At 44.0% G+C, this 288358-nt stretch overlaps 1 protein-coding gene across 2 annotated transcripts; it reads left to right on the plus strand.

The window, feature by feature from the left end:
* The first annotated feature begins 9625 nt into the window (after nt 1-9625).
* On the plus strand, nt 9626-231331 carry LOC121569188 (DNA nucleotidylexotransferase). Of its 2 annotated transcripts, none has more exons than XM_041879938.2 (11): nt 9626-9883; nt 21281-21455; nt 33929-34030; nt 81518-81688; nt 99975-100046; nt 100235-100358; nt 111849-111981; nt 132145-132247; nt 145317-145571; nt 147183-147266; nt 230951-231331. In XM_041879938.2, the coding sequence occupies exons 1-11, from the start codon at nt 9690-9692 to the stop codon at nt 231035-231037; spliced, it is 1500 nt and encodes a 499-aa protein (XP_041735872.1). In that variant the 5' UTR covers nt 9626-9689; the 3' UTR covers nt 231038-231331. The 2 variants fall into 2 exon arrangements, with proteins under 2 accessions (XP_041735872.1, XP_041735883.1); XM_041879949.2 differs by having other exon boundaries at nt 147186-147266.
* Nucleotides 231332-288358: the final 57027 nt, after the last annotated feature.

Below are 288358 nucleotides of genomic sequence, written 5' to 3' on the forward strand. Positions count from 1 at the left end.
CAGTCACTGGCTTCATCAATAAGTGCATCGATGATGTCGTCCCCCACAGTGACCGTACGTACATACCCCAACCAGAAGCCATGGATTACAGGAAACATCAGCACTGAGCTAAAGGGTAGAGCTGCCGCTTTCAAGGAACGGGACTCTAACCCGGACGCTTATAAGAAATCCCGCTATGCCCTCCGACGAACCATCAAACAGGCAAAGAGTCAATACAGGGCTAAGATTGAATCGTACTACACTGGCTCTGACGCTCGTCGGATGTGGCAGGGCTTGAAAACTATTACAGACTACAAAGGGAAGCACAGCCGCGAGCTGCCCAGTGACACAAGCTTACCAGACGAGCTAAACCACTTCTATGCTCGCTTCGAGGTAAGCAACACTGAAGCATGCATGAGAGCACCAGCTGTTCCGGATGACTATGTGATCACGCTCTCCGTAACCGATGTGAGTAAGACTTTTAAGCAGGTCAACATTCACAAGACGGATTACCAGGACGTGTACTCCGAGCATGTGCTGACCAACTGGCAAGTGTCTTCACTGACATTTTCAACATGTCCCTGACTGAGTCTGTAATACCAACATGTTTCAAGCAGACCACCATAGTCCCCGTGCCCAAGGACTCTAAGATAACCTGCCTAAATGACTACGACCCGTAGCACTGACGTCTGTAGCCATGAAGTGCTTTGAAAGGCTGGTCATGGCTCACATCAACAGCATTATCCCAGAAACCCTAGACCCACTCCAATTTGCATACCGCCCCAACAGATCCACAGATTATGCAATCTCTATTGCACTCCACACTGCCCTTTCCCACCTGGACAAGAGGAACACCTACGTGAGAATGCTATTCATTGACTACAGCTCAGCATTCAACACCATAGTGCCCTCTAAGCTCATCACTAAGCTAAGGATCCTGGGACTAAACACCTCCCTCTGCAACTGGATCCTGGACTTCCTGACGGGCCGCCCCCAGGTGGTAAGGGTAGGTAACAACACATCTGCCACACTGATCCTCAACACGGGGGCCCCTCAGGGGGTGCGTGCTCAGTCCCCTCCTGTACTCTCTGTTCACCCATGACTGCATGGCCAGGCACGACTCCAACACCATCATTAAGTTTGCCGACGACACAACAGTGGTAGGCCTGATCACCGACAACCATGAGACAGCCTATAGGAGGAGGTCAGAGACCTGGCCGTGTGGTGCCAGGACAACAACCTCTCCCTCAACGTGACCAAGACAAAGGAGATGATTGTGGACTACAGGAAAAAAAAAGAGGACTGAGCACGCCCCCATTCTCATCGACGGGGCTGTAGTGGAACAGGTTGAGAGCTTCAAGTTCCTTGGTGTCCACATCACCAACGAACTATCATGGTCCAAACACACCAAGACAGTCGTGAAGAGGGCACGACAAAGCCTATTCCCCCTCAGGAGACTGAAAAGATTTGGCATGGGTCCTCAGATCCTCAAAAAATTCTACAGCTGCACCACTGAGAGCATCCTGACTGGTTGCATCACCGCCTGGTATGGCAACTGCTTGGCCTCCGACCGCAAGGCACTACAGAGGGTACTGCGTACGGCCAGTACATCACTGGGGCCAAGCTTCCTGCCATCCAGGACCTCTATACCAGGCGGTGTCAGAGGAAGGCCCTCAAAATTGTCAAAGACTCCAGCCACCCTAGTCATAGACTGTTCTCCCTGCTACCGCACGGCAAGCGGTACCGGAGTGCCAAGTCTAGGTCCAAAAGACTTCTCAACAGCTTCTACCCCCAAGCCATAAGACTCCTGAACAGCTAATCATGGCTACCCGGACTATTTGCACTGCCCCCCCACCCCATCCTTTTTACGCTGCTGCTACTCTGTTAATTATTTATGCATAGTCACTTTAACTCTACCCACATGTACATATTACTTCAACTATCTCAACTAGCCGGTGCCCCTGCACATTGACTCTGCAGTGGTACCCCCCTGTATATATAGCCTCCCTACTGTTATTTTATTTTACTTCTGCTCTTTTTTTCTCATCACTTTTTTTGTTGTTGTTTTATTTTTACTTTTTTTGTTAAAAATAAATGCACTGTTGGTTAAGGGCTGTAAGTAAGCATTTCACTGTAATGTCTGCAACTGTTGTATTCGGCGCATGTGACCAATAAAATTTGATTTGATTTGATTTAGTATGAAAGGTTTTAGAGAAGTAGTCCATATAGAAGGACAAAGGAAGGAAGTGCATACTGTGGAGAATAGGAGATATCTGAAAATATCTGTGCTTAAAGATGAAACATTGTCAGTGAGTGGGAATGTGGATGGTGATAAAAGGTTGCCTACAAGTTCTGGAGGAGAGCCTCATCCATGGTTAGAAAAGCAAAAAGATATTCAAACCTTGTTTGAACATGATGCGAGTGTATTAGCAGTAGCAATAAGGAGAGATGGATTGGTTTATGCCATATTGGGGTGGGGAACCGTGACAGATTATGTGGAAATAGTGAATAATTCTGGTAATGTGTGTTGTCAACAACAGTGATATTTGAAGCGTGACACTGGTATAAGACATTAGGTCTCCCGTATTCTCCGGTAGTAAATTGGCAAATGCTTCAGTATTGGTTCTAAAACAAGGTATCAGGTGCCGTGACCAATTAATAGGCACAAATACCATAACTATTCTCGGGGGGAAGTGGGTATCACTACCTTGGAAAATTGTCAACAGAGGGCGTGTATTAGAGCTGTGAGTGAGGAAATCTAAACACCCCAGGCACTGTCGAGAGAGGTGCAGAAATAACCACCATTGAAATCTGTGATTTCTGACACTCCCGAAAAAGGGGGAATAGAAGAGCAAAACTATAGCAAACCATGGATGCGCTAAAAGAAGCGCACAAGCATTCTACCAATTCGGCTCGAATATGGGAAAAACAGGATAAATTGGTCAGCATTTCCCTGCTGACGGAAAATTCCAATCGAATAAAGAATTCAGAGATGCTATTGTGAGTTGGCACAATGACATTAAATAAAAATAAAAAGCTCAATACAACAGTTTTGATGTCAGCAAACCGATAAAACCTAAATTAGTAGATGTACAGTCGTGGTCAAAAGTTTTGAGAATGACACAAATACTAATTTTCACAAAGTCTGCTGCCTCAGTTTTGATGATGGCAATTTGCATATACTCCAGAATGTCATGAAGAGTGATCAGATGAATTGCAATTAATTGCAAAGTCCCTCTGTGCCATGAAAATTAACTTAATCCCCCAAAAACATTTCCACTGCATTTCAGCCCTGCCACAAAAGGACCAGCTAACATAATGTCAGTGATTCTCTCGTTAACACAGGTGAGAGTGTTGACGAGGACAAGGCTGGAAATCACTCTGTCATGCTGATTGAGTTAGAATAACAGACTGGAAGTTTTAAAAGGAGGGTGGTGCTTGAACTCATTGTTCTTCCTCTGTTAACAATGGTTACCTGCAAGGAAACACGTGCCGTCATCATTGCTTTGAACAAAAAAGGCGTCACAGGCAAGGATATTGCTGCTAGTAAGATTGCACCTAAATCAACCATTTATCGGATCATCAATAACTTCAAGGAGAGAGGTTCAGTTATTGTGAAGAAGGCGTCAAGGCGCCCAAGAAAGTCCAGCAAGTGCCAGGACCGTCTCTTAAAGTTGATTCAGCTGCGGGATCGCGGCACCACCAGTGCAGAGCTTGCTCAGGAATGGCAGCAGGCAGGTGTGAGTGCATCTGCATGCACAGTGAGGCAAATACGTTTGGAGGATGGCCTGGTGTCAAGAAGGGCAGCAAAGAAGCCACTTCTCTCCAGGAAAAGCATCAGGGACAGACTGATATTCTGCAAAAGGTACAGGGATTGGACTGCTGAGGACTGGGGTAGAGTCATTTTCTCTGATGAATCCCCTTTCCGATTGTTTGGGGCATCCGGAAAACACCTTGTTTGGAGAAGACAAGGTGAGCGCTACCATCAGTCCTGTGTCATGCCAACAGTAAAGCATCCTGAGACCATTCATGTGTGGGGTTGCTTCTCAGCCAAGGGAGTGGGCTCACTCACAATTTTGCCTAAGAACACAGCCATGAATAAAGAATTGTACCAACACATCCTCCGAGAGCAACTTCTCCCAACCATCCAAGAACAGTTTGGTGACGACCAATGCCTTTTCCAGCATGATGGAGCACTTTGCCATAAGGCAAATGTGATAACTAAGTGCTCTGGGAACAAAATATCGACATTTTGGGTCCATGGCCAGGAAACTCCCCAGACATTAATCCCATCGATCCTCAAGAGGCGGGTGGACAAACAAAAACCCACAACTTCTGACAAACTTCAAGCATTGATTATGCAAGAATGGGCTCCCATCAGTCAGGATGTGGCCCAGAAGTAAATTGACATCATGCCAGGGCGGATTGCAGAGGTCTTGAAAAAGAAGGGTCAACACTGCAAATATTGACTCTTTGCATAAACTGAATGTCATTGTCAATGAAAGCCTTTGACACTTATGGAATTATACTTCGGTGTACCATATCAGTGTACCATGTAACTACTGACATAAAGATCTAAGAACACTGAAGCAGCAAACTTTGTGGAGACCAGTACTTGTGTCATTCTCAAAAGTTTTGACCACGACTGTATAGTAATTTAGACAAAAAATGCATTGAGATACCGATCTGTCATCAACATGCCACTCACGACAGTGTAAGACAGAGATAAAAGGTGGCCGTGATGAGAATAGTTAATGTTGGTAATATGAGTAGTACATACTGTATATATGTTTCCCCCTGTCTGTAAATGTACATTCTGCCGGTGTCGGTGTGTGCTAAGTTGACGGTCTTGAATTCGAGTGATAGACTCAACGTGAAGCACTAAGGACTGTCATTCTAAATTTGGGATGGATAATTTATGAATAGTTCTAATTATGATTCGGAAAGGAGAGAAGGAGAGAGAGAGAGAGAGCGCTGCCCTTAAGCTGTGAGGAGAGCACAAAGTGGTTTCTGAAACTAATTCAATATTTGTAAGAATCCATTGAGTCTAGGGAGGGTTTCCTCCCAGGAAACCTTATCTTTTTGTGTCCTCTGAGAGGGAGGTCATCAGACAACCCACTAGATGGTAGCGTTGGCTAACCGTAATAGGGACATTGATAGTAGGGGCTTTGTTTTACCATGCCAATCCTAATGTCAAAGCGCATCAATACATATGGCTTTCTGGATGATACAGTCCAATTAATTACTTACAAGGCTCGTAATCTGCGTCTTGCTTTGACACCCGAGGATGAGGATGAAGAAGATTGGGTAAAAGTGAGTGGGATAACCTACAGGGAACTAAGTTTCATAGGAGCCCAGTGAAGCATAGAACAGAACGGATGGACCGTCCTTGCCCCAATCTCATTCTCATCAAGGGTGGTGTGTAAGTATTAAACATGTATTCTCTCTCTCCACTCTTCAAGTCAATATGTTTTCTAGGTTGTGTGGAACATGTGAGTGATCATTGTGCCAGATGAGGGATTGTTGGAAACGGACTAATTGACTTGAGCAAGTCTTAGTATGTTTATAACTAATTTATATGAGTGGCATAGCAGTAGTGATTAACGTGTTATGGGTTAGATGGAATGATCTAGGTGCAAATGTATTTGAGGCCGTACATAGGGGGCCTGTGTCTGAGACAGAATGTTTCCATAAGGGTGTAAGTTGCAGATTCTGGCAGGACCGATATCAGTGCATTCTATGGCGTCTCAAAAACCAAGGCGTTAATGTTACAGGGAATTGGGAAAGCGGAATTGAATATGACAGGGGCGGAGATTTGTGAGGCTGATAGATTAAGGAAGTGGTTAATAGAGTCTCTGGGGAACGATACCACTCCTCTGTGTATAGTGATACAGGGGATAGCTCGTAGTAGAGGAAGGACAGCTAAGTCAAGTTGAACGTCACACATACCCAGATCATGGTGGGAGTAGCAGAGATAGTGTTGTAATTTCAGACACTGCTGTCAACTTTCAGTGAGGGATTCATCGAAGAAGGTACACCGCTTGAAAGAATAGCTACAGATCCTTGTATACAGGAGGTCATCTCACCGGAAGGGAAGTTTACTATAATAATAGCATCACATCTCCTGCAGAGTGTGATTAAGAAACATGTGACTCAGAGATGTGTACAGTTGGATACTCTTCCAACGCCACTAATCTCTCCCACATTCCTAACCGCCAGCAAACACTTGACATATCTCCCAGAAGATTGGGACCAAGTGACAGTAAAAGGAAAGGGTCAGAAGGTTGCTGCTTATCAACCGTTGGGACCCAAAGTTTACACTGTAAAGAGGGTGTTCACAAAGGCGTGGGGTGTAGATCATCCTTGGGATGAGTGATGTGTACCTAACCTGAGCACAGGGAAGTATTATCCACAGATACTGACTGTAGCAGAACATAGGATATCATTGGAGATGTTGGTGGCTAGAAAACCGGGTAAAAGTTGGGAGACAGGTAGGGAGTTTCTGAAAGATTCAGTTCTAGATCTATCGGTGAACCACAAAGGCAATAGGAGATCAGAAGCAGGAAACAGATTCAATGCAACAGCTATTCTCACGGCAGTTGCTGTAGGGACAGCAACTGAAGGAGCAGTAGTAGTGGTGAAGGATGCTATAGTAACAACATGGAACTGGACTACGGCGCAAATGAGGGGTATTTTGAAGTATGCATCATGGACAGTGTTAGTGGTAGCAGGGGTTAACTTGTTAGCATTGCTGGGATATCACCTTCTGAAGGCGTTGATGTTGAAACGTGTATATAGTGCTGATTTGCCTCAAGATTAGGTACATTTGATTAACTTTTTTCATACTTGTTCTGTTTTGTGTTTCCTTTTGCTTTACAAGTCTTGTGCTATCACTCTCTTAGGAACCCGAAGGAGGAAAAGGAGAAAGTCAAAAGCTCCATCTGAAATGTCATTATCAGTTGTACAATAGGAGGGTGAATAAGAGTGTACATAGTGTGATTATAAATCAGAGGCCATAAGTCTCGGAGGTGTAAATTTGCAAATCAACTGAGAATGGTAATCATGTTTTATTTTCTGTTAATTTGTAAGTAATTTCAAAGTTTATATAATGTTGAACAGTATGGAGTAACTGTTCAAAAAGAAGGGAATGTTGGATTCTAGCTTGAAATATACTTACTATACTAGAAGTTAATGATTCATTGTATAAGGAATGTATACTGTGGGATCAATGGATGGTGGATAAGAACTAGGGGTATGGAAAGTTACTGAGTGGCAATCACCTGGTTGTGATCCACTTCTCTCCAGGAAAAACATCAGGCACAGACTGATATTCTGCAAAAGGTACAGGGATTGGACTGCTGAGGACTGGGGTAAAGTCATTTTCTCTGATGTATCCCCTTTCTGATTGTTTGGGGCATCCGGAAAACACATTGTCCGGCGAAGACAAGATGAGCGCTACCATCAGTCCTGTGTCATGCGAACAGTAAAGCATCCTGAGACCATTCATGTGTGGGGTTGCTTCTCAGCCAAGGGAGTGGGCTCACTCACAATTTTGCCTAAGAACACAGCCATGAATAAGAATGGTACCAACACATCCTCCGAGAGCAACTTCTCCCAACCATCCAAGAACAGTTTGGTGACGACCAATGCCTTTTCAGCATGATGGAGCACCTTGCCATAAGGCAAAAGTGATAACTAAGTGGCTTGGGGAACAAAACATCGACATTTTGGGTCCATGGCCAGGAAACTCCCCAGACATTAATCCCATTGAGAACTTGTGGTCGATCCTCAAGAGGCGGGTGGACAAACAAAACCCACAAATTCTGACAAACTCCAAGCATTGATTATGCAAGAATGGGCTGCCATCAGTCAGGATGTGGCCCAGAAGTGAATTGACAGCATGCCAGGGCAGATTGCAGAGGTCTTGAAAAAGAAAACGTAATGTAATTGTCAATAAAAGCCTTTGACACTTATGGAATGCTTGTAATTATACTTCAGTATACCATAGTAACATCTGACAAAAATATCTCATAACACTGAAGCAGCGATCTTTGTGAAGACCAATACTTGTGTCATTCTCAAAACTTTTGACCACGAGGAGGTGTGAATTGCAGACAATTACCATGTGCCATATGCTCAGGTAGAAGCCATTAGCCATAGCCATTAGCCCAAACAAAGAAAACCATGTTCCAAAGTTGATACGTGTGCATCCAGGTATGCTTATGCGGGTGAGTCAATTTATTTGAATGACATTATTTAATATGATTTAATACATGCTATTAACAAAGTCTGCTACATTTTTGAAGTATAAAAAAATACTTTATTACACTAAACAAACCGTTTAATCATTTTGAAACCACAGGAAATAGGTTGACTTCTATGTTAAATAACTGCAGTACTGTATGCTTTGGTTGTCAACATAATTGTGGCTACTGTAGTCTTTTGACTGTAGAAAACAGGAATGTCTAAAGCAGTGGTGGCTTCTGAGGGGAGGGCTGCTCATAATAATGGCTGGAACGGAGCAAATGGTATGGCATCAAACACATGGAAACCATTTTTGATATATTTTATGCCATTCCATTTATTCCATTCCAGCCATTACCACGTGCCCGTTCTCCCCAATTCAGGTGCCACCAACCTCCTGTGGTCTAAAGTTTTCCCAGGTGAGGCAGGCATGCGCGGGAGGGGCAACTGTGAATGTGCAATCCACCGACTGAGCAAAGGAACACGGCCATTGTTTGCTACAAAGAGGGATTTCTGGAATGTATTTATTCCGCCAAAGGTTTCTATTGGACAAATTCAGGTAGGTCCCTCCCTGTCTCGTTCCATTTGCTTCCATTTAAGAAACGGTTTGCAACAGAATCGGCGGAATTAAGACACCCCAAGCTTATTTTTTTCTGTTTTTCACACACTTTTGTTGGAAAATAGACATTGAATAGTTCAGAGCCATCCATTGCCATTAGACCTATTAGATTTCTCTTGGATTATTTACATTTACCCAGAACTGCCTTGGGATTACCTTTTTGAGTGTTTTATCCCTTTGGATTATATCCTTGGACAGGGACATGAATGTCCAGTCAAAGACTCAAACTACAAAATTATTTCAGTCCATTCTAGTGTCATATCTGAGGAGTTGAGAAACATCTCAAAATTATGCTTATGCTTTACTGACCTAATAATGTTTCAAAACTGACCATCATATGCACACCCCCAAATTGGACAAAATTGTCCTAATCATTGACCCCTGGAGCAAGGATTTGTTCTAACCTGCAGTCCATAATCATCCTGATTAATAATGATGTAAACCCAACTTTTTCTGGGCCCAGTTTCATGGCTTTGCTTTTCCTCATTAGATTCTATGTAGATACATTTTCAATCCATTCTATGTGGATTCACAAAGGCCTACCATAAGTTATTTATGGATTTCTACCCTTTGTCATTGTTTGATTGTGGCAGTTGATCTCTGCCTAATAAAACCCAAATTATAAACACCTGTTGCTTTGCCAGAGGCTTCCTGTCTGTCAACCCCTCACAGACCTCATTCCAACTGCCAGTTTATCCTTGTGTTGACAAATAAGAGACCAACCACTGTGGCATCACCAAAACAAGCCTTTTCCTAGAGGCAAGAAGTGCGGGGCACACAACACAGACTATTGTGAGGAAGCAAAACGAGTTTAAGTGCTCCACTTTCTGAAGCTCATCCCAAAGAGATGAACCATGCTGGCATGCTAGTGCGTGTGAAGAAGAGGAAGAGGCCAGTTGAGGCTGGTGCTCGGGGTCAGGTAGAGGTCAAGTTCAAGGAGGTGACGCTGTATCTGGTGGAGAGGAAGATGGGCAGCAGTAGAAGGAACTTTCTGACCAGTCTGGCCAGGTCAAAAGGCTTTAGAGTGGAAGATGTCCTCAGGTAGGCTAACCAGCACACTGTAATTCTCAAGTCAAATGGATTTTGTTGGTTTCCTTATTTAGCGATCAAATGAAGGTATTGATCGCGTTATGGTAGGCCCTATGTGATGTTTTTCAATAAGCTCCTGGTCATAATGTTGTTGCTCTATGTCTGATTGTTTGAAGTTTCTTGGTTCCAAGTAATGACATTGTGCATTTAGAAGACAACAAAGATTATTACTTGATCCCATAACTTAACTTAAAATAACTTTAACTAGACTTCCAATGCCAGAGAACCCACACAGAAGGAATCGCCCACCAGCCACCACACAATAGCCTGTATAACAGAGCAGGGTTGTTCCACCTCAAAAAGCACAATTTCGACACCCACCATCTCAGATTGTTCTGAAATTGTTTCTGTTGTTAGAAACAGATAAGATTAGCATTCCTGCAACATTATTTTGTTGAAATATAATTACATCTCTGAGAAATTAACCCAATTGATTGCACCCAAATTGGCTATTTTAATCTATAGGTACTATATTTAATATAGTACCTAACATCCGATTTGGACCAAACGTTTTACTAACAATGAGTTAGACATGAGGAATCCAAAGAAATTGTCAAAAGCCACCAACAGACCCCCCACACCAATCCCACCACAACAATGAGTATATAGTATAATTATGTTTGACAAGTAATATGAGAGCTGCGGCTCTGAGTATTGTTTCTTCATCCAATGTAACGTATTCTCAGTGAATTTGATGATGTTTTTTTTGACTGTTCAGAGACATTAGTCATTGAAGTTGTTGGGTTTATGTCCCATCCTACATCCTGTTATTACCAGGTTCTGACCACTAGATGGTGTTGTTCCTGCAACTAGGTGATTATCCCATTGTTAAAGGGATAGTTCAGCCAAATTACACATTTTCCCACCAGAGATGTGTTTCCATCAAAGTGACTTGTTGCGGATGGATAAAAGTCTGTGCGTGATGACGAAGTGAACATAAAAATAACTTTTGCGGTTAAATTCCCATAAAAAAATACAAGCTAAATGACTTTACAACATATTTTAAACTCTAGCCTACTAACAGTTTTGTCACAAGAACTGTTGCGTTATACTGTATAATGTAGCAAATGTGCCCACTCTGGTATTGGCACCTGCACTCTAGCCAACATCTCACAGATACAGTGCCTACAGATTATTATGGACAAAATATATACTTTTCATTTGTCAAACGGCAGCCAAGCATCGATCATCATGTCACCAGAATAAGACCCTCGATATTTATTGGAAAGGAGCATCAAGCTCACCACCCTGTGAAGTTCATGATTACTTGTTTAATCTGTAGCCTAATAAACTGCCATAGTGGGAGGACCAGTCATAGTGGGAGGACCACACAACATGTCAATGCGTGACTCCAAGTTTACTTCGATATGATGGTTATTTCAGTGCCTTCAGAAAGTATTCATACCCCTTGACTTATTCCACATTTTGTTGTTACAGCCTGAATTCAAAATTGATTAAATAGATGTTTCTTCTCACTCATCTACACACAATACCCCATGATGACGAAGTGAATACATGTTTTTACATTTTTTTGCAAATGTATTGAAAATGAAATACAGAAATATTTCATTTACATAAGTATTCACACCTCGAGTCAATTTATGTTAGAATCAGCTTAGGCAGCGATTACAGCTGTGAGTCTTTCTGGGTATGTCTCTAAGAGCTTTGCACACCTGGATTGTACAATATTTGGCCATTATTCTATTCAAAATTCTTCAAGCTCTGTCAAATTGGTTGTTGATCATTGCTAGACAACCATTTTCAAGTCTTGTCATAGATTTTCAAGCAGATTTAAGTCAAAACTGTAACTCGGCCACTCAGGAACATTCACTGTCTTCTTGGTAAGCAACTCCAGTGTATATTTGGCCTTGTGTTTTAGGTTATTGTCCTGCTGAGGTGAATTCATCTCCCAGTGTCTGGTGGAAAGCAGACTGAATCAGGTTTTCTTCCAGGATTTTGCCTGTGCTTAGCTCCATTCCATTTATTTAAAAAACTCCCCAGTCCATAACAATTGCAAGCATACCCATAACATGATGCAGCCACCACTGTGCTTAAAAATATGGAGAGTGGTAATCAATAATGTGGTGTGTTGGATTTGCCTCGAACATAACATTTTGCATTCAGGACAAAAGGTTAATTGCTTTGCCACATTTTTTGCAGTATTTCTTTAGTGCCTTGTTGCAAACAAGATGCATGTTTTGGAATATGTTTTACTCTGTACATGCTTCCTCATTTTCACTCTGTCAATTAGGTTAGTATTGTGGAGTAACTACAATGTTGTTGATCCATCCTCAGTTTTCTCCTATCTCAGACATTAAACTCTGTAACTGTTTTAAAGTCACTATTGACCTCATGGTGAAATCCCGAAGCGGGTTCCTTCTTCTCCGGCAACTGAGTTAGGAAGGACGCCTGTATCTTTGTAGTGATTGGGTGTATTGATACACCATCCATAGTGTAATTAATAACTTCACCATGATCAAAGGGATATTCAATATCTGCTTTTTTTTTTTTTTTTTACCCATCTACCATTAGGTGCCCTTCTTTGTGAGGCATTGGAAAACATCCCTGGTCTTTGTGGTTGAATCTGTGTTTGAAATTCACTGCTTGACTGAGGGACCTTACAGATACTAGGGTACAGAGATGAGGTAGTCATTCAAAAATCATGTTAAACACTGTTATTGCACACATAGTGAGTCTATGCAACTTGTTGTGACTGATGTGGAAAATTCTCACTATACTTTATTAAAAATCTAAGTTCTTCCAGAGTTTTTGTAGAATCAAGATTTACTTTATTACAATGGACAAAGCCGTGATGGTCTGCAGAACACCCCCCTGTCTCCCTTGGCTCTCCGTTTATATAGTCATATTCACACACATCCTATCTTAAAGCCCCTCCCTCTTGGGTTCCCCTACCACCATTCTGGTTTCCCTCTCTCTACTGCTCCGCCCACTCCTTTAGTCTATGATAGCGGCTAAATTGGACTTTTATTCAGTTCAGAATCAATAGTAATACAATCAATCAATCCCTTATCTTGCAAAAACACTCATGTTCAGTTTAAACTCTGTTCAACCCCAGCTCTCCCGGGCTTGACCTGAAGATTGATTGTTGGACATGACAGGTACTTAATCTTTCAAACATACACAAACCCCACCCCATCATGCTGTAATCAATCAAGAAGATATCCAAGGAGAGACAAAGGTTTAGCCTGAACTCTGTTCAACCCTGGTTCGTTCCAGGGATATGCCTAAGGAGAGCCACAGGGTCATAGTCTGGTTGCAGTCCCAGATAACATAAGATAATTGTAGAATTTGACCCAATGACAAGTCAGATGCCCATTTTACACACACACAAACCTAGTGAGAGGAATTCACTAAGTTCTTGCCTAGCAACAGCAATGTACCAATGTTTAATTATGACTCCTTGTTTGTCATGTGTGTTTTAACTTTGGTTATCCAATAGTTTACTAAAACATCTTCATCATGACTTGTTAAGCACATTTTTACTCCTGAACTTATTTAGGCTTGCCATAGCAAAGGGGTTGAATACTTATTGACTCAAAACATTTCAGCTTTTCATTTGTAATTAATTTGAAATTTTTTTTTAAAACAGAATTCCACTTTGACATTATGGGGTATTATGTGTAGGGCAGTAAATCTCAATTTAATCAATTTTAAATTCAGAATGCACAGCAAAATGTGGAAGAAGTCAAGGGGTGTGAATACTTTCTAAAGGCACTGTATATCAACACTTGCACATCAAAGCGCTTCCACCGCCATTTCTCGCATAATTAATTTCACAGACACAAAATGATCCCACCTTGTCTACCGTATTTGAAAAGTTTACCGACAAACTTGCTGTTTCCATCAGGCTTGTTGTGACATTTTTTGTACTCATATAAAAAGGTTGGATGGAAACCTTGTTTGTGTTGGAAAAAAGTTTGGTCCAAATCGGATGGTAGGTACTGAAATTATTCAGACCACTTGACTTTCTCCACATTTTGTTACGTTACAGTCTTATTCTAAAATGGATTAAATTAATGTTTTTCCTCATCAGTCTACACACCCCATAATGACAAAGGAAAAACTGGTTTTTAGAAATGTTAGCACATTTATTAAACATAAAAAACAAATACCTTATTTACATAACTATTCAGACACTTTGTTATAAGACTCGAAATTGAGCTCAGGTGCATCCTGTTTCCATTGATCATCCTTGAGATGTTTCTACAACTTGGTTGGAGTCCACCTGTGGTACATTCAATTGATTGGACATGATTTGGAAAGGCACACACCTGTCTATATAAGGTCGTACCATTGGCAGTGCATGTCAGAGCAAAAACCAAGCTATGAGGTGGAAGGAATAGTTCGTAGAGCTCCGAGACAGGATTGTGTCGAGGCACAGATCTGGGGAAGGGTACCAATACATTTCTGCATTATTGAAGGTCCCCAAGAACACAGTGGCCTCCATCATTCTTAAATGGAAGAAGTTTGAAACCAGCAAGGCTCTTCCTAGAACTGTCCGCCCGGTGAAACTGAGCAATCGGGGGAGAAGGGCCTTGGTCAGGGAGTTGACCAAGAACCCGGTGTTCACTCTAATAGAGCTCAAGAGTTCCTCTGTGGAGATTAGAAAAACTTCCAGAAGGACAACCTTCTCTGCAGCACTCCACCAATCAGGCCTTTATAGTAGAGTGGCCAGATGGAAGCCACTCCTCAGTAAAAGGCACATGACAGCCCACTTGGAGTTTGCCTAAAGGACTCTCAGACCATGAGAAACAAGATTCTCTGGTCTGATAAAACCAAGATTGAACTCTTTGGTCTGAATGCCAAGCGTCACATCTGGAGGAAACCTGGCATCATCGCTACGGTGAAGCATGGTGGTGGCAGCATCATGCTGTGGGGATGTTTTTCAGCAGTAGGGACTGGAAGACTAGGCAGGATCGAAGGAAAGATAAATGGAGCAAAGTACAGCGCGATCCTTGATGAAAACCTGCTCCAGAGCGCTCAGGACCTCAGACTGGGGCGACGGTTCACCTTCCAACAGGACAACGACCCTAAGCACACAGCCAAGAAAACGCAGGAGTGGCTTCGGGACAAGTCTCTGAATGTCCTTGAGTGGCCCAGCCAGAGCCCGGACTTGAACCCGATCTAACATCTCTTGAGAGACCTGAAAATAGCTGTGCAGCGACACTCCCCATCCAACCTGACAGAGCTTGAGAGGATCTGCAGAGAAGAATGGGAGAAACTCCCCAAATACAGGTGTGCCAAGCTTTTAGCATCATACCCAAGAAGACTCAAGGCTGTAAACGCTGCCAAAAGTGCTTCAACAAAGTACTGAGTAAAGGGTCTGAATACTTATGTAAATGTGATATTTTAGTTTTAAATATTTAATACATTAGCAAAAATGTCTAAAAACCTGTTTTTGCTTTGTCATTATGGGGTGTTGTGTGTAGATTAAATAGGGAAAAAAACTACTTAATCCATTTTAGATTAAGGCTGTAATGTAACAAAATGTGGAAAAAGTCAAGGAGCCTGAATACTTTCCGAATGCACTGTATGTGAATCCTAATAATTAAAATGGACAATTTGGGTGAAATCAATTAGCTTAACCTCTCAGAGATAAAATCATATTTCAACAAAATAATATTTCTGGAATGCTTATCTAACCTCTTCCTAAGTACATAAATAATTTCAGAAAAATCTAAGATGGTGGGTGTCATGGCTTGCTGAAATGACATGGAATGACCCAGCAGGCAGCCACAGGTTAATTTAATGATCCATTGTACCATAGCTGGGTGGCAGCGGTAGCTAGCGATACTGAGCTGATCAAGCTCAGCCAGGCAGATCCAGCTGTATGGGTCTGCCCGAGGGGCACCAGTGGGAGTAGCTGAACTGGGAGGCTGTAGAACAGAGCTGCTGCCAGCGCCGCATCGCACCAGGCTGGGGAAGATGGCAGCATTCCCAGAAACACAGCTTGAGCGCCTCTACGGTTATACTTGGCCTGATACAATTGTTTGAAACCAACCACAGGATGTAGCCGTGTGAGTGCCTCAAACTGACATTCTGCCTAACAGACGATTTGATATCAGCTGCAATTTTGATAACACCTCCCTTACACAGCTTTACACAAACAAGATATGCTTTCTCTTGAATGTTACACACACACACACACACACACAAGCAAACAGGCACACATTCAGAAGATTGGACACACCTACTCATTCCATGGAATTTCTTTATTTTTACTATTTTCTACATTGTAGAGTAGTAGTGAATACATCAGTAGTAACCAAAAATACAACATGTAGTAACCAAAAAAGTGTTAAACAAATAAAAATATATTTGAGATTTGAGATTCTTCAAAGTAGCCACTCTTTGCCTTGATGATAGCTTTGCACACTCTTGGCATTCTCTCAACTAGCTTCATGAGGTAGTCACCTGGAATGCACTTTAAGTAACAGGTGTGCCTTGTTGTTTCTTTCCTTCTTAATGCGTTTGAGCCATTGAGTTGTGTTGTGACAAGGTACAGTTGGTATTCAGAAGATAGCCCTATTTGGTAAAAGACCACGTCCATATTATGGCAAGAACATATCAAATAAGCAAAGAGAAATGACAGTCCATCATTACTTTAAGACATGAAGGTCAGTCAGTCCGGATCATTTCAAGAACTTTGAAAGTTTCTTCAAGTGCAGTTGCAAAAACCATCAAGCGCTATGATGAAACTGGCTCTCATGAGGACCGCCACAAGAAAGGAAGACCCAGAGCTACCTCTGCTGCAAAGGATAAGTTCATTAGAGTTACCAGCCTCAGAAATCTGCAATTAACTGCACCTCAGATTGCAGCCCAAATAAAAGTTACAGACATATCTCAACATTAACTGTTCAGAGGAGACTGTGTGAATCAGGCCTTCATGGTCGAATTGCTGCAAAGAAACCACTACTAAATGACACCAATAAGAAGAAGAGACTTTCTTGGGTCAAGAAACACGAACATTAGACCGGTGGAAATCTGTCCTTTGGTCTGATGAGTCCAAATTTGAGATATTGTCTGATTTATCTAGAACAAGGCACACTTAACCAGCATGGCTACCACAGCATTCTGCAGCGATACACAGTCCCATCTGGTTTGCGCTTAGTGGGACTATAATTTGTTTTTCAACAGGACAATGACCCAAAACACACCTCCAGGCTCTGTAAGGGCTATTTGACCAAGAAGGAGAGTGATGGAGTGCTGCATCAGATGACCTGGCCTCCACAATCACCCGACCTCAACCCAATTGAGATGGTTTGGGATGAGTTGGACCGCAGATTGAAGGAAAAGCAGGCAAAATTTGCTCAGCATATGTGGGAACTCCTTCAAGACTGTTGGAAAAGCATTCCAGGTGACTACCTCATGAAGCTGGTTGAGAGAATGCCAAGAGTGTGCAAAGCTGTCATCAAGGCAAAGGGTGGCTACTTTGAAGAATCTCAAATATAAATGTCACGAATGTCGGTGGAATGCGGTAGGCCAGAGTCAAGCGCAGGACACAGAATGAGATGAAGAACCACTTTACTGAGTAGTAAAGAAATACAAGAAAAAACCCTCCAAACAACAAAAGAGGCGCAAAACCGCTCACAAAATGACACTCGTACAATACAATAAACACGCACACCAAACAGTGGACGTGAACAGGTTAAATAGGCAGACAAACTAACATAATGGTTAGCAAACAACAGACAACAATCAAGTGAACATAGAAACATATAACATAGAGCGGCAGCAGCTAGTACTCCGGTGATGACGAACGCCGAAGCCTTGCCGAGCCAGAAGGAAGGGCAGTCTCGGCAGAATCCGTGACAATAAAATATATTTTGATTTAGCACATTTTTTTGGTTACTACATGATTCCATATGTGTTATTTCATAGTTTTGATGTCTTCACTATTATTCTACAAAATAGTAAAAATAAAGAAAACCCTGGAATGAGTAGGTGTGTCCAAACTTTTGACTGGTACTGTACATTGTTTAGGGCGGGTGAATGCTGTTTGTGAGGTGGATGAGAGGCACAAACCCTCATTTATAGTTTATCATGTGTTATCTGATCAGTTTAACCACAGGTAAATCCAACATTCTAATTTCAATTCTGAAACTCAAATACACAACAAGGTATGCATTATCAAGCTTTCTGAATTGTGAGTTCATCGTTGGAGTTTTGAGTGCTGAGCTAGTTTGTGATTTTGCCTTTAGCTGCTGTGAAATTAATGGCATGTCGATAATTCTGTTATCGACACACACCTTCCGTAATCTTGATCTTGGATCTCCTAGTGGGATGCAATAGGATGCAGTGTACACTCCAGTTAGCACAGGCATCAGCTCTCCCTATCTGAAGCCCATTGACTTTAGCCTGTCCTTGCTCACTGCGCTGGAGCTCAGGGTCCCACTGTTCCTGGGAACTCCAATCTGGTGCAGCACGGCATGCTTGCTCATTTGCATATCTGTTTCCTGTGCCATTTTATATTTACCGCTGGTCGCAAGTCTGAAAAAAATCAAGATTTGGACTAAATTATAGGGGCTTTGTTTCTGTAAAGAGGGCAGTGAGTAAAAGAGCAGTGAGGGAATGAGAGAGAACACTCTGTTATTTATAATTGAGAGAGCACTCTATTTTATTTATCCACCACGGCTAAATTCAGTACCTATACAATTGAAGTCGAAAGTTTACATAAACTTAGGTTGGAGTCATTAAAACTCGTTTTTCAACCACTCCACAAATGTCTTGTTAACAAACTATAGTTTTGGCAAGTCGGTTAGGACATCTACTTTGTGCATGACACAAGTAATTCTTCCAACAATTGTTTACAGACAGATTATTTCACTTATGATTCACTGTATCACAATTCCAGTGGGTCAGAAGTTTACATACACTAAGTTGACTGTGTCTTTAAACAGCTTGGAAAATTCCAGAAAATGACATTTTGAGTCAATTGGAGGTGTACCTGTGGATGTATTTCAAGGCCTACCTTCAAACTCAATGCCTCTTTGCTTGACATCATGGGAAAATCAAACGAAATCAGCCAAGACCTCAGAATTTTTTTTGTAGACCTCCACAAGTCTGGTTCATCCTTGGGAGCAATTTCCAAACGCATGAAGGTACCACGTTCATCTGTACAAACAATAGTACGCAAGTATAAACACCATGGGACCACGCAGCCGTCATACCGCTCAGGAAGGAGACGCGTTCTGTCTGCTAGAGATGAACATACTTTGGTGCGAAAAGTGCAAATCAATCCCAGAACAACAGCAAAGGACCTTGTGAAGATGCTGGAAGAAACAGGTACAAAAGTATCTATATCCACAGTAAAACGAGTCCTATATCGACATAACCTGAAAGGCCGCTCAGCAAGGAATAAGCCACTGCTCCAAAACCGCCATAAAAAAGCCAGACTACAGTTTGCAACTGCACATGGGGACAAAGATCGTACTTTTTGGAGAAATGTCCTCTGGTCTGATGAAACAAAAATAAAACTGTTTGGCCATAATGACCATTGTTATGTTTGGAGAAAAAAGGGGGATGCTTGCAAGCCGAAGAACACCATCCCAACCGTGAAGAACGGGGGTGGCAGCATCATGCTGTGGGGGTGCTTTGCTGCAGGAGGGACTGGTGCACTTCACAAAATGGATGGCATCATGAGGAAGAAAAATTATGTGGATATTTTGAAGCAATATCTCAAGACATCAGTCAGGAAGTTAAAGCTTGGTCGCAAATGGGTCTTCCAAATGGACAATGACCCCAAGCATACTTCCAAAGTTGTGGCAAAATTGCTTAAGGACAACAAAGTCAAGGTATTGGAGTGGCCATCACAAAGCCCTGACCTCAATCCTATAGAACATTTGTGGGCAGAACTGAAAAAGCGTGTGCGAGCAAGGAGGCTTACAAACCTGACTCAGTTACACCAGCTCTGTCAGGAGGAATGAGCCAAAATTCACCCAACGTATTGTGGGAAGCTTGTGGAAGGCTACCCAAAACGTTTGACCCAAGTTAAACAATTTAAAGGCAATGCTACCAAATACTAATTGAGTGTATGTAAAATTTTGACCTACTGGGAATGTGATGAAATAAATAAAAGCTTAAAGAAATAATTCTCTCTACTATTATTCTGACATTTAACATTCTTAAAATAAAGTGGTGAGACAGGGAATTTTTACTAGGATTAAATGTCAGGAATTGTGAAATACTGAGTTTAAATGTATTTGGCTAAGATGTATGTAAACTTCCGACTTCAACTGTATATCAATTTAAGCACAGGGTTGAATATCTACATCAGTCCACATTCGATCATGACATTTTGAAAAACTTCCTGTTTTGTTAGAATCAACAGATGGCAATTAGTCTGAAGGACACTTTATTTTTTCATTTTTCTAAGATAATGGGTTTTACCACTTCTTTGTCTGTAAATAACAATATTCAGTACACCACTATAACTTCCAAAGTTGATGTTTGCAGTGTGCAGAATATATATTTTTTCTGTTTGGTGATCATATAGTCATATTCACACCTGCGCAAAGCCATTGAATGTGATCATATGCTCTACCCACTCATACTGTTTGTGTTATCTTTGATGAGCCTTACTCTGTGGCTGTTATGGTTTTGCAGCCTCTCTAAACCTGGTCTCAGCGGCAGGCCAACCAACCAACCAGTACACAGAGTAGTCAGACAGAGCATACGTTTCACCGCTGATTTGGCCAATTACGCCTCTGCCTCTCTTCTGAAGTGACGCTCTGTTAGGCTGTTGGGACATCCTGGGAGGGCTGTATGCAGCCGTTCCGCTGTTTTACCTCAGCAAGGAGACAGAAGGAGAAGAAGGAGCATGGGGAGGATAATTATGCATGGCAGGTGCTCTGATTGGCTCATTGGTATGGTAGTTACACACTGGTGGAACAGAAAGGGTTTCCGGATGGGAGAAAACCAGACACGTCTGTTGTGAGGATCCCTATGGAGCTGTGGGATACTCTAGGTCAGGGATGGGCAACTTTGAATGGGGTGGGTGATACAAAAAGTCTGAACTCATCATGAGGGGCTGAGATTACACCTTGAGTTTTCTACTATTTTAACTCGCAACAGTAAGTTGCCCATCCCTGTTGTAGGTGAATGCATATCTCTATGGATCTCAATTGTGAATGCGTATCTCGCCTGGCTCGCCGGTCCTGACATTTTTCTTAGTCCTCAGCTCTCTTTAGCCACTGGACGACTCCTCCACTAGCGATGTGTAGCACCCACTTGTAACCACATCATAATGCGTTATACCTGCAGGCTTTAAGTGAAGTGTTACTGTAATTTGACTGGCCTGTGACCCACTTCTTCCTGTTTCATGTGCAGTGATGAGGTCACTCACGTGGTGGCGGAGGACAACCAGGCTGAGGGGTTGTTGGCGTGGCTGAGGGGACATGGTCTAAGGGATATCTCCAGACTGGCGGTGCTGGACATCTCCTGGTTCACGGACAGCATGAGGGAGGGGAGACCTGTCACAGTGGAGACCAGGCACCGTATTCAGGTGAGGGAACCTGTGGTCAGTGTGAGGGTATGTGGGCATTTACCTGTGTGTGTGTGTGTGTGTGTGTGTGTGTGTGTGTGTGTGTGTGTGTGTGTGTGTGTGTGTGTGTGTGTGTGTGTGTCAAATCAAATACAATTTTATTGGTCGCATACACATATTTTTCAGATGTTCTGCAGGTGCAGCGAAATGCTTGTGTTTCTAGCTCCAATGGTGCAGTAATACCTAATGTCGTGACGTGACTTTAACATTAATCTGAAGACTGTTATCTCTAATTAACTAACTATGTTTAATTGTTACCCGATTAAATTAATCATGTAACAATTAACTCATTAGGATTTGGGGCACCACGAGAGCAGTTTTTTAAAGAGGTACCATCTCCCGAATTAAACTCTAAAAGGTCTTTACCTATCACATCTATTAACAGTCAACGTATTAATGATAACCTTGTATAATATCATCATTCTGAACGTCGTAACCTCATTGCATCTGCAAAAACCAGAGCCTTACTTATGATTCAGTACTACACAAATTGGTTTCATTATTTATTTACTAGCTAATTAAATGGGAACACAGGGTAAACATACACACTCTGCACCGGTTATTGACTGGAGACAACAGGTCCCTAGCGGAATGACAACAACATGGCTGCTTGTTAAGAAGAAGAGATGGAGAGGGAGAGAGACAGAGACAGAGATAATATTTTGATACATTAGAAACTATGCTCACCTATGGTATCCATATACTTTGCACACAAAACATGCCGCCCTCTTTGAGTAAGAAGTCATGAATGTATGTACGTGCAAGGCCTGGTTCGCCGTGTATCTCTCGGTGGACAGGACTGCCCTGGAAAGGGAGTTGGGCCTTCTCACTTGTAAGGCTCTGATTGTCCAAAAAGTTCCAACAAATCTTCAACTGTTGTTCTCCTCTGTAGTTTTCCGGTATCCGGTGACTTGTTATGTAGTCCTGAACAGAACTACAGAATGGATTTTCCTTCCATTCGCTCTTGAAGTTGCTTCTTTGAAGATAGGCTAGCCAGGAAGTGGCGGGGGTTGAGTTTGTTTTCTGGCTAATTTTTGGTGTTAGAGTTTTGGCGGGAAAGGTCTGCGGAAACAAAGGCACATTCCTCTGGTGAACATTGGAGAGGGAGACCTGAATCTTCTCTCCTTGATTTACAACAGGGCGTGAGGTGTCAACCCCCCACCAGTCCCCAATTGCTGCAGAATACTACAACATGTCTGTGTGATTGGTGCATTGGAGTGTTGACGTCCATTTTAGCTATGTTGGTGGGTTCAAATCTACATGATGGCCTCTTGGCCCATGGTCTTACGTCAGATAGTCCCAGTCGGTATTAGATAGAACATCGCAGCCCCACCTGTCTGTGGGGAAAACAACCTGTGGTTACCTAGGTTACCCCATTGCCTCACAGCAAAAACGTGACATTTTCAAACGCAATTTGAAAATGGGGTGGCAGGTAGCTTAGTGGTTAAGAGCGTTGTGCCAGTAACCAAAAGGTTGCTGGTTCTAATCCCCAAGCCGACTAGGTGAAAAATATGTCGATATGCCCTTGAGCAAGGCACTTAACCCTAATTCTGCTAAATTACAAGAAAAAAAGGCTTCCATCATGTCCCTTTTAATGACGGTGGTAGTGAGTGCTAGCTAGCTACCATCCGGAACATTAAGCTAGCCAAGACCAACAACACAAACAATCGGACTATACAGCTACAAGTAGTGAGTGGAGTTACAAACAGACTATATTAAATAAGTTAAATGTCTTAACTGTGATGAAATGTTTTCCACACATAGCTACGTGTAGTCTACTTGGACACCGGGTCCCCACATTTCCCATTCTCCCACACCGAATAGCTTGAAGCCACCAGGCTCTTCTTGAAGGCTCTATTTCCCTATGTGGGAGCATTACGAACCACAGGTCGGGATTCTTGACCTGGTTACGTGTAAATTGAACAACACAACAGCTTTTTGGCATGTTTTGTTATTTCTGTATAACAAAAAATTTACGACGAAGTTGGCTCTTTTACAATGTGGGGACAATGGGAAATAATGTTTGTTTTCCCAATCTGTGGGCGTGGTCGAGTGGAATTTCATCTTATGAGTGAATATCAACTCGGAGTATAGTGCAGAAATGTTTTATGTTTGGTTGCTAAGAGCCTGTGTTGATTTAAAACCAGTTTGACCCATTCTATTCCATTGCCATGGCAATTCTAAATGAAAATAATACATTATGTTTGGTTGGAACTCAGTTTTGGGGCAACAAACCCAAGACTAGGCGTGCAATTTGTTTCTGCTATCTGAGATGATCCATTTATCAAAAATGGACGTCTACATTGAGCGAGTTGACCAGTATTTCCCATGGAAGGGACAGGGACAGTATCTTCATGGCATGGAGGTCTCCTCCACACAGAATACCACCTCAACCCCACCAAGCCCACTTTCTCAGGCATCCTCTGCTACAGGGAGGCGAGGCAGCCTGAGTTCACAGTAAGTGACACCCTACTACAGTATCTACACTGTTAAAACATATTCTGTAACCAGGTTTCCATCCAACCTTTTTATGCGAGTAAAGTACATATCGGATAAAACATTTCATGACAGGCCTGATATAAACAGCAAATTTGTCCGGTACACTTTCCATATGTCGACAAAACAGAATACGCTAGACAAGGTGGGATCTTTTTGTGTCAGGACTTGGTAGTGTGAATTAGTCCATGAAAGAATGATGGCCACTAGAATCATAGAGTTTGGAAGGAAAGACGGAGAGTAAAATGCAACCTTGAACATACTGAGTCAATTTTCTCAACGACATTTGCAATAATACTAATTACCATATGGCATGACTTGATTAGTCGGTATGTCACTGGTGCTGCTTAATAAAGGAGTAATAAAATATAAAATCCTTATCTAAAGTTAAATTCTAAACCAATATTCAATGATAACAGATTTTAAGGGGGAGCTTTATTGTGTATGTGCGTGTTGGTGTGTGTGTGTGTGTGTGTGTGTGTGTGTGTGTGTGTGCATGTACGTGTTTATGTTTGCGCATTGGTGTGTGTGTGTTTCAAATCTACCCACCAAAGAGGTATTGTAGAGAGAACACTTAACTTTCTCTAGCCTGCACTCACATTAAGACATTTCAGTTTGCTTGACAGCGGCAGAAGGATTCCCCATATTGCTCTTGCATGTCAAATAGACCCATCAGCGTAACATCAGGGCTCGGCGCTCGCCCCTAACCAACACACAGATCTGTTTCTCCTGGAAGGCACTGTGGAGGCCTCCGCAACATATGGGCCTAGAATAAAGATATATGCTGCCTTGTTTAGATGGACAGTCTACTGTATCTCTCTACTTTCAGTGGGGGAACAGAGACAGAAGTTATTCTCTTCTTCCTACCATACCTGGGTTCAAATATGATTCGAAATCATTTCAAATACTTTAGCTGGGCTGGATTGAGTTTACCTGGTGTAATGAAACCAATAGAAAAGACCCAAAAGTACAAACCCAGTCCAGCTGACACTTCAGACAAGCTAAAGCAAAACAAAGTATTTGAAATATTTCAAATACATAGTATTTGAACCCAGTTCCACTTCCCACCAACCTCATCACAAAAGGGTTCGCAAGGCTGCCTCTCTGACAACATTATGCAGAGTTATGACAGCGAGTGTGTGCCTGAGTTATACAACAACGGATATGAAAATGTCTATTTCCCATTCCTGAGCAGCCATTCGTGCTATTCCATATGACATGCTAAAATCTGGCCCATCAATAGATTTCTGGTGGCTATGTCAATAAGCAGCTGAGCTAATGATGCAATGTTAACGTTTATCGACCTGTCTCCTAAGGTAACCACAAGCCTCTTTTACTGCTTATCCCGTGATGTATCCCTATTCTAAATTGAACAAGGCAATACACCATGGCATTTACGTGTGCCTCGCTTCCAATAGATAGTTTTGCATGAGTTATAAATCTATTTAAGAGCCTTGTGTAGAGATACAATATTCTCCGAGCTGGCTTTGCTAACACGTTCGCCTCAGGCTCTTCCTAACACTATAAAAACATGATGAGCTTTACAACCGTAAATATTCCATCTTGAACCCTGCACACTGTGTCTGAGGGGAATTTTACGATTGAAATGTAATATTTCCATTAGGTACTTACCGACATGCATACAATGGGCTACATACAATGGGCTACAGTATGGAAAGCAGTTTTAACGTACACTGAGTGTAGAAAACATTAGGAACACCTTCCTAATATTGAGTTGCACCCCCTTTTGCCCTCAGAACAGTCTCAATTCGTCGGGGCATGGACTCTAGGTCGAATGCGTTCCACAGGGATACTGGCCCATGTTGACTCCAATGCTTCCCACAGTTGTCAAGTTGTCTGGATGTCCTTTGGTGGTGGACCTTTCTTGATACACACAGGAAACTGTTGAGCGTGAAAAACCCAGCAGCATTGCAGTTCTTGACACAAACCGGTGTGCCTGGCACCTATTACCGTACCCTGTTCAAAGGCACTTAAATCTATTGTCTTGCCCACTCACCCTCTGAATGGCACACATAAACAATCCATGTCTCAATTGTCTCAAGGGTTAAAAATCCTTTAACCTGTCATCAATAAGGGATCATAGCTTTCACCTGGTCAGTCTATGTCATGGAAAGAGCAGAGCAATGTTTTGTACACTCAATAATTGTATTTATTGATATCAATAATTATAATATTTCATATTAAAAATGTATTTATCAATATAAAAAAGTATACTTTTTGACATTTGCATTGTCCTTCATATGGTCGCTAGTGAGTCTACACACCCCTTGCACAGTCTTGTCATTTAGTTGCCTTAAAATGTAAATAAAACAATGGATTCAATTGTTGTTTTTCCTATAGATTTACACAATTTACTCCTCTTTTTCAAAGTGAAAGTAAAATTATAGAAAAAAATGTACATTAATAAAAAATAAGATATTAAAGTGTATTGATTGTGTACGTCTTCATACCCCAGAGTTAATTGGTGAAAGCACCTTTGGCAGCCAATACAGCTGTGAATAATTTTGAATACGATTATACTAACCTTGCACAACTCTTAGGGCAACATATCCATAGACCATTGAAGAACACTCAACACCTCTCGGAATGCCATTCTGGTGTGTCTTTGGCATTTGAATTTGTGTATTTGTTCCTCTGTAAAATACAACTATCACAGGGTTAGGTTTTCAGAAGACTATGGCAGGTTTTCCTTTAACTTTTTACCTGTCCTTTGCTCCTTTCATATTTATGTTGATCCTAACATACTCCCCAGCCACTACCGGTAACAAGCATACCCATAACATGATGCTGCCACCATTGTTGGTTAAGGGCTTGTAAGTAAGCATTTGTATTCGGAGCATGTGACAAATAAAGTTTGATTTGATTTGAATACTCATCATTTTATAAAATACAGTACATTGACGCAAAGCGTTAAAAAGAGGGGCAAAGGGTTTTTTGTTGTTGTTGTTGTTGATTTGCCTCATGATTTGTCAACTCATGCACAATTTCTCTGTCCTTCACATTGGAGTGCTGCTGCAAGCTTTGTGCATGTCTTGACCAATCAGATTCAAGGAGATTGGTGCACTCTCCACTTTCCTCTGGTATTTATTTAGCAAGCGTGATAAAACATCACTCCAGACACCTAAACATTAGTGATCTGATATGCTGTATTGGAAATTATAAAATGTTTCAGTCTGATCAACTGTAGGCTACTAACAACAGCACATGCATAGTCTAGCCTACTATTCGCCCTGTCCCTCTGGCAAGGGTAAACGAAGTGGTAACGTTTTGTAGGCCATTTGTTTGTGAGAAAATGTGAATGGGATCAAATGTGGTTTATATTCAAACTTGGGCTGACTAGGCTATCTAGACTTTTTCAATCCAAAATTATTAACTGGAATTAATCAATAAAGACAATAGCTGACATAGACTGTGAGTTAACTTTTAATTAGGCATACAGTTGCATAGGGCAGGACTACACGATGCAAACCTGCATAAAGCAAGCTCAGCCCTGTGAGTTTTCAGGGAATTCAGGGGAGAGGGATTTGTGAGAAACTTTTTATACCACTTTTCTTTTTTTTACTGATGATTTTTTTAGACCGGTTGGAAACCAAGGTTTCCAGAACACATCTGCTGCTCTCTTATGTGGTTTAACTAAGGGAAAGCAGTGGTGAAATACAAAATTCAAAGATGTGAGAAAAGTCTGGTAAGCAGACTCCACATCAGCCTGATTATAAACATTTTCCCATGAAATATCATCAATCAACATCTTAAAGCACTCACAATTGCTTTTGTTAAATATTCTACCTTTTAATGCAACTAATCATTCCCATCGGTTCATTTCTAGCTGCCAAAGAGAAGTGGAACATTGGAAAGTGCTCAGAAATGGCAGTATAAAGTGTACCTGTATTAGCCACATTATTCAAAGAATATGTCAAAAAAATATCAATAAGGGTGGCAGATGAACTGGTCAATATTGTGGGCTTATAGATGAGGGGATACAGATAGCTGGAATAAAAAGTATTCAAAAAGTCAGATGTCAGTGAGTGGTTCATCACTTTTAAATAAGTGTATGTTGTAATCATCCAATAGAAAACAAATGTTATCTTCATTATTAATCAAATCCAAGGTTGATGCAAGGATATCAATGAAACGACCAATAAAAAATTCAACATCAATGTTATCAGATGTAAGTGCGAGGTCCTCTCTTACAAAGAATTGAACATGTTTATGAACAAAAATGGACATTTTTAGAAAGACTGTGAACGTTCAAATGAAAGGTAGAAAATAAGCTTGTCTTGGAATTAGATAAACTGCTATACAGGTTGTTAAATTGCTAAACATTATAGTAATCACAAGTGATAGACTCATCTCTGGTAAACTACAGGAAATGTGAATCTGGATCAACACAATCATTATATTTATCGTTTGCTTCATTAATATCTAATGGGTTAAAGACCATGTTATCAGGGTTCATATTGTCACACCCTGGCTCTGGGACTCATTATGTTGAGCCAGGGTGTGTTCATTCTATGTGTTCTGTTTCTATGTTGGGTGTTCTAGGTTGTTTATTTCTATGTTTGACTGAGTGACTCCCAATCAGAGGCAACGAGTGTCAGCTGTGTGCTGGTTGTCTCTGATTGGGAGCCATATTTAACTGTCTGTGTTTCACTTTGTGTTTGTGGGTTTTTGTTCCGTGTTCGGTCATTGTCACTGAGGACTTCACGAGTCGTTTATTGTTTTGTTATTTCGTGTGTATGCTTTAATTAAATAAAGCAAGTATGTTCGCAACTAACGCTGCGCTTTGGTCCACTCCTTCATACGACGTTCGTGACAGAAAAACCCACCGTAAAAGGACCAAGCAGCGTGTCCAGGAGCAGGCAGACTGGACATGGGAGGAAGCGCCAGGAAAGGAGATGGAGAGGCTGGCGATGGCCCAGGTGGGCAAATCGTGGTCCTGGGAAGACATGCTCGGGGGCAAGGGACCTTGGGGTAGGATTAAGGCCCTGGCGAGAGAGGAGCAGCGGCGTCAGCAGTGCCATCGTCGGAAGGACGAGAGGCACCCCCCAATAATTTTTTAGGGGGGCACACGGCATGGGCGACTGGGCAGCAGGAGGCTGCCACAGGGCGAAATGGGAGACGAGGAGAGAAGGCCACCGGGTTACGGGAGCCATTGGCGAGAGGAAGGAAGGAAGTTGTAGAGGCACGGCGAGAGGTACTGAGGTGTATTGCCAGTCCGGTCCGGCCCGTTCCTGATCCCCGTTTAAGGCCAGTGGTGTGTGTTCCCAGTACGGTTCGGCCTGTTCCTGCTCCACGCACCAAGCCTACGGTGTGCGTCGCCAGCCCGACCCGGCCTGTTCCTGCCACTCGCACCAAACCTACGGTGTGCGTCGCCAGCCCAGCCCGGCCTGTTCCTGCTCCACGCACCAAGCCTACGGTGTGCGTCGCCAGCCCAGCCCGGCCTGTCCCTGCTCCACGCACCAAGCCTACGGTGTGCGTCGCCAGCCCAGCCCGGCCTGTCCCTGCTCCACGCACCAAGCCTACGGTGTGCGTCGCCAGCCCAGCCCGGCCTGTCCCTGCTCCACGCACCAAGCCAGGGGTGCGAGTCGTCAGCCTGGTTCAGCCCGTTCCTGCCACTCGCACCAAGCCAGGGGTGCGAGTCGTCAGCCTGGTCCAGCCCGTTCCTGCCACTCGCACCAAGTCAGGGGTGCGAGTCGTCAGCCTGGTTCAGCCCGTTCCTGCTACTCGCACCAAGCCCGGGGTGCGAGTCGTCAGCCAGGTCCGGCCCGTCGCTGCTCCACGCATCAAGCCAAGGGTGCGAGTCGTCAGCCCGGTGAGGCCCGTTCCGGCTCCACGCACCAAGCCAGGGGTGCGTATCGTCAGCCCGGTCCGGTCCGTTGCTGCTCCACGCACCAAGCCAGGGGGGCGCATCGTCAGCCAGGTCCGGTCCGTTCCTGCCTCACGCGCCAAGCCAGGGGTGCGCGTCGTCAGTCCGGTGCCTGATCAGCTGCTCCACAACGGAGCGTAAGCAATCCGCTCCGTCGATGTCCAGTCCAGATCCAGCCAGCGGGGTCAGACCGGACCAGGGGCGCTACGGGGGAATTATGGAAGGGTGGTGGTCAAGCCCGGAGCCGGAGCCGCCTCCGAGGAGGAATGCCCACTCAGCCCTCCCCTGTTTGGGTTTTGTTGAGGCGCGGTCGCAGTCCGCGCCTTTAGGGGGGGGTACTGTCACACCCTGGCTCTGGGACTCATTATGTTGAGCCAGGGTGTGTTCATTCTATGTGTTCTGTTTCTATGTTGGGTGTTCTAGGTTGTTTATTTCTATGTTTGACTGAGTGACTCCCAATCAGAGGCAACGAGTGTCAGCTGTGTGCTGGTTGTCTCTGATTGGGAGCCATATTTAACTGTCTGTGTTTCACTTTGTGTTTGTGGGTTTTTGTTCCGTGTTCGGTCATTGTCACTGAGGACTTCACGAGTCGTTTATTGTTTTGTTATTTCGTGTGTATGCTTTAATTAAATAAAGCAAGTATGTTCGCTACTAACGCTGCGCTTTGGTCCACTCCTTCATACGACGTTCGTGACACATATCCTGCCCAACTAAGAGAGATACACAGTCGAAATCATCCAGAGAATGGAACGGAAACATAGAAGTGCATGCCTCACATGTCCAATACAACCATACATTTGTGTTAGTTTTATCAATAGGGGTGCACTTCCTATGGAATGCACATTGACACAGTCCACATAACACCACTGAAGACTTCAGAGGGTTATGACATTTAGAGCAATGTGTCTTTTTGGTCATGAGGTTAGGTGAAACACATGAATAAAGTAGAATAAATACAGTGTGTGTGTGTGTGTGTGTGTGTGTGTCAAATCAGTTGACTATAACCGAGTCACTTGCCATAGGCCTACGAGAGGGGGGGTCAAAGACAGCTAGTCATACTTCAGGTATACGATGTAGCCTTTTTTTTTTGTTCTTCAAGTCGTGGCAGCAGTTCCTTTCTTTTGAGGTGTACCTTTTTGGAGAAGTCTTCATTGATGAAGATTTTGGTTCCCTTCAGGCACTTGGCTCTCCTGAGAATGAGAATCTCCTCCTTGTCTTTGAACCTGAGCAGTTTCACCGCTATAGAGCTGGGCCGACCATCGGGGAAGAAAGTGCCCTTCTTATGCGCCCTCTCCATCTCGATGTGTTTAGGGTCCAGTTTGAGTTGATCTGCCAGGAGTTTATTGGCCTTGACTTCTGTGTCATGCCAAGTTTCAGTCTTTATGTCCTCAATTCCATCGATTAAAATGTTATTGCTCCTCGATTGGTTTTCGAGGTAGTCTCCTTTGGAAGATAGCTTGTCAAGTGATGTTTGGAAGATTGCGAAATCCTCAGACATGGTTTTGAATGCGGTCTGGCTGGTGACATTCGCCCTTGAGTTGGTAATCTCCTGCTCGTTTAGTAAAGTGCAGCCAGGATCCATACAGTGAGCAAGTTTTCTGCTTTCTCTCTGTTTATCGTACTGGTGCATGTGTGACCAAGTGTGTGTTGCTTGTGTGTGTTTGCAATTTCACTGGCAGAGCTTGTTTTTGGGAGGCGGGGTGTGGGTTGTTTTTGCGAACTCATTTTAGCTCACAACAAGCTTGTAGCATGGCTAATACTAGACTCAAAGATTCTTGGGAGAGACAATGGTAGGAGTATTCGCTTACCCACAGAACAAGCAGCGTGAATGAGCATCGTCCGATTGTAATTATTGATATAATAAAATACAACTATTGATATAAAAAATTCAATGAATATATGTTAAAACGGCTTTCCATCCTACAGTGGCTGTTTTGCGTAAGTGGAGTGGGATGTGGAATAGGTGATGGGCTGGTGAGAATGAGGAGAGAGGAAACAGTGAGTGAGAGATTGAGGGAATGGTTGCAAGATTGGAGAGATATGCGTAAGGCCTGTGAACACAGAGACACGTGTTGTCCCTGTGCGGTGGCTGTCATCAATCTTCTGTTAAGGAAGGGCTAGTGCCACCCGTAGGAGTGGATGCCTCTGTGACCCCTAACCCTGGTTGGCGGCCCACAAGGATTTCATTAACTTGCCTGAACACACCTCTCTGTCTGTGTGGATACCATTAACCTGAACAGACAGCCCCTGTCTGTCTGTGTAGACCCACACACAAGTGTTCACAGTTAATCAGAGGAGTGGGCATCTGGGGTCCAGCATCACTCACCTCTCCCACTAGCATCAGATGGCCCACATATATCTGTGAAAGGATCTAGACTGTGGAGCATATGTGTCCACTGTATGAATTCAGCAGCCTTTTAAATGTGGCGATTTCGTAAATAGATCCTCTCTGAGTTTAGCAGGGGAGATGAGCCTTGGGGAGAGAAGGCCATAAGGGACCATACACCATGGAGCATACAAATCAAATCAAATCAAATTTTATTGGCCGCATGCGCCGAATACAACAGGTGCAGACATTACAGTGAAATGCTTACTTACAGCCCTTAACCAACAGTGCATTTATTTTTAATTTAAAAAAGTAAAATAAAACAACAACAAAAAAGTGTTGAGAAAAAAAGAGCAGAAGTAAAATAAAATAACAGTAGGGAGGCTATATATACAGGGGGGTACCGGTGCAGAGTCAATGTGCAGGGGCACCGGCTAGTTGAGGTAGTTGAAGTAATATGTACATGTGAGTAGAGTTAAAGTGACTATGCATAAATAATTAACAGAGTAGCAGCAGCGTAAAAAGATGGGGTGGGGGTGGGGGGGGGGCAGTGCAAATAGTCTGGGTAGCCATGATTAGCTGTTCAGGAGTCTTATGGCTTGGGGGTAGAAGCTGTTGAGAAGTCTTTTGGATCTAGACTTGCCACTCCGGTACTGCTTGCCATGCGGTAGCAGGGAGAACAGTCTATGACTAGGGTGACTGGAGTCTTTGACAATTTTGAAGGCCTTCCTCTGACACCGCCTGATATAGAGGTCCTGGATGGCAGGAAGCTTGGCCCCAGTGATGTACTGGGCCGTACGCAGTACCCTCTGTAGTGCCTTGCGGTCGGAGGCCAAGCAGTTGCCATACCAGGCGGTGATGCAACCAGTCAGGATGCTCTCGATGGTGCAGCTGTAGAATTTTGGTGCAGCTGTAGAATGCTAGGTTCTTCTCTATTTGGTCTCAAACTACCACAAAGGCAGAAAAGTAAAAAAATAAGTACTTTTGATTGGCAGAAGATCTGGTGCCCTGAAATGTATTTAGAGCTATTCAATGCATTTTTTTTAGAACAGGAGACCCCTCTGGCGAGGGAATAACTGATGACATTTTTTTTATTCCTTACTGATTGGTTCAGCCATCCAGTGTGAGAGAACCTGAGAGATGCCAAGCACTTTTTCATTATCTTTCTTTTAACACCCCTGTTCCTTCTTTAAAAGTATCTCTGTCAACACAGCATGGTGGCATTACTTCCTTACAATTCTTCTCTGTCACAGTGTGCCTGAACCGCCAAAGAATTCCCCAGGTAATTTTCACAGACACTAATTTTCTGCGAGAACATTAATATTACATCCTTTTGATACATTACAAATGGACAATTTCTTCTGAGGGAATGAAACAGCAATTTACAAGAGGCAAATTGGATTATGGGTTTGCAGAATTCTTGATGTGTTACAGGTTAGCTGGAGTAATGGATTTGGATGCCACCAGACTGTGTGATGAGTGCCATTAGACTGTTGCCTTGGTGACATTGGGACTGGGGTATTCTCAACCTCCTTTATTGTGGTTCAGCTTTCAGAACTCCTAACAATTTCATGTAACTTTTGAAACCCCCTTTTGTCACATTTTGTATGATTCAGAAACTCCGACTGATGCTGTGACTTGTCATTGGATTGCTGGTGAACATCACTCCCACTGGAACAAGTTTTTCAGATTAATTCAAAATCTATTTTTTGTTTTTGTATACAGAACACAGTGACAGACTGTTCTCCACCCACTGCTGTGGCCAATGTTTCTCAATACGCATGTCAGAGACGGACAACCACGGAAAATCACAACAAGATATTCACAGTAAGTAAAAACAGCACACACACCCATACAAGCACACCTTCTTACTCAATTGCATGTCCCTATCTCTGTCTTTGTGAGGCTATTACACCCTCATTGCTCCCACAAAGCATCCATCCCAACCAGTTCTGCTCTGACTGGGGTCTTCACACACCAATGCACCGACGCTGGCCCCAATCAGATAAATTAACCTACAAATGAGAAGCATCTGCAGGTAGGCCATGATGAAGGCAGAACAGCTGAGGTGCCCACGAGGACTGGCACATGCTGGCATGGGCTGACCCTGAGGCTAGGCACTCCACACTGAGATGGGCACTTGACGTAAAGCTTCTCACCAACAATAATGGATCTGTCCCCATGCCATCTGGCCATCGGGCAGCTGGTGGCCAATGCCAGGGGAAAGAGGTAGGGGGTGTTTGGAGGCACAAGTTTTCAGACAGGCTGTGAGGAAGGGTAAAGGCTGGTTTACAGTCTGTCTATCGACATGTCTGTAGACAACACCAATAAACCCATACGTTTAAAAATGAATTCAGTAAATGTCAACCCAGCAGCCAGGCAACTAAAAGCAATTTTCTAAACAATGTTTTGGTTCGTTGCTAGCTAGTTAGCTAGCTAGCTGGCTAGCCAGTTAAAATAATGACCAGAGTATAGCTGACAACTTATTAATTTTAGCTACTTTTTACTCATTATTAAAGGAAAAGAAACCCACAACAACATAATTATTTACAAGGTAATGGCAAGTTTACAGAAAATAGCTTACTGTCACAGTGTGACAAAATAAAAGGTCATTCTATCAGAGAATTTTAGAACTCCTGCATCATCTTGTCACAAGAGGATTTGTTCTGGTTGCTGTAGCAATCCGGCAACCACGACAACGGATGTTGCACAGCCGCAGATACTTTTTTCATGTCTGTGCGACAAGGAAACTGACAGTCGCAGCGACGGTCTACAGACATTCCACAGGAATGACCAGCGACACTTGTTGCATTCTAATTGTCTACAGACGTGTCGTTAGACCAAGTATAAACTAGCCTTAATACTGCAGTTTGCCATTGCTTTGTGTGCGGTAACGTTTAGCTACACAATAACAATGCCGCCTTCTCACAAACATTTGTATTAAAAAATAAGTTTTCAGATAAATCTCGCTAACAGTATTTAATACTCTCTGCCAGTGTGTAATTTAGTCTTTATGATCACTGTGAGGGCTGTTTTGCTGACAGTTCAAGGTGATCGAAAGCACTTCAAAAAAAGTTAAAGTTCCTCAAATATCAGAAGCCTCCTTCCTAAGTTTGAGTTATTCACTGCGTTAGCACACTCCGCCAACCCTGATGTTCTAGCAGTGTCTGAATCCTGGCTTAGGAAGGCCCCAACTATAACATTTTCCGTCTAGATAGAACTGCCAAAGGGGGTGGAGTTGCAATCTACTGTAGAGATAGCCTGCAGAGCTCTATCATACTATCCAGGTCTGTGCCCAAACAGTTTGAGCTTCTACTTCTAAAAATCCACCTTTCCAGAAATAAATCTCTCACTGTTGCCGCTTGCTACAGACCCCCCTCAGCCCCCAGCTGTGCCCTGGACTCCATATGTGAATTGATTGCCCCCCATCTATCCTCAGAGTTCGTACTGCTTGGTGACCTTGTCGTATCGAGTGAGTGGTGGCAATTATTGCTGATGAACAAAGGAGTCCGCTCATACTGAAAGTTGATCATAAGGTTTATTCAGATCACAAGCTTTAGCATAAGTGACAGGTGACATGACACCTGGAGAGCGACGCCTCAGAATGGCTGCTCTGCCCTTTCTGTAGTCTAGCCCCTATTTATAAACAATGCAAAAAGATGCTCCCTCTTCTGGCCAATCACCAGTCTCCCCTGTCTACAACACACTTCCTGTCTGTTGTATGTGGCGTTACACTAAAACATTCCCTTTTGATACTAACATAAACAACCTTCCATTTCTTCATGAAAAACTATTAACACCATCATAATCTCAATACACTACAACCTAAATTGGGATATGCTTAACACCCCGGCCATCCTACAATCTAAACTAGATGCCCTCAATCTCACACAAATTATCAACGAACCTACCAGGTACAACCCTAAATCCGTAAACATGGGTACCCTCATAGATATCATCCTGACTAACTTACCCTCTAAATACACCTCCGCTGTCTTCAACCAGGATCTCAGCGATCACTGCCTCATTGCCTGCGTCTGTAACGGGTCCGCGGTCAAACGACCACCCCTCATCACTGTCAAACGCTCCCAAAAACACTTCAGCGAGCAGGCCTTCCTAATTGACCTGGCCCAGGTATCCTGGATGGATATAGATCTCATTCCGTCAGTAGAGGATGCCTGGTTGTTCTTTAAAAGTAATTTCCTCTCAATCTTAAATAAACATGCCCCATTCAAAAAATACAGAACTAAGAACAGATATAGCCCCTGGTTCTCCTCAGACTTGACTGCCCTTGACCAGCACAAAAACATCCTGTGGCGTACTGCATTAGCATCAAATAGCCCCCGCGATATGCAACTTTTCAGGGAAGTTAGGAACCAATATACACAAGCAGTTAGGAAAGCAAAGGCTAACTTTTTCAAACAGAAATTTGCATCCTGTAGCACTAACTCCAAAAAGTTTTGGGACACTGTAAAGTCCATGGAAAATAAGAGCACTTCCTCCCAGCTGCCCACTGCACTGAGGCTAGGAAACACTATCACCACCGATAAATCTACAATAATCGAGAATTTCAACAAGCATTTTGCTACGGCTGGCCATGCTTTCCACCTGGCTACCACTACCCCGGCCACCAGCTCTGCACCCTCCGCTGCAACTTGCCCATGCCCCCCCCGCTTCTCCTTCACACAAATCCAGACAGCTGATGTTCTGAAAGAGCTGCAAAATCTGGACCCCTACAAATCATCTGGGCTAGACAATCTGGACCCTTTCTTTCTAAAACTAGCCGCCGAAATTGTCGCAACCCCTATTACTAGCCTGTTCAATCTCTCTTTCGTAATGTCTGAGATCCCCAGAGATTGGAAAGCTGCCGCGGTCATCCCCCTCTTCAAAGGGGGTGACACTCTAGATCCAAACTGTTACAGACCCCTATCCATCCTGCCCTGCCTTTCAAAAGTTTTTGAAAGCGAAGTCAACAAACAGATCACCGACCATTTCGAATCCCACCGTACCTTCTCCGCTATGCAATCCGGTTTCCGAGCTGGTCATGGGTGCACTTCAGCCACGCTCAAGGTCCTAAACGATATTATAACCGCGATCGATAATAGACAGTACTGTGCAGCCGTTTTCATTGACTTGGCCAAGGCTTTCGACTGTGTCAACCACCGCATTCTTATTGGCAGACTAAATAGCCTTGGTTTCTCAAATGACTGCCTCGCCTGGTTCACCAACTACTTCTCAGATAGAGTTCAATGTGTCAAATCGGAGGGCCTGTTGTCTGGACCTATGGCAGTCTCTATGGGGGTGCCACAGGGTTCAATTCTTGGGCCGACTCTTTTCTCTGTGTATATCAATGACGTCACTCTTGCTGCTGGTGACTCTCAGATCCACCTCTACGCAGACGACACCATTTTGTATACATCTGGCCCTTCATTGGACACTGTGTTAACAAACCTCCAAACGAGCTTCAATGCCATACAACACTCCTTCAGTAGCCTCCAACTGCTCTTAAACACTAGTAAAACTAAATGCATGCTCTTCAACCGAACGCTGCTTGCACCCGCCCACCCGACTAGAATCACTACTCTCGACGGGTCTGACCTAGAGTATGTGGACAACTACAAATATCTAGGTGTCTGGTTAGACTGTAAACTCTCCTTCCAGACTCACATTAAGAATCTCCAATCCAAAGTTAAATCTAGAATCGGTTTCCTATTTCGCAACAAAGCCTCCTTTACTCATGCTGCCAAACATGCCCTCGTAAAACTGACTATCCTACCGATCCTTGACTTCGGCGATGTCATTTACAAAATAGCCTCCAACACTCTACTCAGCAAATTGGATGTAGTCTATCACAGTGCCATCCATTTTGTCTCCAAAAGCCCCATATACTACCCACCACTGTGACCTGTACGCTCTTGTTGGCTGGTCCTCACTACATATTCGTCGCCAAACCCACTGGCTCCAGGCCATCTATAAATCACTGCTAGGCAAATCCCCGCCTTATCTTAGCTCATTGGTCACCATAGCAACACCCACCCGTAGTCTGCGCTCCAGCAGGTATATCTCACTGGTCATCCCCAAAGCCAACACCTCCTTTGGCCGCCATTCCTTCCAGTTCTCTGCTGCCAATGACTGGAACAAATTGCAAAAATCTCTGAAGCTGGAGACACTTATCTCCCTCACTAACTTTAAGCATCAGTTGTCAGAGCACCTTACCGATCACTGCACCTGTACACAGCCCATCTGAAATTAGCCCGCCCAACTACCTCATCCCTATATTGTTATTTATTTTGCTCATTTGTACCCCAGTATCTCTATTTGCACATCATCTCTTGCACATCTATCATTCCAGTGTTAATACTAATTGTAATTATTTTGCACTATAGCCTATTTATTGCCTTACCTCCATAACTTGCTACATTTGCACACACTGTATATATATGTATTTCTGTTGTATTTTTGACTTTGTTTTGTTTTACCCCATATGTAACTCTGTGTTGTTGTTTTTATCGCACTGCTTTGCTTTATCTTGGCCAGGTCGCAGTTGTAAATGAGAACTTGTTCTCAACTGGTTTACCTGGTTAAATAAAGGTGAAAAAAAAAAAAAAAAACTTGGAGTTAGGGAATACTTGAGAGATGCTGTATGGAAGCATAGTGTATCTGACTACCGCTGATCCGATCTCAAACTTCCATTGGGGCTTTGTGTGTAGGAGGTTGGTGGCTTGGTGATGAAGAGTTCCTCCATGCCTTATTAAGCAGAGCTTACTGGGAGCCTATGGAGACATCTGTTTCATAATGACTTTCACTTCTCCCTGACTGACTACACACACACACACACACACACACACACACACACACACACACACACACACACACTTGCCACATGGGAGTGGTGCTCGGTTCCCCTTCCCCTGTTCCTTTCCACAGCATTAGCTATGTAATCACCAGTCTCTCTTCACTCCTCATCAGGCTGATGATTCACTCATTATTCCACTTCAACATACATCACTCACAAGTGTTATTTGTGCTAATGAATGTCAGTTCAACCTGTGGCTGTGGAGATGAGATATAAGTAATTAAACTAAATCCTAATATCCTGGGAGCACTAGGGTTAAAGACCAGGGATGTCTGGTGAAATATCAAAGAGCATGATTGAACTACAGCACATGGGAGGTTTCTCTGCAAGGAGGAACACATCTAAAAAGTGTGGAGATGTACAGTGTGGTCCGGAATTATTGACACCCTTGATAAACATGAGGAAAAATTACTTCAAATACTGAGCTATATTGTATGCTCCAAAAAATTGGCAATTATATTTTTTATACTGAAACAAAAAGGTAGGGGTCAAAATTATTGACACCCCTGTTTTCAATACCTTTCAATACCTCATTTTGCGAGGATAACTGTGTTGAGTGTGATAGAAGGAGTCAGGCACAGGAGGGTAAATCACAGAATACAGAGTTTATTCCGTCGTACACAAATGCGCTGGATAGCGACACACGAAAACAGGCACATGGGAAACTATCTACCCTGGCAATACACGGTACGGGAATCTCCAACAATATACAGGCACAGGGGAAATATCTACCCCGGCAACACAAAGGGAGAGTAGCTCCCCCGAGCTACACTACTCTCACAAATAACAATCACCCACAAGGACAAGGGGGGCAGAGGGAACACTTATACACAGACTAATGAGGGGATAAGAACCAGGTGTGTGTAATTGACAAGACAAGACAAATGGAATGATCATATATGGAGTGGCAGTGGCTAGTAAGCCGGTGACGACGAACGCCGAAGCCTGCCCGAACAAGGAGGGGAGGCAGCCTCGGCGGAAGTTGTGACAATAACGGCACTGAGCCTTTTTCTAAAATCTTGAATGAGTTGGAGATCACATTGGGAGGGATCTTAGACCATTCCTCTATACATAATCCTTCCAGATCCGTGATATCCTTCGTCTGCGCTTATGGACTGCCCTCTTCAATTCAAACCAAAGGTTTTCAATGGGTTTTAAATCCGGAGACTGATATGGCCATTGCAAAATGTTGATTTTGTGTTCAATTAACAATGTCTTTGTGGATTTTGATGTGTGCTTGGGGTTATTGTCTTGCTGGAAAATCCACCAGCGGCCAAGTTTCAGCCTACTGGCATAGAAAAACAGGTTTTTGGCTAAAATATCCTGGTACTGGGTAAAGTTCATGATGCAGAAGAATAATGAAAAAAGATAGCTAATTGAAATCATACATTGAAATCATACATTAAAAGTATCTTTATAAAAGTGTGTCTTCAGCAAAGATTTAAAAAGAGCCACTGAATCTGCAAGCCTGATCTCCTCTGGCAGACCATTCCAAAGTCTAGGGGCCCTAATGGCAAATGACCTGTCTCCTTTCATTTTCAACCTAGACTTTGGAATGGTCAACAGTGCCATGCCAGAGGATCTCAGGCTGCTTCTTGGCTTGTAGGGAGATAAAATATCAGAGATATAGGATGGGGCTAAACCAAGCCTAGTCTTAAACGTGATTAATCATTTTTTAAAATCTATTCTAAAAGTGACTGGTAGCCAGTGTAAAGAAGCTAAAAAAGCCAAGCTGCAGCATTTGGAATTAACTGTAGATGATGGAGGGATTTCTGACTGAGACATGAATACAAAGAGTTACAGCAATCTAGGCATGAGGAAATAAAAGCATGTATACCTTTTTCCAGATCAGTGACTGAAATAAAATATTTGACTCTATTTCTTAGATGACAAAAGGGATAGTGAATAGGTGCTGGGGACGATACTGAACCACCCATGCTCAATGAGAAAATCTGCCACATAGATATGATCTGAACCAGTCGAGGGCAACTCCTGAGATTCCCACCCCCCTCTCCAGCCGGTCAACAAAGATATTATGATCAATAGTATCAAAAGCGGCACTGAGATCCAAAATAACTATAATAATATATATAATATGCCATTTAGCAGACGCTTTTATCCAAAGCGACTTACAGTCATGCGTGCATACATTTTTTGTGTATGGGTGGTCCCGGGGATCGAACCCACTACCTTGGCGTTACAAGCGCCGCTGAGCTACAAAGGACCACAACTAGAATAGAGCATTCACCGGCATCCTCAGCAACCACAAGATCATTACTGACTTTCAATAAAGCAGTTTCCGTTGTGTGAAGTGAGCGGAAGCCTGATTGGAATTTTTCAAATAAGTTGTTCATACTCAAATAAGCCACCAATTGTTTGAAAACAACTGTTTCTAAAATCTTGGATAAAAAAAGGAAGTTTAGAGAGAGGTCTATAATTGCTCACTGAAGAGGGGTCAAGATTGTGCATTTTAAGAAGAGGTTGGACCAGAGCAGTTTTAAAATAGGCTGGAAAGGAGCCAGAGGTCAATCAGCTATTTACAATAGACAGTATGTTGGGGCCAACAGTAGACATAACCTCTTTTAGTAGTCTAGTAGAGTATGGAAAACCGTTTTAACATACAGGTACATTAATTGAATTGTTTATATCATTTAAAAAAAAGTTTCCTATCAATAATGCAATTTTCAATATCAGTAATCCACATTTTTATAGCAAATACTGATATAAAAAATTCAAAATGTTGATATAAAATGTTAATGATCAATAGTTATAACTTTTTATATCAATTATTCCCCATAAGATTCAATAGAGAAACACATTTTTGAAATCGATAATTAAATTTTTTATATCAATAATTGACTATGCATAAATTAGCATATATTTAGCATTATTAAGACTTAAACCAATGAGCTTCTAGTGCCTTGAATGTCAATGAAGAGGAGGGTGCCAAGAGACAGTTTTCACATTTTGTTGCCTTAAAATGGAATCTAAAAATTGATTACTTTGGATTTTTTCCTACCGATGTACATAACCTACTCCACATTTCTTAGGTTTCAGTTAGAATGAAAATATTAATGTAATAGAATCATTGCATATGAACAACTTATAATTTAGAGATCTTACGTTTAAGAAACCGATCTTGACATGGTATTCAGGGGAGTTAGAGGAATATAAATTAGGTTAATTACATTAACCGCACTACGGGACATAATATGCTTTCCATGTCCTCTGTTGCTAATTATGACAGGGAGGTCTCGATCACTACCAGACCAAGACCGTCAGTGTCTAAAACAGTTCACAGTTGCTGAAAATAGGGTGAATCCCATCTCTTTTAAAGATTGCTGGTTGCTCCCAGCAGCAAGTCAAAATTGTCGCAAAAGGAGACCTTCTTGTTGCTTCAAAGTTCCTTTAGGTACCTGTTTAGGGCAATGAGGCGGCTGAAACATTCGAACCCCTTCGATAGCATGGGAGGGGGCCAGAGATAATTATTTTCTTCCCTGTGTTAACGAGAGTGTTTAAAATAATTTTGTATTCCTCCCTCAGTTCCTCAGATTGCCTAAAGCAAAGGTCGTTAAAACCTACGTGAGTGATAATGGTGCCAATATTAGAGTAGTTGCTGGTGGGTCACGTAGACAAACATGCATGAGCCGGTGGGAAAGCCGCTCTGTTGGCCTACATTCCTGTAAGTGATTCTACTAGACCAGGAGTCGGCAACCTTTTTCATGTGGAGTAAGTAAGTAGCCTTGCACGAGCCTTGCATGCTGAAAAAGACTGCATACATTTACATTTACATTTTCGTCATTTAGCGACTTACAAATTGGTGCATTCACCTTATGATAGCCAGTGGGACAACCACTTTACAATATATATATACAAAACATGTTATATTTATTTTTTTTTGGGGGGGGGGGGGGGGGAGGGTAGAAGGATTACTTTTATCCTATCCCAGGTATTCCTTAAAGAGGTGGGGTTTCAAGTGTCTCCGGAAGGTGGTCAGTGACTCCGCTGTCCTGGCGTCGTGAGGGAGCTTGTTCCACCATTGGGGTGCCAGAGCAGCGAACAGTTTTGACTGGGCTGAGCGGGAACTGTGCTTCTGTAGAGGTAGGGGGGCCAGCAGGCCAGAGGTGGATGAACGCAATGCCCTCGTTTGGGTGTAGGGACTGATCAGAGCCTGAAGGTATGGAGGTGCCGTTCCCCTCACAGCTCCGTTGGCAAGCACCATGGTCTTGTAGCAGATGCGGGCTTCAACTGGAAGCCAGTGGAGTGTGCGGAGGAGCGGGGTGATGTGAGAGAACTTGGGAAGGTTGAACACCAGACGGGCTGCAGCATTCTGGATCAGTTGTAGGGGTTTAATGGCACAGGCAGGGAGCCCAGCCAACAGCAAGTTGCAGTAATCCAGATGGGAGATGACAAGTGCCTGGATTAGGACCTGTGCCGCTTCCTGTGTAAGGTAGGGTCATACTCTGCGAATGTTGTAGAGCATGAACCTACAGGATCAGGTCACCGCTTTGATGTTAGCCGGAAAACGACAGGGTGTTGTCCAGGGTCACGCCAAGGTTCTTTGCACTCTGGGAGGAGGACACAACGGAGTTGTCAACCGTGATGGCGAGATCATGGAGCGGGCAGTCCTTCCCCGAGAGGTTCAGCTTGAGGTGGTGATCCGTCATCCACACTGATATGTCTGCCAGACATGCAGAGCTGCGATTCGCCACCTGGTTATCAGAAGGGGGAAAGGAGAAGATGAATTGTGTGTCGTCTGCGTAGCAATGATAGGAGAGGCCATGTGAGGATATGACAGAGCCAAGTGACTTTGTGTATAGAGAGAATAGGTTGAGGGCCTAGAACTGAGCCCTGGGGGACACCAGTGGTGAGAGCACGTGGTGCAGAGACAGATTCTCGCCACGCCACTTGGTAGGAGCGACCGGTCAGGTAGGACGCAATCCAAGAGTGAGCCGCGCCGGAGATGCCCAGCTCGTAGAGGGTGGAGAGGAGGATCTGATGGTTCACAGTATCAAAGGCAGCAGACAGGTCTAGAAGGACAAGAGCAGAGGAGAGAGAGTTAGCTTTAGCAGTGCGGAGAGCCTCCGTGACACAGAGAAGAGCAGTCTCAGTTGAATGACCAGTCTTGAAACCTGACTGGTTTGGATCAAGAAGGTCATTCTGAGAGAGATAGCAAGAGAGTTGGCTAAAGACGGCACGCTCAAGAGTTTTGGAGAGAAAAGAAAGAAGGGATACTGGTCTGTAGTTGTTGAGTGTGTTGACCAGCACAGTCTAGCTGGTTAGGCTGTCTGACTTCCTGGTCAAGCTGGTGATGCTGGTGACCAGCTCATGCTGGTTTGCTGGTGAAACTGGTATGCTGGTGACCAGCTCATGCTGGTTTGCTGGTGAAGCTGGTATGCTGGTGACCAAGCTGGTACATGCTGGTCTATGCTGGTTCAGCATGGTCTAGCTGGTCAAGCTGGTCTGACCAGCATGGTGTAACTGTAAAAACCACGCCCATCATTATCATATTTCCCAGCATGCTCTATTGCAGTATGATTTTTAGAGTAGTTTGTTTCAATATCAGTGTTTTTACATGTACATTGAATGATTAATTTAGTTTAGTTTATTTGTACAAATAGAAAAACAGCATGTGCAGGAGGGGAAAAAAGGCCAAAAGGGCTTGTCAAGTAACCCCCCCTTCATGGTCATAAATCACACAGATTCACCATTGTGGACAAACAAACAAACTATTAAATAAAAACCAGATGCAAAATAGAGAAATAGAAAAGGAATAGAAAATCTAAACAGAAAGTCAAGCTACTGTGGTTGTAGAACTGTGATGGACAGTAGGTGCCTCTTTAAAAAAAAATCAAACAACGACAGGGATAGCTTGGCAAAATCAGGTGGGATCATAGGGCCTCTATAGGTAATTGAAAATTGAAAATTGGTTGTTCTTGAATATGGTTGACGTAGCTGTTTCTTGTTGAATAATTATGGAATTCATACTGTATGTGGCTGTAAAATAGCTTTTTGAAGAAATAGGGTAATACAGTGAGGGGAAAAAAGTATTTGATCCCCTGCTGATTTTGAACGTTTGCCCACTGACAAAGACATGATCAGTCTATAATTTTAATGGTAGGTTTATTTGAACAGTGAGTGACAGAATAACAACAACAAAAATCCAGAAAAACGCATGTCAAAAATGTTATAAATTGATTAGCATTTTAATGAGGGAAATAAGTATTTGACCCCTCTGCAAAACATGACTTAGTACTTGGTGGAAAAACCCTTGTTGGCAATCACAGAGGTCAGACGTTTCTTGTAGTTGGCCACCAGGTTTGCACACATCTCAGGAGGGATTTTGTTCCACTCTTTGCAGATCTTTTCCAAATCATTAAGGTTTCGAGGCTGATGTTTGGCAACTCGAACCTTCAGCTCCCTCCACAGATTTTCTATGGGATTAAGGTCTGGAGACTGACTAGGCCACTCCAGGACCTTAATGTGCTTCTTCTTGAGCCACTCCTTTGTTGCCTTGGCCGTGTGTTTTGGGTCATTGTCATGCTGGAATACCCATCCACAACCCATTTTTAATGCCCTGGCTGAGGGAAGGAGCTTTTCACCCAAGATTTAACGGTACATGGCCCCGTCCATCATCCCTTTGATGCGGTGAAGTTGTCCTGTCCCCTTAGCAGGAAAAAAAAACCCCAAAGCATAATGTTTCCACCTCCATGTTTGACGGTGGGGATGGTGTTCTTGGGGTCATAGGCAGCATTCCTCCTCCTCCAAACACGGCGAGTTGAGTTGATGCCAAAGAGCTCCATTTTGGTCTCTTCTGACCACAAGACTTTCACCCAGTTCTCCTCTGAATCAGTCAGATGTTCATTGGCAAACTTCAGACGGCCCTGTATATGTGCTTTCTTGAGCAGGGGGACCTTGCGGGCGCTGCAGGATTTCAGTCCTTCACGGCGTAGTGTGTTGCCAATTGTTTTCTTGGTGACTATGGTCCCAGCTGCCTTGAGATCATTGACAAGATCCTCCCGTGTAGTTCTGGGCTGATTCCTCACTGTTCTCATGATCATTGCAACTCCACGAGGTGAGATCCTGCATGGAGCCCCAGGCCGAGGGAGATTGACAGTTATTTTGTGTTTCTTCCATTTGCGAATAATTGCACCAACTGTTGTCACCTTCTCACCAAGCTGCTTGGCGATGGTCTTGTAGCCCATTCCAGCCTTGTGTAGGTCTACAAACTTGTCCCTGACATCCTTGGAGAGCTCTTTGGTCTTGGCCATGGTGGAGAGTTTGGAATCTGATTGATTGCTTGCTTCTGTGGACAGGTGTCTTTTATACAGGTAACAAACTGAGATTAGGAGCACTCCCTTTAAGAGTGTGCTCCTAATCTCAGCTCGTTACCTGTATAAAAGACACCTGGGAGCCAGAAATCTTTCTGATAGAGAGGGGGTCAAATACTTATTTCCCTCATTAAAATGAAAATCAATTTATAACATTTTTGAAATGCGTTTTTCTGGATTTTTTTGTTGTTATTCTGTCTCTCACTGTTCAAATAACCCTACCATTAAAATTATAGACTGATCATTTCTTTGTCAGTGGTCAAACGAACAAAATCAGCAGGGGATCAAATACTTTTTTCCCTCACTGTAAGTGATTTAAAGTGACATAAAAATTGAGCTACTTTAAAAATAATTAATTTGAAAAATATTCAGGAGTCCAATTTTCTTTTTTACAGTGGTGCAGAATGGTCTCTAAAACCGGCAAATTATATTATTCTTACAGAGCGTTTCTGCAGGCGATAGATTGATAGTAGTTTGGTATGGTGTGTGCTGGCCCATATAATGTTACAGTAACTGATGAATGGGAAGATCATTGTGTAATAGAGACTGAGAGCAGTGCTGCTGTTTAGGAGATATCTAATTTTGCCAAGTATCACCGTATGTTTGGCAATCTTCGAGGTTATTGTCTTTTGTGTGGTTTCCATGACAATTCATCATCAATCAGAACATCAAGAAAGCGGGTTGTACAGGCATGATCATCAGGTACGTATATTATCAATATAGATGCCTATATAATCTGTTTTGTATTACTTTGTTTTTGGACCAAATAATAAAACATTATTTATTTTTTTGATTCAGTGACAATTTGTTTATTGGACCTGACCTCAACTTCCCTCAATATGCTGTGCTGCAGGATGACACACACTCTTAAGTGCTGTCATGCACAGCAAAAAACATTGGTAGGGCAATTTAAAATATGTTGAAATTTTTTGCCTAATACTTCAGTTTTTTTCTCCAAAATTCTTGGTTTTGTTTTTCCAGGTTTCAGATTTTTTCCCCCCATGTTTTTTCTGGTTTATCAAAGTTTCCACACAAAATTTGATTTTCTGTGTTCACAACAATGCTTAAACCACCTCAGGGGATGACTTTTGAGGTCTGAGAAAAATCTAAGAAACTTTTTTTTGTGTAGTTGCCCTTTAATTCAGTGAGCATGCCCTGCACTGTTGTTTGGTTAGCGTGTTTTCTGTAGTGCAGTAAGCGCACATGTGATGTGATTTGGCCACCAATGGAATGGGTGGAGTAAAAGGCCACCAACACTGCGTATTATTCAGAGCCCCATGAAATGACACCATATATACTGTACAGTCGTGGTCAAAAGTTTTGAGAATGACACCAGCATTGGTCTTAACAAAGTTCGCTGCTTCAGTGTTATGAGATATTTTTGTCAGATGTTACTATGATATACTGAAGTATAATTACAAGCATTCCATAAGTGTCAAAGGCTTTTATTGACAATTACATTAATGCAAAGAGTCAATATTTGCAGTGTTGACCCTTCTTTTTCAAGACCTCTGCAATCCGCCCTGGCATGCTGTCAATTAACTTCTGCGCCACATCCTGACTGATGGCAGCCCATTCTTGCATAATCAATGCTTGGAGTTTGTCAGAATTTGTGGGGTTTTGTTTATCCACCCGCCTCTTGAGGATCAAACACAAGTTCTCAATGGGATTAAGGTCTGGGGAGTATCCTGGCCATGGACCCAAAGTTTTGATGTTTTGTTCCCCGAGCCACTTTATCACTTTTGCCTTATGGCAAGGTGCTCCATCATGCTGGAAAAGGCATTGGTCGTTCCCATACTGTTCTTGGATGGTTGGGAGAAGTTGCTCTCGGAGGATGTGTTGGTACCATTCTTTATTCATGGCTGTGTTCTTAGGCAAAATTGTGAGTGAGCCCACTCCCTTGGCTGAGAAGCAACCCCACACATGAATGGTCTCAGTATGCTTTACTGCTGGCATGACACAGGACTGATGGTAGCGCTCACCTTGTCTTCTCCGGACAAGGTGTTTTCCGGATGCCCCAAACAATCGGAAAGGGGATTCATCAGAGAAAATGACTTTACCCCAGTCCTCAGCAGTCCAATCCCTGTACCTTTTGCAGAATATCAGTCTGTCCCTGATGTGGCTTCTTTGCTGCCCTTCTTGACACCAGGCCATCCTCCAAAAGTCTTCGCCTCACTGTGCGTGCAGATGCACTCACACCTGCCTGCTGCCATTCCTGAGCAAGCTCTGCACTGGTGGTGCCCCGATCCCGCAGCTGAATCTACTTTAGGAGACGGTCCTGGCGCTTGCTGGACATTCTTGGGCGCCCTGAAGCCTTCTTCACAACAATTGAACCTCTCTCCTTGAAGTTCTTGATGATCTGATAAATGGTTGATTTAGGTGCAATCTTACTAGCAGCAATATCCTTGCCTGTGAAGCCCTTTTTGTGCAAAGCAATGATGACGGCACGTGTTTCCTTGCAGGTAACCATGGTTAACAGAGGAAGAACAATGATTTCAAGCACCACCCTCCTTTTAAAGCTTCCAGTCTGTTATTCTTACTCAATCAGCTTGACAGAGTGATCTCCAGCCTTGTCCTCGTCAACACTCTCACCTGTGTTAACGAGAGAATCACTGACATGATGTCAGCTGGTCCTTTTGTGGCAGGGCTGAAATACAGTGGAAATGTTTTTTGGGGGATTAAGTTCATTTTCATGGCAAAGAGGGACTTTGCAATTAATTGCAATTCATCTGATCACGCTTCATGACATTCTGGAGTATATGCAAATTGCCATCATCAAAACTGAGGCAGCAGACTTTGTGAAAATTAAAACTTAAAACCTACTGAGTATTCCCTACAGTGCTTTTACTGCGGCAACCAGAATAGTTATTGCTTTAAGCCAATATGTATTCCATATACAGTGATTCGCATTGGGGGCATTTATAAGCGCTTATAAAGGAAATGTATGTTTTAAACATACCACTAATGGTTATTTGTTTTAGCTGTGATAATTCCCTAAGTGTTAATACATTTGTGTATTGTATTTTATTGCCTCTATGTTTGTGTTATGAATGACCAAAGGTGTCTGACTTTATAGTAAGTACAGTGTCATATGATACAAGGCATTTATGTATGTGCTATAAATTACCAAAGGGGTCTGACTTTAAATTAAGCACAGCGTCTTGCGATATAGTCTTTATGAAAATGTTATGAATAATCAAAGGTGTCTCACTTCACTAAGTAATACAGGACACTACATAAAGTGTCAATATATAGGCTATTAACATTCTGCTGATTGATGAAGGTTCTCTCATGATCCACAGGCTACTGTAGGGTCTGAGAGGTATTTAAATGGATTGATGGACCTGCAAAGCTTGCGTGTGTGTGTCAGAACCAAGATGATTTGGAGTAGTCCAACCTGAGACTACCGCACCAGGTATACCTCTTCTGTTCCCATGCTGGAAACCAGGGCTTGATTACAACCTGTTACAATAAGTATTTATCTTCTTAAAATTTGATTTGAAACTTAACCCTAACTAATGAAGGCCAAGTTTGATGCATTGGTCCCCCAGACCTTCCGTGCATTTGGGCGGAAGTGTCTGGGAACGAGATTAGTTATAATGTGACTCACTTTAGAGCGTATGCCATTCTTCAGCACAACATGTCACCCTTTATAAAGTGCATGTTTATATCATATTCGACATAGTGGGTTATGTCACATTTGACATTGGTGATTATGTCACACAGTTATGCCACATTTATGAACCCTTTATAAAGCATGACATACGGTTATAGATGCTTTATAATACATGTATGTAGTGCTTACGAAGGCATTATGAAGGCTTTATGAAGCTTTTATAAGCTAAACGTAATTTAAAGCAGGACCATGTGGGTCATTGTTTTAAATTACCGTATTTTCCGCACTATAAGGCGCACCGGATTATAAGGCGCACCTTCAATGAATGGCCTATTTTAGAACTGTTTTCATATATAGGGCGCACCGGATTATAAGGCGCATAGAATAGAAGATACTGCAGTCAAACGTTTGACTGGGGTTGCGTTATGCATCCACTAGATGGAGCTGTGCTAAAGGGAATGTCAACAAAACAGTCAGATAAAGTCAAACTTTATTAAGCGTTCTGACAACTCCGTTCACTCCCATGGTAACGTTGTTCAAACGTTAATGTGCATATTAACAATATCTCCCAGCCTTGCTCACTCTTCTCCCAAACGTGGAGGGGAACTTTTCCCTGATTCAGTAAACACGTAGTAAAAGAAACAGTCTGATACCACTAAATCAAAGCGTTAGTGCATAACTCAACATTGTTCAGTTACGTATAACACGTAAAGCTCACTTTTTCAGTTCATTCCCCGTCCACGAATCCCTCGAATTCTTCTTCTTCAGTGTCCGAATTGAACAGTTGGGCGACTACGGCATCCAACCTGCCCGGCTCCCTCTCATCATTATCTGAGTCAGTGTCGCTGCTGTTGCCTGGCAGTTCAGAGATTATTCCTGCCTTCGTGAAAGCTTGGACCACAGTTGAGACTGATATATCAGCCCAGGCATCCACGATCCATTGGCAGATAGTGGCGTAAGTCGCCCGGCGCTGTCTCCCCGTCTTGGTGAACGTGTGTTCGCCTTCTGTCATCCACTGCTCCCACGCAGCTCGCAGTCTAGCTTTGAACGCCCTGTTGACACCAATATCTAGCGGCTGGAGTTCTTTAGTTAATCCATCCGGAATTACGGCAAGCTCCGAATTAGTTTGCTTCACTTGTTTTTTGACAGCATCGGTGATATGGGCGCGCATGGAGTCGTAGATCAATAGGGACGGAGCTGTGTGGAAAAAGCCACCCGGTCTCTTGACGTAAATTTCTCTCAGCCACTCACTCATCTTTTCCTCATCCATCCATCCCTTCGGGCTAGCTTTGATGACGACGCCGGCTGGAAAGTTTTCTTTTGGCAAGGTCTTCCTCTTGAAAATAACCATGGGTGGAAGTTTCTGGCCATTAGCCTGGCAGGCGAGAACTACAGTAAAGGATGACTTCTCATTCCCTGTGGTGCGTACAGACACCGTACTGGTCCCCGTTTTCTCCACAGTGCGGTTCACGGGAATATCAAAGGTGAGTGGAACCTCGTCCATGTTGGTGATGTGCTCTGGCCGGATCTTCTTTTCAGTGATCTTCTTTTTGCAGTATGCGCGGAAAGTGACTAGCTTTTGTTGGTAATCTTTTGGCAGTTGCTGCGAGACGGTAGGTCGTGTGCGGATGGAGAGATTACGTATTTTCATAAAACGAAAGCACCAAGAAGGACCGCCTCGAAATTCATCGATGATCATGTCCCGTGCTAGCGCTGTTGCCTTCATTCGAATAGTGACTGTAGAGACACTTCTACTTGCTGCTCTCTGTTCAACAACCCACTGTTCGAGTTTGTCCTCTAACTGTGGCCATCTCGCTTTGTTCCCTCGGAAACTCTGTTTAGTCTTCTTTACTTGGCGCAGGTCATCTTCTTGCTTCCTCCACTTCCGTACCATTGATTCATTAATGTTGAATTCTCTCGCTGCTGCTCTATTCCCATATTCTACTGCGTGACCGACAGCCTTGAGCTTGAACTCTGCGTCGTAAGCGTGTCTCTTGAAAGGTGCCATTTTGGGGTCTTTATACACACACAAGTGGTGTGGGAATGTGAGTAAGCACAGTACCGGTGTTTACTGACTACGGTAGCCGTAATGCTGCAAGCGGTGTGGCTTTGTAGTTTACCAGTCGTACTGAAACATTTCATTATTATTAAATTGTTTTTATTGGTTTTTCATACTGAAACATTTTGACAGAGCGCCTTGAGCGCTGTGTACAACCAGTATGGATCAACCAATTAACCAATTAATCCATATATAAGGCGCTCCGGATTATAAGGCGCACTGTCATTTTTTTTGAAAATTAAAGGCTTTTAAGTGCGCCTTATAGTGTGGAAAATACGGTAAGCACTTTGATGCTGGCTTTGCTGGTCATCAGCATACCAGCATCAAAGTGTCCAAAACACAATGAAGGCTGGTCACCAGCAAATGCTGGTTTTTCAGCAGGAAGCTCACAGAAGCAGATCTCCTGTTTCTGTAGGGTGAGGCAGCTTGATGTACAAGTACACAGAACACTAGTCTATCGCAGGGACTTACCCCCAATCTATGTCCTTAATGCTGAGTGCCAAGCATAGACGCATCAGGTCCCATTTTTATAGTCTTTGATATGACTCGGCCTGGGATCGAACTTTCAACCTTCCAATCTCAGGGTTGATACTCTAACCACAAGGCCACTGAGTTGGTTCTTGTGGAGTGCCAATTAAAATGTATCCTACCATTTCTACCGATCTGCATGCCAGTCAGGCCGGTGTTATGGGTGGGCCTTAGGGGGCCTGGCCCTCCCTACCGTACCTCCTTGCCCATCCAAATAAAATATTTTATATTTATTGATAATGTATTTGACTGAGATGCACACCAACAGAAAGACGCATTAATCTCAGATAAAACATCCAAGCGAGAGAAACAGCGCCCATGTATCTGATGGTGTCTGGACAAAAAGAGTATGACATGTCAGAATTGTTTTCTGTAGGTGTCACTGAGTAGGCTGATACCCCATTTCATGTGTGCATAGTCCATAGGTTAGGCTGTACAGTGCAATTCAAAAACGCAATACTCACAATAGGCTGACTGGGAAGTTGATTTGTGTAAACTCTTAAAGTTGCAATATGTTACTCTTTGAGCGACCCGACCAAATTCACATACAGTGCCTTCAGAAAGTATTCATACCCCTTGACTTATTCCACATTTTGTTGTGTTACTGCCTGAACTCTTCTCACATTACCCCATAATGGCAACGGGAAAACATATTATTAGATTTTGTAGCAAATTTATTGAAAATGAAATACAGAAATATCTAATTCAAATAAGTATTCACACATAAGTTACATGTTAGAATCACCTTTGGCAGCGATTACAGCTGTGACTCTTTCTGGGTAAGTCCCTAAGAGCTTTGCAGAACGCGTCTCCTTCCTGAGCGGTATGACGGCTGAGTGGTCCCATGATGTTTATACTTGCATACTATTGTTTGTACAGATGAACTTGGTACCTTCAGGCATTTGGAAATTGCTTCCAAAGATGAACCAGATTTGTGGAGGTCCACAATGTCTTTTGATTTTCCCATGATGTCAAGCAAAGAGGCACTGAGTTTTAAGGTAAGCCTTGAAATACATCCACAGGTACACCTCCAATTGACTCAAATGATGTCAATTAGCCTTTCAGAAGCTTCTAAAGCCATGACATCATTTTCTGGAATTTCCCAAGCTGTTTAAAGGCACAGTCAACTTAGTGTATGTAAACTTCTGACCCACTGGAATTGTGATACAGTGAATTATAAGTGAAATAATCTGTTTGCAAACAATTGTTGGAAGAATTACTGGTGTCATGCACAAAGTAGATGTCCTAACCGACTTGCCAAAACTATAGTTTGTTAACAATAAATGTGTGGAGTGGTTAAAAAAATGAGTTTTAATGACTCCAACCTAAGTGTATGTAAACTTCCAACTTCAACTGTATTTGCACATTATACTTTTTAAAATTATTCAAGCTCTGTCAAGTTTGTTGTTGATGATTGCAAGACAGCCAAGTCATCTGATGCAGCACTCAATCACTCTCCTTCTTGGTAAAATAGCCCTTACACAGCCTGGAGGTGTTGGGTCATTGTCTTGTTGAAAAACAAATGATAGTCCCACTAAGCCCAAACCAGATGAGATGGCGTATCGCTGCAGAATGCTGTGGTAGCCATACTGGTTAAGTGTGCCTTGAATTCTAAATAAATCACAGACAGTGTCTCCAGCAAAGCACCCCCACACCACAACACCTCCTCCTCCATGCTTTACTTTTTTATTTATTATTTATTTATTTCACCTTTATTTAACCAGGTAAGCCAGTTGAGAACAAGTTCTCATTTACAACTGCGACCTGGCCAAGATAAAGCATAGCAGTGCGATAAAAACAACAACACAGAGTTACATATGGGGTAAAAAAAACATAAAGTCAAAAAATACAACAGAAAATATATATACAGTGTGTGCAAATGTAGCAAGTTATGGAGGTAAGGCAATAAATAGGCTATAGTGCAAAATAATTACAATTAGTATTAACAGTGGAATGCTATATGTTCAAGAGATTATGTGCAAATAGAGATACTGGGGTGCAAAAGAGCAAAATAAATAACAATATAGGGATGAGGTAGTTGGGTGGGCTAATTACGGTGGGAACTACACATGCATATATACAGCTGTGGAAAAAATTAAGAGACCACTGCAAAATTATCAGTTTCTCTGGTTTTACTATTTATAGGTATGTGTTTGGGTAAAAATAACATTTTTGTTTTATTCTATAAACTACTGACAACATTTCTCCCAGATTCCAAATAAAAATATTGTCATTTAGAGCATTTATTTGCAGAAAATGACAACTGGTCAAAATAACAAAAAATTATGCAAAGAAAATAAGTTCATGTTCATTTTTAAACAACAAAATACTAATGTTTTAACTTAGGAAGAGTTCAGAAATCAATATTTGGTGGAATAACCCTGATTTTCAATCACAGCTTTCATGCGTCTTGGCATGCTCTCCACCAGTCTTTCACATTGATGTTGGGTGACTTTATGCCACTCCTGGCGCAAAAATTCAAGCAGCTCGGCTTTGTTTGATGGCTTGTGACCATCCGTCTTCCTCTTGATCACATTCCAGAAGTTTTCAATGGGGTTCAGGTCTGAAGATTGGGCTAGCCATGACAGGGTTTTGATCTGGTGGTCCTCCATCCACACCTTGATTGACATGGCTGTGTGGCATGGCGCATTGTCCTGCTGGAAAAACCAATCCTCAGAGTTGGGGAACAATGTCAGAGCAAAAGGAAGCAAGTTTTCTTTCAGGACAACCTTGTACATGGCTTGATTCCATTAGCACTGTTTTTGCCATCCAGCTGGTCCTATTGCAAGAGGATAGGAATGACCACAGCAGTGGTTCTTATACTTTTCCTCTTTAAATAAGATTTGGTTCAGGCGATCACCTAATCAGTACCTAATTCAGTAGAATGAGGTGTGCCTGTGTTGGAATTCAACAGACACTGGAATGGAATGGCTGTCATACATGTAGAGATGCTGATTTAAGAACAATTTGCAGTGGTCTCTTAATTTTTTCCACCGCTGTATACACACACACACACACACTACTGTTCAAAAGTTTGGGGTCACTTAGAAATGTCCTTGTTTTCGAAAGAAAAGCAATTTTTTTGTCCATTAAAAGAACATCAAATTGATCAGAAATAGTGTAGACATTCTTTATGTTGTAAATGGCTATTGTAGCTGGAAACGGCTGATTTTTAATGGAATATCTACATAGGTGTACAGAGGCCCATTATCAGCAACCATCAGTCCTGTGTTCCAATGGCACGTTGTGTTTGCTAATCCAAGTTTATCATTTTAAAAGGCTAATTGATCATTAGAAAACACTTATGCAATTATGTTAGAACAGCTGAAAACTGTGTGCTGATTAAAGAAGCAATGCAACTGCCCTTCTTGAGAGTAGTTGAGTATCTGGAGCATCAGCAATTGTGGGTTCGGTTACAGGCTCAAAATGTCCAGAAACAAATAACTTTCTTCTGAAACTCATCAGTCTATTCTTGTTATGAGAAATGAAGGCTATTCCATGCGAGAAATTGCCAAGAACGGGTCCGCGGTCAAACGACCACATCTCATCACTGTCAAACGCTCCCTAAAACACTTTAGCGAGCAGGCCTTCCTAATTGACCTGGCCCAGGTATCCTGGATGGATATAGATCTCATTCCGTCAGTAGAGGATGCCTGGTTGTTCCTTAAAAGTAATTTCCTCTCAATCTTAAATAAACATGCCCCATTCAAAAAATACAGAACTAAGAACCGATATAGCCCCTGGTTCTCCTCAGACTTGACTGCCCTTGACCAGCACAAAAACATCCTGTGGCGTACTGCATTAGCATCAAATAGCCCCCGCGATATGCAACTTTTCAGGGAAGTTAGGAACCAATATACACAAGCAGTCAGGAAAGCAAAGGCAAACTTTTTCAAACAGAAATTTGCATCCTGTAGCACTAACTCCAAAAAGTTTTGGGACACTGTAAAGTCCATGGAGAATAAGAGCACTTCCTCCCAGTTGCCCACTGCACTGAGGCTAGGAAACACTATCACCACCGATAAATATACAATAATCGAGAATTTCAACAAGCATTTTGCTACAGCTGGCCATGCTTTCCATCTGGCTACCACTACCCCGGCCACCAACTCTGCACCCTCCGCTGAAACTTGCCCATGCCCCCCCGCTTCTCCTTCACACAAATTCAGACAGCTGACGTTTTGAAAGAGCTGCAAAATCTGGACCCCTACAAATCAGCTGGGCTAGACAATCAGGACCCTTTCTTTCTAAAACTAGCCGCGAAATTGTCGCAACCCCTATTACTAGTCTGTTCAACCTCTCTTTCATAACGTCTGAGATCCCCCAGAGATTGGAAAGCTGCCGCGGTCATCCCCCTCTTCAAAGGGGGTGACACTCTAGATCCAAACTGCTACAGACCTATATCCATCCTGCCCTGCCTTTCGAAAGTATTTGAAAGCCAAGTTAACAAACAGATCACCGACCATTTCGAATACCACCGTACCTTCTCCGCTATGCAATCCGGTTTCGAGCTGGTCATGGGTGCACTTCAGCCACGCTCAAGGTCCTAAACGATATTATAACCGCGATTGATAATAGACAGTACTGTGCAGCCGTCTTCATCGACCTGGCCAAGGCTTTCGACTCTGTCAACCACCGCATTCTTATTGGCAGACTAAATAGCCTTGGTTTCTCAAATGACTGCCTCGCCTGGTTCACCAACTACTTCTCAGATAGAGTTCAGTGTGTCAAATCGGAGGGCCTGTTGTCTGGACCTATGGCAGTCTCTATGGGGGTGCCACAGGGTTCAATTCTTGGGCCGACACTTTTCTCCGTGTATATCAATGATGTCGCTCTTGCTGCTGGTGCCTCTCAGATCCACCTCTACGCAGACGACACCATTTTGTATACATCTGGCCCTTCATTGGACACTGTGTTAACAAACCTCCAAACGAGCTTCAATGCCATACAACACTCCTTCAGTAGCCTCCAACTGCTCTTAAACACTAGTAAAACTAAATGCATGCTTTTCAATCGAACGCTGCTGGCACCCGCCCACCCGACTAGAATCACCACTCTTGACGGGTCTGACATAGAGTATGTGGACAACTACAAATACCTAGGTGTCTGGTTAGACTGTACACTCTCCTTCCAGACTCACATAAAGAATCTCCAATCCAAAGTTAAATCTAGAATCGGCTTCCTATTTCGCAACAAAGCCTCCTTCACTCATGCTGCCAAACATGCCCTCGTAAAACTGACTATCCTACCGATCCTTGACTTCGGCAATGTCATTTACAAAATAGCCTCCAACACTCTACTCAGCAAATTGGATGTAGTCTATCACAGTGCCATCCGTTTTGTCTCCAAAGCCCCATACGCTACCCACCACTGTGACCTGTACGCTCTTGTTGGCTGGTCCTCACTACATGTTCGTCGTCAAACCCACTGGCTCCAGGCCATCTATAAATCACTGCTAGGCAAATCCCCGCATTATCTTAGCTCATTGGTCACCATAGCAGCACCCACCCGTAGTCTGCGCTCCAGCAGGTATATCTCACTGGTCATTCCAAAAGCCAACACCTCCTTTGGCCGCCATTCCTTCCAGTTATCTGCTGCCAATGACTGGAACGAATTGCAAAAATCTCTGAAGCTGGAGACTCTTACCTCCCTCACTAACTTTAAGCATCAGTTGTCAGAGCACCTTACCGATCACTGCACCTGTACACAGCCCATCTGAAATTAGCCCACCCAACTACCTCATCCCTATATTGTTATTTATTTTGCTCTTTTGCACCCCAGTATCTCTATTTGCACATAATCTCTTGCACATCTAGCATTCCAGTGTTAATACTATTGTAATTATTTTGCACTATAGCCTATTTATTGCCTTACCTCCATAACTTGCTACATTTGCACACACTGTATATATATTTTCTGTTGTATTTTTGACTTTATGTTTTTTTACCCCATATGTAACTCTGTGTTGTTTTTATCGCACTGCTTTGCTTTATCTTGGCCAGGTCACAGTTGTAAATGAGAACTTGTTCTCAACTGGCTTACCTGGATAAATAAAGGTGAAATAAATAAAATAAAATAAAAATAAAAGGAACTGAAGATCTCGTACAATGCTGTGTACTACTCCCTTCACAGAACTGTCTCTAACCATGATAGAAAGAGGAGTGGGAGCAACTTTTATTGCTTCTTTAAATCATCACAACAGTTTTTAGCTGTGCTAACATAATTGCAAAAGTGTTTTCTAATGATCAATTAGCCTTTTAAAATGATAAACAGGGATTAGCAAACACCACGTGCCATTGGAAGACAGGACTGATGGTTCCTGATAATGGGCCTCTGTAAGCCTATGTAGATATTCCATAATAAAATCAGCAGTTTCCAGCTACAATAGCCATTTACAACATTAACAATGTCTACACTATATTTCTGATCAATTTGATGTTATTTTAATTGACAAAAAAATTGCTTTTCTTTCGAAAACAAGGACATTTCTAAGTGACCCCAAACTTTTGAACGGTAGTGTATATATAGTATATACAGTGCATTCAGAAAGTATTCAGACCCCTTGACTTTTTCCACATTTTGTTACGTTACAGCCTTATTCTAAAATGGATTAAATGTTTCTTTTCCCCTCAATCTACACACAATACCCCATAATGACGAAGCAAAAACAGGTTTTTAGAAATTTTAGCAAATGTATTATGAATAAAATATTGAAATATCATATTTACATAAGTATTCAGACCCTTTAATCACTACTTTGTTGAAGCACCTTTGGCAGCGTTTACAGCCTCAAGTCTTATTGGGTATGACGCTACAAGCTTGGCACACCTGTATTTGGGGAGTTTTTCCCATTCTTCTCTGCAGATCTCCTCAAGTTCTCTCAGGTTGGATGGGGAGCGTCGCTGTACAGCTATTTTCAGGTCTCTCCAGAGATGTTCCATCGGGTTCATGTCCGGACTCTGGCTGGGCCACTCAAGGACATTCAGAGACTTGTCCCGAAGCCACTCCTGCGTTGTCTTGGCTGTGTGCTCACGGTCATTGTCCTGTTGGAAGGTGAACCTTCACCCCAGTCGGAGGTCCTGAGCGCTCTGGGGCAGGTTTTCATCAAGGATCTCTCTGTACTTTGCTCCATTCCTCTTTCCTTTGATCCTGACTAGTCTCCCAGTCCCTGCCGCTGAAAAACATCCCCACAGCATGATGCTGACACCACCATGCTTCACCGTAGGGATGGTGCCAGGTTTCCTCCAGACGTGACACTTGGCATTCAGGCAAAATAGTTCAATCTTGGTTTCATCAGACCAGAGAATCTGGTTTCTCATGGTCTAACAGTCTTTAGGTGGCTTTTGGCAAACTCCAAGCAGGCTGTCATGTGCAATTTACTGAAGAGTGGCTTCCGTCTGTCCACTCTACAATAAAGGCCTAATTGGTGGAGGGCTGCAGAAATGTTTGTCCTTCTGGAAGGTTCTCTCATCTCCACAGAGGAACACTGTAGCTCTATCAGAGTGACCATTGGGTTCTTGGTCACCTCCCTGACCAAGGCCCTTCTCCCCCGATTGTTCAGTTTGGCCGGGCGGCCAGATCTAGGAAGAGTCTAAGCATACATGTTATTCAATTATTTCATCCAAACTGCTTGCGAGCGTCTGCGTACCGAGGCACTATAATAGAACTTGGTTTTTAGGAGCATATACCCACGTGGGTGATTGAAAGCTTAACTGAGGTCCACACTCCAGTCCAGTTGGTGGTGGTAATGCACCTTAAAGTTGGTTGCCAACTGCCATATAAAGTCCACAGAAGAAGAAGACTGAAGGAGGAGCGATTAGGGCTGTGGTGGTCACGAAATTTCAGCCGGTGATTGTCAAGCAAATAACTGGTCGGTCTCACGGTAATTTACCCTTAATTAACATAAACACATTTAGCATCTTCTGACTTCCACACATAGCTTACAATGGAACATCTACATTTAAAAAAGTCTAATAAATACATGTAATTTAGCCTACACCTTCACAATAAATCCATTATTTATTTTAGACAGTTCTAAAGAAACAGGTTATGAAGAAAATGTAGTCTATTTCATAAGAACAGAATAGCATACTCGGAATTGTCTTGATCTGGCTATGCCAAATGGCTGTGGGCTACACTAGTTCATTTAGCAGCCAAGATTTGCTTAGAATTCCGTGGCATTCTTTTATATTATTTTATAGTATGAAGAATACAATTGAACAAAGCTGAATAAAATAGAAAGGATATTTTCTCCAAACTATTTGAAGGAGTGCGCACATGCGGCTATTCTGTGTTTAGCGTTTAACAAAGAAATAGATACTCCTATATGCTTTATTTAGAGTTATTAATGTAACTTTAGTTATTCTACAACGTTGGGCTATATATTTAGATCTTTAATACATTGTAAGGCTGCATGATGATTTGAAAAAAGTTACTTGAAAAGGCTTGAGCTCTGCTTTGTTTTTTTGCGCAGGCTGTACACACCTCATTAGTCTTTCATTCCCAATTTGACAAGTACTTGATAATGCCTAGAATTTCCCAGCAGCATCCCCTTTGGCCGTAATGCACCCTAAAATAATCCATGCCTTTTGTGGCCAGTGGCCGTTGTGCCCTTGGGATAAATATAATCATTATAATTCCCTTCTCCCTGAGTGCTGCGTGCTCCGTAGCACCTCTCACTCACATGGCTCTCCGTCACGTGATCGGGTCCTTCTCACAGGCTACAAGTGAAGACAGGCGCGTCCTTATCCAATTCTGAGGTCATATTGAAGATATTGGAAGAACAGTCCACATTTACTTTATCAGCCAACAAGACAAGTAGGTCTAATGAACAGCAAAAGCACTAGCCTATGTCAATCTACTATCCCCCATAGTACAAAAGTTGACCTATTCTATTCTGTGCGAGAAATAAATATTCCAAACATAGTCTGGGACAGTTGGGGGATGCGACAGATCCCAAATTAACCACTAGCATCCCCAAAACTTGTTTTACTCAATGAGGCTGCCACGGCTGCCACAACAGATCAGAACGTTTAGCTTAAAATGTTGATAAACTATTAGGCTATTTCTTCACATTAAATGCGCAGCAATGTGCATACGGCAGTAGGCTATAAGCGCAAATGTTCCATTAGTGGGGAAAACACCATTATCAAAAGTGACCGCAAATGCTATTATGCATGTAATGCTTTTATTATAAAAGGTGCATTTTTATGGTGAAAATGATCTTCCCCAAACTTGAAACTCACGCGCTGCTTGTGTATGCCAGTTAGGCTCTACACCCCTTGTAAAGCAGATTACTGTGCTTACATTTTAAGAAGTTATTTGGCCACTTTAGTTGTGATACAAACCTTATCAAAACATATAGGCCTATGGGCTAGGCTACATGAGGTGTGCGACTATGATAAAAAATAAAAATAAAGGCATTGTTTGCCTTACACTGGGCATCATAATTTACAAGTGATAGGCTAATATTGTCACTCATCATACTATTCTTGATTTAATCTTGTCTTTACATATACTAAATAATATATGTGTGAAATTTGTTTTGATTTAGAATGGACCATTATCATGCACGTCTCGAAACAGGGTGGGAAAAATATGTCATCTATGCACTTAAATAGCAAATGGAGGACGATTTTCCCGTGGTTAACTTTCATGCCATCCAGGTAGGCTGTACTCCTGTTGTAAATACAAGCAATGTGTTTAATATTAGGACAGTTGAGAAATAAATATAGTAGGCCTAGCCTATAGAAAGCTGATCTTCCCCTTTTTAGTAGAGGCCATCACTCTGTTTTCTCATGCAATTACATAGCCTGTAGAAATGTTGCGCAACATGAGCTCATGGGCTCTCATGAAGTGTTTGATTAGATTTTTTAAAACATTTGCATTGATGTCAGAGTGATTAGAGGGACAATAGAGTGCTGAGTACCAGGCAGTTAGCAAGTTTGGTAGGCTACTAATGACCATCAGCAGCATCAGAGCTTGGAGAAGCCTAATTACCGTGACTCATGACCGCCGGTGTGGCGGTAATATGGTCACAGCAACAGCCCTAGGAGAGATCACTAGAAACGAACAACGTTTCCCCTTTTATCTGTGGATTAATTGTCGGAGTAGAGAACACACGATTTTGTGTGACTCAAAATGGGTCAAAATTCTACAAAGATCCAGGAAAAAAAAGGGCCTTGTATATTTCAGATAAAATAACAAACCAATGTTTATATCCAAGGACAAGTTAGCTAGCAACAGCAAGCTAAATGTTTTCTGTGTCCCCAAATTAATATAGTTGGTTCAGAGTTCGTTTTGATATTTCAACCTGTGTGTCCTGATCACGTGTCGTGTGGATGGACAAAATCAACATGCGCGCGATGGCGCATACGCGTGTCCAGGCTGTTTAATTCCCGACCACGTCAGTAGCAGTTCAACTGATATGAAGAGGAGCTGGTTGCATGCCTCTGTCACAAATCGTGGACAGATGTCATGTTTGATGACATCACAACTGGCTTCAGAAATACCTCCAGGGGCCAACCTCTACAGAGGAAGCATCTCCCCTGCCATATGCCAGGTTGCAGAAATGTCTACACAGACAGTAAAGCAAGGGAGAACCATGAGAAAAAAACAATGACTTGGTAGTAGATTCAGTGCCAGATGCAACCAGGTCTAGTGAGGGGGACCACAAAAAAAAAAAAAAAAAAACATACTGAGGCAATACTCCGCTTTAGCTTCTTCCTGTCCAACATGCAGGATGCACATGAAGTTGTTGAGGTTACATTAGATTTTATTTACATTATTCATTTAGCATATGTTCTTATCCAGAGTGACTTACAGTTAGTGCATTCATCTTAAAATAGCTAGGGGGCGAGGAGGAGGATTATTTAAGACACTGTTTGAAGAGGTATTGTTTCAGATGTTTTCCGAAGATGGGTAGGGTCTCTGCTGTCCTAGCATCAAGGGGAAGCTGGTTCCACCATTGGGGTGCCACGACAGAGAAGAGCTTGGACTGGACTGAGCGGGAGCTGCCCTCCCGTAGGGTTGGGAGGGCCAAAAGACCTGAGGAGGCAGAACGGAGTGCTTGGGTTGGGGTGTAGGGTTTGAGCATAGCCTGAAGGTAGGGGGAGGGGCAGTTCCTCTTGCTGTTCAGTAGGTAAGCACCATGGTCTTGTAATGGATGCGAGCCTCGACTGGAAGCCACTGGAGTGTGCGGAGGAGTGGGGTGACATGAGAGAACTTGGGAAGGTTGAAAACCAGGCGGGCTGCAGCGTTTTGGATAAGTTACAGGGTTTGATGGCACAAGCGGGGAGCCCAGCCAACAGCGAGTTGCGGTAGTCCAGATGGGAGAGTACAAGTGCCTGGATTAGGACCCCACTTCCTGTGTGAGGTAGGGTTGTACTCTACGGATGTTGTAGAGCATGAACTTTCAGGAGCGGGTCACTGCTTTGATGTTTGCAGAGAACGACGGGGTGTTGTCCAGGGTCACACCAAGGTTTTTGCACTCTGGGAGGGCAACAGTGGAGTTGTCAACCAGGATGGAGCGCTCTTTAAGCGGCAGGCCTTCCCTGGGAGGAAGAGCAGTTACGTCTTGTCGGTGGTGGGCCGACATCCAAGTTGAGATATCTACCAGGCACGCAGAGATGCGTGTCGGCACCTGGGTGTCAGAAGGGGGGAAGGAGCAATGATAGGAGAAACCATGTGAGTATATGACGGAGCCGAGTGACTTGGTGTATAGAGAGAAGGGGAGAGGGCCTAGAACCGAGCCCTGGGGGACCCCAGTAGTGAGAGTATGTGGCTCAGACACAGATCCTCTCCACGTCACCTGGTAGGAGCGGCCTACCAGGTGGGATGCAATCCAAGAGTGTGTAGAGCCTGAGACACCCAGCCCTGAGTGGGTGGAGAGGAGGATCTGATGGATCACGGTGTCGAAGGCAGTGGATAGATCTATGAGGATGAGAACAGAGGAGAGAGAGTCAGCTTTGGCAGTGCGGAGAGCCTCCGTGACACAGAGAAGAGCAGTCTCAGTTGAGTGACCCGTCTTGAAGCTGGACTGGTTAGGGTCAAGAAGATCGCTCTGAGAGAGATAACGAGAAAGCTGATCAAAGACAGCACACTCAAGTGTTTTGGAAAGAAAATAAAGAAAGGGATACAGGTCTATAGTTTTTGACGTCAAATGAGTTGAGTGTTGGTTTCTTGAGGAGGAGAGCAACTCAGGCCATTTTGAGGTCAGAGGGGACGCAGCCAGTGGTCAGGGATGAGTTGATGAGGAAAGTGAGGAATGGGAGAAGGTCTCCAGAGATGGTCTGGAGAAGGGAGGAGGGGATGGGGTTGAGCGGGCAGGTTGTCAGTTGGCCAGACCTCACTAGTCGCAGGATGTCATCGGAGAGAGAGGGGAGAAAGTGGTCAAGGCGTAGGGTAGTTCTGTGTGAGTGACACCAGCTGACTCAATAGGCTTAGTGAATGAGTAGCGGATGTTGTCAACCTTTTTTTCAAAGTGGTTGACAAAGTCGTCTGCAGAGAGGGAGGAGGCGTGGAGTATTAAGGAGGGAGGAGAAGGTGGAAAAGAGTTTCCTAGGGTTAGAGGTAGAAGCTTGAAATTTTGAATGGTAGAAAGTGGCTTTTTAGCAGCAGATACAGAGGAAGAAAAGGTAGCGAGGGGGGAGTGAAAGGATGATAGGTCCTCTGGAAGTTTAGTTTTCCTCCATTTTCACTCAGCTGCCCGCAGCCGTTCTGTATGCTCGCAAAGAGTCACTTAGCCACGGAGCAGGAGAGGAGGGCTGATCCGGCTGGGAGGAAAGGGGACAGTGCGAGTCATAGGATGCGGAAAGGGAGGAGAGTAAGGTTGAAGAAGAGGCAGAATGAGACAGGAAGGAGAAGGATTTAGAAGAATGGAGAGATGATAGGATAGAAGAGGAGAGAGTAGTGGGAGAGAGAGGGCGAAGATTGCGACGGCGCATGACCATCTGGGTAGGGTCTGAGGGGTTAGGGTTGGAGGAAAGGGAGACAGAAAAGGAAACAAAGTAGTGATCAGAGACCTGGAGGGGGGTTGCAGTGAGATTAGTAAGCGAGCAGCCTCTAGTAAAGATGAGGTCAAGCGTATTGCCTGCTTTGTGAGTTGGAGGGTATTGGGAAAGGGTGAGGTTGAAAAAGGCAAGGAGGGGAAAGAGAGTTGGAAATAAATTAATCCAAGGCAGATGTCGGGAGGTTGAAGTCACCAAGTACAAAGAGTGGTGAGCCATTGTCAGCAAATTAGCTTATTGAGGAACTCTCCAAGGGCCCCTGATGGCCAATAGATTACAATAATGTGAAGCTTGAGTGGACAAGTGACAGTGACAGCATGGAATTCAAATGAGATGGACAGGTGAGAGGGAGAAAATACAAAATCTCCACTTAGGAGAAATTAGTAGACCAGTGCCACCACCGCAATGACACGATGCTCTTGGACTATGAGAGAAAACATTGTCAGATGAAGAAAGAGCAGCTGGAGTAGCAGTGTTCTCTGGGGTGATCCATGTCTCCGTCAGGGCCAAAAAGTAAAGGAACTGAAGGGCAGCATAGGCTGAGTTGAACTCTGCGTTCTTGACCGCAGATCAGCAGTTCCAAACGCTGCCAGAGACCCGGAATTCCACATTGTTGTGAGAGCAGGGTACACTAAATTATAAGGGTTGCAGCCAAGGGGTGGGGAGCATCTGTAAAGCCTACAGGGAGAGGTGTGAACATGTATAGAAAACATACACATAGTTGACAAAGCTACAAAAGAGCAAAATGAGATAATCTGTAAATAACTAGGTAAGATACTCAAGTGAGAGGGTGGTGTGGAGCTTTCCTCTCTTTCCTTCCTCGAACAACTCGGCAGAACTGTCTTTGTTTCGGCGACTGTCTTAGTTTAGCGACAAAACTGACACGACTGCCACTTACAGCTGCCGCAGAGAAACCAGGAGATACTGAAAACTAACACTAATTGCTAATTTCCTAGCAGAGGTGGAGAGCACACCTCCCTGAACTAATTGCTGATTGCCTAGGAGAGGTGAAACCACTCCCCCTCCAATAAAGCCACTGATTACCAAAACAAGTCACAAATTGCCCTGCCCCTTGATCCTGGTTCATATGTCAACAATATCTGCAAATGATGAGCAGTCAACAGTTCACACACCAAGTAGGCCACTGGGAAGACAGGTGGCACTTAAAGTAGATGGCCCTAGCTAGCAAAAAGACAGTACTAGACCACAACAGATAAAGACAAAACAATATGAGTCCTCTAGCTATAGAATGAAGTTACACAATAGCTCTGTTGTTCTACAAGGCCTATGGTCATAGCCAATATGCTTACTGTACCCTTCTGCTGAACTTGCAAGTCAATGCCACTCTTTCCTCTCGGTTGGCACACAGCCTTACTTGGAACAGGTTCTGGAATGGGAAGGGAAAGAATATCCCCCTTGACATACCCCTGAAACACCTCAACAACTTCTTGAAGACATTTTTGTAAGGCCTGGGTCCAAACATGACTGAGCAAGCAGCAAACAGGATTAGCAAGTCCACAGAAATGTTCCAGTTTGATTTGAAACAACTTGGGTGCCAGGCTAGCTGGGGATGTGGTTGGCTTAGTCTGACCAAGACTGACTAAGAGGTAGACAGTGATTGGGAGTTAAGGAGCAGGAGTAGGCTAAGTCAACTAATGTTGTCACTGAAAATATTTTGTATTGAGCTGTATTTGTATTTATTTATGTTTTGTATTTATCAGTACAATTTTGTATCTGTATAACTTTCCATGCATAATTGTTTTGTTGTCTACTGTAACAAAGTAAAAATCTAACTTTGATTTATGCTTTTTGATTAATTCATCATTTGAAAAAAGCCATAATGTTAACAGTTGGAATTAAACAATACCACTGACAGTTTGGAGCAACAGTTATGACAGTTTTAATCAGTGGCATTTGGACAAGTAACAACATACAGAAATACTATATACTGTAGAACAACAGTTGTGTTATAACAGCTTACTTCTAGTGGCCTACTGTTGACCAGTGGTGCCATGTTTGTGTAAGTGTCCCTTTTATTTATGTGTCGAAGTTGTGTTTCCATCTCAAAATCTGTAATCTTCCTCATCAACTTAACCCATGTAATCAACATCTAGCTCAGTGAAGCAATCCTGGTGTGAAGTAGGCTCTACGCCCTCAACGTCAACATGTTGTAATCTGAATACCGGAAGGTTGTTGACAACATAGGCCAAGTCAAATATTTATGTGCTGTGTTTTACAACTGCCTCAAGTAGTTCAGTGCTAAATCCAGTACAGGTTGCCTTTCTAGTGTAAATATGTTCTGTGTCCAAATGGCTCCTTTACTCCTCTAAGATGTCCCTGATCAAAGTTTTGTCTGCAGTTCCCCTCTCCAATGAAAGAAGACAAAACTCTGATTTTGTATTGTGGGAGTGTCTTGCTATGTTAAATTCCAATCAGTTGGATTTCAGCCTTATGCTCCTGGTCTCTGTCAACCCAAAGGTGCTAAATAGAACCATATGAATAAAATATAATAAAATGAAATGTTATTTGTCACATGCGCCGAATACAACAGGTGCAGACCTTACCGTGAAATGCTTACTTACGAGCCCTTAACCAACAATGCAGTTCAAGAAATAAAGTTACGAAAATATTTACTAAATAAAATAAAATAAAGTAAAAAATAAAATAAAAGGTAACACAATAAAATAACAATAACGAGGCTATATACAGGGGGTACCGGTACCGAGTCAATGTGCGGGGTTACAGGTTAGTCGAGGTGATTTGCACATGTACAGTGGCTTGCGAAAGTATTCACTCCCCTTGGCATTTTTCCTATTTTGTTGCCTTACAACCTGGAATTAAAATAGATTTTTGGGTGGTTTGTATCATTTGATTTACACAACATGCCTACCACTTTGAAGATGCAAAATATATTTTTGGGGTGAAACGAACAAGAAATAAGACAAAAAAACAGAAAACTTGAGTGTGCATAACTATTCACCCCCCAAAGTCAATACTTTGTAGAGCCACCTTTTGCAGCAATTACAGCTGCAAGTATCTTGGGGTATGTCTCTATAAGCTTTGCACATCTAGCCACTGGAATTTTTACCCATTCTTCAAGGCAAAACTGCTCCAGCTCCTTCAAGTTGGATGTGTTCCGCTGGTGTACAACAATCTTTAAGTCATACCACAGATTACAAATTGTAATGCAACAAAATAGGAAAAACGCCAAGGGGGATGAATACTTTTGCAAGGCACTGTAGGTAGGGGTAAAGTGACATAGATAATAAACAGCGAGTAGCACCAGTGGGGGGGGGGGGTGTCAATGTAAATAGTCTGGGTGGCCATTTGATTAATTGTTCAGCAGTCTTATTGCTTGGGGGTAGAAGCTGTTAAGGAGCCTTTTGGACCTAGACTTGGTGCTCTGTTACCGCTTGCCGTGCGGTAGCAGAGAGAACAGACTATGACTTGGGTGACTGGAGTCTTTGACCATTTTTTGGTCCTTCCTCTGACACCGCCTAGTATATAGGTCCTGGATGGCAGGGAGCTTGATGTACTGGGCCGTACGCACTACCCTCTTTAGCGCCTTACGGTCGGATGCCAGGCAGTTGACATACCACTGTTGTGTCGTCAGAAAATGTAATGATGGTGTTGCAGTCGTACTTGGCCACGCAGTCGTGGGTGAACAGGGAGTACAGGAGGGGACTAAGCACGCACCCCTGAGGGGCCCCCGTGTTGAGGATCAGAATGGCAGCTGTGTTGTTGCCTACCCTTACCACCAGGGGGCGGCCCGCCAGGAAGTCCAGGTTCCAGTTGCAGAGGGAGGCGTTTAGTCCCAGGGTCCTTAGCTTAGTGATGAGCTTTGTAGGCACTATGGTGTTGAACGCTGAGCTGTAGTCAATGAATAGCATTCTCACATAGGTGTTCCTTTTGTCCAGTTGTGAAAGGGCCGTGTGGAGTGCGATTGCGTCATCTGTGGATCTGTTGGGGCGGTATGCGAATTGGAGTGGGTCTAGGGTTTCCGGGATGATGGTGTTGATGTGAGCCATGACCAGCCTTTCAAAGCACTTCATGGCTACCGACGTGAGTGCTACGGGGCGGTAGTCATTTAGGCAGGTTACCTTCACTTTCTTGGGCACAGGGACTATGGTGGTCTGCTTGAAACATGTGGGTATTACAGACTCTGTCAGGTAGAGGTTCTAAATGTCAGTGAAGACACTTGCCAGTTGCTCCGAGCATGCTCTGAGTACACACCCTGGTAATCCATCTGGCCCGCGGCCTTGTGAATGTTGACCTGTTTAAAGGTCTTGCTCACATCAGCTACGGAGAGCGTGATCACACAGTCATCCGGAACAGCTGGTGCTCTCATGCATGCTTTAGTGTTGCTTGCCTTGAAGCGAGCATAAAAGGCATTTAGCTCCTCTGGTAGGGTCGCATTACTGGGCAGCTCGCGGCTGGGTTCTTCGGTTTGTCCCCATAGGGGAACCCTTTTGGTGCTAGTTAGAAGCCTTTGCAAAGGGTTCTACCTAGAACCCTATATGTAGGGTTCTTCATAGAATCCCCTGTACCTGTTTATACCTAGAACCGTATATGAAGGATTCTGCCTAGAACAATCTATGACGGGTTCTGCCGAGAACCGTTTAATCTTTCGAGGGTTCTTCCGAGAAACATCAATGAATGGTTCCAACAGCCTTATTAGCCTTTAAAATACAATTATTTATGACAATAATTACATATACACTACATTACCAAAAGTATGTGGACACCTACTTGTCGAACATCTCATTTCAAAATCATGGGCATTAATATGGAGTTGGTCCCCCCTTTGCTGCTATAACAGCCTCCAATCTTCTGGGAAGGCTATCAGCTAGATGTTGGAATATTGCTTTTGGGACTTGCTTCCGTTCATCCACAAGCGAATTAGTGAGGTTGGGCACTGATGTTGGGCGGTTAGGCCTGGCTCGCAGTTGGCGTTCAAATTCATCCTAAAGGTGTTCAATGGGGTTGAGGTCAGGGCTCTGTGCAGGCCAGTCAAGTTCTTCCACACCGATCTCGACAAACAATTTCTGTATGGACCCTTGCTTTGTGCACGGGGGCATTTTCATGCTGAAACAGGAAAGGGCCTTCCCCAAACTGTTGCCACAATGTTGGAATCATAGAATTGTCTAGAATGTCATTGTATGCTGTACATTTAAGAGTTCCCTTCACTGGAACTAAGGGGCTTAGCCCGAACCTTGAAAAACAGCCCCAGATCATTATTCCACTATGCATTGGGGCATGTAGCGTTCTCCTGGCATCCGCCAAACCCAGATTCGTCCGTCAGACTGCCAGATGGTAAAGCGTGAATCATCACTCCAGAGAACACCTTTCCACTGCTTCAGAGTCCAATGGCGGCGAGCTTTACACCACTCCAGCCGACGCTTGGCATTGCGAATGGTGATCTTATACTTGTGTACAGCTGCTCGGCCATAGAAACACATTTCATGAAGCTCCCAACAAACAGTTGTTGTGCTGACGTTGCTCCCAGAGGCAGTTTGGAACTCGGTAGTGAGTGTTGAAACCGAGGACAGACAATTATTTTTATCCGCTCCAGCACTCGGTGCTCCCGTACTGTGAGCTTGTGTGGCCTACCACCTCACGGCTAAGCCGTTGTTGCTCCTAGACATTTCCACTTCACAATAACAGCACTTACGGTTGACCGGGACAGCTCTAGCAGGGTAGAAATGTGATGAACTGACTTGTTGAAAAGGTGGCATCCTATGACAGTGCCACATTGAAAGTCATTGAGCTGTTCAGTAAAGCCATTCTACTGCCAATCTTTGTCTATGGAGATTGCATGGCTGTGTGATCGATTTGATACACATGTCAGCAATGGGTGTGGCTGAAATAGCTGAATACACTGATTTGAAGGGGTGTCCACATACATACTTTTGTATACAGTGCCTTCGGAAAGTATTCAGACCCCTTGAGTTTTTCCACATTTTGTTACGTTACAGCCTTATTCAGCACAACAAAATTGATTAAATAAATAAAACATCCTGATCAATCTACACACAATACCCCACAATGACAAAGTGAAAACAGGTTTTTATAAATTTTTGCAAATGTATAAACATTTTAAAACAGGAATACCTTATTTACATAAGTATTCAGACCCTTTGCTATGAGACTTGAAATTGAGCTCAGATGCATCCTGTTTCCATTGATCATCCTTGAGATGGATCTACAACTTGATTGGAGTCCACCTGTGGTAAATTCAGTTGATTTGACATGATTTGGAAAGGCACACACCTGTCCAACAGTTGACAGTGCATGTCAGAGCAAAAACCAAGCCATGTGGTTGAAGGTTGTCTGTAGAGCTCTGAGACAGGATTGTGTCAAAGCACAGACCTTTGTCAGGGTACCAAAACATTTCTGCAGCGTTACTTATTTTTACAATTTTCTATATTGTAGAATAATAATGAAGACATCAAAACTATGACATAACACATATGGAATCATGCAGTCATGCTAATCACATTAGCGCACGTTAGCTTAACCATCCCGTATACGGACACCGATCCCGTAGAGGTTAATTTGACCTATTCAGATGGGAAAACATGATTTTTATGAAGTGGAACATGTGGTCTTTATGTCAGAATACTAAAATAAGGTGAAATGAAACTTATTTTTACAGGATTACACTACCCAAAAGGCACAATTTTTCTTGGAACGACCCAGCTGTACTTGCACAAGGGAGAAGTGTTCAGGTATTGTATTATGTTTCCACTGGATATATGGGATCCGAGCATGACATTTTGCTGTTTCACACCGAGGGTCGGTGGTTATCGAGGGGGAGATTGTTGGAAATATATACAGTACCCGTCAAAAGTTTGGACACACCTACTCATTCCAGGGTTTTTCTTTATTTTTACTATTTTCTACATTGTTGAATAATAGTGAAGACATCAAACTATGAAATAACACATAGGGAATCATGTAGAAACCAAAGAAGTGTTAAACAAATCAAAATATATTTGATATTTGATATTCTTCAAATAGCCACCCTTTGCCTTGATGACAGCTTTGCACACTCTTGGCATTCTCTCAACCAGCTTCATGAGGTAGTCCCCTGGAATGCGTTTCAATTAACAGGTGTGCCTTCTTAAAAGTTAATTTGTGGAATTTCTTTCCTTCTTAATGCGTTTGAGCCAATCAGTTGTGTTGTGACAAGGTAGGGGAGGTATACAGAAGATAGCCCTATTTGGTGAAAGACGAAGTCAATATTATGGCAAGAACAGCTCAAATAAGCAAAGAGAAACGACAGTCCATCATTACTTTAAGACATGCAGGTCAGTCAATACAGAACATTTCAAGAACTTTGAACGTTTCTCCAAGTGCAGTCGCAAAAAACATAAAGCGCTATGATGAAACTGGTTCTCATGAGGACCGCCACAGGAATGGAAGACCCAGAGTTACCTCTGCTGCAGAGGATAAGTTCATTAGAGTTACCAGCCTAAGAAATTGCAGCCCAAATAAATGCTTCACAGAGTTCAAGTAACAGACACATCTCAACATCAACTGTTCGGAGGGGACTGTGTGAATCAGGCCTTCATGGTCGAATTGCTGCAAAGAAACCACTACTAAAGGACACCAATAAGAAGAAGAGACTTGCTTGGGCCAAGAAACACGAGCAATGGAAATTTGTCCATTGAGTTCGAATTGGAGATTTATGGTTCAAACCATTGTGTCTTTGTGAGACGTGGTGTGGGTGAACAGATGATCTCCGCATGTGTATATCCCACCATTAAGCATGGAGGAGGAGGTGTTATGGTGTGGGGGTGCTTTGCTGGTGACACTGTCTGTGATTTATTTAGAATTCAAGGCACTCTTAACCAGCATGGCTACCACAGCATTTTATAACGATACGCCATCCCATTTGGTTTGGGCTTAGTAGGACTATCATTTGTTTTTCAATAGGCCAATGACCCAACACACCTCCAGGCTGTGTAAGGGCTATTTTACCAAGAAGGAGAGTGATGGAATGCTGCATCAGATGACCTGGCCTCCACAATCCCCCGACCTCAACCCACTTGAGATGGTTTGGGATGAGTCGGACCGCAGAGTGAAGGAAAAGCAGCCAACAAGTGCTCAGAATACAGTGAAGGAAAAAAGTATTTGATCCCCTGCTGATTTTGTACGTTTGCCCACTGACAAAGACATGATCAGTCTATAATTTTAATGGTAGGTTTATTTGAACAGTGAGAGACAGAATAACAACAACAAAATCCAGAAAAACGCATGTAAAAATTTTTAGACATTGATTTGCATTTTAATGAGGGAAATAAGTATTTGACCCCTCTGTAAAACATGACTTAGTACTTGGTGGCAAAACCCTTGTTGGCAATCACAGAGGTCAGACGTTTCTTGTAGTTGGCCACCAGGTTTGCACACATCTCAGGAGGGATTTTGTCCCACTCCTCTTTGCAGATCTTCTCCAAGTCATTAAGGTTTTGAGGCTGACGTTTGGCAACTCGAACCTTCAGCTCCCTCCACAGATTTTCTATGGGATTAAGGTCTGGAGACTGGCTAGGCCACTCCAGGACCTTAACGTGCTTCTTCTTGAGCCACACCTTTGTTGCCTTGGCCGTGTGTTTTGGGTCATTGTCATGCTGGGATACCCATCCATGACCCATTTTCAATGCCCTGGCTGAGGGAAGGAGGTTCTCACCCAAGATTTGACGGTACATGGCCCCGTCCAGCGTCCCTTTGATGCGGTGAAGTTGTCCTGTCCCCTTAGCAGAAAAACACCCCCAAAGCATAATGTTTCCTCCTCCATGTTTGACGGTCGGGATGGTGTTCTTGGGGTCATAGGCAGCATTCCTCCTCCTCCAAACACGGCGAGTTGAGTTGATGCCAAAGAGCTCGATTTTGGTCTCATCTGACCACAACACTTTCACCCAGTTCTCCTCTGAACCATTCAGATGTTCATTGGCAAACTTCAGACGGGCCTGTATATGTGCTTTCTTGAGCAGGGGGACCTTGCGGGCGCTGCAGGATTTCAGTCCTTCACGGCGTAGTGTGTTACCAATTGTTTTCTTGGTGACTATGGTCCCAGCTGCCTTGAGATCATTGACAAGATCCTCCCGTGTAGTTCTGGGCTGATTCCTCACCGTTCTCATGATCATTGCAACTCCACGAAGTGAGATCTTGCATGGAGCCCCAGGCCGAGGGAGATTGACAGTTCTTTTGTGTTTTTTCCATTTGCGAATAATCGCACCAACTGTTGTCACCTTCTCACCAAGCTGCTTGGTGATGGTCTTGTAGCCCATTCCAGCCTTGTGTAGGTCTACAATCTGACATCCTTGGAGAGCTCTTTGGTCTTGGCCATGGTGGAGAGTTTGGAATCTGATTGATTGATTGCTTCTGTGGACAGGTGTCTTTTATACAGGTAACAAACTGAGATTAGGAGCACTCCCTTTAAGAGTGTGCTCCTAATCTCAGCTCGTTACCTTTATAAAAGACACCTGGGAGCCAGAAATCTTTCTGACTGAGAGGGGGTCAAATACTTATTTCCCTCATTAAAATGCAAATCAATTTATAACATTTTTGACATACGTTTTTCTGGATCTTTTTGTTGTTATTCTGTCTCTCACTGTTCAAATAAACGTACCATTAAAATTATAGACTGATCATGTCTTTGTCAGTGGGCAAACGTACAAAATCAGCAGGGGATCAAATACTTTTTTCCCTCACTGTATGTGGGAACTCTTTCAAGACTGTTGGAAAAGCATTTCAGGTGCATCTTCGCTACACATTTTCTTCACACATAAGAAATACTCTCACAAACCTGGTCCAAAGCAGTACCCATTGAAGGAAAATCAATGCAATTTCAAAACAAATGCAATTTCAGTTATTTAGTCAATTTTATACAATTGTTTGGCGTGCTGAGGGAAACCCTCACATGTCAGCCTTGGCACCGGTGCCATACGTTGCTGATGACTGTACTAGACAACCGATGCCTGTGCTAGACAAACGGAGCTAAGATATCTTTCCCCATAATCAGTGGAATGCTGCCCCATTCTGTACAGTGGTTCTAGTTGAATTATGTCTAAGGCTCCCTCTGCTACAGTAGCTAGCAAGCTAGCTACTCCAGGCAGAACCACAGTGCAGACAGAGTATCCCAGCACAGCAGGAGCCTGCCCTTTAACCCATCTCAATTAAGGCCTCAATCCTCTCATTATCTCATGCTGTGAAGGGAGCCCAGCTGTGCAAGCGTGGGAGTGTGTTGTGTGAGTGTGCATGCATGCGTGTGAACTTCCTGTGTGTGTATGTGCGTGCTTGTTGGGGTGTTTGAGGTCATCCTTTCGCCGCATGTTGTGAATGGGTCAGTGGAGTCTCCTGCCAGGCTGGGCTCAGGTCTTGCCTGCTTACCCAAGGCACCATGTCTGGACAGATAACCCATGGCCCGGCCACACTGTTGGTGACTGCACTGATCTAGCTCACTACTCAACCAGACCAGGAGAGAAAAACCCCGCAAACTTTGCCATACTATTATGATCTACTGAAGAGAAACACTGTTTTAAAGGTTGGGCAAGTCTCTATAGTAAAGCTGTCAATATTTCACCCTCTGGCGAAATGTCCTGATCTCATGTTTTAATTTTTTTTAAACATTATATTCTGTACCTCGAGTAATTCATTGCCTACATCCCACTGGGCACACACTGGTTGAATCAACATTGTTTCCACGTCATTTCAATGAAATTACATTGAACCAACATGGAATAGAAGTTGAATTGACATCTGTACTGAGTGGGATATGTGTATTTTTGTTTTGGTGGTATATGTACAGTGCCTTCAGAAAGTATTCACACCCCTTGACTTTTTCCACATTTTGTTGTGTTACAACCTGAATTTAAAATGATTACATTGAGATTTTGTGTCACAGGCCTACACACAATACCCCATAATGTGAAAGTGGAATTATGTTGTTAGACATTTTAACAAATTGATACTAAATGAAAAGCTGAAATGTCTTGAGTCAATAAGTATTCAACCCCTTTATTATGGAAAGCCTAAATAAGTTCAGGAGTAAAATTGTGCTTAACAAGTCACATAATAAGTTGCATGGACTTACTCTGTGTGCAATTATAGAGTTTAACATGATTTTTCGATGACTACTGTGAGCGGACCAAGTATTCTGTCGGTTGCTCTTTATTTTTATTTTTTATTTCACCTTTATTTAACCAGGTAAGCCAGTTGAGAACAAGTTCTCATTTACAACTGCGACCTGGCCAAGATAAAGCAAAGCAGTGCGGTAAAAACAACAACAACACAGAGTTACATATGGAATAAACAAAACATACAGTCAATAACACAATACAAAAGCTATATACAGTGTGTGCAAATGTAGTAAGTTATGGAGGTAAGGCAATAAATAGGCCATAGTGCAAAATAATTACAATTATAATGTTTTATTAACACTGGAGTGATATATGTGCAGAAGATGATGTGCAAATAGAGATACTGGGGTGCAAATTAGCAAAATAAATGACAATGTAAATAACAATATGGGGATGAGGTAGTTGGGTGGGCTAATTACAGATGGGCTGTGTACAGGTGCAGTGATCGGTAAGCTGCTCTGACAACTGATGCTTAAAGAGAGTGAGGGAGATAAGTGTCTCCAGCTTCAGAGATTTTTGCAGTTCGTTCCAGTCATTTGCAGCAGAGAACTGGAAGGAATGGTGACCAAAGGAGGTGTTGGCTTTGGGGATGACCAGTGAGATATACCTGCTGGAACGCATACTACGGGTGGGTGTTGCTATGGTGACCAATGAGCTAAGATAAGGCGGGGATTTGCCTAGAAGTGATTTATAGTTGACCTGGAGCCAGTGGGTTTGGCGACGAATATGTAGTGAGGGCCAGCCAACGAGAGCGTACAGGTCACAATGGTGGGTAGTATATGGGGCTTTGGTGACAAAACGGATGGCACTGTGATAGACTACATCCAATTTGCTGAGTAGAGTGTTGGAAGCTATTTTGTAAATGACATCGCCGATGTCAAGGATCGGTAGGATAGTCAGTTTTACGAGGGCATGTTTAGCATCATGAGTGAAGGAGGCTTTGTTGCGAAATAGGAAGCCAATTCTAGATTTAACTTTGGATTGGAGATGCTTAATGTGAGTCTGGAAGGAGAGTTTACGGTCTAACCAGACACCTAGGTATTTGTAGTTGTCCACATATTCTAAGTCAGACCCGCCGAGAGTAGTGATTCTAGTCGGGCAGGCGGGTGTAAGCAGCGTTCAATTGAAGAGCATGCATTTGTTTTACTAGCGTTTAAGAGCAGGCCACGGAAGGAGTGTTGTATGGCATTGAAGCTCGTTTGGAGGTTTGTTAACACAGTGTCCAATGAAGGGCCAGATGTATAGAAAATGGTGTCGTCTGCGTAGAGGTGGATCTGAAAGTCACCAGCAGCAAGAGCAACATCATTGATATACACAGAGAATAGAGTCGACCCGAGAATTGAACCCTGTGGCACCCCCATAGAGACTGCCATAGGTCCAGACAACAGGCCCTCCGATTTGACACATTGTACTCTATCTGAGAAGTAGTTGGTGAACCAGGCGAGGCAGTCATTTGAGAAACCAAGGCTATTTAGTCTTCTAATAAGAATGCGGTAATTGACAGAGTCAAAAGCCTTGGCCAGGTCAATGAAGACGGCTGCACAGTACTGTCTTTTATCGATCGCGGTTATTATATTGTATAGGACCTTGAGCGTGGCTGAGGTACACCCATGACCAGCTCGGAAACCAGATATAATATTTTCGAAAGGCAGGGCAGGATGGATGTAGGTCTGTAACAGTTTGGATCTAGAGTGCCACCCCCTTTGAAGAGGGGAATGACCGCGGCAGCTTTCCAATCTCTGGGGATCTCAGACGTTACGAAAGAGAGGTTGAACAGGCTGGTAATAGGGTTTGCGACAATTTCGGCGGCTAATTTTAGAAAGAAAGGGTCCAGATTGTCTAGCCCAGATGATTTGTAGGGGTCCAGATTTTTCAGCTCTTTCAGAACATCAGCTATCTGAATTTGGGTGAAGGAGAAGCGGGGGGAGGGGGGGGGGGGGGGGGGGGGGCATGGGCAAGTTGCAGCGGAGGGTGCAGAGCTGATGGCCGGGGTAGGGGTAGCCAGGTGGAAAGCATGGCCAGCCGTAGCAAAATGCTTGTTGAATTTTTCAATTATTGTAGATTTATCGGTAGTGACAGTGTTTCCTAGCCTCAGTGCAGTGGGCAGCTGGGAGGAGGTGCTCTTATTCTCCATGGACTTTACAGTGTCCCAAAACTTTTTGGAGTTAGTGCTACAGGATGCACATTTCTTTTAGAAAAAGTTAGCCTTTGCTTTCCTAACTGATTGTGTATATTGGTTCCTGACTTCCCTGAAAAGTTCCATATTGCAGGGGCTGTCCGCTCTAAAGCGTAAAGGTGGAATAAACGAGTCAGGAGCAGGTTTTTGACATAGAACAAAGTTCTCTATTGAGGTATCTTTTCTTTTCAAACATGCCCACACAACCAAGGATGATCTCAAAAGGATAACACAAATCTTCTTCTTTACAGGAATAAGGACAACAAGGTGAGTAACTTTTAACTATAACATAAATTACGGGTGTGTCACCGTCTTAACTATACGTTCGTGGAGAGCTCATTTCTGGTGGTGGTGAGAATCAGTGTTTGCCATTCCCAACAGGTAGTCCGTTCCTTTCTTCTGTCGTTTGTCAGGTAAGTAATCCGTTTGGAGAATCAGCACATCCTTTTTCCACTGAGCTCCCCCCCCATTACTGGTTCTCCATATCTTATGTAGGAGGAAGAGAATAGGTGATTAGTGCCGCCAGGTGTGCTTAACTGCCTCTGATCCCCTCTACTCATATGCTTGGCTGGGCTACTATCATGCCGGGCTGGTGGTCCTTCCACACTACCTTAACTACCTTATCTCTGTACCCTACACATACAATTATCTGTAAGGTCCCTCAGTCAAGCAGTGAATTTCAAACACATATTCAACCACAAGGACCAGGGAGGTTTTCCAATGCCTCACAAAGAAGGGCATCTATTGGCAGATGGGTAAAAAAAAAAAAAACAGACATTGAATATCCCTTTTTGAGCATGGTGTAATTACTAATTACACTTTGGATGGTGTATCAATACACCCAGTCACTTCAAAGATACAGGCGTCCTTCCTAACTCAGATGCCGTGGAGGAAGGAAACCGCTTAGGGATTTCACTAGTAGGCCAATGGTGACTTTAAAACAGTTACAGAGTTGAATGGCTGTGATAGGAGAAACTGAGGATGGATCAACAACATTGTAGTTACTCCACAATACTAACCTAAATGACAGAGTGAAAAGAAGGAAGCTTGTTCAGAATAAAACTATTCCAAAACATGCATCCTGTTTGCAATAAGGCACTAAAGTTAAACTGCAAAATATGTGGCAAAGAAATGAACTTGATGTCCTGAATACAAAGTGTTATGTGTGGGGCAAATCCAATACCACATCACTGAGTACCACTCTTCATATTTTCAAGCTTGTCATCGGCAAGGACTAGGGAGTTTTTTTAGGATAAAAATAAACGGGTTGGAGCTAACCACAGGCAAAATCCTAGAGTTCAGTCTGCTTTCCAACAGACATTGGGAGATTGTCATTGTAAAATGTTGTGGCCAATTAACAATTTCTTTGTAGATTTGGATATGTGCTTGGGGTTATTGTCTTGATGGAAGATCCACTTGCGGCCAAAAACCTGGCTGCCTCTGCCACAGTCTCTGGACTTGAACCACATTGAAAACCTGTGGTTTGATTTGAAGAGGGCAGTCCATAAGCGCAGACAAAGGATATCAAGGCACTGGAAAGATTATGTAAGGAGGAATGGTTTAAGATCCCTTTCAATGTGTTCTCCAATCTCATAAAACATAAGAGAAAATGTCACAGTGTCATTATCCTCGCAAGGGTAGGGTGCTGGATACTGAAAACAGGGGAGTCAAGAATTTTGACCCCTATTCATTTTTGATTGCTTGTTAAGCAAAATCTCTTTCTCTGAGCAATTTTATTAGTATAAAAAATCTAATTTCCCCAAAAAATTTTTGCATGCAATATAGCTCAGTATTTGTATTATTATTTTATACAGTATTTTATGCTCGTCTTTATCAAGGGTGCCAATAATTATGGACCTGACTGTACATCCCTACATTTACCATGAGTCTGTACTGTACTGTACTGTTCTGTACTGTATATCAATGCAGAGCAATAGGTATTGAGTAAGGAAGCTACTCTTCCCTGGAACATGGTGTCCTCTGGGACTGCTCATGCATAAAACCCTCACTCCCCCACCCCCGGCCAAATCCTTCTATTGAAAATAACAAAAGGGAAAACTCCTGACAGATGTTCTTTACTTTCGTTGAACCACCATGTTGCTTCAGAGAGGAAAGAGTTTCGCAGGCCCCTGGGGAACCTTTTGTCAACAAGTGGAAAATGACACGTTCCTCTCCGGTGCACACCGATCAAAATATCGCTGTGCAGTCATATAGAAGAGGCCTGTGCACCGGGGCCTACTGCTGTGGGAAGAGAGATGGATGGGGGTAAAGAGGGAGAGGGGAAGGAGAGAGGGAGAGGGGGACTATGTGCTCCGATCCCTGTCTGGCTGCCACCATGGGTCAGTGCATCTGACGTGTGAGTGCACACCTGACATATCTCTCTCTCTTTCCCCACACTATCTCTCCCTTTGTTTTTCTCCCTGTCCTCTCCCTTCCCTCTTCTCTGACCTCATATCACAATTCTTGTGGGTTTCCTTTTTTCATCTTTATGGTTTCTCATCTCCATATTTCTCACATCCCTCTCCTCTCTTCCCTCTCCTTTCATTGTACCTCTCTCTCTCTCTTTCTCTTTCTCTTTCTCTGTCCCCTCTTCTCTGTAGGATGTGATGGAGGAGCTGGCTGAGAGTTCTGAGTTCAATGAAAGTAAGGGTCCATGCCTGGCATTCCGGCAAGCAGCCTCAGTCCTGAAGAGTCTGCCGTCAGCAGTGCGCTGTCTGGGGGCCATCCAGGGCCTCCCCTGGCTGGGGGAACACACCAAAGCTGTCATGGAGGTAACATCAGCTCCACTGCATACCAAATTAACTAAATAGTAACATCATAATTTTTTACCTGACTTTTAAATTTAATTTAGAGACATATTGTTCTCTGTAAAATGTTCAGTCTTGATTGTATGAATCTGAAACTTTCTGATTGATTGAATTACTTATGCATCTAATTCATTATGTTAAATGTTTAAATGATCCTATCTTTATTTTGGAAAAAATAACAGGCGTTTCGGTGTCAAGTGATACAGTAAATGGAGGACTCTAGATGGATGTAACTTGTTTTAGTATAGACATTACTTTTAAATGGTGGAAGCCCTCAATGGCAATCAACCGGGTGGGGATTCCTATGGGTTGGGAGTGATCAGCCAGCATGAGGGGAGGATGGATGGGGCCATGTATTGCGAGATCTTGGCCAACAACCTCCTTCCATCAGTAAGAGCATTGAAGATGGGTCGTGACTGGATCATCCAGCATGACAACGACCCGAAACACACAGCCAGGGCAACTAAGGAGTGGCTCCGTAAAAAGCATCTCAAGGTCCTGGAGTGGCCTAGCCAGTCTCCAGACCTGAACCCAATAGAAAATACATACAATGTGATTTTCTGGATTTTTGTTTTAGATTCTGTCTCTCACAGTTGAAGTGTAACTATGATAAAAAATTACAGACCTCTACATGCTTTGTAAGTAGGAAAACCTGCAAAATCGGCAGTGTATCAAATACTTGTTCTCCCCACTGTATATATTTTATAATATATTTTTATTCACACAAAAAAGACAGGATATTCAAAAAATATATATTTTTTAAATGTCCCCCTTCCCCCATCAACCCCCTTTCCTGATATACTTCCAATTTATTCACAACACAGAGTGCCTTCAAACACATTTAAAATAAAAGGAAAGACATTAGGTTACATACAGTGGGAAGAACAAGTATTTGATACACTGCCGATTTTGCAGGTTTTCCTACTTACAAAGCATGTAGAGGTCTGTAATTTTTATCATAGGTACACTTCAACTGTGAGAGACAGAATCTAAAACAAAAATCCAGAAAATCACAATGTATGATTTTTAAGTAATTAATTTGCATTTTATTGCATGACATAAGTATTTGATACATCAGAAAAGCAGAACTTAGTATTTGGTACAGAAACCTTTGTTTGCAATTACAGAGATCATACGTTTCCTGTAGGTCTTGACCAGGTTTGCACACACTGCAGCAGGGATTTTGGCCCACTCCTCCATACAGACCTTCTCCAGATCAATCAGGTTTCGGGGCTGTCGCTGGGCAATACGGACTTTCAGCTCCCTCCAAAGATTTTCTATTGCATTCAGATCTGGAGATTGGCTAGGCCACTCCAGGACCTTGAGATGCTTCTTACGGCGCCACTCCTTAGTTGCCCTGGCTGTGTGTTTCGGGTCGTTGTCATGCTGGAAGACCCAGCCACGACCCATCTTCAATGCTCTTACTGAGGGAAGGAGGTTGTTGGCCAAGATCTCGCGACACATGGCCCCATCCATCCTCCCCTCAATACGGTGCAGTCGTCCTGTCCCCTTTGCAAAAAAGCATCCCCAAAGAATGATGTTTCCACCTCCATGCTTCACGGTTGGGATGGTGTTCTGGGGTTGAACTCATCCTTCTTCTTCCTTCAAACACGGTGAGTGGAGTTTAGACCAAAAGGCTCTATTTTTCTCTCATCAGACCACATAACCTTCTCCCATTCCTCCTCTGGATCATCCAGATGGTCATTGGCAAACTTCAGACGGGCCTGGACATGCGCTGGCTTGAGCAGGGGGACCTTGCGTGCGCTGCAGGATTTTAATCCATGACGGCGTAGTGTGTTACTAATGGTTTTCTTTGAGACTGTGGTCCCAGCTCTCTTCAGGTCATTGACCAGGTCCTGCCGTGTAGTTCTGGGCTGATCCCTCACCTTCCTCATGATCATTGATGCCCCACGAGGTGAGATCTTGCATGGAGCCCCAGACCGAGGGTGATTGACCGTCATCTTGAACTTCTTCCATTTTCTAATAATTGCGCCAACAGTTGTTGCCTTCTCACCAAGCTGCTTGCCTATTGTCCTGTAGCCCATCCCAGCCTTGTGCAGGTCTACAATTTTATCCCTGATGTCCTTACACAGCTCTCTGGTCTTGGCCATTGTGGATAGGTTGGAGTCTCTTTGATTGAGTGTGTGGACAGGTGTCTTTAATACAGGTAACGAGTTCAAACAGGTGCAGTTAATACAGGTAATGAGTGGAGAACAGGAGGGCTTCTTAAACAAAAACTAACAGGTCTGTGAGAGCCCGGAATTCTTACTGGTTGGTAGGTGATCAAATACTTATGTCATGCAATAAAATGCAAATTAATTACTTAAAAATCATACAATGTGATTTTCTGGATTTTTGTTTTAGATTCCGTCTCTCACAGTTGAAGTGTGCCTATGATAAAAATTACAGACCTCTACATGCTTTGTAAGTAGGAAAACCTGCAAAATCGGCAGTGTATCAAATACTTGTTCTCCCCACTGTATACAAATTAACAGAAAAGTACACACCATATATCAATATAATAAAAAGCAAACATACAAGCCTAACATTTTCACATGATTAGGTGATCCTATAAACATATAGCATTTCCCTCAAGAGGTGGGGGTGAGGTCAAGAGAATGAATCTGCAATAAATGTTTGGAGCTGTTCAAGATAGGCCTAGCCAAGCATTATGGGGTCTACCATGATCTGCTGTACTCAGATGTGTTTCTTGTAAGAATGCTATATCTGTCTTTAAATTCTGAAGATGAGAAAATACTCTAGCCTGTTTAACCGGGCTGATCCTTGACTTGACATTCCAGCATGTAGACCTAGCAGCTTACCCCCCAACTCCTACCCTATTATCTGAAGTGTCAGTCATTAAAACTTTAGATTACTAAATTGGGTCGGGAATAGAAATGAAAACCCTGTATATGATCAGCAATCATATCCTGTGATAGAGTATGTGCGGAAAAGTTAGGCCATGTAAAGTTGAAGTAGAATATGTAATGATCAAATGATTTATGAAGGCAAACCCCCCCATAATCATATAACGGTGTCACTGTCAATAATCAATCAGTTGCATCCTCTATTAGATCTACCTAACGCTAATGGTAAAATAAAACATTTCTGTTCGTCGCAACTCTGGCTCATGATTTGTATTAGGGACGCGTTCCATGTGATGTCCATGCATTTACAATCATAATTACAGGGAGTGAAATCCGAAACTCAAGTGCAGCACAACCTAAACAAAGATAGCAGGGAACGCACCCCGCAAACACGAAACCAGAATAACCCAACATTGGCAAACCATAACTAAGCATGAAGCAAAGTAGCTAGCTATCATAGACTATCCTATCAACGTAACCCGAAGAACTGTAATATTCCATGTTTCTCAGAGTTGTGGCTGAACAAGGACATGGATAATATACACTACCGGTCAAAAGTTTTAGAACACCTACTCATTCAAGGGTTTTTCTTAATTTTTTAAAACTATTTTCTACATTGTAGAATAATAGTGAAGACATCAAAACTGTGAAATAACACATATGGAATCATATAGTAACCAAAAAAGTATTACACAAATCAAAATATATTTTAAATTTGAGATTCTTCAAATAGCCACCCTTTGCCTTGATGACAGCTTTGCACACTCTTGGCATTCTCTTAACCAGCTTCACCTGGAATGCTTTTCCAACAGTCTTGAAGGAGTTCCCACATATGCCGAGTACTTGTTGGCTGCTTTTCCTTCACTCTGCGGTCCGACTCATCCCAATCCATCTCAATTTGGTAGGGGTCGGGGGATTGTGGAGGCCAGGTCATCTGATGCAGCATTCCATCACTCTCCTTCTTGGTAAAATAGCCCTTACACAGCCTGGAGGTGTGTTGGGTCAGTGTCCTGTTGAAAAACAAATGATAGTCCCACTAAGCCCAAACCAGATGGGATGGCGTATCGCTGCAGAATGCTGTGGTATCCATGCTGGTTAAGTGTGCCTTGAATTCTAAATGAATCACAGACAGTGTCACCAGCAAAGCACCCCCACACAATAACACCTCCTCCTCCATGCTTTACGGTAGGAAAAACACATGCAGAGATAATCCGTTCACCCATACCGCGTCTCACAAAGACACGGCGGTTTGAATCAAAAATCTCCAATTTGGACTCCAGACCAAAGGACAAATTTCCATTGCTCGTGTTTCTTGGCCAAAGCAAATCTCTTTTTCTTATTGGTGTCCTTTAGTAGTGGTTGCTTTGCAGCAATTTGACCATGAAGGCCTGATTCACACAGTCTCCTTTGAACAGTTGATGTTGAGATGTGTCTGTTACTTGAATTCTGTGAAGCATTTTTTTGGCCTGCAATTTCTGAGGCTGGTAACTCTAATCCTCTGCAGCAGAGGTAACTCTGGGTCTTCCATTCCTGTGGCGGTCCTCATTTTTTATTTATTTATTTATTTCACCTTTATTTAACCAGGTAAGCCAGTTGAGAACAGGTTCTCATTTACAACTGCGACCTGGCCAAGATAAAGCAAAGTAGTGCAATAAAAACAACACAGAGTTACATATGGGGTAAAAAACATAAAGTCAGAAATACAACAGAAAATATATATACAGTGTGTGCAAATGTAGCAAGTTATGGAGGTAAGGCAATAAATAGGCTGTAGTGCAGAATAATTACAATAGTATTAACACTGGAATGCTAGATGTGCAAGAGATTATGTGCAAATAGAGATACTGGGGTGCAAAAGAGCAAAATAAATAACAATATAGGGATGAGGTAGTTGGGTGGGCTAATTTCAGATGGGCTGTGTACAGGTGCAGTGATCGGTAAGGTGCTCTGACAACTGATGCTTAAAGTTATTGAGGGAGATAAGAGTCTCCAGCTTCAGAGATTTTTGCAATTCGTTCCAGTCATTGGCAGCAGAGAACTGGAAGGAATGGCGGCCAAAGGAGGTGTTGGCTTTGGGAATGACCAGTGAGATATACCTGCTGGAGCGCAGACTACGGGTGGGTGCTGCTATGGTGACCAATGAGCTAAGATAAGGCGGGGATTTGCCTAGCAGTGATTTATAGATGGCCTGGAGCCAGTGGGTTTGACGACGAACATGTAGTGAGGACCAGCCAACAAGAGCGTACAGGTCACAGTGGTGGGTAGTGTATGGGGCTTTGGAGACAAAACGGATGGCACTGTGATAGACTACATCCAATTTGCTGAGTAGAGTGTTGGAGGCTATTTTGTAAATGACATCGCCGAAGTCAAGGATCGGTAGGATAGTCAGTTTTACGAGGGCATGTTTGGCAGCATGAGTGAAGGAGGCTTTGTTGCGAAATAGGAAGCCGATTCTAGATTTAACTTTGGATTGGAGATTCTTTATGTGAGTCTGGAAGTTTAGTTTACAGTCTAACCAGACACCTAGGTATTTGTAGTTGTCCACATACTCTAGGTCAGACCCGTCGAGAGTGGTGATTCTAGTCGGGTGGGCGGGTGCCAGCAGCGTTCGATTGAAAAGCATGCATTTAGTTTTACTAGTGTTTAAGAGCAGTTGAAGGCTACTGAAGGATTGTTGTATGGCATTGAAGCTCGTTTGGAGGTTTGTTAACACAGTGTCCAATGAAGGGCCAGATGTATACAAAATGGTGTCGTCTGCATAGAGGTGGATCTGAGAGTCACCAGCAGCAAAAGCGACATCATTGATATACACGGAGAAAAGTGTCGGCCCAAGAATTGAACCCTGTGGCACCCCCATAGAGACTGCCATAGGCCCAGACAACAGGCCCTCCGATTTGACACACTGAACTCTATCTGAACTCATGAGAGCCAGTTTCATCATAGCGCTTGATGGATTTTGAGACTGCTCTTGAAGAAACTTTAAAAGATCTTGAAATGTTCCGTATTGACTGACCTTCATGTCTTAAAGTAAAGATGGACTGTCATTTCTCTTTGCTTATTTGAGCTGTTCTTGCCATAATATGGACTTGGTCTTTTACCAAATAGGGCTATCTTCTGTATACCCCCCCCTACCTTGTCACAACACAACTGATTGGCTCAAACTCATTAAGAAGGAAAGAAATTCCACAAATTAACTTTTAACAAGGCACACCTGTTAATTGAAATGCATTCCAGGTGACTACCTCATGAAGCTGGTTGAGAGAATGACGAGTGTGCGAAGCTGTCAAAGGCAAAGGGTGGCTAATTGAAGAGTCTCAAATATAAAATATATTTTGATTTGTTTAACACTTTTTTGGTTACTACATGATTCCATATGTGTTATTTCATAGTTTTGATGTCTTCACTATTATTCTACAATGTAGAAATAGTAAAAATAAAGAAAAACCCTTGAATGAGTAGGCGTTCTAAAACTTTTGACCGTTAGTGTACATCTCGCTGCTTTTTCCATGCATCGTCAAGACCGGTCGGCAGCCTCGGTAAGACGAAGGAGGGAGGGGTGTGTCTCTTTGTTAACAATAGATTGTGCGCGATCACTAATGTTAAGGAAGTCTCAAGTTTTTACTCGCCTGATGGTAAGACCATACTATTTATCAAGAGAGTTTTCATCTACATTTTTCGTAGTTGGCAATAAGACCACACTCATCAAGTTTTATAGGGCCATAAGCAAACAAGAAAAGTCACATCCAAAGATGACACTTCTCGTGGCCGGTGATTTTAATGCAGGGTAACTGAAATCCATTTAAACTCATTTTTACCATCAGGTCACCTGTGCAACATGAGGCGACAAAACTCTAGATCACCTTTACTCCACACACAGAAACGCATACAAGGATCTCCCTCACCCTAACCATAAATATATCCTCCTGATTCCTGCTTACAAGCAAAAACTCAAACAGGAAGTATCAGTGACAAGCTCAATATGGAAGTGGTCCGATGACGGAGATGCTAAGTAGGGATGTGACTATACCAGTATATTATTTCCATTGCAGAAATGAAAACACAAAGCAGGCTAAACTCTTTGGTCCTTTAAAAACCTGCTGTATGTAAAATGTAACATATTGTGTGCTATATGCTAGGTTTCCATCCAATTGGTGACAGATTTTCATGCAAATATTCTCAAATCTGCATAAAGAAAATATGAGCACTTTCCCACCAGTGGTGTGTTTCTACCAAACTGATTTGTTGTAGATAAAAAATCAGTGTTTCAATCGCATTTTTAACTAAATAGCCTACTCTGGTCTTGGCACCTGCGCTCTAGCCAACAGCTCGCAGATACAGTATGGGTAAGCTGTGTGGGCAGTCTACATGATTACATTATTATGGATAAGAGCGAGAATATTTTTATTTGTCAAAAGGCAGTCAAGCATCGATCATCATGTCACCAGAATAAGACCCTCAATATTTATTGGAAAGGAGCGTCAAGATCATTGTGCACTTTCACCACCCTGTGAAGTTAATCATAACTTATTTAATAATAATAATAATAATAATAATAATAATAATATGCCATTTAGCAGACGCTTTTATCCAAAGCGACTTACAGTCATGCGTGCATGGTTTCCCGAGTCGTAGTGGGAGGACCACACACTATGTCATCACGTTACTTCGATATGATGGTTGTTATATCAATATTTGCACATAAAGACACTTCCACCGCCATTTCTCGCATAATTTTAACGACACAAAAAGATCCCACCATGTAGAAACGAACAAATGATCTGTCAACATTCATAAAATTGTACGGAAACGTCTTGTTTCCATCACAGCTGTCGTGATTTTTAGTTGCATAAAAACTGTGGATGGAAACGTAGTTACTGCTTGGGAAAAAAACAACATTGGGGCTGTTTCCAACATTAGGGCTGTTTCCAACATTAGGGCTGTTTCCAACATTAGGGCTGTTTTCCTAAAGAAGTTAAATCCGCCTCGTGTTTTGTTTCCTTGCCACAATACTAACGAGGATCACGATACTGGTATTATACCGGCCTTAATGCTAAGCTACAGAACTGTTTCGCTAGCACAGACTAGAATATGTTCCGGGATTCATCCGATACCATTGAGGAGTTTACCACATCTGTCACCGGCTTCATTAATAAGTGCATCAATGACGTTGTTCCCACAGTGACCATGCGTACATATCCCAACCAGAAGCCATGGATTACAGGAAACATCTGCACTGAGCTAAAGGCTAGAGCTGCCACTTTCAAGGAGTGGGACACAAATCCGGATGCTTATAAGAAATCCCGCTACAACCTCCGACGAGCCATCAAACAGGCAAGTGTGAATACAGGACTAGATCAAATCCTACTACGCCGGCTCACTCTCCGTAGCCGATGTGAGTAAGACCTTTAAACAGATTAACATTCAGCCGGATTACCAGGACGCGTACTCAAAGCATGCGCTTACCAGCTGGCAAGTGTCTACACTGACATTTTCAACCTCTCCCTGACTCAGTCTGTAATACGACATGTTTCAAGCAGACCACCATAGTCCCTGTGCCCAAGAACACCTAGGTACCCTGTCTAAATGACAATTGCCCAGTAGCACTCACATCTGTAGCCATGAAATGCTTTGAAAGACATGGTTCACATCAATACCATCATCCCAGACACCCTGGACCCACTCCAATTCACATAATACCCCAACAGATCCACAGATGACGCAATCTCTATTGCACCACACCGCCCTCTCCCACATGGACAAGAGAAATGCCAATGTGAGAATGCTGTTCATTGACTACAGCTCAGCGTTCAACACCATAATGTCCTCCAAGCTCATCACTAACTTTAGGACCCTGGGACTGAACACCTCCCTCTGCAACTGGATCCTGAACTTCCTGACTGGCCGCCCCCAGGTGGTAAGGATAGGCAACAACACATCCGCCACGCTGACCCTCAACACGGGGGCTCCTCAGGGTGTGTGTGCTTAGTCCCCTCCTATACTCCCTGTTCACCTACGACTGTGCGGCCGCACACGACTCAAACACCATAATTAAGTTTGCTGACAACACAACGGTGGTAGGCCTGAAACCAGCGACGATGAGACAGCCTATAGTGAGGATGTCAGTGAGAATCTCTCCCTCAACGTCAGCAAGACAAAATGAGCTGATCATGGACTACAGGAAACGAATGGCCGAACACGCCCCCATCCACATCGACGGGACTGTAGTGGAGCGGGACGATAGCTTCAAGTTCCTCGGTGTCCACATCACAAAGGATTAGGGGTGTGTCACATTCGTTCATGAACGGGTCAGACCAAGGCACAGCGTGATATACGTACATGTTTATTTAAATGAATAAACAACCGACAAAACAATAAACAAACGAAACGTGAAGTCCAAGGCAGCACAACACAACATACCTTACACGGAACAAGATCCCACAACCCACTAGTGCCAATAGGCTGCCTAAGTATGGTCCCCAATCAGAGACAACGAGCGACAGCTGCCTCTGATTGGGAACCACACCGGCCAACATAGATCTAGACATACTAGAACTACAACATAGAAATACACAACATAGAAACTACACACCCTGACTCAACATATACGAGTCCCCTGAGTCAGGGCGTGACAGGGTGTAACGGCACACGTATTCGTACTGAACCGTTCGGTACAGGGATCTCGGATCAATCCGCACTGTGAACCCGAATGAATACATAAAAAATGTATGTAAAAAATAAAAACACTATAGGCTATGCCTACGCTGCGTTGTATGCCTCTTGAGTAAATCTGAGGCTTTTCCGTTAAAACAACTAGACCCTATTTAATTAATTGCTGCATTTCAAACTGTCCTTTTGTGAGGCGCAGCCGGAAACTAGTTCTTTACATTTTTAGTCATTTAGCAGACGCTCTTATCCAGAGCGACTTACAGTTAGTGAGTGCATACATTATTTTTTTTCATACCCCCGTGGGAATCGAACCCACAACCCTGGCGTTGCAAATGCCATGCTCTACCAACTGAGCTACATCCATGCCGGCCATTCCCTCCCCTACCCTAGACAACGCTGGGCCAATTGTGCGCCGCCCCATGGGTCTCCCGGTCACGGCCAGCTACGACAGAGCCTGGATTCGAACCAGGATCTCTAGTGGCACAGCTAGCACTGCGATGCAGTGCCTTAAACCACTGCACCACTCGGGAGGTTACGAATGGTGGGGTCGATAAACCAGGAGGATTCTCCATCATCGTTTAAACATTTTGGTTTCCCAGTAGATTACAACCATGATGGACAAAGAGAGTATGTTACCACTGCTCAACGAGAATAGCCTATGCAGCTGCCAACACCTCAAACATGTTGACACATTTATGCCGACATCACCCCAGTATTCCTACTACCGGAGCAAGACAGAAACACAAAAAACAACAACACAACTTTGTCTCCCCTCTGCATTCAAGCAGCACTTCCCAGCTGATTCTGACCGGGCCAAATAAATTACAAGGTATCTTTATAGACGTGGATATGCGCCCATTATCGGTGTTTGAGAAGAATAGGGGGTTTCAGCACCTCGTCAAAGTGCTCAAGCCATGTTACGAACTTCGCCCTCTCGCACCCATTTCAGTAAACAGGTAGTACCCGCTCTATATAAGCAAGCTAAAGCTGAAGTTGTCAATGAATTGGCCAATGCACCCCGTGTTGCACTTACTACAGATGGATGGACCTCCAGGGCTACAGAGAGCTACTTAACAGTGACAGCCCATCACATTACTCCAGAGTGGAAAATGAGAAGTATGTGTTACAGACACGCCCCTTTTATAAGAGTCACACAAGCGCGCATATTTTTCTCTTCGTAAGAAAACATTATAGCACAGGCCTATACAATGTCTGAGCCATGTTTTCATATTGATTTCACACGCATATTGCACTTTATTTTAGTGTTGTTGATGAGTAATCGTGTGTTTTCATTTAAGAAAATACAAAGTGTTGGTATTCCTGATTTGTACTCTCACCAGTCATTATATGACTCATGATCATATATGGAATCAGGAATACCAACACTTTGTATTTTCTTAAATAAACCAACATTTACTACAGTAACTATTGGCATTTCAATTTCTTGCTGTACCGAAACCGAACCGAACAGTAAACCCAAAACCGCAGTATGTACTGAACTTTGGGTTTGGTGAACCGTAACACCCCTACTAAGGAATTAACATGGTCCACACACACTAACACAGTCGTGAAGAAGGCACAACAACACCTCTTTCCCCTCAGGAGGCTGCAAAGATTTGGCTGCACCATTGAGAGCATCTTGACCGGCTGCATCACCGCTTGGTATGGCAAATACTTGACATCCAACCGCAAGGCGCTAGAGGGTACTGCGTACGTCCCAGTACATCACTTGGGCCGAGCTCCCTGCCATCCAGGACCTCTATACCAGGCGGTGTCAGAGGAAGGCCTTAAAAATGTAAAAGCCTCCAGCCACCCAAGTCATAGACTGTTAGTAATTAGTAACGATGCACCTAGTATGGGACCAACAGGACCCTGAACAGCTTCTACCCCCAAGCCAAATAGCTACCCAGACTATCTGCATTTATAATTTTTTGCAACTCTTTTGACTCATCATATACTACTATTAAATATCCCGTTACCTAGTCACTTTACCTATATGTACACCTATATCTACATATCTACCTCAAATACCTCGTACTCCTACACACCGACTCAGTACTGGTACCCCGTGTATATAGCCAAGTTATCATTACTCTTTGTGTATTTATTCCTTGTGTTATTATTTTTCTATTTGTTCTCTCTGCATTGTTGGGAAGGGCCCATAAGTAAGCATTTCACTGTTAGTCTACATCTGTTGTTTAAAAAGCGTGTGACAAATAACATTTGATTTGATTCGATTTGAGCTATATGCTGTATCTAAACACCCACTGAATTAAACATTCAAAAGCATAAAAGTTTATGAAATCACCCCAAGTCCTACCCTGAGATTGTAGGATTAAGTAGTCTTTAGAGAGCTCAAGCTCATACAGAAAACATTGTGTTGCTAGCGCCAGCTAATTTACTTACATGGACACAGGTAATCAGTCAGTCGATTCCAGGTGTAGCTAACTAGTTAGTTGTCCAAATATCCAACAATAATGAAGCCAGCTAGCAGCTTGAAATTATGAAGTGGTTTAACTCCCCAGCCTTATTCAAAGTCCTTTTAATGATTGAGGATTCTGGTTATTGTGTGCAGCTAGCCATCCATCTAGACATGCTAGCAAGCCAGCCAAATGTCCAATGTCTGAGACCAGCTAGCTAGCCACATCCCGGTTGTTAGCCAGTTAGCCAGCCAGTGGGAATGTGATGTACCAGTTAATGTTGATGTCTGAAATCTCAGCTAGCTGGTGCTCCTGGAATGAAATAATAGCATTGCTTTAATGCGAATGTCAGTGTCACGCTAGCTAGTGTTAAGTTGTGTCAATTCAAATCTGGTATAGGAACAAAAAGAGGTCAATACACGTCTTCTAAAATAGACTAGTATTTTAATTAATGCAAACACTTGAATTGGTAAATATGATGTTCGTATATACGGGCCCACTGAAAAACCACGCAGGGCAGTCAGAGAACTGAGCCATTGTTATAAGTTCTTCTTTAAATACTCTGACAGAGATAGTTCCTGCTCCAAGCAGGCCTATCAGAGTAGAGGCTGGGCGTGGTTTAAACTTCCCCAGCCTATCGTTGGCGCTCAGGCTGGTCCCAGCCCCTTGGCGCTTCACTGTTGCCAGGTGTTAGTTGTTTTGCAACTTATCCAGAGAGTCAGCACTTTTGCAGTACACATGTCCTTGAGCGGTCTAACAAAGAGGCTGTATGTGTGTATGTGAGACACAAGTCTTATCTCATCCTACCCCCTAACAGTTCCCCACATTAATCACAGCTTGTTATATTAAACAATCTATATCACTACAGTACAAACCTATTATGTTTAATCATTAATGCTTTCTTATTAAGCTAACAGCACATCTAAAATATAAGAGAATAATTTCCCACACTAGCTAGCCAGCCAGCTAGGAGATAGTCAGTGAGTGGCTAGCCAGCCAGTAAATGCTAACAAAGTAACGTTAGCTAATCCATCTGCCATGGTTAGCCAGCCAGGCTGTTAGCATTCCTCAATCAACTTTACTCCAAGCTTCGGCCAGTCTGTCGAAGGTAAGGGTATTTCCCTTGTAAAATACCTGAAGACGGGCAGGGTGTAGGAGCTGAAACTTGATCCCCTTTTTGTAGAGACATGCTTTCATGTCCTTCTTCACGAGGTTGGCACTCCGGTCAGGTAGAAACGTCAGGTAGAAATCTTGCCCACTGAATTTTGGTTGATGCTCTCTCGCCCAGTGCATGGCACGTTCCTTGTCTTAGCAGGGATGAAACTCCCTAGGCCGCTCCCTTGGTTTGGATTTGGGAGTGAGGGATCTGTGCACTTGGTCGAGGTCTGACGGCTTATCAAAGACATCATTGCATATCACTTCCATCAGCATGTCGGAGACAAATTTCCCTCCTGATATAATTCTCCAAGAATCTAGCTTTGAAAGTAGAGCTGTGCTGTCTGTTTTCAGACGGGTGACAGCCTTTTCCAGTTCGACAATCCACTCAGAGTTGTTGGTGGTGGAACCTTCCATTGTAGTGAGACCTTTTAGGCTACTTTGCTCTTTAGCTAGCTCAGCTACAAGTGTGGTCATAGACAAAGTCTCCGTGGCAGCCATTTTCAGTGCTCAAACGCTCAAAAACCTTCATGGATGCGTTGGTCGTAGCAGTTCTCCTCGGGTGGATTTTGACCATGGCACCACAAAAAGTGTTTTGAAGAATATAACCAAACAATACATCAATAGGAAAACTAGGCGTGTTTGGCGTGTAAAATGTTTAAAATAAAAGTTTAATTGGGAGCTGCTCTTAAATGTGTCTTCTTAAATTGCCCGACAGGAGGTTCCCCCAGAAAGATGTTTATAAATAAAGAAACCTACTAATTAGATCAGTATATTTTAATGTAATAATAAAACAACTCAATATGTTCTATTGAATTAATAGTGTTAAATAAAAAAATCATGAATTGCTTTATTTTCAAACATGTAGTTTAGGAGTCAGGTTTGGGACAGCCACCCCTCAATAGAAATTGGTGTATAAACAATGACTTTGTTTTAGGGCAGGACTACAATTTGCACCACTTCTGAAGAATCCCCCATATGCACTTGTGCATGCACATTGACATTTCAGACTTCAGCTGCAGTCCATGTAACGTACAGTGAGGGAAAAAAGTATTTGATCCCCTGCTGATTTTGTACGTTTGCCCACTGACAAAGAAATGATCAGTCTATAATTTTAATGGTAGGTTTATTTGAACAGTGAGAGACAGAATAACAACAAAAAAATCCAGAAAAACGCATGTCAAAAATGTTATAAATTGATTTGCATTTTAATGAGGGAAATAAGTATTTGACCCCCTCTCAATCAGAAAGATTTCTGGCTCCCAGGTGTCTTTTATACAGGTAACGAGCTGAGATTAGGAGCACACACTTAAAGGGCGTGCTCCGAATCTCAGTTTGTTACCTGTATAAAAGACACCTGTCCACAGAAGCAATCAATCAATCAGATTCCAAACTCTCCACCATGGCCAAGACCAAAGAGCTCTCCAAGGATGTCAGGGACAAGATTATAGACCTACACAAGGCTGGAATGGGCTACAAGACCATCGCCAAGCAGCTTGGTGAGAAGGTGACAACAGTTGGTGCGATTATTCGCAAATGGAAGAAACACAAAAGAACTGTCAATCTCCCTCGGCCTGGGGCTCCATGCAAGATCTCACCTCGTGGAGTTGCAATGATCATGAGACCGGTGAGGAATCAGCCCAGAACTACACGGGAGGATCTTGTCAATGATCTCAAGGCAGCTGGGACCATAGTCACCAAGAAAACAATTGGTAACACACTACGCTGTGAAGGACTGAAATCCTGCAGCGCCCGCAAGGTCCCCCTGCTCAAGAAAGCACATATACAGGCCCGTCTGAAGTTTGCCAATGAACATCTAAATGTTTCAGAGGAGAACTGGGTGAAAGTGTTGTGGTCAGATGAGACCAAAATCGAGCTCTTTGGCATCAACTCAACTCGCCGTGTATGGAGGAGGAGGAATGCTGCCTATGACCCCAAGAACACCATCCCCACCGTCAAACATGGAGGTGGAAACATTATGCTTTGGGGGTGTTTTTCTACTAAGGGGACAGGACAACTTCACCGCATCAAAGGGACGATGGACGGGGCCATGTACCGTCAAATCTTGGGTGAGAAACTCCTTCCCTCAGCCAGGGCATTGAACATGGTTCGTTCCAGCATGGCAATGACCCAAAACACACGGCCAAGGCAACAAAGGAGTGGCTCAAGAAGAGGCACATTAAGGTCCTGGAGTGGCCTAGTGTCATGCCCTGGCTCTGGGGACACTTGTATGTTGAGCCAGGGTGTGCATTTCATTTGGTTATCTAGTATGGGTATTTCTATGTTGGCCTGAGTGGCTCCCAATCAGAGGCAACGAGTGTCAGCTGTCGTTGGTTGTCTCTGATTGGGAGCCATATTTAAACTGTCTGTTTCCCATTTGTGTTTGTGGGATCTTGTTTCAAGTCTGTTTATGTTAGACCGTGAACTGTCACGTATCGTTTGTTGTTTTGATCGTGTCTCTAATTAAAGAGTATGTTTGCCTGCAACGCTGCGCCTTGGTCCTCTGTTCCCGACGATCGTGACACCTAGCCAGTCTCCAGACCTTAATCCCATAGAAGATCTGTGGAGGGAGCTGAAGGTTTGAGTTGCCAAACATCAGCCTCGAAACCTTAATGACTTGGAGAAGATCTGCAAAGAGGAGTGGGACAAAATCCCTCCTGAGATGTGTGCAAACCTGGTGGCCAACTACAAGAAACGTCTGACCTCTGTGATTGCCAACAAGGGTTTTGCCACCAAGTACTAAGTCATGTTTTGCAGAGGGGTCAAATACTTATTTCCCTCTTTAAAATGGAAATCAATTTATAACATTTTTTGACATGCGTTTTTCTGGATTTATTTGTTGTTATTCTGTCTCTCACTGTTCAAATAAACCTACCATTAAAATTATAGACTGATCATGTCTTTGTCAGTGGGCAAACGTACAAAATCAGCAGGGGATCATGTACTTTTTTCCCTCACTGTACGTGCAGTCACACACGCAGTCACATAAATGCAGACGCACACACACACACACACGCACACACACACACACACACACACACACACTTCAGAGAACACTGTCCTGTCACATCGGGTCAATCCCCCCCACCCTCCCTAAACACATGTTCGCAAACACCTTCAGGGCAGAAATCATTGCAGGCTGTGGAGTGTCAGAGAATGTCTATTTGAATAGAATGCTAAGCCACAGTAAGCATCCAAATAGACAGCTCTATGGGCAAATCCATGCAGGTCTGAAATTCAGGGAACGTCTCAAAATGAAATGCATGGTGAGAAAGAAGAGAGCACTGACAGCTAATCTCTCAAAGCTCAGACAGTCTTTATCCAAAATATTTGGAATTCGTTAAGAAAGAAAACTGTCTGAAGATTCCCACTCATACTGTCATTTTGTCTGATTTAGGTGCTCTCTGAGAGTCCGTCATCACCTAACCTACTTCTCATAGTGGCTCCTTACAGAACACAACCAAAAAACCAAAACCAGTGACATGATACAAAACAAAGTGAAACTTAAAAAAGTAAATGCCAAATGTTTCACGTCCGTGGACATTGGAGTGACACTCAGTAAGCACCCACTGAGTCGAGTATTGTTGAGTGAACATCAGAGGGGAAAAAGCTAAAAACCCAATGAGACGAAAGTTAGTAGTGAGCACTGAGGCAGTAGTAGTACTGAACTGTGTGTGTGTGTGTGTGTGTGTGTGTGTGTGTATTCCAATGAGAACGTGTGTCAGAGCAATATCCCTGCGCTTGAGGAGGGTTGGCCTTGGCTTGAGGGGTGATTACCAGCATTGAGCAGTGAAGTCAAGGCAGAAAGTCTATTCTACTTTCAGGTCTTAGCTGCTGTTAATTGTTACAATATCTTGTCAAGTATCGTATACCCAAGGTCAAACCAGAATACACACACATGCGCACACTCACACAGTTGAAACAGGGTTCAAACAGATGACAGCAAATTACAACAGAACAACATCAAACTTGTTTTAAAAAAATGCTTCACCACTAGTTGTGTCCTCTGAGATGACCAATTATGGTTCTATTAGATATTTGTGATGATGTTTGGAGTGTTTATCCTACACCAGGGTCCCCCAATGGGTGGACTGCGGGACAAAATTGGCCCGCGGGTGATTTGGCCCCCCATGTTTTCGGAGAAAAATATAATAATAATTTTTTATTATTCTTTTTTATGTTGGACATAAAGTGATTTTAATTTTGGAAATCTGTTTCAAAGTATTCTAACGCATAATAGAGAGATATACGGTATGTGATCGTTTGCAAATGTAAGCAAGGCTTGAAATTATTATGTTTTAGTCAAATATTCTATCTGTTTGGGCTTATTGTGGTGAATTTGCTGTCTGTAATTTTTTTTACATTTACATTTTAGTCATTTAGCAGACGCTCTTATCCAGAGCGACTTACAGTTAGTGAGTGCATACATAAAAAAAATTAAAATAAATCATACTGGCCCCCCGTGGGAATTGAACCCACAAGCCTGGCGTTGCAAACGCCATGCTCTACCAACTGAGCAGTGCTAGCCATTCCCTCCCCTACCCTGGGCCAATTGTGCGCCGCCCCATGGGTCTCCCGGTCGCCTACGACAGAGCCTGGATTCAAACCAAGATCTCTAGTGGCACAGCTAGCACTGCGATGCAGTGCCTTAGACCACTGCGCCACTCGGGAGACACGTAATCATTTGTAATTATGTTCCGGCCCCCTGAACATCCGCTCAAGACAAAAATCAGCATGAATCGGCTGAATCTAGGTGATGATCCCTGTCCTACACCCTTTGATATGTGATATAGAGACTTAAAATGTGACCAGCAAATTAGTTGTGCTCCCCAGAGAGGAGAACACTATTAGACTCAGGAACAAAGCCTGTTCAAAACAGACAGTTGTTGCTGTGGAAAATAACCCCCTGAGCTTTTCATTACAGCTATTATGGAATTAATCCGATGCTTTACCAAAGATATAATTTCTAGAATAGGAATGTAAATGAGCATCAAAGGGGTACTTGATTTAAGTATAATCTGTTCTAAAATGAAAAGCCATTACTCAAGCTATAGAAGTGTTTTTAGAGAAATTACAAAGAACTTACCAGCAGTTTGGCAGGTAACATCAAGATAGTAATGTAGTCTACTTGATTTTCCACAGGAGATTCTTACATTTGGCCGCTCTTTTAAAGTGGAAGAGATACGGTGTGATGAACGATATCAAGCGCTTAAGGTAAGTAGCTCAAAAGGAACTTCTTTTGAAGTCATAGAAATACCATAGCTTTTATTTACTGTAGATTTCCACCAAATTATCATTTTATACACCATTGAAATGCTGCCAGCAAGTATTTTAATAGGACCTGTACCAGTAATTCAATCTGACAATATGTTCTCTTGAGTACATCTGTGCTTCCCTGCCAGCTGTTCACCAGTGTGTTCGGGGTTGGACCCAAAACAGCTGAGAAGTGGTACCGCAGAGGGCTACGCTCACTCAAGGAGATTTTGACCGAGCCCAACATCCAGTTGAACAGGATGCAGAGAGCTGGTATAAACAGGAGTGGCACACAACCTCTTCTCTATCTTTTGATATCACAACATAAATGTCCAGCTGCACTCAAGGATCTTACTTTTCATATTGACCAAACTGCAGACAGTATTACTATAGTGAACTCCACTGGTATCTCTATCTTTGGGATCGTATTCACAAAATGTCTCAGAGTAGGAGTGCTGATCTAGGATCAGTTTTGCCTTTTAGATCATAATGTACAGTCGTGGTCAAAAGTTTTGAGAATGACACATGTATTGGTCTCCACCAAGTTTGCTGCTTCAGTGTTTTTAGATATTTTTGTCAGATGTTACTATGGTATACTGAAGTATAATTACAAGCATTCCATAAGTGTCAAAGGCTTTTATTGACAATTACATTAAGTTTATGCAAAGAGTCAATATTTGCAGTGTTGACCCTTCTTTTTCAAGACCTCTGCAATCCGCCCTGGCACGCTGTCAATTAACTTCTGGGCCACATTCTGACTGATGGCAGCCCATTCTTGCATAATCAATGCTTGGAGTTTGTCCGAATTTGTGGGTTTTTGTTTGTCCACCCGCCTCTTGAGGATTGACCACAAGTTCTCAATGGGAATAAGGTCTGGGGAGTTTCCTGGCCATGGACCCAAAATTTCGATGTTTTGTTCCCCGAGCCACTTAGTTATCACTTTTGCCTTATGGCAAGGTGCTCCATCAAGCTGGAAAAAGCATTGTTCATCACCAAACTGTTCTTGGATGGTTGGGAGAAGTTGCTCTCAATGTGTTGGTACCATTCTTTATTCATGGCTGTGTTCTTAGGCAAAATTGTGAGTGAGCCCACTCCCTTGGCTGAGAAGCAACCCCACACATGAATGGTCTCAGGATGCTTTACTGTTGGCATGACACAGGACTGATGGTAGTGCTCACCTTGTCTTCTCCGGACAAGCTTTTTTCTGGATGCCCCAAACAATCGGAAGGGGGATTCATCAGAGAAAATGACTTTACCCCAGTCCTCAGCAGTCCAATCCCTGTACCTTTTGCAGAATGTCAGTCTGTCCCTGATGTGGCTTCTTTGCTGCCCTTCTTGACACCAGGCCATCCTCCAAAAGTCTTCGCCTCACTGTGCGTGCAGATGCACTCACACCTGCCTGCTGCCATTCCTGAGCAAGCTCTGCACTGGTGGTGCCCCGATCCCGTAGCTGAATCAACTTTAGGAGACGGTCCTGGCGCTTGCTGGACTTTCTTGGGCGCCCTGAAGCCTTCTTCACAACAATTTAACCTCTCTCCTTGAAGTTCTTGATGATCTGATAAATGGTTGATTTAGGTGCAATCTTACTAGCAGCAATATCCTTGCCTGTGAAGCCCTTTTCATGCAAAGCAATGATGACGGCAAGTGTTTCCTTGCAGGTAACCATGGTTAACAGAGGAAGAACAATGATTTCAAGCACCACCCTCCTTTTAAAGGTTCCAGTCTGTTATTCTAACTTAATCAGCATGACAGAGTGATCTCCAGCCTTGTCCTCGTCAACACTCTCACCTGTGTTAATGAGAGAATCACTGACATGATGTCAGCTGGTCCTTTTGTGGCAGGGCTGAAATCCAGTGGAAATGTTTTTTGGGGAATAAGTTCATTTTCATGGCAAAGAGGGACTTTGCAATTAATTGCAATTCATCTGATCTTTCTTCATAACATTCTGGAGTATATGCAAATTGCCATCATAAAAACTGAGGCAGCAGACTTTGTGAAATTATTATTTGTGTCATTCTCAAAACTTTTGACCACGACTGTATATTATATGAACAGAGAGGATCCTAGATCAGTACTACTGACATGTTAATGTAATGTCCTAGAGTAGGTTCTTTATCGTAGGTGCTACTAGTAGCAGTAGACCCCCAGCAAATTAGCACTTCACAGAGAGAAGCTGAGACCTTAGGTGGAACTAACACCTAGGCGATTAAGCAAATAAACACCCAGGTGATTAATTGAAGTTTTAAGGTTATTTTATCATTGGCTTGGCAAAGTCTTCATAAACCACTCTTTTATTATCTGTTCTACAATGTATAATAATGTTTTACTCGATTCAATTTCTACTCAGATAAGTCTTTTGGAAGCGGGTGAAATTTCCAGTAACTAAGCAGAAGTTAGAGAGTTTTAGCATTCTCTATCACTTTTGAGTAGTTTTATGTGAAAGAGCAACCCAGATTTGGAACTTTTTTTTTCTTAGCAAGAGTACAAAGTTCTTATATTAATCTGAAACATACACTATATGTTATGTTTAAGTATGTTATATATGAACACTACCAGTCAAAAGTTTGGACACAGCTACTCATTCAAGGGTTTTTTATTTTTATTAATTTTTTACATTGTATAATAAGTTAAGACATCAAAACTATGAAATAACACATATGGAATCATGTAGTAACCAAAAAAGTGTTAAACAAATCAAAATATATTTTATATTTGAGATTCTTCAAATAGCCACCATTTCCCTTGATGACAGCTTTGCACACTCTTGGCATTCTCTCAACCAGCTTCATGAGGTAGTCACCTGGAATACATTTCAATTAACAGATGTGCCTTGTTAAAAGTTAATTTGTGGAATTTATTTCCTTCTTAATGCGTTTGTGCTAATCAGTTGTGTTGTGACAAGGTAGGGGGGAGGGGGGTATATACAGTGAGGGAAAAAAGTATTTGATCCCCTGCTGATTTTGTATGTTTGCCCACTGACAATGAAATGATCAGTCTATAATTTTAATGGTAGGTTTATTTGAACAGTGAGAGACAGAATAACAACAACAAAAATCCAGAAAAACGCATGTCAAAAATGTTAGAAATTGATTTGCATTTTAATGAGGGAAATAAGTATTTGACCCCCTCTCATTCAGAAAGATTTCTGGCTCCCAGGTGTCTTTTATACAGGTAACGAGCTGAGGGGAGTGCTCTTAAAGGGAGTGCTCCTAATCTCAGCTTGTTACCTGTATAAAATATATCTGTCCACAGAAGCAATCAATCAATCAGATTCCAAACTCTCCACCATGGCCAAGACCAAAGAGCTCTCCAAGGATGTCAGGGACAAGATTGTAGACCTACACAAGGCTGGAATGGTCTACAAGACCATCGCCAAGCAGCTTGGTGAGAAGGTGACAACAGTTGGTGTGATTATTCGCAATTGGAAGAAACACAAAAGAACTGTCAATCTCCCTCCACCTGGGGCTCCATGCAAGATCTCACCTCGTGGAGTTGAGAGCGGTGAAGAATCAGCCCAGAACTACATGGGAGGATCTTGTCAATGATCTCAAGGCAGCTGGGACCATAGTCACCAAGAAAACAATTAGTAACACTACGCCGTGAAGGACTGAAATCCTGCAGCGCCCGCAAGGTCCCCCTGCTCAAGAAAGCACATATACATGCCCATTTGAAGTTTGCCAATGAACATCTGAATGATTCAGAGGAGAACTGGGTGAAAGTGTTGTGGTCAGATGAGACCAAAATGGAGCTCTTTGGGATCAACTCAACTCGCCGTGTTTGGAGGAGGAGGAATGCTGCCTATGACCCCAAGAACACCATCCCCACCGTCAAACATGGAGGTGGAAACATTATGCTTTGGGGGTGTTTTTCTGCTAAGGGGACAGGACAACTTCACCGCATCAAAGGGACGATGGACGGGGCCATGTACCGTCAAATCTTGGGTGACAACCTCCTTCCATCAGCCAGGGCATTGAAAATGGGTCGTGGATGGGTATTCCAGCATGACAATGACCCAAAACACATGGCCAAGGCAACAAAGGAGTGGCTCAAGAAGAAGCACATTAAGGTCCTGGAGTGGCCTAGCTAGTGTCCAGACCTTAATCCAATAGAAAATCTATGGAGGGAGCTGAAGGTTCGAGTTGCCAAACGTCAGCCTCGAAACCTTAATGACTTGGAGAAGATCTGCAAAGAGGAGTGGGACAAAATCCCTCCTGAGATGTGTGCAAACCTGGTGGCCAACTACAAGAAACATTTGACCTCTGTGATTGCCAACAAGGGTTTTGCCACCAAGTACTAGGTCATGTTTTGCAGAGGGGTCAAATACTTATTTCCCTCATTAAAATGCAAATCAATTTATAACATGTTTGACATGCGTTTTTCTGGATTTTGTTGTTGTTATTCTGTCTCTCACTGTTCAAATAGACCTACCATTAAAATTATAGACTGGTCATTTATTTGTCAGTGGGCAAACGTACAGAATCAGCAGGGGATCAAATACTTTTTTCCCTCAATGTAGAATATAGCCTTATTTGTTAAAAGACCAAGTCCATATTATTGCAAGAACAGCTCAAATAAGCAAAGAGAAACAACAGTCCATCATTACTTTAAAGCATGAAGGTCATTCAATACGAAACATTTCAAGATTTTTGAAAGTTCCTTCAAGCGCAGTCTCAAAAACCATCAAGCACTATGATGAAACGGGCTCTCATGAGGACCGCCACAGGAATGGAAGACCCAGATTTAGCTCTGCTGCAGAGGAAGTTCATTAGAGTTACCACCCAGAAATTGCAGCCCAAATAAATGCTTCACAGTTCAATCACAGACACATCTCAACATCAACTGTTCAGAGGGGACTGTGTGAATCAAGCCTTCATATTCGAATTGCTGCAAAGAAACCACTACTAAAGGACACCAATAAGAAGAAGAAACCTGCTTGGGCCAAGAAACACGAGCAATGGACATTAGACCGGTGAAAATGTGTCCTTTGGTCTGGAGTCCAAATGAGAGATTTTTGGTTCCAAACGCAGTGTCTTTGTGAGACGTGGTGTGGGTGAACGGATGATCTCTGCATGTGTATTTCCCACCGTAAAGCATGGAGGAGGAGGTGTTATGGTGTGAGGGTGCTTTGCTGGTGACACTGTCTGTGATTCATTTAGAATTCAAGGCACACTTAACCAGCATGGCTACCATAGAATTCTGCAGCGATATGCCATCTTATCTGTTTTGGGCTTAGTGGGAATATCATTTGTTTTTCAACTGGACAATGACCCAACACACCTCCAGGCTGTGTAAGGGCTATGTGACCAAGAAGCAGAGTGATGGAGTGCTGCATCAGATGACATGGCCTCCCCAATCCCCTGACCTCAACCCAATTGAGATGGTTTGGGATGAGTCGGACGGCAGAGTGAAGGAAAAGCAGCCAACAAGTGCTCAGCATATGTGGGAACTCCTTCAAGACTGTTGGAAACACCTTCCAGTTGAAGCTTGTTGAGAGAATGCCAAGAGTGTGCAAAGCTGTCATCAAGGCAAAGGGTGGCTATTTGAAGAATCTCAAATATAAAATATATTTTGATTTGTTTAACACCCTTTGGGTTACTACATGATTCCATATGTGTTATTTCATAGTTTTGATGTCTTCACTATTATTCTACAATGTAGAAAATAGTAAAAAATAAAGAAAAACCCTTGAATGAGTAGGTGTGTCCAAACTTTTGACTGGTGCTGTATATATACAGTTGAAGTCGGAAGTTTACATACACCTTAGCCAAATACATTTAAACTCAGTTTTTCACAATTCCTGACATTTAATCCTAGTAAAAATTCACTGTCTTTGGTCAGTTAGGATCACCACTTTATTTTAAGAATGTGAAATGTCAGAATAATAGTAGAAAGAATGATTTATTTAAGCTTTTATTTCTTTCATCACATTCCCAGTGGGTCAGAAGTTTACATACACTCAATTAGTATTTGGTGGCATTGTCTGTAATTTGTTTAACTTGGGTCAAAAGTTTTGGGTAGCCTTCCACAAGCTTCCCACAATAAGTTGGGTGAATTTTGGCCCATTCCTCCTGATAATAATAATAATATGCCATTTAGCAGACGCTTTTATCCAAAGCGACTTACAGTCATGCGTGCATACATTTTGTGTATGGGTGGTCCCGGGGATCGAACCCACTACCTTGGCGTTACAAGCGCCGTGCGCTACCAGCTGAGCTACAGAGGACCACACAGAGCTGGTGTAACTGAGTCAGGTTTGTAGGCCTCCTTGCTCACACACGCTTTTTCAGTTCTGCCTGCAAATGTTCTATAGGGTTGAGGTCAGGGCTTTGTGATGGCCACTGCAATACCTTGACTTTGTTGTCCTTAAGCCATTTTGCCACATTTGGAAGTATGCTTGGGGTCATTGTCCATTTGGAAGACCCATTTGCAACCAAGCTTTAACTTCCTGACTGATGTCTTGAGATGTTGCTTCAATATATCCACATAATTTTCCTTCCTCATGATGCCATCTATTTTGTGAAGTGCACCAGTCCCACCTGCAGCAAAGCACCCCCACAGCATGATGCTGCCACCCCTGTGCTTCACGGTTGGGATGGTGTTCTTCGGCTTGCAAGCATTCCCCTTTTTCCTCCGAACATAACGATGGTCATTATGGCCAAACAGTTCTATTTTTGTTTCATCAGACCAGAGGACATTTCTCCAAAAAGTACGATATTTTCCCCTTGTGCAGTTGGAAACCATAGTCTTGCTTTTTTATGGCGGTTTTGGAGCAGTGGCTTCTTCCTTGCTGAGCGGCCTTTCAGGTTATGTCGATATAGGACTTGTTTTACAGTGGATATAGATACTTTTGTACCTGTTTCCTCCAGCATCTTCACAAGGTCCTTTGCTGTTGTTCTGGAATTGATTTGCACTTTTCGCACCATAGCACGTTCATCTCTAGGAGACAGAACGCGTCTCCTTCCTGAGCGGTATGATGGCTGTGTGGTCCCATGGTGTTTATACTTGCGTACTATTGTTTGTACAGATGAACGTGGTACCTTCAGGCGTTTGGAAATTGCTCCCAAGGATGAACCAGACCTGTGGAGGTCTACCATTTTTTTCTGAGGTCTTGGCTGATTTCTTTTGATTTTCCCATGATGTCAAGCAAAGAGGCACTGAGTTTGAAGGTAGGCCTTGAAATACATCCACAGGTACACCTCAAATTGACTCAAATCATGTCAATTAGCCTATCAGAAGTTTCTAAAGCCATGACATCATTTTCTGGAATGTATGTAAACGTCTGACCCAATGGAATTGTGATACAGTGAATTATAAGTGAAATAATCTGTCTGTAAACAATTGTTGGAAAAATTACTTGTGTCATGCACAAAGTAGATGTCCTAACCGACTTGCCAAAACTATAAATTGTTAACAAGAAATTTGTGGAGTGGTTGAAAAACACGTTTAAATGACTCCAACCTAAGTTTATGTAAACTTCCGACTTCAACTATATATATACAGTGGGGAGAACAAGTATTTGATACACTGCCGTTTTTGCAGGTTTACCTACTTACAAAGCATGTAGAGGTCTGTCATTTTTATCATAGGTACACTTCAACTGTGAGAGACGGAATCTAAAACAAAAATCCAGAAAATCACATTGTATGATTTTAAAGAAATTAATTTGCATTTTATTGCATGACATAAGTATTTGATCACCTACCAACCAGTAAGAATTCCGACTCTCACAGACCTGTTAGTTTTTCTTTAAGAAGCCCTCCTGTTCTCCACTCATTACCTGTATTAACTGCACCTGTTTGAACTCGATACCTGTATAAAAGACACCTGTCCACACACTCAAACAGACTCCAACCTCTCCACAATGGCCAAGACCAGAGAGCTGTGTAAGGACATCAGGGATAAAATTGTAGACCTGCACAAGGCTGGGATGGGCTACAGGACAATAGGCAAGCAGCTTGGTGAGAAGGCAACAACTGTTGGCGCAATTATTAGAAAATGGAAGAAGTTCAAGATGACGGTCAATCACCCTCGGTCTGGGGCTCCATGCAAGATCATGATCAATGATCATGAGGAAGGTGAGGGATCAGCCCAGAACTACACAGCAGGACCTGGTCAATGACCTGAAGAGAGCTGGGACCACAGTCTCAAAGAAAACCATTAGTAACACACTATGCCGTCATGGATTAAAATCCTGCAGCGCACGCAAGGTCCCCCTGCTCAAGCCAGCGCATGTCCAGGCCCGTCTGAAGTTTGCCAATGACCATCTGGATGATCCAGAGGAGGAATGAGAGAAGGTCATGTGGTCTGATGAGACAAAAATAGAGCTTTTTGATCTAAACTCCACTCGCCGTGTTTGGAGGAAGAAGAAGGATGAGTACAACCCCAAGAACACCATCCCAATCGTGAAGCATGCAGGTGGAAACATCATTCTTTGGGGATGCTTTTCTGCAAAGGGGACAGGACGACTGCACCGTATTGAGGGGAGGATGGATGGGGCCATGTGTCGCGAGATCTTGGCCAACAACCTCCTTCCCTCAGTAAGAGCATTGAAGATGGGTCGTGGCTGGGTCTTCCATCATGGCATTGACCTGAAACACACAGCCAGGGCAACTAAGGAGTGGCTCCGTAAGAAGCATCTCAAGGTCCTGGAGTGGCCTAGCCAGTCTCCAGACCTGAACTCAATAGAACATCTTTGGAGGGAGCTAAATGTCCGTACTGCCCAGCGACAGCCCCGAAACCTGAAGGATCTGGAGAAGGTCTGTATGGAGGAGTGGGCCAAAATCCCTGCTGCAGTGTGTGCAAACCTGGTCAAGACCTACAGGAAACATATGATCACTGTAATTGCAAACAAAGGTTTCTGTACCAAATATTAAGTTCTGCTTTTCTGATTTATCAAATACTTATGTCATGCAATAAAATGCAAATTAATTACTTAAAAATCATACAATGCAATTTTCTGGATTTTTGTTTTTGTCACGATCGTCGAACAGAGATGAGGACCAAGGCGCAGCGTTGCAGGCAAACATACTCTTTATTAGAGACACGATCAAAACCAACAAAACGAAAACGTGACAGTTCACGGTCTAACACAACAGACTAGAAACAAGATCCCACAAACTCTGTGGGGAAACAGGCTGCTAAAGTATGGTTCTCAATCAGAGACAACAAGCAACAGCTGAATCACGTTGCCTCTGATTGAGAACCACACTGGCCAACATAGAACAACAATACTAGAAAGTGAAACCTAGAACAAAACACATAGACTTTACACACCCTGGCTCAACATATTAGAGTCCCCAGAGCCAGGGCGTGACAGTACCCCCCCCTAAAGGCGCGGACTCCGACCGCGCCCACCAAATACCACAGGGGAGGGACCGGGTGGGCACTCCGCTTAGGCGGCGGATCCGGCTCGGGCCTGATCCCCGCTCCCTCTCCAACCCCCCAAAGTACCCCTGGTCCGGTCTGGCCCCGCTGGCCGGAGCTGGACTGCACACTGGTGGAGCGGATTGCTCTAGCTCCGGCGTGAAGCATCTGACCGGTGCCGGACCAGCCACCGGTGGAACAGGCACGGGCCGTGCCGGACTGACGATGCACACCACTGGCTTGGTGTGGGGAGCAGGAGCGGGCCGAGCCGGGCTGACGAAACGCACCACTGACTTGGTGCGGGGAGCAGGAGCGGGCCGGACCGGGCTGACGAAGCGCACCACTGACTTGGTGCGGGGAGCAGGGAACGGGCAGTGCCGGTTGACGGGCGCACCACCGACTTGGTGCGGGAGCAGGAACGGGCCGAGCTGGGCTGACGAAACGCACCACTGACTTGGTGCGGGGAGCAGGAATGGGCCGGACCGGGCTGACGACGCGCACCACTGACTTGGTGCGGGGAGCAGGAACGGGCCGGACAGGGCTGACGAAACGCACCACTGACTTGGTGCGGGGAGCAGGAACAGGCCGTGCCGAGCTGGCGACACGCACCGTAGACTTGGTGCGAGTGGCAGGAACAGGCCGGACCGTACTGGGAACACACACCACTGGCCCTACGTGGGGATCAGGAACAGGCCGGACCGGACTGGCAACACACGCCAGTACCTCTCGCCGTGCCTCTACATCCTCCTTCCCCCTGGTGACCAGTGACTCCCGTAACCTGGCGGCCTCCTGCTGCCCCGTCGTCCACGGCGTTAGCCCCCCCCTAAAAATTTTATGGGCTTCACTCCTACCCGTGGATCAGGTCTCCATGCTTCTCGCCAGCCTTTCGCCCTTCTGCCTCCACGTCAGGCCCCTCTCTTCCTCACATGGCTTGACCCAGTCGAGGAGGCGAAGGAGATCCGCTAGAGATCTCTCAGGCGCTGGCTCCTGGACTTGCTGCTTGGTCCAGTCTTGGATTCGAGACGTCGGATGGGGGGTCTCCAATATCTGGTGGAGTGGGAGGGGTACGGCCCGGAGGAACGGTGCTGGGTGCCGAGGGGAGACATTTTGGACCCGTCTCTCCTGACGGAATTCCATCGTAGTCACCCGACGCGCCCTGCTCCGCGTCCTCCTGGTCGTCCCCGAGGCCGGAGTCGGCGCACGTCTGGAGCCGCGCGTCAAGGGGGGGGTACTGTCACGGTTTCGGCCGAGGCTGCCTCTCTTCCTTGCTCGGGCAGGCTTCGGCGTTCGTCGTCTCCGGAATACTAGCTGCCACCGTTGTATGTTTCTATGTTCGTTTGGTCTTGTCTGGAATTGTACACCTGTTGTCGTTTAGTGTCATTAGTGTCCTATAAGTTCTCGTTGTGTTTGTCAGGTGTTGTGTGTGAGTGTTTCCTATGTCGTGTTGGTGCGCTACCCTTTTCGGTGCGCTATTTGTAGCTTGCCTCCTTTGTATTTAGGAGAGGATTTTCGCACATGTTTAGTGCGTCCTTTTTGTTTACGCCTGTGTGCGCATTTTCTCGCCTCCGGGCTGTTGGATTGTGTTTTTGTGTGTGCTCTACTAAAAGTCTTTGTTGGACTTATCTTCTGCGTCCTGCGCCTGATTCCACACCACACCCACCTACAGCACCTACTGACAGTTTTAGATTCCGTCTCTCACAGTTGAAGTGTACCTATGATAAAAATGACAGACCTCTACATGCTTTGTAAGTAGGAAAACCTGCAAAATCGGCAGTGTATCAAATACTTGTTCTCCCCACTGTATATATTATGAAACATCCTCGATTGTCAACTCGCGAGAGTGGAGGAGAAAGGTAGAGAGGAAAGGGTAGGCGAGTAGAGAAGGCGAGGGCAAGTCAGGTGAGAGAAAATACCATATTTGTTATTGTCACATGAATTTAGAGTGATACCTTTTAGTCCTTGAACATCAATTAGGTTATATTCTCAATCTTTGTAGGGTTTAGAGAGCTTTAGCACTTAGGTGTGTAGTGCTAAATGCATTCCCCATGTATGAAACATTTAATTTGCACATTAGTGTGTCATGCAGCATGATAAGTTTCATGTAGCTTTACGTCAGCACGTTTAAAACATAAAATATATTAAATGCTGATAACTTAATATTAAACAGCAACAGTATTCACTAAGTTGATGGGTTATACCCAGGAGAATATTTAACAGCTTTGTGATTCTAGTTCATATTTATTATTATTATTTTATTACATATTTTACATGTCATGAAAATGCACAAAATTCTTGAATGTTTCCAAAATTACAGGTAAATTAATATACTGTACATACTCCACAATTCTATTGCAGCTATTTCCCACTTCAGACAGACCGATTTTTATATTTTCCCCTCAGGTTTCCTGTATTATAGTGACATCTCCAAGGCTGTCAGTAAAGCCGAGGCCGAAGCTCTTGGATGCATCATCGAAGAGACGGTCCACTGGATCGCACCCGATGCTGTACTGGCTCTGACAGGTGGCTTTCGCAGGTACAGTACAACTCTTGTCTCAGCTTGTCAGTGTAGATGTATTTTAGTGTTTGTAGAATTTGAAATACAACACTGTCTGTACAGTATGCAATAGTCTTCTTAGTTTCTTGTTGCTTGATGAATATAACCCCACGATTGCCGGAATCAAATTACACTTGGAATATTAATTCACTTTATTTGTAATATTATTTAGCCCATTTTAATTTTTTAAGAATAACACAAACCATGAGTGTGCCCATGACCCTCTATTTGTTCAATTTATTGTCTCTCACTTTTTCACAAGCTCGCATGCATGCACACACACACACACACACATTACAGAGTGGGGATTCCCTAGAGTCTAGGATGCATGTGTATGCATGTGCTTGTGAAAAAGTAATAGAGATTAAATTGGACAGTCCAATCTGCCTTGATTTACAACTCCAATATCTGCTATGCACAATTAGTTCATTCTACATACTGTATGACAGACATGGTTATTTAGTTCCTGCCACGCAAGAGGGTGTACAGAAGCATCAAGCATATATGGTAGCCTACAGTAATTACACTCACATGTACACTCACATGACATTACAGCGTTCATAAAGAAAGGCTACATTCACTTAAAAGGCTGTCTAGGCGGCTACAAAGAGGGGCTCTCTATGTCAGTTTCCTTTGTTCTCCATTTATGTGTGGCACAGTGTGCTTCAGTGAGCTCGGAGCACTGGTCTCTATGGTGGTGTAAAAAATTGCCGTAACCGGTGTGTGGTTAAATAATGCAAGAGCAGTCTGCCGCAAGGACGTGCGCTTCTCTTCTCTATGGGAATGACAGGCCTGCTGCTGCTTAGCCAACAGTCTGTAACACTTATATTTCCTTGTTCTCTGTCGTCATCCCCCAACCATCTCTCTCTTTCTCTCTCTATCTCCCACTCTCTCTCTCTCTCCCTTTCTCTCTCTCGGACGCTCAAATACAGTATGTCCTACATACACTGTAGTTAAAATCGGTGGAAAGAGAGACACACTTGGTGATTTCTTTTTTTATTTAAATCTTTCTTTGATTTCTTAATTTTTCTACTTTTTAGGAAAGTCACACTCCCCACTCCCCTAGGTCATTTCTGAAAAGATTCCAGTCATCTTACTGTGGAACCTTCCCTCAAAAGTAAATTGTGGAAGTATAGTTATTTGTAACGCTCTGGGCAGCCACACAAGCATACTGAATCGATTAACATTTTAGTCACAGAAAGGCCTGTGTGCCAAGAACCTCTCCACTTCAGTGTGGTTGATCTTCTGGAAACGTTCTAAGAACATTGTGTGATGGTCCCAAGGGAAAATTCTCTGGGGGACATTTGTCTAGTTCCCTGTAAGTTCCCAGGACATCACTGAGGACCATGTCAGGACCTTTTTAGGATGTTCTCAGGACTTTCATTTTACTAGTCCTTAGGACGTCGCATGATGGTCCCAAGGAAACATTCTCTGGGGGACCTATTTTTAGTTCCCGGTATGACTTGGGGACGTTTTTAGGATGTTCTTGGGATGTTGTGCCATGGTCACCTGAACGTTCTTGGGCCGTTGTGTTATGGTCCCCTGGAGGTTTTGTCTAGACCTTTTAACGCGTATGAACACACAGGTGTGATCATTCTACAGTGGTCCCTGCTGTGTACGCTCAAACCGGTGTGATTAGAACACTTCATTAGAACATCTAGTTACGATTGACGCAACAGTCAGCTTTTGAGCTGGCGACAATTTATTCATAGAAAAATGTTCAACATACAGTATTTACAAGGTTATGTCCTCAATGTGAGCAATTTATTTTTGGATGCAACGTTCAGACATTCACAGAAGTAGCAACAGCATAACATAATTGTGGTCCTCTGTAGCTCAGCTGGTAGAGCCAAGGTAGTGGGTTTGATCCCCGGGACCACCCATACACAAAAAATGTATGCACGCATGACTGTAAGTCGCTTTGGATAAAAGCGTCTGCTAAATGGCATATTATATTATTATTATTATATTATTATAATTCTCATCCAAATCGGAAAATGTAGGCTACATTAGTCCTAGCGCCAACTGAGTAAATAGTGAGCTAACACAAGCGGTCATATTCAGTGGTGTAAAGTACGTAAGTAAAAATACCTGAAAGTCCTACTTAAGTAGTTTTCTGGGGTATCTGTACTTTACCTTACCATTTATATTTTTGACAACTTTTACTTTTACTTCACTACATTCCTAAAGAAAATAGTGTACTTTTTACTCCATACATTTTACCTGACAGCCAAAAGTACTCGTTACATTTTGAATGCTTAGCAGGACAGGAAAATTGTCTAATTCACACACTTATCAAGAGAACATCCCTGGTCATCCCTACTGCCTCTGATCTAAACAGTGTGAGTGTTGGAGCATGCCCCTGGCTATCCGTACATTTTAAAAACAAGAAAATGGTGCCGTCTGGGTTGCTTAATATAAGAAATTGGAAATGATTTCTACTTTTACTTTTACTTTGATACTTAAGTATGTATTATCAATTACATTTACTTTTGATACTTAAGTATATTTAAAACCAAATACTTTTACACTTTTACTGAAGTAGGATTTTACTGGGAGACTTCCCTTTTACTTGAGTCATTTTCTATTAAGGTATCTTTACGTTTACTCAAGTATGACAATTGGGTACTTTTTCCACCACTGGTCATATTTAGCCAACTCTCAGCTGATAGAAACCATAATATGAATTAGCTAATAGCAATTACTATTTACAATTCATTACTCAAGTAACTGAGTAAAACACTTTCTAAAAGTCTAAAGTAATCCCACAGTGGATAGAGTTTGTGCGCGCCACCATGTTTTTTTTTCTGTGTCAACCAAAGATAAGAAGAGGTGACAAGATGAGTTGGGTCTGTTTGCAGTATGCATGTTAAAGTCGAAGTGGGTGTGTCGTCTACCATCATTCACTTCTCATCATTCACTTCCGGAAGTTTACGCAAAAGACGAGTGAACCATCCCTTCACTTTTTTTTCTATAACATCTTTGGTCTGACAGACGTTTACGTGACACCCAGAATGCATTGAATGATGTCAACAAACATGGCTCCACACATAGCCGGAAAATAGCTTAGCATTACCTCATCATTATCCGTACAACCTTAAAAAAAGTATTTTACACACATCATATGTGCCATTACAATCTATGCAAGAATCGGAATGCATGATTTGTCACCAGTGCTTGAAAACATGTGAATAAAACAATAAATAAATAAATAAATGATTACCACACAAACCATTTTCTGATAGTGAATTGTTGATACAAGTTGCCCGTACAGGTGTTATGATAACGTTACTGATGATTTGTTGCCAGATGGTTTGTTTATCTTTCTACCATTGTGGCTAGAGGGAGTAGCTAGGCCTACAACAGCTCTATCTAGTAGTCACGTTGGGGACAACAGTTGTTGACAACTGTATCATTGGCGCTAAGCCTAACCCTAACAATTTCCCTAACCTTAACCTAATTTTCTTAACCTCCTACATTAATACACCTAACCTGCTGCGTTGGTTCTCCTAACCAGCCACGTTAATGATCATAACCTGCTATGTAAATGTTGCACCCTTGAAATGACTGTTAACTCCAGTCCATCTTCGTTTTGGCAAATTTATATAAGGCTTGGTTCAATTACAAAAAAAATATATTTAGTAGTGTAGGTTTTCTATGATAGCAATCATGGAACTGATTGACCTCTTGCATGAGGTCATTCTCAATTTGATGTTCTTTTTTTAAAGAGACAGTGTATAATTTCCAATGCAATTCATCTCAACAGGAAACAGTGCTTTCAAAATTAATTAACAGAATATTCCAATAGATTAATTTTACAGGAATTTGACTCAACATTTTAGCTTCTTATAATAACAAATGTCTTTACATTAGTTTCCCCCACTAAAAAAATACAATGTTGGCAAAACATATTTTTAAGCTTCAGTCCCAGAATAACAATCTGAAGATTAACAAACAATCCGGTAAGTAGCAAATACTGACAAGCATACAGTTACATTACACAAGAGTACTTCCACATCTCTTTTCGGACTACAACAGCATTCACACAGGATACATAGTATTATACAACATTCCTGCATAAGAGGTGTATTGTCTTAACTGTAGGTACATTGGTGGGCCCCCCAAGTCCATTAAGTCACATGGAAATCTACCATTCCACCTCACTTAACGCACTATAATATCTTTAATTACATAAATTGTAGTAACATCTATTACAGAAGACTTCTATGTCGACAATACATTCTGTCACACTTCTGTCACACTCGGTCAATAACACAATTATTCTCTACTGATGTGTACTCAAAGTGTATCTATTTAGTTTGCCTCGGAATTTACCAAGTTTAGAAAACTTAACTGTATTACGTTCATGACTATTTACTTAAAGTAATAACTTTCTTCTTCTTCTTGAACTTAACGTCTAACTTGTTCTTAATTCGGTCTTATGTAGCAACATTTGAAATTGGATGTTGGGGGGGGGTTAGGGTTAGGGTTAGGGTTAGGGGGGGGGGATGGACCGCGGTAATTATTTGCTAGGATAATAATTGCTTGTCAATAAATTAAATGTAATATAATGGCAATCCGGGTTGTATGTTGAGATCCTGCGCATGAACTGCCGACATTGTTAGGCATATTAATCGATAATTATGGAAAATAAGATATGAAGGATATTTGAATAGATATATATTTTTTAATAGTTATATATAGAGAGAGAGAGAGGTGACAGCATTGGAAATGCTTTTGGCGTTTAATCTGCTTCTGTTTTGTGGGTGGCACTGTGTCCTGTTGTCGATGGATGGGTCCTGGCCTCTCGGGGCCCTAGGGATCCGGAGGGACGTGGGTGGGATGCCGATCACTGAGATGACGTCTCAACTTGGGATGGGGAGGGGCTTTAAAGGGGGAATTAGTGGAGAACAATTGAAGGGTTACTTAGTAGCAATGCAAATATCACGGTACAGCTATATGGACACTCAATCAATACGGTATTTTTTATTGGTAAATTTACAAACATATATAATGATAAATAGACTTGAAACTTGTATCTCATTATGGTGTATGGTGAAATAAGTATAGCCAGTTATAATTGTAATGGCTTAGCTGATAATAACAAAAGAAGAACAATATTTACATGGCTCAAAGAGAAGGAATACAATATCTATTGTTTACAGGAAACTCATTCAACAATTCTAGATGAAGTTGCGTGGAAAAAGGAATGGGGGGGGCGAAATATACTTCTCCCATGGGCAAAGAAATTCAAAAGGGGTGATGATATTAATTAATAGTAATTTCGATCCGAATGTGCAAATTGTCCAAATAGATACGGAAGGTAGATGGATTATTTTAAATATGTTATTGGACCATAAACAGATATGGCTCATTAACCTTTACGGACCAAATAATGATGATCCACACTTCTTTGACAATATATATAATAAATTATCAACCCTGCAAGCAATTCAAGACAATATTATTTTGGTGGGGGATTATAATACTCTTTTAAATAGCTCAATGGACCGTAAAATAAATCACACCACAAACAATCACCCACATGCTCTTAAGGAAATTGTGAATGTCATGGATACATTAGAACTAGTAGATATATGGAGGCTTAAATATCCTGATCTAGTGAGATATACATGGCGGAGACTCAATCAAGCTAGTCGTCTTGACTTCTTTCTTATCTCATTCTCGTTGGTACCAAAAGTTACAATAGTGTTGATAGGGGACAGAATGCGGTCGGACCATCATATAATTGGCATATACAGTGGGGAAAAAAAGTATTTAGTCAGCCACCAATTGTGCAAGTTCTCCCACTTAAAAAGATGAGAGAGGCCTGTAATTTTCATCATAGGTACACGTCAACTATGACAGACAAAATGAGAGAAAAAAAATCCAGAAAATCACATTGTAGGATTTTTAATGAATTTATTTTCAAATTATGGTGGAAAATAAGTATTTGGTCAATAATAAAAGTTTCTCAGTACTTTGTTATATACCCTTTGTTGGCAATGACACAGGTCAAACGTTTTCTGTAAGTCTTCACAATGTTTTCACACACTGTTGCTGGTATTTTGGCCCATTCCTCCATGCAGATCTCCTCTAGAGCAGTGATGTTTTGGGGCTGTCGCTGGGCAACACGGACTTTCAACTCCCTCCAAAGATTTTCTATGGGGTTGAGATCTGGAGACTCAGGACCTTGAAATGCTTCTTACGAAGCCACTCCTTCGTTGCCCGGGCGGTGTGTTTGGGATCATTGTCATGCTGAAAGACCCAGCCACGTTTCATCTTCAATGCCCTTGCTGATGGAAGGAGGTTTTCACTCAAAATCTCACGATACATGGCCCCATTCATTCTTTCCTTTACACGGATCAGTCGTCCTGGTCCCTTTGCAGATAAACAGCCCCAAAGTATGATGTTTTCACTCCCATGCTTCACAGTAGGTATGGTGTTCTTTGGATGCAACTCAGCATTCTTTGTCCTCCAAACACGACGAGTTGAGTTTTTACCAAAAAGTTCTATTTGGTTTCATCTGACCATATGACATTCTCCCAATCCTCTTCTGGATGCACTCTAGCAAACTTCAGACGGGCCTGGACATGTACTGGCTTAAGCAGGGGGGACACGTCTAGCACTGCAGGATTTGAGTCCCTGGCGGCGTAGTGTGTTACTGATGGTAGGCTTTGTTACTTTGGTCCCAGCTCTCTGCAGGTCATTCACTAGGTCCCCCTGTGTGGTTCTGGGATTTTTGCTCACCGTTCTTGTTATCATTTTGACCCCACGGGGTGAGATCTTGCGTGGAGCCCCAGATCGAGGGAGATTATCAGTGGTCTTGTATGTCTTCCATTTCCTAATAATTGCTCCCACAGTTGATTTCTTCAAACCAAGCTGCTTACCTATTGCAGATTCAGTCTTCCCAGCCTGGTGCAGGTCTACAATTTTGTTTCTGGTGTCCTTTGACAGCTCTTTGGTCTTGGCCATAGTGGAGTTTGGAGTGTGACTGTTTGAGGTTGTGGACAGGTGTCTTTTATACTGATAACAAGTTCAAACAGGTGCCATTAATACAGGTAACGAGTGGAGGACAGAGGAGCCTCTCAAAGAAGAAGTTACAGGTCTGTGAGAGCCAGAAATCTTGCTTGTTTGTAGGTGACCAAATACTTATTTTCCACCATAATTTGCAAATAAATTCATTAAAAATCCTACAATGTGATTTTCTGGATTTTCTTTTCTCAATTTGTCTGTCATAGTTGACGTGTACCTATGATGAAAATTACAGGCCTCTCTCATCTTTTTAAGTGGGAGAACTTGCACAATTGGTGGCTGACTAAATACTTTTTTTCCCCACTGTACATTACTCTGACTGAATTTCCACGTGGGCGACGATATTGGAAATCTAATCAAAGCCTATTGGATGATAATTCATTTTTAACTAGGACAAAGGAATTTATAACTGACTTTTTCTGACATAACATAGGTACCGCAAATCCCCTTATTGTATGGGACACCTTTAAATGTGCCTTTAGAGGCCATGCAATTCAGTACTCATCTCGTAAACAAAAGCAATTTAGGTCAAAAGAGTTTATACTAACAAAGGAAATAGAAAGTCTAATGGAACAGATAGATGGCAATAAAAACTGTAACATAGAGGCTCAGAATAAATTAGAGGAAAAGCAAAAAGAAATGGAGAAACTTATTCAAGAAAGATCAAGTGTAATATATTATAAAAATAAAGCAAACTGGATGGAATTTGGGGAAAAATGCACCAAATTCTTTTTTAATCTTCAACATAGGAATGCTACCAAAAAATAATTTAATGACACTGGTTACAATTGACGGAGTAACCCATGATTCACCAAATGATATTTTTAAGGAGGAAACAAAGTACTTTAAGCATGTGTTTTCGTTTCAGTCGCCTCCATCTCCTCTAACTGAAGCTAATTGTAGAGATTTTATTCTATTGATAATGTAAAATTAACAGCCAAACAGAAAGACTCATGTGAAGGTGAAATTACAGAGGAGGAACTTCTGGATGCAATTAAAGACTTTAAGTCCGGGAAAACTCCTGGGTTGGATGGCATACCAGTCGAGGTATACCAAACCTTTTTTGATATACTAAGAGGACCGTTATTAGCATGTTTTAACCACTCCTATGTAAATGGTAGATTATCTGACACTCAAGAAGAAGGTTTGATCTCATTATTACTGAAACAGGATACAAGTGGAAAATATAAAGATCCAGTCCATAAAAAAAATTGGAGGCCCCTTACACTTCAGTGTTGTAATGCAAAAATTCTAGCAAAATGTATAGCTCATAGAAATAAAAAGGTATTGTCGAATATTTTTCATTCTAATCAGACAGGTTTTTTACATGGAAGATACATTGGAGATAATATAAGGCAAGTATTGGAAACAATAGAACACTATGGAAAATCTGGGAAACCAGGCCTGCTATTCATAGCAGACTTCGAAAAGGCATTTGATAAAGTACGACTGGGCTTTATATATAAATGCCTGGAGCATTTCAATTTTGGAGAATCTCTTATAAAATGGGTTCATATTATGTATAGTAACCCTAGGTGTAAAATAGTAAATAATGACTACTTCTCTGAAATTATTAAACTGTCAAGAGGAGTAAAACAAGATTGTTGTCACGCCCTGACCTATAGAACTCTAGTTAGTTTGGTCAGGGTGTGAATATCATGTGTGTGTTGATTCTATGTTTGTATTTCTATGTTTGGCCGGGTGTGGTTCCCAATCAGAGGCAGCTGTCGCTCGTTGTCTCTGATTGGGGATCATACTTAGGCAGCCAGTTTTCCTGCCTTTGTTGTGGGATCTTGTTTTGTGCTCGGTGAGTTTGGCTTGTGTGTGTATAGCCTTCCGACGTCTTGTTCCGTTACCTGTTGTTGTTTTGTATGTTTATTCGTTTTAATAAACATGGATGCATTTCACGCTGCGCCTTGGTCTGACCCGTCCTTCAACGACCGTGACAGTTGTCCACTTTCGGCATATCTATTTATTATGGCCATTGATATGTTAGCTATTGAAATCCGATCCAACAATAATATCAGGGGATTAGAAATCCAGGGCTTAAAAACAAAGGTGTCATTGTACGCTGATGATTCATGTTTTCTTTTAAATCCACAACTAGAATCCCTGCACAGCCTCATAGAGGATCTAGATACATTTTCTAACCTCTCTGGATTACAACCAAATAGTGACAAATGTACTAAAAAATACAATTTTACATTACCATGTAGTTTACCAATAAAATGGTCTGATGGTGATGTGGATATACTCGGAATACATATCCCAAAGGAAATAAATGATCTCACTTCAATACATTTGAATAGAAAGTTAGCAAAAATAGATAAGATCTTGCTACCATGGAAAGGTAAATACCTGTCAATTTGTGGAAAAATCACCCTGATCAACTCTTTAGTATTATCCCAGTTTACCTATTTGCTTATGGTCTTGCCTACGCCTAGCGTGTTTTAAATTATTGAGAAAAAAATATTCTATTTTATTTGGAACGGCAAGCCAGACAAAATTAAATAGGCCTATTTATATAATTAATAGGAATTCGGAGGACAGAAATTATTAAATATTAAAGCATTAGACCTATCACTAAAAGCTTCAGTCATACAAAAGTTATACTTAAATCCAAACTGGTTCTCTAGCAAATTAGAAAGATTGTCTCACCCAATGTTTAAGAATGGCCTTTTTCCCTTTATTCAGATTACAACCACTCACTTTCAGTTATTTGAAAAGGAAATAATCTCCCAAATATCACTATTTCTAAAACAAGCCATAGAAAGTTGGTTGCAATTTCAATTTAATCCTCCAGAAACAACAGAATCAATAATGCAACAAATATTGTGGTTAAACTCAAATATTCTAATTGACAAAACTTTTTTTTTTGACAAAATGTTTAAAAAAGGTATAATCTTTGTAAATGATATCATCGGCAGGACTGGTGGAGTTATGTCGCACATGCAGCTGTCACGCCCTGACTCAGGGGACTCGTATATGTTGAGTCAGGGTGTGTATATTCTTTGTGTTTTCTATGTTTTGATCTAGTATGTATAGTTCTATGTTGGCCTGTGTGGTTCCCAATCAGAGGCAGCTGTCGCTCGTTGTCTCTAATTGGGGTTCATACTTAGGCAGCCTATTGGCACTGTTGAGTTGTGGGATCTTGTTCCTGGTAAGGTATGATTGTGTGTTCTACCTTGGACTTCACGTTTCGTTTCGGTTATTGTTTTGTCATTGTGTTTATAAGTTAATAAACATGTACGTATATCACGCTGCGCCTTGGTCTGACCCGTCATTAAACGAACGTGACAGAAGATCCCACCAAACGAGGACCAAGCAGTGTGCCCAGGCGGAGCGAATAGCCATGTCACAGGTGGGCAATTTGTGGTCATGGGAAGAGATATTTGCGGGGAGAGGACCATGGGCTAAGGTAGATGCCCAGGCAGGAGAGGTGCAACGGCAACACGTCGGAGGCCGGTCGAGGAGGAAGCCAGAGAAGCAGTCCCAATAATTTTTTTTGGGGGGGAACACGGGGTGGTTGGCGGAGCCTAGTGTTAGAGCAGAGCCAACTCCCCGTACTCACGCGAGGAAGCGTATGACTGGGCAGGCTCTGTGTTATGCGGAGCTACGTACTGTGTCGCCAGTGCGCCGGCACAGTCCTGTACGTCCTGTGCTTGCACCACGCACGTGCCGTGCGAAGATGGGCATCCAGCCAGGACGGGGTGTGCCGGCTCAACGCTCCTGGTCTCCAGTACGCCTCCTCGGTCCCGCATATCCTGCGCCAGTTCTACGAACTGTATCGCCAGTGTGCGTGCACTGCCCAGTGCGTCCTGTGCTGATGCCTCACACATACTGTGCGGAAGTAGGCATTCAGCCAGGACGGGTGGTGCCAGCTCTCTGCTCCAGACCTCCAGTCCGCCTCCACAGACCGTCCCGGCCTGTTCCTGCTTCTCGCACCAAGCCAGTGGAACTCGCATATGTTGAGTCAGGGTGTGTATATTTTTGTGTTTTCTATGTTTTGATCTAGTATGTATAGTTCTATGTTGGCCGGTGTGGTTCCCAATCAGAGGCAGCTGTCGCTCGTTGTCTCTGATTGGGGATCATACTTAGGCAGCCTATTGGCACTGTTGAGTTGTGGGATCTTGTTCCTGGTAAGGTATGATTGTGTGTTCTACCTTGGACTTCACGTTTCGTTTCGGTTGTTGTTTTGTCGTTGTGTTTATAAGTTAATAAACATGTACATATATCACGCTGCACCTTGGTCTGACCCGTCATTAAACGAACGTGACAGCAGCTAACAAAAACATATGGAAATGTCTGCTCTACCCAAAATTATAACCAAATAATTGCAGACTTACCGCAAAAATGGAAGAGGAAAGTGGAAGGGGGAGAAAGTAAGGAACTTGTCTGTCGGCCTTGCATTAAAGAACATAATTGGTTAAGGAAAACTGTGATAAATAAAAAAGTATATCAGTTTCATTTAAGGACCAAAGGATTGACAGCCGTCCCATATTGATTGCAAAATAGTTGGGAAGAGATTTTTGACGTACCGATCCCATGGCATAGTGCTTATGAACTGATACGCAAAACGACACCGGATTCAAAATGTAGAATCTTTCAATTTAAATTGTTATATAAAAATCTTGCTACCAATAGAATGTTATTTATATGGGGGATACAATCTTCTCAGCTCTGCAGATTTTGCGGCGAAGAGACAGAATCATTAGATCATTTGTTTTGGTACTGTCCATTTGTAGCTTGTTTTTGGATACAGGTCCAGGAATGGATAAAGGATTGCAATATTTACCTGGAGCTAACCTTGCAGATAGCATTACTGGGTGATCTGAAAAGTCATAGTCAATCGATCAATAACATAATAATACTTTTAGCAAAGAAAAATATTTTCAATTCACAATCTGTAGAAACAATGAGAATAGAAAGGTTCAGAACTTTTGTAAGACATCACAGTACAGTTAAAATATATATGGCAAATAGAAATCCTATATGGATGGTGTTAAAAGATAGATGGGAGGTGTTGAATGGAATTGATGGATGGGACTAATAACAACTAACAACAAATAATAACAAGATAACTAATAATGTAAGCATACTGTGTCCATAATAAGTATATAGGTTGTATGTTGGGAGCTTTTGGGAAAGAGCACAGTTAGAAAGATATGGCATATAGAAGCAAACCGGATGGACATCATGAAAATGATCGGAGAGGTTGAGAGTAGAGGAAGTTCAGGAGAAAAAACAAACAAAATATAATTATTGTAAAATTGACTGTGTCCATAAAATGTAGATAGTAGGTATAAGATGGAAGTAGAGGCCTGTGCATTGTTGTTCACTAGTTTACTTTAAGGTGGTGGGGTTGGAAAGTAATAAAGGGGAATATATATATATATATTTTTAAAGGATATGTATATATATGTATGTATGTATGTATGTAAGTATGTATGTATGTATGTATGTATGTGTATGTGTGTATATGTGTTTGTGTATATGTATATGTATATATATATATATATATATATATATATATATATATATATATATATGTGTATGTGAAAATATATATATATATATATATATATATATATAAAACATGGGGATTGGAAGTGATGCAGACAATTACATTGATGAAAGTTACAATCTATCTGCAATATTAAGCTGATCTACCCCCCTAACCTCCCCCCAAAAAAAACAAAAAAACATTTGAAATTGTGTTTTTTACATAGGATAAAAGTAGGGACTCCGAGCTAGAAAATGGTATATCATACATTGCAGTTGACGAACAATGGGATAGTAATGCTACATGGCAGACCAATCCAGACTCATCTCCCGGCATGTCCAGCCCATCCATTATTTCAGCCAATCATTGCTAGCGGGAAGTTTCCTGTCTTTTTCCGTGGCTAAACCAACTCGTAATTTAACAATTGTATTTGTATTTATGGATGGAATACAAGTTTGTTATTAAGGCACATGAAAGTTCATATGTTCCAGAAGGCATTTCTGCCAAAAAAACCATTTTAATAAAAAATAAAGGTTTACTTTCAAATGGCACTCCTGTGAAGTAGTAACGTGCGACATATGCCTAGTTTCCTGAAACAAGTCACAAATGTGTGCGTTAAGTAGAGGTAAAGAAATACATGCACAGAATATGATACCGATTTTTTTTGTTCTGGGGAAGAGGCTTCCAGGGGGCGTGACGGGGGTGGAACGGGGGCGGTTACCTTCGGAAACGCAGCCTCTGCCTAAAAGAAAATCTCCACTAAGCATGGAGAATAATAATTTGCCATTCAAACTTTCTGAGGCCCTGCGTTCCTGCACACTCTATAGCTCATAGCCTTCCTGCCACTTCAGTTGGAGAAGTGTGTGAGGATTTGTTGATGTTAGTGATTTGATGCTTGTGACGTTCGCCTTATGGAGAGGACAGCTGTGGAAGGCGGGTAACAAGGCTTAAAGCGGTTTGTTGGGAGGATTAAAAATAGATCGAGAAAAGATGTCTCTGCCACTTCAGAGTGTGAACAGACTGAGGTGTCAATAAGGTGCTGTTTTTATTTGCAGTGATGTTATCACAGCCATGACATTTTCACTTAAAAAATGCATTAGCTGAACTTGCTCCATTGAACTGCAACTTTCTCTGAATTGTGGAATCGTATAGGAAGTATTTGAATTATTTATAGTGTTTTGTAGAGTTCTCTCTGGCATCCTAAGAACGTTTTTGATGATAAGTCATAACTTAAATCCTTTGCCGATTTTGTGATGAATTTTGGGAAATAACGTATTGCTAGATGCAATTATGCCTACCCTTAAGGGTAGTGAAAGTATGTGGACTCACCCACTATGTTCAGGTGTATCATCTTAGCCAACAAAACTGTTCCCCAAGATTCTCAAGAATATAGGAGCTGTTAATGACATTAAAAGAATCAAGAAACAACACATTAAAATAATCAGGAAACAGCTGTAGGTTCTCTAGCTGCCATACTATAGCTAACTTATTTTTTTAAAACAGCAAAACAGCCGACAACTCTATTATTCATCTACTTGTAAATATCCATGTATATTTTATATGTTCTGCACAGAAATTATCAATAATTTACAGTTTTTCCTAATGCATTAGTGTTATAAGCTGTATGTAACTACACATCAGGTATACAGCCCACAGTAGTAGATGTAGCTGTCTCAGCAACTGTTGAGAACTTGAACACAGCCATGGTTTCTGGGTACAGCCTTTAATACGTCCATTAGTCTTTATTTTCAAGAAGTCATATAAGCATACTTTTAGAGCCGTACCATTGAGTTGGAGTAGATGCTTGAACTAAATATAAAAAATATTTATCAAAGGGTTTGCGGGATGATTTTTTAATTACCCGCTCACACCATGCATAGAGAGGATGTTTATACATTGTAATCGCTAAAGTTTAAACCTGTCCTATGCGCAACCAAGACAACCACAGCATAATAAACACCCACATTTACAAAAAACACTACGGTTTGTCCAAAGATCTCGTTGTCGGTTAAAACTCCAATGATCTCGTTGTCGGTTAAAACTCCAATGATCTCGTTGTCAGTTAAAACTTGCTATTCATGTTAACAAGGAACGCTTCACACCTCTTGACTTTTCCCACATTTTGTTGTGTTACAGTCTGAATTTAAAATTGATAAATTTAGATTTTTGGTCAGTGGCCAACACACTACACCCCTGAATGTCAAAGTGCAATTATGTTTTTGATTTTTTTCATAAAAAGTGAAAGCTGAAATGTCTTGAGTCAAAAAGTATTCAAAGTATCCCTTTGTTAAGGCAAGCCTAAATAAGATCAGGAGTAAAAATGTGCTTAACAAGTCACATAATACGTTGCATGGACTCACTCTGTGTATAATAATAGTGTTTAACATTATTTTTAATTACCTAATCTCTGTACCCCACATATACAATTATCTGTAAGGACCCTCAGTCCAGCAGTGAATTTCAGACACAGATTCAACCACAAAGACCAGGGAGGTTTTCCAATGCCATTGCAAAGAAGGGCACCTATTGGTAGATGGGTACAAATAAAGCAGACATTGAATATCCCTTTGAGCATGGTGAAGTTATTAATTACACTGGTGTATCAATACACCCAGTCACTACAAAGAGACAGGTGTCCTTCCTAACTCAGTTGCCAGAGAGGAAGGACTCTGCTCAGGGATTTCACCATGAGGCCAACAGTGACTTTAAACAGTTGCAGAGTTTAATGGCTGTGATAGAAGAAAACTGAGGATGGATCAACAACATTGTAGTTACTCCACAATACTGTCTATGGCGCCTCAAGATGGACAAACAGTACTATTGCCACTTTTTTCTCGTGTGAGGGATGAGACCAATGTAAATAATTCAGGATAGGACAATTAAAAGCCCTTTTTTAATGTCATATTCACAGATAGAAGTTACCACAGAGATCATACATCCATATACACTGAGTATACAAAACATTAAGGACACCTGCTCTTTCCATGACATAGACTGACCAGGTGAATACATGTGAAAGCTATGATCCCTTATTGATGTCACTTGTTAAATCCACTTCAATCAGTGTAGATGAAGGGGAGGAGATGGGCTAAAGAAGGATTGTTAAGCTTTGAGACAATTGAGACATGAATTGTATATGTGTGCAATTCAGAGGGTGAATGGGCAAGACAGAATATTTAAGTGCCTTTGAAAAGGGTATGGTAGTAGGTGCCAGGCGCACCAGTTTGTGTGAAGAACTGCAATGCTGTTTTCACACTCAACAGTTTACCGTGTGTATCAAGAATGGTCCACTACCCAAAGGACATCCCGTCGACTTAACACAACTGTGGGAAGCATTGGAGTTAACATGGGCCAGCATCCCTGTGGAACCATTTTGACACCTTGTAGAGTCCATACCCCGATGAAATTGAGGCTGTACTGAGGACAAAAGGGGGAGTGCAACTCAATATTAGGAAGGTGTTCCTAATGTTTGTTATACTCAGTGTAGATGGCATCAGAGTTCTACTCAGAGGACATGTTTCAGATAGATAGATACCAGACATGGATACTATAATATTATTCTATTACACATTCAATAGTCAGTTCTCTGGATACTGTACAGAGAGAGATACTTTTTGGCCCCTCAGAGGGGGGAAGGGTGTACTGACCCTTAGGCATTGTTTTGGGCCATTTGCCATTTGGCCGGAGGTGACAGAGAGCACATACCGTACATTAGGGCCGAGCTTACAGTTAGGGCTAAGGTTAGGGTTAAGGTTAGGGTTAGGAGTTAGTTCAAGGGGTTTTAAGATTAGGGTTAGGGGAAGTGTTACTAGTTGCAAAGTAGCTACAAAAAGTAGTAAGTAGTTTCAAAGTTGGTAATTAGCTAAAATGCTACCCAAAATTACAACCAAATAATTGCAACCTTACCGCAAAAGTGGAAGAGGAAAGTGGAAGGGGGAGAAAGTAAGGAACTTGTCTGTCGGCCTTGCATTAAAGAACATAATTGGTTAAGGAAAACTGTGATAAATAAAAAAGTATATCAGTTTCACTTAAGGACCAAAGGATTGACAGCCGTCCCATATAGATTGCAAAATAGTTGGGAAGAGATTTTTGCCGTACCGATCCCATGGCATAGTGTTTATGAACTGACACGCAAAACAACACCGGATTCATACATTTTAATCTTTCAATTTAAATTATTATATAAAATTCTTACTACCAATAGAATGTTATTTATATGGGGGATACAATCTTCCCAGTTCTGCAGATTTTGCTGTGAAGAGACAGAATCATTAGATCATTTGTTTTGGTACTGTCCATTTGTAGCTTGTTTTTGGACACAGGTCCAGGAATGGCTAAAGGATTGCAATATTTACCTGGACCTAACCTTGCAGATAGCATTACTGGGTGATCTGAAAAGTCATAGTCAATCGATCAATAATATAATAATACTTTTAGCAAAAATGTTTATTTTTAATTCACAATCTGTAGAAGCAATGAGAATAGAAAGGTTCAGAACTTTTGTAAAACATCACAGTACGGTTGAAATATATATGGCAAATAGAAATCCTATATGGATGGAGTTAAGAGATAGATGGGAGGTATTGAATGGAGTTGAAGGATGGGACTAATAACAAATAACAAATAATAACAAGATAACTAATAATGTAAGCATACTGTGTCCATAATAAGTATATAGGTTGTATGTTGGGAGCTTTTGGATAAGAGCACAGTTAGAAAGATATGGCATATAGAAGCAAACCGGATGGACATCATGAAAATGATGTAGAAGGTTGAGAGTAGAAGAAGTTCAGGAGCAAAAAAAAAAAAAATATATATATATATATAATATAATTATTGTAAAATTAACTGTGTCCATAAGGTATAGATAGTAAGTATAGACCGGAAGTAGAGGCCTGGGCATTGTTGTTCACTAATTTACTCCAAGTAGGGAAAGGATGGCGGGGTTGAAAAGTAATAAAGGGGAGTATATATATATAAAAAACATGGGGGATTGGAAGTGATGCAGACAATTACATTGATGGAAGTTACAATATATCTGCAATATTAAGCTGATCTACCCCCCCCCCAAAAAAAAAAATTAGCTAAAATGCTGAGGTTGTTCGTGATGAGATTCAAACACACAACCTTTGGGTTGCTAGACCTATGTGTTTTATGCCCACCTATACACCCTCCTTTTGTTTTTGCCCTAAGTAACCTTCTGTTTTCTGTAACCATACCAAACGTAACATATCAAACTAATTTGAGTGTCATAGATTTACGTTTACGATGTTACGACTAGTCTATGAGACCAGGCTGAAATGAGCTTCTGGAGTACACACTTCGATAAAACCTTGGTGTTTGAGACTTGATTGGAGGTAAACTGAATTTATGCTGATGATTTTCCCCCGGCCTCCAGTTTTGCTATTCAGGACACTGTCACGATCGTTGTTAGATGAAGCGGACCAAGGCGCAGCGTGATATGCGTACATTCTTTATTTCTAGTACACACACAAACAAAAACAACAAAACAAACGATACGTGAAGTCCTGGGTTGAACACAAACCTTCCGGAACAAGATCCCACAATAAACAGTGCCAAACAGGCTGCGTAAGTATGGTCCCCAATCAGAGACAACAAGCTACAGCTGCCTCTGATTGGGAACCACCCTGGCCAACATAGAAATACACGAACTAGAACAAAACATAGAAAATAACACATAGAAAATCCACACCCTGGCTCAACATATACGAGTCCCCAGAGCCAGAGCGTGACAGACACACACTTATGTGGTGCAATCAAGTGCATTTTGCTAGCACAGCAGAGGCTACCTCAGATATTTACTTAACCACACTGCCTTGGTATTAGGCAGAAGTGTGTTGTGGCATATTTGCATGAAAGTAGTGTCCATTCAGCACATGTGTGTGTTTCCAAAAAGGTTACAAATCTTAACTAGCTCTCTCACCTCACAGCTTCTGTCTCTCATTGAATCAGAATGTGGAACTCAGAATGATAGGTCTCAGTCCTTGGCAATTCACATCAAATTACTCCAACTTTACAATTTGGCACATGATGACTTAGTTTTAAATCATAATATTGCTTGGTGGTTAGATGGAAGTGCTTTTCAATCGGCTTCCGCAACATATTGTCCGTGATTGTGTAATTGTGCATCAGACTGGCCATAGTGCTTTGAAAGCATAAAATGCCCTGAATCTATCACAATAAAGCTGTGACCTTATCTTCAGACTAAACATGTGTCTATACTATACTATACTGTCTATGTCTGCGAGGTAGACCTCCCTGCTGTGCTACAACTGAGCTAGAGAGGCATTAGCATGCCTTGTTGAGCTGTAAATAGCTGTTGTCTCATTCCTTGCCCACTGAATTAGACACAATGACCTTTTGCTGCAGACTTCTCCCTCAGACAGTCTGTTTGTCCTTTTTCTTTTTTCAATGTCCTGCTGCTCTGTCATTCCCAACATTCAGATGGCGGCGATGGCGGTGGTGGACGAGATCAAACTAAATGCTGCGACCGGCGCTTTAAGACACAGGGGCCAATTTGTTCTTGTTTTGATGTGTTGTTAACCATGAGATAGGCGCTTATGACTGTATAATTGTGGGCGCTTGTTGATCAAAGAGGGGCGATCAGGAAATTAAAGAAACTTGTGGTTTGCCTCAGTGCCCTGGGCTGACACCAGCAGGGTTATCTAGAGCCACCTAGGCCCAGGTTCTGAGGGGGCATGCTGCTCCTCTATACACTACCTACAGGATGACAATCAGGCATAACTTCGCTATAAGCCTTTGAGGGCCAACTCCAACAGTCACAGGCAAAGCTTAGGTTCTTTGTATCAGTGTACTCTTTGTTCAACTCGCTGTTGATGCCATCTGAGCCAGAGACTAGTAGAGGGGGTGGGTTTCCATGATTTGGACATTTTCCACTTAATACGCTCTTTGGATCATCCTCTCAGGGCAGCAGGTTCCAATTAGATTCGTTGCAGAAAAATTGAGACCTCCAGATCTCTTATTTGATAGGTTGGTTGAATAAGGTCTTCAGGCCTTTAGGTCTAAAAACAGTTTTCTGAGGTTGCCCTACTAGGAATCAGCACATTTCACTCCGCTCATCTGACATTCAAGGGCCATGGCACATCTGTGGTTGATACGTCTCAAAGCTTCAGTACATGTCAGTGAAGCACGACACATATACCCATTCATCTATTACATAGCCCTACATTTTTTATTTGTTCTATTCACTTATGTCTGTCTATCTGTTTACTGCCAACATTACTGCTGACATTGAGAGACTATATATTGTGTGAGCAGCCATGCTCAGTACGAGTGTTCTTTATTACAGTAATCCATGTAGAAAATGATGATTCTCTAAAAGGGAAGGCTCTGGTGACAGCTGAGGCAACAAAAAGGAGCTTTTGAACTTAATGACACAGGACAAATTGCTTGTTTGAATAACAAAAAAAGTCAAATTCCATTAATATACTCCTTGCTCCTAATGGCCAGGCTGCCATCTTACTGTGTAACAGTTATCCAGTGTGACTAAATATACTCTCATTTCATTATTTCTTGCTTGCGCTGACTGGTGACAATAATCTTAAGTCACTTTCTGTCCCCAGGGGGAAGGAGTATGGGCACGATGTGGACTTCCTCTTGACTGTGCCTGAGATGGGGAAAGAGGAGGGGCTACTGCTTCATGTGATTGACAGACTGAGGGACCAGGTAAGTTAATGTATTATTGCATATAGAAAAAGCTCAATGACTGTGATCGAACAGTATAGCAGTTATACAGGATATACAGTAAAAAAACATATCAGTCCCCTCAGAGATAGAAGGTTCCAGGGTGGTTAGTTACCATTTACCAAGATTAATAGTAGAAAAGCACAGCACTAAGGGATGTTTGGATTATGGCAACATCAAGTGGAGTTTGGAGTTTCACTTCAGTAAAGGTTGGAGTGTGGAGTTTTGGTAAAGGTTTGTTTTATTATAAAGGTAAATTCTACTTCCTTGCATCCTTGAAATATGCCAAGACATCAAACAAAAAGTTGAAAAGAGAGTAAAACCCTTGATTAGCAGCTTACAAGAACAAATATTTTGTCTCCTCAAGGTATGGAACTTGTGACTCCTCCCACCTTTGTCCTAGTGCACATACACTACCGCAAAGACTGAGTAGGATGTGCCTAACCCTCCCGACTTTCTCACCCAGCACCACTATCTTTCCACACCTCAGAAAAAAGTCGAGAAAGAATGTTCTCAGAATGCAGTAGAGAAAAAAATAAAGAAATGTAAGTCTGTCACCTGTTTGTAGAGTTGAGAGAGATATGAACAGAGGAAAAGAGGAGAGGGACAAGGGGAATTGGGTTAGTGCCCTACAGTGTGGAGGGATGAAGTGATTGGAGGAGAGGATGATTACAGAGCCAAATGCATATGAGTTGGCACATAAGGAGGCAATACAAAGATGGTCACAACAATAGAGGGCCTTGGCCCAGGAAATTATTATTTAAATGTGGTTAATACAGTTAACCTGGCTTTGAGAGAGAGAAAGGAGAGAGGGAGAAGGAGGGGAGGGAGGGAGGGAGGGAGGGAGGGAGGGAGGGAGAAAGAGATGGGGTTTGGTACCACCATCCTCCTCGCCTCTGAGACAGTTGATGGATTTCGCGTTGGAGGGGCTGAAAAGAGAGGAGTGTTTGATGAAGAGCAGGGATGTGGTGTCTAGCTGCAGCCCTCTTTTTGTCATCGCTGCCTGGGTTTAAAAATCTTTCCCTTTCCCTCCACCCCCAGCCTTACTTTGCTTCAAAGGGCCAATCTGCTGATAAAAACCTCCTATGCTAACATGCACACACACACACGCTGGTTACTGCTGGAAGAGGGGAGGGGAGGGTGGGAAGGAAGGAACTTCCCCAGATGGGGTCCCTGACATGGGGGAGGAATGTGACAAGTCCATAGGAAAGGGAGCACAAGAGACCGTGATAAAATGGAGGAAGCAGAGGTTGACTCTAAGTCGTGTAACTTTGTCATCTGCAATCTGGTCCCCCGGGGGCCACGTCTTCAACTCTTCGCCTAGGCTGAATATCATAGCAGACTTTTCCCCTTTAGCCCTGGGGTGGAGGTAAAAATATATCTATCTGGAAATGTCCTTGTGAAAATGGGCTTCATAATTTTTTCTGATGGATATGAAAGCATAACTTCAGGGCACGAGCAAAGGTCAGCCAGACATTTCGATGGTAGACAGATGAGATGCAGCTATTTGCCCTGGTAATAGCAACGGAGAACGTGAGAGGGCGATGCCTCATCCACCATTCTGACCTTAGAGATCACCTGTATTCTCGGTTTGGTTAGGTCAGGGTGTGATTTGGATACATTCTAGTGTATCTATTTCTATGTTGGCCGGGTGTGGTTCCCAATCAGAGGCAGCTGTCGATCGTTGTCTCTGATTGGGGATCATACTTAGGCAGCCATTTTGCCTACCTATGTTGTGGGATCTTGTTTCTGTTTCTGTTTCGGCTTGTTGCTGTTAGCCTTTAGAACTTCACGTTCAGTTGCTTTTGTTATTTTGTCAAGTGTTTATTGAATAAATTAAACATGTACGCATACCACGCTGCGCCTTGGTCCGATCCTTTACACAACGAACGTGTCACCACCATACACCAATCATCTGCTCTCACTGTCCGGGTGGTGGTGGTAGATTAATTGCCATTGTAGTGCACTGTGTAGATCAAGTACTGAAGTAATGATGTTATATGATTATGGATATGTTGGCCGTAGTACTTTCAAAGCAACAATAGTAGCCAGAGGCCACATTAATTAGATATGTTATGAGGTTTGAGACCCATAAACTGTAGGCTGTGAGGTTAGGACATGTATGTAAAGACATTTATGAGAGTTTATGGCCGATCACCAACACAGTAAAATTGGGGTTATTTAAAAGTCAGAGACAATTATTTGGTTTAATCAAATCATAATCAAAACACACTAAAAGCACCCCAAACTCCAGTGGATTATACACTGTCCCGCCATATTTAGAATGGTGAAATTATGGCATGGCGTAGAATTGTATTTACATGACAGTTTCCAACCATCCACTAAGGGCAATGCGATTCCCTGTTACCATCTAGTCGGCTCGGGACGAGCTAGGGCATTGGGGATGGGGTTGAGAATGGGCTTAAACCAAGCGCTACGGCTTCAAGCGTTGCATGTTCAATCCCAGAGCTAGGCACTTGCTTTGTAATTTTATTTTTCTGTTTTAACCCTATCCCGAACATTAACCCTAACCAGTCAGAATTTACATTGCCTTGCAAAAGTATTCAGCCCCCTTCGCGTTTTTCCTATTTTGTTACATTACAACCTGTAATTAAAATTTATTTGGGGGGGGATTTCATGTAATGGACATACACAAAATAGTCAAAATCGGTGAAGTGAAATGAAATGAAAACAATAACTTATTTAATAAAATTCTAAAAAATAAATAACGTAAAAGTGGTGCGTGCATATGTATTCACCCCCTTTGCTATGAAGCACCTAAATAAGATCTGGTGCAACCAATTACCTTCAGAAGTCACATAATTAGTTAAATAAAGTCCACCTGTGTGCAATCTAAGTGTCACATGATCTGTCTCATGATCTCAGTATATATACACCTGTTCTGAAAGGCCCCAGAGTCTGCAACACCACTAAGCAAGGGGCACCACCAAGCAAGCGGCACCATGAAGACCAAGGAGCTCTCCAAACAGGTCAGGGACAAAGTTGTGGAGAAGTACAGATCAGGGTTGGGGTATAAAAAAATATCTGAAACTTTGAACATCCCACGGAGCACCATTAAATCCATTATTAAAAAATTGAAAGAATATGGCACCACAACAAACCTGCCAAGAGAGGCCCCCCACCAAATCTCATGGACCAGGAAAGGAGGGCATTAATCAGAGAGGTAACAAAGAGACCAAAGATAACCCTGAAGGAGCTGCAAAGCTCCACAGCGGAGATTTGGAGTATCTGTCCATAGAACCACTTCATAGCTGGTAGAGCACGGCGCTTGTAACGCCAAGGTAGTGGGTTCGATCCCCGGGACCACCCATACACAAAAATGTATGCACTCATGACTGTAAGTCGCTTTGGATAAAAGCGTCTGCTAAATGGCATATTAATTATTAATTAATTAATAATATTAATTTAAGCCGTACACTCCACAGAGCTGGGCTTTACGGAAGAGTGGCCAGAAAAAAAGCCATTGCTTAAACAGAAAAATAAGCAAACACGTTTGGTGTTCGCCAAAAGGCATGTGGGAGACTCCCCAAACATATGGAAGAAGGTACTCTGGTCAGAAGTGAAGCATGGTGGTGGCAGCATCATGCTGTGGGGATGTTTTTCATCAGCAGGGACTGGGAAACTGGTCAGAATTGAAGGAATGATGGATGGCGCTAAATACAGGGAAATTATTGAGGGAAGCCTGTTTCAGTCTTCCAGAGATTTGAGACTGGGACGGAGGGTCACCTTCCAGCAGGACAATGACCCTAAGCATACTGCTAAAGCAACACTCGAGTGGTTTAAGGGGAAACATTTAAATGTCTTTGAGGGGGGGGGCAACAAAATAGGAAAAATGCCAAGGGGGGTGAATACTTTCGCAAGCCACTGTATGCCTAAATGTAAGTTTCGGTTTCACTTTTACGCAGTTTGACTGCAAAACAAGACGTAATAAAAACAGCAAGACACTCCATATCTCTGTTGCATGCAGTTATGACAAACGTCTACTTTTGCTTTGGAGGTTGCGTTGTCTAAAAGAGAACTGAAGTTGATTTTTGTACTTTCACTGACATTGGATAAACACAAACACAAGGATGCTTGCTCACACACAGACACACAGACAAACACACAGACAGACACACAGACAGACAGACAGACAGACAGACAGACAGACAGACAGACACACACAGTCTTGAATAACTAACCTTGTGGGGACACACAATCCAGTCCCATTCAAAACCCTATTTTCCCTAACCCTAACCCTTACCCTAACCCTAACCCTAACCTTAATCCTAACCTTAACCCAAAAACCTAACCCTAACCCTAGCTCCTAACCCTAACCCTAAACCTAACCCTAGCTCCTAACCCTAACCCTAACCCCAACCCTATACCTAATTCTATCCCTAACACCCTAACCTTAACCCTAAACCCCCTAGAAATAGCATTTGACCTTGTGGGGACTAACAAAATGTCCCCAGTTGGTCAAATTTGTGTTTGTTTACTATTCTTGTGGGGACTTCTGATCCCCACAAGTATAGTTAATCACGTCTACACAGTACACACACACACACACACCCCTCCCCCACACACAAACACACAGACACACGTTTCAAAATGCTCCACTTTAATTTTAGTAATCAGACCGGACTGTTCTGGCAAAGCTCAAAATCGAATGAAAACATAGTTCAAACACAGCCTGCTAACACACGCTAATCTGCGACATGAAGGGAGGGTTTGAAATATTTTGCTCTGATTCACATTAGATCACAGCGGCCCGTGTCCCTGCCACCGCTCTTGGTCCTCTGGGGAAGGTGGCCATGGTGGCAGCCTGCTTGTCAGCTGTTTGTCACACACTTGAAAATAATAAAACAAACATTATAGTCAAATAAGAAAAAAATCTGACATTTTAGATCACATTTGGCAAGCTACAGAATCACATCACTTGCGTTTGTGTAGATTTTTTGTCTTAAAGGCAAAGCTTAACTTCAAAGATGAACTCCCTGCAACACATCCGCCTCAGTAATTCCTCTGTAAATTGTTCTGGTGAAATAATCTTACCATGGGAGGCTCGCTGACATTACCTGCTGCGTAGGAGAAGATTACAGCGTGGCGTTGCGCAAAACAGCCCTCTGAGACAGAAACTTTAAGACGTCCCTTTTTTATGGTGGATTTGTGGGCGTGGGGCCGGAGGCTTCATCAAATGAAGGGCACCCATGTTTAGACACTTATGGTCTGTAAAACTGCCGCTAACTCATTTATCCTTTGGCTCAAGGCATCCTTAGTGATTCAAGGCTAGAAAATAAATGTACAGCCAGAAAGGGACAGCAATATCCAGCAGTATATAAATAAGTTACCTAAATTAAAGCCTTTTAAAATATGCAAGTTTTCTTCATCAACCAACTTGTGACAGGAGATTGCCTAAAGTACACATACGCACAGCAGTGTTCTAGAATATTGGCTTTCAAACTGTAACAAAATGGTGACTATCTTAACAATGGAACTCTACTAGGCTCCTTGGTATTATATGCACTTATGTCAGTCTCATTATGACTACAGAACTGGCGATGTACAAGCTTATCCTTTATTAAGAGTACAACATAATATATGAACTGACATGACACTTTCACCCACAGTTGTTCCAACAGAGCTAACCCAAGGCCACGCCTCCAACAAGCCACACCTCCAGTTCCTCTAATAGGCCAGTCGTTCCCGACAACCCCAAAATCCAACACAAAGTCCTGAAACCTGGATGGGGGTCTTCAGCGGTGGAGTCGTGATTGCTGTCGAGGGGTGCCATCCTGACCTCGAGATGGGAGCCTGCGGCGGCGGTGCCCTGGTGGCCGCGGGGAGTCCCATTATGACCTTTCCCCTCAGGTGAAGAAACCGCTGTGTTGTCCGATGATCCAGGACTCTGAGGAGGAGTAACCACCTCATCCTCTCTTTCCACTTCACGAGGTGTATGAGGTTGGTAAGGCGCCAGCCGATCTTGATGGAGGACCACAACTCATCCACGAGTCCGAAGCTGGATGCGGTACACCACGTCAGAAAGTCGTTCCAAAACCGTGCATGGGCCTTCCCAGTGACTCATTAGTTTCGGGCTCAGACCCCGCTTGTGCCGGGGACTGTACACCCACACTTTTTGGCCAGGCTGGAAAGGCTGACCTCGACAGCGGGTGTCGTATGCCCACTTCTGCTTTACCCCTGCTTCCATCAAGCGATGCCAAGCAAAGTCGTGGGCTGTGTCCAGGCGCTGATGAAGGTGGTGGAGGTACTCCAAGCGTGCGGCTCCAGGAACCTCAGGCTCCGGAGGTCTTCCAAAGGACAAGTCCATTGGAGTGCGTAGTTCTCTGCCAAACATCAGCGCTGCTGGGGTGCAGCCAGTGGGCTCCTGCACTGCTGACAGATAGGCCCACAAGACCAGATGTCGGTCCCAGTTGCCAACACCGGGTCACCTTCCTGCTCCCTCTTCAGGTCTTGGTCATTCCAGCTCTCAAAGGGTGCTGAGCTCCTGTCTGCTGTCTGAATTGCCGCCACTGTGGGCAGGAGACCCTCCTTTTGTTCCAAGCGTGGGCAGTGCTTGCAGTCTTCCTCTTCACATGGCTGGCGAGACAACGCATCAGCATTTGTGTGGAGACGGCCAGCCCGGTGCTGCATCTGGTAGTCGTACTCCTGTAACTCTTCTATCCAGTGAGCCACCTGATTCTCGGAAGTTGAGGAGCCAGGTGAGTGAGACATGGTCAGTACGGAGAAGGAACTGGGTCCCATAGAAGTAGAGTTGAAAATGATGGAGCGCATCGACCACAGCCAACAACTCTCCCGGGGTGACACAGTAGTTGCGCTCGTCACGGTTGAGGCTCTGACAGTAGAAGGCCACCACCCATTCCCCATCCGGCCCCTCCTGCGAAAGAACGGCCCCAATGCCCACATTGCTGGCATCTGTGTCCACAATGAATGGGTGCTGGGGGTTGGGGTATGCCAGGACTGGAGCCTTGATTAGGGACTGATGCAGTTCAGCGAATGCTGCCGTGCAGTCATCATCCCAGTCGAACCGCTGGTCCTTGTTTGTAAGGTGGCATAGAGGGCTGGCTACTGTTGCAAAGTCCTTGATGAACCTCCAGTAGTAAGAAGCTAGGCCAACGAAACTTCTCAACTCAGAGAGGTCATTGGAGGTCACCCAGTGCTGAACCGCTACCACCTTGGCTGGATCAGTTACAACTCCATCTGCCCCGATGAAATGGCCTAGGAACTTGACCTCCCGCTGCAGTAGGTGACACCTCTTGGGAAGGAACATGAGTCCTGCCTACCGGATGGCAAGTAGAACCTCACAAAGATTTGCCAGAGATCCATGCAAGTATATTGCATGCACAAGGAAGTCGTCCAGGTAGACCACACACTTCTTGCGGGGGATCGTGTCCAACACTTGCTCCATAAGACACTCGAAGGTTGGCGGAGCGTTGCAGAGCCCGAAAGGCATCAGGTGACCTGCCACCTTGGCCTGGCTTCAGGGGGCAAGCTCCACTTGCCATAACCGCTGCGGAGGTCAAGGGAACTGAACCATCATGACCCTGTGATGTAGTCCAGTGCATCATCTATTCGCGGGATGGAATAGGAAGTCTTCCTGTTCACATAGTTCAGCTGCCTGTAGTCTGCACAGAAGTGCTATGAGCAGTCCTTCTTCTTGACAAGGACTACGGGGGCCTCCCAAGGGCTGTTGGATGGCTCGATGAACCCTGTCTCTGCCATCTCCCAGATCTTCTGCTCTGCTATCTCTCTCTTTGCCACCGGCAAGCGATGGGGCCACAAACGGATAGGTACTGCGTTGCCAGTATCGATAGAGTGCTGGACCAGACTGGCTCTCTGGCAGTCTTCGTCTCGTGCTGCAAAGACATCCACAAACTCTGCAAGCTGTGCTTCCAACATATCCCGCTGCTCAGGCTCAGGCCTTCCGAACACATCTGCCCTAGTTCACGCACAGCTTGCCAGGTAGCTTCCAAAGGTATGTCCACTGTGCCACTGGTCACCTGCTGGGGAACACTCACATCTTTGGGGGGCTTTAGCTGCTCCTTCTCATCTGGGGGAAGGATCTTTGTGGGGCTGTCTGTCACCAATTCTTGCCGAGTCACCTGCAGCTGCCGGTGTCTTCTTCCACTGCTCCGAAGTCCCATCACGGAGTCTTTCATCTGGAGTTTTTGCATTCCAACATCTAGGCATGCTCCCACTTGACTGAGGGAATCCAACCCTAGGATGCAGTCATCTTGGATATCGGCCAACCAGAACTCGTGCTCCAACGAGACATTGCCGACTCTCACCGATAAAGACCTCCGGCACTTCATGTCCGCGAGCTACCCTGTCACAGTGCAAAGACATACCAAGGTAGGGGTCCAACCCAGAGGGGAAGGGCCCACTGTGTCTGGAAGAACACCTGCCCGAACAAGGGATATCATGGAACCAGTGTCAATCAACGCATGGCAGGCCTCACCGCTGATGCTGCATCGAAGGTAGAGGCCCTGCGTCTGGCCCAAGCGACCAAATTGATTTTCCGGCTCAACGAGCGGGTCAGGTGTCTGGGATGATGTTCCCCTCACTTCATCATCCCCTGGCATTTCCAGTCGACTCAGGGGAAGGCTGAGGGCTTCACAGTGGCGAGCGATGTGGCCTTTCTGGCCACAGGAGAAAGATTATCTCAGGCTGGCGTTGACCTCACAAAGTGGACCATTATGGAGTCCACTGCCGGTGTTCCACCTTGGCATGACAGACCACCTCATCTGAGTCACTCTTGATCTCCACCTCCGTTTCTACCCACCGTGTCCTTGGGGTAACCCGACTCCCTGGGCCCAATATGTTTTCCACTCTTTCAACTTCTTCCAGGGCCTTAGACAGGGGGCAGGGGCGGCCAGCCTCTCTGGTGTCAAGGCCCGGAGGAAGGCATTCTATAGCTAGAGGATGCCAGATATCTCCAGGAGTGATACGTTTTTTTTTTTGTCTTTATCTGTTGTGGTCTAATACTGTATTTTTGCTAGCTAGGGCTATCTACTTTAAGTGCTGCCTTTCTTCTCCCTGTAGGCGTTACAGACGCTCCCCACCCTTTAGCTGCAAACCTTCTCATTTAGTGTACCCTGCATGCACAACACATATGGAATTCCGGCAGTGTTTGGAACTGCAGATCTGCGGTCAAGAACGCAGAGTTCATCTCAGCCTATGCTGCCCTTCAGTTCCTTGACTTTTTTGCCCTGACGGAGACATGGATAACCCCAGAGAACACTGCTACTCCTGCTGCTCTTTCTTCATCTGACTGTGTTTTCTCTCATAGTCCGAGAGCATCTGGTCGTCGTGGTGGTGGCACAGGTCTACTCATTTCTCCCAAGTGAAGATTTTCTATTTTCTCCCTCTCTCACCTGTCCATCTCCTCATTTGAATTCCATGCTGTCACTGTCACTTGTCCACTCAAGCTTAACATTATTGTCATCTATCGCCCACGAGGTGCCCTTGGAGAATTCCTCAATGAGTTTGACACCTTGATAAACTCATTTCCTGACGATGGCTCACCGCTCTTCGTACTTGGCGACTTCAACCTCCTGATGTCTGCCTTCGATTCATTTCTTTCCAATTCTCTTTCCCCTCCTTGACTCTTTTGACCACACCCTTTCCCAATCCCCTCCAACTCACAAGGCAGGCAATATGCTTGATCTCATCTTTACTAGAGGCTGCTCGCCTACTAATCTCACTGCAACCCCCCTCCAGGTCTCTGATCACTACTTTGTTTGCTTTTCTGTCTCCCTTTCCTCCAACCCTAACCACTCAGCCCTACCCAGATGGTCATGCGCCGTCGCAATCTTCACTCTCTCTCTCCCACTACTCTCTCCTCTCTATCCTATCATCTCTCTCTTCTGCTAAATCCTTCTCCATCATGTCTCCTGATTCTGTCTCTTCGACCCTACTCTCCTCCCTTTCCGCATCCTATGACTCGCACTGTCCCCTTTCTTCTCGGCAGGCTCGGGCCTCCCCTTCTCCGCCATGTCTGAGTGACTCATTGCGAGCTAACAGAACAGTGCGAAAATAGAGGAAAACTAAACTATCATCCTTTCACTCCCTCCTCTCTACCTTCTCTTCCTCTGTATCCGCTGCTAAAGCCACTTTCTAACACTCTACATTTCAAGCTTCTGCCTTTAACCCTAGGAAACTATTTTCCACCTTCTCCTCCCTCCTTAATCCTCCGCCACCTCCCTCCTCCCTCTCTGCGGACGACTTTGTCAACCACTTTGAAAAAAAGGTTGACGACATCCTCTACTCTTTCACTCAGCCTATTGAGTCCACTGGTCTCACTCACACAGAACTACCCTACGCCTTGACCTCTTACTCCCATCTCTCTCCAGATGACATCCTGCGCCTCGTCGTCCTACAGGTGGCATGGCGAAGCAGGGAACCTCCACTGGCTTGGAGTGGGCTGTCCTGGTATGAACCCTCCGGTGCAGGATCCATGGCCGACTTGCCTGTTCCTCCCAGGCGCCGCTCATAGTCCTTCCCCCACGTCCATGTGAGAGGAGTGTGTGGGGCCACTGTGCTCAGCTCCTGGAGCATAGTGCCAAGCTCCTCCTCTTCTTCGCCAGCTGCTTCACAGTGTCATCCATGTTGTCAAGGCTTTGGTGTATAGCTATCCCACTTCTGACACCAATGTAACAAAATGGTGGCTATCTTAGCAATGGCACTCTAGTAGGTTCTTTGGTTTCACATGCACTTCCATCAGTCTTATTAAGACTGCAGAACTGGCAGAAAATAAGCTTAATCTTTATTAACAGACTATAAACCTGGCATGACACTTTAAATCACGGTTGTCCCAAAAGAGCTAACTCAAGGCCACGCCTTCAACAAGCCACACCTCCAGATCCTCTAATAGGCTGCAGCAGCTACAATACCTTTCAAATTGTCAGCACAGCTCAAGCAATTTCTATAACTTTCAACACATTAAAATGAATAGAGGAGGCATACCGGAGACGCGTTCGTTGGTAATTGTGGGGAGGTGCACATTCGGGCTGCAGATGGTGGTCGGACTATCGTGGAACGCCGGACTATCGTGTCTCAGTGTCTGCGGACTATGTAAGATTGCGTTATTAAGTATTTAAGTAATTTCACAGCTGCTTTGGCTTCATAATCTACGGTATGTGGAAATGTAGATAGTGAGAATGTATGTAGTATGAATGAGGGAGTTGGAAGCTTTCTATCTGTTCCTATCCTAGTGGGAAGTGAACGGTTACCTGTACAGTAAATGCAGATAGAGAGGGTTTCTGGGGTTCAACGGGTGACATCAGGGGTTTTTTCTCTCAGTTCTGACAACAAGCTGATCGGTGCCTGAAGCTAATTAGAGGAGCTGAGGTGTAAGGGACAAGGGGCAGTGGAAGAGGGACGAGGACAACAACTCTTAGTGCATTCCCCACGTCACTCACTCAGTCCCTCCAATGTAATCAGTTAATGACTCAATCATCACCTCCTCTCCTCCTCTCCCGATGCCCTCTGGGAAACGCTGTCTCTTCTAATGAAGTGGAGAAACGCGGTCAAACAAGACCAGGCAGTACTGGCTCAGTAGTGTTTAATGTCTCTTGATTGACCTCAGTGTCTTGGTTGGACAGGAGGAGCGGTTAGAGCTGCACTTCCTCCTTCAATTATTGCTCTTTAAGGAGAGCCTGGCAGATTAATGGGCAGTAAGAGGAACACAGTATCCCAACAATTACTGTGGGTGCTGGAATTAAATTGACAATTTGTATTGTTAATCACCTTAGCTTCCTGGACTGGGGGAGCTGCATAATCAGCCAGGCCAAAGCCCAGAGGAAATCAATCCTCTTTTTCTTCCTGCTACTGCCTACTCTCCACTATCTACCCCCCTCTCTGATCTCCTCATCTACTCCTCTCCCTCTTTCCCTTTGTCTTATCCAGCCGTATCCTCAATGATTCTCTCCCTATATATCTCTTTATTTTCTGTTGTCCTCCCCAACTCTCTCTCTCTCTCTCTCTCTCTCTCTCTCTCTCTCTCTCTCTCTCTCTCTCTCTCTCTCTCTCTCTCTCTCTCTCTCTCTCTCTCTCTCTCTCTCTCTCTCTCTCTCTCCGTTCCTATCTTTCTGCTAAAAAGTAATGTCTTACTTGGGAGTGATTTTCCGTGGCGTGAAACCGTGTGCCATTGAGTCCGACTGGCCTCCCCATTGTTCGGAGTCTTGAAGGTTGTAATTTAGTTGCAATCTCACAGTTGGCATATTACACTCAGTGGCAGACACACTGTTTTTACCCAACCTTTAGCAAACTGGTGACAATTGTAAACATCTATTTCTAACAGTTCCAGATGTTTTATGTTACTTGGCTTGCCTAACAACCCTCTGATTAAACATGGTTGATCTTCAGGATATTTTGATTTTGTTATTTGCAGAATTCTATGCTTCTACTGCGAGTCTGTATAGAAATCCTACAAACCATTGCAGGCTCTAGATGACAGCATGTGCAAATGCGCAACTACAGTGAGGGAAAAAAGTGTGGTGAAATGAAGAATGCGATCTGCTTCATCGCCTAAGTTGACTGCCGGTATTTACTTAAAAGTAGCTACAAATATTCAAATGTATTAAAAAACTTTAAAGAAATAGTTTCAACGGTATTCAAAAACCATCCCTTTAATATTTAGAAATATCCCAGTATACGGTACAGTGAGGGAAAAAAGTATTTGATCCCCTGCTGATTTTGTACGTTTGCCCACTGACAAAGACATGATCAGTCTATCATTTTAATGGTATGTTTATTTGAACAGTGAGAGACAGAATAACAACAAAAAAATCCAGAAAAATGCATGTCAAAAATGTTATAAATTGATTTGCATTTTAATGAGGAGGGGATCAAATACTTTTTTCCTTCACTGTACATTTTCATAATAACATCCATCAGGCACTGAAGTAAGGTAGCAGCATAAACCAATCCCATTACAAAGTCAATATCTATATTATATTTATAATGTCAATATCTATTTTATTAGTGGTGACAGTGACAATGTCCACATTGATTCATATTCTCTCCCCACAAGGGCATTCTGCTGTACTGTGATCACCAGGGCTCCACGTTTGACGTGAGCAAGCTGCCTAGTTGCAGGTTTGAGGACATGGACCACTTCCAGAAGTGCTTCCTGATCCTGAGGCTGGAGGAGGGCCAGGTGGAGGGGGAGAGAGGGCTGCAGAGGGACCCAGGGGACAGCAGGGGCTGGAGGGCCGTACGGGTGGACCTGGTGGCCCCACCTGTTGACCGCTACGCCTTTGCCCTCCTGGGCTGGACCGGCTCCAAGGTAGGCATGGATCAAATTATTGTGAAATGAATGTGGATGCCAAGACAAACAAAGATACATTGACTAAAATCCTTATTCAATCTTGTTCTAAAGGCAGCTGAGTTTGAATTAGGAAACATTTAATCTGCAAAAAACAAATGATCCAATTCACATGATGATAGCGCTTGACAGAGCAGTCAATAACCAAAAATAAAACATTGATGATGAGAAATGAATAGCTAAACACTAACAGGAAAGATAGCTGGCCAAGCTGGCCTTCATTGTGTTTTCGCTGGTGACTGGCCTTAGTTATGTTTTTGCTGGAGACCAGCCTTTATTGTGTTTTCGCTGGTAACCAGCCTTCGTTGTATTTTTGCCGGTGACCAACCTTCGCTGTGTTTTGGACACTGGTGACCAGCATAAGCCAAAGCAAAACCAGCATCAAGTCACATCATGCTGGCTTGCAAAGTGATGTTTAATTTCATTTACATTTTAGTCATTTAGCAGACACTCTTATCCAGAGTGACTTACAGGAGCAGTGTTAGTGAGACAAGGGCAGATCTTTTTACAAAAAAAGCTATTAAAGAGTAGTTAGAAGGTAAGGGGTTCTTCTACATAGAAGATCATAGGAAATACCAGGACATTGTGTCTATAATACTGTAATAAGTTGCTGTCACAAACTCCAAACTCCACACAGTTGTCACTGATTAGTTGGCTATTAATGTCCCTCTGACCAAACAATTTCTGTACTTACAGCATTCATATAAATTCATTTTTATCAGGTTTTTGCTTTGGCAGACCTTATTTGTTTTATTGACATTTGTCAATAAAACTCATGAATGCAACTGTTCATGTCAAATTGTGTTGTGTTCTACTTGTAGCCCTGGATGTCCAGAAAAGAAAATGGTAAAACACATCATTGTGAGGCTAAATATAAGGGCTGAACATGCAGATACTGTACATTTTAGCCCGCATGTTTGCTGGGAAAAGATGGGCTTATTTCAGGCAAAGTGTGGGCTGCCCTCAACAGAGTGGCGATATCCGAATTGTTGGATGTACCCACTCAGGCTGGATTCCAATAGGAATTAGACATCACTTTGCAAGACTGCATAATGTGATTTGATGCTGTTTTTGCGGGTAACTAAGTTGGTCAGCTGTGTCCAAAACACAACGAAGGCTGGTCGCCAGCAAAAACACAGTGAAGGCTGGTCACCAGCAAAAACAGAGTGAAGGCTGGTCACCAGCAAAAACACAGTGAAGGCTGGTCACCAGCAAAAATACAGCGAAGGCTGGTCACCAGCGTAAATGCAACGAAGGCTAGTCACCAGTGTAAACGCAACGAAGGCTGGTCACTAGATAAAACAAAATGAAGGCTGGTCACCAGTGAAAAGGCAACGAAGGCTGGTCACCAGCGAAAACGCAATGAAGGCTGGTCACCTGTGAATTTACAACGAAGGCTGGTCACCAGCGAAAACACAATGAAGGCTGGTCTATGCATTTTTTGTTTTCAGCAGAGTTACTGTTGGGGAATACAACAAGGGTTGTAAGGTGGCAGGAGGGTGGAGGAAAGGGGGATAAATGAAATAAAAAAGGATAACAAGAGATATGATTATCAATTCTGTTCTTCCACAGCAGTTTGGGAGAGATCTGAGGACATTTGCCCGAAAGGAGAGGCAGATGCTTCTTGACAACCATGCCCTGTATGACAAAACGAAGGTACTGTGTGTTCCCTCATATACAGTGCAACTGATAATACAAGGCTCAACCATTTGTTTTAGACCGGTCTTGTCCCAATGGTGGTGATGCTCAATATATCTTTACCACAGAGGCAATTTTTTTTGTCACCTACAGTATCATGCTGTACTAGTACAAATGTTTAGTTGTCGTATTGGCTCTCTCTCTCTCTCTCGCTCCAAAGTCTAGCCTCCAGAGTGCGTGTTTATGAATCTGGGTGGTGAATTACAGCCCTTGTCCTCGAACGTTATTGGAGGGATTAGGCTTGGGTGTTAGAATGCCTAGGCTGGGAATACACAGACACATTATCTTGAGTTATTTTATAACAATATGTGCCTCCTCTGAGTGAGCAGAAACTAGATATTGACGTGAGGGCAACATTTTTAATTACAGCTCTGCTTGCTCTGAGGAGGCATGATGCACCCCACACACACATGCGCACAGACATAAGGAGGCACGCATACACAAACAGACAAACACACACACATGCACGCCCACATACACACCGGCAGATGCATACACGCACGTAAGCAACACACACACAAACGCACATACACACATACATGCATGTACACACATACACACACAGTCCTGCATAACTAACCGTGTGGGGACACACAATTCAGTCCCATTCAAAATCTTATTTTCCCTAACGTAACCTTAACCCTAACCTTAACCCCAAAACCTAACCTTAACCCTAACCCTAAACATAACCCTAGCTCCTAACCCTAGCCCTAAAACTAACCCTAGGTCCTAACGCTAACCCTAAACCTAATTCTAACCCTAACACTAATTCTAACCTTAACCATAAACCTCTAGAAATAGCATTTGACCTTGTAGGGACTAACAAAATGCCACCAGTTGGTCAATATGTAATTTGTTTACTATTCTTGTGGGGACTTCTGGTCCTCACAAGTATAGTTAAACACGTCCACACACACACACACACACACACACACACACACACACACACACACACACACACACACACACACACACACACACACACACACACACACACTCTAAAGTTAACATCAGCTTTAAGTTATAAGTGAATCAAATCCATCTATTGGTTTCAATATATGAGGTAGAGGCTTGTTAAGGTGACATTAATTGTACTGCGAAGCACAAGGTTCATTTCCAAATGAATTACATTTGCATCTCAGTTTCAGCCAATTGATTGATTGAGAAACTAATATGATAAAAGGCTATTATATCAATGTACATCCCATTATAATTCAAATCACATTATCCCTCACTTGCCCACACAGCAAGACCTAATTACATTCAGTTTAATACATCTTGAATGATAGGGGAAAATGTAGATTTCTGCATAAATAGACATATCCAAAAGTATTTTTTTTTTTTGAGATGGTCGTAAACAATAACTGGTAATGCTGCATAGTTTTAGAAAGGTCTGGAACTCAACTTTTGTTTTATTTTCATAGATTGCTGAGGTCTTGTGTACACCTTTGAGTACACAAGCGCAGTATAAGTATTATGAAAATATAAAAATATGAAAAATATTACATTATTTTTTTCCTATTCAACCAAAGTGGTGCAATAGGGCTTCAAATGATTGAAATGCTTAGTAACAATCAAATTATAAACATCTTACTTTAAAATGTAACCTTTCTTATAACTGTAAAATAAATATGATCATACTTAGTGACGTACAATATTGGTACCATTTCATATAACTGACGACAGAGACTTTTCTTCCAATCATCCTCTGAGCGGTGCTGAGACACCATTCAAATGTGTGCAGACTCGTTACAACAGGGGTGTCAAACTCATTCCATGGAGGGCCTAGTGTCTGAGGGTTTTTGGTTTTTCCTTTCAATTAAGACCTAGACAACAAGGTGAGGGGAGTTCTTTACTAATTAGTGACTTTAATTCATCAATCAATTACAAGGGAGGAGTGAAAACCGGCAGACACTAGGCCCTCCATGGAATGAGTTTGACACAGGTTCTACATGGTCTTATGCTGAGCCACACTGGCTGCGTTACAACTTCAGCTGTAAGCCAAGAGAAAGTGGTCTTGATTAAAGTTAATTATATTATTTTGTATTTTTCCCTGTTGACAGCTATGAATCCATCTGAGAACATCACAGTACTATTGTTGCATCCGCTATATGCAATATACACTATTGCAAGCGCAGTTGTGAGTTTCACAGGCACAGAAAATCGTTACTTTGTCTGGATAGGCCAGAAAATTTGACGTGTCGCTCCCTATGCAAATAATCATTTTCCTGTGTCTGTGAAGCTCACAGCTGAGCTTGCAATAGCACATATGAATCAGAACAACCAGTGCTTTTAGGGAGTGTAAGGCAATTGATGTTGCACCATTTACAGAGCACGTTGTAAACAGAATTATCGGTCGGAACTGGTCCAGAACTGCTCAAAGTCCCATATACTGTATAGAGGACTTAACATCTAAGAGGTTTTAATTCATGACAAATTCCCCTTTGTTTAGATACATGATGTAATGTGTTTTTTTCTCACAAAGGGTTGCTACTATCACTATGTTACTACTGCACTACATGCTAAAGACTATGGCGTGAAGTTGGGGGTAGATATGTTTTGAGTAAGAGTGCTTCATTTTTTGACCACTTAAGGAGCATCTTCAAGTTTATGCTAAAATCCCTCTGAACAAATATTACATAGTGTAAGAGAATGTCACATGAAAAACATAAATATGTTTATTACAGTCCCAGATGACAGTCAGTGCTGAGGTTATGCATACACTTAGCCTTGCTAAGAGCATGGGATCCTGCAACAATGCATCTTGGCTCATTTACATGTACAGGGCAGGGGGAGCATGAGGACAAGCATCTTGAGGAGTGAGCGGAGCAGGACAAGGGCACCAGGCATGTCACCCGACTGACCGACAGTGATACACATTGTCACCACAACGTCCCCATTACTCCCTCCCTGAGGAACGGGGGTCAGGACATAGAGAGAGCAGGGTGGCAGCTTTATGACACATATTATACAGACGCGGCCATCTCAGAGGTTGTTTATTCAAACACAAGGGCAGAGGGAAGCACACTGGCTGTGCAGCGATCTGGGTGCTGGCGGGGACAGGATGATCGGATCACGTACACTTACACTCAAAATTAGATCTGGGGTCAGGTCGGATGAGTGTATGGTTGAGTTTTCGAGTTTGACGAGGAAAGTAGTCGGGAACTTTTTGATTAATTGAGATTAACACACACACACACACAAACCTCACTCACTCAGACTCACTTTGGCACAGCGTGCAGTTTCACTACTAGTTTCAAGGTCAGCAGATTACTTAAAAGGGTACGTTCTGACATTCAACAGTGTGACCCGTTTTTTCATTCAACAGTGTGACCCGTTTTTCAGCTGTCAGCTCGACATTACAGCCATAATTAAGGTAATGAAGATCAATTAAGTGTCTAAGTCGCCGGGCTGCCTCCGACTCCACAGATCTTTGACTATTCCTTCTGTTCTTCTGTTCGATCTAGGCAGGGAGGAGTGGTCCCTCTCTGTCTGGTCCTCGTCACTGCTGCAAAGCCCTCATTAATTGGATGAACGTATGGCCGCCACCACTCAGATAATGGCACTTTTAACTTTTAGCCGTGATAATTGACCAATCTTTTCCCCCCAGAGAGTCGGTGCTCTGCGTCTGACTGGTATCAGGACAAACCGGGGAGATATGGGAATGGGCTGATTGGGAGGGAGGGGGGTTTCAGAGAGAGGGGGGTTACTCGTCGCCACCCGACCATTGAAGACCAAACACGGTCATTTAGAGGACTTCCATCTTGTAATTTGCTTTAAAGAGCTTTCGCTAGATGGATGCACATGACGATGCGCTCTGTCTCACTGTAATATGGAATAGCTTAAAAACATTATGGCTAAACTCAAACTAATTATCCCAATTAAGGAAGGACAAGCCCAGGGGAATAGCCTTGAGAAAGAAATGCAACAGCTTCCAGAGAGAGGGAGTGAATGTCCTGGCGGACAGTTGGACTCACTACACAAACATCACAGCGTTGGAGTACTCTGTATGTTGTCCATATTATGACAGCAGAGAGTCCCAAGGCCTTAGATCAATATAGTACTACTGCAGCTGTATTTAAAGTGTACATTAGCCTAGTCTGCGAGTGAAGTGGGATGTGAGGGCCTGTGTTCTATGGGAGCAGGGAGCAGGGAGTTGGGGTGAGCGTCTGTCCTCTGCTGTTAGGCTGAAGGTGTGGGATAATGAATATGTGTTGTGGGCTTGATGAATGAGAACAAGTGGAGGATTTCATCAGCCCCAGACAGACTGACTCCCTCCCCGATCAGGAGGGCTCTGTTACTTGTCCAACACCTCCTAAACACAGCCCTCTATTGCACGGTGTACCCTTAAAATTCCCTGCATGTGGGAGTATGTGTGTGTGAGGAAGTGCATATGTGACCGACCGGCTCGATTCAGTATTATGTAGCAAAATTTGAAATTGTGTTTTTGACATTGGATAAAAGTAGAGACTCAGAGCTAGAAAATGGTATATCATACACTACAGTTGAGGAACAATGGGAAAGTAATTCTGCTTAGAAAGTTGATAAACTTGTAACCTCCCTTTTGAGAAAATGGCCCTTGAATGTTTTGGTACCTACTGGAGAGCTCTTCTTTTTCTACACCCATTCAGCATCGTCCACACCGCCTTAAGCTTTAGCCCCACCCATCCCTTTAAGGATTCACATGTGAGGCTATGTACTAAACAACCAAAGATTTCAAGACTAAAGGCTGGTTTATACTACGGATGTGTTCATACATTTAATGGAGTGGAGTGCCAGAGTGTGCTCTGGGCGTTCGTAAACTCAGAGCATTGTCAAATTGTCCATTCGTAAATTCTGAGCGTTTCGGTCTCGGAGCATTCAGACCGCACACTGGACGCTCTGGCCGAGGAGTAGGGTTGAGCCGAGCATTCTGACCTAACAACAGCAGTCAAGCACCCAAGCTAACTGGCTAACGTTGGCTAGCTACTTCCAGACACAAATGAGAGAACAGCTCACTCTGACCACTTTACTCGCCCTAGCAGAGCTGGTTAGGCTGTTTTTATGTTATCCAGAGTGTTGGTGACTGCAACTGTGTTGCTGGCAACAATTTAATTATGTTTTTTTGCCAAAACCGGCCATATTCAACGGGTGTTGAGCATTCGTAAATTCTTCAGTTATTCTCTTACACACTCAGACGAGAGTGCTCTGAAATCGGAGTAGATAGCCAGAGCAAATTTACCAGCTATGTCTATCGACAGTTGTCACAGTGACATCATCAAAATTCTATTGAAATAGTTACTTGCATAGTGGAGTCTTTTGTTTAGATATGTAGCTAGATAGCTAAACAATGAACCATAATCCCAACTCATAACGTTACTACCCTGCATGAATCTGCAGGTAGCTAACCAGTCAGGTTCAATGTTAGCTAGCTAACATTAGGCTATAACTAGCAATACAAATGGCTCTGAGATACGAATAATATTACTACACAGATCATACACGTAACGTTAGCTAGCTAGCCAGCCAGCTAACGTTAGCTAGCTAGCTAACAGTACACTTTAACTTGAAATGAAAACGACTTTCTGACTAAATTTGAAACGTGTAATATCTGAAAATGTAGCTAGCTAGACTATCTTACCCATATACATGGATGGACGCTTCTCCCTCTCTGTCACGGATGCCATGGTTGCCCTTAGTTTGAAGACGTAATCCGGAGCCAGGTGTTTTATCCAACAGCCTTCTGTGTGTTCTCTTTTCGACCCCATCTGCATATTCGCAATCAAATGCCAGAATTTTCTACATCTCCTTAGCTATCATACTCTAATTCCACTGATTTCAAAACTCGGTCCTCCAGAAAGTGGAGAGCAACACTTATGTAGTTCTACTACGTGATATCATTAAAAAAAGACTTGTTAGAAAGGATTACCTACACATACTGACCAGCTCATGTTATGGACAGAAGCGTGCTACATGGCAGACCAATCCAAACTAATCTCTCGGCATGTCCAGCCCACTCATTATCTCAGCCAATCATGGCTAGCGGGAAGGTTGCTGTCTTGTTCCATGGATAAACCAACTAGGCTCTTAATTTATTTACAGATGGCAAACAAGTTTGTTATTAAGGCACATGTAAGTTCACATGTTCCAGAAGGTATTTCGGCAAAAAAACGCATTTTGATTTAAAAAAAGGTTTACGTTCAAATGGCGCTCCTCTGAAGTAGTGACGTGTGACATACGCCTAGTTTCCTGAAACGAGTCACGTATGTGTAAAGAACAGTATGTGAGTATTTGTCTGATACAAATGTGTATGCAAATGTATTCTCTACTGTATGTGCTAGTGTGGAAGTATGAATGTGTGCTGCATAAGTAATGTATGTGCATAAAGTGTGGTTATATACTGTATATGTGTGTGTGTGTATATGTGTGTTTGTGTGGTCATACAGTGTGTGTGTGTACATGTTGTGTGTGTGTGTGTGTGTGTGTGTGTGTGTGTGCCTGAACGTGTGGGTGTGGGTGTGTGTACGATCATACTATATGTGTGTGTGTGTGTGTGTGTGGGTGTGTGTGTGTGTGTGTGTGTATGTGTTGTGTGTGTGTGCCTAAACGTGTGGGTGTGGGTGTGTGTACGGTCATACTATATGTGTGTGTGTGTGAAGCAGTATCTCACAGAGGGTAATTACTCAAAAGCCAAGTGTAACAGTGTGATTAATGGCGTGGCGGTCAGGAGGTTTTTGAGTCTGATGTCCTGGCTCTAGCTGTAACAGTGTTGTGATATGAGAGGGGAAATTAATATTCTCTCACCTAAATGTCATGTAAATTGATTGACAGATACATTTCCTCTTATTTAGGCTACTGTATATCCTAATAATTGAACACTATGAAACACTCAATGTTTTCAAAAGTAAAGCAGGGCTGTTTCTGAGCTCAAAACCTGGTGTACTGCATGCAAGGTTAGAGGTATTTCTAAAACACATCACTACATTTTGCCAAAGCTAGTGTTTGAATTTACAATTTACACATTTAATGAACTTCGCACACTGTGAAAATAAAATATTTTGTGACCTAAATTCCCTCAATACGTCACACATTTAGAGGAAATTCTCAGCACCACAATCCAGTCTCACTCCCTCTCTGTTGAGGTCACATCTGTTACAGTTGTAACATTCAGTATCACATATTTCCTTCAGAAACACTAGTCTACAGTGAGTTGTGTATAGAACTGCCTGTCCTATTTCAGTCGTAGCATGTGGAGTATTCACAACTCATCTTCCTCCCCCTCCCCCTCCCTCCTCTCTCCCTCTATCCCTCCATTCCAAACTCCATTCTCAGAGCAGCGGATGAGTAGACAAAACCCGGAGCAATTGCACTGGGCTTTGGGGAGCGGCATTTTTTTATGCTCCCCAGCTGGTGCTTAAAAGCACTGTTTACAGACAGGATGGAAACTGCCTGGAAAGACAGGAAAGCCCTTCACAGAAAGGAGAGTAAAGGCAGGAGAGGATGGGAAGGAAAGGCTCTGGGTGTAATTGTGCGGCTCATGTCACAGCGGCCTTCAGAGCGTCACATATACACCTCTGAGGTGTGACAGACAGACAGACAGACAGACACACAGACAGACAGACAGGTGAAAGGACCAAGGAGGGTGGAATGCCTTTACGCATCATGAGTGGCAGTTTGAGATTTGGAGCGTAAATGTTTTTATATTATTTCGTGGTCCATTTTTTGAGGGGGGGGGGGGATTTGATGTGTGCTTGTGGTTATTTTCTTACTGGAATATTCACTTTCAGACATGGCAACCAGGTTGTGGGCAAAAATAGTATTAGTATACATTTCACATTTACATTTTAGTCATGCAGCATGCACTTTTATCCAAAGCGACTTACAGTAAGTGTGTTCATCTTAAGATAGCTAGGTGAGACAACCACATATCACAGTCGTAAGTACATTTTTCCTCAATACAGAAGTTATCAGCAAAGTCAGTGCTAGTACGAAAAGACAAGTACACAATTTCTTTATGGGGGGGATAAGGTAGGTAGGGTTTCAGTTGTTTTCGGAAGATGGGCAGGGACTCTGCTGTCCTAGCTTCAGGGGGAATCTTGTTCCACCATTGGAGTGCCAGGACAGAGAAGAGCTTTGACTGGGCTGACAAGAAGCTGACCCCCCGTACGGGTGGGACTGCCCAGAGACCAGAGATGGCAGAACGGAGTGCTCGGGTTCAGGTGTAGGGTTTGAGCATATCCTGACGGTAGGGAGGGGCAGTTCCCCTTGCTGCCACGTAGGCAAGGACCATGGTCTTGTAATGAATGCGAGCTTTGACTGGAAGCCAGTGGAATGCGCAGAGGAGCGGGGTGACATGGGTATCAAATGATATACTTTTAAATTTATTTGAGCATACAATATTGCTCAGTATTTGTATTATTTATTTTATAGAGTCTTTTTTGCTCATCTTTATCAAGGATAACAATAATTTTGGTCGTGACTCGTGACTGTAACTTACAATCTCCACTTAAATGACCAACAGTGCCTTTGGAAACTATTCAGACCCCTTGACTTTTTCCACATTTTGTTAGGTTACAGCCTTATTCTAAAATTGATTAAATTGTTTTTTTCCCTCATCAATCTACACAAAATACCCCATAATGACAAAGCAAAAACTGGAATTTAGAAATTTTGACAAATCTATATATATAAAAAAAAAAATGTAAATATCACATTTACATAAGTATTCAGACCCTTTACTCAGTACTTGAAGCACCTTTGGCAGCGATTACAGCCTTGAGTCTTCTTGGGTATGAAGCTACAAGCTTGGCACACATGTATTTGTGGAGTTTCTCCCATTCTTCTCTGCAGATCCTCTCAAGCTCTGTCAGGTTGGATGATGAGTGTTGCTGCACAGCTATTTTCACAGCTATATTCTCCAGAGATCGGGTTCAAGTCCGGGCTCTGGCTGGGCCACTCAAGGACATTCAGAGACTTGTCCCGAAGCCACTCCTGCATTGTCTTGGCTGTGTGCTTAGGGTCGTTGTCCTGTTGGAAGGTGAACCTTCACCCCAGTCTGAGGTCCTGAGCGCTCTGGAGCAGGTTTTCATCAAGGATGTCTCTGTACTTTGCTCCGTTAATCTTTGCCTCGATCCTGACTAGTCTCCCAGTCCCTGCCGCTGAAAAACTGATTGCTCAGTTTGCTTTATTCGTTGAGTTTCTCTAGTCATGGTTTTACACGTTTTGAAATCTCACAGTATCAACTTTGCTGTGCGTTCAAGGCTTCTTTTTACAGTCTATGGCTCCAGGAAACTGTGCACACGGTGATCTGAGCTATCTGATTGTCTAGTGGTAGGCCTATAGGTGCACTTGATTTGTTCTCTGGACCTGCTGGGTAGGCAAAGTTCTACCTTCAGACATATGAAATGGTTCAAAATGAGAACACTTTGCCTTCCCGGCGCTAGAGCTGCTGAATCAAGTGCACCTACCGCCAACAGCGCAAAATGAATTTAAAAAATAGGAACGCAAAGCTTTATCATTTTGACTTTTACAGAAATGTTTGGTGATCGACTAGGAATGCCTTGGAGATCGACTGGTTGGTGACCACTGTTTTACAGGATCAGCCATAGTAGTACGGCGTCCCTGGAGCTAATTAGGGTTATGTGCCTTGCTCAAGTGCACATCGACAGATTTTTCACCTTGTTGGCTCGGGTATTCGAACCAGCAACCTTTCAGTTACTTCACCTTGTCGGCTTGGGCATTTGAACCAGCAACCTTTCAGTTACGGTCCAAACGCTCTAACCGTATTTGTTCAGCTCCTGATAATAATTTTCTCGGACTAACGTCCCTGTGTAAGGGTTAATGATGCTCATTTATCTTTCTTGGGCAGCATGAAATATGCCTCAGACTTCATGGTTGTCAATTTGTTTCGCACTATGACGTTGGCATCATGTCTGTAGCTAAGCATTAGGTTGAAGATGTTTTCTTCCGTTTTCTGTGCCAAAGATGGTGTCTCCCAATCTGGATGGACAGACTGTAGATGTTGTTTCCAAGTAAATAACACATAATATGACTGAGCACACAAGTCCTAGAGCAGCAATCAAAGTTTTGATGGAAGTTGTTGTTGTTGATGACATTTTTGCCCTGTAAAACGGAATAATTTTTTTGCATAATTGGTAACCTTATGCTAAGTCTTTACTCTATACCATAGACCCACAATAAATGAAATTCACAGATGAGTTCAGGAATTGCCTGAATAGTTTTTACAGTACACACACACTCACAATGAAGTAATTATCTTATCTAAAACACTAGAGGCTTGACTGTTCAATGTATTGTAAATCTGCCTTTCTTATGACAGGATGCCTCAAGCAACTCAAATGATCATACAGGTTTATGCCTACATTGTCTTGGAAATCCATGTGCACAGTTGACCAAACCAGACTACCAACTAGAGTCCTGCATCGGGTCGGATACCCACGGTTCCCCGCGCACTTGACCAGGGAAAAAGTCAGCTGGTGGGTGCAATGAGAACATTATTTCAACCCGCAAGTTGGCTCGCAGTTCAGAACAATTATATTGCGGGTGGGAAATGTTTTAAACCAAGATGAAATATTTTGTACAAACCCAGGAGCTTTTGTTGAATTCCATTATACAAGTGGTGAGGCAGACATAGCCTAGGCCAGGGTTCTTCAATTCCGGTCCTGGAGGGCCGAAACACCTCTGTTTTTCATCCTCTCCTTCTAATCAGGGGCTAATTCAGACCTGGGACACCAGGTGAGTGCAATTAATTACCAGGTAGAAATAAAAAACAGAAGTGTTTCAGCCCTCCAGGACCGGAATTGAAGAACCCTGGCCTAGGCCAAGGTTCCCCAACTGGCCCTTCAAGTTTTCTGAGCAATTTATTATGTTAATTGTTGGACATAAAAGACTGTAAAAACACCAGCAAATCAGCTCCAAGTCATTTTAATTTTGGAAAACTGTTCCAAAGGATTCCCACGCGTAATAGAGAGATACTGTATATGTGATAGTATACAAATAGAAGCAAGGTTTGAAATTATTATGTTTTAGTCAAATATTATATATTTGCGGTCACTTTGCAGTATACCATTTTTTTGTAATTATGTTCCGGCCCCCTGACCATCGCTCCAGAAAAATTCAGTTCCGCCACCTGCCAATATGTTGACAAATGTATTTTCCCTGACTCCTAGTTCAAGCGAAAATGGCTAATGTAACAGGATAAATAAAAATAAAGGTTATAATGGTGGAATACACCGTCATGGAAACAGGTGCTGTGCAAGTGAAATCCCCGGTTGGATTTGGGAGTCATTGTGGACAAGGAGGACAACAACCTAGTACATGGGTACAGCCTGCAAAAGTGTATGCCGGTATTTGTTTATGATAATTCAGTTTATTATCAGTTAATTATTACATTAATTCAGGGTTTCTTTCACGTAGACCATACGCAGGCCATATGAAGTTTAAACCTGTGCAGCATTGGAAAATGTTTGAAGAGTGTCAGAGTGCTGTGTGTGGATGAGTGTAGGGAATCAAGCGCAGGAACCAGGATGACTTCAACAGACTTTAGTAAATCCAAAATCAGGTAAAGAGTCGCCAACCCAACCGGGCGGCGCGCACAATTACGCACAAACACAGTGCGGAAAACAAGAAAAAAGCGCACGCAGTGCGAACTCTCGAAAAATGACAACAAACGAGAGAGAACAAACTCCTCTGTGGCAAGCTGACAAAATACAATCACGCATAACACCTGACCCAAACAAACGAAACTAAATAGGGAACATAATCAAACACAAACAAGGGACAGGTGTTACAAAGAGACAAAACCAAACGAACATGAAACATAGAACGGTGGCAGCTAGTACTCCGGAGACGACGACCGCCGAAGCCTGCCCGAACAAGGAAGAGGAGCAGCCTCGGCCGAAACCGTGACAGTACCCCCCTTGACGCGCGGCTCCAGCCGTGCGCCGACCCGGGGCTCGGGGGACGACCCGGACGACGCGGAGCAGGGCGCGCAGGATGACCCCGATGGAACTCGGTCAGCAGGGACTGGTCCAATATGTCCCTCCTTGGCACCCAGCACCGCTCCTCCGGGCTGTACCCCTCCCACTCCACGAGATATTGAAGACCCCCATCCGGCGTCTCGAATCAAGGATGGACCTCACTGTGTACGCCGGAGCCCCTCGATGTCCAACGGGGGCGGAGGAGTCTCCTCTATCTCATACTCCTGGAGTGGACCAGCTACCACCGGCCTGAGGAGAGACACATGGAACGAGGGGTTAATATTCCTATAGTCAATAGGCAGTTCTAACCTGTAACACACCTCGTTCAACCTCCTCAGGACTTTGAATGGCCCCCACAAACCGCCGACCCAGCTTCCCGGCAGGGCAGGCGGAGGGGCAGGTTTCTGGTCGAGAGCCAGACTCGATCTCCAGGTGCGTACACAGGCCCCTCACTGCGGTGGAGATCGGCGCTCGTTTTCTGCCGACGGATGGCCCGCTGCAGATGTACGTGGGCAGCGTTCCATGTTTCCTCCGAGCGCCGTACCCATTCATCCACCGCAGGGGCCTCGATCTGGCTCTCGTGCCAAGGTGCCAGAACCGGCTGGTACCCTAACACACACTGGAAAGGGGTTAGTTGGGTGGAGGAGTGGCGGAGAGAGTTCTGTGCCATTTCCGGCCCACGGAACGTATCTCGCCCACTCTTCCGGCCGGCCCTGGCAATAAGACCTCAGAAACCTACCCACCTCCTGGTTAACACGTTCAACCTGCCCATTACTCTCCGGGTGGTAACCCGAGGTAAGGCTTGCCGAAACCCCCAACCGTTCCATAAACGCTCTCCACACTCTGGAGGTGAACTGGGGGGCCTCGGTCAGACACTATATCCTCGGGTACCCCGTAATGCCGGAAGACATGGGTAAACAGAGCCTCAGCGGTCTGTAGGGCAGTGGGTAGACCCGGCATGGGAAGGAGACGACAGGCCTTCGAGAACCGATCCACAACGACCAGGATGGTAGTATTCCCCTGTGAGGGGGAAGGTCGGTAACAAAATCCACCGAGAGGTGGGACCAGGTCGTTGTGGAATAGGCAGGGGTTGTAGCTTACCCCTGGGCAAATGTCTGGGCGCCTTACACTGGGCACACACCGAACAGGAGGAGACATAAATCCTCACATCCCTAGCTAACGTTGGCCACCAGTACTTCGTGCTAAGGCAGTGCACTGTCCGGCCGATACCCGGATGGCCAGAGGAGGGGGACGTATGAGCCCAACAAATGAGGCGATCGCGTGCCTCGAGCGGAACGTACGTCCGACCCACTGGACACTGTGGAGGACTTGGGTCGGTGCGTAACGCCCGCTCGATCTCGCCATCAACCTCCCACACCACCGGTGCAACCAGACAAGACTCTGGTAGTATGGGCGTGGGCTCAACGGACCTCTCCTCCGCGTCATACCGCCGAGACAGAGCATCTGCCTTCCCGTTCTGGGACCCAGGGATGTATGTGATTTTAAACACAAACCGGGCTAGAAACATAGTCCAGCGGGCCTGGCGAGGATTCAGTCTCCTAGCTGCCCGGATGTACTCCAGGTTACGATGGTCAGTTAGAATGAGGAAAGGGTGTTGAGCTCCCTCGAGCCAATGCCGCCACACCTTTAGGGCCTGTACCACGGCTAACAGCTCCCTGTGTCCTACGTCATAATTCCGCTCCGCCGGACTGAGCTTTTTAGAATAAAACGCACAGGGACGGAGTTTAGGTGGAGTGCCAGAACGTTGGGAAAGAACGGCCCCTATACCGGCCTCTGACGCGTCCACCTCTACCTGGAACGGTAAAGAGGGATCCGGATGCGCCAACACCGGCGCCGAGGTAAACAGGTCCTTCAGTCTCCCAAAAGCCCTGTCCGCCTCAGCTGACCACCGCAAGCGCACCGGACCCCCCTTTAACAGAGACGTTATGGTGTCACGAGTTACAAAGCCAGAACCCAGAAGCAGACCAGGACAAGGTAAGTTGAAACGAAGGTGAGTGTTTATTTACAAATTCAAGAGTGATGCTGAATAATCCAGGGGACAGAGCGGGCGGCGTTGATTAGTTGTTGGGGGTGCAGTGGTTGATCCAATCATGGCTCGGCAGCCGCCGACCACCAGGCAGAGGTTGGATGAAGGTTCCGGACGAGTGACTGCAGATGGAACAAAACGGAGGTAAGTAAACAACAAACCAACAAGGTGCAAAACAACAAAACTAACGCTAGAAGCTCTAAGACTGATACTCTGGTAAACCTACTGTTCATGGCTAACGATCCGGCAGGGAATGGATGTTAGGCCAGAGCCTAAGAAGGGTGATGATCAGGACCAGGTGTGCAGATTGCTGATGGGATGCAGGTGCGGAAATCAAGAGAGCTCCCCGGAGCGTTCCAGAACCCTCGGGAAACTGGAGATCACGAGCCGAAAAAACTAGTCCACAGACAGGACCCGACTCAGACTGCCGGAATCGTTACAGTACCCCCCTCCGACGAACGCCACCGGGCGGACTCCCCGGAGCGCCAGGATGGAGGCGGTAGAAGTCACGAATGAGGTCAGCATCTAGGATCTGTCGCCGCGGAATCCAACTCCTCTCCTCAGGACCATACCCTCCCAGTCCACGAGATACTGGAAACCCCGGCCCCGCCGTCTGGAATCCATGATGCGTCGCACCGTGTAGGCAGGACCACCTCCGATCATCCGAGGAGGAGGAGGAGGAGGCGGAGGAGGCAACAGAGGACTGAGGAAAACAGGCTTGAGGCAGGAGACATGAAAGGTGGGATGGACTCTGAGCGTCCTCGGGAGTTTGAGTCGAACTGCCACCGGATTGATCACCTTCTCCACCACAAACGGACCAATGAACTCGGTAACAACTTCCTAGACTCAGTCCGTAAAGGAAGATCCCGTGTGGCCAACCAGACCCTATCTCCGATGGTATAGGTGGGAGCGGGGATCCGGCGACGATTCGCCTGGAGCTGATACGGTCCGAAACTCTAAGGAGTGCCTTTCTGGCCCGATGCCAGGTCCGGTGGCAACGACGAATATGGGCCTGAACAGAAGGCACTGAGAGCTCCTTCTCCTGAGAAGGGAACAAGGGAGGTTGGTAGCCATACAGGCACTGGAAGGGAGACATCCCAGTGGCAGATGTAGGGAGAGTATTGTGGGCATACTCAACCCAAGGCAACTGAGAGACCCAGGAGGTGGGGTTGGAAGAGGCCAGGCAGCGTAGCGTGGATTCCATCTTCTGGTTGGCTCTCTCCGCCTGACCATTAGATTGGGGGTGAAAACCAGATGTGAGACTGACTGTAGCTCCAATGGCCAAACAGAAGGACTTCCAGACAGCAGAGGTAAACTGAGGACCACGGTCGGAAACGATATCACTGGGCAAACCGTGGACCCTGAAAACCTCCCTAACCAGGATCTCGGACGTCTCCGAGGCAGAGGGAAGCTTGGCAATTGGCACAAAGTGGGCGAACTTGCTGAATCTGTCCACGATAGTCAGAACGACCGTGTTCCCCTCAGAAGCGTGCAACCCAGTGACAAAGTCCAGGGCCAGATGCGACCATGGTCGCCGGGGAATAGGAAGGGGGTGAAGTAGTCCAGAGCTGGGCCGATTGGTACTCTTATTCTGCGCACACACTGGACAGGCAGCAACATAACCCCGAGTATCCTCGGCCATGGCAGGCCACCAAAAAGCGTCTGCGAAGAAACGCCATCGTCCGAGCCACGCCAGGGTGACAAGCCATCTTGCTGGCGTGGGACCATTTGAGGACCGCAGGACGAACCGACTCAGGCACAAACAACCGACCGGGTGGACCGTTACCGGGACCGGGCTGCGTCCGAAGGGCCGCCATCACCTCCTCCTCAATCTTCCACCTAACAGCTCCCCACGACGCAGTTCCGGGGGAGAATTGTCTCGGTCTTGGACCCACTCTCCTCCGTCTTGGAGAACATCCGAGACAAGGCGTCCGCCTTGCCGTTCTTAGATCCAGGTCGGAACGTCAGGGAAAAAATTGAATCGTCCGAAAAACAACGACCACCTGGCCTGGCGGGAGTTGAGACGTCTAGCCGATTGCACGTAAGCAAGATTCTTGTGGTCAGTCCAGACAATAAACGGTTGCTCCGCCCCCTCCAACCAGTGGCGCCACTCCTCCAAGGCAAGTTTCACCGCGAGAAGCTCCCGGTTACCCACATCGTAATTCCTCTCCGCAGGCGAAAGGCGACGAGTAGTAGGCGCAGGGATGGAGTTTACTGTCCGTGGAGCATCGCTGCGACAGGATGGCGCCAACTCCCACATCAGACGCGTCCACTTCAACGACGAACTGACGGGCCGTGTCCGGTTGAGAGAGAATCGGTGCGTTGGTGAATCGCCTCTTCAAATCCAGAAACGCTCGATCCGCCTCCGGATTCCACTTGAAGCTCCTGATACTGGAAGTCAAGGCAGTTAACGGAGCGGCCACACGGCTGTAATCCTGGATGAATCTGCGGTAGAAATTCGCAAACCCCAAAAATCTCTGGAGCTGCAATCTCGTACCGGGCTGGGCCCATTCCAGAACCGCTCTAACCTTCTCCTGGTCCATCCTAATCTCTCCCCTGGAGATGATGTACCCGAGAAAGGATGTCGTGTGGGCGTGAAACTCGCACTTCTCGGCCTTCACGAACAGGCGATTCTCCAACAATCGCTGCAGAACCTGCCGGACATGCTGGACGTGGTCGGAAGGTTCCTTCGAGAAGATCAGAATGTCATCCAGGTAAACAAACACAAAGAGACCGATCATATCTCTCAGGACGTCGTTCACCATACTCTGGAATACCGCTGGAGCATTGGTCAGTCCAAACGGCATCACCTGATACTCGAAGTGACCCATCGGTGTATTGAAACCCGTCAACCACTCGTCTCCCTCTCTGATCCGGACCATGTGATACGCATTGCGTAGGTCTAGCTTGGTGAACACCGTAGCACCCTGTAAGGAGTCGAAGGCAGAACTCATCAAGGGCAGGGGATACTTGTTCTTGACCGTGATGTCATTCAACCCCCGATAATCAATACACGGTCGAAGAGAGCCATCCTTCTTACCCACAAAGAAGAATCCTGCCCCCAGGGGTGATGACGAGGGACGAACGAGACCAGCAGCTAGGGACTCCTTGATGTAGGTCTCCAAAGCCTCACGTTCAGGGCGGGAGATACTGTATAACCTTCCCTTGGGGTAGACAGCTCCAGGGAACAGGTTGATGGCACAATCATATGGTCGGTGGGGAGGGAGTGACAGAGCCTTCTGCTTACTGAACACTTCCCCCAAATCGTGATATGTCTCGGGAACCAGGGACAAATCTGGGGGTTTAGCCTCAATCACCTGACTGGGAACCGAATGGGGACAGGCAGTCTTGAGACAGTTAGCATGACAATCAAGGCTCCAACTCGTTACCTTGCCCGTCACCCAATCGAACGTGGGATTGTGTTCCTTCAGCCAGGGGTATCCAAGGACCAGAGGAACATGGGAAGACGGCAGAATGAAGAATGAAATCATCTCGAATGGTTCCCCGACAACAGCAGCTTAACCGGTTCAGTCCTCATCGTGATACGTGCCAGACTACTGCCGTTCAGAGTGGTCGCTTCAATGGCTTCCGGCAATTGCTCCTTGGAAAGCCCCAGCTGTTCCACCAACTCGGCATCAAGAAAGCTTCCATCGGCACCTGAATCGATAAAAGCGTTAATCGCTAAGCTCTGATTCCTGTTCACAAGGGTAGCCGGGAAACGGGGTCTGACAGAGGTATTGAGAGGTCGAAACTGGCTCGCTAAAAGTCCTCCCAACTTTAGCGAGCCGCGCAGTTTGACGACCGCCGGGAACAGGTGGCGAGGTAATGTCCCGAACCACCACAGTAGAGGCAACAGTTAGTCCTACGTCTGAGTTGGCGTTCCTCCTTGGTTAACCCGTGCCGCCCTACTTGCATTGGTTCAGAATCGGGAGACAGGACCTCTCCACTAATCCTGTGTGGTGGACGATGATCGACGTATTCTGGTCCAATCCCCGACCCGACTGGAACCTGAGAAGCTGATCGATTGGGACGGACCCCATTGCTTCTCCCTCCTTCGCTCTCGGACTCGATTATCCACCCGAATAGACAAGGCTACCAAGCTGTCCAGGTCACTAGGCTCCGGATAGGAGATCAACTCATCCTTGAGCTGCTCCGACAGACCCTGGTAAAAGGCCGCTTGCAGAGACTCCTCATTCCACCCACTCTCCACAGCCAACGTCTTGAACTCGATCACGAAGTCGGCCACGCTGCGAGTTCCTTGGTGAAGCGAAAACAGGCGCCTAGCTGCGTCCCTCCCTCGGACGGAATGGTCGAAGAGCTTCCTCATCTCGGCCGTGAACCCCTGGTATGAAGCCATGCAGGGGTCTTGTCGTTCCCAAACGGCTGAAGCCCACTCCAGCGCTCGACCACGCAGCAACTCAATCACAAAGGCTATCCTAGCCTTGTCTGTGGCATAAGAGTAGGGCTGTAGATCGAACACTAACCCACACTGCATAAGGAAAGAACGGCATCTTCCCAGCTCCCCCTCATATTTATCCGGCGTCGGAACCTTGGGCTCACGGAAGGACACAGCTCCAGACGCGGCAGGCGAGATGGGTGAAACCGGTAGTGGATCCTCCACCGGAAACTTGCGCTGGTTCTGGACCTCCGTCAGACCGGTAGAAAGGTTCCGAACTGCCAAGCGATCTCCTGTAGCTCCGTGCTATGATGGCCCAACATCTTCTCCTGATGGGTAATGGCATGGCGAACAGAGTCCAGGTCCGCTGGGTTCATTACTGGCCGGATCGTTCTGTCACGAGTTACAAAGCCAGAACCCAGAAGCAGACCAGGACAAGGTAAGTTGAAACGAAGGTGAGTGTTTATTTACAAATTCAAGAGTGATGCTGAATAATCCAGGGGACAGAGCGAGCGGCGTTGATTAGTTGTTGGGGGTGCAGTGGTTGATCCAATCATGGCTCGGCAGCCGCCGACCACCAGGCAGAGGTTGGATGAAGGTTCCGGACGAGTGACTGCAGATGGAACAAAACGGAGGTAAGTAAACAACAAACCAACAAGGTGCAAAACAACAAAACTAACGCTAGAAGCTCTAAGACTGATACTCTGGTAAACCTACTGTTCATGGCTAACGATCCGGCAGGGAATGGATGTTAGGCCAGAGCCTAAGAAGGGTGATGATCAGGACCAGGTGTGCAGATTGCTGATGGGATGCAGGTGCGGAAATCAAGAGAGCTCCCCGGAGCGTTCCAGAACCCTCGGGAAACTGGAGATCACGAGCCGAAAAACTAGTCCACAGACAGGACCCGACTCAGACTGCCGGAATCGTTACATATGGGAGCTGCCACCTGTCCAAAACCCCGGATAAACCTCCGGTAATAATTCGCAAAACCCAAGAACTGTTGCACCTCCTTCACAGTGGTTGGGGTCTGCCAATTACGCACAGCTGACACCCGGTCTACCTCCATCTTCACCCCTGACGCAGACAACTGGTAACCCAGAAAGGAGACCGACTTCTGAAAAAACAGACATTTCTCTGCCTTGACATATAGGTCATGCTCCAACAGCCTCCTCAATACTCGGCGCACCAGGGCTACATGCTCTGCTCGGGTAGGACTGTACACCAGAATGTCGTCGATGTACACGACTACTCCCTGTCCCTGCATGTCCCGGAAAATCTCATCGACGAAGGATTGGAAGACTGAGGGAGCATTCATTAACCCATATGGCATGACTAGATACTCGTAGTGTCCGGAAGTCGTGCTAAACGCTGTCTTCCATTCATCGCCCTCTCTAATGCGCACCAAGTTATATGCGCTCCTGAGATCCAATTTTGTAAAGAACTGCGCACCGTGCAGTGACTCCGTCATAGTCGCAATCAGAGGAAGTGGATAGCTGTACTTCACCGTAATCTGATTGAGACCGCGGAAATCAATACACGGGGCGCAGACCTCCATCCTTTTTCTTCACAAAAAGAAACTCGAGGAAGCGGGTGAAGTGGAGGCCCGTATGTATCCCTGTCTCAGAGACTCAGCGATGTACGTCTCCATTGCCTTCCTCTCCTCTTGAGACAAGGGATACACATGGCTCCGCGGGAGAGCTGCTCCTGACTGGAGATCTATCGCACAATCCCCCGTCTATGAGGCGGCAGCTGCGCCAGCCCTAGTCTTACTAAACACCAGTTTCAAATCCTCATACTCGGGGGAATATGCAGTGCTGTCATTAGATTCGGACTTTCCACCGAGGTCGCCCCTATGGAAACACCCAGACACCGCCCCTCACACTGGGCAGACCACCCTTTAAGAGCTTTCTCTCGCCACATAATAGTAGGGTCATGGGTCATCAACCAGGGAAGGCCCAGCACTACCGGATACGCAGGAGAGTCAATCAGATAGAGCTGAATCGTCTCCTCATGACCCTCCTGCGCCATCATTTGAAGGGGCGCTGTGACCTCCCTAATCAACCCAGACCCTAACGGACGGCTATCTAGGGCATGAACAGGGAAAGGCTTATCAACTGGAAGGAGGGGAATCCCTAACTCTATACAAAACTGGCGATCTACAAAATTCCCAGCTGCGCCTGAATCTACCAGCGCCTTATGCTGGGAACGAGGTGCAACCTGTGGAAAACAAACAGGCAAGGTTAGGTGCACGACAGAAAGCTCTGGGTAAGTAGGGGGCCTACTCACCTGGGGGACCCCCAATGCGTGACCTGCCTTCTCCTCCACCGGGGGACCCTCCCCAACACCTAGCCGCGGTGTGCCCTCCACGGCCACAGTTAGTGCAGGGAACGGCCCCCTCGGGTTCCTACTCCTCCGTTCTCTAGCGCCAGCACCCCGAGCTCCATAGGGCTCAGCTCGGAGGTGCTGGAGAGTGGAATGGGCGAACCCCACCCGGGGACGTCCACCGGTGGCGAGCAGGGTATCCAGCCGAATGGCCATGTCGACAAGTTGGTCAAAGGTCAACGAGGTGTCCCTGCACGCCAACTCTCGCTGGACGTCCTCCCGGAGGCTGCAACGGAAGTGGTCTATATGGGCCCGCTCATTCCACCCTGCATCGGCCGCTAGAGTCCGGAATTCCAAGGCAAAGTCCTGGGCGCTCCTCATCCCCTGTCGGAGGTAGAACAGACGCTCCCCGCCGCCTTCCCCTCTGGTGGATGGTCAAACACAGCACGGAAGCGGCGGGAGAACTCCGCATAGGTAGTGGTAGCGGCGTCCATTCTCCTCCATTCGGCGTTGGCCCACTCCAACGCCTTGCCGGTGAGACAGGAGATGAGGGCTGAGACGCTCTCGTGTCCCGAGGGCGCCGGGTGTACGGTGGCGAGGTAGAGCTCCACTTGCAGCAGGAACCCTTGACACCCGGCAGTGGAGCCGTCGTACGCCCTCGGGAGCGAGAGCCGAATCCCACTGGGTTCCGGAGATGGGACAGGAGGACTGACCGATGGGGATGGTTCGGTAGGTGGGGTCGTGGGTACCCCGCTGGTTTCCCATCGGTGGAGAGTGTTCATCACCCCCTCCAGGGCATGACAGACCTGGTTAATCTGATCCTCCTGCCCACAAAGACGTTCCTCCATACCTGCTGTTGGCGCGGTCGCTCCTGCTGATTCCATGGAATGATGCGTGATTCTGTCAGAGTGCTGTGTGTGGATGAGTGTAGGGAATCAAGCGCAGGAACCAGGATGACTTCAACAGACTTTAGTAAATCCAAAATCAGGTAAAGAGTCGCCAACCCAACCGGGCGGCGCGCACAATTACGCACAAACACAGTGCGGAAAACAAGAAAAAAGCGCACGCAGTAGCTTACTACTCTGTAGTCATATTTTTTTATTATTATTACAATTGTTATTATCTCAGATCTAGATTTTTCACAGATAGAACGTTATAAATCCAAGATCACGTTGTCCTCCATCACAGCATACTTCTTCAATTCAATTCTTCAATATTCTCCAGCATCTGCTTGTTGTTCATGAACTTGCCCTGCACCTTCATGAAGTTGGCCTTCAGTTTTTGAATGGTCTTTTTCTCTTTCTTGGTTTCATGTGTCCTTTTTCCCTGTCGTGGTCAAGGTAAGAGCAGATTCCTGGACACATAATACAGGTGCCATCCTCATCCATCATGGCAGAACCTTTGATGTCATCCTTGTTAGGGAGAAAGCAGTTGCTGTGACATGTGAACTTGCACACCTGCAGTTTGTAGCAAAGAAATTTAGTTCTAGAAGCCACTAGAACATCTACCTCTGTCTCAAAGTCTTGGTTCTGTTTCATGTTCTTGTCATCATTCTCTAGACACTGTTTGAAGCTTTTTGTGCTTTAGCTAACCCAATGTTTCCAACAGACCTTGGCTAAGGCATCAACAGACCTGGCAACCAGGCTAGTTAATGGCTGATGATTAGCTTATAAAGAGTGTGGTGATTCTCTATGTCAGTGATTCACATTTTTATTCCAGCCCAATAATCTGTGGATGGGTTTCCTAAAGCCTTTGTAGTTTAGGTAGTATGTTATTTCTCTCCACTACCCAGCCGCACTGAAGAGAGAGTAAAAATTATCTTAACTAAGATGTAAATTAGAACACGCTATGAAGCATGATGGTGTAATACAGCTTGACATCTTGACTCTTGACCCTATATTAAGTGAGTGGAGGTGAGAAACACGGCTCTAAATTGGCTAAGGGTAAATATGTTCCCACCAGGAGTATTGGTGGATGTGCCTGTAGTTGGTAGGTGATGATTAGTTAAGAGAAAAAGCAGTGGTTGACGAAACTTCTCATGGGAAAGTATGTTCACATGGGTCATTGTTGTGTAACCAGAATAAGGTGTGTACCAGGGAGGCTGGTGACAGTATGTTAAATCCTACAGTAATTTGCAAATAAGCATGATGTGTTGGGCTTGGTGTGGGCTGGCCCATGTCGGGCTAGTATGGGATTGGTGTGGGCTAGCCTGTGTTGGGCTGATGATGGCCAGCCCGTGTCAGGCTGGTGTGGGCTTTGTTGTGGGCTAGCCCATGCTGGGCTGGTGTGTGCCAGATCGTGCCCACCTTGCCGACTGAATATCCACATTGGGCCAATGGGGCCATGTTTGCTGGGCTGTTTCTTAACCTCCATGGGATGTTGCTGGCCGGTCCCTGAGATGGCTAAATTACACCTATTTAGTCAGTTCTACAGTGCTATTTTTAATGTAAGAGGTCCCCCAAAGAGGAAAAAATAAAGCTTATTGAGACCACCTATTGAGATGTGCCTTTTGTTAAGTAAATCAGGTGATAAAGGTCAACCCGGTTACGTGCGCTGAACTCTCATATACTGTATATCTTGATCTGTTTGAGTCAGTCATGGAATTTGGCACACATGCTAAGGGATGTGAGTCTAGCTAACCTGTGGAATATGTGAGCTCATTGGCTTATAGCGACCATAATGTTGGAGATAGAGTTTTGGAAAATATTGCATTTAAGAAGAATACGTTTAAAGTGGTAACACACACACACACACACACACACACACACACACACAGGGAACTTTATGTAGCGTTTTCAGTGCCAAGAGACATTGTATTTTAATTTCACAATTTAGAATTTGTATGAGGACATTGAATTTGAATGTAATATTTTAGAATTTGTAATGCACAAATTAAATAATTGAATTCAAAAATTAAACTTGTTTCATGATTTGAAATGTAATTGAATGAATATTGCGTTCAGTTTTCAGTTACCCTTATAATGATTACCCTTGCCGGAGACTTGAAACGAACACATGTCTAACACAAACTAACACGTCAAACTAACACGTCTTCAGTTAAGACTGTGATGGTCATGGAAGCTAGTTAGCTAAAATTGGCCCTTTTGTAAATTAGCCATGGATGAATGTACTGGCCAATGATTATAACAGCGATTCTGATCCAAACATAAATTCATACATTGTGCCCCAGGCCTGAGAGGATGGATGTTCAATATGTAGCTAGATGTGGTAGGCTAATGTTAACCTGCTGGCTCATCATTGCCCATGAAAGGAAGTTAGGCTAGCGAGCAAGCATTTTAGCCAGGTAGGCTAAGACAACAAAATGTAAAAGCGTGTCAGTGTCAGAGACTGTTACGTCAACATTAAAGAGAGGAGGATGGCATTGGTTTCTCTACAAGTAGGGTGCGTCAGCGTGTTTTTTCTACTTGCACGCATGCACGCACGCACGCAGACACACACACGCACACATACACAGAAATCAGAACCATGGACAGCCACATCATATTTAGCTTACGTTGATTGGACTAAATTGTTTTTGGTATCTTTTAGTTGTCACTGTATCAGACTAAGCATAGGTAATTTGATGATGTTGAAATGTTGAAGTTGAAATGGTGCTGGAATAGTGTAGGCAGCTCCTGTTTTCTTTGCAACTTGCGGTAACTCTCTGTGGTTCTAAATCAATAGTTGTTTAGTAGTCTGAAAATATCGGAAAACATTAACTTGCTTGACCATGCATGTTGTAGGTCATGTAACTTTGTTACACACAATGTGCTTTGTGGACTTCACCGGACATAGGTTGCTCTCCGGTTTTGTGATGAAACAAAGGTGTGGTTGAATTTATTCTGCCACTGTGTCTTCTTATTGTCTCGGCCTCAAGCCTATATATCACGGTGGCAAGGCATATGAACTAACAGGTTATAGAGCAAACAACGCAATTATCACAACACATAGGTTGTAATATGGCAATTTTTTTTGATGATGGTAATTGGCCAGCCAAATGACCGTGGTCTCTGTAATAACCGTTTGAATAGCAAATTATTTTGTACACATTTTCTCGTTTCCTCTGCCCCTGACTGCATATGCTGCCATAGAAATAGAATGAATAGAATGGGTGTCCCCATTCAAGTCAATGATGGCATAATAGGTGGACTAGCGGCCATCGCAAGTGTACCAATAGGAGCTCAGCAGGAAGTAAAAGCGGGAAGTCTACCCATCAATATGTGTTGTGATTTGTTGATTGAACTCAACTGACATTACAAAAAATATATTCCATTGCATGAACCACATCAGTTAACATAATTTGAATGAACATTCTACATTACCATGGAAACTCAGCTGGTAGAGCACGGCGCTTGAAACGCCAAGGTAGTGGGTTCGATCCCCGGGACCACCCATACACAAAAAAAATGTATGCACGCATGACTGTAAGCCGGCCGGGAGGATAGTGGACATAGAGAGTCAAAGGATGCAGAAAGGGAGGAGAGGAGGGTTGAGGAGGCAGAATCAGGAGATTGGAGGGAGAAGGATTTAGCAGAGGGAAGAGATGATAGGATGGAAGAGGAGAGAGTAGCGGGAGAGAGAGAGCGAAGGTTGCAATGGCGCATTACCATCTGAGTAGGGGCAGAGTGAGTAGTGTTGGAGGAGAGCGAGAGAGAAAAGGATATAAAGTAGTGGTCGGAGACACGGAGGGGAGTTGCAGTGAGATTAGTAGAAGAACAGCATCTAGTAAAGATGAGGTCAAGCATATTGCCTGCCTTGTGAGTAGGGGGGGGATGGTGAGAGGGTGAGGTCAAAAGAGGAGAGGAGTGGAAAGAAGGAGGCAGAGAGAAATGAGTCAAAGGTAGACGTAGGGAGGTTGAAGTCACCCAGAGCTGTGAGGGGTGAGCCATCCTCAGGGAAGGAACTTATCAAGGCGTCAAGCTCATTGATGAACTTTCCAAGGGAACCTGGAGGGCAATAAATGACAAGGAGGTTAAGCTTGAATGGGCTAGTGACTGTGACAGCATGGAATTCAAATGAGGAGATAGACAGATGGGTCAGGGGAAAAAGAGAGAATGTCCACTTGGGAGAGATGAAGATTCCTGTGCCACCACCCCGCTGACCAGATGCTCTCGGGGTATGCAAGAACACATGGTCAGACGAGGAGAGAGCAGTAGGAGTAGCAGTGTTTTCAGTGGTAATCCATGTTTCCGTCAGCGCCAAGAAGTCGAGGGACTGGAGGGTAGCATAGGCTGAGACGAACTCTGCCTTGTTGGCAGCAGAACGGCAGTTCCAGAGGCTGCCTGAGACCTGGAACTCCATGTGGGTGGTGCATGCAGGGACCACCAGGTTAGAGAGGCTGCAGCCACGCGGTGTGAGGCGTTTGTATAGCCTGTGCAGAGAGGAGAGAACAGGGATAGACAGAGGCATAGTTGACAGGCTACAGAAAATGGCTACAATAATGCAAAGGAGATCGGAATGAAATGAACTAAACATCTGGGAAAGGAGAGAGCGGGGCCTCCCTCACTTACGTTTCACTGAAACACCCAAATATAACTCTCCCAACTTCCACCTCAGAAACTATCATTGTTGTAAACTACAGCGGTTCAATGTTTTCTAGGAATAGACTAACTTAGTTTATTCAGCTAGCTAACTTGGTACAGTATTCTTCCGTGAAAATCGTCCAGGGCACCTAGTCATATGACGCCACAGCCAACTAGCATGCCGGACTCCAACAACACGGTTTAGCACCAATACTCGACCACAACAAACCACCAGTGTGTCAACACGCCAAGCAGATCATTCGTGTCCGTGTCTAACGTTGTGGGTTAGTCCCGACAGCTTGAGCGAGTCCTTCGTCAACTTATTCAGCCAGTTAGTTAGCTAGAATAGTTAACATACTAGCTAGCCATTGCTTTCAGACAAAGAAGAAACCCGTCCTCCCACGGCACGAACACACAGAGAGAGCCAAGCTAACGTTAACTAGTCACCAATGTCCCGAATTCCCTTGAACGACTCTGGCTAACAGTATGTAAAAACAAAACACAAATGTAGGTTATAACTTACCCCTAGCAGTTACTGTTAACAAGCCAAGTGCAAAGCTAGCCACTGAATTGACTCAGCCAGTTCGCGTTTGTTCGCTAGGTTGTCCCAGCTATTGTTTACTAATAGCTATCCAGGTTTTTTTGTTGTTATTCTGTCTCTCACTGTTCAAATAAACCTACCATTAAAATTATAGACTGATCATTTCTTTGTCAGTGGGCAAACGTACAAAATCAGCAGGGGATCAAATACTTTTTTCCCTCACTGTATATATATACAGTTTAGCCAAATACATTTAAACTCAGTTTTTCACAATTCCTGACATTTAATCCTAGTAAAGATTCCCTGTCTTTCGTCAGTTAGGATCACCACTTCATTTTAAGAATGTGAAATGTCAGAATAATAGTAGAGAGAATGATTTATTTCAGCTTTTATTTCTTTCATCACATTCCCAGTGGGTCAGAAGTTTACATACACTCAATTGGTATTTGGTAGCATTGCCTTTAAATTGTTTAACTTGGGTCAAACCTTTTGAGTAGCCTTCCACAAGCTTCCCACAATAAGTTGGGTGAATTTTGGACTATTCCTTCTGACAGAGCTGGTGTAACTGAGTCAGGTTTGTAGGCCTCCTTGCTCGCACACGCTTTTTCAGTTCTGCCCACAAATGTTCTATAGGGTTGAGGTCAGGGCTTTGTGATGGCCACTCCAATACCTTGACTTTGTTGTCCTTAAGCCATTTTGCCACAACTTTGGAAGTATGCTTGGGTGTCATTGTCCATTTGTAAGACCCATTTGCGACCAATCTTTAACTTCCTGACTGATGTCTTGAGATGTTGCTTCAATATATCCACATAATTTTCCTTCCTCATGATGCCATCTATTTTGTGAAGTGCACGAGTCCCTCTTGCAGCAAAGCACCCCCACAGCATGATGCTGCCACCCCAGTTCTTCACAGTTGGGATGGTGTTCTTCAGCTTGGAAGCATTCCCCTTTTTCCTCCAAACATAACAATGGTCATTATGGCCAAATAGTTCTATTTTTGTTTCATCAGACCAGAGGACATTTCTCCAAAAAGTACAATCTTTGTCCCCATGTGCAGTTGCAAACCGTAGTCTGGCTTTTTTATGGCGGTTTTGGAGCAGTGGCTTCTTCCTTGCTGAGCGGCCTTTCAGGTTATGTCGATATAGGACTCGTTTTACTGTGGATATAGATACTTTTGTACCTGTTTCCTCCAGCATCTTCACAAGGTCCTTTGCTGTTGTTCTGGGATTGATTTGCACTTTTCGCACCAAAGTACGTTCATCTCTAGGAGACAGAACGTGTCTCCTTCCTGAGTGGTATGACGGCTGCATGGTCCCATGCTGTTTATACTTGCGTACTATTGTTTGTACAGATGAACGTGGTACCTTCAGGCGTTTGGAAATTGCTCCCAAGGATGAACCAGGCTTGTGGAGGTCCCCAAAAAAGTTTGTAAGGTCTTGGCGGATTTCTTTTGATTTTCCCATGATGTCAAGCAAAGAGGCACTGAGTTTGAAGGTAGGCCTTGAAATACATCCACAGGTACACCTCCAATTGACTCAAATGATGTCAATTAGCAAGAAGCTTCTAAAGCCATGACATCATTTTCTGGAATTTTCCAAGCTGTTTAAAGGCACATTCAAAGTGTATGTAATCTTCTGACCCACTGGAATTGTGATACAGTGAAATAATCTGTCTGTAAACAATTGTTGGACAAATTACTTGTGTCATGCACAAAGTAGATGTCCTAACCGACTTGCCAAAATTATAGTTTGTTAACAAGAAATTTGTGGAGTGGTTGAAAAATGACTTTTAATGACTCCAACCTAAGTGTATGTAAACTTCCAACTTCAACTGTATACAGTGGGGGAAAAAAGTATTTAGTCAGCCACCAATTGTGCAAGTTCTCCCACTTAAAAAGATGAGAGAGGCCTGTAATTTTCATCATAGGTACATGTCAACTATGACAGACAAAATGAGAATTTTTTTTCCAGAAAATCACATTGTAGGATTTTTTATGAATTTATTTGCAAATTATGGTGGAAAATAAGTATTTGGTCAATAACAAAAGTTTCTCAATACTTTGTTATATACCCCTTGTTGGCAATGACACAGGTCAAACGTTTTCTGTAAGTCTTCACAAGGTTTTCACACACTGTTGCTGGTATTTTGGCCCATTCCTCCATGCAGATCTCCTCTAGAGCAGTGATGTTTTGGGGCTGTCGCTGGGCAACACGGACTTTCAACTCCCTCCAAATATTTTCTATGGGGTTGAGATCTGGAGACTGGCTAGGCCACTCCAGGACCTTGAAATGCTTCTTACGAAGCCACTCCTTCGTTGCCCGGGGAGGTGTGTTTGGGATCATTGTCATGCTAAAAGACCCAGCCACGTTTCATCTTCAATGCCCTTGCTGATGGAAGGAGGTTTTCACTCAAAATCTCACGATACATGGCCCCATTCATTCTTTCCTTTACACGGATCAGTCGTCCTGGTCCCTTTGCAGAAAAACAGCCCCAAAGCATGAAGTTTCCACCCCCATGCTTCACAGTAGGTATGGTGTTCTTTGGATGCAACTCAGCATTCTTTGTCCTCCAAACACGATGAGTTGAGTTTTTACCAAAAAGTAATATTTTGGTTTCATCTGACCATATGACATTCTCCCAATCCTCTTCTGGATCATCCAAATGCACTCTAGCAAACTTCAGACGGGCCTGGACATGTACTGGCTTAAGCAGGGGGACACGTCTGGCAATGCAGGATTTGAGTCCCTGGCGGAGTAGTGTGTTACTGATGGTAGGCTTTGTTACTTTGGTCCCAGCTCTCTGCAGGTCATTCACTAGGTCCCCCGTGTGGTTCTGGGATTTTTGCTCACCGTTCTTGTGATCATTTTGACCCCACGGGGGTGAGATCTTGCGTGGAGCCCCAGATCGAGGGAGATTATCAGTGGTCTTGTATGTCTTCCATTTCCTAATAATTGCTCCCACAGTTGATTTCTTCAAACCAAGCTGCTTACCTATTGCAGATTCAGTCTTCCCAGCCTGGTGCAGGTCTACAATTTTGTTTCTGGTGTCCTTTGACAGCTCTTTGGTCTTGACCATAGTGGAGTTTGGAGTGTGACTGTTTGAGGTTGTGGACAGGTGTCTTTTATACTGATAACAAGTTCAAACAGGTGCCATTAATACAGGTAATGAGTGGAAGACAGAGGAGCCTCTTATAGAAGAAGTTACAGGTCTATGAGAGCCAGAAATCTTGCTTGTTTGTAGGTGACCAAATACTTATTTTCCACCATAATTTGCAAATAAATTCATAAAAAATCCTACAATGTGATTTTCTGGATTTTTTTTTCTCAATTTGTCTGTCATAGTTGACGTGTACCTATGATGAAAATGACAGGCCTCTCTCATCTTTTTAAGTGGGAGAACTTGCACAATTGGTGGCTGACTAAATACTTTTTTCCCCCACTGTATATTTACAGTGCCTTCATAAAGTATTCACACCCTTGACAACCTGAATTTAAAATTAATTAAACATAGATTTGTTTGTCACTGGCCTACACACAATACCCCATAATGTCAAAGTGGAATTATGTTTTTACATCTTTTTTTTGTTACATATTAATTAGAAATGAAAAGTTGAAATATCTTGAGTCAATAAGTATTTAACCCCTTTGTAATGTCAAGCCTAAACAAGTTCAGGAGTAAAAATGTGCTTAATAAGTCACGTGGTCCTCTGTAGCTCAATTGGTAGAGCATGGTGCTTGTAACACCAGGGTAGTGGGTTTGAACCCCGGGACCACCTATACGTAAAAATGTATGCACACATGACTGTAAGTCGCTTTGGATAAAAGCGTCTGCTAAATGGCATATTATTATATTATATAATAAGTTGCATGGACTCTGTGTGCAATTATAGTTTTTAACATGATTTTTGCTATCTCATCTCTTTACCCCACCCACACAATTATCTGTAAGGTCCCTCAGTCGAGCAGTAAATTTCAAACACAGATTCAACCACAAAGACCAGGGAGGTTTTCCAGTGCCTCACAAAGAAGGGCACCTATTGGTAGAAAAAAATTAAGCAGACATTGACTATCCCTTTGAGCATGGTGAAGTTTTTAATTACACTTTGGATGGTGTATCAAAACACCCAGTCACTAAAAAGATACAGGCATCCATCTTATCTCAGTTGCCCGGAGAGGAAGGAAACCGCTCCGGGATTTTCATCATGAGGCCAATGGTGACTTTAAAACAGTTACAGAGTTTAATGGCCCTATTTTCAGGTTGCTGATCAAATATGCATGGATCACCAAACTACGCTATTTTGATGAGTAACATTGCTGGATCTTGGAGACTTGTATTAGTGTAGCAGATGTGGATGTGTGATACTCAACCCTTAGCCTGAAGTGTTGCCCCTTGCGCAATAGCACGATGGGTTGGAATGCTTCAGGAGGATGGTCATGTGTATTTTCGAGGCAGAAGTCCTGAGTTTGAGTCTCTGTATGAGCTGAATCAGGGGGGGTAGCGGTACTCGCTAAGCATGCAGTGTGACGTCCTTTACAATAGTGTCACTGGACTCTGATCAACCACTGGGGTCGCTGTGGAGTGAGTTTGGGGGGTGAATGTTGTAGGTGGAGATCTGTGAAACTCAATCATCAGCTTGAAGTGTCGCGATTTGCACAATTGAAGAAGGCCTTTTTCAATAGTGTGGTGGATTGGAACACGTATGTTTGCGAAACAGAGGTCCTGAGTTTGAGTCTCCGAATGTGCTGAATCAGGAAGACGCAGTACTCGTTAAGCAAGCAGTGTGTCATCATTTACATGAACCTCCTGAACTTATTCCTATAGGCTTTAGCTAAGTTGGCTAACACAGTTATGTGACATGCAGGGGCCCTGGTTCGAACCCAGTCAGTCGCAAGAGCAAGATTAACTAGGGAGTGGAAAGGGTATCCTTAGAAGGGATAGAAACTGAATCTGAATGCATCTGAGAAATTTAATATATTTAAATGTTGATAAACTAATTATAGTTTTTAAACTTGATACATAGACAATGAATGCAATATCTACCATATTGAAATTTAATATATACACTGAGTGTACAAAACATTAGGAACACCTGTTCTTTCCATGACATAGACTGACTAGGTGAATCCAGTTGAAAGCTATGATCCCTTATTCATGTCACCTGTTAAATCCACTTCAATTAGTGTAGATGAAGGGGAGGAGACAGGTTAAATAATTTTAAGCCTTGAGACAACTGAGAAATGGATTGTGTAGGTGTGCTCTTCAGAGGGTGAATAGGCAAGACAAAATATTTAAGTTCCTTTGAACAAGTTATGGTAGTAGTTGCCAGGCGCACTGGTTTGAGTGTGTCAAGAACTGCAATGCTTCTGGGTTTTTCATGCTTAACAGTTTTCTGTGTGTATCAAGAATGGTCCACCACCCTAAGGACATCCAGCCAACTTGACACAAATTTGGGGAAGCATTGGAGTCAACATGGGCCAGCATCCCTGTGGAACATTTCTGACACATTGTAGTCCATGCCCCGACGAATTGAGGCTGTTCTGGGGGTAAAAGGGGGAGCAACTCAATATTAGGAAGGTGTTTCTAATGTTTTGTACACTGTGAATTTTGAATTTGAATATTACATTTAATTCAAATTTTGAAACTGAATGCAAGATTCATTCAATTAAGTTTCAAATCATGAAATACAACTTGAATTTATTAATTCAATTATTAAATTTGTGCATTACAAATTCAAAAATATTAAAATACAAATTCAATATCCTAATACAAATTCAAAATTATGCAATTCAAATACAATTTCTGTTGGCAATGACAGCGACATAGAAATTCTCGTCTGGGTCCTCTAAAGTCTTGTTCACATTGGCAGTTTGAAGTGACTAAAATCCAAAAGAAATTGCATATCCGATTCAAATCTGTTATTTTTCCTGCTGTCTGAACAGCCAAAAAGTACATGGAATCGGATATTTCAAGGCAGATTTTAAAACACCTTCGTAGGTGGTTTGAAATCAGATACAATTCTGATTCCTGGCCATGTGACTTGTGTCTGAAAGGTCAAATCTGATTTATTTGCACTCAAGTGTTTTTTAGACGGATACAGTATTTGGCATATCTGGTTGCTTGCTAGCTACTCTGTTGACAGTTTGACAAGAACATGGGGTAGCTAACCAGCTCGTTAATTGTTTACAAACAAATTTGTGAATGTGCTAAAAAAAGATAAACAGCTACCTAGCTAACTAGTTGAATGCTGTGGCTAACCATAAAGGACTTGCTTTGAAAGTTGGATAATCTTATCGTTTGAGGCTTTAAAAGTTCTTACTCTATGATTTTGAACATACAAAGAAACTGGGAAATGTCCATGGCAGGCATTGTTGTCACCTTAGCGTGCTACATAACTTCTGCGTGATAGGAAGCACAAGCACCATGACCAATCAAATAAAATGGTATTTGTCACATGGTTTGTAAACAACAGGTGTAGAATTTCGGGCCCTTCCCAACAATGCAGAGAGAAAAATAGAAAAATAATAGAAAGATAATAACGAGGAATAAATACACAATGAGTAACGATAACTTGGCTATATGCACGGGGTACCAGTACAGAGACGATGTGCAAGGGTACCAGGCAATTGAGGTAGATATGTACATACAGTATACAGTAGGTCGCTGTAAAGTGACTAGGCAACAGGATAGATAATAAGCAGTAGCATCAGTGTATGTGATGAGTCAAAAGAGTTAATGCAAAAGGGGGTCAATGCAGATTAGTCCGGGTAGCTATTTGGTTAACTATTTAGCCGTTTTATTGCTTGGGGGTAGAAGCTGTTCAGGGTCATGTTGGTTCCAAACTTGGTGCATCGGTACCGCTTGCCATGCGGTAGCAGAGAGAATAGTCTATGACTTAGGTGGCTGGAGTCTTTGAACATTTTTAGGGCCTTCGTCTGACAGCGCCTGGTATAGAGGTCCTGGATAGCAGGGAGCTCGGCCCCAGTGATGTAGCGCCTTGCGGTCGGATGCCAAGCAGTTGACATACCAATCGGGGATGCAGCCAGTCAATATGCTCTCAATGGTGCAGTTGTAGAACTTTTTGAGGATCTGAGGGCCCATGCCAAATCTTTTCAGCCTCCGGAAGTGGAAGAGGCGTTGTCGTGCCTTCTTCACAACTGTGCTGGACTATGTTAATTCCTTAGTGATGTGGACATCGAGGAACTTGAAGCTTTCAACCCGCTCCACTATAGCCCGTCGATGTGGATGGGGGCGTGCTTGACCCTCCATTTCCTGTAGTCACGATCACCTCCTTTGTCTTGATGTCATTGAGGGAAAGGTTGTTGTCCTGGCACCACACTACCAGGTCACTGACCTACACATCGTTGTCAGTGATCAGGCCTACCACCGTTGTGTCATCGACAAACTTAACCTTTTAATGCATTGGGCTAAATCAGGGTCACACAGAGTGTTTCTTAAACAAATCTACTTTGAAACAAAAGTAAACACCTCAAATACATGGTAATGGGCTTTAAAAAAGGAAGACACCTGTACCATGTCAGATATAGATTCAATTTGGAGTTTGCATCCCAATATTACACTTTATATACATCACAGAAGACTGAAATATAACAAAACCTTTCGACATAGAAACATCGGATTTTCGGCGTAAAAATACATATATTAATATAATCCCACCCATGAGGCCACTAGGTCATTTGACTGCAGGAAAGGGCTACTGATGGTGTTGGAGTCGTGTGTGGCAATGCAGTCGTGGTGAACAGGGAGTACAGGAGGGGACTATACATGCACCCCTGTGGGGCCCCCGTGTTGAGGGTCAGCGTAGCGGATGTGTTGTTGCCTACCCTCACCACCTGGGGGCGGTCTGTCAGGAAGTCCAGGATCCAGTTGCAGAGGGAGGTGATCAGTCCCAGGGTCCTGAGCATGGAGGGAACTATGGTGTTGAACGCTGAGCTGTAGTCAATGAACAACATTCTCACATAGGTGTTCCTCTTATCGAGGTGGGAGAGGGCAGTGTGGAGTGCAATAGAGATTGTGTCATCTAATAATAATATGCCATTTAGCAGACGCTTTTATCCAAAGCGACTTACAGTCATGTGTGCATAAATTTTTACGTATGGGTGGTCCCGGGGATCGAACCCACTACCCTGGCGTTACAAGCGCCATGCTCTACCAATTGAGCTACAGAGGACCACCTGTGGATCTGTTGGAGCCGTATGCAAATTGGAGTGGGTCCAGGGTGTCTGGGATGATGATGTTAATGTGAGCCGTGACCAGCCTTTCAAAGCATTTCATGGCCACAGATCTGAGTGCTACAGGGTGATAGTCATTTAGACAGGTTACCTTGGCGATCTTGGGCACAGGAACTATGGTAGTCTGCTTGAAACATGTAGGTATTATAGACAGGGTCAGGGAGATGTTGAAAATGTCAGTGTAGACACTTGCCAGCTGATCAGCGCATGCTCTGAGTAGGCATCCTGGTAATCCATCTGGCCCCGCTGCCTTGTAAATGTTAACCTGTTTAAAGGTCTTACTCACATTGGCTACGGAGAGCGAGATCACAGCTGGTGCTCTCATGCATGGTTCAGTGTTGCTTGCGAGCATAAAAGGCATTTATCTCATCTGGTAGGCTCGCGCCACTGGGCAGCTCGTAGCTGGGTTTCCCTTTGTAATCCGTGATAGTTGCAAGCCCTGCCACATCCGATGAGCGTCAGAGCTGCCATAGTAGAATTCAATCTTAGTCCTGTATTGACGCTTTGCCTATTTGATGGCCCGTCGGAGGTTGTAGCGGAATTTTTTATAAGGGTCCGGATTAGTGTCCTGCTCCTTGAAAGCGGCAGCTCTAGCCTGTCGTCGAATTAACTTATTAATGGAGCCGGTGACAGATGTGGTAAACTTCTCAATGTTATGAATCTTTGAATATATTTAATTCTTTGCTAGCAAAACAGTTCTGTAGCCTAGCATCCGCTTCATCGGATCACTTCCGTATGAGCGTGTCACTGGTACATCCTGTTTGAGTTTTGGATTGTAAGCAGGAGTCAGGAGGATAGAGTTATGATCAGATTTGCCAGGGCGAGGGAGAGCCTTGTATGCATTTCTGTATGTGGAGTAAAGGTGATCAAGAGTTTTGTCGCCTCTAGTTGCACGTGACATGCTGGTAAAAATGGATTTAACTTTCCCTGAGTTGTTTGCTTATGGCCATATACAGGTGGTGCCTCAATGAGCCTATACCATTTACATTTTAGTCATTTAGCAGACGCTCTTATCCAGAGCAACTTACAGTTAGTGAATACATATTATTTTATACTGGCCCCCCGTGGGAATCAAACCCACAACCCTGGCGTTGCAAACGCCATGCTCTATCAACTGAGCTACATCCCTGCCGGCCATTCCCTCCCCTACCCTGGACGAATTGTGCGCCGCCCATGAGTCTCCCGGTCGCGGCCGGCTGCGACAGAGCCTGGATTCAAACCAGGATCTCTAGTGGCACAGTTAGCACTGCGATGCAGTGCCTTAGACCACTGCGCCACTTAGGACAAACATATAACTCAATAACTCCCTTGACCACAGTCTAAGTATGCATCTCAAATGGCACCCCATTCATTCCCCACGCAGCGCACCACCCCCGACCAAGGGCCCTGGTCAAAAGTAGTGCACTACGTAGGGAATAGGGTGCCACTTGAGACACATCCATATAGTAAATCTACTCCCTGTTAACACACATTCTGATTGACTGAAAACCCTTCTACAACGTTCCTCTTCCTATGTCTTTCTGTGTCGCATTCAAAACAAACCTGTTTCAGGAATGGACATAAGTCGATCTGAGTATTCATGTTTTTCTATTTTTTATTTGACTTCGAATAAAATCCCAAATGTGTTTGATCTAACTGTTGGCACTGTAGTAGATATTATGCCTCAAAACAAGTAGTATCTGTGGTCGTCCATCAGTGGGTCATTCTCTAAGTCTTCTCCTGCTGCCATTATTATAAGCATCATGACATGTGTGACTGCATTATACTCTATCAATGACAACTTCCTGAAGGACTGCATTATACTCTGTCAATGACAACTTCCTGAAGGACTGCATTATATTCTATCAATGACAACTTCCTGAAGGACTGCATTATACTCTGTCAATGACAACTTCCTGAAGGACTGCATTATACTCTGTCAATGACAACTTCCTGAAGGACTGCATTATACTCTATCAATGACAACTTCCTGAAGGACTGCATTATACTCTGTCAATGACAACTTCCTGAAGGACTGCATTATACTCTGTCAATGACAACTTCCTGAAGGACTGCATTATACTCTGTCAATGACAACTTCCTGAAGGACTGCATTAGACTCTATCAATGACAACTTCCTGAAGGACTGCATTATACTCTGTCAATGACAACTTCCTGAAGGACTGCATTATACTCTGTCAATGACAACTTCCTGAAGGACTGCATTATACTCTGTCAATGACAACTTCCTGAAGGACTGCATTAGACTCTATCAATGACAACTTCCTGAAGGACTGCATTATACTCTGTCAATGACAACTTCCTGAAGGACTGCATTATACTCTGTCAATGACAACTTCCTGAAGGACTGCATTATACTCTGTCAATGACAACTTCCTGAAGGACTGCATTATACTCTGTCAATGACAACTTCCTGAAGGACTGCAGTATACTCTGTCAATGACAACTTCCTGAAGGACTGCATTATACTCTGTCAATGACAACTTCCTGAAGGACTGCATTAGACTATCAATGACAACTTCCTGAAGGACTGCATTATACTCTATCAATGACAACTTCCTGAAGGACTGCATTATACTCTGTCAATGACAACTTCCTGAAGGACTGCATTATACTCTGTCAATGACAACTTCCTGAAGGACTGCATTATACCATCTCTAGTAAAGGACTGCCAAAAGTGATTTAGACAGTCTTGTTTAAAGTGTGTGTGTGGGTCTATGGCAAACAACGTGACATGAGTAGACTGGCGTAGTTTGACATTATTAGACTATGGCACATCTACATTCTGACATGGCTGGGTTACTGTATTCTGACATGGCTGGGTTACTGTATTCTGACATGGCTGGGTTACTGCATTCTGACATGGCTGGGTTACTGCATTCTGACATGGCTGGGTTACTGTATTCTGACATGGCTGGGTTACTGTATTCTGACATGGCTGGGTTACTGTATTCTAACATGGCTGGGTTACTGTATTCTAACATGCTGGGTTAGTGTATTCTGACATTACATTTACATTTACATCATTTAGCTGACGCTCTTATTCAGAGCGACTTACAGTTAGTGCATACATTATTATTTTCATACTGGCCCCCCGTGGGAAACGAACCCACAACCCTGGCGTTGCAAACGCCATGCTCTATCAACTGAGCTACCTCCCTGCTTGCCATTCCCTCCCCTACCCTGGACGACGCTGGGCCAATTGTGCGCCGCCCCATTGGTCTCCCGGTTGCGGCCGGCTACAGCAGAGCCTGGATACCACTGCACACACACCCGACATTACTATGACAAATACCATAGCCATGTCAGCAAATGACTGCTGTCCGAACACACACAAATTTGATTTGGTCACTTGTAACTTGCTGTTTGGACAGTCAGTATTCCACAACGGATTTGAAAAACTGATTTGAGCATAAGGGCCTGCAGTGTGAACAACGCTTAATAGTCCACTTAGGCCCCCTCGTCCTCAGCACTGATTGATCCTCATTTGCTGCCTCCTGAATCCAATCTGAGTGCAGCTGCTGTAACCAGGGCCTACTCTGCTGGCTTGGAGTGTTGTACGGCATTGAAGCTCGTTTGGAGGTTTGTTAACACAGTATCCAATGAAGGGCCAGATGTATACAAAATGGTGTCGTCTGCATAGAGGTGGATCTGAGAGTCACCAGCAGCAAGAGCGACATCATTTATATACACAGAGAATAGAGTCGGCCTGAGAATTGAACCCTGTGGCACCCCCATAGAGACTGCCAGAGGTCCAGACAACAGGCCCTCCAATTTGACACATTGAACTCTATCTGAGAGGTATTTGGTGAACCAGGTGAGGCAGTCATTTGAGAAACCAAGGGTATTAATCTGCCAATAAGAATGCGATGATTGACAGAGTCGAAAGCCTTGGCCAGGTCGATGAAGACAGTACTGTCTTTTATCGATTGCGGTTATAATATAGTTTAGGACCTTTAGCGTGGCTGAGGTGCACCCATGACCAGCTCGGAAACCAGATTGCATAGCAGAGAAGGTACGGTGGGATTCGAAATGGACGGTGATCTGTTTGTTAACTTGGCTTTCAAATACTTTCGAAAGGCAGGGCAGAATGGATATAGGTCTGTAACAGTTTGGATCTAGAGTATCACCCCCTTTGAAGAGGGGGATGACCGCGGCAACTTTCCAATCTCTGGGGATCTCAGATGATACGAAAGAGAGGTTGTACAGGCTAGTGGGGTTGCTACAATTTCGGCGGCTAATTTTAGAAAGAAAGGGTCCAGATTGTCTAGCCCAGCTGATTTGTAGGGGTCCAGATTTTGCAGCTCTTTCAGAACATCAGCTATCTGAATTTGGGTGAAGGAGAAGCAGGGGGGGCATGCGGGGGCATGGGCAAGTTGCACCGATAATAGTCCAGGCTAGAGCTGGCTGGTAGGTAGTGCAGGCCACGGACAATGGTGAAAACTGCAAACGGTGGCTAATAGCAAGTAGCTAGTTAGCTAGTTAGCTGGCTAGCTGGCTAGCTGGCTAGTTTCAACTGGAGGTTCTCGATAAAAAGGTAAAATAAATAATAGAATCCGTTCCACATTGGGTTGTCACGATCGTCATATGGAACAGACCAAGGCGCAGCGTGATGAACAAACATACTTTAATTAGTTAAAGTTTAAACATGATACAAAACAAGAAACGACTCGTGAAGTCCACAGTATCAATGACCGAACACGGAACAAAAACCAGTTTAAATATGGCTCCCAATCAGAGACAACCAGCCAACAGCTGACACTCGTTGCCTCTGATTGGGAGTCACTCAGGCAAACATAGAAATCAACAAACTAGAACCCCCAACATAGAAATAAACACATAGAATAAACACACCTTGGCTCAACAAATAGAGTCCCAGAGCCAGGGTGTGACAGTACCCCCCCCTAAAGGCGCGGACTGCGACCGCGCCTCAACTAAACAAAACAGGGGAGGGCTGGGCGGGCATACCTCCTCGGCGGCGGTTCTGGCTCCGGCCTTGACCACCACCCTCCAATACACCCCCCATAGCGCCCCTGGTCCAGTCTGGCCCCGCCGGCTGGAGCCGAACTGGACTTAGCAGGAGCGGTTAGCTTCAGCTCCATAGTGGAGCAGTTGACCGGTACCTTACCAGGCACCGGTGACCCAGGCACGGGTTGTGCTGGACTGACGACGCGCACCCCTGGCTTGGTGCGTGGAGGAGGAACGGGCCTTACCAGGCTGACGACGCGCACCCCTGGCTTGGTGCGTGGAGGAGGGACGGGCCTTACCAGGCTGACGACTCGCACCCCTGGCTTGGTGCGTGGAGGAGGGACGGGCCTTACCAGGCTGACGACTCACACCCCTGGCTTGGTGCGAGTGGCAGGAACAGGCCGGGCCGGGCTGGCGACGCGCACCGTATACTTGGTGCGAGTGGCAGGAACAGGCCGGGCCGGGCTGGCGACGCGCACCGTATACTTGGTGCGAGTGGCAGGAACAGGCCGGGCCGGGCTGGCGAACGCGCACCGTAGACTTGGTGCGAGTGGCAGGAACAGGCCGGGCCGGGCTGGCGACGCGCACCGTATACTTGGTGCGAGTGGCAGGAACAGGCCGGGCCGGGCTGGCGACGCGCACCGTAGACTTGGTGCGTGGAGCAGGGACAGGCCGGACTGGGCTGGCGACGCACACCGTAGGCTTGGTGCGTGGAGCAGGGACAGGCCGGACCGGGCTGGCGACGCACACCGTAGGCTTGGTGCGTGGAGCAGGGACAGGCCGGGCTGGGCTGTCGACGCACACCGTAGGCTTGGTGCATGGAGCAGGGACTGGCCGGACTGGGCTGGCGACGCACACCGTAGGCTTGGTGCGTGGAGCAGGGACTGGCCGGACTGGGCTGGCGACGCACACCGTAGGCTTGGTGCGTGGAGCAGGGACAGGCCGAACCGGGCTGTGGAGACGGATAGGAGCCCTGGAGTGAAGAGCGGCCACAACCCGTCCTGGCTGAATGCCTACCCTCACACACTCTGTGTGAGGCATCCGCACAGGACGTACAGGGCGGTGTATCCGTAACCTGGTGGCCTCCAGAATCCGCCCCTTTTTTGCCTCCGTCAGCCCCGTCGTCCATGCCGTGTGCCCCCCCCTAAAAATTTTCTGGGGTTGCCTCTCGACCGCCCGACGACGACCCTGATCACGCCGTTGCTCCTCTCTACGGCGCGCCTCCACCGTCTCTTCTCCCGGCGCCTCCTCCCATGTCCAGCCCAAGAGCTGCCCCTGGACACGCTGCTTGGTCGTTGCATGGTGGGTTTTTCTGTCACGATCGTCATATGGAACAGACCAAGGCGCAGCGTGATGAACAAACATACTTTAATTAGTTAAAGTTTAAACATGATACAAAACAAGAAACGACTCTTGAAGTCCACGGTATCAATGACCGAACACGGAACAAAAACCCACAAACACAAAGGGAAAACAGACAGTTTAAATATGGCTCCCAATCAGAGACAACCAGCCAACAGCTGACACTCGTTGCCTCTGATTGGGAGTCACTCAGGCAAACATAGAAATCAACAAACTAGAACCCCCAACATAGAAATAAACACATAGAATAAACACACCTTGGCTCAACAAATAGAGTCCCAGAGCCAGGGTGTGACATGGGTGAGGTGGGTTGCAGGAAAGTATATTTAGTTGAAGGATAAAAAGTGTGATTGAGAAATATATACAAAAGAGACTAAAAAACTAAAAAACTGGCTATTTACACGGACACACTTCAGAGTACACAACCGAACTTCTACGCCATCTTGAAATACAGGTGTGCCAAGCTTGTAGCGTCATAGCCAAGAAGACTTGAGGCTGTAATTGCTGCCAAAGGTGTTTCAACAAAGTACTGAGTAAAGGGTCTGAATACTTACTTTTTAAATTTTATTTGTTATTTGCAGAAATGTCTAAAAACCAGTTTTTTCTCTGTCATTGTGGGGTATTGTGTATAGATTGATGAGGGAAAAAAACAATTGAATCAATTTTAGAATAAGGCTGTAACGGCCCTCCTGTAGCTCAGTTGGTAGAGCATGGCGCTTGCAACGCCAGGGTTGTGGGTTCGATTCCCACGGGGGGCCAGTATGAAAAATGTATGCACTCACTAACTGTAAGTCGCTCTGGATAAGAGCGTCTGCTAAATGACTAAAATGTAACGTAACAATACACTACCGTTCAAAAGTTTGGGGTCACTTAGAAATGTCCTTGTTTTCGAAAGAAAAGCTATTTTTCTGTCCATTAAAATAACATCAAATTGATCAGAAATACAGTGTAGACATTGTTAATGTTGTAAATGGCCATTGTAGCTGGAAACGGCTGATTTTTTATGGAATATCTACATAAGCGTACAGAGGCCCATTATCAGCAACCATCAGTCCTGTGTTCCAATGGCACGTTGTGTTTGCTAATCCAAGTTTATCATTTTAAAAGTCTAATTGATCATTAGAAAACCCTTTTGCAATTATGTTAGCACAGCTGAAAACTGTTGTGCTGATGAAAGAAGCAATAAAACTGTCCTTCTTGAGACTAGTTGAGTATCTGGAGCATCAGCAATTGTGAGTTCGATTACAGGCTCAAAATGGCCAGAAACAAATAACTTTCTTCTGAAACTCATCAGTCTATTCTTGTTCTGATAAATGAAGGCTATTCCATGCGAGAAATTGCCAAGAAACTGAAGATCTCGTACAACGCTGTGTACTACTCCCTTCACAGAACAGCGCAAATTGTCTCTAACCAGAATAGAAAGAGGAGTGGGAGGCCCCGGTGCAAAACTGAGATAGAGGACAAATGCATTAGAGTGTCTAGTTTGTGAAACAGACGCCTCACAGGTCCTCAACTGGCGGCTTCATTAAATAGTACCCGCAAAACACCAGTCTCAACGTCAGCAGTGAAGAGGCGACTCCGGGATGCTGACCTTCTAGGCAGAGTTGCAAAGAAAGTCCAGTGGCAGTGTTATTTTGCCCATCTTAATCTTTTCTTTTTATTGGCCAGTCTGAGATATGGCTTTTTCTTTGCAACTCTGCCTAGAAGGTCAGTATCCCGGAGTCGCCTCTTTACTGTTGACGTTGAGACTGGTGCTCCAGATACTCAACTAGTCTCAAGAAGGCCAATTTTATTGCTTCTTTAATCAGCACAACAGTTTTCAGCTGTGCTAACATAATTGCAAAAGTGTTTTCTAATGATCAATTAGCCTTTTAAAATGATAAACTTGGATTAGCAAACACAACGTGCCATTGGAACACAGGACTGAAGGTTGCTGATAATGGGCCTCTGTATGCCTATGTAGATATTCCATTATAAATCAGCCGTTTCCAGCTACAATAGCCATTTACAACATTAACAATGTCTACACTGTATTTCTGATCAATTTGATGTTATTTTAATGGACAAAAAATAGCTTTTCTTTCGAAAACAAGGACATTTCTAAGTGACCCCAAACTTTTGAACGGTAGTGTATGTGGAAAAAGTCAAGGGGTCTGAATACTTTCGAATGCACTGTATAGTCTGCCAATTTCCATTGTGAGGAGATTGTCATGCTTTTCATACAGATATCTCTTCAAAGCCAACCCTTCACAATGCCTCTCACTCTCCCTCTCCTTGAACATGGAGCATTTTTTCTCCATCCACCAAAGAAATCACACCCCCATTGACAGGGGAACAATGCAAATATGGACTCTCATTTCAGGCTACAATTGCTTTGTGATTGGGTCATTTTCCATGGAGGTCAGAGAGACAATTAAGGCTGGTGTAATAGGAATGATAGGGGAGAGTCAGGGAGAGAGGGCTACAGTGAAATTGATGGTGTGCAATGAGAGAGTGACAGGAGCAGGGTGTTAAACTGCTGGCCTGTGGTGGTACAGTACTGAGACTACTGAAAGCTGATTTATGCTTGATCAGGCTATGCGGTCAGAGGCTTTGTATGGAGGGTATGCACAATTGCGGAGCCTCCCCAGGATTGCATAGGCCAAATCAAGCTCTGTACGTCGATGCTGTGAGCCTCCCAAATTTTGGATCAATGCGGAGGGCTCCTTATACAGTTTAAGTCGGAAGTTTACATACACTTTAGCCAAATACATTTAAACTCAGTTTTTCACAATTCCTGACATTTAATCCTAGTAAAAATTCCCTGTCTTAGGTCAATTAGGATCACCACTTTATTTTAAGAATGTGAAATGTCAGAATAATAGTAGAGAGAATGATGTATTTCAGCTTTTATTTCTTTCATCACATTCCCAGTGGGTCAGAAGTTTCGGGTAGCCTTCCACAAGCTTCCCACAATAAATTGGGTGAATTTTAGCCCAGGTTTGTAGGCCTCCTTGCTCGCACACGCCTTTTCAGTTCTGCCCACACATTTTCTATAGGATTGAGGTCAGGGCTTTGTGATGGCCTTTGTTGTCCTTAAGCCATTTTGCCACAACTTTGGAAGTATGCTTGGGGTCATTGTCCATTTGGAAGAACCATTTGCGACCAAGCTTTAACTTCCTGACTGATGTCTTGAGATATTGCTTCAATATATCCACATAATTTTCCTTCCTCATGATGACATCTATTTTGTGAGGTGCACCAGTCCCTCCTGCATCAAAGCACCCCCACAGCATGATCTTTGTCCCCATGTGCAGTTGCAAACCGTAGTCTGGCTTTTTTATGGCGGTTTTGGAGCAGTGGCTTCTTCCTTGCTGAGCGTCTTGGCTGATTTCTTTTGATTTTCCCATGATGTCAAGCAAAGAGGCACTGAGTTTGAAGGTAGGCCTTGAAATACATCCACAGGGACACCTCCAATTGACTCAAATGATGTCAATTAGCCTATCAGAAGCTTCTAAAGCCAAGACATCATTTTCTGGAATTTTCCAAGCTGTTTAAAGGCACAGTCAACTTAGTGTATGTAAACTTTTGACCCACTGGAATTGTGATACAGTGAATTATAAGTGAAATAATCTGTCTGTAAACAATTGTTGGACAAATTACTTGTGTCATGCACAAAGTAGATGTCCTAACCGACTTGCCAAAACTATAGTTTGTTAACAAGAAATTTGTGGAGTGGTTGAAAAATGAGTTTTAATGACTCCAACCTAAGTGTATGTAAACTTCCGACTTCAACTGTAGGACTGTATAGCTCTTCATTGACATGATTGGTTGACGGTAGGTGGTTGATTGGTTGACGGTAGGCGTCCTTGACAACTTCCTTCACAACAGCTCAGCTCTGCTCCGCGAAGCGCAAGAAGTATGAATGCCCTGACTTCTTCTGAGGCCGCATCACCGAAAATGCAGATGCGGATTGACCATAAATTGGCTTTGAGTCTACATGTGGGCAAAGTGCTGAACGCTGCCGGTGGTGATGGTGGCTTTGAGTAATCAAAAAGTTGCCTGTGTCTGCGTGCGTGTGTGTTGCTTGTACGTTTTTTCTGGGTTGAGATTTTACTTTTACTTTTGAATGGATGCTACTTAAAGATCAGAAGCCACAGGTGTATAGTGTCCATTTAAATACTGTTGTAACAATATTACATTGAAATTTACTTTTTACTTCCAGATCTGTACAGACTGTTCCTGGTAAGGCCATGCTAAGCAATGTCTGTGTTGTCTGATCATATTCTATTAAGGGACCTTTATTCACAATGAATTATTCTGAAGGTCAGTGCCTCTCTGTAGCTTCGTACCAAGCATCCGGATCTCACAAGCTTACATTCTGTTTCACTACACGAATACAGATTGGTCATGACCAGATTCAAATCATTTGAGCCATTTGAGCCCCTCCCTTCCCGCCAATCAGTGTCTTCTGATAATCTGTGGGGGTGGTTTAGTTGATGATGACAACGAGAAGCGCCTGTATTGGAAGCGGAAGTCGAAAATCACAACAATAGTTGCTCTTCAGGAGGTTGGTGTTGATGCTGCTATAGCATCAGTTATATCAAAACTGAAGGGCATAACTTCATTGAAAGAACAGAAAATAACTGTATTGAAGGCTTTTCTAGGGGGAAAGATGTTTTCGCTCTTCTCCCGACTGGGTTCGGCAAGAGCTTGATTTACCAGCTAGCTCTGCTGCTAGTCAAGAGACGGATAAAGGACCCAATTTTCATTGTTTTGTCGCCGTTGGTCACCCTCATGAAGGACCAGATGAGGGAGGGTGCAAGGCTGGGGATCACTGCTATGCAGCTCGGTGTAAATAACGAAGCGGACATCCTCCATGGACGTTGCCTGGTTGTATCGAGAACCTCATGGGGATTTTTGTGGATGAGGTTCATTTCACATACAAATGGTAAATATAACTACATCTTTTTATATCAAACAAGTCCACGCTATGTTAAACATTCATTGGATTCCTAGCTAGCAGCTAGCTAGCTAGTGCATAAGTAACAGACTTTCTTAAAGACAATAAGCTACTGTAGCTAGCTAACTTTAGACTTGCTCTAACCTCACGTTACAATGTTACCGATAGTAATGGACAGTATGATGACTTATTTTTGCAAGTCCTTAACTATGTATGTTATTATTATACTTTCTGATCTAAACTCTAATGTTAGATCTTATTTTCTTTCAACCGGGGGAGGGGTGCAAAAGGGCAGCCTTTAGAGAGAGCTTTACAAAGCTGGGAGAACTTCGATCCATTGCCAAAGAGGGTGAGTAAACTTTGTCACCAAATAAAACCAGTGCCAGCTCATGAGATGCCAAGAGTGTGCAAAGCTGTCATCAAGGCAAAGGGTGGCTAATTGAAGAATCTCAAATATAAAATGTATTTTGATTTGTTTAACACATTTTTGGTTACTACATGATTCCATATGTGTTATTTCATAGTTTTGATGTCTTCACTATTATTCTACAATGTAGAAAATAGTAAAAATAAAGAAAAACCCTTGAATGAGTAGGTGTTCTTAAACTTTTGACCAGTAGTGTATACATATATTTTTTAATATAACACTATTTTCCGTGGTACAGTCTAGGATAATGTTAGCACAGTGTATTGCTAGCAGAGGCAATAGTTGAGCTGGCTAAGAGAGAGAATTAGCATCGTCATGGACGGCAGAAAAGGATTTGAGACGGATGTCGGAGCGGTAAAACTTAATGATAAAAAAGGGAGAAATATACAGTGAGTAAAGGAAAGGACATTTATTGAACTGTGAAGACTGACTTTGGAATTAAAAACTGCTAGATGAGCGAACTTGAGGAAGAAATGTCAGTGAGTGAAGTGAATGAAGATCACGTAATGAGGAAAATATTTCCGTGGTTAAGGACAATATTGAAGTGAGTGACAATCTGGAGCCTATTGAGAAACGAAAAATGGCTGGACTTGTTGGAAACATTGGACAGTTTGATGAAAGTATTGAACAGTGGAGCTCATATACAGAACAGTTTGAATATTTTATCCTGGCAAATTACATTGATGGGGGCAAAACTGTTGAGTGTAATGGGGCCAAAAATATTTAATTTACTAAGTAGCCTGCAACAGCCAGACAGGCCAGGTAATAAGACGTATGGGGATATTGGGAAATGCTGAAAGGACACTTTTCACCAAAACCACTAGTTCTTGGTGAAAGGTTTAGGTTCCACAGAAGATATCAGGAAGAGGGGAATCAGTTACAATGTTTGCTGCTGCTTTAAAGAAACTATCAGAGCACTGTGAGATTAATGATGTTCTAAATGACACCATTAGAGAGAGACTAGTATGTGGGCCACAGAGTGAAGCTACACAAAAGAGACTATTGACTGAAAGTAATCTGACCTTGGCAAAGGCCATTGAAATCAGTGTGTCCATGGAACTACTGTAGCTGCTAAAGAGGCTCAGCAGTTGAGTTCATCAGGAAAAGTGCACAGAGTTGCAACTGAAAATCAGAGACAGGGAAATCAAGGCACATGCTTCCACTGTGGCAAAGTGGGCCATCAGACGTTTACATGCTGGTGTAAAGACATGGATTGCCGAGCCTGTTGTAAAAAAGGCCACATCAAACGAGCCTGCAGAAACAAAAAGAGCTCAGAGAAAATATCGAAGACTGAAAACAAGAGACATTCCAACGAAAGAAAAGGAGACATGTTCACGCTGTTTAGCAGAAGAACACAGAGGTGAGTGACTCGTCAGACGAGGAAGTCACACTGAATATACTGACTGTTGCTCGGAGGCCGCACGGCTACTACAGTGCCTTGCAAAAGTATTCATCCCCTTTGGCGTTTTTCCTATTTTGTTGCATTACAACCTGTCATTTTAATTTAATTTAATGGACATACAGAATAGATTTAATGTAATGGACATACAAAATAGTCCAAATTGGTGAAGTGAAATGAAAAAAATAACTTGTTTCAAAAAATTCTAAAAAATTAATAACAGAAAAGTGGTGTGTGCATATGTATTCACCCCCTTTGCTATGAAGCCCCTAAAATAAGATCTGGTGCAACCAATTACCTTCAGAAGTCACATAATTAGTTAAATAAAGTCCACCTGTGTGCAATCTAAGTGTCACATGATCTGTCACATGATCTCATTATATATACACCTGTTCTGAAAGGCCCCAGAGTTTGCAACACCACTAAGCAAGGGGCACCACCAAGCAAGCGGCACCATGAAGACCAAGGAGCTCTCCAAACAGGTCAGGGACAAAGTTGTGGAGAAGTACAGATCAGGGTTGGGTTATAAATAAATATCTGAAACTTTGAACATCCCACGGAGCACCATTAAATACATTATATAAAAATGGAAAGAATATGGCACAAAAGACCTGCCAAGAGAGGGCCGCCCACCAAAACTCACGGACCAGGCAAGGAGGGCATTAATCAGAGAGGCAACAAAGAAACCAAAGATAACCCTGAAGGAGCTGCAAAGCTCCACAGTGGAGATTGGAGTATCTGTCCATAGGACCACTTTAAGCCGTACACTCCACAGAGCTGGGCTTTATGGAAGAGTGGTCAGAAAAAAGCCATTGCTTAAATAAAAAAATAAGCAAACACATTTGGTGTTCGCCAAAAGCCATGTGCGAGAGTCCCCAAACATATGGAAGAAGGTACTCTGGTCAGATGAGACTAAAATTGAGCTTTTTGGCCATCAAGGAAAATGCTTTGTCTGGCGCAAACCCAGCACCTCTCATCACCCCGAGAACACCATCCCCACAGTGAAGCATCGTGGTGGCAGCATCATGCTGTGTGGATGTTTTTCATCAGCAGGGACTGGGAAGCTGGTCAGAATTGAGGAATGATGGATAGAGCTAAATGCAGGGAAATTCTTGAGAGAAACCTGTTTCAGTCTTCCAGAGATTTGAGACTGGGACGGAGGTTCACCTTCCAGCAGGACAATGACCCTAAGCATACTACTAAAGCAACACTCGAGTGGCTTAAGGGGAAACATTTAAATGTCTTGGAATGGCCTAGTCAAAGCCCAGACCTCAATCCAATTGAGAATCTGTGGTATGACTTAATGATTGCTGTACACCAGCGGAACCCATCCAACTTGAAGGAGCTGGAGCAGTTTTGCCTTGAAGAATGGACCAAAATCCCAGTGGCTAGATGTGCCAAGCTTATAGAGACATACCCCAAGAGACTTGCAGCTGTAATTGCTGGTGGCTCTACAAAGTATTGACTTTGAGGGGGTAAATAATTCTGCACGCTCAAGTTCTGTTTTTTTTTGTCTTATTTCTTGTTTGTTTCACAAAAGAAAATATTTTGCATCTTCAAAGTGGTAGGCATGTTGTGTAAATCAAATGATACAACCCCCCAAAAAATCCATTTTAATTCCAGGTTTTAAGGCAACAAAATAGGAAAAATGCCAAGGGGGTGAATACTTTTACAAGTCACTGTATGTCTCTCCCTTACTAGAGGGGCAGCTGGTGTGTATGGAAATCGACACAGTGGCAGCTATATCTTGTGTCAGATGCAGTCTACAAAAAGACAATGAAACTCCTTCAACTTCAGCCAGCACACACCGTGTTAAAGACTTGCACAGGTGAATCAGTCACCGTGAGAGGTATCACTGATGTCACAGTTCAGTTAAACAGACAAACTGAAACGCTGCCACTTCGTGCAATGAGACTATCCATCACGACTGGGATATTTATGGCTAGAGAAAATCACCCTGGACATTAGTGTGTACAATGACACATGGAGACACAGGCCTACCCGCCATCTTAAAGAAACATGGAGAAGTCTTTAATTGAGACCTGGGTAGTATGAAAGACATACAGTGAAGCTTACCATTAAGCCAGACAGCAAACAAAAGTTTCTGAAAGCACGACCCGTACCTCTGACCAAAAGTACCAGTCCTTAAGAAGCATGGTGGAATCAGTATATGTGGAGACCTTAAAGTCACAGTTAACTTTGGGTTGTTGGCTGAGCAGTATACGGTACCACACATCGGCAACCTTTTTGCAGGTTTAGCTGGGGGTCAAAAGCACAGCAAAATCGACCTCTGCCAAGCCTTCTTGCAGATGCACATGGATGAAAAGTCAATGGAGCTGCTGACCATTGTGACACACAAGGAGCTCTTTAGGTACTGTCATCTACCGTTTGGAATAAGTGCGGAAGTACTGTTCCAGAGGGCGATGAACCAGATCTTGTGTGGATTGCCAGGAGTAAAATGCTACCTGGATGACATCCTTGTTACTGGAAAGGACGAAGAGGACCATCTTCGTAACTTGGATGCAACCTTACAGAGATTGAAGGTCTACGGACTGTTCATAAGGACAAATGTGCATTCTTCCAATCATTGGTTGAATACCTTGGTCACGTCATCAACACTACTGGCATTCACAAGGCTCCGTCCAAAGTCAAGGCTATCTTGGACACTCCAATTCCTCAGAACGGGAGCCAAATATGTTATTTCTTGGGGTTATTCAATTACTACTGACGCTTTATTTCGAGCTTAGCAACGAAGCTGCATCAGTTGCTTTGTCAGGACAAAACATGGAAATGGACAGAACAGTGTGAGAAATCTGTGGCATTGACGCACTTTGACCTATCATTGTCCATCCAACTAGCTTGTGATGCTAGTCCATATTGTGTGGGAGCAGTCATGGCCCATATCTGCCTTCCGGTGAAGAGAAGCCGATCGCTTTCCCATCAAGGACATTGAACAAAGCAGAAAGTAACTATGTACAGAAGCCCTAGGCATCGTTTTTGGAGTGCGTAAGTTTCACCAGTATCTGTACAGGAGGAAATTCACCCTATCTTTGGACCACATACTGGAGTTCCGTCACTTGCTGCAAGCAGAATGCAAAGGTGAACTTTGTTGTCAGCAAACACATATGATATCTAGGGCTCGATGATTGAAATTTAAAGGCAATGGGCCCGCTTTAGGGGAGACTGCATTCTACCTTTGATGATGATGTCCATCACTTCAGATAACACTGGGTCGTTTCTGGTGATTCTCCGCACTTGTCAGCTCAATCGGAAATTACCTTTACATTTTTAGCACATAATCTGTAACGCTTCAGCTTTACAGATTGAATAGGGCCCCAAGTACCGCAAGTCAGAACTGCACTGCAACGCCGATGGACTTTCCAGGTTGCCACTGCCTGTGATCAAACCAGAATCACACCAAGTCTACTTCAGACAAGTGGAAAATGCACCATCACTTCAACACAAGTGCGGAGAATCACCAGAAACGACCCAGTGTTATCTGAAGTGATGGACATCATCATCAAAGGTAGAGTTGCAGGAGATGCTCCAGGACTGAAACCTTACCTTTAGAGGAGAACTGAGCTGTCGGTACAGTCCGGTTGTCTGCTGTGAGGGAGGAGAGTTATCATTCCGCCTTCGCTGAGGAAATCAGTGTTGCAACAGCTACACTCAGTTCATTGTGGAATGGTTTGCATGAAGGAAATCGCACAACGCTACTTCTGGTGGCCTGGACTGGATGGAAGCATTGAAGAGAAAGCGAAAACATTTTCCTCATGTCAGAAGGTTTGCAACAAACCTCAACTTGCACCTCTTCATCTGTGGGATTTTCCGGAGGAGGCGTGGCAACGCATACACGTCAACTTCGCAGGTCCATTCGAAGACAGAAGGTTTCTTGTGGTCTTGGATGCTCATAGTAAGTGACCAGAGGTTGCCATCATGAGGTCTACTATGCATAGAAGAGCATCAAGAACCATGGAGAAGTGTTTCGTCGGTTTGGATTGCCACTTCAACTCGTTAGCAACAACGGACCGCAGCTAGTGTCCCAGGAAATGTCCACGTTTTTACAGGTGAATTGAGTACAGCACATCAGGTTGGCACCGTATCATCCATCCACCAACGGGCTGGCGGAGAGGTTTGTATAGACCATGAAACATGCCTTAAAAGCATCTCAGGGTCAAGTGACACTACACTAATGCTTGAACAGCTTCCTGCTGTCCTACAGGAACACGCCTCACGCAACCACCAAGGTGTCAACTGCATCACTACTCATAAAGAGAGCGCTACGCACAAGCTTCAACTTACTCAAATCTCAGAACGCAAAGGAGACAGTGCAACGTCAACAGAAGCGTCAAGTAAAACCTTGTGAACTGAGGTCGAAGGACAGAGCTTTCAATCCTGGAGAAACTGTCTTAGATAGGAACTACCTCAAAGGACCAAAGTGGGTTCCTGCTAAAGTCATTGCTCAGACTGGTCCTGTGTCCTACACTGTCCAGACTGCAGAGGACACCATCTAGAAAAGGCACACAGATCAGTTACTGTTGAGTAAAGCAACACCGCAACACCGACAGAACCACTAGTCGTGAATGTTCCAGAACTGTTACTGGGTGACACCCTGACCCAGCAGTCGTCACCTAGGAGCTCACAGTCACGTAACTCAGGACACTGACCCAGCCGCACCACACAAGTGTGTGTCGAGACTGTGACACAGGCTCCTCACATGCCTACACCTGTGACAACGCCACAGTCCACAGACATTTTTGTTGAGTCAGGTTGACCGTCATTACCCTACAAGAGATAGGCTGGCACCTAGGCACTTGGTAGACAGTTCATGTAGGAGGGGAGGAGTTGTTATGTATTGGTGTTGTACCGCAGAGCATCGTAGGAGTTGTATGTGTTAAGATGTCACGTTCCAGATAAATGGTTGAACTGATTCCTGTCTTATCATAATTGAATTGTTATTAAGACGTGGTTATGAAACCCACGAGGCATAACACTTCACACATACACCCCTGTTAAAACAATATATACTGTATATCTGGAAACACACCAGTGTCTATAATATTTTCAAAAACATCCGATAAGACACAGGTTTTCCTTTGAGAACTTTCCTGCATTTTAGGCTATTATAATGGCTATTATTACTGATGCATTGGTGGATGTATTTGTCTTTCAGGTACACCAGTGTTGGTACTCACAGCATCAACATGCAAGAGAAATTCAGCACCTCATCAGTGAAGTTTTTGGTGACATTGACGGCGTAGAGCCTACTTTCCATCAGGATAGCTTTACTGAGCCGGATGTTGATTACATGGGTTAATTTGATGAGGAAGATGAGGACTTTGAGATGGAAACACAACATAGCAGCTTTGACGCAGACAGATAAATAAAAAAGAGACACTTAAACAAAAGTGGCACCACTGGTCAGCAGTAGGCCACTAGAACCAAACTGTTATAACACAACTGTCATTTTATGGGGGGGGGGGACTGGACATTGTTCTATATAGACTTAGTTGAACAAGAGTTAGTTGAACAACTGCTCAGAAATGTTGTTACTTGTCCAAAAACTGTCATAACTGTTGCTCAAAACTGTCGGAGGTATTTCAACTGTTTTTTCAAATGATGATAAATTAATCAAGTATAAATCAAAGTTTGATTGTTACAGTATACAACAGAACAATGATGCATGGAAAGTTGTACTGATAAATACAGATCAATACGAAATATTAACAGTGACAACATTAGTTGACTTAGCCTGCTCCTGCTCCTTAACTCCCAATCACTATCTACCGCTTGGACAGGGTTCGATGGTCAGACTAAGCAGCCCATATCCCCTGCTAGCCTGGCACATAAGTTGTTTCAAATCAAATTGGAACATTTCTCCACTCCTTCAATTTGGACCTCATCCACCCCCACAACTCACTGTACTTCACTTTTGAGAGACAGTTTCTGTTAAAACCAGGGAATGCTGTGAACTCTCTGCCTGGTTGGGTTTTGAACAGCTCTGCCTCCTTGATAACCTTCACAAGGGCTAGAATGTCCTCGGTCTGGTGAGCAGCATGATGGATGCCACTAGACTTAGATACCTATAACTCAGTGTCTGTGATGTCCATCAAGTACTTGAGGGCACCAATGGATTTGCTAATGCTGTCTGCTGCTTGCTCAGTCATGTTTGGACCCAGCCCCTTAAACATGACTTCAAAAAGTTGTTGAGGTGGTCTAGGTGTAAGTCAATGGGGATATTCTTTCCCTTCCAATTCCAAAACCTGTTCCAGGTAAGACTGTGTGCCATCCGAAGGGAAGAGTGGCATTGACTTGCAAGGTCAGTAGAAGGATACTGTACGCTATGACCATAGGTCTTGTAGAACAACAGAGGTACAGTGTATAACCTCAACAACCTCTCCCCACCTCCCTCTTTCACTGCATCCTGCTTGCTGGACAGGAAGAAGCCAAAGCTGAGTCTTACCTCAGTATGTTGTTGTTTGTGGTCCACCTTACTAGACCTGGTTGCATCTGGCACTGGCACTGAATCTATTACCAAGTCATTATGTTTTTTTCATGGTTCTCCCTTGCTTTGCTGTCTGTGTAGACATTTCTGCAACCTGGCATATGGCAAGGGGATGCTTTCTCTGTAGAGGTTGGCCCCTGGAGGTATTTCTGACACTGGTTGCAATGTCAGTGATGTCACCAAACATGATGAATCTGTCCACGATTTGTGACACAGAGGCATGTAGCCAGCTCATCTTCATATCAGGTGAATCACTACTCACGTGGTCAGGAATGCAACAGTCTGGGACATCTGTTGAGACAAAATTGAAAAAAGTGTAATAATAACAATGATAAAAACATATCAAAAGTGAAATTAATGCAATAGACATGACAAAATAACTATACCACTGGGCACACCCCGTCATTTCAACGCAGGAATTTGAATAATATTTGATAGAGACGTTGATCAATGAGATTTCAATCTTTATTCACCCACGCAAACAATCTGCCAGAAGTTTGTTGAATTCCCAATGTGTTATCACTATGCTTTCCATCGACGGATACGGTGACTGAGTTTATCAGGAAGTGTATAGTTGATGTTGTGCCAACTGTGACTATTAAAACCTACCCTAACCAGAAACCGTGGATAGATGGCAGCATTCGCGCAAAACTGAAAGCGCGAACCACTGCATTTAACCATGGCAAGGTGACTGAGAATATGGCAGAATACAAACAGTGTAGCTACTCACTCCACAAGGCAATTAAACTGGCAAAACATCAGTATTGAGACAAAGTGGAGTCGCAATTCAACGGTCAGACACAAGACGTATGTGGCAGGGTCTACAGACAATCACGGACTACAAAAGAAAAACCAGCCACATCGCCGACACCGACGTCTCGCTTTCAGACACGCTAAACACCTTCTTCGCCCGCTTTGAGGATAACACAGTGCCACTGACAAGGACCACTACCAAGGAATGTGGCCTCTCCTTCTCCATGGCCGACGTGAGTAGGACATTGAAGCATGTCAACCCCCCGCAAGGCTGCCAGCCCAGACGGCATCCCTAGCCATGTCCTCAGAGCATGCGCAGACCAGCTGGCTGGTGTGTTTACGGACATATTCAATCTCTCCCTTTCCCAGTCTGCTGTTCCCACATGCTTCAAGATGGCCACCATTGTTCCTGTTCCCAAGAAAGCAAAGGTAACTGAACTAAATGACTATCGTCCCATAGCACTCACCTCTGTCATCATGAAGTGCTTTGAGAGACTAGTCAAGGATCATATCACCTCTACCTTACCTGTCACCCTAGACCCACTTCAATTTGCTTACCGCCCCAATACATCCACAGACGATGCAATCGCCATCACACTGCACACTGCCCTATCCCATCTGGACAAGAGGAATACCTATGTAAGAATGCTGTTCATTGACTATAGCTCAGCATTCAACGCCATAGTACCCTCCAAGCTCATCATTAGGCTCGAGGCCCTGGGTCTGAATCCCGTCCTGTGCATCTGGGTCCTGGACTTCCTGACGGGCCACCCCCAGGTGGTGAAGGTAGGAAACAACATCTCCACTTCGCTGATCCTCAACACTGGGGCCCCACAAGGGTGCGTGCTCAGCCCCCTCCTGTACTCCCTGTTCACCCATGACTGCGTGGCCAAGCACGCCTCCAACTCAATCATCAAGTTTGCAGACGACACAACAGTAGTAGGCTTGATTACCAACAATGACGAGACCGCCTACAGGGAGAAGGTGAGGGCTCCGGGAGTGTGGTGCCAGGAAAATAACCTCTCACTCAACGTCAACAAAACAAAGGAGATGATCGTGGACTTCAGGAAACAGCAGAGGGTGCACCCCCCTATCCACATCGACGGGACCGCAGTGGAGAAGGTGGAAAGCTTCAAGTTCCTTGGCGTACACATCACTGACAAACTGAAATGGTCCACCCACGCAGACAGTGTGGTGAAGAAGGCGCAACAGAGCCTCTTCAACCTCAGGAGGCTGAAGACATTTGACTTGGCACCTAAAACACTCACAAACTTTTACAGATGCACAATTGAGAGCATCCTGTCGGGCTGTATCACTGCCTGGTACGGCAACTGCACCGCCTGCAACTCTCTCCAGGGGGTGGTGTGGTATGCCGAACGCATTACTGGGGGCAAACTACCCGCCCTCCAAGACACCTACAGCACACAATGTCACAGGAAGGCCAAAAAGATCATCAAGGACATCAACCACCCGAGCCACTGCCTGTTCACCCCGCTATTAACCAGAAGGCGAGGTCAGTATAGGTGCATCAAAGCTGGGACCGAGAGAATGAAAAACAGCTTCTATCTCAAGGCCATCAGACTGTTAAATAGCCATCACTAGCACATTAGAGGCTGCTGCTGCCTATTGAAATCACTGGCCACTTTAAGAAATGGAACACTAGTCACTTTAATAATGTTTACATATCTTGCACTACTCATCTCATATGTATATACTGTATTCTATTCTATAATATTCTACTGTAACTTAGTCCATGCCGCTCTGTCATTGCTTGTCCATATATGTATATATTCTTAAATTCCATTCTTTACTAGATTTGTGTATATTGGGTATATGTTGTGAAATGGTTAGATATTACTTGTTAGATATTACTGCACTGTCGGAGCTAGAAGCACAAGCATTTCGCTACACCCGCAATAACATCTGCTAAACATGTGTATGTGACAAATACAATTTGATGTGATTTGATTTGATCTAAAAGCACAACCAAATACCAAAAACAATGTCAGATTTTTGGTTTAGTATTATCTAAATGTGTTATCACTGTGCTTCATCTAATAACACAACCAAATGAACTGGATTGCAGTTGAGATTACATTATGCACATATTATTAAAGCAATTGTGAAGATCTCCACAGACCTGCGACCTTTGCATGTTTGTTTTTTACATGAACGCTTTATATGTTTACATAACAAGACATGTATAGTTACAGTAGGCTAACCTCAAAATGTGTCCATGGATGTGTTACTCATTTTAAGGTTGAATAAATACTTTTATGTTAGTTTGTAAGATAGCGCTAACATTAAGCTATTTTACTGTACTACAAAAGTCATATTAAATTGTGTTTGATTGTCAACACAACCGAATATCAACATTTAAAGGATATCTAATGCTTGGATAGTTTCATCTGAGCCACTGGCTTAATCCTATTCTTTAACTTTTATTTTTGGTTTAATTGGCGACGTGAATCCAACAAATCATTTGATAACTTGTTTTTAATAGGCTATTTACTGTATTGCCAAAGTGATATTTAATTGTGTTTGGTTGTCAACACAACCAAATATCAACATTTGAAGGAGATGTATATTTTCAAATCAAATCAAATTAAAATGGATTTGTCACATGCGCCGAATACAACAGGTGTAGACCTTACTGTGAAACGCTTACTTACACGCCCTTAACCAACAATGCAGTTTTAAGAAAAATAAGAGTTAAGAAAAATATTTACTAAATAAACTAAAGTAAAAAACTAAAGAGCAACAATAAATAACAATAACGAGGCTATATACAGGGGGTACAGGTACCGAGTCAATGTGCGGGGTACAGGTTAGTCGAGGTAATTGAGGTAAAATGTATATGTAGGTAGGGGTAAAGTGACAATGCATAGATAATAAACAGTGAGTAGCAGCAGCGTACAAAAGGGGGGGAGTCAATCAAAATAGTCCGGGTAGCCATTTGATTAGCTGTTCAGCAGTCTTATGGCTTGGGGGTAGAAGCTGTTAAGAAGCCTTTTGGACCTAGACTTCGCGCTCCGGTACCGCTTTCTGTGCGGTAGCAGAGAGAACAGTCTATGACTAGGGTGGCTGGAGTCTAGACAATTTGTAGGGCCTTCCTCTGACACTGCCTGGTATAGAAGTCCTGGATGGCAGGAAGCTTGGCCCCAGGGATGTACTGGGCCGTACGCACTACCCTCTGTAGTGCCTTGCGGACGGAGGCCGAGCAGTTGCCATACCAGGCGTTGATGCAACCAGTCAGGATGGTCTCAATGGTGCAGCGGTATAACTTTTTGAGGATCTGAGGACCCATGCCAAATCTTTTCAGTCTCCTGAGGGGGAATAGGCGTTGTTGTGCCCTCTTTACGACTGTCTTGGTGTGTTTGGACCATGGTGATTTGTTGTTGATGTGGACAACAAGGAATTTGAAGCTCTCGACCTGCTCCACTACAGCCCCATCGATGAGACTGGGGGTGTGCTCGGCCCTCCTTTTCCTGTAGTCCACGATCATCTCCTTTGTCTTGATCACGTTGAGGGAGAGGTTGTTGTCCTGGCCCCACACTGCCAGGTCTCTGACCTCCTCCCTATAGGCTGTCTCATCGTTGTCGGTGATCAGGCCTACCACCGTTGTGTCGTCGGCAAACTTAATGATGGTGTTTGAATCGTGCTTGGCCACGCAGTCATGGGTGTACAGGGAGTACAGGAGGGGACTAAGCACGCACCCCTGAGTGGCCCCCGTGTTGAGGATCAGTGTGGCAGATGTGTTGTTGCCTACCCTTACCACCTGGGGGCAGCCCTTCAGGATGTCCAGGATCCAGTTGCAGAGGGAAGTGTTTAGTCCCAGGGTCCTTAGCTTAGTGATGAGCTTTGAGGGCACTATGGTGTTGAACGCTGAACTGCAGTCAATGAACAGCATTCTCATGTAGGTGTTCCTTTTGTCCAGTAGGGAAATTGCATTTTTGTCCCCACCAGTATTATCAATGGAATGTGATGCAAAACTATGCAACATGGTTCTTTAGGACCATGCGGACGCCTCCGAGCAGTCGGGTAGGCTGTTTGGAGTGTTTATTCAACTGGATTTAAAAAATAAATACTTTAAAAATATATGTCCCCCCCACTACTAATTCCACAGTTGTGCCCCTGTGTATTCGTGTAGCGAAACAGAATGTAATCTCGCAAGATCAGGATGGTTCATACGAGGCTAGCCTTTCTGAGGGTAGCAATGAAACTGAGATTGAGATATGGATGGAGAGATCAATAAACCTTATGAGAGAACAGAGACTTAGAGACTGAGACAGAGGGAGAGACAGATATGGGGAGAAACACATTGATTAGAACAGTCCCCCCACCAGGGTGAAAAATACCACACTGAAAAGTCCTCTCACATCCTCTTTCTTTGCCCCCCCCTCACCTTTCCCCCCTCCTTCCCATCCTCCCACACAAGGCCCATTATCACTCTATCCTTGGAGAGAAAAGTCGTGGTATTTATAGATCCTATTCCGCACAAATGTTTTTGTGTCAAAAATGGAATGAAATCTCAAGCTATTATTCCTGAATACACAACTATTGTTGTATTCTATTTTTATGGAATTATAAAGAGAAATAAATAGTTCTGAACTCAGAGGAAGTCAGAAGAGAATATGAGGGGGAGGATGAGAGAGATGGGGGGAGCGGATAGGAGTGGGGTGTCGTCAGTCGGGCTAACTCTAGAGACGGATCCTGCTGCATTATTGATGAAAGTGAATGGCAGAGGTTTTCACTCTGTCTCCAATGTTAGGTCTGTCTGCCTGTCATGTAACATTAATTGACATGGTCCTTGCGGTGGGTGGCACAGGCACCCATCCATCCATAGATCCAATTTCACTTTGGACCATGAATAATTCACAGGACACTCCACGGAACATACATTGAAAAGTCCTGCGGCATGTAACAGACGGAACCTCCTGCTTTTGTGTGCAGTCCTGTACCCATGACATGACCATGACATGATCTATGTGTTATGTTACTATAGTGAAAAACTAGAGGCACCAATGACTGTGTGTGTGTGTGTTAGCCCTTACATAAAAAACATGCATTTTCACGATTCAGACACGTGAAGTTTCACATGTACATTTGTCATGTTTTGTTACTCATTATTATCTGGTCTCCCATTCAGTGACATACCAGGACCAACCCTGCTTAACTTCCGAGGCAAGCCAGCAGTGGGATGCAGGGTGCTATGTTGCTGGAATAAATGTGCCAAAACTTGCAAATGGAAAAAAGGCAGCGAAAGCAAAGGCCAGGTTAACGTAACCAAAGACAGGGAAAATTACAGGAAAGAGGGAGGCATTTTAATTAATTGCGTTATGATAAAACAATATTCACTGAAAACAATTTTTTTGCATCCATTTACAATTCATTTGCTCTCGCATTTAAAAATGATAGCCCTTGCAATATTTTATTTGGCTATAAATACTTTTGGGTTCATGTTTTGCTTTCAATATCATAATTTTTGTTTGCAATACTAAGAATTTTGTTCTCGACTGCAGGAGTTTTGATTGATATTAACGGCACAAAAGTAACTCACTCACAAGAGGATTGCACCATATAATAACACTATATAATATTTGCACCATATAATATTACTCTATTAAAGGTGTTTAAAGCATCAGTCTAATTGAAACATTATTGCTCTGTTCTCCCCGCCACAGTTTATGCAGAGCATTTAGCACATTTTAGACAGTTAACTTAATAGTTAAAAGATATCTAGCTGGGAAACATTTAGTTGTGAATTCCATACTGTAATTAGATCACCTGGCGCGTGCTGCACAACAGTAAGTGATTCACAAGGCTTGTCGTTCACTTGTCGTTGTGTGCGTGTAAACAAATACCATGTGGCTGGGGACTACCGGTAAGCTTCATAATGAATAATAATGTGACAGGTGAAATGAAGAATGCGATCTGCTTCATCGCCTAAGTTGACTGCCGGTATTTACTTAAAAGTAGCTACAAATATTCAAATGTATTAAAAAACTTTAAAGAAATAGTTTCAACGGTATTCAAAAACCATCCCTTTACTATTTAGAAATATCCCAGTATACGGTACAGTGAGGGAAAAAAGTATTTGATCCCCTGCTGATTTTGTACGTTTGCCCACTGACAAAGACATGATCAGTCTATCATTTTAATGGTAGGTTTATTTGAACAGTGAGAGACAGAATAACAACAACAAAATCCAGAAAAACGCATGTCAAAAATGTTATACATTGATTTTGCATTTTAATGAGGGAAATAAGTATTTGACCCCTCTGCAAAACATGACTTAGTACTTGGTGGCAAAACCCTTGTTGGCAATCACAGAGGTCAGACGTTTCTTGTAGTTGGCCACCAGGTTTGCACACATCTCAGGAGGGATTTTGTCCCACTCCTCTTTGCAGATCTTCTCCAAGTCATTAAGGTTTTGAGGCTGACGTTTGGCAACTCGAACCTTCAGCTCCCTCCACAGATTTTCTATGGGATTAAGGTCTGGAGACAGGCTAGGCCACTCCAGGACCTTAATGTGCTTCTTCTTGAGCCACTCCTTTGTTGCCATGGCCGTGTGTTTTGGGTCATTGTCATGCTGGAATACCCATCCACGACCCCTTTTCAATGCCCTGGCTGAGGGAAGGAGGTTCTCACCCAAGATTTGACAGTACATGGCCCCGTCCATCGTCCCTTTGATGCGGTGAAGTTGTCCTGTCCCCTTAGCAGAAAAACACCCCAAAGCATAATGTTTCCACCTCGATGTTTGACGGTGGGGATGGTGTTCTTGGGGTCATAGGCAGCATTCCTCCTCCTCCAAACACGGCGAGTTGAGTTGATGCCAAAGAGCTCGATTTTGGTCTCATCTGACCACAACACTTTCACCCAGTTCTCCTCTGAAACATTTAGATGTTCATTGGCAAACTTCAGACGGGCATGTATATGTGCTTTCTTGAGCAGGGGGACCTTGCGGGCGCTGCAGGATTTCAGTCCTTCACGGTGTAGTGTGTTACCAATTGTTTTCTTTGGTGACTATGGTCCCTGCTGAATTGACAAGATTCTCCCATGTAGTTCTGGGCTGATTCCTCACCGTTCTCATGATCATTGCAACTCCACAAGGTGAGATCTTGCATGGAGCCCCAGGCCGAGGGAGATTGACAGTTATTTTGTGTTTCTTCCATTTGCGAATAATCGCACCAACTGTTGTCACCTTCTCACCAAGCTGCTTGGCGATGGTCTTGTAGCCCATTCCAGCCTTGTGTAGGTCTACAATCTTGTCCCTGACATCCTTGGAGAGCTCTTTGGTCTTGGCCATGGTGGAGAGTTTGGAATCTGATTGATTGATTGCGTCTGTGGACAGGTGTCTTTTATACAGGTAACAAACTGAGATTAGGAGCACTCCCTTTAAGAGTGTGCTCCTAATCTCAGCTCGTTACCTTTATAAAAGACATCTGGGAGCCAGAAATCTTTCTGATTGAGAGGGGGTCAAATACTTATTTCCCTCATTAAAATGCAAATCAATTTATAACATTTTTGACATGCGTTTTTCGGGATATTTTTGTTGTTATTCTGTCTCTCACTGTTCAAATAAACCTACCATTAAAATTATAGACTGATCATTTCTTTGTCAGTGGGCAAACGTACAAAATCAGCAGGGGATCAAATACTTTTTTCCCTCACTGTATATACGGTATACCGTCCAAGCTTAGAAATGGCAAATGTGATTCTCATATGTGAATTTTTTCCACGTGAAAATGCATTTCCACATGTGAAAGTGAGATTTTCAAAAAAAAAAATACATGTGAAACGGTAAATGTGATTTTCACATATGAAAGTTTTTAACATATGAAACTGCAAATTTCACATGTGAAACTGCCATTCACGTGAGGTGAAAACATGTTATTCTCCTCACATGTGAAAAGGTGGTGATAACATGTGAACAACATTTAATACATATGATGGCCCAGTACTCCAGTTGTCTTGAGAGATGTAGAGGGTTAACTACTTTAGTTGTCTCTCCCTATTTGATTTCTAGAAAAACAATCCTTAATTTATCTGATCTTGCTTGTTTACATTTTGCTCCACTTTTTGGTTTACTTCCTGTCTTTAAGTTTGGTGTGGGTTTTATTTTTGTTTGCCTGTTCTTGGGCAAATTTAGTGGGCGCTCATGGTGGGTGTCTTTAAGGTTCCAGTTGTTGTTGCTAGTCAACTTTCAGTGGACACCCCCATGTGTGTCTTTCAGAACCCCTCCTAAAACCCCACCTGTTACGTTTTGGTTGTTGTCAGTGACTCTTTGTTCGTTCCTCCTTCTGTTTGAGCGACATTATTTGGTTTTCTTGCTGAGGAATGCAACAATTCTGGATTGATACTACAGTTTATTAAATATCAAGGGCTCATCTCTCGTTTCAAGATATAGCATAAAATCCCATATTATCGGCATATTGAACAGCGTTTAAGAAATATATTACCTTCAACAGTGTTATCTTGTGATCAAGCCTTCAATGTTGAGTTATTATTGGTGTCGTAAAAATGTTAGCTAACGGGTTAGCAATTAGCAAGTTTGACATTTCATTGGAAATACTACTATTATCAGCTTTTTGATAAGTGGTTTAGCAAAAAAAATATGTCCCGTATTATCGGCATACGGCCCCCAGTTATTGGCCACCTTACTATTTTGTTCAATTACAAGATATATCCGTTTAATTTTGTTGAAAAAAGAGACACCAACCACGTACCCGAAGTGTTTACTAGATAGTTGACTAGTTGGCTAGCCTTCCGGTAAAAAATAATGACTTGCCTGTCAACTTTTCATTGCGTAGCCCGGTGCGCCCTCCTGTGGACTCTTAAAAAATGGTTCTTCACCAACATATTCAGTGTTGTAACCAAATAAAATATGAGTATTAATAATTTACATCAAATACACTTAAAATTTAGTTATGTGCATTAACATAAACAATGAAAACACTGTTGGAGTTTGTGTTGCAGAGGTGCACTTGGAAAGTAAAGGAAGAAATACACAAGATGGGTTCAATAAATATATATATTATATTTTAGACATTTATTTTTTTGTACAAATAAATAATTTCATATGAACATAAACAAAACAAACAATTAAATCTCGACCTCCATCCCTATATTGTCACAAAAATCACAATAAAAATCAAGCTCTACCGCTACCTTTTGATCCCACTGCACACACCTGCAGTGGAACCAGTGCTGGCAGAAGTCACAGCACACCCATGGCACCTCGGATCTATACTCCTGAGGGGAGCTTGCAGGCGGATCACGCTCCCCGCAGCGAGCACAGCAGGTGGTGTCTTCTTTTATAAAAAATAAAATAATAATACAAATTGATTAATATGGTTTTGCAAAATGTAGAAGTTCTTCAACAACAATAGTAATTGATACAACTGAGAGAGAGAGAGAAAACAGATGATGAAGTACCTGAGAGTGGTGCCATGGGTGGCGTGACAGATGTGACCGGTGTAGCTTTTCTCTTCCTTTTCTGTGCTGCAGTTTGAGAAAAAGTAGTGTTAGACAGAGCATGTTGCATGAAAACCCTTTTCAACTTTTTTACATCAATACCTCTGGAGGAAGCTGCAGAGGTTTTGGAGGAGGTGGAGATGACTTGAGGGCTGGTGCTATGTACTGTAGATATGTAAAGAGATATATATATACAGTGGGGAAAAAAAGTATTTAGTCAGCCACCAATTGTGCAAGTTCTCCCACTTAAAAAGATGAGAGAGGCCTGTAATTTTCATCATAGGTACACGTCAACTATGACAGACAAATTGAGAAAAAAAATTCCAGAAAATCACATTGTAGGATTTTTAATGAATTTATTTGCAAATGATGGTGGGAAATAAGTATTTGGTCACTTACAAACAAGCAAGATTTCTGGCTCTCACAGACCTGTAACTTCTTTTTTAAGAGGCTCCTCTGTCCTCCACTCGTTACCTGTATTAATGGCACCTGTTTGAACTTGTTATCAGTATAAAAGACACCTGTCCACAACCTCAAACAGTCACACTCCAAAATCCACTATGACCAAGACCAAAGAGCTGTCAAAGGACACCAGAAACAAAATTGTAGACCTGCACCAGGCTGGGAAGACTGAATCTGCAATAGGTAAGCAGCTTGGTTTGAAGAAATCAACTGTGGGAGCAATTATTAGGAAATGGAAGACATACAAGACCACTGATAATCTCCCTCGATCTGGGGCTCCACGCAAGTTCTCACCCCGTGGGGTCAAAATGATCACAAGAATGGTGAGCAAAAATCCCAGAACCACACGGGGGGACCTAGTGAATGACCTGCAGAGAGCTGGGACCAAAGTAACAAAGCCTACCATCAGTAACACACTATGCCGCCAGGGACTCAAATCCTGCAGTGCAAGACGTGTCCCCCTGCTTAAGCCAGTACATGTCCAGGCCCGTCTGAAGTTTGCTAGAGTGCATTTGGATGATCCAGAAGAGGATTGGGAGAATGTCATATGGTCAGATGAAACCAAAATAGAACTTTTAGGTAAAAACTCAACTCGTCGTGTTTGGAGGACAAAGAATGCTGAGTTGCACCATACCTACTGTGAAGCATGGGGTTGGAAACATCATGCTTTGGGGCTGTTTTTCTGCAAAGGGACCAGGACGACTGATCCGTGTAAAGGAAAGAATGAATGGGGCCATGTATCGTGAGATTTGGAGTGAAAACCTCCTTCCATCAGCAAGGGCATTGAAGATGAAACGTGGCTGGGACTTTCAGCATGACAATGATCCCAAACACACCGCCCGGGCAACGAAGGAGTGGCTTCGTAAGAAGCATTTCAAGGTCCTGGAGTGGCCTAGCCAGTCTCCAGATCTCAACCCCATAGAAAATCTTTGGAGGGAGTTGAAAGTCTGTGTTGCCCAGCGACAGCCCCAAAACATCACTGCTCTAGAGGAGATCTGCATGGAGGAATGAGCCAAAATACCAGCAACAGTGTGTGAAAACCTTGTGAAGACTTACAGAAAACGTTTGACCTGTGTCATTGCCAACAAAGGGTATATAACAAAGTATTGAGAAACTTTTGTTATTGACCAAATACTTATTTTCCACCATAATTTGCAAATAAATTCATTAAAAATCCTACAATGTGATTTTCTGGAATTGTATTTCTCATTTTGTCTGTCATAGTTGACGTGTACCTATGATGAAAATTACAGGCCTCTCTCATCTTTTTAAGTGGGAGAACTTGCACAATTGGTGGCTGACTAAATACTTTTTTTCCCCACTGTATATATATATATATATATATATATATATATATTTTACATTGCTGTTTTATTAAACAGATAACAAACAGTCATTTTTTCGTAATTTAACATGTGTTTACCTGTGGAGGTGGTAGTATTCAAATTGCAGGGGGCAGGGACACCAGACGAGGCTGCTATGGTGGTGTGACCAGGGGAGACGGAGGAGGCAGTTGGTCCAGAGGAAGCCGTGTTGGTGGTGACAGACATGGGGGGTGGTGTGCATTGGGGTGGTGGTGGACAAAACCGCCGACGATGGCTTGGAGGAGCTGGTATTTGTAATAGTGGGGTTGAGGGGCCGACGATGGTGTGGCCGGGAGGGTAGGCACGTGGCCTTCTTCTGCAGCTGGGGACTCCGGCGGCTCCTACAGGTGTTGCACACTGGGAGGCACTGGCAGTGGTGATGCAGCTGTCAGGAGTGGTTACAGCAGGGGTCCAGCAGAGGCGATGGCGTCAATGGTCTCATCCATGGCAGCCCTCTCATGTGCCCTCTGTGTTCTGAGGGCTGCCCGACGCTCTTTCTCCTCTGCCTCAGCCCTCTCATTCTCACCCCTCTCCTGCCACTGGCGCGTGTATTCCTCCCCGGTGAGGCATGTGGCGACCACAGGGAGTCTTCTGTATCGGTCCAGCCTATACTTCAGGACAGTAAGGATGTGCCCCAGGTCCTTCACTATCAGCCCCCCCTCTATTAGGGGGTGCTCTTCTAGAACTAGGGCTGGGACTGGAGCAGCGGCTGGGACTGGAGCAGGGGCTGAGCGTCCTCCTATGGTCACTGGGGAGGAGGTGCTGATGGACGGCACAGTGCTGCTGATTCCAGGAGAGGCCGTGGTGGGACCCGGTAGGGTCCGAGACGGCATTAAACGGGAAAGGGCCACACTTCTTAAACCCTTCCACCACATAGCACATGTCCTTGCATCGCATTTAAAGGGCCAAATTAGCCACGTCCAGCGGCTGCAGGACATGGGTGCAGTGTGGTGGAAGACAAAGAAGTATAACCCCTTCCCTTAGTGCCGCCGCGAGCACCTCTGGATCCATGTGGCTCTCGTGCCCATCGAAGAGGAGAAGGAGAGGGCGCTCTTTCACTGCATGCTTAATGAAGTGCTGAAACCACTTCCTGAACAGGTCCCCGTCAATGTAGCCACTGCTTGACCGCCCATATAAGGCTTGGGGGGGGGCCTCCCAGTGTGTAGTGGCCACCGGGGAAACACTTGGGGTAGATGATAAACGGGGGGACGTCCTCCCCAGCTGCGTTGAAGCAGGCCAGCACTGTGATGTGCTCCATGGTCCCCGGAGCCTGCTGGTACACGTGTTTTGCGCCCCGGGGAGCCAGCACTTTGTGCCTGCTCTGGTCGCTACGAAATCCAGACTCATCGCAATTATAGATTTGTTTCTCCCTCAACCCATTCTCCTCCAAGTGCTTCTCATTAGAAGTGAAGAAGGTGTCCATCGTCGGACGTGTGGCACACTCAGCTCTCCCCCTGTCCAGGGTGTCCGGCCTCCTCATGCTTAGGTTCTTGTGCCTCCTCCTGAACATTTCCCACCACCTCTTCCCCAGTGGTGGGATTATTTCCCCTGGGTGCCGAAACCTACAATAGAATAGAATATATAATTGTCCATCCAGGATGAAAATGTTTGTTTTGGCATCACCATACACATCCATATTTACATCACACACATTGAGAACAGTCAGTCCAGCAATCTACATACATAAACACATAGAACACCAAATACCTGCGTATTTTGTTGGCGTATTTCATCAGCCTCTGTCTGGTGAAGGGGAACCCATGGCTGGCGCAGTAGATACAGTACTGCACCAGATAATTTTCAAGCAATGTGGGTGGTCCACTGCGACAACCATGGGTCACCCGGCCGCTCAGCCTGTCCGCCAGGGTCTGCCGAGGTACACCATGCACCTTGGTAGATAAGAAAATAAAACTGTTACTAGCAGATAAAATTCACATACACATGGTGATCTCCTAAAAACAAAAGATGCCTAACCTTGGCAGCCTGGCGGATAGCCATCCCTGCCCCGCAGTCCTCCATGGCATGGAACATGTCCACCTCACTCCACTGCTTCCTCTTGACTTTCTCCATGCTGTGGTGTTAATACATGTAGCTAAATAACTTGGCATACTATACACATTTTAGAAAGATAACTCAATCTGAATATGTATAAACATTTACATTTCAAAGCTAAGGCATTGAAAGGTGATGAAAGTTTTCACAATAACTGAAAGTGTACCCACGTTTTTTGTTTGATGTTATCTGTAATGAAAATTAGTGTCCCAATTAGTGTAATATTGATGCATACATTCTACCATTTGACTAAATACTGGCTCTATGTAGCTGTTGTAAGATGAAATCTTCCATTCCTCTCAAAAATTTTAGAAAAAGCTGTTGCGCAGCAACTCACTGCCTTTCTGAAGACAAACAATGTATACGAAATGCTTCAGTCTGGTTTTAGACCCCATCATAGCACTGAGACTGAACTTGTGAAGGTGGTAAATGACCTTTTAATGGCGTCAGACCGAGGCTCTGCATCTGTCCTCGTGCTACTAGACCTTAGTGCTGCCTTTGACACCATCGATCACCACATTCTTTTGGAGAGACTGGAAACCCAAATTGGTCTACACGGACAAGTTCTGGCCTGGTTTAGATCCTACCTGTCGGAAAGATATCAGTTTGTCTCTGTGAATGGTCTGTCCTCCGACAAATCAACTGTACATTTCGGTGTTCCTCAAGGTTCCGTTTTAGGACCACTATTGTTTTCACTATATATTTTACCTCTTGGGGATGTTATTCGAAAACATAATGTTAACTTTCACTGCTATGCGGATGACACACAGCTGTACATTTCAATGAAACATGGTGAAGCCCCAAAATTGCCCTCGCTAGAAGCCTGTGTTTCAGACATAAGGAAGTGGATGGCTGAAAACTTTTTACTTTTAAACTCGGACAAAACAGAGATGCTTGTTCTAGGTCCCAAGAAACAAAGAGATCTTCTGTTAAATCTGACAATTCATCTAGATGGTTGTAAAGTCGTCTCAAATAAAACTGTGAAGGACCTCGGTGTTACTCTTGACCCTGATCTCTCTTTTGACGAACATATCAAGACTGTTTCAAGGACAGCTTTTTTCCATCTACGTAACATTGCAAAAATCAGAAATGTTCTGTCCAAAAATGATGCAGAAAAATTAATCCATGCATTTGTTACTTCTAGGTTAGACTACTGCAATGCTCTATTTTCCGGCTACCCGGATAAAGCACTAAATAAACTTCAGTTAGTGCTAAATACGGCTGCTAGAATCCTGACTAGAACCAAGAAATTTGATCATATTACTCCAGTGCTAGCTTCCCTACACTGGCTTCCTGTTAAGGCAAGGGCTGATTTCAAGGTTTTACTGTTAACCTATAAAGCGTTACATGGGCTTGCTCCTACCTATCTTTCCGAGTTGGTCCTGCCGTACATACCAATACGTACGCTACGGTCACAAGACGCAGGCCTCCTAATTGTCCCTAGAATTTCTAAGCAAACAGCGGGAGGCAGGGCTTTCTCCTATAGATCTCCATTTTTATGGAACAGTCTGCCTACCCATGTGAGAGACGCAGACTCGGTCTCAACCTTTAAGTCTTTACTGAAGACTTATCTCTTCAGTAGGTCATATGATTGAGTGTAGTCTGGCCCAGGAGTGTGAAGGTGAACGGAAAGGCTGGAGCAACGAACAGCCCTTGCTGTCTCTGCCGGGCCGGTTCCCCTCTCCACTGGGGTTCTCTGCCTCTAACCCTGTTGCAGGGGCTGAGTCACTGGCTTGCTGGTGCTCTTTCATGCCGTCCCTGGGAGGGGTGCATCACTTGAGTGGGTTGAGTTACTGACGTGATCTTCCTGTCTGGGTTGGCGCCCCCCTTGGTTTGTGCTGTGGTGGAGACCTCTGTGGGCTATACTGGCCTTGTCTCAGGATTGTAAGTTGGTGGTTGGGGATATCCCTCTAGTGGTGCGGGGGCTGTGCTTTGGCGGAGTGGGTGGGGTTATATCCTTCCTGTTTGGCCCTGTCCGGGGTTTCTTCGGATGGGGCCACAGTGTCTCCGGACCGCTCCTGTCTCAGCCTCCAGTATTTATGCTGCAGTAGTTTATGTGTCGGGGGCTGGGGTTAGTTGGTTATACCTGGAGTACTTCTCCTGTCTTATCCAGTGTCCTGTGTGAATTTAAGTATGCTCTCTCTAATTCTCTCGTTCTCTCTTTCTCTCTGAGAACCTGAGCCCTAGGACCATACGTCAGGACTACCGGGCATGATGACACCTTGCTGTCCCCAGTCCGCCTGGCCTTGCTGCTATTCCAGTTTCAACTGTTCTGCCTGCGGCTACGAAACCCCCTACCTGTCCCAGACCTGCTGTTTTCAACTCTTTAATGATCGGCTATGAAAAGCCAACTGAGAGACCTGAGCCCTAGGACCATACGTCGGGACTACCGGCCGTGGTGACTCCTTGCTGTCCCCAGTCCGCCTGGCCTTGCTGCTATTCCAGTTTCAACTGTTCTGCCTGCGGTTATGGAACCCCTACCTGTCCCAGACCTGCTGTTTTCAACTCTTAATGATCGGCTATGAAAAGCCAACTGAGATTTATTCCTGATTATTATTTGACCATGCTTGTCACTTATGAACATTTTTGAACATCTTGGCATGGTTCTGTTATAATCTCCACCCGGCACAGCCAGAAGAGGACTGGCCACCCCTCATAGCCTGGTTCCTCTCTAGGTTTCTTCCTAGGCTTTCGCCTTTCTAGGGAGTTTTTCCTAGCCACCGTGCTTCTACACCTGCATTACTAGCTGTTTGGGGTTTTAGGCTGGGTTTCTGTACAGCACTTCGAGATATTAGCTGATGTAAGAAGGGCTATATAAAATAAAATTGATTGATTGATTGATTGAAACATAGCCAACAGTGATAGGTGTCAAAAAGTTCATGGTTCAAAGTTCCACATACATTTTTGCAGATTGTGCAAAACGCCTCAGTCAGAGGACTCAGTCAGAGGACGCCTCAGTCAGAGGATGTATCAACATTTAGAAACTAAGCTAGCAACATTAGAAAATCCGTTAGCTATATTTCAGAGGTAAAAAGTTGAATATTAAATGATGTGTAGTCTGTCACGCAGTCCAATTTTACAATATGCAGCGTGTTCCACAAAATGTGTACATATATAACTTTTTTGAAAACGCTCAAAACCTAACTTAACTTACATAAATTGCACTGAAAATTGGAGGTCAGCAAGCTAGAAGGGTGTCGTTAGTCGCAAAACTGACCATTATTTTCCAGTCCATTTAAATGTTGAGCTCAAGGTGATTTAGTCCTCCAACCGCTAGACAGTGTCCGAGGTTAGGGGGTGTCCGATGTTTGGGGAAAATTAGCTAGGCATATAGCCTACATGGAGGGGTTTTTACACATCCAAAATAATAACAGGAGCTGGCAAAAATAATGTAATAGCCTACATATATTTATAGATAATAATGGGATATCCGCTCACTGTTTTGCTGCTGCCAAACTTGATCTTTTAATAAAGCTTTGTTAATAAACATTTATTTCAAAGCGGTGTCACGAGCCAAACCCTTTATCGATAGTCTTGACTACTTGGCGAATGCATTGGGCATGACAAAAAAAACAGCCTTCATTTAGAGGAGGGGAGGCTATGCTTGGTTTTTAATCAAATTAAGCAAAATCATTAGTTTATGTTTCTAAATAAAAGGTTTACGGGCACAAAAAGCACTCTCTTGTTCAATGTGCATATGGGCACTGTGTCACGGCTGGAGAGGCTGCGCTTCATTTGTCAAAATCCATGTCATAACCCAGGGTTTCCAAAACTCGGTCCTGGGGCCCCGCCTGGGTGCATGTTTTGTTTTTTTGCCATAACACTACACAGCTGATTCAAATAACCAACTCATCATCAAGCTTTGATGATTTGAATCAGCTGTGTAGTGCTAGGGCAAAAAACTAAATGTGCACCTGGGGGGGGCCCTGGACCGAGTTTGCGAAACCCTAACATAACCAACTGCGTTACTGCTAAGACCAGCTTTCAGTTGGTCTTAAATGTCCCTACCAGCGCATACTGAAATTGGCACTTTGGTTGTGCATTGTTACCTCTGGAATTGTGAAATGTATGTGTGACGAGGTGTGAATGAAGGAGTCAGGCGCAGAAGGTAAAACACCGAAGTCCAGAGTTTATTCCGTTTACATAAATAAAATGCACCCAGCGTCAAAACGAAACTATCACAAGGGAAATATTCCACCTTGGGAATAACAAATGGAAGAGTAGCTCAACCGAGCTACTCGCTCTCACAATGAAACAATCACTCACAAAGACAAGGGGAACAGAGGGAACACTTATACACATACTAATTAGGGGAATGAGCACCAGGTGTGTGTGATTGACAAGACAAGACATGACAAGTGGAGTGATGAGAATGGGATCGGCAGTAGCTAGTAAGCCGGTGACGACGAACGCCGAAACCTGCCCGAACAAGGAGGGGAGGCAGCCGGAAGTCACGACAGTACCCCCACCTTGACGTGCTGCTCCAGCAGTGCGCTGACCCTGGCCTCGGGGACGGCCAGGAGGACGCGGAGCAGGGCGAGTCGGATGGCGACGGTGGAAATCCCTCAACAGGGAGGGATCGAGGATATCCTTCCTTGGGACCCAGCACCGTTCTTCCGGATCGTACCCCTCCCACTCCATGAGATACTGAAGGCCCCCCACCCGACACCTCGATTCCAGTATGGAACGGACCGAGTAAGCCGGGGCCCCCTCGATGTCCAGAGGAGGTGGAGGAACCTCCCGCACCTCAGACTCCTGGAGCAGACCAGCTACCACCAGCCTGAGGAGAGACACATGAAAAGAGGGGTTAATACGGTAATCAGGGGGGAGTAACAACCTGTATGTAACCTTGTTTATCCTCCTCAGGACTTTAAACGGCCCCACAAACCGCGGGCTCAGCTTCCGGCAGGGCAGGCAGAGGGGTAGATTCCGGGTCGAGAGCCAGACCCAATCTCCTGGTACGAAAACCGGGGCCTCCCTGCGGTGGCGGTCAGCGTTCGCCTTCTGACGACGCACAGCGCACTGGAGGCGAACGTGGGCAGCGTCCCAAGTCTCCTCTGCGTGCCAAAACCAGTCATCCACCGCAGGAGCCTCGGTCTAACTCTGGTGCCACAGTGCCAGGACCGGTTGGTAACCCAAAACACATTGGAAGGGTGTTAGGTTAGTGGAGGAGTGGCGGAGAGAGTTCTGAGCGTATTCTGCCCATGGCAGGAACACCGACCACTCCCCCGGCTGGTCCTGACAGTAGGTCCGCAGGAACCAACCCACATCTTGTTTCACCCTTTCCACCTGCCCATTACTCTCGGGGTGAAATCCAGAGGTCAGGCTGACCAAGACCCCCAGACGTTCCATGAACGACTTCCAGACTCTAGACATGAACTGGGGACCTTGGTCAGACACTATATCCTCTGGTACCCCGTAGTGCCGGAAGACGTGAGTAAACAGAGCCTCCGCTGTTTGTAGGGCCGTGGGGAGACCGGGCAGAGGAAGGAGGCGGCAGGACTTCGAAAAGCGATCCACAACGACCAGGATAGTGGTGTTACCTTGGGAGAGGGGAAGATCAGTAAGAAAATCAATACTAAGGTGAGACCATGGTCATTGTGGAACTGGTAACGGTTGTAGCTTACCCGCTGGGAGGTGCCTAGGTGCCTTACTCTGGGCGCACACTGAGCAGGAGGAAACATACACCCTCACGTCCTTAGCCAAGGTAGGCCACCAGTACTTCTCGGGCAGGCAGCGCATTGTACGACCAATACCTGGATGACCAGAGGAGGGTGACGTGTGTGCCCAGAAGATCAGACGATCACGGATTAGCGCAGGCACGTACTGCAGCCCAGCTGGACACTGCGGTGGAGATAGATCTGTGCATAATGCCTGCGCTATATCCGCGTCCATCGCCCATACTACTGGCGCCACAATGCTTGAGGCCGGGAGTATGGGGGTGTTGTCTCTGGGCCTCTCCTCTGTGTCATACAGCCGAGTGCGTCTGCCTTCACGTTCTTCGTACCCGGAATGTATGAGAGTGTGAAATCAAACCGGGTGAAGAAGAGGGCCCAGCTGGCCTGGCGAGGATTCAGCCTCCTCGCTGCCCAAATGTACTCCAGGTTACGGTGGTCTGTCCAGATAAGGAAAGAGTGTTTCGCCCCTTCGAGCCAATGCCTCCACACTGTCAAAGCTTGGTCAACAGCCAGCAGCTCCCGATCACCAACGCCGTAGTTCTGCTCGGCCGAGCTGAGCTTCTTCGAAAAGAAGGCACAGGGGCGGAACTTGGGTGGCGTGCCCGAGGGTTGGGATAAGACAGTGCCTATCCCTACCTCAGACGCATCCACCTCCACTACAAACGGTAGTGATGAATAGGGGTTAGCCAGTACCGGGGTTGAGGTGAACAGACCCTGCAATCTACTGAAGTCCAAATCAGCCTCAGCAGACCAGCAGAGCCAGGACGGCCCACCCTTCAACAAGGAGGTAATGGGAGCTGCGACCTTGCCAAAGCCCAGAATAAACCTCAGATAGTAGTTGGCAAAGCCAAGGAAGCGCTGCACCTCCTTCACCGTGGTTGGAGTTGGCCAATTACGCACGGCTGAAATGCGATCTCCCTCCATCTCCACACCTGTGGTAGTAATGCGGTATCCGAGGAAGGAGATTGACTGCTGGAAAAACTCACAATTCTCTGCCTGTACCTTGCGAACCCGGGACACATGCTCAGCGCGCGTAGCGGAATACACCAGGATGTCATCGATGTAGACCACCACACCGTGACTAAGCATGTCCCGAAACACCTTGTTCACAAAGAACTGGAAAACGGATGGAGCATTCATCAAACTGTAGGGCATCACCAGGTATTCATAATGCCCTGAGGTTGTGCTGAATGCTGTTTTCCACTCATCCCCTTCCCGAATACGCACCAGGTTGTAGGCACTCCTGAGGTCTAATTTGGGGAAAAAACTGGCCCCATGCATTGACTCAATCGCTGAAGGAATGAGGGGAAGAGGATAACTAAATCGTACCGTCACCTTATTCAGTGGTCGATAATCAATGCACGGGCATAAACCGCCATCTTTCTTCTTCACAAAGAAGAAACTCGAGGAAGCAGGTGAAGTGGAGGGACGTATATACCCCTGGCGCAGGGACTTGGTGACGTATGTTTCCATAGCCTCCGTTTCAGCCTGCGACAGGGGATACACATGACTCCTGGGAGGTACAGCGTCTACCCGAAGGTTTATCGTGCAATCCCCTTCCCGATGAGGTGGTAATTTAGTCGCTTGAGTCTTGGAAAACGCGAGCGCCAGATCATGGTATTCGTGGGGAATGCACACGATGGGGGTACCGTCTGGACTTTCCACCGTGGTCGCACCAACGGAAAACACCTAGACACCTACCCGGACACTCACGCGACCACCCCATAAGAACCCTCTGAAAAATTGGGGTTGTGAAGGGCAAACCACAGAATACCTAAGACTACAGGGTAAGCAGGAGACTTAATAATCAAAAAAGTGATCTGCTCAACATGCGTCTCCTGTGTAATCATGGTGACTGGTACAGTAACCTCCTTAACCAACCCGGACCCTAATGGTCGACTATCCAGTGCTCTGATGGGGAGTGGAATGGATAGGGGAACCAATGAAATGCCTTGACGGCGTGCAAATGCCTTGTCCATAAAGTTCCCAGATGCGCCTGAATCGACTAGCGCCTTACACTGGGAAACTACCAGGTGATTGGGAAAGGAGATAGATAAGGTACAGTGCGCCGCAAAGGGCTCTGAACGTTTGGGTGTTCGTTACCTGGGGTGATGCGTGAATACCCTGCCTACCGCCTCCAGACCCAAAGGAACGTTGACTGCGACGTGAGGTGGATTGTCCCTTCGTGCCACCAGAGTGGCACTGTCGCTGTCCTCCTGCGCTCTCTCGACCGGCGGCTCCCCTCAGCTCCATCTGCTCGGGGTCAGAGTCGTCCGGAGTGGGAACGGGCAGACACCTACCAGGACGTCCTCTGGCTGCTAGCAGATTGTCCAGCCGGATGGCCATGTCCACCAGTTGGGAGAACGATAGCATGGCATCACGGCAGGCTAGCTCCCGTCGGACGTCCTCCCTTAGGTGGCACCGGAAATGGTCGATCAGGGCCTGCTCGTTGCACCCGGACCCCGCTGCCAGCATCCAGAACTCCAGTGCGTAGTCCTGTGCGGTCCTCGTCCCCTGCCTCAGATGGACCAGTCGTTCGCCCGCCTCTCGACCCTCAGGCAGGTGATCGAAAACGGCCCGAAAGAGGCGAGCAAACTCCCCGTAGTCCTCCAACGCGGCACCTCCCTCGTTCCACACCGCGTTGGCCCACTCCAGCGCTCTCCCACAAAGGCAGGAAACGAGGACGGATACCTTCTCCCGCTCCAGTGGCGCCGGCCTGATGCTGGAGAAATACAACTCTAGTTGGAGCAGAAATCCCTTACATCGCGCTGCCGTCCCATCAAACGCCAGTGGCCGAGATATCTGGATCCCTCCAGGGGCTGGGGTGTAGGTGGCTGGATCCGGTGGAATTGTGAAATGTATGTGTGACGAGGTGTGAATGAAGGAGTCAGGCGCAGGAGGTAAAACACCGAAGTCCAGAGTTTATTCCGTTTACATAAATAAAACGCACCCAGCGTCAAAACGAAACTATCACAAGGGAAATATTCCACCTTGGCAATAACAAATGGAAGTAGCTCAACCGAGCTACTCGCTCTCACAATGAAACAATCACTCACAAAGACAAGGGGAACAGAGGGAACACTTATACACATACGGATTAGGGGAATGAGCACCAGGTGTGTGTGATTGACAAGACGAGACATGACAAGTGGAGTGATGAGAATGGGATCGGCAGTAGCTAGTAAGCCGGTGACGACGAACGCCGAAACCTGCCCGAACAAGGAGGGGAGGCAGCCTTGGCGGAAGTCGTGACAGTATTGTTAGAAAGTTTCTATTTAGTGATATGTTTAACTGCAAGCCAATATTATGTATAGGCTAGTGCTTTAATAATAATGTGGCACCAATGCATGAATGCAACGACATTCTACATTTATCAACTGGGTTGTGTTTCGAAAGAATACAGTGCCTTCAGAAAGTATTCATACCCTTTGACTTATTCAAAAAAAATGTGTTACAGCCTGAATTCAATATATATATATTTTTCTCAGCCTTCTACACACAGTACCCCATAATGACAAAGTGAAAACATGTATTTCAAATGAAATACAGATATCTCATTTACATAAGTATTCACACCCCTGAGTCAATACATGTTATAATCACTTTTGGCAGTGATTACAGCTGTGAGTCTTTCTGGGTAAGTCTCTAAGAGCTTTGCATTGTAATATTAGCACATTATTCATTTTAAAAAATCTTCAAACTCTGTCAAGTTGATTGTTGATCATTGCTAGACAGCCATTTTCAAGTCTTGCCATAGATTTTCATGCCGATTTAAGTCAAAACTCTAACTAGGTCACATTGGAACATTCAATGTCATCTTGGTGAGCAACTCCAGTGTATATGTGGCCTTGTGTTTTAGGTTATTGTCCTGCTGAAAGGTGAATTTGTCTCCCAGTGTCTGTTGGAAAGCAGACTGAACCAGGTTTTTCCTCAAGGATTTAGCCTGTGCTTAGACCTATTCTGTTTCTTTATATCAACAAAACTCCCTAGTCCTTGCCAATGACAATACCCATAACATGATGCAGCCACCACCATGCTTGATAATATGAAGAGTGGTACATCACTGATGTGTTGTGTTGGATTTACCCCAAACACAATGGTTTGTATAAAGGACATAAAGTTAATTTCTTTGACACATTTTTTGCAGTTTAACTTTAGTGCCTTATTGCAAACAGGATGCATGTTTTGGAATATTTGTATTCTGTACAGGCTTCCTTCTTTTCATTCTGTCATTTAGTTAGTATTGTGGATTAACTACAATGTTGTTGATCCATCCGCAGTTTTCTCCTATCACAGCCATTAAACTATGTAACTGTTTTAAACCCCATTGGCCTCATGTTGAAATCCCTGAGCAGTTTCCTTCCTCTCCAGCAACTGAGATAGGAAGAACGCCTACATCTTTGTAGTGACTGGGTGTATTGATACACCATCTAAAGTGTAATTAATAACTTCACCATGCTCAAAGGGATATTCAATATCTGTTTTTGTTGTTGTTGTTGTTGTTGTTGTTGTTTTTATCTACCAATAGGTGCCCTTCTTTGCGAGGCATTGAAAACCCTCCCTGGTTTTTGTGGTTGAATCTGTTTGAAATTCACTGCTCGACTGAGGGACCTTACAGATAATTGTATGTGTGGGGTACAGAAATGAGGTAGTCATTCAAAAATAATGTTAAACACTATTATTGCACACAGAGTGAGTCCATGTAACTTTTTATATGACTTGTTAAGCACATCTTTACTCCTGAACTTATTTAGGCTTTCCATAACAAAGGGGTTGAATACTTATTGACTCAACACATTTCAGCTTTTCATTTGTAATGAATTTGTAAACATTTCTAAAAACATAATTCCACGTTGACATTGTGGGACATTGTGTGTAGGCCAGTGACATAAAATCTCAATTTAATCAATTTTAAATGCAGGCTGTAAACACAACAAAATGTGGAAAAAGTCAAGGGGTGTGAATACTTTCTGATGGCACTGTATATCACGTTGTCAATGTAAATTCTTACAGTTTTGCCATTTTTGCTTACAGACAATTTGATTGATAAAGTTAAAACAAAGTGCATGGCTATTGAGTGCCTTGGTTCAAATTATTCAAGTCTGGTCTAGAGAATTAGAGGAATTGTTTTGATCTTCTCTACTTTGCTAAGTAAAGTTTTATGGTTAAAACGTTTATTGGGATGTATAGGCTATGGTTTTTCTGACAAATAGGTTACCTATTTGAAAACAATGGCAGCCTACCTGTGTTGATTTCGATCATAGGCATATTATAGCCAAGGCTACAGCTGGAAAACTTGAGGAATGAGGTAACTCCGATTTCAAGAGAGAATACAACTGTTTACAATGGCTTTTCATGACAATTCTGCTGGCGAACACTACACTATCTTTGTGAGTTAACTCTTGCTACTCACGCATACTCAAATTCACATCGCTGACGGACGTCCCTCCGTGTGATTTGGGCTTATGTTAGTTGTATGACAGTGACGTGTTATGTAGGCCATATGAAGTAGGGTTGAAGGAAAGTGTTAGAGGAAAGAAATAGAGCATTCTGCTTAATAGACAATGAGATGTAGTGAGGACATATTACACTGGCCTAATGACTTTGTCTTCCTTTGCTCATTACATTTGGAAACTCTTATCAACAAAAAACGTTTTTTTACTAATGTTTATGTGGCTGCATAAACACAAATTAAACAAAGATGTAAAACCCTGGTGGCCAAATAAACTAATTCTGTGTGTATGATTAAAAGGTTGATTATCTGGCACTGTTTCCCCTTACTGCCCAGTGTATTTGGCTGATTAGCAGGCTGAGAGAGCTAGGCAATGTAAACCACATTCAGCTCAATAGCCTTTTTATGGTTCTGAGTGGTTCATGATGCTAACACTAATTGCTGGTTTGATTAGTGAGGTGTCTGAGTCGTCTCCTTTCTCTCCCTGGTTCTATTCTGCTGTCCCAGGGTGCCTGAAGAAGGCTGTGTGTGTGTGTGTGTGCGTGCTGATTGTGGGTGGATCGTTTCAATAGGACAGCAGAGGCCCTGATCGACTCCCACTTTTTCGCCACTGTCAGCCCTTTCCTGTGAGCTGCAATAAAGATAGATTAATTTAGAGACAATCAAAAGATTGTTCGATTCATCACTCTCTTGGCAATAACAACGTGTTTCCAGGTGGTGACGGTAAGGAGAAAAATATCTAAACAAAGAGAGGGAGGAAGGCTGTGGCCCACGCTGGTATGCCTTATGTAATAGTCCTGATGAGGTTTGATATCTATTGATTTCTAATGGAGAGACCCACAGGAATAGTACGCTATGGATACAGTAGAAATATGATACAGTACACTATAGGTGAATGTACTGTATATGTTTCTCTCTTACAGAAAAAATGTGTTCTTTAGCCCTGGGGAATTTTTCAGAGGTGTCAAAGTTGGGCTCAAATGTAAATGGGAAATGTTTCAAAGGAAACTATTTCTAAATACTTATTTTCCTTTGAATAATTTACACTCATTGCTTGCTGTCCAACAGAAGAAAACAAACACAACAGTCCTGAATTGCCATGTCCTTCAGACATACTGCTAGTGTATTAGCTATTATGAATATCATCACTGAGTACAATCAAAAGAAAGTACTCTCTGACAGGCCACCTGTTGTGTGTGTTTGTAGTGTTTTTGTGTAACATTTGTATTTACATGTTCCTATGAGTTGTTTATTTAGTGTGGATTTGCATATTATTAAACTGTGTTTGCATATCACTGTGTCTGAGGACACGCAATCCAGCAAGTCTGTTCCAGTGTGTGGTGTGTGTGTGTGTGTGTGTGTGTGTGTGTGTGTGTTTGGTTTTACTATCCTTGTGGTGACTCACAAGGATAGTAAAACAAGGAAAATGTGGACATTTCCCCACAAGGAAAAATACTAGTATAGGCTCAAGGATTAGGGTTAGGAGTTAGGGTTTTTGAAAGGGAATCAATTGTTTGGTCCCCACAAATATAGTAAAACAAATGTTTGAATTTGTGTGTGTGCATGTTCGTGTGCATTAATTTGTGTGTTTGTATGGATGTGCATGACTCTTTGAGTGGCAGCCAATCATTTCCATCAGACCCATGCATCAGCCTGTGTGTCATGGCAGGGAGGCAGTGACAGAGGGCAGATGTTTAGAGGGCCTGATGTCTGTGTTCACATCCATGAGAGCTGTAATTATACAGCGGGCAGAAGAAATACACCGCTGATTAGTTGGTCATTAAGGCAAGGACATTGACATGCAGTAACACACACTCCAGCTCCTCTGCACTTTGGCCTGAGCTGGTATTGCTGCACTTACTCTGTCGGAAATTGAGTGCTTACCATAGTTGTGTTCTGTCTGAATAATAAAGTACTTATTGTAGTACATGGTAGGTAGGCTTATGTGTGAATGACATATGCTCCTTACGGAGTAAAAGGGTTTTAGGCAAGTAAGGTAAGGCTCAGAAGAGCAACAACATCTTCTTGGTCAAAGCTTTCAGAAAGTTTGCTGTGGTCAGTAATTAAAGGAAAGTTATCCCCAGAGGGGATTGGAGGGATTGGACTGAGTTCACATTTTGACAGACCAGGCTTAGTCCTGATCCAGGACAATGGCTAAATTGGTCATTTGTTGGAGCTGATCCTTTTCTGTACTGTTTCCTTTGTTAGTTGGACCTTAGAACTTACCATAGCTTTTCGTAGAGCCTTTTGAACAGTAAGCATGCATCTTGTTAAGTATGCCTGAACATGATGCTCTATGAGCTAAATCACCTTCAGATCTGACTGTCCAAAGCTCTTATATGTAACTACTTCACCAGTTTCCCAGTCACTGTGTGGATGTTGACTTATTTACTTCCTGAGAGGAAAAAATGATCTGGTGGTCTGCTCTGGTACTAGGGAGATGTTGTGAAGAATAGAGCAAATGGCACCCATCTCTGTGGAAAGGTTTTAATGTGCTGTAACCATGGGGGGGTTTTCTCTAGAGCTTACTGTATGTGAGAGTGAGCGAGGGTGACCTGCAGAGAAACAATCATCCACTTAGCTGGTGGAGAGACTCGAAGTGTGTGTGTGTGTGCCCCTGCCAGCCATGCGGGTATGACTGTGTTTGCTGAGTGTCAGGTCATAATCAAATTTAGGTTTATCAAGATTTAAGGCTTGACTGTTAGGAAGATTGATTTTATCAACAGAGACATAAGTCAAATGAAGACTGAGGGAGTGATATTTACACAGACTGGACCTGGGCTGGCTTGACTGCTTTTACCCAGCATGCACTCAGGGCCTGTAATGTGAAAAAAAATGTATGCACTCACTAACTGTAAGTCGCTCTGGATAAGAGCATCTGCTATATGGCTAAAATGTAAAATGTAATGTCCCCCTTGTCATTTGCATTGTAAATAACGGTCTAGAATGGCAGGATACATGCCTAGAAGTGCTTTTCCCTCTCTCCTACCAGTTATGATTGTTTATCATCTGCCATTAGCTGGCAGAGGGGCCCAACACGTACCCGTTTCCCCTCTCTTCTAATTTCTGTGTGTCAGGTCTAGTTTAGCACTTCAAGGATTACAGCTTTTCACCGGGCATCTCACGCTCACGAGGTGAGTCAGGCTCGCCACCCCAACGTAGCAATATAGACATAACTTATCATATGATGTTTGTGTATGCCAAACCATTAAAATCCCTTCCGTGATTTGTCAGTGAAAATTATTGTCTCTTCAAGAGTGGCGTTACTTAGAGCAAGGTCAGAGTGTTTATGACTGTGAGGAGGACGCAGACAGCTGGATATAAATCTGGGTGCTCACACTATGGTCAGTGTTGGCACATTTACTGTACCAAAAGATTTATGACTTAATTGATAGGTTTGATTTTCATAAAATCATAGCAACTGCGCATGCTTGGTTCAAGGGGTACTGTTGTGAGGCAGAAGAGAAAAGTATTTGTTGACCCATGGATGTAGTGAGGTTATCTTTGTGTTCATCTGAGACCAACATGATCTCTGATCTGATCTCTGATCTGCTCATACTTGGGCTTCTATGGTTTGCAACTTGAGATGTTTTCAGTGCGTGCGTGGCATCTTGCCATCAAGCCATGTCAACTCTCACAGTCTCTATTTATGTGTTTGTAATGTTGCAAATCCCAACTTCACATATCTCTTATGTCTACCATATTTATGAATCCAACCATCAATTTTGTCTTTGTTCTTTCTCCAGAAACTATTCCTACCGGCGACTACTGAGGAGGACATCTTTGCCCATCTGGGTTTGGAGTATGTGGAGCCTTGGCAGAGAAATGCATAAGCATCTTCCCCTCACAGACACCGATACAATACCAACTTTATACATACAGTACATCAAGGGTTCCCAAACTCCATCATTGGGGAACACATTTTGCCATGAGGTGGAGAGAAGATTCTGCCGTTTTATTAAAGCTAATTTCCTGCAGTTCTACACATTTTGGCATGTTTTATTCAATATCTGAGTGATTTAATCATTACAACAAAATCAATTGGCTACACAACCTAGCTAAAAAACATTAGCTGACATGGGCTAGTTGATCTGGACATTTCTGACAAGATATAAGTAGCTCTCTAATGACTGACATGACAAAAGGAAAAACTGCTGATGCACAACCAAATTTCGAAATTGCAACTTTCAAGAGTAAGTTGAAAGCCTGACTGAGTTCCTTAAAAAAATATGTTTTGGGGAACTCCGCGCTACCCCTGCCAACCCCTCGTGTCCCCCACAGTTTGGGAACCACTGCAGTACATAATTCCCATCTGTCTCCCCACTCGGCTACACACTACTGCAATCTCATTTCAAAGACCCTAATCTGGGTTGATTTCTATAGTTGTGTTCTGTTGTCAGACTACATGCTGATGTATGATTCATGATTCTATTATTTTCATCGTGCCTGGCTGTTTTCTGTTAGCATCTTAGCAAATAAAAATTCTGCTCTGTCATTCAAAACCTGTTTTTCACGGAGCATTCTTATCATATGTGATTGATACAAAGCTATATAAATCAACAAATGAATTGCCTGTGGTGGCTACGAGGTAAAAAGGGAGAGAGGAGAGGGGTATAAGCGTTGGCGAGAGAGAGAAAGACCCTTGTCGAGTAAAATGGTTATAATCATCCTGGCAGGAGAATGCAAGGCGTGAACCGGAGCCAAGCCTGGGAGTGGAGAGGAGGGTAATGAGCTGCAAATAGAGGCGCATTCAGCATCCCCGTTTAGCCTCCGTTAGAGCCTCCACATCCACTGTAGGTCATTTACTGTAGCTCGCTACTGCTACAGCCTCCTCCACTCAGTCTGCTGTGTCACAATGAATCCCTTCCCTGGGTACGGGAATGAATTGTGCTTAATTTGAGCCAGTTTGCGACAGCAGGAAAATAGTCCTGCAGCAACAGGAAATGTGCTTTATTATGTCGATTATAATTCATGGACATTTTTGTAGGGGTTGATACATTTTTTGTTAGGGCAAATCAAGTCAGAAATGTAAAGTTGGAAATGACCAACTTTACAAGCCTTTTAAAACTTAAATACAATACAAGTTGGCATTTCCTGATGTGCAGGACAATTCTCAGCAACAAAGGAATAATACAATTAAGATCCTACATCTGTAGTAAGTGTTGCTGTTTTAAGGGCCTCTTATTAGGAAGCATGGTATTCTTCTTCTTACGGTAGCTGTGCTGGGTCATACAGATTCATCTGCTGAAGATATAAAGAGCACGGTCCTCCAGCTGCTGTCCTGTCCACAACCTAGCCCAGTTTCCCATGATGCTCAGATCAAGCACATCCCATGATACCGCCGAAAGATCACTGGGGCTATCACATCCTAGTGAATCACCCTATTTAAAGATCTTTAAGTAGAGCATACCAGGCACTTTGAGGACTCGACCTCAGGGCCTAGTTCTCACTCTCTCCTCCCTCTCTCCCCTATCCAGGCTGGCCGGTCAAACAGAGAGCCACACTAACTGCATTCTGAGATAGGTCTACACAGTGGTGTTGAAACTGGAGCTCTATCTGGCTTTCTCTGGAGGCCTGGGTCATTGGGTTGTGTAACAATCAAACAATGGTAATTAACTTTTCACTGAGGCAGCTTATCTAATACTGCATGGACAAATACTTTTTAGCTGTGATGTCTTCAGTAATTACTATGGGGGGAATTCAGACCCGAGTTACCCGTGCGTAAATGGAACCTTATGCACTTTTCTCTCTACCCGTATTCTGACCTTGAACTTACGCATGGGAAAAAGCCAGTGCCAGCAAGGTACACGTTTGAATAAGGATACGATGAATAAGGTCAAGCAACCTGTTGGTTCCAACTGGAAAAACATCATATACATTTTTTCCTGATATAAATAACACCATTCTCCATGCACTGTAATTTACAAATTGGTGAGAGCTATTGATTGGGAATTTAGGCTTGTGACAACTGCTGATGTAAAAAGGGCTTTATAAATACATTTGATTGATTGATAAGAGCTAGGTAAATGAGTAATCATTTTGGATAAGGGGATTGTAAATATAAATGACAATTGATTTAGATCTATTTTACCTTATGAATGCTGGAGACAAATGTGAAACCAGTCATATGGCAGCAAACTGAAGCATATCAACATGACAGGTAGGCTATGTGTGCCCCTTTCCCACAGAGAAGTATATAAAATGCTGTGCCATTATGCAGAAATGTAATTGAATGTCCTTATAACTTGCAGGGATTAATCTTGAAGAAATGAGATGACAAGCCAAATCCGTACAGAGTGACAGTCGGGCCAAATTTAATCTTTGTGCGCTCCAGAATGTTTTAATCTCAGCCCGGACTGTTCTCAGGTTTTTTTTAAACAATTTATAAAATGTTATATATTAGCCACTATCGGTAGCCACCGTCAGTAATACCCACACACATTTATAACTATCACTTTAGTGTTAGTTCCCTTCAATTTGTAGCCTACATTTGGCATCATTCCATTCCAATGTTCGTTTCCCTTTATTTCCTCTGTCATGTCCGTGTGGTTGATCCCGAGGGTCGCTAGTAATTATAGTGGAAAATATTTAACATATTACAAGTTGTTCAATAATTTGGGACATGTAGCCTACTTTATGAAATCATCATGGAATCATCATGGAATGCAGACCAAGCCTGGCAATTTAAACCTGGAGCCTGGGGCATGGTTTACGATGACAGGACCGTTGTCATATCAGTTCCATAATCAGTGAGGATTAGGGTAGATTTATAGGACTATTGAGCAACTCTTATTGTCACAGTTTTCTCCCCTTCCAATATTTAATGGATCAAACAACTGAATGGCAACTTTCAGAATAAATCAAACCACTGTATTTTTGACTCACCAATATATTTTGGTGTAAAGGCTCTCCAAACCAGTTTTTTTATGAAGTAGGTAGATTCCTAAATATATTCCTAACCCTAAATAATCTACAAGATCAGAGATATTTTTAATCTACCAATCGGTGCTGAAACTGAGATATTCATAGGCCTGTATTTTGATGTCTTTCTTTAATTGATCCCTAATATTCCGAACCCGTTCTCTGTAGAGAAAATTCAAATTAAAGGTACACTGTATTTAAAGGGATGGCTTTAGATAAATGTACTGAAACCCCCATTGAATGAAAACTCCATAAGAAAATCTGTTGGCCAGCAAGTGGGAGGGTTTGCAGCGGTTGAATAAAATGTATTCAGTGCGCATAAGGGAGCCACTCCCAAAGAACTCGGTGCGCACCAGAGTAAGGTAACTCTGAATATTAAATACTGAGTGCTTAATTAGAACCCACAGAGGCCGTCGACGGCCTTCCTTTAAATTACTATAGCGGCAGTGAACTGCCTTGTTTTTTTAATGAACAATATCTGTGTCAATATTGCAAAATGAATTTGCTAACAACCTGTTGTCGTATTCGCGTGGCTGTTGTCATCAAACAGAAACCGGAAACAGGGCATGCTGTCATTTCACAAAAAAAAATAACTAAAAAAAACGTAATTACTCAAAATGACGGCGCCGAAGCAGACACGACTTTTCACTGTGAAAGAGGCTTTATCTTTGTTGGTTAGTGATACGGATTCGCACACATCCTTGCACTTTCAAAAGTGATGATGTCGAGAGACATAAGTAAATAGATATATGTTTGGTGTTGTCGTTGTTTGATGCTGTGAAACTTGAGGAATAGCTCACAGATTAGCATATCCTGTCATATTATGATATCTTGGTTGGTACAGGCAAGCACATCAGCGGTGGAGCTCGAATGATTGCTCTCGGTCTCATAGAAATAGTTGCAGTGTTTAGCTGTATATAATCAGCTAACTAGTTGTTTTTTTTGTCTTGTTTCTACCGATGTAATTCATATGGAAACAGGAGGGAGAGCACACCCGAGAGGGTAGCCTACATTTCCATGGCATGCGTCTGCCCCAAGTCCCACCATTCACCCTTGTAGCACACAGCCTTGGCCTAAAGTGACAGTGGCAGGGGTTTTGGAGTTGTTTTCTGTAGGAATTTATATATGTTCCAGTGCTTGTAATGGATTACAACAAGAAAATGTGCAGGGTTGACCATCTTGACGAACTGAGGAGCTATTACAATGTTGGACGCACAGGCAGAACATTTAGGAAGTATGTGTTTTGGGGGACGCTCAACATTTCCATCATAAATGCGTACATAGTGTGGGGTTCCCTGAAGGCATTCAAAATGCAGCTTGTGCATTCACTTTGTGATATGGCTACAGTGGCAGGAAGAGGGGAGCCCAGAGTGTGGCACCAGGGCATGTGGACCGAGTTGTAGCTCATTTGAAAGCAGGTGAAGTTTGAAGGGCGCAAGAGAGGCTGTGTGGTGTGCATCCGGAGTGGACGCAAGGCAAAGAGTGGGAAATGTGTAGAAACAAACTTTGGGTGCTCTACGTGTTCTGTGCCACTTTGCAGGATGGGGCTGTGCTTCCGGAAGTTCCATGACAAGTTGAAGGTTAAATGCAAACACTAAAGTGACAGTGTGAAGTATGAATTTGTCCTACAAATGTTTTATTGTCTCTGAACAGTTGTGTTTTGTTTCTTCTCTCTTTATCTGTCTCTATCTAATACTTGTTGCATTCACTGAATTATTGTCAAGGTAGGCTACTATTTCTACATTTTGTGTCAGGCCTGGTCTGTACTAAATCTTATTGAGAGAGGTTACCTACATTTTGAAATAGTCTCTGAATAGTTGTTTGCATTTTTACATTGATACAGAAGTAAGAATCGTTGTCAATCAAATAGCCTACTTTGTGTGGGTTTTGAAATAAATACTATCTGAATATTGTCCTCTGGTCACATTTTGGATACTTTATTTATATTTATAAGTATAATATATTATACTTGGTACATTTTGAGAGAGTCATTTAGTCAAATTTACTACAATTTAAATACTCTAGGGTTTTTTGTTTTGTCGAGTGTTAATAGTTTTTTGATAGTGAGTGTCTACACAATGGAAGACAAAATGAGTGCTATTCCTATTGACATGAATGTGGTGCCATGTTAAATAACATATTGTGCTCTTTAAAACTAAGTTAACTTGTAATTGTAATTTGTTCTTTGTTCTATGTCTGTTTGTTTGAAATGTGTGAGAAAATTCTCAGTAATCTACAGCAGCATTCTAGAACTCTATTGGGGTCTAAAGGGTTAAATCAAAATACTCAGGAAAGGCATACATTTCCTAAGTCTTAATCAGTTTCACAATCTTACCATTAAAGTTATCTGAAATGCTCCTGTTTGCCTTATTAATTAAAGACGAGTGCTCCCACCTATCACACACATTTTACAGTGTGTATTCTGTGATGTAAGATGAGAAACTGTGACAGATACCACTGTATAGGAAAGTGTATTACTGGCTATTTCATTCATACATTGTTGTTTTTGTTTGCTCTGCTTTGCATTGAATCAACAGACCGTTCAACAGCCTCTCAGTTCTACCACCATTGAAATGCACTATTAACTTTTATTATAGTATGTCTAAAACCTCAATAAACTAAATAACAAGGGAGCATAAACCTATTATCCAATTCTGAAAATGCATGTTGTCCAGAAGACAGAAACAATAATTGGGGACAACAGAGATAAATGTAATAAACTCAGTATCCAACTTCTTACAACACTTGGTTGACTTCACCAAAGTAAGGTTATGGTCGATATACAAAAGGTAGAGTAACATCTCTTAAATAAACTGATTCAGTAAGCCTGGATTCAACTAATTAAAATAGCAACCGGGTGGTCTTTGCATGTGAATGCAGCAATACACATAATAATAATCTTACATACAGTTGAAGTCGGAAGTTTACATACACAAATGTCTTGTTAACAAACTATAGTTTTGTCAAGTCGGTTAGGACATCTAATTTGTGCATGACACAAGTCATTTTTCCAACAATTGTTTACAGACAGATTATTTCACTTATAATTCACTGTATCACAATTCCAGTGGGTCAGAAGTGTACATACACTAAGTTGACTGTGCCTTTAAACAGCTTGGAAAATTGACTTTAGAAGCTTCTGATAGGCTAATTGACATAATTTTAGTCAATTGGAGGTGTACCTGCGGATGTATTTCAAGGCCTACCTTCAAACTAAGTGCCTCTTTGCTTGACATCATGGGAAAATCAAAATAAATCAGCCAAGACCTCAGAAAAAAAAATGGTAGACCTCCACAAGTCTGGTTCATCCTTGGGAGCAATTTCCAAACGCCTGAAGGTACCACGTTCATCTGTACAAACAATAGTAATAATAATAATAATATAATATGCCATTTAGCAGATGCTTTTATCCAAAGCGACTTACAGTCATGCGTGCATACATTTTTGTGTATGGGTGGTCCCGGGGATCGAACCCACTACCCTGGCGTTACAAGTGCCGTGCTCTACTAGCTGAGCTACAGAGGACCACGCAGCCGTCATACACAAGTACACAAGTATAAACACCATGGGACAACGCAGCCGTCATACCGCTCAGTAAGGAGACGCGTTCTGTCTCCTAGAGATGAATGTACTTTGGTGCGAGAAGTGCAAATCAATCCCAGAACAACAGCAAAGGACCTTGTGAAGATGCTGGAGGAAACAGGTACAAAATCTATATCCACAGTAGAACGAGCCCTATATCGACATAACTTGAAAGGCCGCTCAGCAAGGAAGAAGCCACTGCTCCAAAACTGCCATATAAAAGCCAGACTACAGTTTGCAACTGCACATGGGGACAAAGATCATACTTTTTGGAGAAATGTCCTCTGGTCTGATGAAACAAAAATAGAACTATTTGGCCATAATGACCATCGTTATGTTTGGAGAAAAAAAGGGGTGCTTGCAAGCCGAAGAACACCATCCCAACCGTGAATCACGGGGATGGCAGCATCATGCTGTGGGGGTGCTTTGCTGCAGGAGGGACTGGTGCACTTCACGAAATAGATGGCATCATGAGGAAGGAAAAGTATGTGGATATATTGAAGCAACATCTCAAGACATCAGTCAGGAAGTTAAAGCTTGGTCGCAAATGGGTCTTCCAAATGGACAATGACCCCAAGCATACTTCCAAAGTTGTGGCAAAATAGCTTAAGGACAACAAAGTCAAGGTATTGGAGTGGCCATCACAAAGCCCTGACCTCAATCCTATAGAACATTTGTGGGCAGAACTGAAAAAGCAGGTGTTAGCAAGGAGGCCTACAAATCTGACTCAGTTACACCAGCTCTGTCAGGAGGAATGGGCCAAAATTCACCCAACTTATTGTGGGAGGCTTGTGGAAGGCTACCAGAAATGTTTGACCCAAGTTAAACAATTTAAAGGCAATGCTACCAAATACTAATTGAGTGTATGTAAACTTCTGACCCACTGGGAATGTGATGAAATAAATAAAAGCTGAAATAAATCATTCTCTCTACTATTATTTTGACATTTCACATTCTTAAAAAAACTGGTGATCCTAACTGACCTAAGACAGGGAATTTATACTAGGATTAAATGTCAGGAATTGTGAAAAACTGAGTTTAAATGTATTTGGCTAAGGTGTATGTAAACTTCCGACTTCAACTGTATATGCCGAAAAATCTGCGTGGGAAGATTGGCCATAGAGGGGTGGAGTTCCCGACCATACCAGCAGATGGAGCCATAGCTGTCTGGGTTTGCAGCCACCTCAGGGGATGTAACGTCCCTCCAGGACACAGCCTCTCGTGACATCACACATCCCCCTCCTCGGGACCGACGTCCTCGTCGGGTAAAGGCAGCGAAGAAGGCATCACGCCGGGAGAGGGCGTCCGCATTGCCGTGGTGCTTGCCAGACTGCTCTCTCTTCAACTCCTCCAACTCTAGGACCCGGGACTCAGCCTCCTGTTGTCTCTCCTTGAGTTTCTTACTGAAGCATCAGCCTTGGTTTTAGCAGAGTTTAGCTTCTGTTGAGCAGCTTTCAGTTCCTTCTCTCTCTCTGCCTCCGCATTCTTCATCTTGTTCTCCACCACCTTGTACTTCTCCTCTGCCTTCTTCTGGACCTCCTTACTCCTGCGCAGGGTCTCCTCACACTCCTCGATGGTCCTACGCAGCCTCTCCAGCTCCTCCTGTTGCTTGGGAAGGGAGCTCTGTTGGAGTTTAGCCTGGAGGATATCTAACTCTTCTGTCTTCATGTCTAACTGTTGCTTTAACAAACGATACCTCTCAGCGGTCCCCTTCAGACCAGACAGTTCTTTGTCCAGATTCTGTAGCTCCGTCTCTGTGTCGGTCTGGGCACCTGCCATCCCTATCAGAGCCCGGGCGGGAGTGAAAGTAACTCGGAGGATTGCACCGGAGCCTTCCCAGGATGAGTCTTGCCTCTCCGTTTCCGAGGTACTCGGGTTATCCTCTCCTGAGACTCTCTCCAGAGTGGGTAAAAGGCTGGGCAGTCGTCCAATTAGGACAGGGACGGGGAGGGAATCAACCACCCCCGCCGTCGTGTGTATGGTTCCCCGTGTGCTGGTCATTGTAAGTTCAGTAATGGGGTATTCTCTGGTGTCCCCATGGACACAGGAAACTGGGAGGACTTTCCCGGGGTCAGACACGTTGGGCCCACCAAATCTCGCACCAGGGTGGCCCGGCTCCAGAATCCAGTAAGGCCTCCACATCATGGTGATTCACAGTTACCGGGCAGGTGGGGGGGTCGATCTGGGCCGCCATCTAGGACTCCCAAGAGCGAGGCAACACGGTGTGTGGGTGCTGAGCTGGAGGACTCCGCAGTGGGCATAGGTTCATCGGCTGGTTTCCCACACTGCCAGGAGATATGTCCCATCTCCCCACACCGGTAACACTGTCGAGTTTCCCCCCTCCTGGTGTACTCTTCTTGGACCCGCCTGGTTTCTGGCTCCCCCTGGAGCCGGGATAAGTCCTGACGTGGCTGGGTTCGAGACCTTGGGGTCCTTTGGACGGGTTCTTCCCATTTGTGGTGGGGCCGCACTCCTGGGGTCTTTTCGGGAAGCATTCAGCATCTCCGCTGTGGCCTGGTACTTTTCCACAGCTTCCACGGTCAGATCAGCCGTGGTCAAGGCCTGTTGACTGATGAACCGTTTTGCCTCATAAGGCAGGGCGCGTGAGTAACGATCCACCACAACGGCCTCCACCACCGCCGCTGCTGTATTCCTCTGCGGATCAGCCATTTCCTTGCGATTCGGACAAGTTCATGCATCTGCGCCCGAGGAGGTTGGTCTGGTTGGAAGGTCCAGCTGTGAAAGCGCTGGGCCATACCAAACTTTGTGAGTCCATATCTGCTGAGGATCTCAGACTTCAGGGCATCATAGTCAGTAACCTGGTCAGGGCCCAGGTCCCGGACAGCATTCAGCGATTCCCCGGTTAGAAAAGGGGGCTAACAGACCAACCCACTGTTGCTTGGGCCAGGCTTCCCTAGTGGCCGTGGCCTCAAATGCATGCAGGTATGCCTCAATGTCATCGGTAGCTCCCATCTTAGATATAAAGTCACTTGCCTTTATTGGGCGGGTATTTTGGACCACCCTCTGTCTCTGCAACTGCAATTCCTCTGCCTTCAGAAGGTTGGCTTTCTTTTGCTCCTCCAAGAGAGCCACGTTTGCTTGCATCTGGGCTTGCTGGCCAGCAACAAGGGCTTTCAATATGTCCTCCATTTCAGTCGGCGGGAGCCTACGGCCAACTTGGAAAACTGGGTGATCAAACCTTCGGTATCCTCCTCTGACATGCACTATTAACGCTTGGCGTGCCCGTATTCTCCACCATCTGTGACGTCACGAGAGGCTACACAGCTTTCAGCGGGATTGCTCAAGTAGTGCAAGGAGACAAGGTTCAAACAAAACAAGGATTTTATTATAGGTCTTGGGAAATTAACGAAAATATAACAAAATTCTGTTCTCTTGTGGCTCTTTAAGGGTTAACAGTTCAGGGATGTCTCTTCCACATCCAAAATCATAATTCTCACTCGCCCAGATAACTTTCCCCCAGCCTTACTGTAGTCCACGTTGCAGCTAGTGGCCAACCCAGCAAAAAGTCCTTCCAAATGTCTCTCACGTATTTCCACAGGTGCATATATCCAAAGGTGAGTATTTCCCAAAGGTAAGTATCTCCAAATCCTTAGATTCCTCATGGAAGTGGACGTGCAGCACTCTTGTCCTCCAGAGAGCCCAGGTTGGAGACTGTGTCTCTTCCCTTCCCAAACCTTCAGCTCATCAGCTCCTCATTTGTTTCAGCTGCGTGGGAAGATTGGCCATAGAGGGGTGGAGTTCCCGACCATACCAGCAGACATATATATATACACACACTACCGTTCAAAAGTTTGGGGTCACTTAGAAATGTCCTTGTTTTGTCCATTAAAATAACATCAAATTGATCAGAAATACAGTGTAGACATTGTTAATGTTGTAAATGGCTATTGTAGCTGAAAACGGCATATTTTTAATGGAATATCTACATAGGCGTACAGAGGCCCATTATCAGCAACCATCAGTCCTGTGTTCCAATGGCACGTTGTGTTTGGTAATCCAAGTTTATCATTTTAAAAGGCTAATTGATCATTAGAAAACCCTTTTGCAATTATGTTAGCACAGCAGAAAACTGTGATGGGCAGTCTGAGATATGACTTTTTCTTTGCAACTCTGTCTAGAAGGTCAGCATACCGGAGTTGCCATTTCTAACTGACCCTAAACTTTTGAACGGTAGTGTATATATACTGTATACAGTGCCAGTCAAAATGTTGGACACACCTACTCATTCAAGGGTTTGTCTTTATTTTTACTATTTTCTATATTGAAGACATCAAAACTATTAAGTAACACATATGGAATCATGTAGTAACCAAAAAAGTGTTAAGCAAATCAAAATATATTTTATATTTGAGATTCTTCAAATAGCCACCCTTTGCCTTGATGACAGCTTTGCACACTCTTGGCATTCTCTCATCCAGCTTCATGAGGTAGTCACCTGGAATGGAAACAGGATGCACCTAAGCTAAATTTCAAGTATCATAGCAAAGGGTCTGAATACTAAATAAGGTATTTCTGTTTTTGATTTTTTTATAACCCCATCTCGCTAGCCATTAATATTTTGTGTCCAATTCCAAATCAAATTTTAGGTTGGTATGGAATTGGACATTGGTTTGTAGTTAGTGTTTGCATATCTGGAGGTTCTAGATTTGTGTACGTAATATGGCAGAAGTGTCCCGGAGTCCATTACACAGCAGGGTTGAGTCATCACCATATTGGTACACCTATCCAAGCCCCATCAGGTCAAACACCAAAAATATAGAGTAGGGGGTTGAAGGCCTTAATTAAACAGGGTAAAAAAATATATATATTAAAAACCAGGCCCATGTTATTGAAAAGGAAGTATCCTTTATGTTTGCTTTTCCATCCCACCAACCCTGACTGAGACTGGTTGCCTGTCAAGGACAAGTGACAGGAAGAACTAGCCGCAGCACCTGTCCTTTGATTCTGCTTCTTTTCTCTCTTCTCATCCTTTAACTCTTTCTCTCCTCTCCCTCCAGACGAAACTCTGTACTTATGAAAAAAAAAAAATCATAATAGAGGACTACTGAAATTAAATTATTTCAGTGTAGATAAGGGCAGGTTCAAAACATGACAGCCAGACAAGCCAGTGTATGAATCAACCAGATTTGCATATGAATGGAGTGGAAATTAGCTGACTTCGTGATCTGTAAGGTAAATAACTTTAACGTGTCAAGCAGATCACACGTCTTCTTCGCCGTTTCTGAAACGTAGCAACGTTTAAGACATGGATTTCATGTTGTAACGTTAACAAGGTACCCAAAAGTAGTTTGAAGTAATGTTTTCATTTTATTAGCTAAACAAAACTTGTTTAAACAGCGAAATTGTTGCGGAAATCAGCCTTGTTTGCATAGTGATGATGAAAATAACGTAATTTAGGCTGTAATGATATAAACAATTCAAATCATTAGGTCATCACACCGTTGATATAGCAACGGACGCTAATAGTTTATCGAATCCCTTTGTGACGCAGAGGGGGACAATATTTGGCTGGCGGACATTATTTGTCATGACATGCCCTCAGTGAGATTTGGTTGGGTGGGCCCCCACCTCGAGACAAAACATTTTAAAATATTTCTAAAAACCTGTTTTTGCTTTGTCATTATGGGGAATTGGGTGTAGATTGATGAGGAAAAAATTATGTAATCAATTTTAGAATAAGGCTGTAACGTAACAAAATGTATATATACAGTGCATTCGGAAAGTATTCAGACCCCTTGACTTTTTCCAAATTTTGTCATGTTACAGCCTTATTCTAAAATGGATTAAATAGTTTTTCCCCCTCATCAATCTACACACAATACCTCATAATGACAAAGCAAAAACTGGTTTATAGAAATATTTGCAGCATTTCCTTCCAAAAAACAGAAATATCAGATTTACATAAGTATTCAGACCCTTTACTCAGTACTTTGTTGAAGCACCTTTGGCAGCGATTACAGCCTCGAGTCTTCTTGGGTATGAAACTACAAGCTTGGCACACCTGTATTTGGGGAGTTTGTCCCATTCTTCTCTGCAGATGTTCTCCATCTCTGTCAGGTTGGATGTGGAGCGTTGCCGCACAGTTATTTTCAGGTCTCTCCAGAGATGTTTGATCGGGTTCAAGTCTGGACTCTGGCTGGGCCACTCAAGGACATTCAGAGACTTGTCCCGAAGCCACTCATGCATTGTCTTGGCTGTGTGCTTAGGGTCGTTGTCCTGTTGGAAGGGGAACCTTCGCCCCAGTCTGAGGTCCTGAGCGCTCTGGAGCAGGTTTTCATCAAGGATCTTTCTGTACTTTGCTCCTTTCATCTTTTCCTCGATCCTGCTAGTCTCCCAGTCCCTGCTGCTTAAAAACATCCCCACAGCATGACTATGCCACCACCATGCTTCCCCGTAGGGATGGTGCCAGGTTTCTCCAGACGTGACACTTGTCATTCAGGCCAAAGAGTTCAATCTTGGTTTCATCAGACCAGAGAATCTTGTTTCTCATGGTCTGAGAGTCCTTTAGGTGCCTTTTGGCAAACTCCAAGCAGGTTGTCATGTGCATTTTACTGAGGAGGGGCTTCCCTCTGGCCACTCTACCATATAGGACTGATTGGTGGAGTGTTGCAGAGATGGTTGGCCTTCTGGAAGGTTCTCCCATCTCCATAGAGGAACTCTAGAGCTCTGTCAGAGTGGCCATCGGGTTCTTGTTGATCTCCCTGACCAAGGCCCTTCTCCCCCGATTGCTCAGTTTGGCCGGGCGGCCAGCTCTAGGAAGAGTCTTGGTGTTTTTTGTTTCTGTTTTTTATTTTTAATACATTTGCTAAAATTTGTAAAACCCTGTTTTCACTTTGTCAGTATGGGGTATTGTGTGTAGATTAATGAGGAACATGTTTTATTTAATCAATTTTAGAATAAGGCTGTAATGTAAAAAAAAGTCAATTGGTCGAATGCACTGTTTACATATGTATTATTTTTTTTTACTTATTCTGGGTGTCAACTTACTATTAAGAGAAATACTAGTAAAATACACCAGATGCCATTTAGAAATATGGTTGTGCATCAGCTTTTCTCTTGTTATGCCAGTCACTGACAGCAATTAGCCTTGTCAGCTAAGAATTTTTTGATTGGTAGTTAGTCTAGTCAGTTATATAAATGTGTAGTAATCATGTACGAATACCGACCGGACACACAGGGGCCCTGACCTCCAGGGGGCCCTCTTTGATTTTCTTAGTCATTCTCAATCAGATATAATTTTAACATGGCATAAATCATTACAAAATGTGTAGAATTGCAGGAAATCTGTTTTAAAACTGCTAAATTGTCTCTCCATTCCATGGCAAAATGTGTAGAATTGCAGGAAAAAAGCTGGAAAACAGCAAAAAAAATCTCTACGGCCCATGGCAAAATGTGTAGAATTGCAGAAAACTTGCTTTAAAACTAAACATTTTCTCTCCACCGTCACCTGTGGGGGGGCACTAAAATGTTTTGTCTCGAGGTGGGGGCCCACCCAACCAAATCTCACTGAGGGCATGTCATGACAAATAATGTCCGCCAGCCAAATAGTGTCCCCCTCTGCGTCACAAAGGGATTCGATAAACTATTAGCGTCCGTTGCTATATCAACGGTGTGATGACCTAATGATTTGAATTGTTTATATCATTACAGCCTAAATTACGTTATTTTCATCATCACTATGCAAACAAGGCTGATTTCCGCAACAATTTCGCTGTTTAAACAAGTTTTGTTTAGCTAATAAAATGAAAACATTACTTCAAACTACTTTTGGGTACCTTGTTAACGTTACAACATGAAATCCATGTCTTAAACGTTGCTACGTTTCAGAAACGGCGAAGAAGACGTGTGATCTGCTTGACACGTTAAAGTTATTTACCTTACAGATCACGAAGTCAGCTAATTTCCACTCCATTCATATGCAAATCTGGTTGATTCATACACTGGCTTGTCTGGCTGTCATGTTTTGAACCTGCCCTTATCTACACTGAAATAATTTAATTTCAGTAGTCCTCTATTATGATTTTTTTTTTTTCATAAGTACAGAGTTTCGTCTGGAGGGAGAGGAGAGAAAGAGTTAAAGGATGAGAAGAGAGAAAAGAAGCAGAATCAAAGGACAGGTGCTGCGGCTAGTTCTTCCTGTCACTTGTCCTTGACAGGCAACCAGTCTCAGTCAGGGTTGGTGGGATGGAAAAGCAAACATAAAGGATACTTCCTTTTCAATAACATGGGCCTGGTTTTTAATATATATATTTTTTTACCCTGTTTAATTAAGGCCTTCAACCCCCTACTCTATATTTTTGGTGTTTGACCTGATGGGGCTTGGATAGGTGTACCAATATGGTGATGACTCAACCCTGCTGTGTAATGGACTCCGGGACACTTCTGCCATATTACGTACACAAATCTAGAACCTCCAGATATGCAAACACTAACTACAAACCAATGTCCAATTCCATACCAACCTAAAATTTGATTTGGAATTGGACACAAAATATTAATGGCTAGCGAGATGGGGTTAAGGACCAGTAAGGAACTGGGCAACTCAACAGTCAATTTTTGTCACGCTCTGGCTCCGGGACTTTGTGTGTTGAGCCAGGGTGTGTTCGTTTCGTGGTGTTTTGTTTGGTTGGGTGGTTCTATGTGTTGTATTTCTTTGTTGGGTTCAATGACTCCCAATCGGAGGTAACGAGTGTCAGCTGTCGGCTCGTTATCTCTGATTGGGAGCCATATTTATCTGTATGTTTTCCTGTGGGTGTTGTGGGTTTTTGTTCCGTATTCAGTATTTGTAACTGTGGACTTCACTAGCCGTCTTTGTTTATTGTTTTGTTGTTCGTGTCTTTACTCTAATAAAGTCATGTTCACTCAACGCGCTGCGCTTTGGTCTGCTCCTTTTGAAGACGGTCGTGACAGAAAAACCCACCATAAAAGGACCAATCAGCGTGTCCAGGAGCAAAGAGACTGGACATGGGAGGAGGCGCCTGGTAAGGAGATCGAGAGGCTGGCGATGGCCCAGGTGGGCAAATCGTGGTCCTGGGAGGACATGCTCGGGGGCAAGGGACCTTGGGGGAAGATCAAGGCCCTGGCGAGAGAGGAGCAACGGCGTCAGCAGGGTCATCGTTGGAAGGACGAGAGGCAACCCCAAAAAGTTTTTGGGGGGGGGCACATGGCTTGGGCGGCTGGGCAGCAGGAGGCTGCCACAGGGAGACGTGGAGAGAAGGCTATCGGATTAAATCAAATCAAATCAAATCAAATCAAATTTTATTGGTCACATGCGCCGAATACAACAGGTGCAGACATTACAGTGAAATGCTTACTTACAGCCCTTAACCAACAGTGCATTTATTTTAAACAAAAAAAGTAAGAATAAAACAACAACAAAAAAGTGTTGAGAAAAAAGAGCAGAAGTAAAAATAAAGTGACAGTAGGGAGGCTATATATACAATAGAATAAAGTGACAGTAGGGAGGCTATATATACAGGGGGGTACCGTTGCATAGTCAATGTGCGGGGGGCACCGGCTAGTTGAGGTAGTTGAGGTAATATGTACATGTGGGTAGAGTTAAAGTGACTATGCATAAATACTTAACAGAGTAGCAGCAGCTTAAAAAGTATGGGGTGGGGGGCAGTGCAAATAGTCCGGGTAGCCATGATTAGCTGTTCAGGAGTCTTATGGCTTGGGGGTAGAAGCTGTTGAGAAGTCTTTTGGACCTAGACTTGGCACTCCGGTACCGCTTGCCGTGCGGTAGCAGAGAGAACAGTCTATGACTAGGGTGACTGGAGTCTTTGACAATTTTGAGTGCCTTCCTCTGACACCGCCTGGTATAGAGGTCCTGGATGGCAGGGAGCTTTGCCCCTGTGATGTACTGGGCCGTACGCACTACCCTCTGTAGTGCCTTGCGGTCAGAGGCCAAGCAGTTGCCATACCAGGCGGTGATGCAACCAGTCAGGATGCTCTCGATGGTGCAGCTGTAGAATTTTTTGAGGATCTGAGGACCCATGCCAAATCTTTTTAGTCTCCTGAGGGGGAATAGGCTTTGTCGTGCCCTCTTCACGACTGTCTTGGTGTGTTTGGACCATGATAGTTCGTTGGTGATGTGGACACCAAGGAACTTGAAGCTCTCAACCTGTTCCACTACAGCCCCGTCGATGAGAATGGGGGCGTGCTCAGTCCTCTTTTTTTTCCTGTAGTCCACAATCATCTCCTTTGTCTTGGTCACGTTGAGGGAGAGGTTGTTGTCCTGGCACCACACGGCCAGATCTCTGACCTCCTCCCCTATAGGCTGTCTCATCGTTGTCGGTGATCAGGCCTACCACTGTTGTGTCGTCGGCAAACTTAATGATGGTGTTGGAGTCGTGCCTGGCCATGCAGTCATGGGTGAACAGAGAGTACAGGAGGGGACTGAGCACGCACCCCTGAGGGGGCCCCCGTGTTGAGGATCAGTGTGGCAGATGTGTTGTTACCTACCCTTACCACCTGGGGCGGCCCGTCAGGAAGTCCAGGATCCAGTTGCAGAGGGAGGTGTTTAGTCCCAGGATCCTTAGCTTAGTGATGAGCTTTGAGGGCACTATGGTGTTGAATGCTGAGCTGTAGTCAATGAATAGCATTCTCACGTAGGTGTTCCTCTTGTCCAGGTGGGAAAGGGCAGTGTGGAGTGCGATAGAGATTGCATCATCTGTGGATCTGTTGGGGCGGTATGCAAATTGGAGTGGGTCTAGGGTTTCTGGGATTATGCTGTTGATGTGAGCCATGACCAGTCTTTCAAAGCACTTCATGGCTACAGACGTCAGTGCCACGGGTCGGTAGTCATTTAGGCAGGTTATCTTAGAGTTCTTGGGCACGGGGACTATGGTGGTCTGCTTGAAACATGTTGGTATTACAGACTCAGTCAGGGACATGTTGAAAATGTCAGTGAAGACACTTGCCAGTTGGTCAGCACATGCTCGGAGTACACGTCCTGGTAATCCGTCTGGCCCTGCGGCCTTGTGAATGTTGACCTGCTTAAAAGTCTTACTCACATCAGCTACGGAGAGCGTGATCACATAGTCGTCCGGAACAGCTGGTGCTCTCATGCATGCTTCAGTGTTGCTTGCCTCGAAGCGAGCATAGAAGTGGTTTAGCTCGTCTGGTAGGCTTGTGTCACTGGGCAGCTCGCGGCTGTGCTTCCCTTTGTAGTCTGTAATAGTTTTCAAGCCCTGCCACATCCGACGAGCGTCAGAGCCAGTGTAGTATGATTCAATCTTAGACCTGTATTGACTCTTTGCCTGTTTGATGGTTCGTCGGAGGTCATAGCGGGATTTCTTATAAGCGTCCGGGTTAGAGTCCCGTTCCTTGAAAGCGGCAGCTCTACCCTTTAGCTCAGTGCGGATGTTTCCTGTAATCCATGGCTTCTGGTTGGGGTATGTACGTACGGTCACTGTGGGGACGACATCATCGATGCACTTATTGATGAAGCCAGTGACTGATGTGGTGTACTCCTCAATGCTGTCTGAAGAATCCCGGAACATGTTCCAGTCTGTGCTAGCAAAACAGTCCTGTAGCTTAGCATCTGCGTCATCTGACCACTTTTTTATTAGCCGAATCACTGGTGCTTCCTGCTTCAGTTTTTGCTTATAAGCAGGAATCAGGAGGATAGAGTTATGGTCAGATTTGCCAAATGGAGGGCGAGGGAGAGCTTTGTATGCGTCTCTGTGTGTGGAGTAAAGGTGGTCTAGAGTTTTTTCCCCTCTGGTTGCACATTTAACATGCTGGTAGAAATTAGGTAGAACGGATTTAAGTTTCCCTGCATTAAAGTCCCCTGCTACTAGGAGCGCTGCATCTGGATGAGCGTTTTCCTGTTGATTAATGGCCTTGTACAACTCATTCAGTGCAATCTTAATGCCAGCATTGGTTTGTGGTGGTAAATAGACAGCTATGAAAAATATAGATGAAAACTCTCTTGGTAAATAGTGTGGTCTGCAGCTTATCATAAGATACTCTACCTCAGGCGAGCAAAACCTTGAGACTTCCTTAGTATTTGATTTGGTGCACCAGCTGTTGTTTACAAATATACAGAGACCGCCACCCCTCGTCTTACCCGAGTCTGCCGTTCTGTCCTGCCGATGTAGCGTATAGCCTGCTAGCTGAATGTTATCATTGTCGTCGTTCAGCCATGACTCCGTGAAACATAAGATATTACAGTTTTTAATGTCCCGTTGGTAGGATAACCGTAATCTTAAATCGTCCATTTTATTCTCCAAAGCTTGAACGTTGGCTAATAGGATTGATGGGAGAGGCAGTTTACTCGTTCGCCCGTCGGATCCTTACAAGGCACCCCCGACCTACGTCCCACGATATCTCCGTCTCTTCCTCACGCGAATGACGGGGATCTGGGCCTTGTCGGGAGTCTGTAGAATATCCTTCGCGAACGCCTCGTTGAAGAAAAAGTGTTCGTCAACGCGAGGTGAGTAATCGCTGTCCTGATATCCAGAAGCTCTCTTTGGTTATAAGAGACGATGGCAGAAACATTATGTACAAAATAAATTACAAATAACGCGGAAAAACACACATAATAGTACAATTGGTTAGAGGGCTGTAAAACGGCAGCCATCTTCTTCCGGCGCTGTTAACAATCGGGAGCCATTGGCGAGTAGAGGAAGGGAAGTTGTTGCGGCACGGCGTGAGAGACTGATGTGTGTTACCAGTCCGGTCCGGCCCGTTCCTGATCCCCAGTTAAAGCCAGTGGTGTGTGTACCCAGTACGGACCGGCCTGTTCCTACTCCACGCATCAAGCCCACGGTGTGCGTCGCCAGTCCAGCCCGGCCTGTTCCTGCTCCACGCACAGAACCTACGGTGTGCGTCGCCAGCCCAGCCCGGCCTGTTCCTGCTCCACGCACAGAACCTACGGTGTGCGTCGCCAGCCCAGCCCGGCCTGTTCCTGCTCCACGCACAGAACTTACGGTGTGCGTCGCCAGCCCAGCCCGGCCTGTTCCTGCTCCACGCACAGAACCTACGGTGTGCGTCGCCAGCCCAGCCCGGCCTGTTCCTGCTCCACGCACAGAACCTAAGGTGTGCGTCGCCAGCCCAGCCCGGCCTGTTCCTGCTCCACGCACAGAACCACGGTGTGCGTCGCCAGCCCAGCCCGGCCTGTTCCTGCTCCACGCACAGAACCTACGGTGTGCGTCGCCAGCCCAGCCCGGCCTGTTCCTGCTCCACGCACAGAACCTACGGTGTGCGTCGCCAGCCCAGCCCGGCCTGTTCCTGCCACTCGCACCAAACCTACGGTGCGCGTCGCCAGCCCGACCCGGCCTGTTCCTGCCACTCGCACCAAACCTACGGTGCGCGTCGCCAGCCCGGTCCGGCCTGTTCCTGCCACCCGCACCAAGTCTACGGTGCGCGTCGCCAGCCCGACCCGGCCTGTTCCTGCCACTCGCACCAAACCTACGGTGCGCGTCGCCAGCCCGGTCCGGCCTGTTCCTTCTCCCCGCACTAGCCCTGAGATGCGTGTCCTCAGCCCGGTACCTCCAGTTCCGGCACCACGCACCAGGCCTACGGTGCGCCTCAGACGGCCAGAGTCTGCCGTCTGCCCAACGGCGCCTGAACTGCCCGTCTGCCCAACGGCGCTTGAACTGCCCGTCTGCCCAACGGCGCCTGAACTGCCTGTCTGCCCAACGCCGTCTGAACTGTCCGTCTGCCAAGCGCTGCATGAACTGCCCGTCTGTACGGAGCCTGCAAAGCCGCCCGTCTGCCATGAGCCTTCAGAGCCGTCCGCCAGACCCGGGAGCCGCTAGAGCCTTCCGCCAGACAGGATCAGCCAGAGCCTTCCGCCAGACAGGATCAGCCAGAGCCTTCCGCCAGACAGGATCAGCCAGAGCCTTCCGCCAGCCATGAGCAGCCAGATCCGTCAGCCGGCCATGAGCAGCCAGATCCGTCAGCCAGCCATGAGCAGCCAGATCCGTCGGCCAGCCATGAGCAGCCAGATCCGTCGGCCAGCCACGAGCAGCCAGATCCGTCAGCCAGCCACGAGCAGCCAGATCCGTCAGCCAGCCATGAGCAGCCAGATCCTTCAGCCAGCCATGAGCCGTCCAGCCAGGATCCGCCAGAGCCAGCCAGCCAGGATCCGCCATTGAGTCCGGTGCTGTCCCTTAGCCCGGTGCTGCCCCTTATCCTGGTGCTGCCCCTTAGTCCGGTACTGCCCCTTAGTCCGGTGCTGCCCCTTAGTCCGGTGCTGCCCCTTAGTCCGGTGCTGCCCGTTAGTCCGGTGCCGCCCCTTAATCCAGTGGGGTTTAGTTGGGGGGTGGTCATGTGGAGGAGGCTACGTAAGCGGGTAGTGACTTTGGTGGGGTGGGGACCACGGCCAGAGCCAGAACCACCGCCGAAGAGGTATGCCCACCCAGCCCTCCCTTGTTTAGCCTTATTGAGGCGCGGTCGCAGTCCGCGCCTTTAGGGGGGGGTACTGTCACGCTCTGGCTCCGGGACTTTGTGTGTTGAGCCAGGGTGTGTTCGTTTCGTGGTGTTTTGTTTGGTTGGGTGGTTCTATGTGTTGTATTTCTTTGTTGGGTTCAATGACTCCCAATCGGAGGTAACGAGTGTCAGCTGTCGGCTCGTTATCTCTGATTGGGAGCCATATTTATCTGTATGTTTTCCTGTGGGTGTTGTGGGTTTTTGTTCCGTATTCAGTATTTGTAACTGTGGACTTCACTAGCCGTCTTTGTTTATTGTTTTGTCGTTCGTGTCTTTACTCTAATAAAGTCATGTTCACTCAACGCGCTGCGCTTTGGTCTGCTCCTTTTGAAGACGGTCGTGACAATTTTAGTCAATTGAAAATGTTACTTGCAATGAATATATTTAATATGCAAATGTTAAAATGTACAGCCAATTCGAGCCAGTTTCAAATATTTACCAGCAAACAAATGGAAAAATATACAAATATTTACATGCTTGTAAACGTTACCTGCAATACAAGACAGATACATGTGCTATATACAGTGGGGAGAAGAAGTATTTGATACACTGCCGATTTTGCAGGTTTTCCTACATACAAAGCATGTAGAGGTCTGTAATTTTTATCATAGCTACACTTCAACAGTGAGAGACGGTATCTAAAACAAAAATCTAGAAAATCACATTGTATGATTTTTAAGTAATTAATTTCCATTTTATTGCATGACATAAGTGTTTGATACATCAGAAAAGTAGAACTTAATATGTGGTACAGAAACCTTTGTTTGCAATTACAGAGATCATACGTTTCCTGTAGGTCTTGACCAGGTTTGCACACACTGCAGCAGGGATTTTGGCCCACTCCTCCTTACAGACCTTCTCCAGATCCTTCAGGTTTCGGGGCTCTCGCTGGGCAATACGGACTTTCAGCTCCCTCAAAAATGTTTCTATTGGGTTCAGGTCTGGAGACTGGCTAGGCCACTCCAGGACATTTACATTTTACATTTACGTCATTTAGCAGACGCTCTTATTCAGAGCGACTTACAAATAGGTGCATTCACCTTATAGCTAGTGGGATCACCACTTCACAATGTTTTTTATATTTATTTTATTTTATTAATTTTTTGGGGGGTTGGGGTTTGGGTTGGGGTAAGGGGGGTAGAAGGATTACTTTATCCTATCCCAGGTATTCCTTAAAGAGGTGGGGTTTCAAATGTCTCCGGAAGGTGGTGAGTGACTCCGCTGTCCTGGCATCGTGAGGGAGCTTGTTCCACCATTGGGGTGCCAGAGCAGCGAACAGTTTTGACTGGGCTGAGCGGGAACTATGCTTCCGCAGAGGTAGGGGAGCCAACAGGCCAGAGGTGGATGAACGCAATGCCCTCGTTTGGGTGTAGGGACTGATCAGAGCCTGAAGGTACGGAGGTGCCGTTCCCCTCACAGCTCCGTAGGCAAGCACCATGGTCTTGTAGCAGATGCGAGCTTCAACTGGAAGCCAGTGGAGTGTGCGGAGGAGCGGGGTGACGTGAGAGAACTTGGGAAGGTTGAACACCAGACGGGCTGCGGTATTCTGGATGAGTTGTAGGGGTTTAATGGAACAGGCAGGGAGCCCAGCCAACAGCGAGTTGCAGTAATCCAGACGGGAGATGACAAGTGCCTGGATTAGGACCTGTGCCGCTTCCTGTGTAAGGCAGGGTCGTACTCTCCGAATGTTGTAGAGCATGAACCTACAGGATCGGGTCACCGCCTTGATGTTAGCGGAGAATGACAGGGTGTTGTCCAGGGTCACGCCAAGGCTCTTCGCTCTCTGGGAGGAGGACACAACGGAGTTGTCAACCGTGATGGCGAGATCATGGAACAGGCAGTCCTTCCCCGGGAGGAAGAGCAGCTCCGTCTTGCCAAGGTTCAGCTTGAGGTGGTGATCCGTCATCATACTGATATGTCTGCCAGACATGCAGAGATGCGATTCGCCACCTGGTTATCAGAAGGGGGAAAGGAGAAGATTAGTTGTGTGTTGTCAGCGTAGCAATGATAGGAGAGGCCATGTGAGGATATGACAGAGCCAAGTGACTTGGTGTAGAGGGAGAATAGGAGAGGGCCTAGAACTGAGCCCTGGGGGACACCAGTGGTGAGAGCACGTGGTGCGGAGACAGCCTCTCGCCACGCCACTTGGTAGGAGCGACCGGTCAGGTAGGACGCAATCCAAGAGTGAGCCGCGTTGGAGATGCCCAGCTCGGAGAGGGTGGAGAGGAGGATCTGATGGTTCACAGTATCAAAGGCAGCAGACAGGTCTAGAAGGACAAGAGCAGAGGAGAGAGAGTTAGCTTTAGCAGTGCGGAGAGCCTCCGTGACACAGAGAAGAGCAGTCTCAGTTGAATGACCAGTCTTGAAACCTGACTGGTTTGGATCAAGAAGGTCATTCTGAGAGAGATAGCAAGAGAGTTGGCTAAAGACGGCACGCTCAATAGTTTTGGAGAGAAAAGAAAGAAGGGATACTGGTCTGTAGTTGTTGACATCAGAGGGATCGAGTGTTGGTTTTTTGAGAAGGGGTGCAACTCTCGCTCTCTTGAAGACGGAAGGGACATAGCCAGCGGTCAAGGATGAGTTGATCAGCGAGGTGAGGTAAGGGAGAAGGTCACCGGAGATGGTCTGGAGAAGAGAGGAGGGGATAGGGTCAAGCGGGCAGGTTGTTGGGCGGCCTGCCGTCACAAGTCGCAAGATTTTATCTGGAGAGAGAGGGGAGAAAGAAGTCAAAGCATAGGGTAGGGCAGTGTGAGCAGGACCAGCAGTGTCATTTGACTTAACAAACGAGGATCGGATGTCGTCAACCTTCTTTTCAAAATGGTTGACGAAGTCATCCACAGAGAGGGAGGAGGGGGGGGTAGGAGGATTCAGCAGGGAGGAGAATGTTGCAAAGAGCTTCCTAGGGTTAGAGACAGATGCTTGGAATTTAGAGTGGTAGAAAGTGGCCTTGCAGCAGAAACAGATGAAGAAAATGTAGAGAGGAGGGAGTGAAAAGATGCCAGGTCCGCAGGGAGTCTAGTTTTCTTCCATTTCCGCTCAGCTGCCCGGAGCTCTGTTCTGTGAGCTCGCAATGAGTCATCAAGCCACGGAGCTGAAGGGGAGGACCGAGCCGGCCGGGAGGATAGGGGACATAGAGAGTCAAAGGATGCAGAAAGGGAGGAGAGGAGGGTTGAGGAGGCAGAATCAGGAGATTGGAGGGAGAAGGATTGAGCAGAGGGAAGAGATGATAGGATGGAAGAGGAGAGAGTAGCGGGAGAGAGAGAGCGAAGGTTGCGACGGCGCATTACCATCTGTGTAGGGGCAGAGTGAGTAGTGTTGGAGGAGAGTGAGAGAGAAAAGGATACAAAGTAGTGGTCGGAGACATGGAGGGGAGTTGCAGTGAGATTAGTAGAAGAACAGCATCTAGCAAAGATGAGGTCAAGCGTATTGCCTGCCTTGTGAGTAGGGGGGGACGGTGAGAGGGTGAGGTCAAAAGAGGAGAGGAGTGGAAAGAAGGAGGCAGAGAGAAATGAGTCAAATGTAGACGTAGGGAGGTTGAAATCCCCCAGAACTGTGAGGGATGAGCCATCCTCAGGAAAGGAACTTATCAAGGCGTCAAGCTCATTGATGAACTCTCCAAGGGAACCTGGAGGGCGATAGATGACAAGGATATTAAGCTTAAATGGGCTAGTGACTGTGACAGCATGGAATTCAAATGAGGAGATAGACAGATGGGTCAGGGGAAAAATTGAGAATGTCCACTTGGGAGAGATGAGGATTCCTGTGCCACCACCCCGCTGACCAGATGCTCTCGGGGTATGCGAGAACACATGGTCAGACGAGGAGAGAGCAGTAGGAGTAGCAGTGTTTTCATTGGAAATCCATGTTTCCGTCAGCGCCAAGAAGTCGAGGGACTGGAGGGTAGCATAGGCTGAGATGAACTCTGCCTTGTTGGCAGCAGAACGGCAGTTCCAGAGGCTGCCTGAGACCTGGAACTCCACGTGGGTGGTGCGTGCAGGGACCACCAGGTTAGAGAGGCAGCAGCCACGCGGTGTGAGGCGTTTGTGTAGCCTGTGCGGAGAGGAGAGAACAGGGATAGGCAGAGGCATAGTTGACAGGCTGCAGCAGATGGCTACAATAATGCAGAGGAGATCGGAATGAAATGAACTAAACATCTGGGAAAGGAGAGAGCGGGGCCTCCCTCACCACGACTCCCAAATATAACTCTCCCAACTTCCACCTCAGAAACTATAATTGTTGTAAACTACAGCGGTTCAATGTTTTCTAGGAATAGACTAACTTAGTTTGTTCAGCTAGCTAACTAGGTGCAGTATTATTCCGTGAAAATCGTCCGGGCAGCTAGCATGCCGGACTCCAACAACACGGTTTAGCGCCAATACTCGACCACAACAAACCACCAGTGAATCAACACGCAAGCAGATCGATCGTGTCCGTGTCTAACGTTGTGGGTTAGTCCCGACAGCTTGAGCGAGTCCGTCGTCAACTTATTCAGCCAGTTAGTTAGCTAGAATAGTTAGCAAACTAGCTAGCCATTGCTTTCAGACAAAGAATAACCCCTCCTTTCACGGCACGAACACACAGAGAGAGCCAAACTAACGTTAACTAGTCACCCATGTCCCGAATTCCTTGAACGACTCGGGCTATCAATATGTAAAAAACAAAACACAAATGTAGGTTATGACTTACCCCTAGCAGCTACTGTTAGCTAGCCAGGTGCAAAGCTAGCCACTGAATTGACTCAGCCAGTTCGCGTCTGTTCGCTCGGTCGTTCCAGCTATTGTTTACTAGTAGCTATCCAGGTAGCAACAAGCTAGCTAAATTTCAAGCACAGTAGCCACTTGCTACCTAACGTTAACGGTTCAGACAATGAGGTTAGAAAACAGCTGAATGGTAGGCAATTATTGTATGTAATTATTGTAGGCAGCCAGCTGGCGTAATTACAGGCACTCTCAGGCGTGAAACAACTATACCGTTGCTAATAGCTACTCGCCAGCTAGTCCAGGTGGTGGGTTAGCTAGCTAGCTTCGTGCTACACCGGGCACCGCCAAATACAATACTAACCTACAATAATTACATACAACAACCCACAGGGACCTTGAGATACCTACATACAAGGACCTTGAGATGCTTCTTACGGAGCCACTCCTTAGTTGCCCTGGCTGTGTGTTTCGGGTCGTTGTCATGCTGGAAGACCCAGCCACGACCCATCTTCAATGCTCTTACTGAGGGAAGGAGGTTGTTGGCCAAGATCTCGCGATACATGGCCCCATCCATCCTCCCCTCAATACAGTGCAGTCGTCCTGCCCCCTTTGCAGAAAAGCATCCCCAAAGAATGATGTTTCCACCTCCATGCTTCACGGTTGGGATGGTGTTCTTGGGGTTGTACTCATCCTTCTTCTTCCTCCAAACAGGGCGAGTGGAGTTTAGACCAAAAAGCTCTATTTTTGTCTCATCAGACCACATGACCTTCTCCCATTCCTCCTCTGGATCATCCAGATGGTGATTGGCAAACTTCAGATGGGCCTGGACATGCGCTGGCTTGAGCAGGGGGACCTTGCGTGCGCTGCAGGATTTTAATCCATGACGGCGTAATGTGTTACTAATGGTTTTCTTTGAGACTGTGGTCCCAGCTCTCTTCAGCTCATTGACCAGGTCCTGCCGTGTAGTTCTGGGCTGATCCCTCACCTTCCTCATGATCATTGATGCCCCACGAGGTGAGATCTTGCATGGAGCCCCAGACCGAGGGTGATTGACCGTCATCTTGAACTTCTTCCATTTTCTAATAATTGCGCCAACAGTTGTTGCCTTCTCACCAAGCTGCTTGCCTATTGTCCTGTAGCCCATCCCAGCCTTGTGCAGGTCTACAATTTTATCCCTGATGTCCTTACGCAGCTCTCTGGTCTTGGCCATTGTGGAGAGGTCGGAGTCTGTTTGATTGAGTGTGTGGACAGGTGTCTTTTATTCAGGTAACGAGTTCAAACAGGTGCAGTTAATACAGGTAATGAGTGGAGAACAGGAGGGCTTCTTAAAGGAAAACTAACAGGTCTGTGAGAGCCAGAATTCTTACTGGTTGGTAGGTGATCAAATACTTATGTCATGCAATAAAATGCAAATTAATTACTTAAAAATCATACAATGTGATTTTCTGGATTTTTGTTTTAGATTCCATCTCTCACAGTTGAAGTGTACCTATGATAAAAATTACAGACCTCTACATGTTTTGTAAGTAGGAAAACCTGCAAAATCGGCAGTGTATCAAATACTTGTTCTCCCCACTGTACGTACCAACCAACTTACCAACTTCACAGCCAACGTCTGCAAGAAAACACATCTTTATACAAATTAAAAACAATATTACAACAGGTTATTAAGGTTATTTACAATAACATTAAATTTATAACAAGATGCAATGTAGTAAAATACCTACCGTCCTGAGGGGGGGGAGCCGGCCAAGCAGTGAAAACACGGGTGGGGAAAACATCACACAAAACAGATGACGGACGATGGACACGATGGACAGACAAAATCACGCACATTGACAACATGAGACTAACAAGACACATGAAAATGCTTGTCGCAACTCCTGCATTGGGCCACCTCCTTACCTTCTCTCACGTATTTCCAACAGAAGCCGTGGATGCTGACCTCTGTTGTGTAGGGTGTGGACAGCTTGGGAGGCCTGGACCCAGGACGGGGACTGGAATCGGGACTGGGAAATGGTGCCAGGCGCCCAGCCTGAAAACAAGAGAAAATATGTTTTCTCATGGATTTCTGATGGTATCGTGCCATGGAGGGTTCCTCATCTCTGCAGAGAGTAAGACTGTTTGTTTGAAATAGCAGACATCTCACAATCTGTACCCCCTTTCTGCTGCTGGACTGCCGGCCACTCCACAGTCACAGAGGTCCCTGGATAAGAGAGAGGTGAGTTGTGAGAGAAACTCTGAGGTGGTGTCATGACCACTGGAGTCATACACCTTAACAGTACCTACCTGGCAGTGAAGGTTACTTACCGTGACCCAGTGGTTAGCCTTGAGCTTGACTACCTGGACAAACCCCTGGGCCAGTGTTGGTACTGCTGACAGCATGTCGATGCCGCCCACCACGATCGTTCTCCTACTTCTGGATGCTGCACCTGCAAAAGCGCTTGAGCATGATCAATTGTCAAATTGTCAAACCAGGAGTGTGATGGAAGAATGACCCCCCGAAGGTCCTCCATCCGGCCACAGAGAACAGCTGGCCTTACCTGCCCCTGTTGGACACTAGTGATGAGAACCTCACTAGTGTCTTTTAGTCCAGTGACTGGACTTACCTGCCTCTGTTCCTCCAGTCTGACTCAAGCCACCTGTGAGAACATTTGATGGATTAGTGCAGTGTTATGAAGGGGAGATATGTACTTTCCAACCGTTTTTGAAAGTATAGCCTACCTCAAGCTGGTCCCCTTCCGACTCAGAGCACAGAGAATCGGACTTATCCGAACTCACTGGCTCTGGTGGATGGGATACCTCCTGGGTGGCTCAGACAGTTGATGGTCCTAAAGTCATTTGGAGAGGTAAATTGAAGAGGTACATTTTTATGAGCTCAGCATAACTACCATTTCTTGCTTTCTCAGATGTCAACCAAAGCTTAACATACTTTGTCTCGTGGGCTTCACCGAAGTGTAGGGCATCATTGCTTTCAGTGGTTGACCGTCCAACTGCTCCAACTGGAGAAGATGGTTGGCTTCCACCGAGGTAACCCTTATGAAGACATAAAGAGAAAAATGTCAGTGTTATGAAAACTAAAACTAGCTTCCGGTTATTTTGTGTGCAAATTCAAATAGTTATTATCTGAGATTTATTATATTCACCTTAACGAATGATGACCCCAGCTAGGAGCGAAAGAACAATGAGGTTTCCCAGGTCTCGCCTTCCTTTCGTCCTTCTTCCAAACCAAGTCATTCGCTCGGATATCGAAGCACTTGGTCCCCTTCTTGATTTTCCTCCGGTAGCTCTCCTTCTGCTTATCCTGCGCCTTGTCGATGTTCAGTCTCACCTTGATTGATAATAGAAATAAAATACATCTCTTACATATCTCTTGGACAGCCAGAAAATTAATTAACAGCAGACAATAATATTTACCTGGTCAAAAAACTCCATGTCCTTCTCAACCCGTGCCTGAACGTGGTCCTCGAAGGCATTCTGATCTGGTTCGACAACTTCCACCACATCTGGTGGAGTTCAGTGATCTGAAAGTATGTTATTCAAAAATAGCAATAGACAAACAATAACACATTAAGTCAATCACAAATTGTAATGACTGCAGTATATGTAATAATGTGATATAATTGTATATACAATTGCATTGTTTACCTCAGTCAACAGCTGCGGCTCCCGTCCGTACAGCAGGCGATAGGGCGAGTACTTGGTTGAGGCCTGGAAACTGCTGTTGTGTGCAAAGAGAATTACCTTCAGGTTGTCCTCCAACCGTTCCTGGTACCCGTCAAGGGACTTTCCCATGGCAGTCTTGAGGGTCTGGCTGGTCCGTTCATCCAAACCTGGAGGAAGGGGTAGGAAAGGGATATCTATTGACAATATAAGATATTGAAATCTGTCTGATTATATACCATGGAAAAACAATAAAAACGTATTGTAAAAAACTAAAACAAAACTTTGGTCTGTGGATGATATGCAGCGGAGACCCGGTGCTTCACCCCCCCAGTCCTCGAACAAGGCTTTGTTGGTCTAAAGAAAATCGCACATCAGTAAATAAACTTGCCTATTTATATAGTTGGTGACAGACTATAGCCTATAATATTATTATGTTCCAGAGTTCACGATCTCGGTCACTCAAGATGACCTCAGGAGCACCGTGGGTGTTGAAGATGTCCATCATCGCCTTGGAGGCTTTTTTTGGTTCCAAGCACCCTTTTTAATGGGTTACAGAAGGGAATGAAGAGTTAAGCACATTCTCTTCCTTTACTGACCTTAATGGGTATTGCCTCCACCCACTTGGTGAAGTAATCGGTCGCCGTCAGACACCAGCGGTTGCCATTCCTGGATTTCGTGAAGGGTCCAATGAGGATCACCCCTAACATTTAAAGTGTTAGAGAGAAGATTATTTTATTCTTACCTGTATCTGTGTCATACAGTATGCAGTTTTCATATTTGTAAGGATACTGACACAAACATAAAATAATATTGAACTCTGCTGTGGTCAAATAGAGCAACCATTAAAAAACTACTTATCAATGCAAAATTTGAATTGTGACACACTTACCGATCATGTGCCATGGTGAAACAACTTTGATGTGCTTCAACTCCGGCTCCACAGTCTTCACCATCTCAAACTTCTGGCAGGCTAGACAGGTACTGACCTATAAGCACAAAGTGACAAATTGAAACACTGTGTGCGCTCTGATATGACATTCATTGAAATCATAATAATTTCAGATATAATAGCATGTGATTGATAAACAAAATGTTATTTCACTTGCCCAGCTGTCCACATCCTTGACAATCCCACGCCAGAAGAAGCGTAGGTTGATTTTGGCAACCATGCGCTTAAATGTCCGGCATGCATCTCTGTCAGCACGGCCTCCTTTTCCTCCTTAGTAAAAATCACCCTCCTGTGTGGCTGGCCATCCTTCCCCTGTAGGTACATGTGATTGCCTAACAAGTTGGAAAATTTGCACTGCTGTCTTTCTCTTTCTGTTTCTCTCGCTCTCCATCTCTCTCTGACTTTCACTCTCTTCCCACCTCTCTCTCTCCCTCTGTCACTTTCTTTCTCAATTTCTTCCTCTCTCTCTTTCTGTATGGGTCTCTCTCTGTCTACCGAAGACACCTAGTTAAGGGCAGTTGGAGTTACCATAATTGCTTACACCTATCCATTTGATTGATCAGGGTTAACTTATAGCTAGATACCTCAATGTGACAGACATATAACTAAATGTATAGCTAGCGACATGTAGATGACCAACTAACGTTAGCTAGATGGAAAATGGTTGTTAAATGGTTGTACATAACTGGAAGGATTTATCTAACAGTAACAGTAATAGAAATTAACTGCTTAACGTTACCCTGAATTGTGAATTTCTCTGCCCCCCTACGAATGTTGCGCCTCTTGTCGCGATCAGTGGTGCCTTCATAGTACTTTGCCTGGTGTGGAAAGATAAAATAGAATCTCCTCGAGGGATGCCATTAAAGTGCAAGCTACATACAAACAGAAAGCAGTTACAATAACAGTTAGCTAGCTAGATAACATTAGCTAAATAAAACTGTCTGGCTAGCTGAGGTAAATAATTAGCTAGCAATGTCAATATAAAATCAATCTAAAAAAAACCTAAATTATTTATTCCTATTTAACAATATTTTCTTATATAAAGACAAATATATCGTTAAAAAAAGTGTTCTCTTTGCAGTCTTTTCGGTCCTTTGAAGCAGCAGGTAGTCAGCAGGTTGTCACCGTCAAAAACACTGTCCTTGGAGAGCAAATCTGAGGTAATAATTTTGTGAGGCCTGAGCGAGCACTTCTGAGGTGAAATAGAACAAGAACTGCCGGCGTCCTCCTTCCTTCTCGACCGCTACCAGGTAAAATAGAGCCAAGCAACCAGCATAGCAACGGACGCTTTGGTTCGTTATGTAATCCGGTGAGAATTTTATAAGTTCTAGCAACAGCCCTAGCAACAGAAGCTAGAACTCATCGAATCCCATTGTGATGCAGAGGGGGACACTATTTGGCTGGGGGACACTATTTGGCATGACAGACCCCCAAAAGGGACACTACACTTTTACGGCTGAAAATGTACTTGGCATTCATGGACGCTTTTGTGTGCTATGTTTGAAATCCTTTGTAAAGAGTATGGGCATACTGTAAGTGTGTTTGTGTATATGTTTGTGTTTGTATATTACAGTACACTTCCCAAGATCATATAGGTTTGCATCATATTATAGCCTAGAGAATAGCTCTCACAATAACTGTATGGGCTTTCACTCCCAACACAATGTGACACATTACTGTCCATGCAGCAACACTGTCACAATATCACTGTGCTGCTTTACTTACTGACAAAAGTTTTCTTTCTACTCAGCTATCACCTAAACCAAAAGAGGAGAGGAGACAGAAATAGATCAGGTTGAAGGCTAGTAATTTTATAGCTCCTTGAGTAAACTCTTCGGTATTGTATTAGAGGACAGTGATTTATTGGATGTGCTAGAATGCATCGTGTCTGGGCCAGTTAAAGCCAATGGAGGAGGGTGACAGAATAAGGACACTGTGTATCGTTGCCTCTCAAGTCCTGTCAGGCCGTCAACTCACCTGGAGAGAAGTGAAACCGATACATGTCTGCAGTCTATGTGAAAAAAAGAAAGGCGAGAGGGGGCAAATACTCAGATTGCTTGGCTTCACAACTCGGAGACAATGGAGTCACCCTCACAAAGAATGACAGGCGTTTAGAGGGACCTGCTCTTGGCCCTGCAGGATGGTTTTTCATGGGTAAAAAAAATTGATCAATCTGATTTCTACTCTAACTCCAACTTTTTCCTCTCGTCTTTTCTCCGGACTGCTTGACTTGACAATGATACTGAGCGTGCTGTGGAGTAAAGTGTGGCATGGAGCTACTGTACAGTGTGTTCAGTGATAAATTACCTGCATTCTGGTTCCTGGGGTGGGTGGGCCGAGCCTCAGGAGGTGTCCACCTCCACAGGTGGAAGAGGAGAGAATGAGGAGAGATGGAAAGAAAAAAGGAGCAAGAAAGGAGGAGATATGCCATCTGCTCCATCACGTCACCTTGCTACCCTCCACCTTCTGCTGTGTGTAAAGGAGGGGCTGTGGTGACCTTCTTGCCCATCCTCAAGCTGTCTTCAACCCCCATTCTCTACCCTCCCTCTCAGCCCACTGTCTGGTCTGGCAGCTGCGCCCCTACAAATGTCCTGATAGGCCCACCGCCTTCTGGAGATGGTAATTAGGCAGAGATGCTAATTTTTTCGCTCTTTGAATAGAGGGCCAATCGTTTAACCCCTTCCAAACCCCCCTGTTGACCTGCTATATTTTTAGACATCACCTCGTTTCACACCATGGTAAACACCTTCGCTGTGAACCTTGGGGGCAAGACCACAATTTGACTATGTCTCCAGTTCAGAGCAGTTTTAGAGTTGATTCATGTGAAAATCGAGCCATTAGCATGTCGGACCAGCAAGGCATTTACAAAGGTGCATTTAGGCTACACAACTGTGTCTGTGAGTAAGTGCATAATGTTTATCAGAGCATGTGAGTGTCTGAATCAGCAATGCTCTGGTAGTTTCTCGCAGGCCAACAATGTCCATGATGTGTCCTATGAGTAGTATGCTTCCTGACATACAGTATGTGGATTCTGCATCAGGCTCAACCTCTTTCCACAGGTCATTCTTCCATCATGTATGATTGGCTGAGATTCTCTTTGGACCCTTTCTCTCTGTTCTGCCTGTGTTCCACGGATCTGAAGTAGAGACACTTGTGCCAAGACACACTAAAATAAAAACAATCAAACAACAATTGTAAATATTGTAACACTAAGTGAAAATAAACACCCATTTTGTTAGGACATCTATACTCAGAGTCAGTTTAGTTTAAGTTAACTTAAAATGTGATGGTGATAATTAGGCAAGAGAAGACAGTTACCAGCATAAAGAATATTCCCTGGCACTGACGAAGATGGCGACTAGCTCTTAGGAAACTTTGCGGTATTTAAAAAAAAAAGTATTATTATTTACATTATTATCATGTTTTGTATCATTACATACAGCCGGGAAAAACTATTGGATATCAGAGCGGCGGTAACTCACCAGCATTACGACCAGGAATACAACTTTCCAGAAGCAGATCCTTTGTTTGCTCTCCCCAGGGCAATTTAACTGATTCCAGCGGCTGACCCAAAACATTGCCGGTGGAGGAGAGGTACTCGGAGCGGCCTGCTGGTTCGACTTAGGAGGCGCGCACACCACCCACCGCTTCCAAGTATACTACTTGCTAATGTTCAGTCTTTGGATAACAAAGTCGACGAGCTCAGGGCAAGGATTTCTTTCCAGAGAGACATCAGGGCCTGTAACATACTTTGTTTCACGGAAACATGGCTCTCTGGGGATATTCTGTCGAAATCGGTCCAACCAGATGGGTTCTCAGTTCACTGCGCAGACAGAAATAAATATCTCTCCGGGAAGCAGAAGGGCGGAGGTGTGTGTTTCATGATTAACGACTCATGGTGTAATTGTATTAACATACAGGAACTCAAGCCCTTTTGTTCACCCAACCTAGAATACATCACAATCAAATGTCGACCGTATTATCTCCCAAGAGAATTTTCTTCGGTTATAGTCACGGCCGTGTATATCCCCCCTCAAGCCAATACCACGACGGCCCTCAAAGAACCTCAGCTGACTCGACAGGTTCCCATGCCTCAGTTGTCTTGACAGGTTCCCATGCCTCAGCTGGCTCTACAGGTTCCACGCCTCAGCAGAAGCGACTCGGTCCCGGGTCTCAGGAGAAGCGACTGTTCCGCCCCTGGTCCTCGGGACCATCCCTCTGGTCGGCGTCGTCCTGCAGGTAAGAGGGGGACACGGAGAGCAGGTAGCTGACTGGTGGTGGCTATTCAGCAGCCTGATGGTCTGGGGGTAGAAGCTATTGGCGAGTCTTACAGTTTTTGCCATGATGCGCTCATACTTCCCACTTCTGAGTGATGGAAATGGGGAGAACAGTCCATGGCTTGGGTGGCTGGGGTCCCTGATGATCTTCTTGGCCTTCCTGCAACACCTGGCGTTGTAGATGTCCTAGTGTTGAGCAATCAACCGACATTTCGGTTAGATTATTTGAATTCCATTTCGTTCCTTTTTTTTCTGTGAGCTCAATGTGCAGTTTCTGTAGAGATAAATCAGATCAAGCCTGTATTCTACATAGTTTAGCAAAGAAAACCTAGTATTTAATTACAATGACCATAAACGTGCCCGTTTAAACTTGTCCGGTCTGTGTGGAGCAGACACGGAGACTGAGAGAAGAGAGAACACGTGATCGAGAGGGATAGAAAGCAGTTTCTTCGTGAGCCTGAAAATACATGTTCTAAGTGATTGATAGTTGGTATTCAGCAGTCAAAAAAGTATGCCTTATTTACTTTGAATAACTATTAATAAAATAGTAATTTTGTCAGACTGCATAGGCAGCAGCTCTATAGAGATGATGACTTGGAATGAAATAATAAAGTCATCAAATAAAACAAAGTAATGTGAATAAATGATGGTTAATAAGTGATAAGCAGTAATGGGCAATCACTACCATCATGGGACTTTTATTACTTGTTTTATTCTGTGTTACAGCATTCAACCCACATAATGCATAGTGCATTTAATGTAAAAAATATATTTAATTGAAACCAAAGTCGAAACAGTGATTAATTATTTTATCATCGAACCGAAACCAAACCGACCTCAAAAAGCACTAATCGCTCAGCCCTAAGGTGTCCTGGAGGGCATGCACCCAATGATGCGTTCGGCTGAGCGTACCACTCTCTGTAGCGCCTTGTGAGCCGCGGCGGTGGAGTTGTCGTACCAGGCTGTGATGCAGCCCGACCAGTGGAGGCTACTCAGAGGAGGAAAGGGAGGACAATCCTCCTCAGTGAATTTAATAAAAATAAAATTGTTAAAGAATTAAAAAAGTTATCCTTTTTAGAAAAAAATATACTAAATATATTCACGTCACAAATAATTGATTAAAACACACTGTTTTGCAATGAAGGTCTACAGTAGCCTCAACAGCACTCTGTAGGGTAGCACCATGGTGTAGCCGGAGGACAGCTAGCTTCTGTCCTCCTGTGGGTACATTGACTTCAATACAAAACCTAGGAGGCTCATGGTTCTCACCCCCTTCCATAGACTTACACAGTAGTTATAACAACTTCCGGAGGATGTCCTCCAACCTATCAGAGCTCTTGCAGCATGAACTGACATGATGTCCACCCAATCAAAGGATCAGAGAATGAATCTAGTACTGAAAGCATAAGCTACAGCTAGCTAGCACTGCAGTGCATAAAATGTGGTGAGTAGTTGACTTAAAGAGAGAGAAAGACAATAGTTTTGAACAAATTAATTTATTCAAAAGTTATGGAGAAGCAAGAGAGAAAAAATCCATAATGGCTACACACTTAAGTTACTGCATGATTGTAGCAGGTTTACTAACGCCTTAGTGTTATTAGCTATGTTGACTATGACGTTACTTTAGCTAATATAGTGACAACATGGAGGCTGTGTGTAGCAGTGTTATGATGAGTTTCTGGTATCGAGAAGTTCATGATGCAAGAGAGTATGGGACACAGATGGAGAGTTGATTCAGTCATTATTTAATGGTTACAATAATGGATTCAATGACAGCCTCCTGCCATCTAAATGACTTCCATACAAAATCTCTCAGTTTATATAATGCTCTCCGAGCTGCTTCTTGATATCATCTGCCAACCATCATTGAGTGTCACTCATCTACCACAATAGCATCCCCATACTTGGTATTGTGTCACTCTAGCCAGGGCATTCCATCACATACACCTTCTAAGATTAGCACAAGTGGCCCCCAATCTATCTTGGCACGCAGACCTTCTGTCCCTCACCATTTTTACATTTACATTTTTAGTCATTTAGCAGACGCTCTTATCCAGAGCGACTTACAGTTAGTGAGTGCATACATTATTATTTTTTCATACTGGCCCCCCGTGGGAATCGAACCCACAACCCTGGCGTTGCAAACGCCATGCTCTACCAATTGAGCTACATCCCTGCCGGCCATTCCCTCCCCTACCCTGGACGACGCTGGGCCAATTGTGCGCCGCCCCTTGGGTCTCCCGTTCGCGCCCGGCTACGACAGAGCCTGGATTCGAACCAGGATCTCTAGTGGCACAGCTAGCACTGCGATGCAGTGCCTTAGACCACTGCACCACTCGGGAGACTTACCAGTGACCTCTATAACACATGGCGTGTCCTTGTCCTCTCTCCCTCACATACATCTTATGAGTTTTACATACATTAATGAATCTTGTATCACAAGTCATTATAACAAGCAGTTATGATATGGTTTGGCTTGGAAAGGTTTTTTCGCCTTGTCACATACAGCTGATGTGTTGTGCATTGAAGTCCACAAACGAAGGGAAAAGGTGAGAGGTAGAGAGCACATAGATGCGAGAAGGAATGCAACGTGGCTGCTATAAATGTGAACTGTGTTTACACGTGACCAGGGGTGTATTCATTTAGCCGATTCTGTTGAAAAACGTTTCTTAAATGGAAGCAAACAGAACGAAACGGGGATAAACATACCTGAATGTGTCCAATAGAAACTGTTATGATGTCATTTCATAGTGTTGTGTGAACAATGTTGAAGTTAGTAGATAAGTGATTTTAGGTGCCGCACAGTCTGAATAACAAGGATTCCATTATATCAAGGGAGCTTACTGGTGGTTTATCTTAGAATGATTGATGGACATGATATACTGACTTGGGTACAGAGTAATACCATCAAAGAAGGGAGTGCCAAATGATGGTTAAAGATGTTGTTCAAGAAACGTGTCACAAGAGGTATATAACTGAGAGGTTTTCTTTGTTCAGTTAGTTCGAATGGCAAGAGGCAAAGCACTGTCCTTTTGTTAGCACAAACCATGGTAACTATTCAATATTTAAATGAACTCTCCATCTAAGTGTTAAATATCTTCTTGCATCATGAATTACTTGATACCCGAGAAACTCATCATAACAGAAACTCTCGTTTGCAACTGTTGGACTAATGATTACACCCTAGATCAGCTAGATGCAGGCAAGAGTGTGCAAGGCGGTATTGAATGTGTCGCTGTCTGTCCATGTGTCACCTCAACATTTTCTCTCGACCTGTGTGCACCTACGTTGTAATCTGTAATTCATAGGCTAGGTTGTAGCAACCTCATGATGGGTATAGGGAAAATTTTAGTATCATGTAGTAGCCTAAACCTATCAATGTTACATAGAACTGGATGAATGGAATATGAAAGACAGTCATCCAATATGCTGTAATAGAAACAAAAATCGTCCTCCTTCATCTTGAATGGCACTGACTGCCACTGCTGAGTCGCCTACTAAGGAAATTACCTTTTCAGCAGTTAAATGCAACAAACCATAATTTACAAAAGCAATCTATTAATATGATTTTTGAACACTATAATTCGTTTTTAAGCATGATATCTGTTCTTTTAGTTTATGGTTTACACAGCTTGTTGGTCATTAGTCAATCTGAGTTTCTCAACAAGTTCAAAGCACATGAATGCATCCAACTGGGTTTTAAGACATGAATGCATCCAACTGGTAAATTCCCACCTCCCACTTGGTTACAAATGCAGCATGAATTCCTGGGTAGAGAACAGAAGATCATAGGTTCAAATCTCACTGATGCTGTGTCACAAAAAAATTAAATAACTGGGTCGTTCCACCAATTCAGTGCCTTTTGAGAAGTGTAACTTGACCAAAAAAAGTAACTATTGATTTCACCTATGTTTTAGGTTCAGTTTAATAAAAAACAAGTTTTCCCATGAAAAAAATAATTATTATTTGGCAAAAAAGTGCCAAATAAAGTAACAGGGTTGATAGTAACAGGGTTGACAATTTCATATTAAATCGGCCATTAATCCTATCGTAACAGGGGGAATCCCCGCTAGCATTCTGGTTCCATCCTGGTGGCGCAGTGGACTAATTCCATGTATAGAGAACAGAATATCATAGGTTTGAATCTCACTGACACAATAAAAAATGTATGTGTTTGCATGATTAATGCGTAAGCAAATGAATGTCCATGTGTGCTTGGAGTTCAAAACAGTTAACCCAAACTAAGACAGCAGTGTTATTAAAATATCAGTGGCAGTTTTAAGGTAGTTATCCAAAGACTTCCAATGTTTTTAGCCTATAATTTCCATTCTCAGAATGTTAATAAAAACCTCCCACGAAACCTTTCATGGAACCACAGTAAAAAAAATTCAGAACCTCCCTGCAACCAAAAAATGTATGTTCCCAAATGAAATCAGTTTTCATCCACAAAACACCAGGAAATGGCCAGCTCACCTGCTTTTACACTATGATTTAATTATTAGATGTTCAATGTTTCTTTTTGTTAAATATTTTTAAAGGAATAGCTTCACTATATTAAAAAAGAGTGTTCAGTGTGTACAGTATATTCAATGCTGGGTGAGGGTGCAGTGGACAGGGAGGAATAAATACATCAAATGTTGGATCTGACTTCTGGGGTGCAGGGGGAGATGGAGGCTCAGCCAAAAGGTGCTAATTAAGAGCCAAATTAGTTAACTCACTTTTGATGCATTTTTCCACAACATAAATGGCATTTACGTGCACTTACCTTCCACTACACCACTGGTTATAATAACATGTAATTTCCCAGTACTTTGCAGAGAGAAAGTGGAGAGAGTGCTTAGGGCAGTAATTAACATTGTACACTAACGTCTCCACCATGTTTCACCCTCATTGTTAAATCGATGATTGGCAGCCACATGTAGCAATCACAACGTTTTAGACTAAAAATGTACAGACCAGCCGAGAAAATGTGTTTCTAAAAATGAGAACACTAGCAATTATGAAGAAAGAGAATAATTCCCAGAATAAAAGCACATATGGGAAAGGAAAGTGAGAGGATGCATTGAGTTGAAGAACAATTCTAAAGCTTCCGGCCTGGAAATGTGAGTTTATTCCGATGTGATTTATCTTTGCATTGTGCTAAATGGGGTGTGAAGCCAGTCTTTCCTTTTCGATTTTAATCATTTGAAGATCTCTCGTTGGGGATGACGGTGGCAGAGCAGCACTCTACTGTTAACGGGGCCCATGTGTTGGAGTGTATGGAGTATAGAGGGAAAAAGGTGGGCGAGGCTTTCTGCTCTAATTCATATCCCCATTGTTCCCACTCTGTCATCCATGGCCCACTGCCTATACCGCAATAGCAACTCCATTGGATTAATGTGTTACAATTCACAAAGTATATCAGCACAGAGCTTTTTGTCTTAGTGAAATAAAACGTGACAGCGGGAACTATTGAGGAACTTGAATCAGTAAAATCATCCTTTCAAAAGTCTGCCTACATTATGCTTTGTCCATTTCCAACTCTGCTCCTTGGTCAGTATCTGTCACATTGTGATGATGGGCACAATTTGCATAGTGAAACAGGAATGTAAAAAGTTGATTACCCTCAGCCAGCCAGAATGTAAATCTATGCCAGGAACAGTGGGTTGAGCTATATGGTTCAGAAAATGTCCTCAGAGAAGCATATGATTTATTGATTATACATTTAAATACATGTTGTATATGTATGTATATCTTTTTTACCCTGCTTTGGTTTAATCATGGAAGCCCAGATGTGGTGTTGAAATTCACCCTCCCACTGGGCACAAACTGGTTTAATCAACATTGTTTCAACGTAATTTGTCAATGTATTGTCATGTGGAATCTATGTGAAACATACATTGGATATGAAAAAAAGTCATAAACTTTTTGTTTTGAGGGTGAAACTTCAACCACAGGATTATGTTATCAAGGTAATAAAATGTCAACATAGACAAACCTTGTATAAAATATGCTGAATTTGTACCTTTAGAACAACGTCCGATCTTCAACGTTATATCCACTATTAGAAGAAAAAAAAAAACAATAGGCTGGGAAGCCCCACCTACTGAATAATTTATCTATCTACAGATTCCCTTTGGTCTCCCATCCAGGGTTTTAAACAAGCCCAGCCCTACTTAGCTTTGATATTTGTCAGTGACTATTACCAATGTGCTATCGTGTGAGAATGCTTGTTGAAAGGTCTCCACTTAAGAACTAAATATATTCACTATTACTATCGAAGTCATTCCAACGAGTAGGTTTAACAGAGCAAATGAACTGTGACCATACTTTATCGCTCATATCAGGGGCGTCATTTCAGCTAAACCGAGGGTATGGCAAAGTGACAATCTTCCAAGGATTTATTTTTAAATTGAAGCTCATTTACTGCATTTCTACACAGTTTAAAAACTCTTAAATGCAATTTGGAGAACAGCAAAAACAAGCAAAATTGACTCCAGTCATTATCACCTTGTTGCTGTATCTTCATTCACCTCGGTCAATAGGGGACTTAAAGTGGAACTGACAGCATTGTAACAACATGAAATGTTATAAAAATGTTCATATACACCACCAGGAAGAATATGACACTTTTTTTATTTTCATTATCTGACAAGCCAGCACTTAGATATGGTCATTTTCATGTTTTCATAAATTCATAGAATGTTTGGGAATTATGTATAGTAAGGAATTTTATAACAAGAAAATTCTATAACAATATACAGTAGAGTGGGAAAGTGACTGTGCGTTTGGAGAAGTAGAATACACTGCAATAAACAAAACCTAATAAAAAAATCTGTCTTGTACAGGACCGGAGTCTACACAGAACGGTGCGCCATAGTCAATCAGAGCTACAGTAGGCCTATATAACTCCCGAGTGGCGCAGTGGTCTAAGGCACTGCATAGCAGTGCTAGCTGTGCCACTAGAGATCCTGGTTCGCATCCAGGCTCTGTCGTAGCCGGCCTTGACCGGGAGACCCATGGGGCGGCGCACAATTGGCCTAGCGTCGTCCAGGGTAGGGGAGGGAATGGCCGGCAGGGATGTAGCTCAGTTGGTAGAGCATGCCGTTTGCAATGCCAGGGTTGTGGGTTTGATTCCCACGGGGGGCCAGTATGAAAAAATAAAAAATAAATGTATGCACTCACTAACTGTAAGTCGCTCTGGATAAGAGCGTCTGCTAAATGACTAAAATGTATATGCAAATAAGCCATTTGCCACATGGGCCTACCATCATTCACTTTGAACTGGACTGTGTGTTTACAGGCAACAGCACTCCTTAGAACGCATTTGCCAAAATACACCTGAATGGATTTCTGTAAATACCATGGGAGTCCTCTTACATTTGGGAATTTCACGGTCCTATTGATCAAACAACCATGAAAAGGTAGGCTCTCTGTCCCTCAGTTATGCAACTAGATCAACAACTAATGCTAGCCAGAACGAGATGAGCAAAAAATCTAATGAGGGAACATTAGATAAACCCTCTCAAATTTCTTCAGCTAGTTGGCTGTCAAATCGCACTGAAAGTTCAATGGGGAATAGTAGCCTGCTCGTCCTTCTGCAGCTTGCCTGCCAGTGCATGCTTGTCCCATCCCACGTTTTGACAACTGAATGGGAACTTCCCTGCCTCCCCGCCCATTTGATTGATGCCAAAAATACATTTGATTGACAACTAAGGATGCGGTCGTAAATTGCTTCCAGTGTGTCAGAGTGCGCACTGGGTCATTCCTAAATTCATGTTTATAAATTCAGAGCGCACACTGCACTATTGATGCTGTGGCGGAGGAGTAGGGTTGATCCGAGCGTTCCTCACAACCGCAGTCAAGCACCCAAGCTAACTGGCTAAAGTTGGCTAGCTTGCTAGCTACTTCCAGACACAAATGAGACACCTCACTCTGGCCATTGTACTTGCCCTAGCAGAGCAGGTTAGGCTGTTTACATGTTAGCTAGAGTGTTAGTGATTAACTGTGCTGCTGGCAACAATTTAATTACTTTTTTTGTGGACGTTTCCTGACACCAGTCATATTCAGTGGGTGTTGCATGTTTGTAAATTCCTCAGGTATTCTGCGCTCTGGCACACTCAGACAAGAGTGCTCTGAAATCAGAGTAGATAGACAGAGTGGATTTACGAACGCATCCTAGATAACAATTGTTCAAGTTCAGCATAGCTAGCTAGCTAACTAGCTAGCAAAGCAATTCATATTTCTTGCTAGCTAACCAAATGACACCTGCATCTCTAGCTGTAGCCACCAAAAAACGATGAGGGAAAAAAGGTCACACCCACTGCTCCAATGACATGACATTCTCCCAGCAGCTAGCTATCTAACGTTAGGCTCTGTGTTTTTAGCTTGCTAAATAAATAGTTGCATAAATAGATATGCTAGCCTATTAGCCACGTTATGACTGTCTTGTGATAATTGTATTGACATTCCCAGCCTTATTTTCATTCATCTGTTTTTGTCCAAAATATTGAGTCATTGAAACTAAAACAGTGCATCCAAGTGGGTGGAGGCAACAAACAATGTACCAGGCCAGCTGTGATTTACAACCTGATAGCAATATTTTCTGGACTACCAAGAAATATATTGGTGAATTATATTAATCATGCATTGAACTGCATCCATCTATTCTGCCATCAATGCCTTAATGTACGTCATGGAATTTTGAGTCAAATAGAACCTATTTTTTAAACTTCTTATAAAGTTGGTTTTGTAGCATAAACTGGGAATTTTAAATTTTTTACTGATATTTGATTGTCTGTTTGTTTCATATCTGCAAAGTAGTTAAAACACTGTCAGTTCCACTTTAACATTCTACAAGAATACAAGAATTACCAGCCCGCTACACACTAGTTTAGCACCGGCATTAAAACTCTAGTTTAGTTTCATGTTGAGTCAAACAACAGTTACCTCGCCAAAACCATCTACTACAGACATCTTTACTTCTGCAATGTGTTGAGAAAAAGTCCCGCTGTTCCCTGCAGCTGCGTCCATGCACTCTCCACAGAGAGGAAGAGGCGAAGCGAGAAGTTTCACTCTCGCCACAATCTGTCTAAAATAAGCCCAAAGATTTTTATGGGTTTATTTTGTACCTTAAACTTGTCGCCTGCTTCCCACCTTTAGGACAATGACTCCCATTGTTAGGGCGGAGACATGAGCATCTCGTCAATAAAGCCAGCCAGACATACAAACAGCCTTCCCTCCCACTCCCAGGTGTCGGCATGATCCAAAAGTCAGCCTTTAATACCGCTTTATACTGCTAAACTGCATTTGCCTTTTAATTGGAACTGGAGTGATTTTAGTAGCCTATTTTAAATTGTTGGTGTACGGCCCATGTTGTTTGTATATCATGGAATGGCCGGGCACTTCAATCCGCCCGCGAGACATTTTTTTAATGTATTAAATATTATTATATTTGAGTTACAATTTTTCGTCTAAAATTACTAATTCCATGATATACAAACAACCTCCAATAGATGGCGCTGTAGCCTGGCAGCGCGCTCTGTATTTGGGCCTACAGTCAGATTCAGAATGCGCTCAGTCATAATAGCCACTTCATTGCTTGACGACTTTTGATGTGAAAATGAGTGCTGCAAAAATGAGAAAAGTGGACTCTGAATGTCGTGTGTTTAAAGAAGAATGGACAGCAAAATAGTTTTTTACTAATATTGGACATAAGGCAGTATGTCTGATATGCCAAGAAAGTGTTGCCGTTTTTAAGGAATTATAATCTCAATCGTCAGTTCATTCAGCTGCTCAATGACACAGAGGCAGAGCACCAGGACTTGTTGTACCATTCAAATGTTCGCTGGCTAAGCCTGGCGTAAGTATTTCGCCGTGTGTGGGAACTGAGAGGGGAGATAGGTATGTTCCTTGATACAGTTGGTAAAGCTGACGACTTCTCAGAGTTGAAAGATACACACTGGCTGGGCAACTTTGCTTTCGGTGTGGACATATTGGGTCATCTGAACGATCTTAATGTGAAACTGCAGGGAAATTGTGTTTTTGTTCATGATCTGTACTCCAACGTGAAAGCATTCAAGGCCAAACTTATGTTGTTGGCCAGACAAATGAGCAGCCGCTCTCTCGCTGATTTTCCGACACTAGCCGCACTGAACGTGCCCACATCGTAGTGCCGCACTGAAACATACAGTAGTACTTTGATCGACCTGCATGCTGAGTTTTCCCGCCGCTTTTCAGACTTCACCAAGATTGAGACTGAGCTGGAGCTTGTATCATGCCCCCTGTCTTTCGACATTGAGAAAGCACCACCAGACACACAATTGGAGCTCATCGACATCCAATGTGACAGTGTTTTGAAGGAGAAGTACAAAATAGCAACAATAGACCAGTTCTATGGCTCACTGAATGAAACAAAGTTTCCAAACATTAAAAAGCACGCCCAAAGGATGCTTGTTTTATTCAGGTCCACATATGTGTGTGAACAAACATTCTCAGTCATGAATTACAACAAATCCCGTCACAGGTCAAATTTAACAAATTACCACTTGTCAGCTGTTCTGAGAATCTCTACATCAAAGATGACACCAGATATTGATGCCCTTGCCAAGAGAGGTGACCAGACCCATTGTTCACATTAAGACTAAAATAACCGTGACTGGGGTAGGCAAGGATTATGCTTTTTCATGGTGACAGTTATGCAGTGAGAATTATCCAGCAATGCACTTGGATACAGGTAATAACTAATCAGTCAGATTTGGGCTGAGGTGATTGGATAACTGTAAATATGGCTCACTACCTCCAGTGCGTCCTGGGGTACCAGCCGGCCCTGGCCCCTTGGACACCCAGCCAGACCGATGTGCCCGCTGTCGACGAGAGGTTCCACAGGGCCGGACAGGTCTGGGATGCCGTCCATGTCCATCTCCAGAGGGCCATTCGTCGGCAGAAGGACCAAGCCGACCGCCACCCCAGTGAGGTCCCTGTATTCCAGCTTGGTGACCGTGTCTGGCTCTCCACAAAAAATCTCCGCCTGCCCTGCAAGAAACTGAGCCCCCGGTTTGTGGGGCCGTTTAAGGTCCTCCGGCGGATAAATGAGGTATCATACCGGCTGCTCCTTCCCCCTCACTACCGTGTCTCACCCACTTTTCATGTGTCTCTCCTCAGGCCGGTGGTTCCTGGTCCTCTGGCGGATGCCGTCCCCCAGGGTACGCCCCCTCTGCCCCTGGACATTGACGGGAGTCCGGCGTATGCAGTGAGGGACCTGCTGGACTCCAGGTTCCGTGGGGGACGGCTCCATTACCTGGTGGACTGGGAGGGGTATGGTCCCGAGGAGAGGAGCTGGGTTCCGGCTGGGGACATTCTGGACCCTCCTCCCATTGCTCTGATTCGCCAGTGTGCTGAGACACCGTTCTGAGTGCACCACCTCGGCAACACCGGAATGGAAACCCAACGCACCCTAATCACCTCCAGCGCACCTGCACCTCATATCATCACCACCCCTATTTATCCCTGGACTGTTCTGTATTGTGTTGTGTATGATTGTTAAGCGTCGTGTCGTTTACTCTCTCTTTGTTATTCTTTTTCTCATTATTAAGTAAACCTTGACCTTGACCTTAATTCCTGTGTCTGCGTCCTGCCTCTTCGTATATCAGTACTCGTCACACACGCATATAGTATGTGGCCCTTCACTTGGTTTCAAAAACTCAATGGGGCACTTGAGCCAAAAGGTTTGCCCCTGAGCTAGGGTATGCCATACCCAATTGACACCCCTGAATCATATATCATCAATGATGCTATTTAGGCATATAGCATTTGCAAATTCATCAACATATATTGTTTCAATTCAACCCAGGATTCAACTAAAAATAGACAATACATATAGGCCTAAGGTTTCAAGCAAATGTAATGCTATTTAGTGATATTGAATTGTCTTTGGTTATCAACGCAACCGAATATAAACATTTGAAGGAGATGTATCTTATGCTTGGATAGTTCCATCTGGGCCACTGACTTAGTCTGGCTTTAATTCCAGTTTGTCTACAAATTAATAATTGATATGTTGGATTCACGTCTCCATCTCAACCAAAAATCTAAGTTAGAGAATATAACTAAATCAAATCAAACTTTATTTAAAGTGCATTTAAAGTTTTCTTTGATTTACTCCTAATCTTTAACTTAGATTTTTGGTTGAGATGGAGACGTGAATCCAACATATCAAGGATTCATTTGTAGACAAACTGGAATTAAAGCCAGACTAAGTCAGTGGCACAGAGATGGAACTATCCAAGCAGAAGATACATTTCCTTCAAATGTTAATATTTGGTTGCATTGACAACCAAACACAATTCAATATAACTTTTGAAATACAAGAAATATAGCCATTTAACTTGTCGACAAGTTAACAAAAGATATGTTGAATTCACGTCTCCAACTCAACTGAAAATAAAAGTCAAAGAATGGGATTTAGCCAGTGGCTCAGATGGAACTATCCAAGCATTAGATACATCTCCTTTAGATTTTGATATTTGGTTGCATTGTCAACCAAACACAATTCAATATTACTTTTGTAATACAGTAAGTACAGTAGCTTTAAATTCAGGCTATTTTACGAACTAATGTAATATTAAACCTTAAAATGAGTAACACATCTATCGCCACATTTTGAGGTTACTGTAACTATAAATGTCTTCTTATGTAATCATATAAAGCGTGCATGTTCAAAATAGCATGGCATGCATAGGTCGTCACAGGTTTGTGGAGATCTTTACAATTGCTGTAATAATCTCGAACTTGCACCATGTAATCTCAATTGCAATCCAGGTCATTTGTTTATGCTATTAGATGAAGCACAGTGATAACATTAATCTGTTGTATAAATAAACAAAATATCTGACATTGCATTCCTGTTTGACTTTTGCTTTACTTTTAAATGGTTGAAAGCACAGTGATAGACATTTGGGTAACTAAACCAAAAATCAGACATTGTTTTTCCATTGGAATTTGGTTTTGCTTTTAGGTGGTTGAAAGCATACTGATAACACATTGTAAATTCAATTAACTTTTGGCAGTCTTTTTGAGTGGGTGAACATAGGCTGTAATCTCATTGATCAACATCTCAAACAAATATTACCCAGTTATCCACGTTGAAATTATGTAGTGTGCCCAGCGGGCTATTTCTTCTGAGCCTATCAGGAAGCAGCTCTGAAAGCTACTTTGCTGCTTTGGGCCGATACAAACTAAACATACATAGTTGTACGCGTGTGCGTGCGCTTGGGTGGAGTCAGTGCATACTACAAGGCTGAAAGACGACACTCACGTGCTGCATTATGTTGCATTTAGATGTGTTGCTTGAAGCTTGTATTGGCTTTTAGGGCCACCCTACTGAAGGGCTATAAGAGCATTTACCCTGAATCAGCTGCCAGCCCACAAACTATTCAGGCTGTATGTTGCCGAGCACATTCACATATTGGTGTCATGGAGAGTTCATAACCCAAGCGTACATATGCATACGTGTTGTTTGCTATCGTACTTTGTGACATTTTCATGAACCATCTGGGGATGCAGAGAAATGCAGAGATTGTGGTTTACCATGGTTGATCATGTTAAATTACCTTCTAAAACACAGAAAGGAAGCCATCTTTAATCACACTAGCACTCTCCTTTCTCTTGTTGCATATTGTGCACTGGGATGAACCCAGTTTCTGTCGATATTCTATCTGTTTCAGCTAATTTCTTAAAATTGCATTGGAATACTATCAAATATGTGGCCTTGTTGAATCCATTAGAGTTTAGATGCCATAGGAAAGAGCTATATAACAGCAAGTTCCATTGTACCAATCAATGACATACAACCACTTTTGATTACAGAGGTCACATGTCAATTGATTGTGTTGATGCAGGCTAACTGCCATACTTCAGGGTCATTACAGGCATGGCTCACTCAAAGCAGAGCACAGATAGTTTTCAAGAAAGTACAAATATCCTCAGAAAAATATCTAGTTTATACCAGCGATCACTAACTTCGATTTGGATGAAGTTTTCTACTTTAACGAGTCAGCAGCTGTGGATATACTGCTCATCCCGGACAAGGACCTAATCCCCCTGGATCCCTTCCCGTCCAGGATCTCCTCCCAAGTCCAGGCTGTCTGTTCCTGGACACGCTGCTTGGTCCTCTTTAGGTGGGATCTTCTGTCACGAACATTGACTGATGACTCGTGGAACCAAGGCGCAGCGTGATAAGCGTACATTTTATTTAGTACACAACACACGAACAAAACAACAAAACGAACGATACGTGAAGTCCTGAGGTTACAACAACACAAACCTTTACGGAACAAGATCCCACCAACTAACTGGTGCCAACATGCTGCCTAAGTATGGCTCCCAATCAGAGACAACGAGCTACAGCTGCCTCTGATTGGGAACCACCCTGGCCAACATAGATCTAAACGATCTAGAACAAAAAACATAGAAAACTAAACATAGAAAAATCCACACCCTGGCTCAACATTTAAGAGTCCCCAGAGCCAGGGCGTGACACGATGAGTAAATAAACTGCCTCTTCCCTCCGTTCTATTGGCAAACATACAATCACTAGCGAACAAGCTGGACAAGCTCCGTTCGAGACTAGCCTATCAACGGGACCTGAAGAACTGTAATATCCTATGTTTCTCTGCGTCTTGGCTGAACAAGGACATTGATAATATACATCTAGCTGGTTTTCCTATGCATTGTCGAGATCGAACGGAAGCTTCAGGTAAGGTTAAGGGGAGAGGTGTGTGTCTTTGTTAACAACAGCTGATGCGAGATCTCTAATTTTAAGGAAGTCTCATGGTTTTGCTCACCTGAGTTAGAATACCTCATGATCAACTGCAGATCATACTATTTACCAAAACAGTTTATACCTATATTTTTCGTTGATGTCTATTTGCCATCACAAACCGATGCTGGCACTAACACCACACTCATAAGCAAACAAGAAAATGCACATCAAGTGGTGGCACTCCTAGTAGCCGGTGATTTTAATGCAGGACAACTGAAATCTGTCTTACCTCATCTTTACCTGCATGTCACCTGTGCAACTAGAGGTGAAAAAACTCTAGATCACCTTTACTCCACACACAGAAACACATACAAAGTTCTCCCTCGCACTCCATTTGGTAAATCTGACCATAACACTATCCTCCTGATTCCTGCTAACAAGCAAAAACTCAAACAGGAAGTACCAGTGACAAGCTCAATCCGGAAGTGGTCCGATGAAGCGGATGCTAAGCTACAGGACTGTTTCGCTAGCACAGACTGGAATATGTTCCGGGATTCATCCGATAACATTGAGGACTTTACCACATCAGTCACCGGCTTCATTAACAAGTGCATCGACAATGTTGTCCCCACAGTGACCATAAGTACATATCCCAACCAGAAGCGGGCCACTAATCTGAACGCTTATAAGAAATCCCGCTATGACCTCCAATGAGCCATCAAACATTCAAAACGTCAATACAGGACTAAGATTGAATCCTACTACGCCGGCTCTGATGCTCATCGGATGTGGCAGGGCTTGCAAACTATCACAGATTACAAAGGGAAACCCAGCCGCGAGCTGCCCAGCGACGCAAGCCTTTCATATTAGTTAAATTAGTTCTATGCTCGCTTCGAGGCAAGCAAAACTTAACCATGCATGACAGCCCCAGCTGTTCCGGATGACTGAGTGATCTCGCTCTCCGTAGCTGATTTAAAACCTTTAAGCCGTGGGGCCAGAAGGATTACCAGGACGTGTATTCAGAGCATGTGCTGACCAGCTGGCAAGTGTATTCAATGACATTTTCAACCTCTCCCTGACCCAGTCTGTAATACCTACATGTTTCAAGCAGACCACCATAGTCTCTGTGCCCAAGAATGCCAAGGTAACCTGTCTAAATGACTATCGTTCCGTAGCACTGATATCTGTAGCCATGAAATGCTTTGAAAGGCTGGTCATGGCTCACATCAACACCATCAGACACCCTGGCCCCACATAGTCATTTAGACAGGTTACATTGGCGTTCTTGGGAACAGGGACTATGTTGGCTGTGGTGGAGTGGGTTGAGAGCTTCACGTTCCTCAGTGTTAATCAAACTCTATATTTAACAAATTTACCAACGTCTTAGTTCCGTCCTCGCTCGACTTCTTTCATTCAACTTTTTCACCCCTGACGCTTTATCTGGACATGGTTCTACAGGACCTCCACCAGCTGGAAAAGCTAAGTAGTAACATTAACGTTATGCCCTCTAATTGCAGTCGCTGTACTCATAATATGCAGGAAAACTATCGCCGTATGGTGAGGATAGCCGAGTTGCAAGCCCAGCTTCAGACGCAATCGTTAGGCAAGGGTAATTTAAGTGTAGGAAAGGATGAAACAGCTTCTGTGTCACCAGTAAGTACAGATAGTAGTATTAATATCCCCGCACAGTCCCCGCAGCCGCTCATTCAGCTGACATAAACTTTCAACCGGTTTTCCCCACTAAGCAACGAGTCGGAGTCAGAGCCTGAGCTTTCTGAGGTCTCTCCATCACTCGTTCCGGGGGCTGAGCCGCCGAAGCCTCCCACCATCAGCTCTGACAAATTGAAAACCATAGTCATTGGCGACTCATTTACCAGCAATATTAGACTTTAAAATAATCATCCAGCAATCTTACACTGTTTACCAGGGGACAGGCTACTGACGTAAAGGCTAATCTGAAGCTGGTGCTGGCTGAGACTAAAACTGGCGAGTGTAGAGAGTATAGGGATATTGTTATCCATGTCGGTACCAACGATGTTAGGATGAAACAGTCAGAGGTCACCAAGCGCAACAAAGCTTCAGCGTGTAAATTAGCCAGAAAGATGTGTCGGCATCGAGTGATTGTCCCCCTCCCAGTTAGGGGGAGTGATGAGCTCTACAGCAGAATCTCACAATTCAATTGCTGGTTGAAAACTGTTTTCTGCCCCTTCCAACATATTTAATTTGTTGATAATTGGCCCTCTTTCTGGGACTCACCCACAAACAGGACCAAGCCTGCTAAGTAGTAACGGACTCCATCCTAGCTGGAGGGGTGCTCTCATCTTATCTATCAACATAGACACGGCTCTAACTTTTCTAGCTCCACAATGAGATAGGGTGCAGGCCAGGCAGCAGGCTGTTAGCCAGCCTTCCAGCTTAGTGGAGTCTGCCACTAGCACAGTCAGTGTAGTCAGCTTAGTTTTCCCCATTGAGACCGTGTCTGTGCCTCGATCTAGGTCGGTGAAATTTAAACATGGCAGTGTTTGCCTTAGCAATCTCACTGGAATAAAGACCTCCTCCATCCCTGTCATTTTTTAAAGAGACGGTGATACCTCACAACTCAAAATAGGACTACTTAATGTTAGATCCTTCACTTTCAAGGCAGTCATAGTCAATGAACTAATCACTGATCATGAACTTGATGTGATTGACCTGACTGAAACATGGCTTAAGCATGATGAATTTACAGAGTTAAATAAGGCCTCTCCTCCTGGTTACACTAGTGACCATATCCCCGCACATCCTGCAAAGGCGGAGGTGTTGCTAATTGTTTTTACATCAAATTTCTTCTGAGGTTCAAGTCATGAAATCCCTTTTTATAGCTACTGTTTACAGGCCTCCTGGGCCGTTTACAGCATTCCTCACTGAGTTCCCTGAATTCCTATCGGACCTTGTAGTCATGGCAGATAATATTCACATTTTGGGTGACTTCAATATTCACATGGCGAAGTCCACAGACCCACTCCAAAAGGCTTTCGGAGCCATCATCGACTCAATGGGTTTTATCCAACATGTCTCGGGACCTACGCATTGCCACAATCATACCCTGGAGCTAGTTTTGTCCAGTGGAACAGATATTGTGGCTCTAAATGTTTTTCCTCATAATTCTGGACCGCCTTCTTATTACGTTTGCAATCATAACAAATAATTTGCTTAGATCCCAACCAAAGATTATCAACAGCTACGATATAAATTCTCGGACAACCTAAAGATTCCTTGATGCCCTTCCAAACACCCTCCACCTACCCAAGGACGTCGGAGTAAAACAATCAGTTAACCATCTAAGCAAGGATCTAAACTTATCCTTGCGTAATACCCTAGATGCAGTCGCACTGCTAAAACCCCCCAAAAATTGTGTCAAGAAACTAGCTCCCTGGTATACAGAAAATACTGAGCCCTGAAGCAAGCTTGGAACGGAAAATTGGAACGGAAATGGCACTCCACCAAATTGGAAGTCTTCCGACTAGCTTGGAAAGACAGTACTGTGCAATATCGAAAAGCCCTCACTGCTGCCCGATCAGCCTATTTTTCCAACCTGATTGAGGAGAATAAAAACAATCGAAAATGTATTTTTGATACTGTCGCAAAGCTAACTTAAAAGCAACATTCCCCATGTGAGGTTGGCCTTCACTTGATGAATTCATGATCATTAGAAAACAAATTACGGACTCCTCCTTGAATATGGCTATTTCTCCTAAACTCTGTTTTCCTGAGTCTGCACAGAACTGCCAGGACCTCGTATCAATTGAAACGCTTGTAATCTTGTATCTCTCTAAATATTCACAAAAATAGTAATGGCCTCTAAACCTTCCAGCTGTCTACTGGAACCTATTCCAACTAAACTACTGAAAGAGCTACTTACTGTGCTTGGCCCTTCTATGTTGAACATAATAAATGGCTCCCTATCCTCCGGATGTGTACCTAACTCACTAAAAGTGGCAGTAATAAAGCCTCTCCTGAAAAAGTCAAACCTTGACCCAGAACATTTGAAAAACGATCAGCCTATATCAAATCTCCCATTCCTCTCAAAATGTTTAGAAAAGCTCTTTCTTAGTAACTCACTGCCTTCCTGAAGACAAATAATGTAAACAAAACACTCTAGTCTGGTTGTACATTTAAGTAATTTAGCAGACGCTCTTATCCAGAGCGACTTACAAATTGGTGCATTCAATTTAGGATTTTAGACCCCATCATAGTACTGAGACCGCACTCACAAAGGTGGTAAATTACCTTTTAATGGTGTTAGACCAAGTCTATGCGTCTATCCTCGTGCTTCTAGACCTTAGTGCCGCTTTCGACACCATCGATCACCACATTATTTAGGAAAGATTGGAAATGGTAATTGGTCTACGTGGATAAGTTATTGACTGGTTTAGATCCTATCTGTTGGAATGGTATCAATTAGTCTCTGTGGATGGTTTGTCTTCTGACAAATCAATTGTACTTTTGGGTGTTCCTCAAGGTTCCATTCTAGGACCACTATTGTTTTCACTATACAGTCGTGGTCAAAAGTTTTGAGAATGACACAAATACACATTTTCACAAAGTCTGCTGCCTCAGTTTTGATGATGGCAATTTGCATATACTCCAGAATGTCATGAAGAGTGATCAGATGAATTGCAATTAATTGCAAAGTCCCTCTTTGCCATGAAAATGAACTTAATCCCCCAAAAACATTTCCACTGCATTTCAGCCCTGCCACAAAAGGACCAGCTGCCATCATGTCAGTGATTCTCTCGTTAACACAGGTGAGAGTGTTGACGAGGACAAGGCTGGAGATCACTCTGTCATGCTGATTGAGTTAGAATAACAGACTGGAAGCTTTAAAAGGAGGGTGGTGCTTGAAATCATTGTTCTTCCTCTGTTAACCATGGTTACCTGCAAGGAAATGTGCCATCATCATTGCTTTGCACAAAAAGGGCTTCACAGGCAAGGATATTGCTGCTAGTAAGATTGCACCTAAATCAACCGTTTATCGGATCACCAAGAACTTCAAGGAGAGAGGTTCAATTGTTGTGATGAAGGCTTCAGGGTGCCCAAGAAAGTCCAGCAAGCGCCAGGACCGTCTCTTAAAGTTGATTCAGCTGCGGGATCGGGCACCACCAGTGCAGAGCTTGCTCAGGATTGGCAGCAAGCAGGTGTGAGTGCATCTGCACGCAGAGTGAGGCAAAGACTTTTGGAGGATGGCCTGGTGTCAAGGAGGGCAGCGAGGAAGCCACTTCTCTCCAGGAAAAACATCAGGGACAGACTGATATTCTGCAAAAGGTACAGGGACTGGACTGCTGAGGACTGGGTTAAAGTCATTTTCTCTGATGAAATGTTTGGGGCATCCGGAAAAAAGCTTGTCCGGAGAAGACAAGGTGAGCGCTACCATCAGTCCTGTGTCATGCCAACAGTAAAGCATCCTGAGACCATTAATGTGTGGGGTTGCTTCTCAGCCAAGGGAGTGGGCTCACTCACAATTTTGTCTAAGAACACAGCCATGAATAAAGAATGGTACCAACACATCCTCCGAGAGCAATTTCTCCCAACCATCCAAGAAAAGTTTGGTGAAAAACAATGCCTTTTCCAGCATGATGTATCAACAAAAGTGATAACTAAGTGGCTAGGGGAACAAAACATCGACATTTTGGGTCCATGGCCAGGAAACTCCCCAGACCTTAATCCCATTGAGAACTTGTGGTCAATCCTCAAGAGGCGGGTGGACAAACAAAAACCCACAAATTCTGACGAACTCCAAGCATTGATTATGCAAGAATGGGCTGCCATCAGTCAGGATGTGGCCCAGAAGTTAATTGACAGCATGCCAGGGCGGATTACAGAGGTCTTGAAAAAGAAGGGTCAACACTGCAAATATTGACTCTTTGCATAAACTTAATGTAATTATCAATAAAAGCCTTTGACACTTCTGGAATGCAAGTATTTATACACTGCTCAAAAAAAGTAAGGGAACACTTAAACAACACATCCTAGATCTGAATGAATGAAATAATCTTATTAAATACTTTTTTCTTTACGTAGTTGAATGTGCTGACAACAAAATCACACAAAAATGATCAATGGAAATCAAATTTATCAACCCATGGAGGTCTGGATTTGGAGTCACCCTCAAAATTAAAGTGGAAAACCACACTACAGGCTGATCCAACTTTGATGTAATGTCCTTAAAACAAGTCAACATGAGGCCCAGTAGTGTGTGTGGCCTCCACGTGCCTGTATGACCTCCCTACAACGCCTGGGCATGCTCCTGATGAGGTGGCGGATGGTCTCCTGAGGGATCTCCTCCCAGACCTGGACTAAAGCATCCGCCAACTCCTGGACAGTCTGTGGTGCAACGTGGCGTTGGTGGATGGAGCGAGACATGATGTCCCAGATGTGCTCAATTGGATTCAGGTCTGGGGACCGGGCGGGCCAGTCCATAGCATCAATGCCTTCCTCTTGCAGGAACTGCTGACACACTCCAGCCACATGAGGTCTAGCATTGTCTTGCATTAGGAGGAACCCAGGGCCAACCGCACCAGCATGTGGTCTCACAAGGGGTCTGAGGATCTCATCTCGGTACCTAATGGCAGTCAGGCTACCTCTGGCGAGCACATGGAGGGCTGTGCGGCCCCCAAAGAAATGCCACCCCACACCATGACTGACCCACCGCCAAACCGGTCATGCTGGAGGATGTTGCAGGCAGCAGAATGTTCTCCACGGCGTCTCCAGACTCTGTCACGTCTGTCACGTGCTCAGTGTGAACCTGCTTTCATCTGTGTTCTCTGGCAAATGCCAAACATCCTGCACGGTGTTGGGCTGTAAGCACAACCCCCACCTGTGGACGTCGGGCCCTCATACCACCCTCATGGAGTCTGTTTCTGACCGTTTGAGCAGACACATGCACATTTGTGGCCTGCTGGAGGTCATTTTGCAGGGCTCTGGCAGTGCTCCTCCTGCTCCTCCTTCCACAAAGGCGGAGGTAGCAGTCCTGCTGCTGGGTTGTTGCCCTCCTATGGCCTCCTCCACGTCTCCTGATGTACTGGCCTGTCTCCTGGTAGCGCCTCCATGCTCTGGACACTACGCTGACAGACACAGCAAACCTTCTTGCTACAGCTCGCATTGATGTGCCATCCTGGATGAGCTGCACTACCTGAGCCACTTGTGTGGGTTGTAGACTCCGTCTCATGCTGCCACTAGATTGAAAGCACCGGCAGCATTCAAAAGTGACCAAAACATCAGCCAGGAAGCATAGGAACTGAGAAGTGGTCTGTGGTCACCACCTGCATAACCACTTCTTTATTGGGGGTGTCTTGCTAATTGCCTATAATTTCCACCTGTTGTCTATTCCATTTGCACAACAGCATGTGAAATGTATTGTCAATCAGTGTTGCTTCCTAAGTGGAGAGTTTGATTTCACAGAAGTGTGATTGACTTGGAGTTACATTGTGTTGTTTAAGTGTTCCCTTTATTTTTTTTGAGCAGTGTACTTCAGTATACCATAGTAACATCTGACAAAAATATCTCATAACACTGAAGCAGCAAACTTTGTGAAGACCAATACTTGTGTCATTCTCAAAACATTTGACCACGACTGTATATGCTATCTCTTGGTGATGTCATTCGGAAACACAATGTCAAAACAGAAATGCTAGTTCTATGTCACAAGAAACAAAGAGATTTGCTGTCAGATCTGAAAATGAATCTCTATGGTTGTACAGTCGTCTCAAATAAAACTGTAAAGAACTTCGGCGTTACTCTGGACCCTGATCTCTCATTCAACGAACATATAAAGAATATTTCAAGAGCATTTTTTTTTATCTTCGTAACATTGCAAAAAA

This window comes from Coregonus clupeaformis, chromosome 1 (assembly GCF_020615455.1).
Source record: "Coregonus clupeaformis isolate EN_2021a chromosome 1, ASM2061545v1, whole genome shotgun sequence".
NCBI classification, from domain to species: domain Eukaryota; kingdom Metazoa; phylum Chordata; class Actinopteri; order Salmoniformes; family Salmonidae; genus Coregonus; species Coregonus clupeaformis.

Coding starts and splice junctions, on each gene's coding strand:
- LOC121569188 (XM_041879938.2), top strand. CDS start 9,690: ATGAACCATGCTGGCATGCTAGTGCGTGTGAAGAAGAGGAAGAGGCCA. Junction 21,456..33,928: donor AGACCAGGCACCGTATTCAG/GTGAGGGAACCT, acceptor TTTTGTATACAG/AACACAGTGACAGACTGTTC. Junction 100,047..100,234: donor AACGATATCAAGCGCTTAAG/GTAAGTAGCTCA, acceptor CTTCCCTGCCAG/CTGTTCACCAGTGTGTTCGG.